We start from the raw sequence: 236317 nt of genomic DNA, 5'->3' as shown, positions 1-236317 counted from the left end.
CTTTGTTGCTCTTCTCTGCACTCTTTCCAGAGTCTCCACATCTTTTTTACATCGTGGCGACCAAAACTGGATGCTGTATTCCAAGTGTGGCCTTACCAAGCCATTATAAAGTGGTATGAACACTTCACGTGATCTTGATTCTATCCCTCTGTTTATGCAGCCTAGAACTGGGTTGGCTTTTTTGGCAGCTGCTGCACACGGCTGGCTCCTATTTAAACAGTTGTCCACCAGGACTCCAAGGTCCCTCTCACAGTTACTACTATTGAGCAAGGTACCACCTATACTGTACCTGTGCTTATGGAAGGCTGAGCACCAAAGAACGGAGGCCTTTGAACTCTGGTGCTGGAGAAGACTCCTGTGAGTCCCTTGGACTGCAAGGCCATCCAACCAGTCAGTCCTAGAGGAGATCAACCCTGACTGCTCTTTAGAAGGCCAGATCCTGAAGAGGAAACTCAAATCCTTTGGCCACCTAATGAGAAGGAAGAAGGACTCCCTGGGGAAGAGCCTCATGCTGGGAACGACAGAGGGCAAAAGAAGAAGGGGATGGCAGAGAAGGAGGTGGCTGGATGGAGTCACTGAAGCATCCAGTGTGAGCTTCAATGGACTCCAGAGGATGGTAGAGGGCAGGAAGGCCTGGAGGAACGTTGTCCATGGGGTCGCGATGGGTCAGACAACAACTTCGCAACTAACAACAAAGAAGGCTATAAGTGAAAAATGTAATACAGGCAGCCTTCAACTTAAAACCACAATTGAGCCCAAAACGTGTGTGGTTAAGTGAGAAGTTTGTTCAGTGAATTTTTCTCCATTTTACGACTGTTTTTGCCATATTTGTTAAGTGAATAACAGCATTTGTTAAAATGAGTCACGCCGCTGTTCGGTGAATCTGACTTGACTTCACTCCTCAGAAGGTCGTAACTGCAACTGTCATAATTATGAACTATTCATCAAGCATCCAGGCTTAAATCACATGACCTGGGGAATCTGGGGTGGGTTCCTATCAGTTGGGATCGATGCGGCCGAACTGGTAATTGTTTGGTGGCCTGGGTCACTCGGAACTGGCAGCAACCCAGGCCTGCCACGCCCCTGAACTGGCGCCATCTTGTTTTTCCCTTCTGCGCATGCGCAGAACAATTTTTATTGCACTGCACATGCACGCATTAAGTGCACACACGCAGTGCGCCCGCAAGGGAACCGGAAGTAGTGCCTGCCAGAATCCACCCCTGCTGGGGATGGTGCAATGATCTTAAGGGTGGAAAATGGTCGCAAGTGACTTTTTCAGTGCCATTATAACTTTGGATGGCCACTAAACTAATTGTTGTGCCTTGTTTCCCTGAAATTAAGACCTCCACGGATAATAATCCCTCCCACGAAAATAAGCCCTCCCCGAAAACATCGCAACACAGCAGCAGCCACGAGGTGACCACACTCGCCGCCTCCTGCACCTCAAAAATGATAAGACCTCCCCCAAAATAAGGCCAAGGGGCTTATTTTGGGGGGTCAAAAGAAAATAAGACCCTGCCTTATTTTCGGGGAAACACAGTAAGCCAAGGGCAACCTGTATATCCTCATCTGCTTAGACGTGGGGAATCAGAGGTGCGTTTCACATAATTTTTTGCCATGCACTGAAAATGTGTGTGGCCTTGCACAAATGTGCTGTTTCACACATGTGGCTTGCACGCACAGCTTCGAAAATGCGGCTAGATAGGACGGCACAATGTTGGGGTGGTGTCACTTGCAAGTTGCCACTAACCAGTTCGCCAAACCAGTGCAAACCGGCTGAATACCTTCACTGATGGGGACATTTAGGATCAGAGCGGAAAACAGATAACGGAAGGCAGAAATAGTTAAGGTAAAGGTTCCCCTGCCACATACGTGCTACTCATTCCCGACTCTAGGGGGCGCTGCTCATCTGTTTCAAAGCGCAAGAGCCAGCGCTGTCCGAAGACGTCTCTGTGGTCATGTGGCCAGCATGACTAAACACCGAAGGAGCATGGAGCGCTGTTCCCTTCCCATGAAAGGTGGTTCCTATTTTTCTACTTGCATTTTTTAACATGCTTTTGAACTGCTAGGTTGGCCGAAGCTGGGACAAGGAACAGGAGCTCACTCCGTTACGCAGCGCTAGGGATTCGAACCGCTGAACTGCCGACCTTTCTGACCGACAAACTCAGCGTCTTAGCCACTGATCCACCGTGTCCCTGTACAGAAATAGTAGAAGTTGCCAAAAATAATTCTGCTCTTCTCCAACACAGCCTTAACCAGTTTTAATCTGACTTGGTCCTTGAGATTTCTACAAAGCAGAAAGTTGAAGTTTGAGTCAGTCTAGAAAAAGACTGAATTTTCTTAACCAAAACTGCACACTCAGGATGAGGGATAGGTTCAGTTTTAACGCCAAAGAGACCTAGTTTAGGCTGTCTCGATTCTAAATTTAAGTCGTTCTCATAGAGCAAAAGTTGAGGAACCAATGATGTCACCATTTTCTTCTGAATCAAGGACTTCTCCTCCAGACTTCCTCAATTCGATCCTGCAATCCAAGCTCCGAAGAAATATGAGGAAGTCCTCCTTGAAAAGTTGTAAAGACTTTTCAAGGATTTGTTTTTCTTTTTCCTTTCTTACACGGCATTCCTGAAAGGCATTTGGTGACAAATTTGTTCCACCTGAGCTCCCTCCCTCTTGCAAGTTGGTGCATGATGGGAGTTGCAGTCCAACCAATTTGGGTAATTATTAAGGGTGGGATAAGGGATGCAGTGGCTCAGAGTCTTAAGACGCTGAGCTTGTTGATCAGAAAGGTCGGGAGTTCAAATCCCCAGTGCCGCGTAACGGAGGGAGCTCCCGTGACTTGTCCCAGCTTCTGCCAACCTAGCCGTTCGAAAGCACATCAAAAATGCAAGTAGTAAAATAGGAACCACCTTTGGTGAGAAGGTAACAGCGTTCTGCGCACCTTCGGCTTTGAGTCATGCCAGCCACATGACCATGGAGATATCTTTGGACAGCGCTGGCTTTTCAGCTTTGAAACGGAGATGAGCACTGCCCCCCCGCCTCAGCCATTAAAGCCTGAGCTAGTCCACTTTACATAATAAAGAGTTCTCCCCTTCTGCTCCAGAGTGATGGGATTAAGGCATCATAATATTGGCCCTTTACCCAACTCACCAACATGGCATCCGAGAACTCAACCAAACCTGGATTCAAAATGCAGCCTAGAGAGTTGCCCCTGCATGGGCCCATGGGAGTCTGACAACCAATCAGAATACAAGCTCAAGATCAAAGGCCAGAGATGGCATAAAACCAGGGACTCAGCATCTCACCCTTCCCTTCTCTTCTCTTCTCCACCAATATTGAAGCATGTGATCCCCCTTTTCTGTTAAGGGCTCAAGCCATGTGGTCCTGTCCACCATTAAAACCATCTTTCCATTAGCCTCCATGTCTCCAGTGTCTTTTTCCCCACTTGGAGCCGAACCCAGAAAGACATTTCTTCCAACAGTGGGATAGACAAGACTTTGGAGAGCCCCAGAATCAGATCCAGCCATGTGGCTGGAATTCACACACACGAAAAAAAAAAAAAAAAAGACTGCTTTTTGCAGTCTGGAAATCCCCCCCTTGGACGAATTTTAGGCCTTTCTGCAAAAAAGCAAAGCCAGGGGTGCGAAACATCTATTCTTGCAAAATTACTTATCATTTCCGGCCTGAAAAAGGGATTTCGGTGAATTCCCCCCCCCCCCCAATTAAAAAAGTTAAGTCGACTCAGCACAAGTCTCGTCTTCTGCCAGCCCGAGATGACGAAAGCCTTCCGGTAATGTTTCAGGATCTTTCATAAAAATATGTCACGTTATTAATAATATATATATATATATATATATATATATATATTTTGAGCGGGAGGCAAATGAGTCAAATCTGGTTTCACTTACAGGAAGAGAAAGGGCCTGGGTGCCCCCTGCTGGTGGTTGGGGAGCGGTGCAGAAAGGTTCTCCTACACCAGTGGTGGGCAATCTTAAACACTCAAAGAGCCATTTGGATCTGTTTCCCAAAGAAAACACCTGGAGCCACAAAACCTGGGTGGGTGTGGCCAACTCAACATCACTCCCACCCAGTCACATGACATCCCCCCCCCCCCCGCCAGACATGCCTACCCAGGTTTCATGGGTCAGTGTTTTCTGGGGGAATAGGGTCTCTCTCTCTCTCTTCTCTCCCCCTCCCTCTCATTTCTGTTTTTCTCTATTTTTCCTCTCCCTTTCTCTTCTTCCTTCCTTTCTTTCTGTCCTTCCCTTTCCCTCTCTCTTTTTCTTTCTCATTGAATATGATAGCAAATGCAAAATAAAGTTATTAATTGTTGGAAATTGCTTCTCTGTAATCTTTTCATAGTGAACTCTAAGTTGATAGAAGCTGACAATAGGACATATGTTTTGATTTCTTTTGAGTTTGACAACATAATACGTTATACAAAGTTATACATAATCTTATTTTCAGATGCATTTTTTTGCCAACTCTTGTTATTTTCTTTTTTTTTTACATCAGACTTGCTTCCAATTTGTGCCTTCTGGCAAACTGCAGTTTTCTTGGCAAGAGATCTAGCTTGCCATTGCTTTCCTCATAGGTCTGAGAAAGTTTTTCTTTCTTTCTTTCTTTCTTTCTTTCTTTTCTCTTCCTTTCTTTCCCCCTCCTTTCTTTCCCCCTGATTTGTTTCCCTCCAATTTCCCTCTCTCTCATTCTCTCCCTTCAGCTCTTTCATTTCTTTCTCCCACTCCCCCTTCTCTCTCTAATTTGTTTCCCTCTATTTTCCCTCTCTCTCATTCTCTCCTTCCAGCTCTCTTTCATTTCTCTCTCTCTCTTTCTCCCCTTTTCTTTTTCATCTCTTTCTTGCACATGCAAGCAAAATACCCTCCTGCGCCGGGATCACAGCGGCGGGGACAGCAACTCCTTCCACTGCCAGCACTGAGAAGTGAGTAGCTGGCTGCGCTGCGCAGGAGACTCCTCCGCGCCAGACTTAGGTCAGCGCCAGCCGCAGTCCCCTTCAGGGAGCCACAGCAGAGGGATGAAAGAGCCACATGCGGCTCGAGAGCCAGATCGCTGACCCCTGTGTCCTAGACCTAGAAGGAGCGGGAAATGTATTTATTTTTTTAATGACTGCAAAATTTGCCATGTATTTACCTCGTCCTAGATCTTCAAATGTAGGTATTGCATTATGAAATGAAAATCTGTAAGTCTGAACTATGAAAAGAAGGGGAAGGACCCTCCGTCAGTGCTTGTTTTCCAATCATTTCCATCGTTGGTAAATGTAATAAAAAGAAAAAACTAAACTGAAAAAAGTTTTTCTTCAATTAAAACTGAAATATGGAATGAATTGGTGGATTAGTTCACCTTTTCCTTCTCTTTCCTTCTATCTTTCCCAGCATTCAAAACTTCTCCAAAGAGCTGAGTTTTCAACTGTGTTTTCAACGTGGCGACTTTTAAGATGTATGGACTTCAACTCCCAGAATTCCCCAGCTTAAAACATGGACTTCGACTCCCAGAATTCCCCAGCTTAAAACATGGACTTCGACTCCCAGAATTCCCCAGCTTTAAACATGGACTTCAACTCCCAGAATTCCCCATCTTAAAAAAATGGACTTCAACTCCCAGAATTCCTCATCTTAAAATATGGACTTCAACTCCCATTCAGTCTTTCCCAGCATTCAAAACTTCTCCAGAGAGCTGAGTTTTCACCTGTGTTTTCAAACTTGGCAACTTTTAAGATGTATGGACTTCAACTCCCAGAATTCCCTATCTTGAAAATTGAATTCTATTCTATTCTGAATTCTGTTATTCTATTCTATTCTGAATTCTTTTCTATTCTGAATTCTATTGTATTCTATTCTGAGGTGGTGCAGTGGTTAGGGTGCAGTACTGCAGGCCACTTCAGCTGACTGTTATCTGCAGTTCAGCGGTTCTAATCTCACCGGCTCAAGGTTGACTCAGCCTTCCATCCTTCCGAGGTGGGTGAAATGAGGACCCAGACTGTGGGGGCAATATGCTGACTCTGTAAACCACTTAGAGAGGGCTGAAAGCCCTATGAAGCGGTATATAAGTCTGCTATTACTATTGTTATTTGTTCTATTCTGGATTCTATTCTATCTGAATTCTATTCTATTCTTTTATTCTGTTATTCTATTCTATTCTGAATTCTATTCTATTCTGAATTCTATTCTATTCTGAATTCTATTCTATTCTGAATTCTATTCTATTCTATTCTGAATTCTATTCTATTCTGGAGGAAAACTCACTTAACAAATCTCTCACTTAGCCACAGACATTTTGTGCCCAACCGTGGCCGTAAATTGAGGACTGTCTGGCATACAGAAGGCCAAGTTAGGACAGGGTGGAGAAATCTGTAAAATCTGACCAGACCTGATCTAAGCAATTATTTAATGCAAGTTTTCCCCATGAAAAGCCAAATTTCACTTCATGCCTGGAGCAAAAAAAAAGAAAAAAAAGAAAAAAGACTCCAGACACACCCAAGAGGCGTCTAAGGCAATTAAGACATGTTGAGACAGCTTCCGCGCAACACAGAATGCATCATTATCTTTGAACTCAGGTGAAGGAGCCCCCGAGGGATTGCTACAGCGGAGGCTGAATGCTTATTTGCACATTTTAGCGAAAGGCACGCTCTCTCTCCTTCTTCCCAGCATCCCTCCCACAACTGGTTGTAACAGGTTCTGTGGGAATACTCACCTAGCACCTGTCTGTGGGCCCAACAAGGCCTCGATCTCGGGACCGGGAAGGAGACGGACATTGTCCAGTGGGTTTGCAGATGTGTCCAGCGGTGCAGCTCCTCCTGTGATGGAAGAAGAGGGGTAGGATTGAAACAAACTTTTCCACCAGCCCTTTTTAAATTACTCAATTTCAACAGGATGGGAAATCTTCCCGAAGAATTCTGCGAAATCTCTGAACTTTGCAAAAAAATTTTTGCACATTTTAGCAAAAGGCACTCTCTCTCCTCTTCCCAGCATTTTGCCCTGGGGGAGTGTCTAAGCATTGCCTCTTCTGCTTCCTCCCGTCCCCCTTTGCTGTGCCCACCGCCAAAAAAGTGTGCACTTTTAATTTTAACGTTGGGAAACAACACTCACCACCCCCGGCCCATGAATTCTGTGTGATCCAGAAGCCGGCTTCAGTTTGCTCTGATAAAAGAACACTTACAGATACAGATTAACAGAGTTTTTGGAAGGGACCTTGTAGGTCATCTAGTCCAACCCCTTGCCCAAGCAGGAGGCCCTACGCCATTTCTGACAGATGGCAGTCCAGTCTTTTTCTTGAAAGTCTCAACTGATGAAGCTCCCCCAAACAACATCCGAAGGCAACTTCTGTTCCATGGGTTGATTGTTCTCTCTATCAGAAAGTTCCTCCTTATTCCCAGGGTGAACCTCTCCTGGATCAGTTTCCATCCATTAGTATTCCTTGTCGGGCCTTCAGGTGTTTTGGGAAATAGCTTGACCCCCCTCCTCCTCTCTCTGGCAGCCCCTCAAATATTGGAAGATTGCTCTCCTGTCTCCCCTGGTCCTCTTCACTAGACTAGCCATGCCCAGTTTCTGCAACTAGTCCCCCACATCATCCTGGATGGTCTTTTCTGCCCTTGTTGGCAAAAAGAGTGAAATGCCTTTTAAAAAAAATCTTGGTTACCCAAAGATTCCCCCCCCCTTTTTTTAAATCTTGTTTACCCAAAGATTCCCTTTAAAAAAAAAATCTTGCTTACCCAAAGATTCCCCCCCCCTTTTTTAAAAAAAAAATATTGTTCACCAAAAGATTCCCCCCCCCTTTTTTTAAAAAAAGGCGGTGTAGCAAATAGCCAGCTTTTGCAAAACGAATGCAATCAAATTTTGCCCCAAAATAAAAAGGATAAATATTTTTTCTCCTCCTACCGGAGTCATCCTGTCCTTCAGAGGGTGCTGTGCAGACGGGAGAGGGGGCCCTTTCTGGACCAACTCCAATCCGTTTTTTCTCTCCTTTCCTGCCCATACATGTGTTTCTGTTTTGTACTGGCAGGCGCCTATTTATATTTTAAGTCGATCTGGTGGGTGGGCTCTGCCCAAGCTCTCTCTCTCCCCCCCTTTTTTTTCAACCCCCCTTTCACAGGAAGTAGTGCAAAACATTAAAAAAAAAAATTCAAAAGCTTTGCTTTTAAACCCACCCACCCCCCCGCTCCAAAAAAAAGAAGCATCTTTGGGTACTGACTTATGCATTTGCAACCCAGCTTTGCCATTCGGATCCACGCTGCCATTGGCAGGAAGGTGAAAGTTTGGCGACGTGTTTTATTTTCTCTTTCTTTCTTTCTTTTTTTTGCAAGATTGACGGAAGGAGGGAGGAGGGGGGGGGTCAAAGACAGAGAAAGACTAAGGAGGGGGTGGATTTTTTTTTTTTTAAAAAAAAGGGGGAAGGAAGGCGGATCCACGTGGTTTAATCGGAGACAGACAGAGGTCCCATTGTTCAAAATCAATATAAAAAAAAAGGCAGGCAGAGGAAATGGGGGGTGGGTGGGTTTGAAGGGACGCTGCAGAAGGGGGGGGGTGTCCCCTAATTCTTACATCGAGGAGTGTAATTTTGCAAAGAAGCCTCTCTCTTTTTTTTCCCTCCCCCTTCCAGAGCGGGGTGGTTGAATAAAGCAGCCCACCCCTCCAGAAGACGCCTCTCCAGATCTTGCAAAGTTTGTTTGCATTTCTCTCTCTCTCTCTCCCCATCTCCTCTTTTGGGGTTTTTTTTTCTTTTGATTTTTTTTTTTTTTGCAGAAGCAAGGAGAAAAAAAAAGGCAGGTGGAAGGCGGCTTTTTTCCCTTTTTTTTAAGGCCTGGGGGGGGGAGGGAGGAAACAGACGGAGGAGGAGGAAGAGGAGGAGGATATATTTGAGAGTCTCGGGGCAAAGGCCCAGCCCCCCCCCCAAAAAAAAACGAAAAAGAAAGTCAAGAAGAGGAGGTGGGTTTGAAAAAAAAAGAAAGAATGAAAAAGAGGAAGGAAAGAGGGAGATAAGAAGGGCCAGGGGCGTCTGGTTTGGAAGAGAGAGGGGGGCGGGGGTCGTGGATTGTTTTGCATTGGCGGAAAAAAGTCCCCACCGGGAGGGGGGGGGAAAGGTGGGTGGTCGCGTTTTGTGCAAAATTACCTTTTTTTTTTGCAAAAGGGGAAACGGCGGTGGGAGGGAGAAACGGGTGGAGGGGGGTTCTAAAATGCCCCCCCCAAAAGCGAGTTGGAGAAATCTCTCCTGGGTGGGGTGGGAAGTCTTGCATGGGGGGGGGGGCTTCCCTTTGAAAAAAAAAAAAAAAAGCGGGAGGGGGATTTTTGGCTGGGAAATCGTGCATTGTTTGGGGGATGGGGGGGGAGGCGAAGCGGGGTTGCGTTCAGATCAAGACGCGTGTCCGGGCGATTCGGTTCCCCTCGTCTTTGTTCGGCGGCTGGCTTGGTGGTGGGATGGTGGGGGGGGGGGAGGAAGGAGGAGGGTCCGATGTGCCCAAATCGCCCTTTTCTTCCCTTTTTTTTAAACTTTAAAAACAAAAATAAATTCGTTCTGCTGCCTCCTTCCTTCCCCGGGCGAAAAGTTTGCAAATTCTGATTTTTAAGTTTTGCAAAAAAAAAAAAAAAAAAAATCCTGACTGTGCATGGAGGGAGGAGGGCAGGTAATTTGGGGGGGGGAGAGAAAATTTAGGGGGAAAGGGTAGCAGAGAAGGGTTTGGAGGGGAGGGGGATTCAGGACAGACGCAGGGAGGGGGGCACGAGAGAGAAAGGAGGAGATTCCCTCCCCCTCCTGCCTTCAAATCCCTATGTGAAAATGGGGAGGGGGTTTTCCCTTGGAGAGGAGAGGGGTCTATTAGGGTCTGGAGGATGGGGAAAGGGGTCTTCTCCCCCATTTCAGAATGGGAAAGCAGCCTGCGAAGTTGGGCAGCGAATAATGAACTTTTAAGGGTCTTCTTTTAAAGTGGGGAATCCCCTGTTTTTCACCCCCACACCAAAAAATACAGGGAAGGGGGGGATAGAAATCTCCCTGTTTGGGGGCCTGGGTTACAAAGGGAGATGCGCTGGGAGGTGGGGGGGGGAGATGAGAGGCCTCACCTAGTGGCCTCCTTTCCTCAGGCTTCGTGGCCCTCTAACACCCCCCAAGCCTTAACCTGGCTTAGAGGGAAAATAGACCTGGGGGGAGAAAACATAGGGGGAAAAGGCAGCAGAGAAGGGTTTGGAGGGGAGGGGGTTTCAGGGCAGACGCAGGGATGGGGCATGTGAAAATGCGGAGGGGGTTTCCCTTGGAGAAGGGCAGGGAGAGGAGGGGGTCTTTTGGGAGAGGATCTATTAAGGTCTGGAGGATGGGGAAGGGGGTCTTTTCCCCCCCTCCATATCTGCACCCCATTTCCAAGTGGGAAAGCAGCCTGCGAAGTTGGGCAGCGAATAATGAACTTTTAAGGGTCTTCTTTTAAAGGGGGGGTTCCCTGTTTTTCACCCAACCCCAAAAAATACAGGGAAAGGGGGGATAGAAATCTCCCTGGTTTGTGGGCCTGGGTTACAAAGGGAGATACGCTGGCGGGGAGGAGATGAGAGGCCTCACCTGGTGGCCTCCTTTCCTCTGGAGTGTGAGGGGCTTCGTGGCCCTTCAACACACACAAACACAGCCTAAACCTGATTTAGAGGGAAAATAGACCTGGGGAGGGAGGGGAGATCTCAGTTTGTATTATTAAGATTTCTTTCCCCTAAAAATGGTTTTTTGGGGGTGGGGTAGACATGAAGGGATATTTTTGCTGTAAAAATGCAAATTTTCCTAATTAAATTTCTCCTTCTGGACCATGTTCCTGCCCCCTTTTGTTTTTTAATCCACGGGGTTTCTCTCCAGGCCCCCAAACTGGGTTTCCAACCCCTGGGAGCTCTTTATGGGGGGTCCCTTAAAAAACTAACCCTGATTGATTTATTCCTGTTTATTCCTTTTATTAATTATTAAATATTAATTATTTATTCCTATTTATTACTTCGTCTCTCCCAACAGCCTTCCGACCCCATTTTCGGGGGGCTAGGTGGGGGACATGACCCATTCGGGGGTTCAAGCCCACCCAGATCATGGCTGAATTGGGTAATGCCGTTGGGTTGGAAGTTGCTTCAGCCAAGCAAACCAGGTTTCTAATCCTGGCTAGTTCCAATTTGGTTTCCTTGGAACAGGGAAGAAAATGGGGTGGTGGGCCGGGGTCATCCCCCCCAGGACTCCCTATTAAGCATGTTGGGCTTGTGAGGCATGCTCACCCCCTACCAAACTTAATCTTGGTTTCCACTCATTCTCTCTGGGACTGTATCCTGGCTTGTTGAGGGGCTGAAGGTGCCCATTTGGGGAGGTTTTGGGCCTTCTCTGAGGAGGGGCCCAATGTAAGCCTGTCTTTGCCCCCAACATTAGGGGTTTGGGAGGGTCTTCCTGGGCCTTAAGAGTCTTTTTTTTGTCAGAATAGAGTTGGAAGGGACCTTAGAGGTCTTCTAGTCCAACCCCTGCTCAACTTGTGGAAAACCAAGGAAGAGCGTGGGAACTTTTTTAAAGAAAAAATTCTCCTTTTTGTCTCACCTTTCTTTTTCTCTCCCCTTCTCATCTTCCCCTTTTTTTCTTTTCCTTATTTCTTCTCCCATCTTCCTGTGAGGGAAGAATCATTTTTAAATATTTATATATTGTTTTATGGGGGGGGCTTTTTTTTCCTGTCAGCTCTGCGAACTTCCTCATTTTTAAGGGGAAATGAGCAATTTATGAGGGGGAAAAATATCAAATATTGTTTTCTTCCCTTCAGTCTTTACAGCTTGGGTCACTTCTTTTATTTTCATTTTTTAATATTTATTTTGGGATTGTTTGCCCGCCAGGTAGTGGAAGGAAAAATCCCCTCATTTGTCAGCTACAAATTCATTTTTTTAGCTGTGGGGAAAGGAGGAAAGATGGGGCACTTCTCGTTTGTACTTTAATTTTCAGCTGCATTTTTTGTGTAAAAGTATTTCCATGTTAGGATTCATGCAGGTCTTTTTCAAGCTGAAACCACTTCAAGATGTGAGGACTTCAACTCCCAGAGTTCCTCAGCCAACATGGCTGACTAGGGAATCTTGGGAGTTGAAGTCCGTACCTGTTAAAAGTGGCCAAGCTTGGAAAAAACACGTTAATTAGGTTAATACTATCTCTCTTCTGTTCTGCCCCTTGGGAGCAAATCCCGCTGAATCTAATGGTTTTTTGTGATTTTAGGCATGCACATCCAGGCATTTCCCACAAAATGCAAGATTGTGCCCTTAAGCAAACTCCTGTGTGGAATAATAAAATAACCTCTCTCACGCACACCCTTACACATCCTTGTAAAAAGCTGTGTAGAGGCTAAACTCACAGCCTTGCAGCAGGTAGGAGGTTGTGAGAAGACACAATTATTGTCTCTTTTTTTTTTAGAAACTTTGGGTGAATTTCCTCGCTTTTCTGGGTTCCTTCCTTATTAATCTTATTTCTCTCTCTCTCTGTTTGTAGAAGATAGGAGGTTACGAAGATGCCCCGGCGGAAGGCGGATGCAGCCAGTTCGGGGAACGGCACAGGGGCAGCGCGCAAACGGGCAAGCACCGGCCGGGGGCCCGCGTTGAACGCCAAGAAAAAAAAAAGGAGTGGTGGGGGTAGCAGCAGCAGTAGCAGCAACAATGGTGGCGGGGGCAGCAGTGGAGAGGAGCAGGACGGACTGGTGTTGCCCATACTCTCGGCCCCCGGAGGAAGCAAGAAGGCGCCCCGGCCCGGAGGGCGAGAACAGCAGAACCCCCCCGGCTTGCAGTCATCCCAGGCCGCCGTGGTAGTCAACGAGCCCGAGCACACCAAGGAGCGCATTGTAAGGAAAGATCAGTCTTGCCTATCTGGGAAATGGGTCTAGGGCTGTGATGGTGAATCCAGGGCACACAGAGCCCTCTGCGGGCACACAAGCCGTTGCCCCAGCTCAGCTCTACCACGCATGCACGCACGCTCCCACCCATTAGCTGATTTTCGGGGCGCATGTGGGAGACACTTGCGTGCGCGGGAGGTAACCTTTTCCTCCCCATTGTTCTTCACCACCCACAGAAGAAAAAGAAAGTTCTCCAGAGCAGAGTACAGACTGAAATGCAGGACTAGATTGCTAGCACTTTGTTGGCCAGTTTTTAGCTATTATTATATTATTTGGAAACATTAGCTTTTTTATTTAATGCAAAAATGCTGCAGGCATTTAATTTTTATCCATACTGCAAATGCATTCGTTCTTAAGATTTGGGAACCTCTTGCCTCTTCTGGATCCCATCGCCTCTGTTTTTTTCCCTGGTTGAAAAGTTGTGTGAACACAGAAATTTTGCACCTGTATCTTACCCCCCCCCCTCCTTCCTTTCGATATCTCTGTTTCGGTAACAAGTTTTCCACAAATTAAAAACTCATAAAATAGGTGTCCGTGTTTCCTCTTTTATTTCTACTTGGAAACCACTTCTGGACTTTGTGCTTGAGGTGGGGGAAAAAATGAAACTGATTTTTGGTTTTACTAATGAGTTAGAATTGTTGTTATAGAAGTGGCTAGATTCATTATTATGAAAAAGTGAAAAGTGGAGGATAGATGTTAATGCCTTATTTTACTGCACCAAAGGATTTGAACGTCAATGCCTTTTTTCTTTTTCCCTTGCTTTCCCCCACTGTCCCCTTTTTCCTTCCTAATTTCCCTAATATTTGCTTTTGTACCCTGTTTCCCCGAAAATAAGTCCTCCCTGGATAAAAAGCCCAGTCAGGCTATTGAGCACATGCGCTAAAATAAGCCCTCCCCGAAAATATTTAAACGCACGCTCAGCTGGTCCCCGCCATTTCCTGTGGCAGAGGGGGGAACATGCCCGACGCGTCCCATATGCACATGCCATCCATGTGGAATGGCCTCACGGAGGTGGCTCCCGCAAACCCTAGCTACCGTGCCCCTTCTCTTAGTGGCGGCTGCAAAAGAGCCACAGGCCCAGTGGCGCTAAGGCTGGGCAAGAGTGTGCCGTAAACAGAGACAGAATTTCCAGCCCTCTCTTGATTAGCTGATCTGCAGGCCGTGGGCCGCACCTCAAAAATAATAAGACCTCCCAGAAAATAAGGCCCAGCAGTTATTTTGGGGGTCAAAAGAAAACAAGACCCTGTCTTATTTTCAGGGAAACACAGTATTCTTTTTGTATGTCGCATTGTAAATTAATAAAACTAGAAAAAAATGTTGGGGGGGGGGAAACTATCCGTGTTTCCTTCAATAAATGCAGGATTCTCTTTATTTTTGCTGTAGGTTAAAAATAATCTTTTCTGCTAGGGATGCTTAAAACCCTCCATTTTCTGTAAAGGATTTCGACCCTTGATTTAGCCGTCCGCTTTAATTCTTGATTCTCATGGTTCTCGGGACTTGACACCACAGCTCACTTCTAAAATCAAAACTTTTCTTTCCCTTTTCAGAAGTTGGAGGGCTCGAAGTGTAAAGGACAGCTTTTGATATTTGGAGCCACCAACTGGGACTTGATTGGCCGGAAAGAAGTCCCAAAACAGCAAGGTAAGTAAAGCATATTTAACAGAACAACAGAGTTGGAAGGGACCTTGTAGGTCATCTAGTCCAATCCCCCTACACCATTTCTGACAAAGCAGTGGAACAACTTGCCTCCAGAAGTTGTGAATGCTCCAACACTGGAAGTTTTAAAGAAGATGTTGGATAACCATTTGTGCGAAGTGGTGTAGGGTTTCCTGCCTAGGCAGGGGGTTGGACTAGAAGACCTCCAAGGTTCCCTTCCAACTATGTTATTCTATTCTGTTCTATTCTATTCTAAATGGCAGTCCAATCTCTTGAAAGTTTCCAGTGTTGAAGCTCCCGCAACTTCCGTTCCATGGGTTGATTGCTCTCACTGTCAGAAAACTTATTTTATCATTTTGGATTAAGTGAGCTGAGGGTGCAATCTTCCCACGTGGAAACACAATTGAGGAAGGCCGTTGCTCCAGCCAGCTGTGGCTGCAGCCGATCGCTCTTATTTCTAAGAGAACATCTGTGACTGGATTCAGACAAGGGTGGCTGTTGTTTTTTTTAAGACTGGGTTTCTTTAATGGGTTCCATTAGACTTTTATTCCAGAAGAAATATAAAGCACCTCTTTTTGGTAAAAGCTACGGCTGAGCGTGATGATGCTTTTTCCCCTGGAGCACTGCCTTCTTAAATAAACACAGGGCAAGAATGCATAGGGACCCACCCAGAGTAAAAATGAAATAAAATTTAAAAAAATCATGTTGGCCAGCTGAAATGGTGGAGAGCTTGGGAAACCAAAAAACAAAACAAAATCCTAATTCAGAATAAATGGTTAAGTTTTCTGCACCGGTTGAGTCAGAATTGTGGGGTTGATAATATAGCAATAAGCATTTAGACTTATATTCGGCTTCACAGGGCTTCACAGCCCTCTCTAAGTGGTTTACAGGGTCAGCCTCTTGCCCCCAACAATTTGGGTCCTCATTTGACCCACCTCGGAAGGATGGGAGGCTGAGTCAACCTTGAGTCGGTCAGGATCGAACTGCTGGCAGTGAGCAGAGTTAGCCTGCAATACTGTATTCTAACCATTAGGAAGGCAGGAAAGAAAATAGCATTAAGAACTTAGACATATATATCATTCACAGTGCTTTTACATCCGTCTCTTAAGTGGTTTTTACAGAATCAGCCTCTTGCCTCCAACAATCTGGGTCCTCATTTTAGCCACCTCGGAAGGCTGAGTCAACCTTGAGCCTGGTGAGATTTGAACTGCCAAATTGTAGGCAGCCGGCAGGCAGCATAAGTAGCCTGCAGTAGTGCACTCTAACCACTGCACCATCCTGGCTCTTTCTTGGCTAATGGCTAGATCTGAGGGAGGTGGAAGGTTTAGAAATAGGAAATTTAAATAAATTCAAAATTCTGCATTGATCCAAGCGTGCACTTTTTCTGCCCTGGAGGTTAGGGTTAGGGTAAGAGTCGTACGTTTTAATATTTTGGGGAGAGGACATATTAAAGTTACTAGTCCCTTAGTTGGGCCAGTCCAAGCACAACTTGTCATCTTAATAATGCAGATAGTCCTCGACTTACAACCCCAGCTGAGCCCAATCTGTGTGTTTATGAGTTTTGCCCCATTTTACGACATTTCTCACCACAGTTTGTTAAGTGAATCCCTGAAGTTCTTTACTTAGTAGCATGGTTGTAAAGTGAATCAGCTTCCCCATTGACTTTGCTGGTCAGGAGGCCGCAAAAGTGGATCACATGATCCCGAGACACTGCAACCATCATAAATATGACTCGGTTGCCAAGCGTCTGAATTTTGATCCCATGGCCATGGGCTGCAGGGATTGTAAGTGTGAAAAACAGTCATAAGTCATTTTTCTCAGTGCTGTTGTAACTTGGGACAGTCACCAAATGAACTCAAGGACTACCTGTTCGTTTAGCGACCTTTGAAAGTTACAGTGACACACTAAATAAAAAGTGATTTATAACCAGTCCTTGCACTTAAGACCGTCACAGCATCTCCATGGTCACGTGAAAAAAAGTTTTGGCCTCTGATAACATTAACAATGGTTTTCCCAGTTGCAATGGATGGCTGTGAAGGTTGTACCATAAGGAAGGCCGAGCGCCAAAGATCCTCATATGTTTTAGCCTCCAGTCCCCTAATCATCTTGGTTGCTCTTCTCTGCACTCTTTCTAGAGTCTCCACATCTTTTTTAAATCGTGAATGCAGTATTCCAAGTGCGGCCTTACCAGGGTATTATAAAGTGGTATTAACACTTCACGTGATCTTGATTCTGTCCCTCTGTTTATGCAGCCTAGAACTGGGTTGGCTTTTTTGGCAGCTGCTGCACACGGCTGGCTCATATTTAAATGGTTGTCCACTAGGTCTCCAAGATCCCTCTCATAGTTACTACTATTGAGCAAGGTATCACCTATACCATACCTGTGCATAAGGAAGGCTGAGTGCCAAAGAATGGAGGCCTTTGAACTCTGGCGCTGGAGAAGACTCCTTCCTGCGAGTCCCTTGGACTGCAAGGCGATCCAACCGGTCAGTCCTATAGGGGATCAACTCTGGCTGCTCTTTAGAAGGCCAGATCCTGAAGAGGAAACTCCAATACTTTGGCCATCTGATGAGAAGGAAGGACTCAATGGAGATGAGCCTCATGCTGGGAAAGATGGAGGGCAGAAGAAGAAAGGGACAGCAGAGAAGGAGGTGGCTGGATGTAGTCATTGAAGCAGCTGGCGTGAGCTTGAATGGACTCCAGAGGATGGTAGAGGACAGAAAGGCCTGGAGGAACGGACAAAACTTCACAACTAACAACAACAACAACAACTTATATTAATGGTTGCAGCATTTTGGATTCAAATGATCAAGTCACATTTGTGAGCTTTCCAGCTGGTTTCCGAAAAGCAAAGCCAATAGGGGGAGCGAGATTTCCTTAAAGACCACATGACTCGCTTAACAATCAGGACAAAAAAAAAGTTCATAAAATTAAGTATGACTCTTGTAACAACTGAATTGCTTAGGATTGGAAATTCTGCTCCCAATTGTCACAAGCCGAGGATTAACTAACTCGTTAAATTTGTCCATCAAAAGTCAGTCTTTCTGAGAAGTAGCCTGAGTGGGACAAACACACTGTAATTTTCAACAAAACGATCTATTTTATTTCTGTGCATGTTCTAATTTCAATAGAATGGAGTTGGAATAAGAGTTAGAATCAGAATTGGAATAAGAACAGAATGAGAATAGATTGTCTCCTGCAAACTCCACTCCCCTTTCGCTCCTCTTTTATGTCCTCTGGGAGGGGCCATTCATCGTTCACCTGTGGCCTTACTCCCAAGTCGATCTCTGTTCCTTAGCTGTTCCCGTCGTCTGGCAACTCTGGGCATGCTCACACTGGGAACAGGCTCCAGCTGTTCGTCTGCCTCACTGATCTCCGACTCTGAAGGCAGCTGATAACTGGCAGATGGCTGTGGCCCCCTCTCTGCCTCCGACACAGAGCCTTCATCAGAGCCTTCCCCAGACTCCAGGACTGACCCATGTTCCTCCCCAACCTCCTCACTGTCCGAATTTACTGCCAGCTCCACTGGCGGAGCCACAACACCCACAACCTTTCTTATCTCGTCGCGGTCTCCAAGCCAGACTGAGTCCCTTTTGTTGTGCTGTCTGGCTTTAAAGACATCTGCGCTCAGCCTGTAATCTCCAGCAAGAGAGCCCAGGAGAGGGGGCAGAGTCTGGCTGGCGCAGGGCGAGGAGGCACAATAGACGGGCATGTAAAATGCATGAGGCAACTTCAAGGCCTCCAGCATCTGGTTCTTTCCTGCTGAGAACCCAGGAAAGTTCATTTCTGGAACTTCCTGGGGAAAAAACACAAACTCCATAATGGAAGTTTTAGTCCAAAGCAAAATACCCAAAGATTATTTTTTTTTCTGCTTTTTTTGAATTTTGCATGTTCACTTTTTACTGGCTTGTTGCTAATTTTCCCCTGCTAATTTTTCCAAGCCACAAAAGAGAATCTAATTGGCTGACATTTTGAGTCTTCTTAAAAGTAAATTTAAATATAAAGAAGAACGTAAATTCTGAATTATGAACAGTTTCAGCAACAAAGGAGAACTCCCAGCAGCCTAGTCTCTTTCAAACAATGCAGGCCACAAAGGGGAGTTCTTGCACCTGCTTCCTTATGTTGTTATGTTGTTATGTTGTTTTATTTTACTTTTTTTTTAAAAAAAAATCCCTTTATTCTCCTTTTTTTATATGTGTTTGGCGGCAATTCTCTGGGACCATACAGTCCATTCAGCCATGCAAGAAACAAATTGTGGTTAAAACGTCCCAGCTTAAAGAGTTGCATAAAGGCATCCCAGGTTATTTAAAAGGCTGAACAAAGGGAATTTTTTTTTTAAAAAAATGTTCCTATTTCATTGTATTCAGATATTGGGGTGGGAGTGTCCTGATCGAGGCTTCCCAAGAGCAGGAAGCCAACTCCTGGTCCCGACAAAAACCCCTTTTATTAATTGACTGTCAATTCTGCTCATTCACATCCAGCAAAGTCTTTCAAGGGAGGATTTACAGTCACAGACCTTCTCTGGCTTGGAGAGCTGCCAGGCCGATATCTGCAAAACTTGGCAAGGAATCTCAGAGCCTCACGAATCAATTAAGTGAACTAATTGTCTCTTGTAAGCTCCACTCTCCTTTCGCTCCTCTGGCCCCATCTCTGCCTCCGACACAAAGCCCTCATCGGAGCCTTCCCCAGACTCCAGGACCGGCCCATGTTCCTCCCCAACCTCCTCACTGTCCGAATCTGCAGGCGGGCGACAACAGGGAGCTGGTACGATTTATCTTGCTTTTCTGATTGTCTCAGTTCAGGCTACCTGTGTGGTTGTATATTTTAATCATTTATATACTTTTTTGGTTGTATACGCTGCCAGGAGTCCCATTAGAATTGGGTGGCTAGACCAGATTTGAACTAACTATGATCATCTTTGCAGCTGCTTATCGCAACCTTGGCCAGAACCTGTGGGGGCCGCACAGGTACGGATGTCTCTCGGGAGTCCAAGTCCGGACGGTAATTTCGGGCCCGTGTGCCGCTCACAACCTCTTCATCACAGTGGAAGGGAAGCTGTGGAGCTGGGGTGAGTTTTCGTTGTTTCGTTTTTGTGTCTCTTAGCTGGAGTTGGGCTTATCAAGATCTCAATGGGAAAATGCACCGAGCAGACTCAAAACTGTGTGTTTCCGTGTGTCTCTCTCTCCCCAGGGCGCAACGACAAAGGACAACTGGGCCATGGAGATACCAAGCGGGTCGACGCCCCCAAACCTATCGAGGTGCTCAGCAGTGACACAGTTGTGTCGGCCGCTTGTGGGCGCAACCACACACTGGCCCTCACAGGTATTGATGCCTTGGGTGGTGTCTCTGTGACTTTCCCTTTTCTTATAAAGTTCTGCCAAGATATTTTAGAATAGTGTTTTTCAACCTTGGTCGTTTTAAGAGGTGTCGACTTCAACTCCCCAGCAAGCTATGAATTCTGGGAGTTGAAGTCCAGACATGTTTGGGGTTTTTTTTTGCTGGAAATCAGAATTTACTTCTAGTTGCCAGCAAAAAAATTTGCCCTTTGGCAGGAATGGGTTTGCTTAACTGTTGCCACAGAAGTCGTAAAATCGGGCATAAAATGTTTTATAGGTGGCATTTGCCGCATGCAAGATTGGCCAAAGTGTATAAGAATTCCTCTGCCAAATGCTGGAAATGTAACCAGATTTCAGGAACCTACTACCACATGTGGTGGAAGTGTAGGAAAGCAAGCAATTACTGGGAGAAAGTTCATAATTGGTTGGAAATGATAACGGAGCAACCTTTTGAGTTCAAACCAGAAACATGCCTTTTAGGTATACTATCAAAAAGTTATGATAAATCAACCATATATTTAGTGCTACATATATTGACGGCAGCAAGAATTATATATGCTAAATATTGGGAAAATGTGAACACCTCATCGGATGAGGATATAATTAGGAAAATTTGGGATTGTGTCGACATGGATAGATTAACTTTAAAAATTAAAGAAGACTCGAAATGTTATCAGACATGGAATAAATTTTATGAATGGATAGAGGTAAGAGGTAGAAGTGACAGGGAAAATAAGTTTGTGAATAATTGTTACTAATGAAAATAAAGATGTATAAAACTGACTACAGTAAGGGAAAAATTGTAAACAGGCTAATGTAAGTACTGACGGCAGCAAGAATTATATATGCTAAATATTGGAAAAGTGAATACCCTTCAGACAAGGATATAATTAGGAAATTTTGGGATTGTGTCTACATGGATAGATTAACCTTAAAATTTAAAGATAAAGAAGACTCGAAATAGTATCGGACATGGAATAAATTTTATGACTGGATAGAGACAAGAGACAGAAATGAGGGAAAATAAGTTTGCGAATGTCAATAATTGTTAGTATGGAGAACAAAGTTGTATAAAACTGACTATAGCAGGGGGAAAATTGTAAATAGGCTAATGTAAGTAGAAATTTAGTTAAAGCTCTTTTTCTTTATTTTAGGTGACATTAATATAATTACTGTTATATTTTTGTTATAGTGACTTGCTTGGGTGTTAAGATTTACTATTAACTTTTATTCGGCTTTGCTTTATTTGTAATTATTATCCTGACATGGCACTGTCTTTTCAATTAATTTTTTTTTTTTAAAAGTCATAAAATCAGGCAGGATTACGTGGTGACTTGCTTAGTGACTTTCAACCACTGCCCCTGCCAACTCCCAGCCATCTCAAGCCATGTCACAGAAAGGAACAGACCAGGAAGGAACGTCCCGGAACCTGGCCTCTCCCAACTGCTTCCTTAGTACATCCATGGTATAGCTTCCTGGGGCTGTCAAATAACACTACTCTCCCTCCTCGTCAGCTGTCTCTACAACCACTAATTGGCACCATGAATTCCTAGGATAGATGGCTTGCAGGCGGGGGGGGGGGGGCAGCCACAGCTGAACTGCGCCACCCCTCTGCGGAGGAACTGGGCTCCCGACCGGCCTTCGCTGGGCTGCATGGTGGCTGCTACGTCACATGAGAGATAATAAAAAAGAGATTGTGCAGAGATGAATAGGTTGACAATGAAAATAAAGGATAAAGAGGAATCGGGGAACTTCAAGATATAGGGAAGATTTTATGATTGGCTAGAGAAATGAAACTAGAAAAGAAAGTAGGGAGAAGATAAAAGTACCCAGACGACACACTATTAAATGGAAAAGTGGGGGGAAGAAGCGGAAAACAGAAAAGAAAATATTAAATATATAAGTATATATTCAAGAGTGAGATATAAAGACGGGGGGACATAACTAGGATAGACTAGTGAAGGTAAGGGAATAAGAAATGATACTAAATTATATTTGGGTTGGCGGAAATACCATCCCAAGGAAACATGAACTTTGAGTTTTGAAATGCACACCAACAACAATAGAAAAAGAAAGGGAGAGAGGAGGAGAGAATGAAAGGAAGATGGCGGAAAGAAGAAAGAGGTAAGGAGAGGAGGATGGAAGGGAGAGAGAGAAGGAAAGAGGGTAGGAAGAAGAAGAATAGGAGTAAGAGAAAGGGAAGAAGGAAGGGGAAGGAGAGGAGGAAGGAAGAAAGTAGAGGAGGGAGGGAGAAAAGAAAGACAAAACAAGGTGGTGTTACAAAAAGAGAAAGGGATGGTTTTGGCCACGCCATGGGCTGACCACTGTCCTCCCCCCCCCCCCCAAATCTGGCACAACCTCCTCCAGCACCGCCTCTTCCTTGGCTCCCGCCTCCATCAGAGGCTCCAGGCCTTCTTCCATCCCCAGTAACGAAATTGTGGTTTTAAGTTGAGAATGACCTATGTTAAGATGCATTTGAGCTTTGTGTTAGGACTGGTTTTGACCAAGTGAGATAAGAAGGGTCTTTTTAAAAATCTTTTCCTTCTAGAGAACGGATCCGTTTTTGCTTTCGGAGAGAACAAGATGGGGCAGCTTGGATTGGGGAACCAGACTGACGCCATTCCTAGTCCTACGCAGGTACAAGAAGCAGTTTTTCAAAATGCAACATTGCCTCCTGTTCCTAATTCAACATTTTCTCCCGTTTTTCCCATTTCCCACTGCCTGAACCTACTACCTCCCTCAACTGGAAACATTAATAATGTTCCAGCTCCTCTTCCAAAAACTTTTAAGATCCAATTTGCCAAAGAGATGTGTATTTAAAAGCAAAATTTAGACAGGCTTGTACTAATAGCAGTCTGAAGTATCCTTGAACTCGTGGCGCTTGTGTTCTGACCGACGCTTCCCAAGAGCATGAAGCCAACTCCTGGTCCCGACCAAAAAAACCCTTGTTTTAATTTCCTGTGAATTCTGTTCATTCACATCCAGCAAAGTCTTTCGAGGGAGGATTTACAGTCATAGACCTTATCTGGCTTGGAGAGCTGCCAGGCTGATATCTGCAAAACTTGACAAGGAGTCTTGGAGAGTCACGAAAAAATGAAGCGAACTAATTGTGTCCTGCAAACTCCACTCCCCTTTTGCTCCTCTTTTATGTCCTCTGGGAGGGGCCATTCACTGCCCACCTGTGGCCTTACTTGCAAGCTGACCCCTGTTGTTTAGCTGTTCATTTCGTCTGGCAACTCTGCGCATGCGCACACTGGGAACAGGCTCCAGCTGTTCTACTGATGTCTGACTCTGAAGGCAGCTGATAATTGTCGGACGGCCTTGACCCCATCTCTGCCTCCGATACAGAGCCCTCATCAGAGCCTTCCCCAAACTCCAGGAGTGGCCCATGTTCCTCCCCAGTCTCCTCACTGTCCGAATCTGCTGCCAGCTCCACTTGGCCACTGGCGGGCCACAACAGCTTGGAGAAAAAGAGAAGAAATGTGTTCTTCAGTGTTTCCTTAAACCTTTGTTTTGTGTGTGTGTCTGTTTTCTTTTAGATCATGTACAACGGCCAGCCGATTACCAAGGTGGCTTGCGGGGCAGAGTTTAGCATGATTATGGATTGCAAAGGGAATCTTTACTCGTTCGGTTGTCCTGAGTACGGACAGCTAGGTAGGATTCTCTACGGTCTTGGATGGCTTTGGGGAGACAATACAGAATTCTAATCTGTCGGACAATGAGACCGAGTCAGATAGAGATTAGAAGAAGATAGGACTATGATAAAACATGAAAGCACAGATGACATAGATTTTAGGAGAGACTGGAAATAGAAAAGGTCTGAGAGGAGTAATAAGCGTGTACCTTATGAACGGTTTACTACTGCGTGTGAGGTCAGAGTATGCAGTGTAAGGTATGAACTGCAACAGTACCAGGAAATGTTGGTAATACACAATGTACGTACAATTTGTGAAAGATATACTGTATTTTTCGGAGTATAACGCACCAAGGTTTTTAAGAGGCAAATTTAAAAAAAAAAAATTGCACTCTGCAAACCTCCCCAGAATGGCCTGTTTTTTGGGAAAATGGGCCTGTTTTTGTTTTTAAAAGGGCATAAATAGTTTTTAGGAGGCTTGTAGAGTGCTTTGGGGGGGGGGGGACCAAAAACGAGCCAAAAAATGGCCCGGTTTTTGTCAAAAAAAAGGGCATAGATAGCCTTTAGGAGGCTTGTAGAGTGCTCCTGGGGGCTGGATGGGGCAAAATTGAGAAACTTATTTCTGCCCTCCCCAGCCCCCAGGAGTACCCTACAAGCCTCCTAAAAGCTATGCATGGCCATTTTGATGAAGGGGGTGGAGTTTCAGGAGGCAAAAAATGCTGTATTCAGTGTATAAGACGCACCCAGATTTTCAGCCTCTTTTGAATGAAAAAAGGTGCGTTTTATACTCCGAAAAACACAGTAAATGTTAATGTAATTACATGTAAACATTAAATACTCTAATGTGAGAGAAGCTGTAAAGGAGAAACTGATCAGAATACAGCATTGTTCCAGCAATTGTACTATAGCTGATATGTTAACAAAACCTGCATCTGTAGAAAAGTAAAAAGATTAGGTCGAAGCATTTGCATTATCAGCTGCATAGCTTTAAATGTGAGGAGTGTCAGGTAATGAGGATTTAATAGCTGCCAGCTGATGTAAGGTTGTAAGCTGATGCAATGAGGATGATTCAGCAAAATATGATATCGCCTCTTTAAGACTGATACAAGTCTTAGGCGATACACAACAAAAGTCTTAAAGAGGGAATACACCACACAAGTCATTTCTCTTTTAAAAGGTGTCTATATATAGGTGGCCATTAGAGGGCGTTTCTCGTCATGTATCTCATTTCTCTCCTTGTGTTTGTAGCTGAGTGGTAAGAAATTTACCTACCATGTATTTGTCTCTATATATGTATATATCAACCACTATTAATTGCCTAAAAGCTTTGTGTGCTGTGTTTTGCTCCTGGGGTTTTATCTCATAATAATAGTCACACTGCCAAACCTCTGACAGAAAGTTTGAAGGACGCCCCTTAGATTCAAACTTTCTGCCCCCCCAACAGGGCACAACTCTGACGGGAAATTCATCGCCCGAGCCCAGAGGATAGAATACGACTGCGAGCTGGTTCCCCGTCGCGTAGCCATCTTCCTTGAGAAGACCAAAGATGGGCAGATCCTACCGGTCCCGAACATCGTCGTGAGGGATGTGGCGTGCGGTGCAAATCACACGGTAAGAGATTTAGTTCGGTCTGTGGTTTCGTGTTCAGCGACAAACTTTGGCTGCAGAAAAACGGGAGCCACAGAAGAGATTGAAAATGGGTCGGCATGCTGACTTTCTAAACGATTTCTTGCTGTTAAGTGTCACAGCAGGTTGGAGTGGATGAGGAAGAAGAATTTAAAAGGTTTCTTTCTCTGATGTTTTCAATGCCAAAGCAGGGAAAACACCTCGTTCAAATGTTGTCGGTTCATAGGATCTGACTGGAATTGCATTCTTGCCTTAAAAGGGACCCTTCAAAATGAAGAATAGAAGCTAGAAGGAACTGTTTTGAGGCAAAAACTTTTTTTTTTAAACCAAAAAAACCATCCATCAGTCTGGAACCTAGTTGAAGAACATTTCATCTCCTCCTCCTCCTCTTCTTCTTCTTCCTCCTCCTTTTTCTTCTTCTTTTTCTTCTTGTGGTTCTCCTCCTCATCTTCTTCTTCCTCCTTTTTCTTCTTTTTCTTCTTCTTGTGGTTCTCCTCCTCTTCTCCTTCTTCCCTCCTTTTTCTTCTTCTTGTGGTTCTTCTCCTTCCTCCTTCTCCTTCCTCTTTTTTCTTCTTCCCCTTCCTCCTTCTTTTTCTTCCTCTTCTTGGGGTTCTCCTCCTCCTCTTCTCCTTCCTCCTCCTCCTTCCTCCTTTTTCTTGTGGCTCCCCTCTTCCTCTTCTTCTCCTCCTTCCTCCTTTTTCTTCTACTTCTCCTTTCTTCCTCTTTTTTCTTCTTCCCCTTCTTCCTTCTTTTTCTTCTACTTTTCCTTTCTTCTTTCTCCTTTTTCTTCCTCCTTTTTCTTCTTGTGGTTCTCTTTCTCTTCCTCCTTTCTCCTTTTTCTTCTACTTCTCCTTTCTTTTTTCTTCTTCCCCTTCTTCCTCCTTTTTCTTCTTCTACTTTCTTCTTTCTCCTTTTTCTTTCTCCTTTTTTTCTTCATCCTCCTTTTTCTCCTCCTTTCTACTGCCTCCTTTTTCTTCTCCTCCACCTTATTCTCCTAATTGTCCTTCTGATTCTTCTCCTCCTCCTAATTCTTCTCCTCCTTCTGATTCTTCTCCTTCTCTTTTTCTTTCTCTCCTCCTCCACCTCCTCTTTCTTCTCCTTTCCTTCTCCTCCTCTATCACCTCGCCTCCTTCTCTTCCATCTAGATTTTAATTCACAACCTCCTGCCATTCTCCAGCTCATCCTGGACTCACAGAAACGTGTCTTCTCCTGGGGATTTGGCGGTTACGGCCGATTAGGACACGCGGAGCAGCGGGACGAGATGGTGCCACGGTTAGTGAAGCTTTTCGACTTCCCTGGCCGTGGGGCTGCACAGATCTACGCAGGCTACACCTGCTCTTTTGCAGTCAGTGAAACAGGTAGGCTTGGTCTTGGAATCGGTCAACGAAGGAACACTTCGAATTTTTTTTAAAAAAACATTATTTTTGCAAGCTTCTGCTGTCACTATATATATATATATCACAAGGAAGTGTACTTCTCCCTCCCTCCCTCCCTCCCTCGCTCTCTCTCTCTCTCTCTCGTGAGAACTGCTGCCTGTTTTAATATTATGGTTTCCAGTTAATCCAGTTCTCTCTCCGGCTAATGGAGAAAATTAGAATGTCAACTTCTCCTGTGCGTTGCTTGGACAGTCCAAGCATGGGTTAAATTTGTCTGGTTGCCCAAGGACTAAGTTCAAATTTCTTCAACCACGCCTCCTGTTCTTCCTCAAGACCAGTTTTTTAACTCAGTCTGGCCCGTTAAGGACACAGTTGAGTGAGTTCCAGCTGTTTTGGATAATTGAGCTTGGACTCTCCAAATTGTGCACAGTTTTTTTTGTTTTAGTTCATTGTTTTTATTCCTTGGGTATTTTTAAATTATTTTTTAAATTTTAAAAAATTATAATTTTTTTCCTGCTGAAGGGGTGGAGCAAGGAGCGAGGCTAGTGGAGGTGTTTGCCTTCCGTGCCAGTCAGGTCGGAGGCAATACTGGTCACTTGGTTGGGCTATTGGTCAGTTAGAAGGGACCTAGCGATCGCAGGAGGAGTGAGGACACCGTGGCGCTTCCTTTTAAGCACCAACAATTTTTTCTTATAGTTCAATGGAAACCACGGTGAGCGCGATTGATGGCCACCACTTTCTGACCACCCCCACAATGCGCGGTGGCCATTTTAAGCCTCCACTTTTGCACACTTTTTTTATATAAAAGTTTTTTATTTTTTAAACGCACAAAAACAAACATATAACCTAAAAATATAATCAACTACATATGTGTTTAGCATGTCGTTGGGTCACAAACATTTGTGCATCACCTCTTTCAATTGTGTATATAATCAGCAATTATCAACCCAATATACATGAGTACATTGTTATTGTAAATCATATATTCAGTTTACTCATAATTTCTTAATTTTAGACATGTATTCTAAGAATTAAATTCATATGAATGCCAACTGTCTGTCACATCATTATAAATCTATTTAATAATAACATATCTTTATAGTATCACCTGTTCTGACCCCCCCCCCCCCCGGTCCCACACCAACACACACTCCGAGCCAAAGATAAGTTACGGCATTTAATTAACAGACAGACAGATCCTTGGCAGCAAATCGGCACAGACAAGCTTGGGCAGCAATCCAGCACAGATAAGCCGTGGCAGCAATCCAGCCTGCCAAGCTCACAATAATGTTCATCAAACATTAGTTCCTGCATTGACTTCTGCAAGAGGGGCGTGTGCACAAGCAGTCCTTTTATAGTCTGGAGAGGAGCCTAATGACCACAAGCTGAGTGCAATTACCCCCTGTACTTGTGCAACTGTTCCTGACGCCTATTAGCTCTTTGGTGCCGGGCATCCAGGAACAACTCACTGCTGGCGTCTGGATCACTCTCCCTTGTCTCCTCCCCACTGGTCCAAGGCTCAGGCACCTCCTGGTGCCCAACCAGCCTCTCTGCGCCCTGCTTGGAGTCGGAACCCTGTCCAGGGTCCTCCAGAACCGACTCATAGGGCCCCTCGCTGTCGGAGTCTGGTGACAGCTCCAACGGCTCTTGCTGGATCACAACATTTCTTGTAGTATATATAAAAAAGATTCACCAACGTTTTATATTTGTGTACCATTACTTTCAACTGTGTGTAAAATCAAAAAATATCTATCAAATGTATATAAATACATCTTTATCGTTGTGTCTCATGTATTCATGCTTTTGCACGCTCTTCTCTGGCTTCAAGCCGTGCTTCAAATTTGCACGATGTTTATCTGTTAATAGGCTCACAGAGAGCAGGCGTCCTTGTGAACAATGCACAAAAGCAAAACAATTTTTTTCCCCTCCTTGGTACCCGCTGCAGGAGGCCTGTTTTTCTGGGGAGCGACGAACACTTCCCGAGAGTCGACGATGTACCCCAAAACTGTGCAGGATCTGTGTGGCTGGAAAATCCGCAGTTTGTCCTGTGGGTAAGGAAGCGGTTTTATTCTTCTCTTCTGCTTTCCTTTCTTTTCCTCTTTTAGTCCTGGAAGAAGAGTTTGTGTTCTGCAGAGAATTCCTGTGATCCAGCTGTTAGCTATGCTGGCTGGGGTTTTCTGGGTGCTTTTATTTGGAACCTCTGTAGGACATGGTGGCTCAGTGGCTAAGACGCTGAGCTTGTTGATCAGAAAGGTTGGCGGTTCAACTCCCTAGCGCCACGTAACGGAGTGAGCTCCCGTTATTTGTCCCAGCTTCTGCCAACCTAGCAGTTCGAAAGCAGGTAAAAAATGCAAGTAGAAAAATAGGAACCACCTTTGGTGGGAAGGGAACAGCGTTCCGTGCACCTTCGGGAGTTGAGTCATGCCGGCCACATGACCACGGAGACGTCTTCGGACAGCGCTGGCTCTTCGGCTTTGAAACGGAGATAAGCACCGCCCCTTAAAGTCGGGAATGACTTATCACGCATGTGTGAGGGGAACCCTTTACCTTTTTAGCCACCTTCTCTCCACTTTCTACATCTGCAGTTCTTTTACAGTAACTTTCTGCCTCATTTTCAGGAAGAGCAGCATCATAGTGGCAGCAGATGAGAGCACCATCAGCTGGGGGCCTTCTCCTACCTTTGGAGAGCTGGTAAGGGGGTGGTTGTAGCTGATTTTATTTCATAAATTTATTTGCCGATCATCTCACAGCAACCCCTCTGAGACCACAGCTTAGATCAGTGGTTCTCAACCTGTGGGTCGGGACCCCTTTGGGGGCTGAACGACCCTTTCACAGGGGTCGCCTAAGTCCATTGGAAAAAACGTATTTTCGATGGTCTTAGGAACCGAGACACCAATTTTATGGTTGGGGGTCACCACAACATGAGGAACTGTATTAAAGGGTCATGGCATTGGGAAGGTTGAGAACCACTGGCTTAGATGATTGCTTGGCAATTTTGTTGGAGATGGGCCTGACTTAGAACCCAGCAAAGGGGGTTTTCCTTTTATTTTCTCTATGAAGTTACCAGTTTCCCCACTTAGAAAGTGTGGAGACCAGATTGAAAAATGTGGAGACCATATGGGAAATTCCAAGGAGCATAGATTCTTTAACGCAGGGGGTCTATTCGGATCTTTTCCCGTGTAAGATTGAGATTGTCTTGGCAACGTTTCGGCAAGGCCTCACTCGCCATCTTCAGGCTGGGTTTGGGGCTTAAAGCGTGGTTGGAGCTGCCGTCTTTCTATAAATCTTGGTGGGGGTGTGTGGAGTGCTGGCTTTGTTTCAGTAAGTGGAATGATTGGTTGTGTGGTTGTATCATGATTGGTGCTGATTGGTGCTGGCTGTGTGTTGTTGTTTCGTGTTGTAACGGCCTGGGTGGTGGGTGGGTGGGGCTCGTTTGTTGACTAGGGCTGGTTTCCAGATGTTTGGTGGGCGGGAGATATTGTCACGTTTATTCATGTTGTGGGGGTGTTTCTCTATTTCGATAGCTTCCATAATTCTCTTGCTGAAGTGTTCAGTTTTGGAGATTAACCTGGTTCCTTCAAAATTAAATTCATGTCCTGTAGCTTTAAGGTGCTGGAAAAGGGAGGAAGTTTTTTTTTTCATACTGCGTTCTTGTGTTCTGCGATGCGTGCACTTATTCTCCTGTTCGTTTGTCCTATGTATATGTAAATTATACTGTTGTAAATATATTGTAAATATACTATGTAAATATATTGTTATGTCAAAGCACTTTGTATGCCCAAATATGGAAAGGAGCATACTGCTTTCCTTTTTCCTTTCAGCTCCACCCTAGGAGCCTTCCAGGCAGAAAATCATTTTTGTGTTGCATTTTTGCTGATAAATAAATGAAGGGAGGCTAGTATAGATCTATTTCAAGCTATTTAGTTCTCATCAGCTAGCCATACCCTTAGCTGGGATTCTAGGGTGGAGCTAAGAGGCAAAAAGGAAGCAGTATGCTCCCTCCCATATTTGGGCATACCAGGTGCTTTGACATAACAATTAATCATTTCCTTGGCTCAGCTGATAAGGGAGGAGAGCTTGTGGCTTAGAGGTTAATGTAATTGCCTAATATGTAAAAACAGCCCAGGTACAAATCCCAGTAAAGATATGGCTAGCTGATGACAGCTAAATAGCTTGAAATAGATCTATACTAGTCTCCCTTCATTTATTTATCAGTAAAAATGCAACACACACACACACACACACACACACACACACACACACGAGAGATGGAGCCTGCTAGACCCCTTCTGATAGAACTCCTTCCTTTGTTTTATTCAGGGTTACGGAGATCACAAGCCGAAGTCATCAACTGCTGCTCAGGAGGTGAAAACGCTGGATGGGATTTACACAGAACAGGTAAAATGGCAAGCTTATACATAGATAGGGTGATTGTGGGTGGGTGGGTGGATGGATGGATGGATGGAAGGGAGGGAAAAGACAGGAGGGGAGGAAGGAAAAAAGGGAAAGGAATGAATGGGGGGGAGGGAGGGATAGGTGAATATTTATTAGATACAGACAGGGAGGATATATGTATATATGTATGTATGATAGAGAAAGATGGATAGGAGTATGTGGGAAGGGGGAAAGAGGAGGTTTTGGCGGGAAGAGGAGGAAACAGGGAGTTTGAGAGGAGGAAGGAGGGTTTTCTGGGGAGGAAAGAGCTGGAAGGGAAGGATAGGAAGGGATGCTTGGGGAAAAGGAGGCCTGAGAGGGTAGGGAAAGAGGCTTAAGGGGAAAAGGGAGAAAGAGACCTGGAGAAAGGGAGAGGGAGTGAAGTCAATAGGGAGGATAGGAGAGGCTTCTGTGGGCCAAGCCTGAGGGAGAGAAGAAGGATAGGGAAGCTATATGAGAGAGGGGGGACGGGGAGGGAGGGAAAATAGGTAGATAGACATGGAGAGACCGAAGGATAGGTAGAGATAGATGATATATAGATGAGAGCGAGAAAGAGAGAGAAATAGGGTAGGTAAACAGAGAGAGATAAAACATATGTTAACATTGCATAGAGGAGATCAAACAATTCTTAGAACCTAAGGCTAAACCTGTGTGTTGGTTTATTTAATAAGCATTCCTCAATCTCCTCCTCACAAGTTGAGCGCATTCAAACTAAAGAGCAGGGATATTGACTTGCACTCAGCCACGCCTGTACGACGGACACTTCCATAGGGCGTGCAAAATACTCGGCCTCTGCATTCGGGGAGCTGCCTCCTAACGCAGGCAGCCGCCTTCGTCGAATGCGCAAACGGGGATGATGGCGCGAAGCCGTCGTGCGGATCATTTTGTGCAGCATCGCTCACCCCGCGAAGGGAAGTGTGGTTTTGGCGATCCACGCAAGCCGTCCCATCTCTTTTACAGGTCGCCATGGGCTACGCGCACTCCTTGGCGATTGCCCGCGACGAGAGCGAAGCCGAAAAGGAGAAAATCAAGAGATTGCCAGAATACAACCCACGCACCCTCTGACCCGGGCAGGGGACTCTTCCCTCAACCAGGCGAGCTGCTGAATGCACCGCGGTCGGCGGTTGGCGAAGAGAGACCGCGGGCCCCTCCGTGCGTTTTGTTAGACTTCTCAGCTATTGGTTTTTATACGCCATTTGAAGTTTTAACTACCTGTTGCTAGGACTCTTCTGTGCCCTGCTCCTTCCACTCCATCTTTTTCTCCCAAGGTGGCTTGTTTGTATTTTGTATTCCTTTTGTATTTTTTTTGTGGTGGTGGTGGTGGAGGATAAATTGAAGTCCATTCATCCCTTTTTCGGTCACTATAGTCCGATGGAAACTTCAGGAGCATTTTTGCCCCATTTGTTCGTCCCCCTCTTAAGCCTGTTTGGGACCAGCAAGCCAGCATTGAAAGTTTTTTTTTTTTTTCTACTGCAAAGAGTGGCCTATGCTTTGTGTTTTGTCCCCGAAGAAGGTGCTATTATTATTTTTTAATTCCTGTGCCTTTTTTTTTCTAATTTCCTTTGGTATGATTGGGCACCAGGCCTCTTGAGTTCAAGAGTTCCCATTGATTTTACGTTGAGCGATTTGTGGCACTGTGTTTCGGGCTGCCACAGATGCAGATTGGCATTGAGTTCTTTTGTGATGCCCAGCGTTGTTTTCTTACAACCTGATGTGGGTGGGCATCTGGGGGAAGGGGAGGAGACTTATACATTTTCCTTGAAAGTGGCAATTGTTCTGAGATTAGGTGGCTAACCACAGGAAGAGTTTAGAACAAATGAAGTGAACTTTTTGCCTTGAAACATATCTGGAGTGAACTAATACTCACTCTGTCTCTCTCTGTCTCTCTCTGTCTCTCTGTCTCCCTGTCCCTTTCTCTCTCTCTCTCTCTCTCTTTCATTCCCTCTCTCCGTCACCTAAATTCTGGTACTTAAGCTCGGAAAAAACCTCCTTCTCTTGTTTCTCTTTTTCTCTTTATTTGTTGGGATCCACTTTGCTAGAAAGTGAAAATTTCAAGCCCCTCTTTTGAAAGAGCTATTTCTTTAGATCATTGAATGGCAGCTGAGAGGTGGGTTCAGACTGACGGCCTCCTAAAACTTAGAATATTTTGAGCCTGGGAAACGCTGCAGACCCCTTCTCTTGAACCCCTAAAGAGGTAAACCACCTTTTGATCCCTGATTGAGAAAACTGCAAAAGTTTCCCAGAAAAAGCAGGAGATGCGTTTCCAAGCCTGATGGGAATTTAATGCACAGCTGTCTTTATTTTCCACCATTTCGGTTTTTTTTGTGGGATGGGAATTTTGTGCCTTGAAAGCTACACACATTGCTCTTTTTTTTCCGGTTGGTTTATTGAGAGGGACAGGACGCTTTCCCGTTTCACCATCGTTGGCATCTCTCGATGGGTTTTGGCCACCTTTCAACCTGCTAACTTTGAGTTAGAATAATGAGCAATCAATCAGGGAAAAAAATTAACGGAAACCCACCACTGATGGATGGCACTTTTGGGAAAGTTGGAAGGCAGCACCTGCTGATTTGATGCTAAATTTTCAAGTGAGCAAAATCAGGATTGCCAATTTACGTTATCAAACGCTTTCTGAGCATCCAAGATTAATGCTAATTGTGGATGTCGACTCTTTGCACAGGTCTGTTTCAAAATATTTTCTCCTCCTTTTCCTGTTTTGGTACGTTCAGCCTCTGATACCCCCTTTACTGTTTTATTCATTTTTCCCGATGTTCCTCTTCTTCATTGGTGAGGGACTTCATTATGAGGGACCGACAGACACTTTCACCATCATTGTAAGGTAGCGGGGGATAATTTATTTGCCATGGGAGAGAAAGAAGGGAAAGAGGTACTTCCATTTTCACCAAAGAAACAACTTGTTTTTGTGCTAATTAAAAAGTTTTTTGATTTCGACCTGGTTGGCCTAAAGGTTTGCGTTTAAAACTGCTGACTTTTTTTTCTTCACCAAGGTGAAGGGCTCGGCGGTATGAGAACCAATTAAAGTTAAATGAGATGGGGAAAAAGTTTTTAGCCTAGTCTTGTCACTCTCTTTTGTTTTTCCCTCCACTTTTTTTTTAATATATATTTCTCAAATGTTTAAATAAATGATGGGTTTGTTTAGACTTTGCAGTCTTCTCCTTCTTTCTGTACTGACCTAACAACAGAGATGATCCTGCATTTTATATCAGGACCTGTTGCCTAGCCAGATATCTTTTGAACAAATATGCATTCCTTGCCATGCAAATTGTTGTTAATTATTGTTAACTGCATTTTTCGTGGTATAAGACACACTCCCCTCACCCTAAAAGAGGGTGAAAATTTGGGTGCGTCTTATACACCAATTGTAGCCCCGCCCACCCGCAGGCCCCCACCGGCTGACCTCTCCAAGTCCTCTCAAACGGAGCTTTTGGAGGCTGCAAAATCAGGGTTCCAAATAGCATCCAAAAGTAAATCAGAGTCCAAGGCAAAATATTGCTCAAAGAGAGCCATGTTGGCACCTCTGGGACAACCTGATTCTGAAAGCTTCCCGGTTTTCCCCACCCGGTTGAAAGTTCAAGATCTTTCCCTCACACCCACAAGTCCATCACACGGTCCAATCTCCCACTGCCATGCTGGTAGTTCCACCCATCCAGTTCCGGTCAGGTACAGAGGTACAAAGACAAAGGATGACCTTGGCTTTCTAGAAGGAATTTTGTTATGGCTACATCGCATCTAACTCCATACCATCCCCCTCCCATTTTCCCACAGTAGAAAATGCATAGCAGAATGATAGAAAGCGTGGTAGGCCAAAGATCCAAAAGAAAAGATGGCTGCAGGCCTAACACTCAACCTCTCAAACGGAGCTTTTGGAGGCTACAAATTCAGCTTCTCAAACGGAGCTTTCAGAGAGTGAAAAAGCAAGGCGCAGAGGCCAAAATGGCAACCCAGAACAGCTGCTGCCTTGTTGGACTGGTTCCGCGCTTCATCTGCTGTACTCACTGGAGCGCACTTTGATGATCAGCTGCATTTTTAAAACTGCGTATCTGCCCCAACGAGGCGCACCCAAGCATAGTGAAGACGCTACCCGGGTGAATACCGACAGATGCTGATAGACAGAGGCAGAATTTTTTTTCTTATTTTCCACCCCAAAAACTAAGGTGCATCTTATACTCCAGAGCGTCTAATACTCCAAAAAATATGGTAATTCTTTAGCTGGTTGAAAGCAGGACATGGAATTATCTGGAAAATATAAGTTGAAAGTTACATAACTTATTAAGTAAGAAGATAGTTGTCTGGTATGAAGCTGACAAGATGTTTCCTTGAAGCATTTAGAGCAGTGGTTCTCAACCTGTGGGTCGGGACCCCTTTGGGGGTCAAACGGTCCTTTCACAGGGGTCGCCTAAGACCATCGGAAAACACATTTTTCGATGCTCTTAGGAACTGAGACACCAATTTTATGGTTTGAGGTCACCACAACATGAGGAACTGTGTTAAAGAGTCGCGGCATTGGGAAGGTTGAGAACCATTGATTTAGAGTTTTAGGAAACTGAGGATTGAGGAAAGCTTAATCCCAAGGAAAGGGATCTTCTGTTGGAACAGAAATGGCCAAGGAGCGAGCTGTAGAAATGTAAGACTTTTGAGTTGTTTTTTTTAATACTTATTCTTTGCCTGGAAGAGACAAACCATCATCTGAGTCAAACTGTGAACCCCCAAAGGAGAAGATTGAAGGCAGCCTGCCGTTACAAGGCCCCACTTTTTGGAGAATGGGCTACTGCTTGCTTGGCAGCCCCAGAGCACTTTTACTGAGATATTTTGGGGTTGGGTTAAGCTCTGGAGAACATCTGCTGATATTCTAGTGCTCCCCACATAGGTGGCCTCTCCAAGACACAGAAAGAGAGAGTAGGGTCATCAAGGAGGTTGGATGGAGATGTTGGAGATGGTTGAAGTCAACAGAGAACGATTGGTGAAAAGGACCCGATCACGGACCTTCCTGTACCTTAGGAATCAGAAGTCCAAAACTCTTGGGAGGGTCTCCATATTTTCCATGTAGGGGCATTGACAATAATAGCTCCTTGCTCTGATTATTTTTGAATCCTTCCTTGCTATGTACAGGTAGTCCTCAAGTTACGACCACAATGGACCCCAAATGTTCCATTGCTAGGTGAGACATCCACTAAGTGAGTTTTGCCCCATTTTACAGCTTTTCTTGCCACGGCTCTTAAGTGAATCTCTGCAGTTGATAAGTTAGTAACATGGTTGTTAAGTAAATCTGCCTTCCCCATTGACTTTGCTTGTCATGAGGTCGCAAAATGGGATCGCTTTGGGACACAGAAACGGTCATAAATATGAACCAGTTGCCAATCTTCTGAATTCAGATCACATGATCATCACGGGGAGGGCTGCAAAGGCCGTAACCCTGAAAAAATGGTCCTGTCACTTTTTTCCTCATGCCGTTGTAACTTTTGAATGGTCTCTAAGCGGACTGTTGTAAGTAGAGGACTACCCTCACCTCTCATTCTGCCTTTTATGACCATATAACGGGCGCATGGATTTAAAAAAAATGGAACAGAAGGCTTAAAAGTTCTTCACAGTTTATTCGAACCATTGGTAGATTCGTGAGAAAAGCTTCTGCGAGTTTTGTTTTTAACACATCAAGTAATTCAGCAGCAGCACGCATTCCATTCAAAAATAAGCACACAAAGAAATATGGACCTCACAATAATCACAACCTCCCCGCCCCAATAATGCCTCTTTGCAAATCAAGTGATTTGAAAATGATAGGAATCAACACGACACCAAAATGTGGATTAATTGCTCCTCGTTATCACTATTTTGAGCTGTACCCTTGGAAGGGATGCCGGCCTTCGCAAGGCATCTGGGGCCAGTACTTTTGGGTCAACAATTATTGTTCTTCAACTCCGTCATCCCAGGTTCAAGACTGGACAAACTTGTTTTTTTGGAAAACGTTCTACCTCTGTTGGAGGGTCTACCTTTAGGGTGTGTTTTGGGGGTTTCTTGATTTGTGACAATCTGACCTGGCTACTTATCTACTTGACTAAATCGGAGCTGGTCAGGTTTGGTGAAGTGACAGAAATAACATTCTTGGAAGGACCATGAACCAGCTAGGGCAGGGGTCTGGAGCTGCATGTGGCTCTTTCATCCCTCTGCTGTGGCTCCCTGACGCCAGTCGGCACCACAGTTTTGAGAGGAACTTCCGGTTAGGGGCAGGGGGGAAGCAGAGTGTTCCAATAGGAGACCCTATGCCAAGAGGCAGGTTTTCCGGTCAGCTCCACAATTGATAGGGCTTGCGGTTAGGAGAAGTGGAGGAAAAAGGACGCCGCACTAGAAGGAAGCTCTATGGTGGGGGAACCGGACTTCCGGTCGGCTCCAGAATTGAACGGGGGGCTTCTGGTTAGGACCTTTGTAGCTCCAACCCCTGAATGAGGGTTATGAAATGTTTCATTGGACCTCTAGAACTAGGTTTTGGATTGTTGTGTGTGGATAAGGAGAAGGATTAGAGAAAGGGTGTCAAACTCCCATCATCATGTTGTCGTCACGGGAAGTATCAACTTTTCCCCTTTGCTAACCCGGGGGTGGGCGTGGCCAGCATGTGGTGCTTCGTGGCCCGTGAGTTTTGACACCCCTCCTTGAACTTAGCTGCCCTCTGTTCTTTTGGGTGATTGGGGAACACAACTAACAACATTTTGGCAGACCTGATACACTTAGAAATGAGGAAAGCCTTCTTAGATATTCTTTAGAGGAAGTCTAAATCAAAAGAGAAGCTTGCAAGCATCTTCGTAATAACCCAAAGAGGAATCACCCAGGAATTCTTGGGAGAGTTACTGGATTTCCTGAGGAAGTGCGGGAGAAGACACACAAGGCCTGTCTCGTCATCATCTTCGGGTGGAAAACAGAAGGCGTGATGAGGCCCTCAAGGCCTCATGTTCCACCACTGGAAGGAAAAGGGCTTCCGACGGACATTTGTGCCACAATGAACATCGCCATGTTGGAGGTAGTAAGTTCCGTAGTCGTCAACGAAATTGCAGGACAAGCCTAAGGGCTCCAGGAGACGGCGGACCTCTTTCTCCAAGCAGCATTGGCCGTCGATGATGGGTCCAAACGGCTTTGGGATGCCCAGGTGTTTCCCCAGGACAATCATATTTACCTGCAGAAGGGAGATAAGCAGCGGTCTAATAGGTTAGATTGCAATCAGTTTTCATGATTTTGGACCCTAGTGAAATGCAATGAGAAGGAAACCCATAACGTTTTAACAGTCTACTTCTCCATCTACTTTTAAAGTCAAAAGTTCTTTACTAGGGACAACTAATTAAGTCTTAATTACCGTATTTTTCAGAGTATAACATGCATTTTCCCCCCCTAAAGGAGGGTAAAAATTTGGGTGTGTCTTATTCACTGAGGTCTCTGCCTCCCAGCAATTTACCTCCTTGTAGCAAACGGGTGAAATGTGGCTTGCGAAGGTAGCAATAGGCTATGACACTCCCTGCAGCCTGAAACAGCTGCTCATAGGGAGGCGTACTGAAATTGTAAGTGAAACCGGGTGTTTGCTGCAAGGAGGCAAATTGCTGGGAGCCAGAGGCAGATTTTTTCTTCTAATCAGGCTAAACTGAAACAGGCTGTTTGCTGTTTGCAGCAAGGAGGTAAGTCAGTAACCATGTTTCCCTGAAAATAAGACAGGGTCTTATTTTCTTTTGCCCCTCGAAATAAGCGCTTGGCCTTATTATTTTTGAGGTGCAGAAGGCAGCAAGCGTGGTCACCTCATGGTTGCTGCTGTATTGCAATATTTTCGGGGAGGTCTTATTTTTGGGAAAACGGTATAAATGCCTATAAAATGTCCAAATTATTAGACTTATTTTTTAAAGATTGCTTTATTATTGTTCTAGACAACAAAATGAAGAAGCTTTTTAAACTATATATGCTTGATCTGAAGAGGCCCAGTGCTATTGTATTTTCTTTTAAATTGGAGGGAATAATGTATACTTCCAGAAAGCCTCATCAATTTTTAACAGCATCTGTACAAGTATAGTCTGAAATGTAACACCACAAACAGTGTATATCGTCTGTTTGCTGCAAGAAGGCAAATTGCTGGGAGGCAGATTCCCCCCCCTTGTTTTCCTCCCCCAAAAGCTAGGTGTGTCTTATATTTTGGAGCGTCTTATACTCCGAAAAATACGGTATCCATCTGGATTGTGTAGCTTCATGTTAGAGCTGTTCAGAAGGATGCTGTAGAAGACACAGCTCTGGATTCACCCAATATTTTGAGCCAAACAAACCCTGGGGCCGCACACCGTACTGGGCCGTGGCCTACTCATAATTTGGGCCACACAAGTGGCTGGCTGGAGAGCATGTGCACGTATTCGCACAACTTGCATGAGTGATAGGCCAGTGGGCACTTGCATGCATGCCAGCTTGACACGCAAGTTGAGCTGCACATGTGCGCCATCTCATACCATGTTCAAGGCAACAGGTACCTATTGCCACATGTGGTGGATGTGTAGTAAAGCAAGAGAAAGTTGGGAGAACACACAGGTTCAGCTGTACATGTGTGTGCTAGCCCATGCCTTGCTGAAGGGTTGCGTGTGCGCTGGCCTGCCACTCGACGCAGCCCAGTTCCCCTCTTCCCCCACAGCCGGGGTGGCAATCCCCAAACAGTTGGGACCGCTGTCCTTTAAGAGAGTTTCTTGTGATATGTGAATCTAACCAACACATCAAAATTGCGTATTGCGTTTCCTGTCATCCCACACCACCCTTGCCTGGAGAAGGGATGGCAATCAGGAGCTCAAATCTGGCTGCCGGCTGACCAGCCGAGGTGGCGCAGTGGTTAAATGCAGCACTACAGGCTACTTCAGCTGACTGCAGTTCGGCTGTTCAAATCTCACCGGCTCATGGTTGACTCAGCCTTCCATCCTTCCGAGGTGGGTAAAATGAGGACCCGGATTGTTGTTGGGGGCAATATGCTGACTCTGTAAACCGCTTAGAGAGGGCTGAAAGCCCTATGAAGCGGTATATGAGTCTAACTGCTATTGCTATTGCTAAAGATGCCCTCTGCTTCTTCAACCGAAGTTGAATTAAGCTAAACCTTTGACTGGTGGGTGACATCTTGGCTGGTTCTTTTCAAAAAATATTTGGGGTGGGAGTCTTACCATGTCTGGGAAATAAGCCTCAGCGGAAGCCTGGACCACTCGAGTAATAGGAGACAAAGGCAACCTGAGATAAGGATGGAACAGCTGAGGTATCTCGATGATGTCTTCCTCTTCCAGGCCCAGCTCCCCTTTAAGGATGTCTTTGTTCCAATCAATACACCTCTGAAAAGGGAAGTAAGAAGCTTCAGTGAATAAAGAGGAGTAGGGAGAGGCCACACTTAACATTTTAATATTTAAAATACTTAAAATATTAAATATTTTAAAATGTTAATATTTCAGTGCCTACAAACTGACTGCCGGTAAAACCATAACTTCCCTGCAGGCAGTCCTCGACTTATGCCCACAATTGAGCCCGAAACGTATGTGGCTAAGTGAGAAATTTATTAAGTAAGCTTCGCTCCACTTTAACATTTTTCTTCCCACGTTTGCTAAGTAAATCACTGTGGTTGTTATACAGTTGTTAAAAGGAATCTGGCTTCCCCATTGACTTAGCTTGTCAGAAGGTCGCAAAAGGGGATCATGATCAGATTCGGACAGTGAGGAGGTTGGGGAGGAAGATGGGCCAGTCCTGGAGTCTGGGGAAGGCTCTGATGAGGGCTCTGTGTCGGAGGCAGAGGGTGGGGGCAGAGCCGCCTGCCAGTTATCAGCTGCCTTCAGAGTCAGACATCAGTGAGGCGGAAGAACAGCTGGAGCCTGTTCCCAGTGTTGCCAGACGAAGGGAAACAACTAAAGAACAGGGGTCGGCTTGGGAGTAAGGCCATCGGTGGATGGGGAATGGCCCCCTCCCAGAGGAAATAAAAGAGGAGCGAAAGGGGAGTGGAGCTTGCAGGAGACAATTAGTTCGCTTCATTGGTTTGTGACTCCGAGATTCCTTGCCAAGTTCTGCAGATATCGACCTGGAAGCTCTCCAAGCCAGATAAGGTCTGTGACTGTAAATCCTCCCTTGAAAGACTTTGCTGGGTGTGAATGAGAAGAATTCACAGCAAATTAACAAAAGGGTTTTTTGTCGGGACAAGGAGTTTGCTTCATGCTCTTGGAAAACCTCGATCAGAACACCTCATGTATGGCCCATGCTTAAATGTTTTACTGACTGGGTAAAGCCTTCAGTATCTGAACAAAACAAGAAATAATCCCTTCATCCTCTTCGTTGGATCACTCGGTTTCCAGATCTCATAGTGGAATAGATTTGGATCTTACTTGGCAGTGTCCATTCCACTCTCTTAAGAATTTGTCGGCAATGATTTCTGATATGGGACGGGGCTGCCGACCACTTCCTGTAGATTCAATTCCTATTTGGAAAAAGGAAAATGATTTGGTTATTGGTGTGCATGTGACTTTTAATCTCCAGTTAGAAGCCCAGTGCTTGGTGAGAAGGAATATTGTAATTATTCTATAATAGAGGAAGCTGTTTATTGCAACAGTTCAGAGTCCTTGCTTGTTCCCAGTGGGGGGGACATGTTGGAAGGGAGAAACACAACTCACGTTAATGTAACAGAGCCCAACAGTTGACCTCATCCTTTTCAGAAAATGAAGCACCCTTTGGAAAAATTGAACTTTCCAGGAGCAGTGTGATTCAAACATTTTTACTATTCTGTTGGGCATGGTGTGGCTTGGTGGGTGTGGCTTGGTGGGCGTGGCAGGGGAAGGAAACTGCAAAATCCCCATTCCCTCCCCACCCCAGGGGAAGGACACTGCAAAATCCCCATTCCTTCCCCACTTCAGGGGAAGGATACTGTAAAATCTCCATTCCCTTCCCACTCCAGGGAAAGGATACTGCAAAATCTCCTTTTCCACTCCACTCCAGGGGAAGGATACTGCAAAATCTCCTTTTCCACTCCACTCCAGAAGAAGGATACTGCAAAATCCCCATTCCCTCCCCACTCCAGAGGAAGGATACTGCAAAATCTCTATTCCCTCACCACTCCAGGGGAAGGAAACTCCAAAATCTCCTTTTCCACTCCACTCCAGGGGAAGGATACTGCAAAATCTCCTTTTCCACTCCAGGGGAAGGATACTGCAAAATCTCCTTTTCCACTCCACTCCAGGGGAAGGATACTGCAAAATCTCCTTTTCCACTCCACTCCAGGAGAAGGATACTGTAAAAACTCCATTCCCTCTCCACTCCAGGGAAAGGATGCTACAAAATCTCCATTCCCTCCCCACTCCAGGGGAAGGAAACTCCAAAATATCCTTTTCCACCCCACTCCAGGGGAAGGATGCTGTAAAATCGCCATTCCTTCCCCACTCCTGGGGAAAGGATATTGTTCTCCTTTGCAGGGTAACAGAAGAACACCCAGGTGATCAGCTGGGACTCTGATCAGCTGGGACTTGGTAGGCAGAGAATAAATGGGGCATGGCCAGCCAGAGGTGGTAGTTGCCAGTTCTTCGAACTACTCAAAATTTCCACTACCAGAACCGGACAGAACTGGCTGAATACCACCTCTGGTCCCAGTTTTCTTTAGTTTCAGTTCAGATGTCCTACACAGGAGGAAGAAGATCAACTGACCGTCAGGCATTTTGGCTTTCCCGTAGCCTTCCTTTTCCTTCTTTTCCAACAGTTTATAGCAGGCGTTTGGGCTGGCCAGCAGCATGCGGAAACCCTGGAATGGGCGTAAGAAAGGGAGTAAGGCAGATAGGACAGAAAGAAGACTAGCAGACTAAAAATAAGAATTTAGCAGCTTAGGAGAAGCTTCACGCAGGGCAGCCAGCCAGAAACTGCTGAAAGGACACTTTGAACCACCATAATAGGTTTCTCGGTCCATCGTACAGGTGTGAAGGAGAAGGATGGCAAGTTATTTCAGCTTTTTCTCATGTCAAGGTTGTTAGGGAAGAGGTATTCCGTAGTAGAGTCCTGATGTTTAATTGGTTCCAGTTCTTGGTCTCTGCAAACCCTAGAGATTAACAGCTGGATCAGAGATCCACCTTGAAAACAGTCACCTGCTCAAACCTTAGGACTGGTCCTTGTCAATATCCCTCCTTGGGGTTGGACTAGAAGACCTCCAAAGTCCCTTCCGACTCTTGTTATTCCTTTGGTAGCAAAACAGACTTTATTTTTCCTTGAGGACATTTCGCTTCTCATCCCAGAAGCTGCTTCCATTCTATCAGCCGTTCTCAGTTCGATCTTCGGTTCTAAGAGCTGTGGTGGTGCAGTGGTTAGAATGCAGTACTGCAGGCAAATTCTGCCAACTGCCAGCAGTTCGATTCTCACTGGCTCAGGGTGGACTCAGCCCTTCCATCCTTCCGAGGTGGGTAAAGTGAGGACCCAGTTTGTTGGGGGCAATAGGCCGACTCTGTAAACTGCTTAGAGGGGACTGCAAACCACTGTGAAGCGGTATATAAGTCTAAATGCTATTGCATTTAGTCCAGTTGCCTTTTGAAAAAGCACCTTTGAGACAACCATGACCTGGATGACTGAGAACCTCCATAAAGGAATGTGGGTTGATTTATAGATCTTATATACCTCCAGGCTCTTAAGAATGGGACGTTGAAAGATTTGGTTAGGCCAATTACTTTGAGGGAGTAGGGCAGCTTTTGGTCACCAAGGACCGGTTCCCTGGAGAGAAGGATTTCCGCATACCAGAGTGGGCGTGGTTTCGTGTGCTGCCTACATCCCATCAATGGGGCTTTGCTTATTCCCGCGGCCTGATTTCTGGCATGCCGCAGCCCGGAACCAGTTCAAGGATTAGGGGTTGGGACCCTTGGACTAGGGTTTCCCATAAACAAAACGTCTCCTGGTAGTGAATACTGTAAATGCAACCGTATTTCATCCAAGGGTCTAGTGCAGAGGTGAGCAACCTGCGGCTCTGGAGCCGCATGTGGGTCTTTCATCCCTCTGCTGCAGCTCCCTGTCGCCGGTCGGCTTTCAGTTATGACAGGTAGAGGAAAAAGGATGCTGCGCTAGGAGGAGACTCTATGGTGGGGGAACTGGACTTCCGGTCGTGCTCCAAAATTGAACCGGGGGCTTCCGGTTAGGAACTTTGTGGGTCTTTGAGTGTTTAAGGTTGCTGACCCCTGGTCTAGTGGGACACTTTATAGAAGACTTAGGAACTTCACCCCTGGGTGGAAATGCAGAACGTCAAACAATTCTCCCTGCAGCTGTACACCAGCCTCCAAAGCCGCCTTGACATATTCACTAATTACGCAAACTGGTCGCTTAAAGCTCAAGTTTGAAAGAAGACTATGGATCCATACCTTCCGGTCTGGGGCAGGTACGAAGCTGAGGAATTCATCTACGTGTCCCACAAGGAGCCAATCCGTGTAGAGTTCAATGGGAGATTGTACAACTTGGCTGTGGAGGAAATCCTTGACCAGTTGGGACATTGGGGCATTCCTAAAAAAAAAAAAAGATGTGATCCGAATTCTCATGATGTGTTAAACCATGATTTGTTAATGCACCAAAATGGATCGATTACACGCCGCCCTAAGTCATTGACGTTGAGTCCTTTATTGATTAGCCCTTGGGGTCATATGGAAGTGCAAAGTTCCAGAAACAAATTATTACTAAAATTTGATAAAAGCAATTTAAAATGGAATTGGATAAAATACAATTTAAAATGAAATAGGAATAAAATACGATTTAAAATAGAATTGGAAGAAAATATAGTCTAAAATGAAACTGGAAGATATAGATAAAATATGATAAAATTATATTTCGGTGTCACCCTTGCAATCTACCTCAATCGGTCCCACTTATGCAGATCTCAACCGAACCATTTTGTGTAAGGACGGTGCTCTGTTAAATGTTATTTTCTGGTTCTAGCTGCACTTAAGGTACGTATGGGGATCCCAATGGGCCATCCGTTTGGTATATGGACCAAGGTACTTGCCTCTCACCCTGTTATACAAGCAACAATCAAATAGGACCTGGATGGCAGACAGAGCTATTTGTCGGCACACAAGGCATTGCCCCCCCACCCCCCGGAGGCTTCAGGAGTTTCTCTGACCCACGACCCTCCCAAAGTCACTTCCGGTTTGCTCGTAGGGCTATTTTTTGTCCTCCGGAGCCTTCAGGGAAGCCTCCTGAGGGCTCCTGAATGCTCCGGAGGGCTAAAATCGCCCCTACAAGCAACCCGGAAGTGACTTCCGGTTTGCTCTTAGGGTCGTTTTTTGCCCTCCAGAGGCTTCAGGGAAGTTCCTGAAGCCTTTGGGGTGGGGTGGGGGTCAGGGGAGGCTGTTTCCGCCCTCCCCAGGCTCCTATAAAGCCTCTAGAGCCTGGGGAGGGCGAAAAATGGCTTTAAAAAAGACTGAACTCAGCTTGCCAGGACGTTTATGCGCGCTGGCCAGCTGACAGGGCAATGCCTCGCGTGCCCTGACAAATTGCTCCGCGTGCCACCTGTGACACGCGTGCCATAGGTTCGCCATCCCGGGCCTAGAGAGTTGCCCCTGCATGGCAATGGAAGCATGTGGTCTCCCTTTTCTATTCAGGAGCTCAAGCCATGTGGTCCTGTCCACCATTAAAACCATCTTTCCAAGCAGCCTCCATGTTTCCAGAGTCTTTTTCCCCCACTTGGAGCTGAACCCAGAAGGACAAGAGTCTTGCTAGGAGAATAATCACATTTCCCGTGGGCATCCCCACTGACATTTGCGCTGAAGGCTGAACACCATTAACTTGGAGAGATGTACAATTCTGTGCGGATGCTAGGGCGAACTTCTCCAGGACTTCCATACGGGAAGAGGAACCCCTAGAGATCTTCTGAGTTTAAACCACAGATATGTGGGAATGTCCTTACGGCCTCCTGCCATCACTTACCTAGGAAAAGAGGATCCTATTAGGATACGCCCAAGGAGATATTCCTTGCTTTTGACATTCACCGGCGGGCTGACTTCGAGATTCCCAAAGGAGTCCAGGCTACTAGAAGACCGCTGGGAGGATAGTTCCCGTTTTACATACCCAAAATCTGGACCCTTGGGAGGGAAAACGAACAGTTGCGTCAAATCAAACAGACATTATTCCATCATTTTTTCATCCCTACTGAGAGATTGAATCAGGGAAGTCCCTAAATTAAACTTTCCTACAGAGCCATGATGGCGAACCACGTCTCCAAAGTGGCACGGAGGACCACATTGCATGGCACGCGTGGCGTCCGCGGGGTTTCTGGCACATATGCGTGACGATCAGCAGGCCTTCGCTCGTGTGGCAGTGCCCAAAACCGGAAGAGCTGGTCTTCTGTTTTTTGGCTTCGGCATGTGCACCAGCCAGGTGATCGTCACACACGCAAGTGTGCCAGTAACCGGAAGACTAGCTGGCTGGTGTGCGCCGGAAACCAGAAATTTATTTCCCAGCATGCGCATATCCCCTGGGCAGCTCTTCTTCTGGGTTGCAGCCCTAACGAGCATGCACGCCCATCACTGCTATGCAGCTAAGATAGTCATGGGACTCCCTTGGAATGCTGCCAGAGACTTAATGGCCAAATGCAGAGCAAGGCCAAACTTAGCAGAGAGTCAAATGAAACTTTTCCAAGCTTGAACCGACCAGATGAACTCATTGCTTCCTGCAAAATGCTCACGTCCGTGTCAGGCCTGTAGCGGTTCCTTTAAGAATCTTTGGCCTGCCACATTCTCATTAAGGGGGTTGGGGAATAGCAAGGGGTAGAATGTGTTGTTTTCAAAATAAAAAATTCCTTTCTGGAAGCTCAAGGTCATCTTTTGTCTCCGCACCTTTGCACCTGACCGGAAACTGCTGGGCGTGGGTGCTAGCGTGGAAGAAGATTGGACCATGTGATGGATTATGGGTGTGGGGACAAGTTCATGAACTTTTAACTGGGTGGGATTCTGATGTAATTTCCAGTATTGGGATTTCATAGCATAATGCCAAGATGTCTGAAATATTAAATTGGAACTTTTAAGGATCATTTTGCCTTGGACTCTGATTTAATTCTACCTGATACTTGGAACACTGACAGTCCGTCTCGCTCCTCTTTTATGTCTTATGGGAGGAGACAATCGTCTCCAAGCCTTACTCCCAAGTCGACCCTGTTTTCTTAATTGTTCTGGCCTTCTGGCAGCTCTGTGTATGCGCACACTGGGAACAGGCGCCCGTTGTTCTTCTGCCTCACTGATACCAGGCTCCAGAGGCAGCAAATATCTACCAGATGGCCTTGGTCCCCTCTCTGACTCTGACAAACAGCTAACCCTTTTTAGAATTGCAAAAAAAAACAACAACCCCAAAACCCCTCATTAAATGCACTTGGGTTATTATGAAAGGGAAAACGGAATGTAGTTACCATTGGTGTAAACTCTGGATTACTCAATCAGAGGAACTCAAAGAACCTTTTGCTAATCATTTAGCTGATTAACAGGAAGCATAGAAACTTTTAACGATCCTGACAACTGCGAAACACCTAATCACTCCACCTAGTGGGAGATTGAAGAGGTGAGAGACCTGAGATAGGAGAATATGACTCGTATCTCACAGAGCTTTGTTGGCCTTAGAGAGTCCCTTGTTGCAGTTTCTGCTGGAAGACAAGGGGACCATTCAGGGAATCCAACTGACAAAGAGAGTCAGATGTCTGGGGATGGTCTTACATGGTACGTGTTAGGAATATAATTCTAACGGTTGGGTTGGCAATATATAAATCATGTAACAATTCTATACCTGTTTCTTTAAAGCCTACTGTAAAATGTGATTGGTTGCTGTTTTCCTCAATCGGCCATAAGAGGGAGCCAGAATGATTGTTAGCTCTCTGTTTGTTAGATGCTGGGCTGATCTGATCTGAGTGTTTTGGAAGCTGGCTGTTAGAAAGTGCCGTGAGCTATTGTAAGTTTTGCAACTGCTAACAAACTTTGAGTACCAGACTGATTGTATGACACTGGACTATGTTATTTGGATTATCCCTTAACTGAAAGACATTGATGACTGACTGTCTTATCCGTGTATGACTTGGATTGTTTGATGGACTCTGATACCTCTATTTCCACGAAAGTCAAAGCCTATTTAAACTGCAGTGTCTCTGTATGCTGATTTGTGTGTTCTCCAACACAACTCTCACAACGCTTCGCTGAACGCACTCGCTCTCCCAACGGGGAGCTTACCTAACAGTACGGACATTTGGAAAACCCATATAGATTATATCAAATAATGACAGAGAGAAGCTCCTTCACATCCATAACAATCAGAGCCCTCATCCGAACCTTCCCCAGACTCCAGGACTGGCCCATATTCCTCCCCAATCTCCTCACTGTCTGAATCTGCTGCCAGCTCTACTGGCCACTGGCAGGCCACAACAGATAACGTCACGGGACGATGTGAGTTTGACACCCCTGTTCTATATGAATACGAGGTATGTGTTGACTGGGGAGTCAGTTGCATTTGATAAAAAATCTGGCAAGTGACATAAAATGCTTATAAAACTTGATCTATCCCTTCTGATCTACCGTGTTTCCCCGAAAATAAGGCAAGGTCTTATTTTCTTTTGACCCCTGAAATAAGCACTTGGCCTTATGTTCAGGGAGGTCTTATTATTTTTGAGGCGCAGGAGGCTCCTTAACCGCAGCCCGCAGATCAGCTGATCCAGAGAGAGCCGGAAGTTCTGTCTCTGTTTATAGCACACTCTTGCCAGCCTTAGCTGGGCCTGTGGCTCTTTTTGTGGCCGCCACTAAGAGAAGCGGAGCAGTAGCTAGGGTTTGCGGGAGCGGCCTCCACGAGGCCATTTGGCGTGGATGGCAGGTGCAAGTGGGGCGTGTTAGGCATGTTCCCCCCTCCCCCCCAGAAACGACGGGGACTGGCTACACATGCATTTAAATATTTTAGGGGAGGGCTTATTATTGAGGGAGGGCTTAATTTAATGCATGTGCTCAAAAGACTGATTGGGCTTATTATAGTTGTAGTAGTTGTAGTTTATTCAATTTGAATGCCGCCCTATTCCCTGAGCTAACAACCAAAGGGGGAAGGGGATACAAATAGGAAAATAAAAACAAACAAATTAAAATGCAACAACATTTGCAACATTCAAGTGGGGCTGGGAACTCATCAGCCCCAGGCCTGCCGGAACAACCAGGTCTTAGTGGCTTTGCGGAAAGCCAGAAGGGTGGTGAGGGTCCGGATCTCAACGGGGAGATCGTTCCAGAGGGCCGGAGCAGCCACAGAGAAGGCCCTCCCCTGGGGAGTTGCCAGTCGACACTGGCTGGCAGATGGAATTCGGAGGAGGCCTAGTCTGTGGGATCTAATAGGTCGTAGGGAGGTAATTGGCAGGAGGCGGTTTCTCAAGTACCCAGGTCCAATACCATGTAGGGCTTTAAAAGCAACGACTAGCACCTTGAAGTGCATCCGGAGCCCAATAGGCAGCCAGTGCAGCTCGCGGAGGATAGGTGTAACGTGGGTGTACCGAGGTGCACCCACTATCACTCGCGCGGCTGCATTCTGGACAAGCTGAAGTCTCCGAATACTCTTCAAGGGCAGCCCCATTATCCAGGGAGGTCTTATTTTCCAGGGAAACATGGTATCAAGCCTACTTTTAATGAAGTGAACAAGATGTGAGACAACCAGGATTTTCATTTTCTTGCAAGTAAGCGTTGAAAATAAAATGCAGAGCTGCCAAGATCAAAGCATGGGGGTGGGGGGTGGGAACCACTTACCAAAACCTCCTTAAAGGGGAAGTAATTCAGGCCTCTGTTCCTTGGGGAGTCAAAGACAACTGGGAATGTTTTGTGGGGAGCCTGGACGTAGCCAAACTCCATCTCGTCCTAAATAGACAGAAAAGTTGATATAAAATTAAGAGGTGTCGCCTCTTTATGTTGTGCAATAGATTACAGATCATAGAAACTTACATTTGGGTTTTAATCTGTTGAAAACTCAAGGCAAAGCAATTCAGGTTTGTCTACTAAATTTTTTTTTTTAAAAAATGTTTTAGGCATCATTTGGAGGTGTCTCTGCTCTCTGAGCTTGCTTGTTTTCTTGCAGACATTTAATTACCCTAACTTGGGAACATCATCAGTGCTTGGGGTTTGTGGAGAGGAGGTGGAGGAGGAGGAGGAGGAGGACTACTGTGGGGTCCTTGGTGCTCTCTGAGTTTTCTTGTTTTCTTGTAGAGATTTAATTACCCAAACGAGCAAGCTCAGAGAGCACCAAGTATCCCATAGACTTCCTCCTCCTCCTCTCTGCATACTCCACTCCCTCCTAGCACTGATGATGTTACCTAGTTGGGTAATGAAAGACCTGCAAGAAAAGAAGCAAGCTCAAGAGAGCACCAAGGACCCCATAGTTCTCCTCTTCCTCTCTGCGCACCTCAAACCTCCTAGCATTGATTGTAATAATAATAATAAGCTACAAATATTCTTTACAGGCATAGTTTTTATTGCAACAGAGTGCAAATAATTGGGATCCATGAATATGGATAAGAATTTCAGGTGAATCTTTGATGTTACCACATAGATGGATGCATTCAGAGGAGAGATGCCACCTAGCCTTGGTTAAAAGCACCTCCCATTATTTCTGGAGATGTACAGGATAAGAACTACCCCCGTTTCTTCTCCAGTAGCTTCAGGATCTTGTTTGACAGACCCCCTGCCCCAAACGTCCTCTTGGCTGTGACCTACCTGGATCCATCGGTCGTCCCTATTTTCCTCTTCCGGGCTGATAATAAATTTGCATCCAGCTTTTGTCGCAAGCTTCTTTATATGTTCCACAAAATCCTTATTACCCTCGACACTGGATATTCAGAGGAATAGATGGAGATGTTGAAAGAAAGAAATAGAGAAGAGATAAGGGCTTGGGTCTTTGCCAAACTTGATAGTGGGGATACAGAAAGCTTCAAACATGTATGTTGCAGAGGTAGTATTCAGCCAGTTGGCATCAGTTCATCCGGTGGCAGAAATTTTTGCCCGTTCCGCGAACCGGTAGTGATGGCCGTCTGGCCATGCGCCCGAACTGGTCTCCTATCGCCAGTTTCTCACCCCGCCCATCCGATCACTGCTCGCTTGCACCGCCTCTTTGCATACTGGCTCTCAAAGGGGCTGGCCACAGGCCGCTGAAAAATAATCCAGTTGGCGAAAAAGCAGCTGCCGTTGCCGCCATCTTCTTCACGCATGCGCATCCCATTGTCTTGCAGGTCCAAGTCTTCTGGAATGGGCCAGCCGCCGCGGAAGGTAAGCAACCAAAGAGGAAGTGATGGGGAAGAAGTTGGGAAACGGGGGCGACTAGCAAAGGGAGGGCCGGGAAAAATCTTTTAAAATTTCCTACCTTTTCTTGTGGGCGTGGCAGGTGGCTGAGTGGGTGTGGGCGTGAGTGATGTCACATTGGCCACACCCACTCAGTCACGTGCTCCCCGCCTAGCCACGCCCACCGCTTTTAAACTTTTAAATCCCACCACTGGTATGTTGGTCCCGGAGTCCTTACCTGCAGACGTAAACCGTAACTGGCTGCAAGGTGTTTGGGGTCATGATCCATGGAGCCACCCGGAAGACCAAAGTATCCGTGAAAATGGAAGTTTCTAGGACCTCCTGAAGCAGGAAAATACCGGAGACAAGGACCAAGAAAAAGGTTGAATTCCAGAAAGATGCATCTACACATTTAAAAGTTACAAGATTCAGGAGTAGAGAGCTAAGCTTGGAGTAAAAAAACAGAGAGGTCAACATTCTCTTTAGTCCAGGAAAGGAAAAGGGGTAAAAAAGAAGCTCAAGATAATACCACGTTGATCCTCTTTAAAGATAAAGGTTCCCCTCGGCGCCTATATGCTAGTCATCCCTGACTCTAGAGGGCGGTGATCATCTCTGTTTCAAAGCCGAAGAGCCAGCGCTGTCCGAAGACGTCTCCGTGGTCATGTGGCCGACATGACTAAACCCCAAAGGCGCACGGAACGCTGTTCCCTTCCCACCAAAGGTGGTTCCTATTTTTCTACTTGCATTTTTTACCTGCTTTCGAACTGCTAGGTTGGCAGAAGCTGGGACATGTAACAGGAGCTCACTCCGTTACGCGGCGCTGGGGATTCGAACCGCCAAACTGCCAACCTTTCTGATCGACAAGCTCAGCGACTTATCCACTGAGCCACCGCATCCCCACCGATCCTCTTTACTAAAGGAAATGTAAATTGACGATTTCATGATTCTGTTCATCAGACTTTCTACAGTAATAAAATGGAATTCCTGTAAGATTTTTGGGGTCTGTGAATAGCTGATAAATGAAGAAGTGAAGAAGGCCCTAGAGAGAGAGAGGTCCTTTGTTGACGATTGAAAAAGCATTTCAGATGCTTTCTCCATTTCCCTGTGAAAGGTGCTTCCTTCTCCCTCTTTCCCATGTTCTCTTTGATGTTCTCCAATACCTTCTTGACGGGCTCCAGGAGTGAAGCGTGGAAAGTGACAAGCCCCGAGAAGTCAACGTCAGGAAATTTCAGCCCTTCCACGTAGAAAACGCTCTCCACTTGACCAGGCTTCCGTTTCACGTGGTAGGAGATCTTTTCGGATCCTAGAACGTGTTTGTAATATTTCTTCTCCTTCCTGTCTGTGAATCAAAACCCAATCTTGTTTTATTCATTTCTTTGTTTCTTGAAGGCAAACATACATACCTTTATCCAGATCTGGCAGTTTTAAGCAATCTGCATGATTAAACCCAAGCACATTAACCCTTTGAGATCCAAAGGAACTTGTAGTTGGCTATCATTGGTGACCAGAGAGTTGGTCAAACTTTTGATCTGTCATAACAAAATTATGGACCTCCTCTTTGGTGCAGGACAAGGAAAATAGGTATTGGTTTGATCCTCTCGAAAATACTCCCTTGTGCTCTCTAGATCATCATCATCTTCATTTAACGACCCCATAATCCCTTGAAGGGTGGAGTCTGGGCAACTGAATGCAGCCAGCAGAGTCTTAATGGCCAGATGCCCTTCCTGTCACCAATGTGGAGTTTTGTTCAGCAGATACATTCTCATTGTGCCCAGAGGGAGAAATATCTGCCTCTACCTAGGATCGAACTAACAGCCTCCTAATTGTAAGGCGAGAGCGCCACCTTTAGGCCATCGCACCACTCCTTCCTTGTTTTTCTCTACATGCGTAGCATAAAAAGGGTAACTGAACAACCATGCTTGCTTGGAGAATCTAGGACAGTGTTTCTCAACCTTGGCAACTTGAAGATGTCCGGACTTCAACTCCCAGAATTCCCCAGCCAGCATTCGCTGGGAGTTGAAGTCCGGACATCTTCAAGTTGCCAAGGTTGAGAAACACTGATCTAGGATAAACATTCTCCTTTGGGTCTTTGCTTCATCTGCCTTCAGCCTCGGTCCTGAAGCCGAACCGCCTTCTCGCCTTCAACACTTACTTTTAGAGTAGAAGACTCCCACTTTGTCACAATCAGCTTTCGAGATGTGGAGAGTCAGCTGGTAGTCTTCAAAAACTTCATTAGGTCCCTGAGTTGTCAGGATCATAAGGGACATGTCCTGCAGGTCTAAAAGGAGAACCAATTCAATGTTCTGACCGAGGCTTCCCAAGAACACGAAACAAATTCCTTGTCCCGACAAAAAACCCTTTTATTAATTTGCTGTGAATTCTGCTCAAAGGAGGATTTACAGTCACAGACCTTATCTGGCTTGGAGAGCTGCCAGGCCGGTATCTGCAGAACTTGGCCAGGAGTCTTGGAGAGTCACGAACCAATTAAGAGAACTAATTGCCTCCTGCAAACTCCACTCCCCTTTCGCTCCTCTTTTATTTCCTCTGGGAGGGGCCATTCATCGTCCACCTGCTGCCTTACTCCCAAGTCGACCCCTGTTCTTTAGCTGTTCCCTTCATCTGGCAACTCTGCGCATGTGCACACTGGGAACAGGCTCCAGCTGTTCTTCTGCCTCACTGATGTCTGTCTCTGAAGGCAGCTGATAATTGTCAGATGCCCCTGCCTCTGACACGAAGCCCTCATCAGAGCCTTCCCCAGACTCCAGGACCGGCCTATGTACCTCCCCAACCTCCACACTGTCTGAATCTGCTGGCCGCTGGTGGACCACAACATTCAATTCCAATTGAGCCAGAAACTCTTCACTTCTGGCCTCACACTTTCATTAAACACAATCTGGCTTTAGTTTGGTTGATGAGCTCAGCTATACACAATTGTTCATGTGTCCGGTCACGAGAGCACAGCATGACCATTTAGGATAACTTTGGGGTGTTATACGGGCCATCAAGCACCCATTCTGTGACCAGCATAAATGCAAGCGGTCTTCAGCTGAGGACTATCTGTACTTCAGCACTGTGTCTTTTACAGATTGTGGGTGTTGAAGTCCACACCTCTCCAAGCTTCGGAGGATGAGAAAAAAACGGCCCTTAACAATGGCTGCTGCCTCCTACCTTCCTTGGACGTCAGCTTGGTGTCCTTGTTGTCTTCCTTTTCGTCTTTAGGGTTGTCTCGGTCACAGTTCACCAAGAGAATGGCGCCCTTTCCATCCGGCCCCCACGTCCACTGGTCCTGCAGGGATGGGAAGCCGTGTCAGGGTGGACATCAGCAAAGGTGGGCTCCCTCTTCGGCTCTGCCTCTCCCCCAGCCCGGATCTGTTCCTCCTCCTCCTCCTCCTCCTCCTCCTCCTCCTCCTCCTCCTCCTCCTCCTCCTCCTCCTCCTCCTCCTCCTCCTCTTTGTGGAGGCTATGAAAAATAACCACCATCTTCTCCGGAAGCCGCCAGAAGACAAATCTAAGATCTCGGGAGCCCTTGTGAAAAGCAGGGTCTGCTTTCCAAGTAATCCAGCGACAATCTCATTTATTAGGTATTTATTCATTACATTTAGATCATTGCAATTAACCCAGCGAGTTCATTACAGCACCACCCCAGCCAGGTGTGCTACAGATGTGTTAGCAAACCCCTCCTCCCCTGCCAGCAGGAGAAACAGCCCACAAAGCCATCAGTTTCCCAACCTCTCCGCTTTACGTGGCACATATTTTCATTCCTGTCATTCTACTCCAACCGAACATCTTATTTGAATCTAACCTTTTGTTTCCCTCCTTTCGTCACCGTTCCCGAACGGTTTGTATCAGCATCCAAGGACATTTCTGCAGCAGGAAAACAAAGGAGGGGGGAGAGGAATGTTTTAAAACAAAGAGTCTTTTCACGATGCCCATCGAAAGCATCTGCTTGCACCCCAGTCTCATTTTTCGGTGAGAAAAGTGTATCTCAGGCCATGTTGGTTAGTTCTCTGCTTTTGCCTTTTTCCCTGCTCGACCCCAGTCTGATCAGGGCAGGGTTCACCCATCCAGATGTGCTGAGTTACACACCTCCCCCTCCCCCAATTCACCTTTTTGGCGGTGCCAGGCCTCTGCATCCCTGCCAGCTTACCTATGCCGGTAATATGCAGAATCGCTTTGGCGATGGGGACATTGCCTTTACCTTCATAGTACAAAACTCTGATCTGCAATATACCATCAAACAGTAAATGTAAGTCAAAGGATATTGGGGATGGCACCCCTGAACCCCCCCCCCTCTGTAACACACCTCTGTTTTCAACTTTATAATCTATCAGGGCACCTGTGCCCAAAGGAACATTGAATTGGGACATTTCTTCGTGGTGGATAAACAGCAATAGCACTTAGCACTTAGACTTATATACTCCTTCACAGTGTTTTTACAACACTCTCCAAGCGTTTACAGAGTCAGCCTATTGTCCCCTACAATCTGGGTCCTCATTTTACCGAGACTTGGAAAGGAAAGGATGGAAGGCTGAGTCAACCTTGAGCCTGGTGAGGATTGAACTGCTGGCAGTGGGCAGTCAGTAGAATTAGCTTCCTTCTAACCACGACTCTAATAAACCTTACCCTGCATTTTTATCTCACTCAGCTTTTAGAACAATTCTTCCGTTGTACCTTGAGGAGGCTCCTCTGAAGGAGGAGAGTTTGAGAACCTACCAAATAAATTTGGGGTTTTTTTTGGTCTCCCTAGTTAGAATTCTCCACTGGTTCCCATTGCCAGATTGAAGCACTTCCTCAATACCTGAACTTCATAAACCAGACTTATTGTGGAATAACAGAGTTGGAAGGGACCTTGGAGGTCTTCTAGTCCAACCAGCCAGTCCCCTATAGCAGTGATGGTGAACCTTTTTTCACCTCGGGTGCCAAAAGCACACACAAACGGGCACTATTGCACACACTCGCATTTGTGTTCCCACCTCCATAATTTAATTCCCCCTCGCGCCCTGCCTCCTGCACATGAACTCTTGACACCACCACCACCACCCTGCTGGCCCATACATGCATACACGGCTTTCTTGGAGTCTGGGGAGGGCAAAAACGGCCTCCCCCGCTCTCCTGGTGGCCCTCCGGAGGCCAGAAACAGCCCCTTTTCCAACTTCAGATGGGCCCAATAGGTCCGTTTTTTACCCTCCAGAGGCTTTCTAGGAGCCTGAGGAGGGTGAAAAACGGCCCAACATGTAAACCGGAAGCTCGGGAATTGACTTCTGTGACTGCCGGTTGGGTTGTTTCTCTCCCTCCGGAGGCTTCAGAAGGTTTCCCTCTGAAGCCTCCGGAGGGCGAAGAAGAGCCCAATGCGCAATGGAAGTCCATTCCTGAGCTTCCGGAGGGTGAAAAACAGCCAAAATTCAAGGCTGAAAATCGGCTGGCCAGCATGCGTAACTGCGCTGCAGCTGACAGGGCAACGCCTCACATGTCTTCAGAAATGGCTCCGCGTGCTCCCTGTGGCACATGTGCCATAGCTTTGCCATCACGGCCCTATAGCCTTTCAGACAAACGGTTGCCCGATCTCTTATTAAAAATCTGGGTATTTATAATATGCCCCCACAACGTCTGCCAGGAAGTCATTCCGCTGGTTTATTTATGATGATTTCCTTCAGGAAATCCCATTTGTAGGTCTGAAGAACAAATCCCAGGATCTGTTGGAGCAGAGAAGCAATCTTTGGCCTACGTTCCTCTCCTCACCTTTTCGTCATTGACTTGGTTGCTTGGCGCATCCATGGTGGCCCTGAACTTCACGCTCTTGTCCAGCGGCCATTTTGAGTCATGGCAGCAGGCCTTCGATTTTGTCATCTGATTTTCGATTTTGTAGATGTTCAGGCCTTGGGAGGCCCAGATCTCGAAGGAGGTCGCAGTCTTCGGGGCTGCCCTAAAAGGAAAGACGCCGTTCGTTGCAAAACTGTTCCCATTTAAGTCACAAAAGAGATTTAAGATATGCAGTTTCCTCCCTAAAGGTAAAGGTTCCCCTCGCACATATGTGCTGGTCATTCCTGACTCTAGGGGGCGGTTCACATTTCCGTTTCAAAGCCAAAGAGCCAGCGCTGTCCGAAGACATCTCTGTGGTCATGTGGCCGGCATGATTAAATGCCAAAGGAGCACAGAACGCTGTTACCTTCCCACCAAAGGTGGTCCCTATTTTTCTACTTGCATTTTTTACGTGCTTTCGAACTGCTAGGTTGGCACAAGCTGGGACAAGTCACCGGAGCTCTCTCCGTTACGCGGTGCTAGGGATTCAAACTGCTGAACTGCCGACCTTTCTGATCGACAAGCTCAGCCTCTTAGCCACTGAGCCACCGCATCCCTTTATATCCTCCACGCCTCCGTAAATTGCTTTCTGCCCCAGGAAGAGTTCTGCTGGTTCATTGCCAAACCTCTGCATAAATGTGGGTGAGATCAGACTCTTAATGTCCAGATTACTTTTCGACTGAAGGAATAAGGAGCTGCCCTCTAAGATATCATAGCCAATTCTATCGTTGGCTAATTCCAGCCTGTCAGAAATTGGGAATCTACCCCTAATGAATTTGGCAATGGAGAATTGACTTCCAAAATTCCTTTTTAGCCACTTCTTTCACATTGAAGCAGTGAACGCAGAATTGACAGTGTGTTTCCAAGTTCCTTTCCCCCAAGCTAACCTGACCCGGGAAAATTCCACCAACAATTCAACAATTAGCAATTATTTTAAACTGGGAATCCTTCCTGGTGTCTATGGAAATTCTCAATCATCCAGGCCCACGGTTGGTTATCATGAAGGTGCTTTTGCCAAAAAGCAAATGAACTTTCTTCCTGTCTTCTTCGAAAACATTTCCCTCTTAAAAGCTTCTTGGATGAGGAGCAAAATGTTTTCGAAGAAAATAAGAAAGTCCAATTGCCTTTTTGGAAAAAAGCACCTTTGGGACCAATTCTTCTTGATGTGAAGATACTGTGATGGGGAAGTGTTGAGCATCAAAGGAAGACCAATCAATTTCCCCCTGGGAATTGTGGCTATAATTTATCTCTTGCAACCAGAACAGGTGAAAACGTGGCAGTGTAGAAGCACACATTGGGTGTCAATCATTAACACATTTCGTCTGCATTTAGCTGTCTTTTTAAATGGTCTGTTTCCTGCTTTGTCTGTCTTCTCTCTCCACATTTAGTTCCCGTCTAATCCAAATTTAGTTCTTTGGCTTAATAAAGCAGTTCTCCAGGTCTTTATTCACGGTGCATGGTTAAAAAACAAAGGTAGAAGGAGGAACTATAAAGTTCTTTTTAAAAAGAGCCTTTGAGAGGTTATTGGTCCCTGCAGATCATCCTTAAGACCATCACATTCCTAAGGGGTTTTGTGGTTATAGAGTCTTTGAGCCCACCCAACAATGAAAGTGTTTTTAAGTGTGTGGTTTTGGCAAGGATTGCTCTGCATTCCCACCTGTGGTGACAACAGATTGGCTGATCCTTCACCTCCACCTGCACCCAGGTGATCTCACACCCTCCTCTGATTCTGTTGTGCAGTTGTCATTTCCAAGGTGTGCCCCACTGTCATGGTCTAATCGGAGCCAGTGTTTATTCAGCACATGCATGCGCACACACATTCACCCCTGCGACAACCACAACAATTTCTTAAGAAGCCCAGTGTAAGCCTGACAGGTGTTGATAAATCCTGACAATTACAGTAACCTCAGATAGCTTCAAAAATATATATATCACGTAATAGAAAGAGGAAGAACTTAAATATTCATCAGTTTTGCCATGATTCCCATCCGAGTTTGTGATAAGTAACTGAATGACATAGGGATATTTTATGACAAAGTAGGTGTCTTTTACCCCTATTTTTAGAAATTCAGCACCATCAGAACCTTTGTAAAATGAGCTCCCAGCCATCACTGCAAATCTAAGTTCTCCTCCTTTTTGGGTTGGGAAATGTTAGTGGTAAGTTTCTATAAAGTTTTTCTTTTTCTTTTAAGAAAAATGCTTCCATGGAGTGGATGGCTCTTTGTCTTCTGTTTTGAAGACAGAGAAGGACTGCGTAGAGAGAGACCAAAGGAAAGGGTCATAGTTTTTCTTTTTTAAAAAATTTTTTATTAAACATATTTCAACATTAAAAACAACACACAGTTCCATTCTTTAGAGTGTTTCCTTATCAATGTGACTTATATTAACATAGTTTCCAATTATATAGATTGCTATTCTATGTATTCTATGCTCATTTAAATTATAACAGTATTTACAAATATATACATTACTCTCCTTTTGATATAAATCTTACATATTTCTTATATAGTAACTTTATGTCTATCTTCCAGCTAATTGTACCATATATTCCAAATTTTATAGTATTCCGATTCTTCTCTATCCTTTAACTCCATGTCCATCTCCGCACACTCAAGTACCTTTCTTATTATCACTCGATCTGAGGGGTGGGCGATAGTTTTTCAAAAACATAGGAAGAACGGCTGCAGGAACTGGGTTTTTGGCTAGTCCAGAGAAAAGAAGGACTAGGGGGGACAGGATAGCAGTATCCCAGTATTTAAGGGGCTGCCCCAAAGAAGAAGAGGCCAATTTATTTTCCAAAGCACCCGAAGGCAAAATTAGGATTAGGATTAGGATTTATTTCATTTATATGCCTCCCTTTTCCCCGAAGGGGACTCAGGGCGGCTCACAACTCAGTCAAGGGAAAGGAGGTACAAACAGGGGATAAAAGACAAACAAGCAATACACAATTTAAAACACACAACAACCATACCATTCGAGAAGAGGGGGGCAGAAGCTCTTAGCCCCAGGCCTGCCAGAACAGCCAGGTTTTAAGGGCTTTGCGGAAGGCCTGGAGGGTGGTGAGGGTTCGAATCTCCACGGGGAGTTCGTTCCAGAGGGTCGGAGCAGCCACAGAGAAGGCTCTCCTCCGGGTAGTCGCCAGTCGGCATTGGCCGGCGGATGGAATTCGGAGGAGGCCTAATCTGTGGGATCTAATCAGTCTATTGGAGGTAATTGGCAGCAGGCGGTCTCTCAAGTACAAAATGAGAAATGATGGATGGAAACTAATCAAGGAGAGAAGCAACCTGGCATTAAGGAGAACCTTCTTAACAGTGATGAGAGTTAATCAGTGCAACCTCTTGCCTTCGGAAGTTGTAGGTGCTTCATCACAGGAGGCTTTTAAGAAGAGACTGGACAGCTACCTTTCTGAAACGGTTTAGGGCCTCCTGCTTGAGCAGGGGGTTGGACTAGAAGACCTCCAAGGTCCCTTCCAACTCTGTTATTTTGTTAGTTGTTTGCTGAAATTAAACCTATTGAGTTAAACTCTGGAGAACCATCTCCTTCTTTGGTGTCTAAGCCAAATCTTATCCCCCCTGATGGACGGACAAAAGCTTTCTTCATTAATTGAAGACAGCAAACACCTTTGCTTCCTGTCTGCTCAAAATCTATTCTAGTGTCTTCTAAAACTGTTTGACTTCTAAACTTGGTGTTTAAGAAGCCAAGTTCCTTATCCTTCGGCAGTTAATCGTTGTGAAATGTAGAGGCATGTATGCCGCAATTTTTTTACTCTCTCTGCCAAATCTCTAAATCTTCTGCGAAACGGAAAGCATCTTTTAAGTTCTCCTTTTCTTCTGTAAATCAACAAAAGGTTGATGCGTAAGGGGAATGTCTGGATGCTTACCCATGGATGTCCAGGCAGAGTTCAGTGCCCAGGATGTAGACGGTGCTGGTAACGTTCTCCGTTGAAAGCTGGACACATTGCAGCTCAGCCATGCTGGGGTTTTTTTTCCCCCCTCTCTTCCAGGGGGGTTTTGCTGGCTCTGGACTAAACATCCCTGAGCTGCAGGGAGAGATTTAAAAGGGAGAAAGGGTGGGGTGGGTACCTGCTCAGCCTCTCCATCTTGCCATCTGATAGGCTGGTGCACACTCTAACCCCGCCTTCGGGGTTGGGGTGGCTGATTTGGGAACTGGCAGCTCATGTTCTCATCCAAAGAATGTAATCAGCTTCCACCCCAGGGAGGAGGAAGAAAAAGAGAAGGAAGTAGCCAGAAGGCGTGGAGACTTTCTAGAAAATAGCCCAACCCTTGGCTGAAACAGGTTTATTCATTGATTTATTTAGATTTGATTTCTAGCGAGCCGAGGTGGCGCAGGGGTTTAGAATGCAATACTGCAGGCTACTTCTACTGACCGCAATTTGGCTGTTCGAATCTCACCAGGCTCAAGGTTGACTCAGCCTGCCATCCTTCCAAGGTGGGTCAAATGAGGACCCAGATTGTTGGAGGCAAGAGGCTGTCTCTGTAAAAACGGCTTAGAGAGGGCTGTGAAAGCACTATGAAGTGGTATATAAGTCTTAAGTGTAAGACTCTTTACAACTATTTGGGACTCATTACGGGCTGTGAATGAACATAATTCACAGCCTTTGAAATAAAAAGAGGGTTTGGGGGACTAAGTGTGTGCTTTTTACTGTATCAGGAAGCCTAGGTCAGAACAGGGAGGCTGACAATGCACAGAAACGTAGTATTAAAATCTTTAAAACATTTTAAACAATAAAGACAGTAAAAGCCCCTAAGACACCAAAACATTAAAGCATCTAATCCTTGTCTTTTGCAGTTGGAAAGAAGTAAGATGCTAACTTAGCATAGATCCTGACCATTCAGGGCAGTGGTTTATCTGGAGAACTTGAGATCCACAGAAGATACGTTTGAAAAGAGACAACTGTCTCCCTGCTCCGCAATAAAGAGATTTGAGGAGATCTGCAAATCAGGACCCTCCGAATCTTCTATCTTTAGATGCCTGTTCAGTCCGTACTTGAGATGAAGGATAATGAACTTGGTTTCTTAAACACAGCTCAATGTAGAAGTCACACAGTTTTAGAAGACACTAGAAGTCGAGAATAGATTTTGGGTAGACAGGAAGCAAAGGAGCTTGCCGCCTTAAATTGATGAAAAAAGTTTTCGTTCGTCCATCTGGGGAATCAGATTTGGCTTAGACACCAAAGAAGGAGGCTGTCTCTAGAGTTTAACTCAATAAGTTTAATTTCAGCAACCAACTACTGTTCCACCTTTCCACTGATTAATTGTTCTAACCGTCAGGAAATTCCTCCTTAGTTCTAGGTTGCTTCTCTCCTGGATTAGTTTCCACCCATTGCTTCTTGTCCTGCCCTCAGGTGCTTTGGAGAATAGCTTGACTCCCTCTTCTTTGGGGCAGCCCCTGAGATATTGGAACACTGCTATCCTGTCAGATGATGAGGAATAAATCTTGAGATGGGTGACAATAAAGAAATATCAGTGTCTTATTTATCCAGCATTTCTAATACAGTATAGCAATAGAATCCCCATCAAACCAAGGAATCCTTCTGATATTTTAAAAAGCTGGGCCATATTTCTTTGCCCCAATTCAGTGAAAGGAAAACAATCTTTTTACAGTGCATCTTCCACTCCCACCGAACCTTCCAAAAAGGAATACCAATACCAATATAGGCCAGAATAAAGGACAATTTACAAATAAATTTTTTTAAAAAAACACCCATTATTCCCAAGCTTCTGAAATGCCAAGATGGGGAATTTCATAGGGGAAAAGGCATACGGTATACAGTTCTGCAATTTTTGTGGGTCAGGTTGTGCTTTTATCAGAGGCACCAAATGTTCCCTTTCTTGGACAATTCTAGAATCACAGGACTGTATACCATACATCAGTGTTTCTCAACCTTGGCAACTTGAAGATGTCCGGACTTCAACTCCCAGAATTCCCCAGCCAGCACACACACACACATATTTTTTTTTGACAATTACACTAAAGCTAGAAGGTGTTGAATGTACACTCAGGGTCCCTTTCTAACAGCCTTAATGAGTGATGGTTAAATTTGCCAGCTTCTGTTAAGCCAATTAGCACCTTGTAAGGGATAAAACAAAAGTTACTTCCCATTATCTCCAGCAGGGGCCGTTTTAAGCGGCCTTTGCTTTGAAGTTTTTGATCTGCCTTTCAGATCATCTTTGGGGAAGACAGACAATAGCCATAGCTTCTGGGGGGGGGGGGGTGCCTTTCTCTGATTGGTCGTCTTCTGGAGGTTAGATTTATATTTATTTATTCTTCCATAAGAAATAGAGAAGCAGATAAGCACACCCAGTTGTGGTTGGACGGATGGGACGTGTTTGTAGCGCGTGTCAAATTTCCAAACTTTCAATTTCCAAACACTAGGGTTGCTCAAAAGTTGTGACATGCCATAAAGATATTTTTGGTTATTTTAATCTTAATTTAGATGTGATTGGACAATAACTACATAAGTATCGTCACTTTTTAACGTTTCGTTTGTTTCATTTCACAGGGTCAGCTGCCTTTCAGCCGAGGTGGCGCAGTGGTTAGGGTGCAGTACTGCAGGCCACTTCAGCTGACTGTTATCTGCAGTTCAGCGGTTCAAATCTCACCGGCTCAAGGTTGACTCAGCCTTCCATCCTTCCGAGGTGGGTGAAATGAGGACCCAGACTGTGGGGGCGATATGCTGAGTCTGTAAACCGCTTAGAAAGGGCTGAAAGCCCTATGAAGCGGTATATAAGTCTAACTGCTATTGCTATTGCTATTCGTTAAACGTTAATTTTGTCTGAGAGTGTTAATACTGCTGGCCTCGTTTCCTGCGAGTGTAATAACGGATCTGTAATGGCTTCTAAAAGAAAGAACAAGACTGGGAATCTGTAGGTTTGTCAGTTTTCTGTACAAATGAGTTCCCAAAGCAACTTAGGAGTAAATAGCCCTGCTTATAAACCCCATAATCCATCATCTGTTTCCTCCCCATATGTCCCTGGGTTTCTCACACCCAGGAAATGCCACGACCTGCAGTGGAGATGTGGAGATGAATCTTTGAGATCAGTAGAGCTTGAAGGCATTGCCACTCCCTTTTCAAAAGGGCACAGCCATCACAACCTTTTACGATCATAAATTTCACAGTTTTTTTTTTTAAATTTTAAAAAAGATTTTATTGGTAAAAAGAAAATACAACAACCATAACTTGTAAAAAACAATACAACTACATTTCAAGATATTCCCATACTATCAAATCATTATAAACATCAAAGGTTAGGTATCTTATTCCTTCCCTCCCTCTTCTCTTCCCTCATTTCTTCTTTTCCATACCCTTTTCTTCCCTCCCCCCTTACTTCCTTCTCCCCTGCCTTCCCTCCTTTCTTTTCTCCTTTCCTCCTTTCCTTCCCCCTCCTTTCCCTCCCTCGATCCCCCCCTCCTTCACACATACCTTCCCTCCTTCCCTTCCTCTTTCCCTCCTCCTTTCTTTTCTCTTAACCTCCCTCCTTTCCTCCCTCCTTCCTTCCTTCCTTTCAACACTCCTTCTCTCTTTCTTTCTCTCCCTCTTTCCCTCTTTACTACCCTCTCTTCTTCCCTCCCTCCTTCCTCCCCCAGTTTCTTCTCTTTCTTCTCTCCTTCTTTCTTCCCACCTTCTTTCCCTTCTCTTCTTTCTCTTCCTCCTCTTTATCCTTCCCCCCTTCTTCTGCCTTTCCTATTCCTCTCCTTTCTCCTCTCCATCCTAACTTCCCTACTGTCCTCCTTCGCTCCCTTCTAACCTTTGTTACATTTGCATATTTTCCTCTGCTGAGGACAACCTGGTTCTCTTTTCCTTTCCTTGCTTGAAGAGGCAAGGATTATAAGTCCTCTCGCCTCATCTAAAATGAAGTTTAATCGCTAATTTCATGCAGGTAGTTATAGTGGATTTCCTATCAGCTTTTTTAAGTTTTCCCAACATTGTAGTGTAACAAAATTGCTCGACGGTGGGTTCTCGCCCCTGATACATTTCTCCTTTCGCTTATCTCTCAGTTGTTGTATATTGTTCATTTGAGTTATTGGTTTAATCGTATTAGGTTAGTCAGCTATCTCTTTTTGTGTCTAAGTCTTCACTGACTCATCAAGCCATTTGTACAGCTTCTCCCAGACTGTATAAAAGTCTGTATCTTCTTTGTCATTAATTCGCATTGTCAATCTGTTCATTTCTGCTAGTTCTAAAATTTTATTCATCACCATAGTGTTGGTGGGGGCATTTTCACTCTTCCAGCACTGTGCGTAAACAATCCTTGACGCTGTCAGAATATGGACTAGGAGGTATTGGTCAGATTTGCAAATTTTTTGATCTATTATCCCTAATAAGAAAGTTTCCGGCTTAAGACATAGTTTAATTGACAAGATTCCATTCAGCCATCCTAGTATTTGCTTCCAATATGCTTTGGCTACCGGACACGTCCACCACATATGGTAGTACGTGCCCAGCACTGTTTTACATTTCCAGCATATGGCTGAAACTTTTGAAGACATTTTCGCCAGTCTTGTCGGTGGAAGATGCCAGCGGTAGAACATTTTATATATATTTTCTTTATAGGCCGTCGATTTTGTCAATTTTAGGTTCCATTCCCAGACTCTTTCCCAGTCGTCTAGGTCTATTGTGTGGCCGATGTTTTGGGCCCAGGTTACCATGACTTCTTTTACTCTTTCTGCTTCCGTTTTTCGAATCAGTAAGCAGTTGTATATTTTTTAAATTAATTTCTCATCTGGTCCAATTAAAATTTTATCTAATTCCTGGTTCTTGTTCTGGAAGCCGGGTTGTGCTAGATCGAACTTGTGTTTGTTTTGAATTTGAAGATATGGCCACCAATCGATGTTTATTCCCTTATCAGCCAAATTTTCCCTGGGGTTTAGTTTGTTTTGGTCGTCTAGCAACTGTTGGTAGGTAACAATTTTATCCAAGTTTATCAAATTCGGGTATATCAGGGCTTCCGTCGGAGATATCCATTTAGGTAGTTGCGTGTAGTATCTCCTTCTAATTTCGAGCCAGTCTTTAATCAATACCCCCCTTAAATGGTGACTACTAAAATAATTGTGGATTTTATTTCCCTCGCACCATAAGTAGTTGTGCCACCCGTGTTGCAGGTCGTGGCCCTCTATTGTTAAGATTCTTTTATTAGCTAACATTACCCATTCTTTTATCCACATAGTTGTTGCTGCTTGATGATATGTTTTCCATTCCGGTAATCCCATTCCCCCTTGAGTTCTTTTATCCTGCAGGTGCATATATTTTATTCTGGGCTTTTTACCATTCCATATAAAGCTTCGAATCATTTTGTCCAAATCATTATAAAATTTTTCCCCTAGCTTAACCGGTGCCGTTTGAAATAGGTAGAGGATTTTTGGCAAAACATTCATTTTAATTACTGCGACTCTTCCCATCAGTGATAGTTGTAGTTTTGACCAGGTTTTTAAGTCCTTTTGAGTATTCTGTAACAACTTATCATAGTTGTCTTCTTTTATGGAAGAGCATTTCGCAGACAGCCAGATCCCTAAATACTTAAATTTTTTAGTTACCTTTAATTCCATTGTTTTCTCTAGTTCTCCAATCTGGTTTTGGGGGAAATTTTTTATAATCATTTTTGTTTTTTCCTTGTTTATTTTTAAACCGGCCACACACCCAAAGTTCTCAATGTCCTTCATCAAATTCGGTCCTGAAAGTAAGGGGTCTTCCACGATAAAGACCATGTCATCCGCGAAGGCCTGTACTTTATATTGTTCTTTTTTTATGGTCAAGCCCCTAATTTCCTGATTTGATCTTATCCGATTTAAAAGGACCTCTAGTGACATAATGAATAGTAGTGGGGAGAGCGGGCACCCTTGTCTAACACCCTTTCCAATTTGTATCCTCTCCGTTAGTTCCCCGTTGACTATAATATTTGCAGATTGCGAAAATTTCACAGTTTTATTGTTCGAGGGAAAACACTTAGTTTGTCCAATAAACTTGGTGAAATGACCCTAATTTTGACGTTTAGCAATAGAGAAGAAAACCATCTCCTGATTTTTGATTTTTATTGACCTTGGTCATGCCTGCTTTTTTTTTTTTTAACTTGCTTTGTCCCATGCGGTGTGTTCCTTGTTGGTGGCATCTTGTGGACTAATGGGTCATGCTTGCCTGATTGAGGTGTGTTTTGTTAATTAAACAACTAACTTTCCTATTCATTGAGTGTGTCATTTTGGGTGTGAGCCACATCTTAGGAGAAAATGGGCCTTGCAGAGTTTCATTCACCGCCATAAAACATGGGGTGGGGTGGCCTTGCATCTCTGTTCCCCCCTGGCTAGATTGAAGGGGGTAAATCCAAAACACCCGAGGGTAGGACAAGAAGCAATGGGTGGAAACTAATCAAGGAGAGAAGCAACTTAGAACCAAGGAGAAATTTCCTGACAGTGAGAACAATTAATCAGTGGAACAACTTGCCTCCAGAAGTTGTGAATGCCCCAACACTAGAAGTCTTTAAGAAGATGTTGGATAGCCATTTGTCTGGAATGGTTTAGGGTTTCCTGCCTAGGCAAGGGGTTGGATTAGAAGACCCCCAAGGTCCTTTCCAACCAGTGGTGGGATTCAACCAGGTTCGCACCTATTCGGGAGAACCGGTTGTTAACTTTCTAAGCAGTTCGGGGAACCAGTTGTTGGAAGAAATCTCCTTTTGATTTTTCCCACTTTACAGGGCTAATCCTGTAAGGAAAGCAGGAAGGAAACATTCTGGTGTTGTTTCTAGCCTGATCTTTATTACCCTGCTTACAGAAACTGCCTTTCTGTTTAACCCTCGTTACATTGTCACAGCTAAGGCGAAGCGCCCATCGACCTGAGTGACCTTGAGTTGGCCATGCCCACATGGTCACATGACCACCGAGCCATGCCTACCCAGCTGCTCATTAGGGCAGAGAACCAGTTGTTAAATTATTTGAATCCCACCACTGCTTCCAACTCTGTTACTCTATTCTATTCTATTCTATTCTATTCTATTCATTGCATCTCTGCTTAAGCACAGAGGGCTGCAGGCTCTCCTGTTCATGGGGCTGTGTCATTGGATTTTCCCCATGACTTTCTAAGCCAACCTGTGATTAGGGTTGCCATACAGGTACAATTTGTACAAGAAGGGACATGGTGGCTCAGTGGCTAAGATGCTGAGCTTGTCGATCAGAAAGATTGGCAGTTTAGCAGTTCAAACCCCTAGCGCTGCGTAACAGAGTGAGCTCCTGTGACTTGTCCCAGCTTCTGCCAACCTAGCAGTTCGAAAGCATGTAAAAATACAAGTAGAAAAATAGGAACTACCTTTGGTGGGAAGAGCCGAGGTGGGACAGTGGTTAGAGTGCAGTACTGCAGGCCACTTCAGCTGACTGTTAGCTGCAGTTCGGCGGTTCAAATCTCACCGGCTCAAGGTTGACTCAGCCTTCCATCCTTCCGAGGTGGGTGAAATGAGGACCCAGACTGTGGGGGTGATATGCTGACTCTGTAAACCGCTTAGAGAGGGCTGAAAGCCCTATGAAGCGGTATATAAGTCTAACTGCTATTGCTATTGCTATAAGGGAACAGCATTCCGTGCGCCATTGGGAGTTGAGTCATGCCGGCCACATGACCACGGAGACGTCTTCAGACACAAGCGCTGGCTCTTTGGCTTTGAAACGGGGATGAGCACCGCCCCCTAGAGTCGGGAACGACTAGCACATATGTGCAAGGGGAACCTTTACCTTTATCTTACAGGTACAATTTGCAAACTCCATTGCAACTAGAACTCCGATTACTAAGCAAGGCTGCTGTTAAGTAACTCATGCCTAATTTTATAACCGAGGGGTTTTTTTTGGGCCATGTTTGTTAAACAAATCACTGCTCTCATTAAGTGAACCGTGCAATCATTAAGGAAATCAGGCTTGCCCCACGGCAGTAACCTGACCTCTGCAACCATTTAAATACATGCCAGTTGCCAAGTTTAATCATGTTGCAATGGTCGTAATTGGAAGTTGTTAGGAATAGAATCTAACGGTTGGGTTGGCAATATATAAATCATGTAACAATGCTATACCTGTTTCTTCAAATCATACTGTAAAATGTGATTGGTTGCTGTTTTCCTCAATCGGCCATAAGAGGGAGCCAGAATGACTGTTAGCTCTCTCTGTTTCGTTAGATGCTGGGCTGATCTGATCTGAGTGTTTTGGAAGCTGGCTGTTAGAAAGTGCCGTGAGCTATTGTAAGTTTTGCAATTGCTAGCAAACTTTGAGTACTGAACTGATTATATGATACTGGACTATGTTATTTGGATTATCCCTTAACTGAAAGACATTGATGACTGACTGTCTTATCCATGTATGACTTGGACTGTTTGATGGACTCTGATACCTCTATTTCAGTGGTAGTCAACCTGGTCCCTACCACCCACTAGTGGGCATTCCAGCTTTCATGGTGGGCAGTAGGGATTTGTTGTAACTCTGCTTTATAAATTTTATAAAGTTACTTCCCTACTTTATAAATCACCATTACTGTGGAACTGGTGGGCGGTTAGAAAATTGTACTACTAACAGAGATATAAAAGTGGGCGGTAGGTATAAAAAGGTTGACTACCCCTGCTTTATTTCCACGAAAGAAAAAGCCTATTTCAACTGCAGTGTTTCTGTAGGCTGGTTTGTGTGTTCTCCAACACAACTCTCACAAAGCTTCTCTGAACGCACTTGCTCTCCCAACAGGGAGCTTACATAACAGAAGTCATTTATTTCAGGGCTGTTGTAACTTGGGACAGTCGCTAAACACATGCAAATAAGTCAAGGACTATCTGTACAGTAGGAATTCTGCCACTCACAGGTGAAATTCTGCAGGTTCTGACCGGTCCTGGAAAACCGGTAGCGGGAATTTTGAGTAGTTCGGAGAACCAGCAAATACCACACCTGGCTGGCCCCGCCCCCATCTATTCTCTGCCTCCCGAGACCCAACTGATCGGGAGGAAATGGGGATTTTACAGTATCTTCCCCTGGAGTGGGCAGAGAATGCAAATTTTACAGTATCCTCCCTGGAATGGGGAGGGAATGGGGATTTTGCAGTATCCTTCCCCTGGAGTGGGGAGGGAATGGGGATTTTGCAGTATCCTGCCTGGAGTGGGGAGGGAATGCAGATTTTTCAGTATCCTCCCTGGATTTGGGAGGGAATGGGGATTTTACAGTATCCTTTCCCCAGGAGTGGGGAGGGAATGGAGATTTTACAGTATCCTTCCCCTGGAGTGGACAGAGAATGGAAATTTTACAGTAACTTGCCTGGAGTGGGGAGCGAATGGAGATTTTACAGTATCCTCCCTGGAATGGGAAGGGAATGTGGATTTTACGGTATCCTGCCTGGAGTGGACAGAGAATGGAAATTTTACAGTATCCTCCCTGGAGTGGGGAGGGAATGGGGATTTTACAGTATCCTTCCCCTGCCACAGCCACCAAGCCAGGCCCACAGAACAGATAATTTAAAAAAAATGAATTTCACCACTGCTTACAGTCATGAGAGACTTATCTGATTTATGGAGACACGAAGGATTTCCTGTGATGTAACCGAATTGTAATGTAATCTGATGTTCCTGTTGCTAAAGAGGCTTCTTTGAAAAGGTACTCCTGCCCCTCATTTCGAAGGAAAAGCTAGACTAATTGTGCACATCAACACATCCTCTTGCATAGTGCCGAGGTGAGTGCACAAGAAGCATTAGGTGGCGAAGAGATCAATCGGCCTCCGCAACTGAGCTGCAGACAATTTCATAAGGCGCCTTTTTTTATTTTTGACAATTTTGCAGAGAGCTCCAGGGGGCTGAGGAGGGCAGAAATTTTGTACACTAGGTAGGAAATTCACACCATACAAACTGATTTTCAGTAAAAGGCAGAAGTTCTCCATTGCATAATTAGTTCCCCACCATTAAGCAACTGTTTACCAAGGATTTAGAAGTGTGAAAATGAAGTCAGAATCTTAGGATGCTCCTTTCCGTACAACTTTTCGAAAAAGCTGGTTTGCAACATCCGACTTCTAAGATTTTATCTAGACTGCTTAGTAATTTCCTAGTGTCAGATCCTCTTTTTGGATCTAAGGATGGCATCCTTCAAATAATTGTAATAGGGAGCTATCAGCTGCCTGTTTTCACATCCTAGGTTCTTATTTCCTAACAAATAGAAAAAAAGCATTTTTGGTTTGGTTTAGAAAAATCTGCATTCGATGGAAAAGGGGTATGTTATCCTTTGAAATAAGGGACGCGGTGGCTCAGTGGCGAAGACACTGAGCTTATTGATCAGAAAGGTTGGCAGTTTGGCGGTTCGAATCCCTAGTGCCTGTGACGGAGTGAGCTCCCTTAACTTATCCCTGCTTCTGCCAACTTAGCAGTTTGAAAGCATGTAAAAAATACAAGTAGAAAAATAGGGACCCCCTTTGGTGGGAAGGGAACAATGTTCCATGCGCCTTCGGCATTTAGTCATGCCAACTACATGACCACGGAGATGTCTTCGGACAGCGCTGGCTCTTTGGCTTTGAAACAGAGATGAGCTCTGCCCCCTAGAGTCAGGAGCAATGAGCACATATGTGCGAAGGGAACCTTTACCTTGATCCTTTGAAATTACCACATAGTTTATACTACATCCTTGGTATCCCCAGCTGAGCAAAGAACTATGGTTTTATTTTAGAAAGATTAAAACCTCCCCTTAAACCAACAACCGCACATATTTCTTAAGCCTGTCCCACACCTCTTTTTATATTCTTGTGGAACCATTTCAGCAGGATGAGGGCAAACATTGGTTTCTTGAGCCCCAATATGCTTTCAAAGGAGAAATTATTAACTAGAACTACAGCTTATCAAATATGTTTTAAGTTTCAAACCAAGTAAAATTACAGGAAGCGAAACCCCACACCTCTAAAAGTGACACCATTGGACAGCCTGGTGTGACAGTGAAATCCTAGATTTTTAAAAAAAGAGAGAGAGATTTAAAGTCTCTGTGGTGTAGTGGCAAAGATCCGGGTTCAAATCCACCCCCTCGGGGTGATTCGCTCTCAACCCAACCTATTTCACAGGAATTGAGATTCCCACACCCTTGGGAGGAAGTCAAGATATCAAGCTATCATAATGTAAGTCCTTGACTTACATGGATTCACTTAGTGACCATTTGAAATTACAACGGCACTGAAAAAAGTGACTTACGAATGTTTCCCACACTTACAACCGTTACAGCATCCTGATGGTCAGGTGATCAAGATTCAGATGCTTGGGGAACAGATTTTATGACAAGGTGACAAGACTGGAACAAACTGTATATATTGTGATTGGACAGAAAGATAGACAATGTATTATGTAGGCTAATTGTTAATGGTTGAGATTAGCTGTATATAATGTGAATATATGGTCACTTCGACTTCGTGGTACTGCATTGTTTTAAATGTAAAAATAATAAAAAATATATTGAAAAAAAAGATTCAGGTGCTTGGCAATTGACTCCTGTTTATGTATTTTTTTAAATAGTTTTTTTATTTTTTCATTTTCATACAAATAACCACATGCATACCTGTTGTGGCCTAGCAGGTGCCGTTGGAGCTGCCACCAGACTCCGACAGCGAGGGGCCCTATGAGTCGGCTCTGGAGGATGTGGAGAACCCTGGACAGGGTTCCGACTCCGAGCAGGGCGCAGAGAGACTGGTTGGCCACCAGGAGGCACCTGAGCCTTGGGCCAGTGGGGAGGAGACAAGGGAGAGTGAGCCGGAGGCCAGTAGTGAGTTGTTCCTGGATGCATGCCATCGAAGAGCTACTAGGCGTCAGGAACAATTACGCAATTACAGGAGGTGATTGTGCTCAGCTGGTGGTCATTAGTCTCCTCTCCAGACTATAAAAGCTACTTGTGCACACGGCCCTCTTTGCAGAAGTCAACGCAGGATTGAATGTCAGAGGACAGTACTGTGAGCTTGGCAAGCTGGATTGCTGCCAAGCCTTATCTGTGTTTATTGCTGCCTGAGTTTGTTGGAGTTGCTGCCAAGGTCCTTATCTGTTTGCTCTGCTTGGCTTTCAGCCACCGAGGTCTTGGTGTCTTGCTATTAAAGTACATTCCAGTTAAGCTTGTCTCGGCATTTGTTACTGGATGAAGGAGGGGGTCAGAACACATACCATTACATAACCAACAGTATTTTGTATTATTAAATATTATCTCATTTCGTCTTACCATCAACCCCCAAGAGCTATCACTGGCTCTTCTGCTCTCCATACACCATATTTATACCCTATCCATCACTTTCTTCTCCCTCTCTTCTCCTCCGTACCTCCTTTCTCCCTTCTGTCATCCTTCTCTTCTCTACTTCCCTTTCCTCTCTCCTTCTCCTCTGTCCTCTTTCCATTCCTTCTTTCTCTCCTTTTCTCCCCCCCCTCTCCTAACTCTCTCTTCCACACTCTTCATCTCATTTACGTGGTGTACTTCAGCATCTGAGCGGGCTCCATTTTATGTTGATGGTGTTAGTAATTGCATTTCAATAAACATCTTTAATTTGACTCCTATTTATGACAGTCACATAAGGGGTCATGCGATCCCCTTTTGCGACCTTCTGACGAGAAAAGTCAATGAGAGAAGTCAGATTGCAATCCTAGGCTGCATTAACAGAGGGATAGAATCAAGATCCTGTGAAGTGTTAATGTGCTTTATAATACCTTGGTAAGGCCATGCTTGGAATGTTGCATCCAGTTTTGGTTGCCACAGTATAAAAAAAGATGTTGAGACTGGAAAGGATGCAGAGAAGGGGAACCAAATAATTGGGGAATGGAGAGTAAAACATACAAAGATACAGTTGCAAGAATTGGGTATGTCTAGTTTAGTGAAAAGAAAGACTACCAGTGTTCCAATATTTGAGGGGCTGCCACAAAGAAGAGGGGGTGTGTGTCAACATATTCTCCAAAACACCTGAGGGCAGGTTAAGAAGCTACGGGTGGGAACTAATCAAGGAGAGAAGCAATTTAGAACTAAGGAGTGAGAATAATTAATGAGTGGAAGAGTTTGCCTTCAGAAGTTCTGAGTCTTCCTCCACTGGAGGTTTTTAAGAAGATGTTGGATAACCTTTGTCTGAAAAGGTGTAGGGTTTCCTGCCTGAGCAGGGGGTCGGATTAGAAGACCTCCAAGGTCCCTTCCAACTATTCCGCTTGGGAGAAAGAGATGGATGAGAAGTCAACTCAATTCTTTGTCCTTTTCTCTGCAGGTAAATATGCTCGTCTTAGGGAAACACCTGGGCATTCCCAAGCCATATGGACCCATCATCCATGGCCAGTGTTGCTTGGAAGCGAAGGTCCGCTCCCTCCTGGAGCCGCTGGGCCTCTCCTGCACGTTCATTGATGACTTTTTCTCCTACCACGTTTTGTCGGGAGAAATCCATTGTGGTACCAATGTCCGGCGGGAATTTTTCTCCTTTCGTTGGTGGAATATTCTTCTATGAAAAAAAAACTGCCCATCAATTATCTCAGACTTCATTTTCTCAACCCCTTTGTCTCTGAGGTTGGAGAAATGCAGCAGCATGGAAAATGGTAGGAAAGAGAAGGAGAACTTTTCCGAGAGATAATTACTCAACACCTTCTCAAAATCTGTTTCAATTTTAGGTCTCTGAAAACACAAGGCAGTGTTCTGACCTAAACTTCCTGTAAAAAGTACACACTTAGTCCCAAAAATACCCGTAATGAGTCACAAATTGTTTGTAAATAGTCCAACAGTAGTCTGCCAAAGTCTTTCGGGATAAGGCTGATAAGCACCCACCTTTATCTTCCTTGAAACGCTGCCAAAGACCTAATTGGCAATTAGCTCGAAGGCTACACGAAGCAAAGAGTCCAAACGGAGATTCAGAATTTAAACCGACCAGCATGAACAAAGTTGCTTCCTGCAAAGGCTCCTGTGCCTTTACTCCTCCTTTATGTCTTATGGGAGAGGCGAATCATCTCCAAGTCTTACTCAAAATCTGTTTCAATTTTGGGGCTCTGAAAACACAAGGCCCTAACAACTAACCGTGCAAGGAATGCAAGACAGCACATAAAATTGTCTGGCTTTCTGGAAATACTCTGTTTCTGGAGAAACCAGCGAGAGAAAAAGAAATTACCTGGAAAACCCAAATAAATTTACGTTTTCAGTGAAAATTACTCCAAAGCGATCACCAGATAAAACCACAAGGAGGAACTGCTGTCTTTGTAAGAAGCAAGAAATATTTACTCATTGTCTGAAGGAGGAAACAGTCACTATTAAATCTTGCAAGCATTTGTGGTTTTACGGTATTCACTCCTGGGTTCTAAACAGATGCAAATCCAGTCCTGATTACTTGGCAGAATTTGCATGTGGGAATTATGGGATGCTTCCCGTCCATCGCTAGGCATAGGTAGATGTAGAGGCTAAGAGTAGAGCGATGAAAGACCAGCTGCAAAAATCAGGTGCAAATCTGGCAAAAAAAGGGGAGAAAGATAGGAATCTTCAACCCTTTGGATTGAGATCGTTGGGGTCGTTATCTCAGCCAGGAATGCAAAATTGTCGAAATAAAAACGTGCATTATGAATTTGTCTCAGTCTCTCAGTGGTGCAAGCCGATCTCTTCTCCACCTGATGCGTCTCAGGGACTTTCATCAGCACCAGACATGATGTGCCCGATTAACCATATTTTTCTTTTTAAATGAGGCCCACGGGTGCTTGACCTCGCAACTTGGTTCCATGATGGCGTGATCCTTAATTGGAAGAAATGTCCTTCTGGGTTCAGTTCCAAGTGGGGGGGGAACGTGACCCGTCAAAACCGCGTTCCACAAAAGCGCGGTCGACGAAATCGCGTATGTGACGTCATCACAACGCGACGAAAGAGATCGAAAAATTGAAATAAAAATTAAATTACAGCAAGCCGATTCACATAAAGGTAAGGGTTAGGTTAAGGGTTAGGGTTAGGGTTAGGTTAAGGGTTAGGGTTAGGGTTAGGTTTAGAGCGTTAGCGTTACATTTAGCGTTAGGTTAAGGGTTAGCGTTAGGTTTTTCGTTAGGTTAAGGGTTAGGTTTAGGGTTAGGTTTAGGGTTAGGTTAAGGGTTAGGTTTAGGGTTAGGGTTAGGGTTAGCTTTGGGGGGGTTAGGGTAAGGTTTTCGCTTTATTTTTACATTTTTCGATCTCTTTTGTCGCGCTGTGATGACGTCACATACGCGCTTTCGTCGACCACGATTTTGTCGTCCGCGGTTTTGTGGTGGAACCGGGGGGGAAACACACTGGAAACCTGGAGGCTGCTTGGAAAGATGGTTTTAATGGTGGGCAGGATCACAGGGCTTGAGCTCCTGAACGGAAAAGGGGGGACCACATGCTTCCAGATGTTGGGTGAGGAAGAAAAAAGAGAGAGCGAGATGCTGAAAGCCCCTGGTTTTATGCCCTCCCTGCGCTTTGATCTTGTATTCTGATTGGTCGTCAGATTCCCATGCAGGGCCAACTCTGTACGCCAGTGTTTCCCAAACTTTTGACATATGTGTACCCCTTCTATAATTTTCGTAACGCTGAGTACCCCTTGTAAAAAACATATGCGTTAATAAAAATCAAAATATATTTATTTTTTCTTTTTTGGGTACATACGCAAAATAAACGAAAGTTATATTATAAAGAACATTTATTTGATTCAATGAGAAGGATGAAATTGTTTATGTTGAGATGACAGATCATCATAATTTGGTTCCCTGGTTGTTAATTTTAATCTGAGATGCGGTTCCACGTCCAATAGTCTGTTCCTTTTTTTTGACTTAATGCGTACCCCCACCAAACTCTTCCCGTACCCCTGGGGGTACGCGTACCACACTTTGGGAAACACTGCTGTAGGCTGTGCTTTGAGTCCAAGTTTGATTGAGCATTGCTTCTTCCCAGGTGCCATGTGGTGAGATCCGTAGAGGGTTAATCCTACCTTTGTCATGTAGAGTACCCTGGCTCAGGCCTTAATGGTTCATTGTCAAAGTTGGGGGTGATGAGTTTCTTCCTCCCTTTTAGGGGGAAATATGGTGCCCAGTTGTGCAAGCCAATCCCTTCCAAACTTGATGCTTCTCAGTGACTTTCATCAGCACCACACAAGAGGAAGTGTTGATTAACCCTGTTTTTCCCTTGAATCGAGGGTCATGGCTCCTTTTCCAACTAAGCCTCTTTAGCAACAGGAGGTCCTTGACTTGTTATCATGTATTTACCGACTGTTCTAAGTTGCAACAGCACTGCAATAAATGACTTGTGACCAGTCCTCACAGTTACGACAATTGCAATGTGATTAAACTCCAGGGGCTCGGCAACCATGGCACGACAAAACCGCGCTAGTCAAAATCGCAGTGATAAAATCGTGGCGCTAAAGCCGCGACGTCATCACCGCGCATCAACACCGCCGCGACAACAGCGCGGCAACAGAAGGGCGCTTTAAAACGGCGCCGCGGCAGAAAGCCGACTTCAATTAAGGTAAGCGTTAGGGTTAGGTTTAGCGTTAGGTTTAGCGTTAGGTTTAGGGTTAGGTTTAGGGTTAGCGTTAGCGTTAAGTTTAGGGTTAGGTGTAGGTTTAGGTTTAGGGTTAGGTTTAGGGTTAGGTTTAGGGTACTGAGTGCTTGGGAATGCGCGATTTTGCCCTCCGCGATTATGTCATTGCGGTAGGGTCGCGTTTTTCCTTAGCGCTTAGAACGGCGCGAATTAGTGTTCGCGCTTATGTCTCCGCGGATAAGGGCTTCGCGGATTTGTGGTGGAACCCTCGGCAATTACCATGTTATTTACAATATTGTTATCATTGCCACAGGCTTGCAACCTTCCCAGGCAGCTTTCGAACAAGCAGTCCATGGGGCAAGCCAGATTCGCTTAATGACTGCACGATTAACTTCATGATCACATTCCTCCCATCCAGATCCGGTCAGGTGCAGAGACAAAGATGACCTTGGATTTCTTTCTTTCTCTTTTTTTTTTTGAGAATTTTTTTTATTGTTTTAGTTAAGCAAAAACACACACACAAAAAGAATAATCTTTCGTGACACCTTGTAGAAAGCGTATCGATTGGTTACAAATATATTTCGTGCGTTTCTTCCACCATCCTTACATATACTTCATTCAAACTGAGTTGTACATTTTAAGTCAAGAAAGATAAAATTATGTATTTTACTATCCCTGTACCACGATTCTCATTTGATTACCATTATTTAAACATGCTTTTAATCTAGAATCATTTATATTTAAAGACGCAACCACCTACTGGCATTCATTTGCAGTTTCAATAGATCTCCAATAACATTACACCTCTATGACATATTCTAAAACAAATTCAGTTAAGTAAGATATCTAAGCATCCCCCCCCATAACACATCCATATGTATCATTAAATATTATCCATTAACATTTCCTTGTTATTATTGTAGTTGACTAGAAGTTATTTACTGTTTATCTCACCTCTCCTCTCCACAGGCCCACACAATATTATACCTTTATAAGACTTCCTGGGGGCGTGGCCTGTTGCCGAGGAGGGCTCCACCGAGCTCCTCAGAGATCTGGTCTGTATATCTAATTAAGATCATAGATAGCACCCCTTTTTGGCTAAGAAAGGGGCAGGGAGGATAGCTCCGTAGGCTAGGGTCTATTCGTAAGCCACAGCCTTTTTTCTTTTTTGGCTGTGGAAAGAGATTAGATTCAGCCGAAGCGGAGCGTTTATCTCCAGCCATTTCTTCTCAGCTGCCTTTTTTTTTTTGGCAGCCCCAGACAGGCTAGCCCCCCCCAGGACAAAACAAAGTTTTCTCAAGCTAGAATTGATACGGGCGGGTCCCACCCCTGTGAGATTTATGCTTTTATTACTATCGTAAATACCAGCACCATTCGTCTTAGAGACTTCTTTGTCTAAATAGACCTTAAAATGGCGATTTCTCTCCGTGGATGATTGATGTACTCAGCCGGTGTTATCTTCTTGCAGACCGCTCCTTAACAAAATAAACTCTTCTTCTTTGGAAATAGAGGGGAGCGAAGCTCTGCTTACTTGCTTATTTATTATGCCACCCAAGTCAAAGAAGCGTCTTGCTACAAATGTGTCTAAAGAATGTAAAGAATCTTTATTGGAAACACAGCCTTTGTCTCCTACGCCCTCTACTGGAGAAGTTTTAACACAGGAATATCTCTTTAAAATCTTTAATGCCTTTAAGCAAGAACTTAAGGAATTTGTATTGCAACTTTATGATGATCTAAAATCTAAAGTTAATCAAATGAAGGCGAATACGTTTGCAGCCGTGTCTGCCCTGTCAGATTACTCTGCTGAAATAGAGAACAAATTGGAAAGTCTGGAGAAGGCTAATTTTAATTTGACTACCAATATTCAAATTTTACAAGAAAAAATTAGAAATAACGAAGAACAGCTTATGATGCTAAATTTTGATAGAAAGGCATTTTCAATAAGAGTCAGAGGATTTCGTGAAAAGGAACAAGAGAATTTGAAACAGACCTTTGCTGAAGCCTTCAGCCATGCGCTGGGAAGCCCGGGACTTAACTTTGATTGGCAGATTCGGAAAATCTATCGCCAGAACTCATTGATAGCGGAACAGCGACAGCTCCCGAGGGACATAATTATACATTTCTCTACAAAAGAATCTAGAAACGCGATTGTGCAAAAGTTTTATAATAACAGTCTCCGAGTTGATGACCAAGACGTGATTGTCTTCAAAGATATACCTTTCCACATGTTGAAAGCAAGAAGGGAATATACTTTTTTAACTAAAGAGCTTAGGAGTCAACAGATTCGATACAGATGGGAGGCCCCTGCCGGCATCACGGTTACATTTGAGAATCAAAGATTTCGTCTTAACTCTGTTTCGGAGGCTCAAGATTTCTATTCTAGGATTCTGAAGGTGGGACTTCCTAACGCGCTTGGAAGAGAGGAGAGACAAGCGGAAGGAGAAAGCAAACGGCTGGCCATGCGGCTGCAAGATGGAGGGGGCAGCCCCTCCTCCCTCGGAGAAGCAGAAGAACGCAGATCGAGAATTTAGATACTTCAAAAGACTTCCTAAAGTTGAGGACTGAATGGGGGTTTGAGACCTCTCTCCGGTAGAAAAAGTGGACTAATTTTTATCAGAAGGGAAAGCTGGGTGAAACTACTTTGAGCTAGATTCTAAAGTAACGTTAGCATAAATTTGATAGTGGTTAAAAGAATCCGGAATGATCTATGTTGTTTAAACTTTGTTAGATGGGACTATTTTAAAATAGAAGGTTAACTGACTCTTGCTGAAAGTATTATTTGAATATGATCCATGCTATTTAACTTTTATTTGAAGGGAAAGTTGGTTGTAATAGTTCTGAGTTACTTTTCAAATAAACGTTAGTATAAATTTGATAGTGGTAAATATTAGACAAGCAAGAGATGAGGGTAAAATGCATGTGGAATGAACTACGTTATTTGTGGTAAATATCAGACAAGCAAGGGAAGAGGGCAAAATTTACGTTGTTTAAAGCTTATTAGAACAGGAAGCCGCTTGGGATTATTTTAAGATAACTGTAAAAAGAATGCGGAATGATTTATGTTGTTTAAACTTTGCTAGAAGCGACTACCTTAAAATAGAAGGTTAACTGATTCTTGCTGAAAGTATTATTGGAATATGTGGAATGATTCATGCTACAAATCGCTCTGAGTTATATTTTAAACAAATGGTAGTATAAATTTGATAGTGGTAAATATCAGACAAGTGGGGGATGAGGGTAAAATACATGTGGAATGAACTAAGTTATTTAAATCCTATTAGAAGGGGAAGTCGGTTGGAATTATCTTAAGATAGAAATTGATTCCTGTGTAAAGTAATATCTGATCTACGCTGCTTAACTTTACTAAGAAGGGGAAATCTGGTTAGATTATTTTGAATTACTGTTTGAAAAAGGGGTAAAGAAAGATCACTTACGTTGTTTAAATTTTACTAGAAGTGAAAGTTTGATTACTTGTCTGTAAAGTTATATTTGAATATATGGCATGAACCACGTTGCTTAAATCTTATTGGAAGGGATCATAAGGTTTAGGAAGGGAACGGGAGAGCCTACAGAAGGTCGGGGTAAATAGCAAAGAAGTAAGAGATGAGAATAAAATATAGATAGAATGATTTATACTATTTAAGCATAGATAAAGATGGGGGGCTGAGATCAACACAAAGAGTGGTTTCTTTTTTTTTCTTTTTTCTCTTTTCTCTTTTCTTTTTTTCCTTTTTTTTTCTTTCTCTGCTTTTCTTTTTTTTTTTTTTTTTTTTTTTTTGATATATTACTTTTATTTTTTTAATCCATATGTATACAAGATATTTTAGATAGAAGGTAGTGCCAGGTGTGGGCCCTGGGAAGTCGGGAGGATTAGGGATGGGGATTGTGGGGGGTGGGGTGGGGGGGGTGTTAACATAGTCTTAATAAGAACAAGAATGTATTTATATACGGTGGTCCTTTTTTTTATTATTATTATTATTATTATTTTTTTCCTTGGTTCATTTTACTTTTATCAGATCAAACAACATTCGAATAAAGGCATACACCAAGGAGGGAGGTAGAGGGAAGGAAGAGGGAGGAGTAAGGAAGGAGTAAGGGGAATGTAAGGAGTAAGGGGAATGTAAGGAGGGTGTCTGGGGAGTAAGGGGAGAAGGTTTGAGGGGAAAGGGAAGTAGGAGGGGAGTGTTAGAGGGAGAAAGGAAAGTTGGAGGGGGTAGATGGGGTGTATGGAGGATGCAAGGGTTAGGTGGGGTTGTGAATGATGAGTTGTGTTTCCTTTTTACTTGTTCGTTTTATTCCCTTTTTTCTTTTTTTTTTTCTTTTCTTATAGTAAATACCCTGTATATAAATGATTGCAAATGGAATGTGAAAATTGAATAAAAAATATTTTATTAAGTTCTCACAGGAAAAAAAAAAAAAAAAAAAAAAATATTATACCTTTATAGCCGTCTTTAAACAATGATTTATTAATAAGATTTATAGGACTCTTCCTTCAATCCCAAATTAGTTAATTACGTGCTAAGAAAATAAACATTAAACATCTAAGACAATCTAAGAGATGTTAACATTTCAACTTAACAATCACCAAAAGTATACATTAGCATTTCTATGGCCCGGTTATTTATCCTAACTAAGGTTATCATTTCACTATTAGTATCATAGTAAATTATGCGTTAACGAATAAACATTCAATGGTAATCTAGAACAGTCTGTAAAGTACTAAAATCTCTACTTATTAATCATCAATAATTGATGACCTTGGCTTTCTAAGAAGAATGCTATTATGGCTGCATATCACCCAACTCCATATGGTTCCACCACAAAACCGCGCTCAAATAAACCGCGTAGCTGACGTCATCAACAGGGCGACAACAGCGCGGAGACAGAAGCACGCTGTAAATGCTAAACCTAAAATTAACCCCTAAACCTAAACCTAACCCCCCTAAACCTAATCCTAAACCTAACCCTAAACCTAACCCTAAACCTAACCCTAAACCTAACCCTTAACTTAACCCTAAACCTAATCCTAACCCTTAACCTAACCCTAAACCTAACCCTAACCCTTAACCTAACCCTAAACCTAACCCTAAAGCTAACCCTAACCCTTAACCTAACCCTAACCCTAACCCTTAACCTAACCTAACCCTAAACCTAACCCTAAAGCTAACCCTAACCCTTAACCTAACCCTAACCCTAACCCTTAACCTAACCCTAAAGCTAACCCTAAAGCTAACCCTAAAGCTAACCCTAAACCTAACCCTTACCTTAAGTTGAATCGGCTTGCTTTCAAAGCGCTATTTAAAGCGCCCTTCTTTCTCCGCGCTGGCTGTTGTCGCCCTGTTGATGATGTCAGCGACGTGGTTTAATCGGGCGCGGCTTAGTCGAGCGCGGTTTTGACGGGTCACGACTCCATATAACTCCCCGCTCCCATTTCCCCACAGTAGAAATTGTGGCAGGCCTGAAATAAATTTTTTAAAAAAAAAGATGGCTTGCAGGTTTGACAGTCAAGGTTATTGCCATTTGCAACCTTCCCAGGCAGCGTTCCAAGAAGCAGTCCATGGGTCAAGCCAGATCCACTTAATGACTGCACGATTCACTTGATTCATTTAACAACCATGGCAAAAGAACTGTTGTAAAATTGGACGCGACTTAACAGCAGCCTTGCTTAGAGACAGAAATTCTAGTCCCAGTTAAGGTTGTAAGTTGGGGGCAACCTATATGTCAAATCCAGTGGTGGGTTCCGGATCCCATTGCAAGCGTTACAGTGCAACGGGGCCGGGCATCCACCACATGAACGCGTGCAGCACACGCATGCGTACTTGCTGCCCGCAATGCTCCATGACGCTCCGGCTCCTCGGCAGAGCGTACGGTGCAGGTGCCGTACACTTCGTGCGCAGAAGCCCTGAACAGCTCAAATACAGGTAAGGAGTGAGAGCGGGTGGGTGGGCCCTCCGGAGCAATAGCAATAGCAGTTAGACTTATATACCGCTTCATAGGGCTTTCAGCCCTCTCTAAGCGGTTTACAGAGTCAGCATATTGCCCCCAACAACAATCCGGGTCCTCATTTTACCCACCTCGGAAGGATGGAAGGCTGAGTCAACCCTGAGCCGGTGAGATTTGAACCGCCGAACTGCAGAACTGCAGTCAGCTAAAGTAGCCTGCAGTACTGCACTCTAACCACTGCGCCACCTCGGCTCAAAGGCACAGTACTGGAACGGTACCTGGTGCTCCCAGCAGGCACCGGTACACCCGTACCAGTGCGAACCGGTTGTATCCCACCACTCATCAAATCTAATCACAGGTTGGCTTAGAAAGCCACAGGAAATCTAAACAAACAAACCAACCTGTTTCAGCCAAGAGTTGGGCTACTTTCGAGGAAGTCTCCACGCCTTCTGGCTACATCTTCCTCTTCCTCCTCCGTGGGGTGGAAGCTGATTACATTCTTTGGGTGAGAACATGGGCTGCCACCTCCCAAATCAGCCCCCCCAGCCCACAAGGCGGGGTTAGAGTGTGCACCAGCCTATCAGATGGCAGGATGGAGAGGCTGAGCAGGTACCCACCCCACCCTTTCTCCCTTTTAAATCTCTCCCTGCAGCTCAGGGATGTTTATTCCAGAGCCAGCAAAACCCACCCTAGAAGACAAGGGTGAAAAAACCCCCAAGCATGGCTGAACTGAGATGCGTCCAGCTTTCAACGGAGAAGGTTACCAGCTCCGTCTACATCCTGGGCACCGAACTCTGCCTGGATATCCATGGGTAAGCATCTTCTAGACATTCCCCTTGCGCAACTTTTTTTTGATTTACAGAAGAAAAGAAGAACTTAAAAGATGCTTTGCGTTTCGCAGAAGGCAGCTTCTGCTGGTATTGGATCTGGGTACTTGAGAGACCGCCTGCTGCCAATTACCTCCCACAGACCCATTAGATCTCACAGGGTTGGCCTCCTCCGGGTGCCATCTACCAGCCAATGCCACCTGGCTATTACCCGGGGGAGGGCCTTCTCTGTGGCAGCTCCGGCCCTCTGGAATGAACTCCCCACAGGGATTCGGACCCTCACCTCTCTCCAGGCTTTCCGAAAAGCCGTCAAAACCTGGCTTTGCCGGCAGGCCTGGGGGTGATGAGTTCCCTCCCCTCTCGACATGTATGGTTGTGCGACTGTTGCCTACTTTTATTATTTGTATTTTGTCTTTTATGTTCCCCCTTTTTTCCCCCTTTGAATTGTTCGCCGTCCTGAGTCCTCCCGGAGAAGGGCGGCATACAAATAATAAAATACCAATACCATATCAGCTGAAATTTAGCAGAGGGAAAAAATCGGGGGGCGTATGTGTCTGTTCATTTCACAACTAGTAACTGCTGGGGAAAAGTGGGGTGGGGGGGGGAAGTGGTTCACTAAAGAGCCCGAGAGCATCTTTAGAAACGAGCGAGGCATCTCAAAAAAAGACATATGATGCCCCAATTTCTGAACATCCCTCAGTGTTTGCAAGGAAGTCCTCGGTCAGGTAATCTGCAAGGCTAATTTGTTTTGCTATCTCAAGGAGTTCTCTGAAATGCTGACAGGAAGCAGAAAAAAGTGCTTGGTATCACAGAGAGAAGGGAAGGGCCCCGTTGAATTTCCATTCAGAATTGATGGCAACACAATCCATCTCGTTAGCAAGAATAGGATAGGATAGGATCTGGAAGGGACCTTGGAGGTCTTAGAATAGAATAGAATAGAATAGAGTAAGCTCATTTATATAAGCTGGGAGCTTATTTTACAAAGATTCTGGTGGTTTTTGGCTTTGTAAAAATAGTGGTAAAACCCACAGACTTTGTCCTAAAATATCCCTAGGTCAGGGGTCGGCAAACTTAAACCCTCAAAGAGCCATTTAGACCCATTTCCCACAGAAAAGAAAACTCCGGGAGCCACAAAGGTCCTAACCGGAAGCCCCCCGTTCAATTCTGCAGCTGACCGGAAGTTCAGTTCCCCCACCATAGAATCTCCTCCTAGCATGACGTACTTTTTCTTCTACCTGTCATAACCGAAAGCCCTATAAATTGTGGAGACAACTGGAAAACCCTCCCCTTGCCATAGAGTCTTCTCCTGGAGCACTGTGCTTCTCTCCCCCCCCCCCCCCCCCGGAAGCTCTTCTCAAAATTGTGGCACCGACTGGTGACGGAGCCGCAGCAGAGGGAGGAAAGAGCCACATGCGGCTCCAGAGCCGCAGTTTGCTGACCCCTGCCCTAAAGTCATTCAGTTACTTAACACAAACTCGGATGGGAATCATGGCAAAACTGATGAATATTTAAGTTCTTCCTCTTTCTATTACGTGATTTTTTTTTTGAAGCTATCTGAGGTTACTGTAATTGTCAGGATTTATCAACACCTGTCAGGTTTACACTGGGCTTCTTAAGAGGTTGTTGTGGTTGTCGCAGAGCTGAATGTGTGTGCTGAATAAACACTGGCTCCGATGAGACCATGACAGTGGGGCACACCTTGGAAATGTCAACTGCACAACAGAATCAGAGGAGGGTGTGAGATCACCTGGGTGCAGGTGGAGGTGAAGGATCGGCGAATCTATTGTCACCACAGGTGTGAATGCAGAGCAATCCTTGCCAAAACCACACATTTAAAAACACTTTCATTGTTGGGTGGGCTCAAAGACTCTATAACCACAAAACCCCTTAGGAATGTGATGGTCTTAAGGATGATCTGCAGGGACCAATAACCTCTCAAAGGCTCTTTTTAAAAAGAACTTTATAGTTCCTCCTTCTACCTTTGTTTTTGAACCATGCACCATGAATAAAGACCCAGAGAAGTGCTTTATTAAGTCAAAGAACTAAATTTGGATTAGACGGGAACTAAATGTGGAGAGAGAAGACAGACAAAGCAGGAAGTGGACTATTAAAAAAGGCATCTAAGTGCAGACGAAATGTGTTAATGATTGACACCCAATATGTGCTTCTACACTGCCACGTTTTCACCAGTTCTGGTTGCAAGAGATAAATTAGAGTCACAACTCCCAGGGGGAAATTGATTGGTCTTCCTTCGATGCTCAACACTTCCCCATCACAGTATCTTCACATCAAGAAGAATTGGACCCAAAGGTGCTTTTTTCCAAAAAGGCAATTGGACTTTCTTATTTTCTTCGAAAACATTTCGTTCCTCATCCAAGAAGCTTCTAAGAGGGAAATGTTTTCGAAGAAGACAGGAAGAAAGTTCATTTGCCTTTTGGAAAAAGCACCTTCGGGATAACCAACCATGGGCCTGGACGATTGAGAATTTCTATAGACATCAGGAAGGATTCCCAGTTTAAAATAATTGCTAATTGTTGAATTGTTGGTGGAATTTTCCCAGGTCAGGTTAGCTTGGGGGAAAGGAGCTTGGAAACACACTTTCAATTCTGCATTTACTGCTTCAATGTGAAAGAAGTGGCTAAAAAGGAATTTTGGAAGTCAATTCTCCATTGCCAAATTCATTAGGGGTAGATTCCCAATTTTTGCCAGGCTGGAATTAGCCAACGATAGAATTGACTATGATATCTTAGAGGGCAGCTCCTTATTCCTTCAGTCGAAAAGTAATCTGGACATTAAGAGTCTGATCTCACCCACATTTATGCAGAGGTTTGGCAATGAACCAACAGAACTATTCCTGGGGCAGAAAGCATTAAACGGAGGCATGGAGGATATAAAGGAATGCGGTGGCTCAGTGGCTAAGAGGCTGAGATTGTCGATCAGAAAGATCGGCAGTTCAGCGGTTCAAACTCCAGTGACTTGTCCCAGCTTCGGCCAACCTAACAGATCGAAACCACGTAAAAATGCAAGTAGAAAAATAGGGACCACCTTTGTTGGGAAGGTAACAGCATTCCGTGCTCTTTCGGCGTTTAGTCATGCCGGCCACATGACCATGGAGATGTCTTCGGACAGCGCTGGCTCTTTGGCTTTGAAACGGAGATGAGCACCGCCCCCTAGAGTCGGGAACGACCAGCACATATGTGCAAGGGGAACCTTTACCTTTAGGGAGGAAACGGCATATCTTAAATCTCTTTTGTGACTTAAATGGGAACAGTTTTGCAACGAACGGTGTCTTTCCCTTTAGGGCAGCCCCGAGGACTGCGACCTCCTTCGAGATCTGGGCCTCCCAAGGCCTGAACATCTACAAAATCAAAGGTCAGATGACAAAATCGAAGGTCTGCTGCCATGACTCAAAATGGCTGCTGGACAAGAGCGTGAAGTTCAGGGCCACCATGGATGCGCCAAGCAACCAAGTCGATGACGAAAAGGTGAGGAGAGGAACGTAGGCCAAAGATTGCTTCTCTGCTCCAACAGATCCTGGGATTTGTTCTTCAGACCTATAAATGGGATTTCCTGAAGGAAATAATCATAAATAAACCAGCGGAATGACTTCCTGGCAGACGTTGTGGGTGCATATTATAAAAGACCAATTTTTAATAAAGATCGGGCAACCGTTTGTCTGAAAGGCTATAGGGCTGTGATGGTGAAGCTATGGCACATGTGCCACAGGGGGCACGTGGAGTCATTTCTGAAGGCACGTGAGGCATTGCCCTGTCAGCTCCAGAGCGAATACGCATGCTGGCCAGCCGATTTTCAGCCTTGAATTTTGGCCGTTTTTCACCCTCCGGAAGCTCAGGAATGGACTTCCATTGCGCATTGGGCTCTTCTTCGCCCTCCGGAGGCTTCAGAGGGAAACCTTCTGAAGCCTCCGGAGGGAGAGAAACAACCCAACCGGCAGTCACGGAAGTCAATTCCCGAGCTTCCGGTTTACATGTTGGGCCGTTTTTCACCCTCCTCAGGCTCCTAGAAAGCCTCTGGAGGGTAAAAAACGGACCTATTGGGCCCATCGGAAGTCAGAAAAGGGGCTGTTTCTGGCCTCCCAAGGCCGTTTTTGCCCTCCCCAGACTCCAAGAAAGCCGTGTACGCATGTATAGGCCAGCAGGGTGGTGGTGGTGTCAAGAGTGTATGAGCAGGAGGCAGGGCGCGAGGGGGAATTAAATTATGGAGGTGGGAACACAAATGTGAGTGTATTCAATAGTGCCCGTTTGTGTGTGCTTTTGGCACCCGAGGTGAAAAAAGGTTCACCATCACTGCTATAGGGGACTGGCTGGTTGGACTAGAAGACCTCCAAGGTCCCTTCCAACTCTGTTATTCCACAATAAGTCTGGTTTATGAAGTTCAGGTATTGAGGAAGTGCTTCAATCTGGCAATGGGAACCAGTGGAGAATTCTAACTAGGGAGACCAAAAACAAACAAACAAACAAACAAATTTATTTGGTAGGTTCTCAAACTCTCCTCCTTCAGAGGAGCCTCCTCAAGGTACAACGGAAGAATTGTTCTAAAAGCTGAGTGAGATAAAAATGCAGGGTAAGGTTTATTAGAGTCGTGGTTAGAACGAAGCTAATTCTACTGACTGCCCAATATCCTTTGACTTACATTTACTGTTTGATGGTATATTGCAGATCAGAGTTTTGTACTATGAAGGTAAAGGCAATGTCCCCATCGCCAAAGCGATTCTGCATATTACCGGCATAGGTAAGCTGGCAGGGATGCAGAGGCCTGGCACCGCCAAAAAGGTGAATTGGGGGAGGGGGAGGTGTGTAACTCAGCACATCTGGATGGGTGAACCCTGCCCTGATCAGACTGGGGTCGAGCAGGGAAAAAGGCAAAAGCAGAGAACTAACCAACATGGCCTGAGATACACTTTTCTCACCAAAAAATGAGACTGGGGTGCAAGCAGATGCTTTCGATGGGCATCGTGAAAAGACTCTTTGTTTTAAAACATTCCTCTCCCCCCTCCTTTGTTTTCCTGCTGCAGAAATGTCCTTGGATGCTGATACAAACCGTTCGGGAACGGTGACGAAAGGAGGGAAACAAAAGGTTAGATTCAAATAAGATGTTCGGTTGGAGTAGAATGACAGGAATGAAAATATGTGCCACGTAAAGCGGAGAGGTTGGGAAACTGATGGCTTTGTGGGCTGTTTCTCCTGCTGGCAGGGGAGGAGGGGTTTGCTAACACATCTGTGGCACACCTGGCTGGGGTGGTGCTGTAATGAACTCGCTGGGTTAATTGCAATGATCTAAATGTAATGAATAAATACCTAATAAATGAGATTGTCGCTGGATGACTTGGGAAGCAGACGCTGCTTTTCACAAGGGCTCCCGAGATCTTAGATTTGTCTTCTGGCGGCTTCCGGAGAAGATGGTGGTTATTTTTCATAGCCTCCACAAAGAGGAGGAGGAGGAGGAAGAGGAGGAGGAGGAGGAGGAGGAGGAGGAGGAGGAGGAGGAGGAGGAGGAGGAGGAGGAACAGATCCGGGCTGGGGGGAGGCAGAGCCGAAGAGGGAGCCCACCTTTGCTGATGTCCATCCTGACACGGCTTCCCATCCCTGCAGGACCAGTGGACGTGGGGGCCGGATGGAAAGGGCGCCATTCTCTTGGTGAACTGTGACCGAGACAACCCTAAAGACGAAAAGGAAGACAACAAGGATATCAAGCTGACATCCAAGGAAGGTAGGAGGCAGCAGCCATTGTTAAGGGACATTTGTTTTTCATCCTCTGAAGCTTGGAGAGGTGTGGACTTCAACACCCACAATCTGTAAAAGACACAGTGCTGAAGTACAGATAGTCCTCAGCTGAAGACCGCTTGCATTTACGCTGGTCACAGAATGGGTGCTTGATGGTCCATATAACACCCCAAAGTTATCATAAATGGTCATGCTGTGCTCTCGTGACCGGACACATGAACAATTGTGAATAGCTGAGCTCATCAACCAAACTAAAGCCAGATTGTGGTTAATGAAAGTGTGAGGCCAGAAGTGAAGAGTTTCTGGCTCAATTGGAATTGAATGTTGTGGTCCACCAGCGGCCAGCAGATTCAGACAGTGAGGAGGTTGGGGAGGTACATAGGCCGGTCCTGGAGTCTGGGGAAGGCTCTGATGAGGGCTTTGTGTCAGAGGCAGGGAGGGGGCCAGGGCCATCTGACAATTATCAGCTGCCTTCAGAGACAGACATCAGTGAGGCAGAAGAACAGCTGGAGCCTGTTCCCAGTGTGCACATGCGCAGAGTTGCCAGACAAAGGGAACAGCTAAAGAACAGGGGTCGATTTGGGAGTAAGGCCACAGGTGGATGATGAATGGCCCCTCCCAGAGGAAATAAAAGAGGAGCGAAAGGGAGTGGAGTTTGCAGGAGACAATTAGTTCTCTTAATTGGTTCGTGACTCTCCGAGACTCCTTGCCCAGTTCTGCAGATATCGGCCTGTCAGCTCTCCAAGCCAGATAAGGTCTGTGACTATAAATCCCCCCTTGAAAGACTTTGCCGGCTGTGAATGAGCAGAATTCACAGCAAATTAATAAAAGGGTTTTTTGTCGGGACAAGGAGTTTGTTTCGTGTTCTTGGGAAGCCTCGGTCGGGACATTGAATTGGTTCTCCTTTTAGACCTGCAGGATATGTCCCGTATGATCCTGACAACTCAGGGACCTAATGAAGTTTTTGCAAACTACCAGCTGACTCTCCACATCTCGAAAGCTGATTGTGACAAAGTGGGGGTCTTCTACTCTAAAAGTAAGTGTTGAAGGCGAGGAGGCGGTTTGGCTTCAGGACTGAGGCTGAAGGCAGATGAAGCAAAGACCCAAAGGAGAATGTTTATCCTAGATCAGTGTTTCTCAACCTTGGCAACGTGAAGATGTCTGGACTTCAACTCCCAGAATTCCCCAGCCAGCATTTGCTGGCTGGGGAATTCTGGGAGTTGAAGTCCAGACATCTTCAAGTTGCCATGGTTGAGAAACACTGTCCTAGATTCTCCAAGCAACCATGTTACCCTTTTTATGCTACGCATGTAGAGAAAAACAAGGAAGGAGTGGTGCGATGGCCTAGAGGTGGCACTCTCACCTTACAGTTAGGAGGCTGTTAGTTCGATCCTAGGTAGAGGCAGATATTTCTCCCTCTGGGCACAATGAGAATGTATCTGCTGAACAAAACTCCACATTGGTGACAGGAAGGGCATCTGGCCATTAAGACTCTGCTGGCTGCATTCAGTTGCCCAGACTCCACCCTTCAAGGGATTATGGGATTGTTAAATGAAGATGATGATGATCTAGAGAGCACAAGGGAGTATTTTCGAGAGGATCAAACCAATACCTATCTTCCTTGTCCTGCACCAAAGAGGAGGTCCATAATTTTGTTATGACAGATCAAAAGTTTGACCAACTCTCTGGTCACCAATGATAGCCAACTACAAGTTCCTTTGGATCTCAAAGGGTTAATGTGCTTGGGTTTAATTATGCAGATTGCTTAAAACTGCCAGATCTGGATAAAGATATGTATGTTTGCCTTCAAGAAACAAAGAAATGAATAAAACACGATTGGGTTTTGATTCACAGACAGGAAGGAGAAAAAATATTACAAACATGTTCTAGGATCCGAAAAGATCTCTTACCACGTGAAACGGAAGCCTTGTCAAGTGGAGAGCGTTTTCTACGTGGAAGGGCTGAAATTTCCAGACATTGACTTCTCGGGGCTTGTCACTTTCCACGCTTCACTCCTGGAGCCCGTCAAGAAGGTATGGAGAACATCAAAGAGAATATGGGGAAAGAGGGAGAAGGAAGCACCTTTGACAGGGAAATGGAGAAAGCATCTGAAATGCTTTTTCAATCGTCAACAAAGGACCTCTCTCTCTCTAGGGCCTTCTTCACTTCTTCATTTATCAGCTATTCACAGACCCCAAAAATCCTACAGGAATTCCATTTTATTACTGTAGAAAGTCTGATGAACAGAATCATGAAATCATCAATTTACATTTCCTTTAGTAAAGAGGATCGGTGGGGATGCGGTGGCTCAGTGGATAATAGCAATAGCAATAGCAGTTAGACTTATATACCGCTTCATAGGGCTTTCAGCCCTCTCTAAGCGGTTTACAGAGTCAGCATATTGCCCCCAACAACAATCCGGGTCCTCATTTTACCCACCTCGGAAGGATGGAAGGCTGAGTCAACCCTGAGCCGGTGAGATTTGAACAGCCGAACTGTAGAACTACAGTCAGCTGAAGTAGCCTGCAGTGCTGCATTTAACCACTGCGCCATTTAACTGCATTTAACCACTGCGATCACAAAGGTTGGCAGTTTGGCAGTTCGAATCCCCAGGGCCGCGTAACGGAGTGAGCTCCCGTTACATGTCCCAGCTTCTGCCAACCTAGCAGTTCGCAAGCATGTAAAAAATGCAAGTAGAAAAATAGGAACCACCTTTGGTGGGAAGGGAACAGCGTTCCGTGCGCCTTTGGGGTTTAGTCATGTCGGCCACATGACCACGGAGACGTCTTCGGACAGCGCTGGCTCTTCGGCTTTGAAACAGAGATGATCACTGCCCTCTAGAGTCGGGAACGACTAGCATATAGGTGCGAGGGGAAACTTTATCTTTAAAGAGGATCAACGTGGTATTATCTTGAGCTTCTTTTTTACCCCTTTTCCTTTCCTGGACTAAAGAGAATGTTGACCTCTCTTTCTGTTTTTTTTTACTCCAAGCTTAGCTTTCTACTCCTGAATCTTGTAACTTTTAAGTGCGTTGATGCATCTTTCTGGAATTCAACCTTTTTCTTAGTCCTTGTCTCCGGTATTTTCCTGCTTCAGGAGGTCCTGCAAACTTCCATTTTCACGGATACTTTGGTCTTCCGGGTGGCTCCATGGATTATGACCCCAAACACCTTGCAGCCAATTACGGTTTACGTCTGCAGGTAAGGACTCATGGACCAACTTACATGTGTGAAGTTTTCCGAACAACCACCATCAACACCCGAGCTCTTATCTCTCCTCTATTTCTTTCTTTCAACATCTCCAACTATTCCTCTGAATATCCAGTGTCGAGGGTAATAAGGAGTTTGTGGAACATATAAAAAAGCTTGCCACAAAAGCTGGATGCAAATTTATCATCAGCCCGGAAGAGAAAAATAGGGGCGACCGATGGATCCAGGTAGGTCACAGCCGAGAAGACATTTGGGGCAGGGGGTCTGTCAAACAAGATTCTGAAGCTACTGGAGAAGAAACGTGGGTAGTTCTTATCCTGTACATCTCCAGAAATAATGGGAGGTGCTTTTAACCAAGGCTAGGTGGCATCTCTTCCTCGTAGTGCATCCATCAGTGTGGTAACATCAAAGGTTCACCTGAAATTCCCTGAAGCCTCCGGAGTGCAAAAAACCGGCCCTACAGGCAAACCAGAAGTTCGGAAACACTTGGAGGGTCATTTTGACTGCTCTGGAGGCTTCAGGGAAGCCTCCTGAAGGTCCCTGAAGCCTTCGGAGGGCTTCCGGGGGGGGGGTTTGGCTGTTTTTGCCCTCCCCAGGCTCCTATAAAGCCTCTGGAGCCTGGGGAGGGCAAAAAAAGCATGCAAAAAATGGGGGGTCGCACATGTAGTGCGTGCATGCACACTGTGGGGGTCGTGCATTTCATTATGGGTGCGGCACGCCCGCACACGAACCCCCCCCCCTGCGCTCCCTCCACTTATGGCACGTGAGCCAAAAAAGGTTCGCCATCACTGGCAAATAGGCTAATCAATAAAGATTATTATTATTATTATTATACAATTGTATCACAGCGGCCAGTTGTTTCGCCGGATTTGGCATTGGTTACTAGTCGGGCCCCACCCAGAGGCCTAGGCCGTTGTAACGTATTTTCGTAATATGCGTGCAGATCCAAGCAGTGCGGCTTTTTGCATTTGACTGATGGTGATTTTGTCAATTTTTAACTGTTTTAAATGTAATTCCAGTGCTTTTGGAATAGCACCCAGTGGTGGGAACATCACCCTAAAAAGTCACTGAAAATCAGATGGTCAAGATCTTGTGGGATTTCCGTATACAAACGGACAAAATACTGGCGCATAATACACCAGACATCACACTGGTTGAGAAAAATAAGGTCACAATCATAGACATCGCAATACCAGGGGATAGCAGGGTCGCCGAGAAGGAACATGAAAAAATCGCAAAATACCAGGACTTAAAAATCAAAATTCAACGACTATGGCACAAACCAGCAGTGGTAACTCCAGTGGTAATTGGCACACTGGGTGCTATTCCAAAAGCACTGGAATTACATTTAAAACAGTTAAAAATTGACAAAATCACCATCAGTCAAATGCAAAAAGCCGCACTGCTTGGATCTGCACGCATATTACGAAAATACGTTACGACGTCCTAGGCCCCTGGGTGGGGCCCGACTAGTAACCAATGCCAAATCCGGCGAAACAACTGGCCGCTGTGATACAATTGTATAATAATAATAATAATAATATCATCAATGCTAGGAGGTTTGGGATGTGCAGGGAGGAAGAGGAGGAGAACTATAGGGTCCTTGGTGCTCCTTGAGCTTGGTTGTTTTCTTCCAGGCGCTTCATGACCCAACTAGGTAACTTCATCAGTGCTAGAAGGGAGTGGAGTATGCAAAGAGCAGGTGGGCTATGGGGTCCTTGGTGCTCTTTGAGGTTGTTTTCTTGCAGACACTTCATTACCCCAACTAGGTAACATCATCAGTGCTAGGAGGGAGTGGAGTATGCAGAGAGGGGGAAGAGGAAGACTGTGGGGTCCTTGGTGCTCTCTGAGCTTGCTTCCTTTCCTGCGCCAAGGACCCTATAGTTCTCCTCCTCTTCCTCCCTGTACATCCCATACCCCAACCAGGTAGCATCATCAGTGCTAGTAAGGAGTGCTATTTGCTGTCAGTTTATTGCCTGTCTGTGTGGGTGGAGGCACTCTTAGAGATTCTTTAGTTGGGCTGTTTACTGGTGGCTCTTTAGTAATTTCCTAATTGGGATATAAATTTTAAAGTTAGTTCAGCAAGAAGAAGCTAAGCTCAATGCAGAATGTCATTAATTTCTTTATTTCTTTTTTTTCCCCCAATAGATTTTAGACTGTGTTTGTTAAAAATCCATACCGTGTATGGGTTCTGGGAAGTTGGGGGGGGGAAGGAGGGGGGGTAGGGGGGTGGAGGGAGGGAGGGGCACAAAGACAAAAAAAAATTTACTTCGATGTTTTAATGATTGACGAATGATGAAATATTTGTGTTTTAAAAGAAATAAAACCTTTGATAAATGGGATATAAATGGACAGCAAACAGCATTCCCTACTAATACTGATGATACTACCCAGTTGGATATTAAAACGTCTGCAAGAAAACAAGCAAGATCAGAGAGCAACGACCCCCCCCCCCCAAACTATGCCTAAAACTTTTTTTTAAAAGTAATTTTAGTAGATCAATCTGGATTGCTTTGCCCTGAGTTGCAACAGACTGAAATCCAAACATTCGTTTCTATAACCCGTAGAGAGGCAACACTTTTTAAAAATTTCACTAACAACCCTTCTGCCACTTTAGGACGAGATGGAGTTTGGCTACGTCCAGGCTCCCCACAAAACATTTCCGGTGGTCTTTGACTCCCCAAGGAACAGAGAGCTGGATTACTTCCCCTTTAAGAAGGTTTTGGTAAGTGGTTCCCCCCCACCCCCCACCCCCATGCTTTGATCTTGGCAGCTCTGCATTTTATCCTCAACTGATCCTTCCTGATGTTCCCTTCATCAAGGATGAGGTTGATAGGTCAGAAGGAGTGGAGCAAGTTTTATATGCATTTTGTTGAAAGAAATGTCCTTCTGGGTTCAGCTCCAAGTGGGGAAGAAGACACTGGAGACATGGAGGCTGCTTGGAAAGATGGTTTATTGTTGGACAGGGCCACATGGCTTGAGCCCTGTACAGAAAAGGTGATCACATGTTTCAATGTTGATGGAGAAGAAGAGAAGGGCTAAGGAAGGGGCTTGCTAGGCTTTTTATACCCTGTTCAGTCCCACCTCTCTGTTTCCTGTTCCTGTGTAAGAAATGTATTCTGACTGGTTGTCAGACTCCCATGGTGCCATGCAGGGGGCTACTCTCTAGGCTGTGATGAGTTCTCAGTTGCCTTGTGGTCAGTTGAGTAATATCCCTTCCCCCTACAGCTGCAGTGAGGAGAAGTCTTTATTATGTAAAGTGGGCTGGCCTGGCCATCTTAATGGCCCATTAGCTGGGGATGGGCAGAAAGCTATAGGCAACTATTCTGTCTTTTGAAACATGTTTCTTTTCACATCCAGAGAAATATTCTGCCTTTTCAATATTTCCTAGGATATTTCATTTTTCTGGGAGAGGGCTGGATGATAACTTCCCACAATTTATCTAACTCAATCTCACAAGCACAGCATGGATTTTAAAAAAAGAGGATTGAATAAGGTGTGTTTGATTTGACGCAACTGTTCGTTTCTCCCCCCCGACTCCCCAGGGTCCAGATTTTGGGTATGTAAAACGGGAACTATCCTCCAACGCGTCTCCTAGTAGCCTGGACTCCTTTGGGAATCTTGAAGTCAGTCCTCCGGTGAACGCCAAAAGCAAGGAATATCCCCTTGGGCGTATCCTAATAGGATCCTCTTTTCCTAGGTAAGTGATGGCAGGAGGCCGTAAGGACATTCCCACATATCTGTGGTTTAAACTCAGAAGATCTCTAGGGGTTCCTCTTCCCATATGGAAGTTCTGGAGAAGTTCACCCTAGCATCCGCACAGAATTGTACAGCTCTCCAAATTAATGACGTTCAGCCTTCACTGCGAATGTCAGTAGGGATGTCCATGGGAAATGTGATTGTTCTCCTAGCAAGATTCTTGTTGGAAGAAATGTCCTTCTGGGTTCAGCTCCAAGTGGGGAAAAAGACACTGGAAACATGGAGGCTGCTTGGAAAGATGGTTTTAATGGTGGGCAAGATCGCATGGCTTGAACTCCTGAATAGAAAAGGGGGACCACATGCTTCCAGATGTTGGGTGAAGAAGAAAAAAGAGAGACCAAGATGCTGAAAGTCCCTGTTTTTTTGCCCTCACTGGCCTTTGATCTTGATCTTGTATTCTGATTGGTTGTCAGACTCCCATGGGGCCATGCAGGGACAACTCTCTAGGCTGTGTTTTGAGTCCAGGTTTGGTTGAGCCTTGCTTCTTCCCAGGTGCCCTGTGGTGAGATGGGTAAAGGGCTAATACTATCATGCCTTAATCCCATCACCCTGGAGCTGAAGGTGGGGATCTTTGTTATGTAGAATAGACTGGCTCAGGCCTTTTAATGGCCCATTGACAAAGGTGGGGGCTATTAAGAGTGAGTCTGTTTCCTGCCTAAAAACATGCTTCTCCATTTCAGACCCAGGGAAATATAATATTCTGCCTTTTCAATATTTCCCCGGATATTTCATTTTTCTAGGAGAGGGCTGGGTTTTAACTTCCTACAACTCTCCCCAGGGACAGACTCGAGGAAAAGCACGCGGAAAGCAAGCAGAGTGAAGATTTTAAACAAGGCCATGGAGACTTATACATTTTTTCAAGGATTGTTGCTTGTATAAGGGGGTGAGAGGCCTTTGGGATCCCCATATCAAAACAACGTACCTTAAGTGCAGCCAAAACCGGAAAATAACATTTAACCCAGCACAGTCCTTAGACAAAATGGTTCGGTTGAGATCTGCATACCTGGGACCGATTGGGGTAGATTGCAAGGGTGACAACGAAATATAATTTTATCACATTTTATCTATATCTGAAATGATTGTATTCTCTTCCAGTTTCATTTTAGACTGTATTTTATTCCAATTCCATTTTAAATCGTATTTTATTCCAATGTCATTTAAAATTGCATTTTACCCAATTCAATTTTAAATTGCTTCTATCAAATTTTAGTAATAATTTGTTTCTGGAACTTTGCACTCCCATATGACCCCAAGGGCTAATCAATACTCAACATCAATGACTTAGGGTGGCGTGTAATCGATCCATTTTGGTGCATTAACAAATCATGGTTTAACACACCATGAGAATTCAGATCCCATCTTTTTTTTTTTTTAGGAATGCCCCAATGTCCAAACTGGTCAAGGATTTCCTCCACAGCCAAGTTGTACAATCTCCCATTGAACTCTACACGGATTGGCTCAATGTGGGACATGTAGATGAATTCCTCAGCTTCGTACCTGCCCCAGACCGCAAGGTATGGATCAGTGGTGGGTTTCAAAAAGTTTTAGAACCTCTTCTGTAGGTGTGGCCTGCTTTGTGGGAGTGGCTTGCTGGCCATGTGACCATACGGGAATGACTTGCCGGCCATGTGACTGGTGGGAGTGGCTTGCCGGCCATGTGACTGGATGGGCGTGGCCAACTTGTAAAATGTGGCGAAACTCACTTAACAACGCTCTTGCTTAGCAACCAAAATGTTGCCTCAGAAACTCTGGCATTTGAAGCACACAAGTCTTAAAGCTGTCAAGTTACAAGACCCTTGCACCCCTAACCCTTTAGAAAAAAACCCCAGGGGTGTTCAAACTTGACAGCTTTAAGACTTGTGGACTTCAACTCCCAGAATTCCTCCTCTAGTCATGTTGGATCAGGAACTCTGGCATTATAGTGTGCAAGTCTTAAAGCTGTCAAGTTACAAGACCCTTGCATCCCTAACCCTTTAGGGGGAAAAAACCCACGGGTGTTCAAACTTGACAGCTTTAAGACTCGTGGACTTCAACTCCCAGAATTCCTCCTCTCGCTCTTCATCTTCAGTTGTGTAAGGCTCTGTTTCGCTATCAAAGGACTAACAGAGTCGGAAGGGACCTTGGAGATCTTCTAGTCCAACCCCAAGGAGGGATATTCACAAGGATCAGGTTTGAGCAGATGACTGTTTTTAAGGTGGATCTCTGATCCAGCTGTTAATCTCTAGGGTTTGCGAAGACCAAGAACTGATTCAACATCAGGGCTCTACCACAGAATACCTCTTCCCTAACCACCTTGACATGAGAAAAGGCTGAAATAACTTACCATTCTTCTCCTCCACACCTGTACAATGGACAAAAAAAATCTGTTATTTGGTGGTTAAAGCTTCCGATCAGCAGCTGCTGACTGCCCTGCCCCGCGTGAAGCTTCTTCTGATCTGCTAAATTCTCATTTTGATACTGCTAGTCCTCTCTCTGTCCTGTAACCTTTTCCCACCACTCTGCCTTACTCCCTTTCTTATTCCCCCATTCAAGGGTTTCCGCCTGCTGCTGGCCAGCCCGAGCGCCTGCTTCAAACTGCTGAAAGAGAAGGTGGAGGAAGGCCATGGGGAAGCCAAAATGCCTGGAGGTCAGTTGATCTTCTTCCTCCTGTGTAGGAAATCAGGACTGAAAAAACAGATAACCGAGAAAACCAATTTCCCCAATGCGTGCTTCATTTTCTACAAAGGATGAGGTCAACTGTTGGGCTGCGTTGCATTGCAATGAGTTGTGTTTCTCCCTTCCGACATGTTTTCCCCACTGGGAACAAGCCAGGACTCCAAACTTACTATGAACAACTTTCTCTATTATGGAATAGTTACAACAGCTCTTCTCACCAAGCACTGGCCTTCTAACTATAATTTTAACAGATTCACAGAATTGGAAGGGATCTTGTAGGTCATCTAGTCCAACTCCCCAAGCCCCCCGCTCTGCTCAAGCAGCAGACCCTACAGTCCAGTCTCTTCTTGAAAGTCTCAAGTGATGAAACTCCCACAACTTCCGAAGGCAACTTCTCTTCCATGGATTGATTGTTCTCACTGTCAGGAAATTCCTCCTTCTTTCTAGGTTGAATCTCTCCTTGATCAAAAGGCTGCATCAACAGAGGGACAGAATCAAAATCACGTGAAGTGTTGATACCATTTTATAAGGCCTTGGTAAGGCCACAATTGGAATCCTGCATTCAGTTTTGGTTGCCACGATGTAAAAATAAATGTGGAGACTCTAGAAAAAGTGCAGAGAAGATCAACAAAGAGGATGAGGGGACTGGAGGCTAAAACATAGGAAGAATGATTGCAGGAACTGGGTATGTCTAGTTTAATGAAAAGAAGGACTAGGGGAGACATGATAGCAGTCTTCCAATATCTCAGGGGCTGCCACAGAGAAGAGGGAGTCAAGCTATTCTCCAAGGCACCTGAAGGCATTTACAAGAAGCAACGGGTGGAAACTAATCAAGGAGAGAAGCAACCTAGAACTAAGGAGGAATTTCCTGACAGTTAGAACAATTAATCAGTGGAACAACTTGCCTCCAGAAGTTGTGATTGCCCCAACACTAGCAATAGCAATAGCAGTTAGACTTATATACCGCTTCATAGGGCTTTCAGCCCTCTCTAAGCGGTTTACAGAGTCAGCATATTGCCCCCACAGTCTGGGTCCTCATTTTACCCACCTCGGAAGGATGGAAGGCTGAGTCAACCTTGAGCCGGTGAGATTTGAACCGCCGAACTGCAGCTTAGCAGTCAGCTGAAGTGGCTGCAGTACTGCACTCTAACCACTGCACCACCTCAGCTCCTCACTAGAAGTCTTTAAGAAGATGTTGGATAGCCATTTGTCTGAAATGGTATAGGGTTTCCTGCCTAGGCAGGGGGTTGGACTAGAAGACCTCCAAGGTCCATTCCAACTCTGCTATTGTATTGTATTGTATTGCATTGCGTTGCATTGCATTGCATTGCATTGCATTGCATCGCATCGCATCGCATCTTATTGCATTGCATTGCATTGCATTGATCAGTTTCCATCCATTATTATTCCTCGTCTGGCCTTCGGGTGCCTTGGAAAATAGCTTGACCCCCTCCTCTCTGTGGCAGCCCCTCAAATATTGGAAGGCTGCTATCATGTCTCCCCTGGTCCTTCTCTTCACTAGACTAGCCAGGCCCAGTTCCTGCAACCATTCATCATATGTTTTAGCCTCCAGTCCCCTCATCATCCTGGTTGCTCTTCTCTGCACTTTTTCTAGAATCTCAACATCTTTTTTTATAGTGTGGTGACCAAAACTGGATGCAGTACTCTAGCTGTGGTCTTACTAAGGCTTTACAGAGTGGTATTAGTGGTATTAGTAATGTAACTATAGGTTAAAAGACACATGCAAACCAAAAAGATCATTTTCCTTTTCTCCAATAGGAATTGAATTTCAGAAAGGTGATCGGCAGCCCCGTCCCATATCAGAAATCCTTGCTGACGGATTCATAAGAAAGTGGAACGACCACTGCCAAGTAAGAGCCCATCTATTCCGCTATTCAATCTGGAGACCGAGTGATCCAACGAAGAGGACAAAGGGATTATTCCTTGTTCTGTTCAGATGCTGATGGACTTACCTGGTCACTAAAACATTAAAGCAGTGTTTCTCAACCTTGGCGACTTGAAGTCCTGTGGACTTCAGTTCCCAGAATTCCCCAGCCAGCTTCATTTGAGCTTTAACTCCTCTTTGCTAGGCTAACTCTAAACAGATTATATCATTCCTTGTTTCTTCAGTCATAAACTATCTGGAATTTCTTAGTCCCATATTTATTTTGAGTATAGTCAATCCATCTTCTCCACTCCAGTTTATATCTCTCATTTGAGTGGTCCTTGAGATATGCTGATATTTTAGCCATCTCGGCTAGGTTTGTTAGTTTTAATGTCCATTCTTGAATAGTAGGCAGATCTTCCTTCTTCCAGTATTGCGCCACCAGCAGTCTTGCTGCAGTTATTAAATGCAAAATCAAGTTAGTCTCTATAACTGTACAATCAGTAATTATACCTGAAGAATAACTGAAGGGTAAACTTTATCCTTTTTTAAAGAACATTTGGCATAATCCACCATATTTTTATCCAAAATACTTTTGCCTTTTTACAAGTCCACCATATATGATAGTATGTAGCATCGAGACAATCACATCTCCAGCATTTAGGTTGTAAATTCGGATACATACAGGCCAGTTTTTTAGGATCTAAATGCCATCTATAAAACATCTTATAAAAGTTTTATCTCAAATTTTGGGCTTGCGTTGAAGTAAAAATAGTCATTAACAGGTAGGATGTTATGGCAGATTCTCTTGTGCACTAAGCTCAGGTCGGAATGTAGACGGCATAGTTGAAGGTTATCCAGGCCAGAGGTGGGTTCCTACCAGTTCGCACCTATTCGGTAGAACCGGTTCGTCAAATCTACTGAACTGGTTAGAAGAGGTTCCACCAGTGGACCCAGAAAGCAGGCCACACCTACACAAGAGGTTCCAAACTTTTTTGAAATCCACCACTGGTCCTTGGATATGATTATTCTACACTATCATGCTCCTATTTATAAAACTCAGTGCCTCTGTGAAAGGTAAGGATGGCTACTGCGTTTGTGGTGCAATCAGAACATGTGTTGAAGTTGTTTTAATGCAAACCAAAGATGCCTTTTAAAAAACAGGTTTACATCATATTCTTATGCATGCCAGTGGTGTGTGAGGTAATTTAAGGTGGTTCTGACAAGTGTCGGCAGCATCTTCATATCCGGTCACATGGGTGGCAAGCCACTCCCACAAAGGAGGCCACACCCACAGAGTAGGTTCGAACAATTTTTGAAACCCACCACTGATCCAGGCCTAAAATAATTTCACTGAAGCTTCTTACTTCTCTTTTCAGAGGTGTATCAATTGGAACAAAGGCATCCTTAAAGAGGAGCTGGGCCTGGAAGAGGAAGACATCATCGAGATACCTCAGCTGTTCCATCCTTATCTCGCTTTGTTGGAGAATTCCATTACTCTAGAGGTCAACGCTTCTGCTGAGGCTTATTTCCCAGACATGGTAGGACTCCTGCCCCAAATGTGTTTTGAGAAGAACTGTTGTGGCCTGCCAGTGGCCAGCGGAGCTGGAAGCTGATTCAGACAGTGAGGAGGTTGGGGAGGAACATGGGCCGGTCCTGGAGTCTGGGGAAGGCTCTGATGAGGGCTTTGTGTCAGAGGCAGAGAGGGGTCCAGGGCTGTATGCCAGTTATCAGCTGCTTTCCGAGTCAGACAACAGTAAGGCGGAAGAACAGCTGGAGCCTGTTCCCAGTGTGCGCATGCACAGAGTTTCCAGACAAAGGGAACAGCTAAAGAACAGGGGTCGATTTGGGTGTAAGGCCACAGGTGGATGGGGAATGGCCCCTCCCAGAGGAAATAAAAGAGGAGCGAAAGGGGAGTGGAGTTTGCAGGAGACCATTAGTTCGCTTCATTGGTTTGGGACTCTCCAAAACTCCTTGCCAGGTTTTGCAGATATCGGCCTGTCAGCTCTCCAAGCCAGATAAGGTCTGTGACTATAAATCCTCCCTTGAAAGACTTTGCTGGATGTGAATGAGCAGAATTTATAGTCAATGAACAGAAGGGTTGTTTTTTTTTTGCTGGAACAAGGAGTTTGTTTGATGCTCTTGGGAAGCCTCGGTCAGAACAAGAACCAGCCAAGAAGTCACCCAGCAGATCCTACCAGTCAAAGGTTCAGCTTAATTTGACTTCGGTTGTCCTTTGGAGAAACAGAGGGCATGTCTCCGGAAGCCAGATTTGACCTCCTGGTTGTCATCCCTTCTCCAGGCAAGGGTAGTGTTGGATGTCAGGAAACACAACATGCACTTTTGATGTGTTGGTTGGATTCACACATCACAAGAAACTCTTAAAGGACAGCGGCCCCAAACCTTTGGGGCTTGCTGGCCTGGGTATGGGGGGAAAAGGGGGAATTGGGCTGCATGAGGGGAAGGCCAGCGCACACGCAACCCTTGAGCAAGGGATGGGCTGTAACACACACACACGTGCAGCTCGACTTGTATGAGTGGCAAGCTGGCAAGCACGCAAGTACCCACTGGCCCATCATTTGTGCGAGTTGTATGCATACATACACACGTATTCCAGCCAACCACTTGCGTGGCCCAATTCCAGTACTGGGTTTCAGTCCAGGGCTTGGGGATGGATCCAGATGGATACCGTATTTTTCAGAGTATAAGACAGTCCGATGTATAAGACATACCTAGCTTTTGAGGAGGAAAACAAGGGGTGGGGGGAATCTGCCTCTGCCTCCCAGCAATTTGCCTCCTTGCAGCAAACAGCAAACAGTACAGATAATATACACTGTTTGTGGTGTTACATTTCAGACTATACTTGTACAGATGCTGTTAAAATTGATGTGGCTTTCTGGAAGTATACGTTATTCTCTGCTATTTAAATGAAGATACAATAGCGCTGGGCCTCTTCAGATCCAGCATTTATTTTAAAAAGCTTCTTCATTTTGTTAAGTTGTCTAGAACAATAATAAAGCGGTCTTTAAAAAATAAGTCTAATAATTTGAACTTTCGATAGGCATTTATAGTTATTGACCTACCTCCTTGTGGCAAACAGTTTGTTTCAGTTTAGCACAAGAAAAAAAAATCTGCCTCTGCCTCCCAGCAATTTGCCTCCTTGCAGCCAACAGCAAAGAACCACTTTCACTTTCACTTTCAGCCCGGCCTCCCTATGATCAGCTGTTTCAGGCTGCAGGGACTGTCATAGCCTATTGCCACCCAGGTAAACTGCTGGGAGGCAGAGGCCAAAGGGTGGGGGTTGGTGAGTGGGCAGGGCTACATTCGGTGTATAAGACACACCCAAATTTTCATCCTCGTTTAGGGTGGGAAAGTGCGTCTTATACTCTGAAAAATATGGTAATCAAGACTTAATTAGTTGCCCCTAGTAAAGAACTCTTGACTTTAAAAGTAGCTGGAGAAGTGGACTGTTAAAACCAGTGGTGGGTTTCAAAATTTTTTAGAGCCTCTTCTGTAGGTGTGGCCTGCTTTGTGGGAGTGGCTTGACGGCTATGTGACCGGGTAGGAGTGGCTTGATGGCCATGTGACCAGGTGGGAGTGGCTTGCCAGCCATGTGACTGGGTGGGAGTGGCTTGCTGGCCATGTGACTGGGTGGGCATGGCCAACTTGTAAAATGTGGTGAAACTCACTTAACAACGCTCTTGCTTAGCAAACAAAATGTTGCCTCAGAAACTCTGGCATTTGAAGCATGCAAGCCTTAAAGCTGTGAAGTTACAAGACCCTTGCACCCCTAACCTTTTAGAAAAAAACCCCCAGGGGTGTTCAAACTTGACAGCTTTAAGACCTGTGGACTTCAACTCCCAGAATTCCTCCTCTCGCTCTTCATCTTGATGATGTGCGGACGGGCGGGGGAAGGGAGCTGGAACTGGTTCTAAATGGCACTGTAGATTTGTGGAACCTCTTGTATAGAAGAGGTCAGAACTGGCAGGAACCCACCCCTGGTTAAAACTTACCTGTCTCCTTATCGTTGAATTTCACTAGGGTCCAAAATCATGAAAACTGATTGCAATGTAACCTATTAGACCGCTGCTTATCTCCCTTCTGCAGGTTAATATGATTGTCCTGGGGAAACATCTGGGCATCCCAAAGCCGTTTGGACCCATCATCGATGGCCAATGCTGCTTGGAGAAAGAGGTCCGCCGTCTCCTGGAGCCCTTAGGCTTGTCCTGCAATTTCGTTGACGACTACGGAACTTACTACCTCAACTTAGGAGATGTTCATTGTGGCACAAATGTCCGTCGGAAGCCCTTTTCCTTCCAGTGGTGGAACATGAGGCCTTGAGGGCCTCATCACGCCTTCTGTTTTCCACCTGAAAATGATGATGAGACAGGCCTTGTGTGTCTTCTCTCGCCCTTCCTCAGGAAATCCAGTAACTTTCCCAAGAATTCCTGGGCGATTCCTCTTTGGGTTATTACGAAGATGCTTGCAAGCTTCTCTTTTGATTTAGACTTCCTCTAAAGAATATCTAAGAAGGCTTTCCTCATTTCTAAGTGTATCAGGTCTGCCAAAATGTTGTTAGTTGTGTTCCCCAATCACCCAAAAGAACAGAGGGCAGCTAAGTTCAAGGAGGGGTGTCAAAACTCACGGGCCACGAAGCACCACATGCTGGCCACGCCCACCCCCGGGTTAGCAAAGGGGAAAAGTTGATACTTCCCGTGACGACAACATGATGATGGGAGTTTGACACCCTTTCTCTAATCCTTCTCCTTATCCACACACAACAATCCAAAACCTAGTTATAGAGGTCCAATGAAACATTTCATACCCCACATTCAGGGGTTGGAGCCACAAAGGTCCTAACCAGAAGACCCCCCGTTCAATTTTGGAGCCGACGGGAAGTCTGGTTCCCCCACCATAGAGCCTCCTCCTGGTGTGGCGTCCTTTTTCCTCCACTTCTCCTAACCGCAACCCCTATCAATTGTGGAGCTGACCGGAAAACCTGCCCCTTGGCATAGAGTCCCCTCCTGGCGCACCCTGCCTCCCCCCTGCCCCTAACCGGAAGCTCCTCTCAAAACTGTGGTGCCGACTGGCGTCAGGGAGCCACAGCAGAGGGATGAAAGAGCCACATGCAGCTCCAGAGCTACGGGTTGCTGACCCCTGCCCTAGCTGGTTCATGGTCCTTCCAAGAATGTTATTTCTGTCACTTCACCAAACCTGACCAGCTCCGATTTAGTCAAGTAGATAAGTAGCCAAATCAGATTGTCACAAATCAAGAAACCCCCAAAACACACCCTAAAGGTAGACCCTCCAACAGAGGTATGAACATTTTCCAAAAAAACAAGTTTGTCCAGTCTTGAACCTGGGATGACGGAGGTGAAGAATAATTGTTGACCTAAAAGTACTTAGTGGCTGGCCCCAGATGCCTTGCGAAGGCCGGCAGCCCTTCCAAGGGTACAGCTCAAAATAGTGATAACGAGGAGCAATTAATCCACGTTTTGGTGTTGGGTTGATTCCTATCATTTTCAAATCACTTGATTTGCAAAGAGGCATTATTGGGTGTGTGTGATGTGATTATTGTGAGGTCCATATTTCTTTGGGTGCTTATTTTTAAATGGAATGCGTGCTGCTGCTAAATTATTTGATGTGTTAAAAAGAAAACTCGCAGAAACTTCTCATAGATCTACCAATGATTTGAATAAACTGTGAAGAACTTTTAAGCCTTCTGTTCCATTTTTTTTAAATCCATGCGTCCGTTATACGGTCATAAAAGGCAGAATGAGAGGTGAGGGTAGTCCTCAACTTACAACACCTCACTTAGAGACCATTCAAAAGTTACAACGGCACGGGGAAAAAAAGTGACTGGACCGTTTTTTCAGGGTTACGGCCTTTGCAGCCCTCCCCATGATCATGTGATCTGAATTCAGAAGATTGGCAACTGGTTCATATTTCCATCCCGGGGCGTTCTCAAAACATTGTATTAGAGCTTATAAAACTTATGCTAAACCAATTTTAGAGTATTGTTCAACTGTTTGGAATCCCTACCATATATCTGACATCAGTACAATCGAGAGGGTGCAGAAGTACTTCACAAGAAAAGTCTTCTGCACACAATAGAATTCCTTGTGCTATTAAGCTCGAAATTCTCGGTTTGGATAACTTAGAACTGGTTGTCTTCCCGTCTGACCTAGGTATTGCATTCAAAATTATATGTAGTAATGTTTTACCTGTAAATGACTTTTTTTCGGGGGGGGGGGGTGTTAATCACAAGAATACACGCGCGAACAACCGCTTTAAACTCAAGGTCGATCGTCCTAAATGTAACTAATTTAGTGAAAGGGAAAAAAAATCTGTTTACAGTGCATCCTCCACTCCCACCGATCCTTCCAAAAAGGAATACAAACACCGATGTAGGCCACAATTTGATAAAGGACAATTTACAGATTAAAAAAAAGAATTATTTTTTTAAATAATATAAAATATAATATAAACTTTTAAAACTTATTAAATGCCAAGAAGACAGACATCATGGGGGGGGTGGGATAAGCACACAGTATTCGGTTCTGCAATTTTTGTGGGCGTGACTGGGCTTTTATCTGAGGCACCAAATGCTCCCTTCCTTGGACAATTATACAATCACGGGACTGTATACCATACATGAATAGTGAGGTACAGTTAGTCCTTGACTTACAACAGTTTATTTAATGACTGTTGAAAGTTACACTTATGATCCTTGCCGTGTTTTGTTAGCGTTTTGGTCAAGTAATCAACATGCAGATGATTAGCAACTGGGCTCATATTTATGACAGTCGCTCACATGATCCCCTTTTGCGACCTGACCAGCAAAACTCAATGGGGAAGCCAGCTTCACTGAACAACTGTGCGACTGACTTAACAACTGCAGTGGTTCACTTAACAACTCTGGCAAGAAAAGCCGTAAAAATAGAGCAAATGTCTCACTTGGCTGCAGAAACTCTGGGCTCAATTGTGGCCGTAAGTTGAGGTTTGTGTTACCTGTAACACACACACACACAAGCACACAAACACACACACACACAGATTTTTTTTTACAATTACACTAAAGCTAGAAGATGTTGAATGTAGACCCAGGGTCCCAACAGCCTTAATGAGTGATGGTTAAATTTGCCAGCTTCTGTTAAGCCAATTAGCACCCTGTGTGAGATAAAGCAAAAGTGATTTCGCATTATCTTCAGTGGTGGCCGTTTTAGGAGGCTGCCTTTGCTTTGAAGTTTTTGATCTCCCTTTCAGAACATCTTTGGGGATGACAGACAATGTCCATGGCTTTTGGGGGTGCTTTTCTCTGATTGGTCGTCTTCTGGAGTTTTATATTTATATTTTATATATAAAGTTTTTTTTTCATTTTCATAACATATAACCACATCAGGGACATGCAGTCAGGGGAGGCAGGGGAGGCAGAGTCTCACCACTGTCATCATGAAAAGAAAAAAAGGGGGGAGGGAGGGAGGGAGAGAGGGAGGAAGGAGGGAAAGGGAGAAGAAAAAGAAAAAGAAAGAAGAAAACTTATTTAGCAAAGGAGAAAAACAAATGCTGTCGCTTTAAATCGGAACTGAGCATGCCTGGCTGTGGAATTCTGGGAGTTGAAGTCCACAAGTCTAAAAAAATTGCTGCCTCACCAGCCATAAATCTCACCTCACGTCACTGAACCACATGTATACTATTACATAGCCAACATCATATTGTATTATTAAATGTTTATATCAATTCATCTTACCATCCACTCCCAAAAACAAAAATTGGCTCTTCTGCTCTCCATACACCATATTTGTATCTTATCCATCACTTTCTTCTCCCCCTCTCCTCCCCCTCCCTACCTCCCTTCTTCCCTCTGTCACCCTTCTCTTTTCTACTTCCCCTTCCTCTCTCCCCTTTCCACCCTTCCTTTCTCGCATCGTCTTTATATATAAAACTTTTTATATAAAAGATTTATATTTATTTATTCTTCCATAAATAGAGAAGCAAATAAGCACACCCGGCTGAGGTTGTATCAATGGGACAGGTTTATAGGGCACGTCAATTTTTTCAGCTTTCAATTTCCAAATATTGGGGGTGCTCAAAAGTTGTGACATGCCTTTGGGATTGTAAAGATATTTGGTTATTGTAAGAATTGGGATGGGTCACTATGACCCAGCCAGGAATAGCCCAGATGGGAACTTGGAAGTCTCCTTTGATACGAATATGTTTTCAGGTAGTCAGTAATTGTCTTGTTATTGTCTAAAATGTGAGGACACCCCCAGCTGTTCTTGCTTGGTATAATTACAGACTGTACAGTTATAGAGACTAATTTGATTCTGAACTTAACAACGGCAGCAAGATTGTTGGTGGCGCAGTATTGGAAGAAGGAAGAATTGCCTACTATTCAAGAATGGACGTTAAAAGTAGTAAACTTAGCAGAGATGGCCAAAATCTCAGCATACTTGAAGGACTATTCCGATGAGAAATACAAGTTGGAATGGAGTAGATGGATTGACTATATTCAAAACAAATATCGGACTAAGAAATTTCAATTAGCCTATGAATGAATGAACAAGGAATGTTACAATTTATCTAAAGTTAGCTTAATAAAAGGGGAGTTAAAGTACAAGAGGAGCTAGGATGCTATAGTTAGTTAGCTTATGTTAGTGTATGATTGTTAAATGTTTATACCCTGTATTTTGCTCTGGGAGGTTGTGGGGAGGGAGGGTTGTGGGAGGGTAGGGTTGTGGTGGAGGGAGGGAAGGGGAAATATTTGTAAAATTTATTAAAACTCTTCATTAAAATAAAATGTGAGGACAGAGGAAATGAGGAATTCTTGATAAAGTTTAAAATATCATTTCTTCTGGACACGCAGGTAACAAGAAACTTTCCCAGGAAAGAACACTGGAAATTTGTTTTTGGACTATACCTTAATTATTGCCAAGTATTGTTATTGATTATGCCAAATACATGTATGTAATTGTATTATGATGCATTTTGATGATACCCATGAGACTTCAACTTGTGCATTTAAGTCTCACCTGTTGTATTCTCTCTGAGAATCCTTTCATGCGCATGAGAGTTATCAATAAGACTTCTTCTTATTGATTAATATAGCTTTCTGTTGCTTACAATCTTCTTGTTTGGTTTTTCTTAGTATATAGAAAATATATTGGTGACAGTTATTTTAATATAATTTAGATGTGCTTGGTCAATAACCACATAAGTACCATAACTTTTTAACATTTTGTTTGCTCATTTCACAGGTTCAGCTGTCTTTCTCTTTTTGTTAAACATTCATTTTGTCTGAGAGTGTTAATACTGCTGGCCTCGTTTCCTGTGAGTGTGATAACTGGCCTGTAATGGCTTCTAAAAATAGAACAAGACTGGGAATCTGTAGGTTTGTCAATTTTCTGTACAGTTCAGTCTTAAGAGTAAATAGCCCTGTTCATAAACCCCACAACCAATCATCTGTTTCTCCCCATATGGCCCTGGGTTTCTCACACCCAGGAGATGCCAGGATCTGCAGTGGAGATGTGGATATAAGAGGGCCCCTGAGACTTCAAGACCAGTAGACTTTGATAGACCATCTTGCATGGAGTTGTCCACTCCCTTGTCAAAGGGACACAGCCATCACAACATGTCACGATCATGAATTTCACAGATTTATTGTTCGGGGGGAAAATGCTTATTTTGCTTGTCCAATAAGCTTGGTGGGATGACCTTAATTTTGACGTTTGGCAAGGGAGAAAAAAAACCTTCTCCAGATCTTCTTTATCAAAGCCAAGTATGATTGAATACTGGCCATGCCTGCTTTTGTTTTTACTTGCTTTGTCCCTTGTGGTGTGTTCCTTGTTGGTGGCATCCCATGGACCAATGGGTCACGCTAACCCAATTGAGGTGTGTTTTGTTAATTAAACAATCTCTTTTCCTGTTCATTCATTGAACTGTGACATTTTGGGTATGAGCCACACCTTAGGAGCAAAAGGTCCTTTCAGAGCTTCATTCACCTTATAAAACATGATGTGGGGGCCTTGAATCTCTGCCCTCTGCCCAAGCTAGATTTCAAGGGGTTAAATCAAGGCATCTCTGCTTAAGCACAGAGGGCTGCAGGTTCTACTTTTCATGGGGAGGAGAAATTCATTGCCTCTTGAAAAAAGCACCTTTGGGACAACCATGACCTGGATGGCTGAGAATCTCCATAGACCAGAGGTGGGATTCAGCAGGTTCTGACCAGTTCTGGAGAACCAGTAGCAGAAATTGTGAGTCGTTCAGGGAACCAGTAAATACCACCTCTGGCTGGCCCCGCCCCCATCTCTGCCTCCCGAATCCCAGCTGATTAGCAGGGAATGGGGATTTTGCAGCATCTTTCCCCTGCCATGCCCACCAAGCCATGCCACAGCTACCAAGCCACGCCCACAGAACCGCTAGTAAAAAAAATTGAATCCCACCAGGTGGAGCTGGAGACAAAATTCATAATGCACGTTTTTATTTTTGACAATTTTGCATTCCTGGCTGAGATAATGATCCCAACAATCTCAATCCAAAGGATTGAGGATTCCCATCCTTCTCCCCCACCTTTTGTTTTTTGCCAGATTCGCACCTGATTTTTGCAGCTGGTCCTTCACTGCTCTACTCTTAGCCTCTACATCTACCTATGCCTAGCGATGGACGGGAAGCATCCCATAATTCCCACATGCAAATTCTGCCAAGTAATCAGGGCTGGATTTGCATCTGTTTAGAACCCAGGAGTGAGAGATGTGAAACCACAAACGCTTGCAAGATTTACAAATGACACTTTCCTCCTTAAAAAAAAAAAAAAAAAGCTTTGGGAAATCAATTTAGGTCAACCATCATACAAGGAGTAAATATTTCTTGCCCCTTACAAAGATGAGAGACAGCAGCTCCTCCTTGTTTTATCTGGAAATTCTTGGTGATTGCTTTGGAGTAATTGTCCCTGAAAACATAAATTCATTTGGGTTTTCCAGGTAATTTCTTTTTCTCTTGCTGGTTTCTCCAGAAACAGAGTATTTCCAGAAAGCCAGACAATTTTATATGCTGTCTTGAATTCCTTGCATGGTTAGTTGTTAGTACCTGTTGTGGTCCACCAGCGGCCTGCAAAGCTGGCAGCAGAGTCGTATAATGAGGAGGTTGGGGAGGAACATGGGCCAGTCCTGGAGTCTGGGAAAGGCTCGGATGAGGGCTCTGCGTCAGAGAGGGGGCCACGGCCAACTAGGAGTTATGTGCTGCCTCCAGAGCCTCCAGAGTCATCAGCGAGGCAGAGGAACAGGGGGAGCCTGTTTCCAGTGTGTGCATGCACAGAGCTGCCTGAAGACAAGAACAGTTAAGACAAAAAGGATAACTCGGGAGTAAGACTTGGAGATGATTGGCCCCTCCCATAAGACATAAAGGAGGAGCAAAGGCACAGGAGCCTTTTCAGGAAGCAACTTTGTTCATGCTGGTCGGTTTAAATTCTGAATCTCCGTTTGGACTCTTTGCTTCGTGTAGCCTTCGAGCTAATTGCCAATTAGGTCTTTGGCAGCGTTTCAAGGAAGATAAAGGTGGGTGCTTATCAGCCTTATCCCGAAAGACTTTGGCAGACTACTGTTGGACTATTTACAAACTATTTGTGACTCATTACTTTGTATTTTTGGGACTAAGTGTGTACTTTTTACAGGAAGTTTAGGTCAGAACACTGCCTTGTGTTTTCAGAGACCTAAAATTGAAACAGATTTTGAGAAGGTGTTGAGTAATTATCTCTCGGAAAAGTTCTCCTTCTCCTTCCTACCATTTTCCATGCTGCTGCATTTCTCCAACCTCAGAGACAAAGGGGTTGAGAAAATGAAGTCTGAGATAATTGATGGGCAGGTTTTTTTTTCATAGAAGAATATTCCACCAATGAAAGGAGAAAGGCTCCCGCCGGACATTGGTACCACAATGGATTTCTCCCGACAAAACGTGGTAGGAGAAAAAGTCATCAATGAACATGCAGGAGAGGCCCAGCGGCTCCAGGAGGGAGCGGACCTTCACTTCCAAGCAACATTGGCCGTGGATGATGGGTCCATATGGCTTGGGAATGCCCAAGTGTTTCCCTAAGACGAGCATATTTACCTGCAGAGAAAAGGACAAAGAATTGAGTTGACTTCTCATCCATCTCTTTCTCCCAAGCGGAATAACAGAGTTGGAAGGGACCTTGGAGGTCTTCTAATCCAACCCCCTGCTCAGGCAGGAAACCCTACACCATTTCAGACGAAGGTTATCCAACATCTTCTTAAAAACCTCCAGTGGTGGAAGACTCAGAACTTCTGAAGGCAAACTCTTCCACTCATTAATTATTCTCACTGCTTAGTTCTAAGTTGCTTCTCTCCTTGATTAGTTCCCACCCATTGCTTCTTAACCTGCCCTCAGGTGTTTGGGAGAATAAGTTGACCCCCCCCTCTTCTTTGTTGCAGCCCCTCAAATATTGGAACACTGGTAGTCCTTCTTTTCACTAAACTAGACATACCCAATTCTTGCAACCATATCTTTGTATGTTCTACTCTCCATTCCCCCCAATTATCTTGGTTCCTCTTCTCTGCATCCTTTCCAGTCTCAACATCTTTTTTATACTGTGGCAACCAAAACTGGATGCAATATTCCAAGCATGGCCTTACCAAGGTATTATAAAGCATATTAACACTTCACGGGATCTTGATTCCATCCCTCTGTTAATGCAGCCTAGGATTGCAATCTGACTTCTCTCATTGACTTTCTCATCAGAAGGTCGCAAAAGGGGATTGCGTGGGGAGGGAATGGGGATTTTGGAGTATCCTTCCCCTGGAGTGGGGAGGGAATGGGGATTTTGCAGTATCCTTCCCCTGGAGTGGGGAGGGAATAGGGATTCTGCAGTATCCTTCCTCTGGAATGGAGAGTGAATGGGGATTTTGCAGTATCCTTCCCCTGGACTGGGGAGGGAATGGAGATTTTGCAGTATCCTTCCTCTGGAGTGGAGAGGGAATGGGGATTTTGCAGTATCCTTCTCCTGGAGTGGAGGGGGAATGGGGATTTTGCAGTATCCTTCCTCTGGAGTGGAGAGGGAATGGGGATTTTGCAGTATCCTTCCCCTGGAGTGGGGAGGGAATAGGGATTCTGCTGTATCCTTTCTCTGGAATGGAGAGTGAATGGGGATTTTGCAGTATCCTTCCCTGGACTGGGGAGGGAATGGAGATTTTGCAGTATCCTTCCTCTGGAGTGGAGAGGGAATGGGGATTTTGCAGTATCCTTCTCCTGGAGTGGAGAGGGAATGGGGATTTTGCAGTATCCTTCCTCTGGAGTGGAGAGGGAATGGGGATTTTGCAGTATCCTTCCCCTGGAGTGGGGAGGGAATGGGGATTTTGCAGTATCCTTCCCCTGGAGTGGGGAGGGAATAGGGATTCTGCAGTATCCTTCCTCTGGAATGGAGAGGGAATGGGGATTTTGCAGTATCCTTCTCCTGGAGTGGAGAGGGAATGGGGATTTTGCAGTATCCTTCCTCTGGAGTGGAGAGGGAATGGGGATTTTGCAGTATCCTTCCCCTGGAGTGGGGAGGGAATGGGATTTTGCAGTATCCTTCCCCTGGAGTGGGGAGGGAATAGGGATTTTGCAGTATCTTTTCCCTGGAGTGGGGAGGGAATGGGGATTCTGCAGTATCCTTCCCCTGGAGTGGGGAGGGAATGGGGATTTTGCAGTATCCTTCCCCTGGAGTGGGGAGGGAATGGAGATTTTGCAGTATCCTTCCCCTGGACTGGGGAGGGAATGGGGATTTTGCAGTATCCTTCCCCTGGAGTGGGGAGGGAATGGGGATTTTGCAGTATCCCTCACCTGACACGCCTACCAAGCCACACCACGCCCATCAAGCCACGTCCATGGGACCGATAGTAAAAAAAATTGTTATCCCACCACTGATATTAACACCTCACATCATCTTGATTCTATCTCTCTGTTAATGCAGCCTAGGATTTCATTGGCTTTTTTTGGGGAACAGCAGCACCTGGCTGGCTTACAGTTTAGTGATTGTTACATCAACGGCCAAAACACCCCTTCATTCAATTTGGGAAGGACCCCGTTTTGCCCAGAATTGTATAAAATGATTCCCATCCCCATGTCTTTTTTTCTTTAAACCGTTTAAAGTCTAAGCTTCCCTTTTTTGAGTCAACAGGAGTTAGCCATTCTTCACGTCCTTCAGATTAGAAGCTAATGCTTGGAGTTAACAGTGCTGGCTGGCCATTGTCTTCATTGCTAACCTTCTCCACCCCATGTTATTGTTTTTAAAGAAAAATTCCCTTTTGGCCACTACCTTTTTTTTAAAAAAAAGATGTTGAATGCAATCTTTAAAAAACAGGATAAGAAAATTAGGAAATGTCTCGCTTTTGCAGATGAAAAAGTATCTCTCTTTTGCAGATGGAAAGCATGGTAGGTTATCCCAAAGGTGTTTCTTCAAGAGGCAATGGGACTTTATTGTTTTTAGAATAGAATAGAATAACAGAGTTGGAAGGGACCTTGGAGGTCTTCTAGTCCAACCCTCTGCATAGGCAGGAAACCCTACCCCACTTCAGACAAATGGATATCCAATCTCTTCTTAAAATGCTTCCAGTGTTGGAGCATTTACAAACTTCTGGAGGCTTTGATTAATTGATTAATTGTTCTAACTGTCAGGAAATTCCTCCTTAGTTCTAGGTTGCTTCTCTCCTTGATTAGTTTCCACCCGTTGCTTCTTGTAAATGCCTTCAGGTGCCTTGGAGAATAGCTTGACTCCTTCTTCTTTGTGGCAGCGAGATATTGGAACACTGCTATCATGTTTCCCCTAGCCCTTCTTTTCATTAAACTAGACATACCCAATTTCTGCAACCGTTCTTCATATGTTTTAGCCTCCAGTCCCCTAATCCTCTTTGTTGCTCTTCTCTGCACTCTTTCCAGAGTCTCCACATCTTTTTTACATCGTGACGACCAAAACTGAATGCCGTATTCCAAGTGTGGCCTTACCAAGGGATTATAAAGTGGTATTATCACTTCACGTGAACTTGATTCTGTCCCTCTGTTGATGCAGCCTAGAACTGGGTTGGCTTTTTTGGCAGCTGCTGCACACGGCTGGTTCATATTTAAATGGTTGCCCAAGATCTCTCTTCTTTGAAGACCTTCTGCTTGTCATCCAAGAAGCTTCAAAGAAAGGCCAGTTGCCTCTTGAAAAAGCACCTTTGGATCAATTAGGACCTGGATCTCCATAGATGTGGTAGATTATAAAATCTCCATTGATCTCTCCAAGGAACTTTGGAATTGAGACTTGGGGTGCTGGCTGAGCCCTGTAGGATGCTCAGGAGGGATGTTTGCTTTGGGAAGACCAGTGGGATGGAGGGTCTCTCACCATGTCTGGGAACAAGGCGGTGGCGGTGGAGCCTTCAAGCGTGAAGAGCTGGGGGATATCAATGATGTCTCGTTCGGTCAGTCCGAGTTCCCGTTTTAAAATACTCCTGTTCCAGTCAATGCAACTCTGGGAAGAGGAAGAGAAGGACAAAGGTGGGTGAGGGGTTTCCCATCAGGTTAAAGCAGGCGTCTCCAAATTTGGGAACTTTTAAGAATTGTGGACTTCCACTCCCAGAATTATTCCCCAGCCAGCAGAGGAATTCTGGGAGTTGAAGTCCGCAAATCTTAAAAGTTGCCAAGTTTGGAGAGTCCCGGGTTAATGATTTAATTTCATATTATCTGTCCTTAAGGCATTTTTATACCTCTGGCTCAGTTGTGGGTTCTTGCCAGTTCTAACCTCTTCTATAGAAGAGGTTCCACAAATCTACCATGCCGTTTAGAACCGGTTCCAGCTTCCTCCCCTGCCCATCCGCACCATGCTTACCCCACCTGCTGCTCACTGGCTCAGCAATCGCCCCGCCCACCTCTAAGAGTCCTATCTAAACCTTAAAGTCTTAAAGCTGTCAAGTTGAACACCCCTGGGGTTTTTTTCTAAAGGGTTAGGGGTGCAAGGGTCTTGTAATTTGACAGCTTTAAGACTTGCGTGCTTCAAATGCCAGAGTTCCTGAGCCAAGATGACTGGAGGAGGAATTCTGGGAGTTGAAGTCCACAAGTCTTAAAGCTGTCAAGTTTGAACACCCCTGGGTTTTTTTCTTTCTAAAGGGTTAGGGGTGCAAGGGTCTTGTAACTTGACCGCTTTAAGACTTGCGTGCCTCAAATGCCAGAGTTTCCGAGGCAACATTTGGTTGCTAAGCAAGAGCATTGTTAAGTGAATTTCACCACATTTTACAAGTTGGCCATGCCCACCCAGTCACATGACTGCCAAGCCACTCCCACCCAGTCACATGGCCGACAAGCCACTCCCACAAAGCAGGCCACACCTACAGAAGATGTTCTAAAAAATTTTGAAACCTACTGCTGCTCTGGCTTGACGTCTCTCTCATCAGTGTCCCGAGTTTAGTGTCCAAGTAATAGTCTATAACAGGTAGTCCTTAACTTATGACCACAATTGAACCCAAAATATCTGTGAGTAACGGAGACGGTTGCTAAGCGAATTGTGTCCCATTATACAACCTTTTTTTTTTTGCTGCAGTTGTTAAGTTAGTAACCAAGTTGTTACGTGAATCTGGCTTCCCCCATTGACTTTCTTCATCAGAAGGTCGCAAAAGGGGGTCACATAACCTCGGGACACTGACCGTCATAAAGAGGAGTCAGTTGCCAAGCATCTGAATTTTGGTCGCCTGACCATGGAGATGCTGTAATGGTTATAAGTGCGGAAAACGGTCCTAAGTCACTTTTAAAAGTGCCGTTGTAACTTCAAATGGTCACTAAGTGAACCCATGTAAGTCAAGGACTTGCATTATGATAGCTTGATAGCTTGACTTCCTCCTGAGAGTGTGGGAATCTCAATTCCTGTGAAATAGGTTGGGTTGAGAGAGAATCGGAGCCTAGAATCACCCCAGGGAGGGTGGATTTGAACCCGGATCTTCGCCACTACACCACAGAGACTTTAAATCTCTCTCTCTTTTTTTTTTTAAATCTAGGATTTCACTGTCACACCAGGCTGTCCAACGGTGTCACTTTTAGAGGTGTGGGGTTTCTCTTCCTGTAATTTTAGTTGGTTTGAAACTTAAAACATATTTGATAAGGTGTAGTTCTAGTTAATAATTCTCCTTTGAAAGCATATTGGGGCTCAAGAAACCAATGTTTGCCCTCATCCTGCTGAAATGGTTCCACAAGAATACAAAAAGAGGTGTGGGACATATTATAGAAAGGGACACGCAGGCTTAAGAAATATGTGCGGTTGTTGGTTTAAGGGGAGGTTTTAATCTTTCTAAATCAAAACAATAGTTCTTACTAAGTTAAGGACTCCAAGGATGTAGTATAAACTATGTGGTATTTCAAAGGATAAAGGTAAATGTGCTAGTCTCGTTTCCGACTCTAGGGGGCGGTGCTCATCTCCGTTTCAAAGCCGAAGAGCCAGCGCTGTCCAAGGACGTCTCCGTGGTCATGTGGCCGGCATGACTCAATGTCGAAGGCTCACGGAACACTGTTCCCTTCCCACCAAAGGTGGTTCCTATTTTTCTACTTGCATTTTTATGCACTTTCGAACTGCTAGGTTGGCAGAAGCTGGGGCAAGTCACGGGAGCTCACTCTGTTACCTGGTGCTAGGGATTCAAACTGCCAAACTGCCGGCCTTTCTGATCGACAAGCTCATTATCTTACCCACTAAGCCGCTGTGTCCCTTATTTCAAAGGATGATATACCCCTTTTCCATCGAATGCAGATTTTTCTAACCAAACCAATTCCCCCCCCCCCTATTGTTAGGAAATAAGAACCTGGGATTTAAAAACAGGCAGCTGATAACTCCCTAAAACAACTATTTGACAGACGTCATCCTTAGATCCAAAAAGAGGATCTAACGTTAGTCGAGGAAGGAAATTACTAAGCGGTCTAGACAAAATCTTAGAAGTTGGATGTTGCAAACCAACTTCCTAGAAAAGTCGTACGGAAAGGAGCATCCTAAGATTCTGACTTCATTTTCACACCTCTTAGTAAATGGTTGCTTAATGGTGAGGAATAAATTATGCAATGGAGAATTTCTGCTTTTTACTGGAAATCAGTTTGTTTTAAAATGTGCTGTGAATTTCCTACCTAATGTAGAAAATGCCACATTTTATTACTGTTGTTCTTACCGAAGCTTCCCAAGAGCAGGAATCAATCTCCTTGTCCCGGCAAAAAAACCCTTTTATTAATTTGCTGTGAATTCTGCTCATTCACATCCAGCAAAGTCTTTCAAGGGAGGATTTACAATCACAGACCTTATCTAGCTTGGAGAGCTGCCAGGCCATATCTGCGGAACTAGGCCAGGAGTCTTGGAGAATCAGGAACCAATGAAGAGAATTATGGTCTCCTGCAAACTCCACTCCCCTTTCGCTCCTCTTTTATTTCCTCTGGGAGGGGCCATTCACTGTCCACCTGTGGCCTTCCTCCTTAATCAACCCCTGTTCTTTAGCTGTTCCCTTCGTCTGGCAATTCTGCGCATGCACACACTGGGAACAGGCTCCAGCTGTTCTTCTGCCTCACTGATGTCTGACTCTGAAGGCAGCTGATAACTGTCAGTCAGCTCTGGTCCCCTCTCTGCCTCCGACACAGAGTCCTCATCAGAGCCTTCCCCAGATTCCAGGACTGACCCATGTTCCTCTCCAACCTCCTCACTGTCTGAGTCTGCCGCCAGCTGTGCTGGCGGACCGCAACAACTGTTTTACCTGAACGTATTTGCTGTCTTGGCGCAAATTTCTGTCCCTCAGGAGCTCATTGACGGTAATTTTCCCCCACCCTCTTCAGGCCTGGAAAAAATTAAGATTTCTCCATCAGGATGAGTGGTCTCCCATGGAAATCAGCCTGGTAGAATAAAGGTTAGGGCTCACCTTCAAACAGGGCAGTGTGGCCGTAACCTTCTTTTTGTTTCTCTTCAAACAGCTTCAAGCAAGCGAGGGGACTAGCCAGAAGGAAGCCGGAAACCCTGCATGGAGAGTCCCCAGGAGGGTAAAAATCTGAGTTAAATTTTATTCCCACAGTTTAACCGGATGTAGTTAGAGCAATTAATCAGTGGAACAGAAGTTGCCTCCAGAAGTTGTGAATGCCCCAACACTGGGAGTCTTTAAAAAAGATGTTGGATAGCCATTTGTCTGAAGTGGTGTAGGGTTTCCTGCCTAGGCAGGGGGTTGGACTAGAAGACCACCAAGGTCCCTTCCAACTCTGCTATTGCATTGCATTGTATTCTACTAAATGCAAGATGGTTTGCTTCCTGCGATGTCAGCACACAAACCGTTGGACTAACATGCCGGTTAATTCGGTTAGAACGCCAGTGCAGGTTGTCCTCAACTTACGACCAGAACGGAGAATCCTGTTGCTAAGCGAGACAGTTCATAAGCTTGTTTTGTCCCATTTTATGAATTTTCTTGCCAGAGTTATCCAGCTTCCCCATTGACTTTGCTGGTCGCAAAAGGGGATCGCTTGACCCTGGGAGACCGCAACTGTCATAAGTATGAATCAGTTGCCAGGCATCTGAATTTCGATCATGGGGAAGCTGCAACTGTTACATGAGAATGGTCCTAACTTGTTGTTGTTTTTTTCAGTGCCGGTATAACTTTGAGTCACCAATTTTATTTTATTTTATTATTTTATACAGAAGGAAGATTATTATGAAAGAAAAGTTCACACAGGGTTTTGCAGATGGCCCAGAGAGCAACAGGTGATACCTTTGCAGCCAAATAAACTCTTCTAATCTATTAGCAATAGCACTTAGACTTATATACCGCTTCTCAGTGCTTTACACCCCCCCCCAAGCGGTTTACAGAGTCAGCCTTTTGCCCCCCCCCCCCAACAATCTGGGTCCTCATTTGACCCACCTCGGAAGGATGGAAGGCTGAGTCAACCTTGAGCCGGTCAGGATCGAACTGCTGGCAGTGGGCAGAGTTAGCCTGCAATACTGCATTCTAACCATTGGGAAGGAAGGAAGGAAGGGAAGGAAGGAAGGAAGGAAGGAAGGAAGGAAGGAAGGAATGAAGGAAGAAATAGCACTTAGACTTATATACCGCTTCACAGTACTTTACAGCCCTCTCTAAGCGGTTTACAGAGTCAGCCTTTTGCCCCTAATAATCTGGGTCCTCATTTGACCCACCTCGGAAGGACGGAAGGCTGAATCAACCTTGAGCCGGTCAGGATCGAACTGCTGGCAGTGGGCAGAGTTAGCCTGCAATACTTCATTTTAACCATTGCACAAGGAAGGAAGGAAGGAAGGAAGGAAGGAAGATAGCAATAAGCATTCAGATTTATATACTGTTTCACAGTACTTACAGCCCTCTCTAAGCGGTTTATAGAATCAGCCTCTTGCCCCACAATCTGGGTTCTCATTTGACCCACCTCGGAAGGACGGAAGGCTCAGTCAACCTTGAGCCAGACAGAATCGAACTGCAAGAAGTCGGCAGAGTCAGCCTGCAATACTGCATTCTAACCACTGCACCACCATGGTTCTTGTATAGCACTAGTAATAGCACTTAGACTTATATACCACTTCACAGGGCTTCACAGCCCTCTCTAAGTGGTGTACAGAGTCAGCCTATTGTCCCCATCCATCTTCATCCTCATTTTACCCACCTCGGAAGGATGGAAGGCTCAGTCACCTTGAGCCTGTCAGGATCGAACTGCCAAACTGTGGCAACCGGCAGTCGGCAGAAGTAGCCTGCGACCACAAAGGTCAGGATCGAACCTCTGGCAGTCGGCAGAATTAACCTGCAATACTGCATTCTAACCACTGTGCCACCAAGACTCATACGCAGGTGAATGCAAGCTTAATTGGGGAAGGGAATGATAGAACATAGAATAATCGGCTTGGAAGGGACCTTGGAGGCTTTCTAGTCCAACCCCCTGCTCAATTCCCCCATCGATCCATACCTTCTTGTCCGGAGCCGGAACGAAGCTCAAGAATTCATCCACATGACCCACCGTCAGCCAGTCTGAATAAAGCTCTACAGGAGCTTGAACTTTTGAGCGTAAAGAAAATCGCGGACAATTTTTGTCATTTTCCTGTTGCCGGATCTAAGCGTTGGACAAAGAGAGAAGTGTGAACTGCAGAACCCCCAGGAGAATTCTGATTTCCTACATGTGGCTTGCAATAGTTTTTATTAAACAGTTTTTCTTCATTTTATTATCACCATTTCAATCTTTACAGTGCTCTGGTATCAGTATATCCCATAAGTACATACAAGTTATTTTCATTATTCTTCCTTTCCTTTTGTGTACATATCTATTCTATACAATGTACCATTATTGTAATTGCATCACTATATACATTACCTTTTTAAATCACATCATAATTTACATTCTTATTCTTAGCTTCTATTCTCTAACCAGCTATACTGGTTATTACCTTTAAAGCCCTACATGAGGTTTGAGGTTTGAGGTTTATTGGGATTTATATGCCGCCCTTTTCCCTGAGGGGACTCAGGGCGGCTTACAACCACAGGGGAGGGGAAGTGCAAGGTCAAAACAAACAATTAGTGAACAAAAGAAAAATGATAAAACACAACTTTCATTCAGCAATCAAACACTCGGGCGGGTGATTGGAAACCTATCCCCAGGCCTGCTGGGAGAGCCAGATCTTGAGGGCTGCGCGGAAGGTCTGGATCGTGGTGAGGGTGCGGATCTCCATGGGGAGCTCGTTCCATAGGGTCGGGGCAGCAGCAGAGAAGGCTCTCCTCCGTGTAGTCGCCAGTCGGCATTGACCGGCTGATGGAATACGGAGGAGGCCTAGTCTGTGCGATCTAATTGGTCGGTTTAGGGAGGTAATCGGCAGAAGGCGGTCTCTCAAGTACCCAGATCCACTACCATGGAGTGCTTTAAAGGTGGTCATTAGTATCCTGAAGCGCACCCGGAGACCAACAGGCAGCCAGTGCAGCTCGCGGAGGACAGGTGTAACGTGGGCGAACCGAGGTGCGCCCACTATCACTCGCGCGGCTGCATTTTGGACTAGCTGTAGTCGCCGGATGCACTTCAGGGGCAACCCCATGTAGAGCCATTGCAGTATTCCAGTCTGGAGATCACAAGGGCTCGAGTGACTGTTGTGAGGGCCCCCCGATCTAGGTAGGGCCGCAACTGGCGGACCAGGCGAACCTGGGCAAATGCCCCCCTGGTCACAGCTGACAGCTGGTGGTCAAAAGTCAGCTGTGGATCCAGGAGGACTCCTAAGTTGCGGACCCTATCTGAGGGGTATAAAATTTGACCCCCCAGCCTAAGCGTTGGTGTATTAGCCAAATTATTGGGGGGGAAACACAACAGCCACTCGGTTTTATCCGGGTTGAGCACCAGTTTGTTAGCACTCATCCAGTCCTTAACGGCCTCCAGACCCTGGTTCATCACGTCCACCGCTTCATTGAGTTGGCACGGGGCGGACAGATACAATTGCGTATCGTCCGCATATTGATGGTATTTTATCCCGTGCCTCCGAATGATCTCGCCCAGCGGTTTCATGTATATGTTAAATAGTAGGGGGGATAAGACCGAACCCTGGGGTACCCCACATGTTAGGGGGCCTCAGGGACGATCTCTGCCCCCCGACTAACACCGACTGCGACCTGTCCGAGAGGTAGGAGGAGAACCACCGCAGAACAGTGCCTCCCACTCCCACCTCCCGCAGTCGTCGCAGAAGGATACCATGGTCGATGGTATCGAAAGCCGCTGAGAGGTCAAGGAGAACCAGGATGGACGCATAGCCTCCATCTCTGGCCCTCCAGAGATCATCGGTCAATGCGACCAAAGCGGTTTCTGTGCTGTAACCAGGTCTGAAGCCGGACTGGAAGGGGTCAAGATAGCTAGCTTCCCTCCAAGGCCCGTCGAAGCTGAAAGGCCACCACCTTCTCAACAACTTTCCCGATAAAGGGAAGGTTGGAGACAGGACGAAAGTTGTTTAAGATGGCTGGATCTAACGATGGTTTCTTAGGAGGGGGTCTCACCACCGCCGTTTTGAATACGGCGGGGAAGTGCCCCTCCCGAAGGGAGGCGGTGACAACCGCCTGGATCCAGCCATGTGTCACCTCCCTGCTGTTAGCCACCAGCCAGGAGGGACACGGGTCCAGAATACAAGTGGAGGCACTTACAGCTCGGATGGCCTTGTCCACATCCCCAGAGGCATGGCCTAGGACCTGGATATCTCCGTGACCGCATCCTGCAACATACCTCCCAGCGCCCAATAAGATCACACAGGGCGGGCCTCCTCCGAGTACCGTCGACTGCGCAGTGCCGTCTGGCGGTTCCTCGGGGGAGAGTCTTCTCTGTAGCTGCCCCGGCCCTTTGGAATGGTCTACCCCCTGAGATCCGGACCCTCCCCATTCTCTTGGCCTACCGTAAGTCTGTTAAGACCTGGCTGTTCCGACGGTTTCACCACAAATCCGCGGTAGACTAAAGCGCGCTCGACGAAAGCGCGTACGTGACGTCATCACAGCGCGATGAAAACGGCACGCTGTGAGCGGTAAATTTAAAATTAACGCGAAAACCTTACCCTAACCCCCCCCAAACCTAACCCTAAACCTAACCCTAAGCCTAACCCTTAACCTAACCCTAAACCTAACCCTTAACCTAACGCTAAACCTAACGCTAACCCTTAACCTAACCCTAAACCTAACCCTAACGCTTAACGTAACCCTAAACCTAACCCTAACCCTTAACCTAACCCTAACCCTAACCCTAAACCTAACCCTTACCTTTATGTGAATCGGCTTGCTTTAATTTTATTTTAATTTTAATTTAATTTATTTTTAATTTTATTTGTCGCGCTGCTGATGACGTCACGTACGCGCTTTGATCGGGCGCGCTTTAGTGGACCGCGGTTTTGACGGGTCACGGTTCCAGCAGGCCTGGGGCTGTTGATCTAGATTGATCTTCAGCCCCATTAAGACCGAGTGTATGTTGTGTCCTCTTTTAACTCATCTTTGTTCTGTATTTTAAACTTTTTTAAAAAATGCTTTTAAACTGTTTTTATGTAAGCCGCCCAGAGTCCTTCGGGATTGGGCGGCATACAAATCTATTAAAATTGGAAATTGGAATACCATGTGTCCCAAATCAAGTAGTATTCCGTTTCTCCTCTTTCTTTTATTTCCATTGTTAGCCTATCCATCTCCACACATTCTTTTATCACCATTCCATCGGAGGGAGTGCAATCGTTTTTCCAGTATTGCACGTAGACAATTCTGGCCACTGTTATTATCTGTAACATGATATATTGAGGGTTTTTTTTTTATTATTATAATTTCCTCTTATATACCTAATAGAAATACAGTAATTCCGGTTTTAAATCTATTCGTTGCTTAGTCCATTTCCTCTAGCCATTTTCTTATCTTTGTCCAATATTTCTTTGCTTCGGGGCATGGCAACCACATGTGGTAATATGTTCCTTGCCTCTGTTTACATTTCCAGCATTCCGCTGGACTTTGGGGAAACATTTTGCTAATCTTGCTGGGGGCAAAATGCCAACGATAAAAAAAAAATTATATAAGTTTTCTAATGTCCTACATGTGTAAGGCAAAGCTTTGGAGGCAAAGCTTACAGAGAATTCCAGGTTTACTTTGCCTCTCGCTCTACATTACTGGTGGGGTAAATAGAAGATTTAGGTCCCAATCTTGGCCACCAAATGAGAAGAGAGAACTCATTGGAGAAGACCGTAATGTTTGGAGCCATGGGCTGCAAAAGGAAAAGAGGACAGCAGAGGATGAGATGATTAGAGAGAGTCGTCGGCGCAATGGACGTGAATTTGGGCCAATTCCAGGAGGCAGTGGAGGACATCGGGGTGCCCGGCAAGCTGTGCTCCACGGAGTTGTGAAGAGTCAGACACAACTTAGCAACCGAACAACAAAAAGCTAGACCATAATGGTCACAGGTCTTCTTCTACAGAGGAATCGTTGAGTCTGTCCTCTGCACCTCCAAAGCTGTCTGGTTTGGCTCTGCAACCCAACAAGATGGAAACAGACTTCAGAGGATAATCAAAACTGCAGGAAAAACAATGGCTGCCCACCTGCCTTCCATTGAGGACCTGTATACTCTGCACGAGTCAAAAAGTCATCAATGATGACTTTGGTGCTTGAACCAGGTTGGCAACTGCAATCAGCTTGATTATTGAGGTTAATAATGAGGGTTGTTAACTTGCCTTCCTACTGCTTATCATTTACTTTTGTTGAGTGCAGTTGGTTGGTAGATGACATTGAGGGAATAAATCTGTTTCCTGAATGTCATCTACTGACGGTGGGCCAAGGGCGTGTAGGCTGAAGAGTTTGAGAAGAGGACCATTTATAGTCTAGCTTTCTGTTGGTCAGCTGGTAAGTCATGTCCGACTCTTCACCACCACCCCCATGAATCCCAGCATGCCAGGGCTCCCTGTCCTTCACTCTTACACCAATTTGCCCAAACTCATGCTTGTTGTGTCAATGACTCTATCTAACCATCTCCTCCTCTGCCCTCCCCTTCTCCTCTTTCCTCACATCAGGGTTTCTTCCAAGAAGCCTTCTTCTCATTGGTGGCCAAAGCATTTGAGTTCAGCCTCAGTATCTGTCCTTCTAGTCCAGGGGTCGGCAAACTTAAACACTCAAAGAGCCACTTGGACCCATTTCCCACAGAAAAAAAAACCCTGGGAACCACAAAGGTCCTAACCGGAAGCCCCCCGTTCAATTCTGGAGCTGACCGGAAGTTCAGTTCCCCACCATAGAGTCTCCTCCTAGTGTGGCATACTTTTTCCTCTACCTGTCATAACCGAAAAGCCCTATCATTATGGAGACAACTGGAAAACCCTCCCCTTGCCGTAGAGTCTTCTCCTGGCGCATTGTGCTTCTCTCCCTCCCCCACCGGAAGCTCCTCTCAAAATTGTCACTGACCAGTGACGGAGCCGCAGCAGAGGGAGGAAAGAGCCACATGCGGCTCCAGAGCCACAGTTTGCTGACTCCTGTTCTAGTCGGTGTCGATTTCAATTAGGATCACAGATCGGATTGCCTCGCAACCCAAGGGACTCTCTAGAATCTTCTCCGGCACCACATGGGGTGGCTACCTGGCTGCAGGTTTTTTTTTTGATGACCAGTTGTGGTGTTGGCTCCTGCAAGTTGTATAAACTCCTGGGTTGTATAAAACGAGGCATAGAATAAAAACCTATGCATTAGTATTAGTTGCCCGCTTAACAATCCTTAGTAAGGCCACACATCCAGTTTTTGGTCAACTACAGTACAAAAAGATGTTGAGGCTTTGGAAGAGTGCAAAGAAGAGCAGCTAAGATGATTTAAACGCCCGGAGACTAAAACATCTGAAGAACGGCTGCAGGAATTGAGTATGGCCATTCTAGAGAAAAGAAGGACCACGGGGGACATGATAGAAGTATTCCAGTATTTGAGGGGCTACCACAAAGAGGAGGGGGTCAACTTCTTTTCCAAAGCACCAGAAGGCAAGACAAAATACAACGGACAGAAACTAATCAAGGAGAGAAGCAACCTGGAACTAAGGAGAAACTTCCAACCAGTGAGGAGAATTCACCAGTGGAACAGATGTTGCTTCCAGAAGTTGTGGGGGCTCCTTCACTGGAGGCTGGAAGGGACCTTGAAGGTCTCTTTAAGAAGAGCCTCGGCAGCCTCTTGTCTGATATTGTATAGGGTTTCCTGCTTGAGCAGGAGTTGGACTAGGAAGACCTCCAAGGTCCCTTCCAGTTCTATTCTGACGTGTTAAGGAGCGATGGGAAACAGGGGTCTCGTGACTTTCCTTACCCAGGAAAACTGCTGCCTATGAGGATCCTTCCCAAGGAGTATTTCTTCCCTTGACCGAGACAGGTGGGCTGACGTCCAGTTACCAAAAGAATCCAGACTGGACACTCCTCCCGTTCTTGGGCTCCCGAGTGACGTACCCAAAATCAGGGCCCTTGATGACAATAAAGACAAAGAGAATAGAGCCATGATGGCTAACCTTTTTCGGACTGAGTGGCCAACGCATGCACCCAAAACCCCTGCATGTGCGTGCAGCCCAGTGGTGGGTGCCGGATCCCGTTCCAGTGGTACAGTTGGAATGGGCCCAGTGGCGTCCACATGGGCACGCACAGCACTTTGCCTGCGTCTTAGTGCCTCTGTGACACTCCAGCTGCTCAGCGGTAGTGCCGCAAAGGCGCCTGTACACGCCGTGCACTTGGGCGGATCCCCGAAGACTTAAAAGCCAATAAGGAGCTCGGGTAGGCGAGGTGGCCCTCTAGAGCACCGTACCAGGCGATATCCAGTGCTCCGGGCAGGCTCCGGCACACCCATACTGGACGTATAGCCTGCAACCACCACTGGTACAGCTCCACTGCATGCACCCCACATCACACATGCACATATGCCCCCCCCCATGCATGTGCTGCATCCTTCCCACCGTGCATGCATGTGCTCCCCCCCCACGTATGGGCATGCACTCCCCTGCATACAAGCCCCGTGCATGCATCCGTGCACCCCCGTATGCACCTTTCCCCTCTGTGCATGCACATGGGGGGCCCTCGCATCCTGCATGCGCAGCAGAGACCCAAAGACCAGCTGGCCAGCAGGAGGCACGTGAGCATGCATGGCGGAGCTGAACTGGGGCGAGGCTTGCACGCCCACAGAGAGGTGCTGCGTGCCACCTCTATTACCATGATGGCAATAGAGCATTGTAAAAAGCTTGAGAAGATTATTCTTTTTTTAAAGAGAGATAGATATAGATAGATTGATAGATAGATAGATAGATGATAGATAGATAGATAGATAGATAGATAGAAAGATAGATAGAGATAGATAGATAGAGAGATAGAAGATAGAGAGAGAGAGAGAGAGAGAGAGAGAGAAGGAGATGATAGATAGATAATAATAGATAGATAGATAGATATAATAGATAGATAGATAGATAGATAGATAGATAGATAGAGACTCATTGAAGAATCTTCTATCCCTTAGAACCCGAACTATGGCCTTTACGCAGTGGTGGGATTCAAATAATTTAACAACCGTTCTCTGCCCTGATGACCAGCTGGGTAGGCGAGAATCAGTGGTCATGTGACTGGGTGGGCATGGCCAACTCAACGTCACTCAGGTCGATGGGCACTTCGCCTTAGCTGTTACAATGTAACAAGGTTAACTGAAGAGGCAGTTTCTGTAAGCAGGGTATTAAAGGGTAGGCTAGAAACAACACCAGAATGTTTCCTTCCTGCCTTCTTTACAGGATTAGCTCTGTAAAGTGGAGGAAAAAAACACAAAATGAGATTTCTTCCAACAACCGGTTCTCCGAACTGCTTAGAAAGTTAAGAACCGTTCTCCCGAATAGGTGCGAACCGGCTGAATCCCACCATTGCCTTTATGGTGCAAAAGTGTTATTTGCACTTTTTTCCATGGAGGACTTTTCAATATTTTGGTGAAACGGGATAACTTTGCGGGGTTCAGATTCCTTCTGCCTGCAAGTCAATCCTTATTCTTTTTTTTTAAAGTTTTTTTTCCCCAATTTTTTTTATTTTTTAAATAAAACAAATAAAATCACCCTCCATTACAAAGTTGTAGAAGTGTGTCAATTGGTTACACAGAGTTTTCGTGCATCCCTTCCACCGTTATCACCTCTAATTCATAAACAATCTACTTTACATTACATATATTTATATATAATTGCTACCATCATACCTCATCCTTCATATGACTATAGTTGTTTTAACGTCCGTTTATAACACATTCCAAAATTTAAAACAAAACCACATAGTGGCATTCCCTTATCTATTTTCAATATCATCCAATCACATTATTCCTTTATAACACATTCAAAATAAAAAAAAATAATTGTGTTTAATAACAAAGTTTTTAAACCTCTTTTCTTAATCATTGTTTACAACTTTTATCCAATTTCCCTTTTTCCTATCAGTACAAATTATTACATTATTATTATCAGTCATTTAGCAATAGTTTGACTATTTTAATTTATTTAAGTTTTTTTTAAAAATTTATTTTCCATTTTAAAAAATATAAACATTTCATCTCCCTTTAAGCGTTGTGTCGTCTGGGTACAAATTTCTGTGCAATCCTTCCACAAATTATATACATTGAACAATTATACCTTGTGTAACTCTTCATTTCCCTCGTAACATATCTTCTAATAAAAATACAGTAATAATATTAAACATCATCCTCATGTTATCATTGCCCTTTCATTCTTATCTCTATCTTAATGTATTTTCTATTCTTCTTGTTGTCGTCTTCCTTTATTTCCAATTTCCTTTTTTATTCTCTAACCATTGGTAAAATGCAGTGACGTGCAGTCAGGGGAGGCAAGTGAGGCAGAGCCTCACCACTGTCATCATGAAAAGAAAAGGAAATGTAAAAGGAAAAAGGCGAGAACTGAGATCAGGCTGAGCTAGTTGCTGCCAGAGTCACCGTGGATGACTCTGCTTAACTGTTTAAAAAAGCCTCTAAAAAGCGCCCTCTACTATGAGGCAGGAGAACTGCGTGCCTCATCTAGTCTGACTTTAGGCATTTTTATGATCACTCGAGCAGAGTTAAGCAAGGGTTAAAAGCCTAAAATTCCTGACGTAGGTGAGGCACGCAGTTCTCCTGCCTCATAATAGAGGGGACTCATTTGGGCAGAGTTTCTTCAGAGGACCCGAGGCAAGAGCAGAGTTGAAATCCTCTCTGAAGCAGCTGGAAAAGGTACGTGTGGGTCGGAGGGAGCGGGAATTCAAACTTCATCCTCCTGGTGCGGGGCTTTGGGCAAAGGCTGGAGGGAAGGACCTTGGCTCACTTGTGCCTCCCTCCCCATGTGTAGTTTGATTGCAGGCAGAGCCACGTCGCCTTTTCAAACCTGTAATCAGTGAAGCTGGACTGGATCCTTCCAGGGCTGGGGAAAGTGTGTGTGCTCCAGTATGGCTCTTTGACTGGCTTCCTGCCTCCTCCTCTGGTCTCCTCGCTGGTGCTCTCCCTCCAATCCAACTTTGTGTGTGTGCGTGTGTGTTTGTTTGAGAGAGAGTGAGAAAGAGAGGGAAAGGGGTAGGAGAAATAGTCCAATCCAACTTCTCTCTCTCTGTGTGTGTATGTGTTTGAGAGAGGGGGGAGAGAGGGAGAGAGTGAGGAAGGAGGGGAATGGAGAAGAAAAAGAAAGAAGGAAACTTCTTTTGCAAAGGAGAAAAACAAATGCTGCCGCTTTAAATCGGAACTGAGCATGCCTGGCTGTGGAATTCTGGGAGTTGAAGTCCACAAGTCTAAAAAATTTGAAACCCACCACTGTGTCAGTGCCTCACCAGCCATAAACCTCACCGCACATCACTGGTAAATTGCTTCCCATATCATAGAATCATCAGTTTGTTCCTTCTTAATTGCTGGTGTTGGCCTATTCATTTCTGCACATTCTAATATTTTCCTAATCACCTTCTCTTCAGTAGGAATCGCTTCCTTTTCCAATATTGTGCAAATACAGTTCTAGCTGCTGTTAATACATTAATGATTAAATATGTTTTCTTTGTTGTAAGTTTTAGGTAAGATCCCCAACAAAATATTTCTGGTTTAAACTCAATATTTGTTTTATTATCTTTTCCCACCTTACCTTTATTTTGTCCAATCTTATTTGCAACTTTGCCTTATTCTCTTGAGGTTACTCAGAGAAAGGAAAGAGGGCCCTGTATTCTTCTCTATTGATCTAAGGAGGGGAGAATCCTATCTCTCTTGGCCAAGAAAGGATGGGAGATGTTGACCTACCAAATCTTCTTGAAAGGGAATTCCTTCAGGCCCCGATTCCTGGGAGAATCGAAGACGACGGGGAAGGATTGATGAGGAGCCTCTACATAACCAATTCCATCTCATCCTGTTGGGAGAAGAATGACAGAATAAGAGAGTTGGAAGGGATCCCGGAGGTCTTCTAGTCCCGTAATGGAGTGAGCTCTCTTGACTTGTCCAGCTTCTGCCAAGCTAGTAGTTCGAAAGCCCGTAAAAATGCAAGTGGAAAATAGGGAGCCCCTTTGGTGGGAAAGGAACAGTATTCCGTGTGCCTCTGGCATTTAATCATGCCGGCCACATGACCATGGAGACATCTTCGGCAGCGCTGGCTCTTCGGCTTTGAAATGGAGATGAGCTCCACCAGTTGGGAATGACGAGCACATATGTGCGAGGGGAACCTTTGCCTTTAAGTCTACGTTTGTGTCCCAAACTAGTGTACCTGAATCCAGCGATCTCCCCGGTTTTCAACTTCTGGACAAATGGTTAATTTGCAGTTGGCTTTCCTTGCTAGAAGTTTTTTGCCTCCAGGAATTTTCCGTTGGAGTTTATACCCTTCTCGATGCTAAAAGAAAAGAAGATGGCAACAGGAATTACAACTGAGAAAGTTAGATGATCAAGGTGTAAGGTTTCCTAAAAATGCCCTAATTGATTCATGAGTATGGAGTCAAGTTTCATTACAAAACTGCCATATTTTTCAGAGTATAAGACGCAGCAAGATTTTGAAGAGGAAATTTTTTTTAAAAAAAGGTTTTGCATCTGCAAATCTCCCCAAAATGGCCCGTTTTTCACGAAAACAGGTCCATTTTTTTTTCAACAAAGGGCATGAATAGCCTTTAGGAGGCTTGTAGACTGCCCCGGGAAGGGGGGGGGGGCGCAAAAGAGCAAAAAGGCCCATTTAAAATGGCCCATTTTTTTTAAAAGGGCATGGATAGCCTTTAGGAAGCTTATAGATGCTGCTGGGGGGGCAAAAAACAGCAATTCTTTGCTCATTTCTGCCCACCCCAGCCCCCAGGAGCACTCTGAAGTCTCCTAAAGGCTACACATGGCCATTTTATGAAGGGGGGAGTTTCAGGAAGCAAAAAATGCTGTATTCAGTGTATAAGAGGCACCCAGATTTTCAGCCTCTATTTTGAGGGGGAAAGGTGCGTCTTATACTCTGAAAAATATGGTAGTCATTTATTAGAACATCATAGGCAAGATCTTTTCGCAATCAGGTCTAAGCTTTGTTTGATTTATAGCTCACTTTACCCCTGTTCTTCCCTCCACTCAGTCTGTGTCATAAATCACATTCCCCTATGAGATGCACTCCCCCCCCAAGCCTGCTGCAGTAATCTGAGATCCGACTTCAGCCGACAGTATGCATGGAATGCACTCCCCCTGCCCTTCCTCTATGACAACGTTGGGAGTTAACACAAGGAATGTTCCCTTAATTTAGGAGGCCTCCTTTAAAACTGCCCAGTTAAATTTCTGTCCTGTATTGAGGAATTAATTAAGTTGGGGATGAATTTCCAAAAATCTAAATTTAGGGTTATTTTAGTTAATGAGTCTTGTTACACCCTGGAAGGGAATCCTGCTGGTGTTTTGTGGCTACCTGCAGACGAAGACCTCCAGGGTCTCTGGGTGTTGGGGGTCATAAGCCAAGGAGCCACGTGGAAAACCACAGTATCCGTGAAAACTGGAGTGGCCGGTGAGGTCTGGGAAGAGGGAAGAAAATGGATGACATTAGAACCAGCGCCTTCCAATTTGTTGTTGGCTGCCAGTGGCCATCAGAGCTGACAGCAGATTCGGACAGTGAGGAGGTTGGGGAGGAACATGGGCCAGTCCTGGAGTCTGGGGAAGGCTCTGATGAGGGCTCTGCATTGGAGATAGAGAGTGGGCCAGGGCTGTATGCCAGTTATCAGCTGCCTTCGGAGTCAAACATCAGTGAGGCAGAAGAACAGCTGGAGCCTGTTCCCAGTGTGCACATGCACAGAGTTGCCAGACAAAGGTAACAGCTAAGGAACAAGGGTCAACTTGGGAGAAAGGCCACAAGTGGATGGTGAATGGCCCCTCCCAGAGGACATAAAAGAGGAGCGAAAGGGGAGTGGAGTTTGCAGGAGACAATTAGTCGCTTCATTGGTTCCTGACTCTCCGAGACTCCTTGCCAAGTTTTGCAGATATGGGCCTGGCAGCCAGATATGATCTGTGACTGTAAATCCTCCTTTGAAAGACTTTGCTAGATGTGAATGAACAGAATTCACAGTCAATAAATAAAAGGGTTTTTTTGTCGGGACAAGGAGTTTGCTTTACGCTCTTTGACAGCTGTCAAACTGATATAGCAGCGACAAATACCAGATGCCGTATTTTACAAGGAAGACAAGAAAGCAGCAGAGGGATAAAGACTAGGGAGAACCCATCTCACGCCCAAAACACAGAGAATGGAGAACAAATATAATAGGGTACATATGGATCGTGGATTACAATAAAGAATGAATAGTTACCGAGCTGGTCTGCTCCAGCAAGGTGGCATTCAACGACACAATGCCGTTGAAGTCTCCGTCTGGAATGCGAGGCCCTCCACGTAAAACGTATGTTGTCCTCTTCCATCTGTAGGTTGCACGGTGTAGGACAGCTTGTCTGACCCCAAGATGTTCTCGTAGTGGGAGACCGAAGTGTTTTCTGTTGAGGGAATGTATCCAGAGAGGTTAGACGAGCGATGAGGGAATAGAAGGGGAACTTACCAAATGTGCATGTCAGGCCTGCATTTATATTCCTTTTAGAATTTTGGCCTGCCACACTTTCTCTTATTTCATTATGCTGTTTCATTAGTATAGTCGATGGGAGGGGGAATAGAAGGAGTAGATTGTGGAGTATTGTTTTCATTCTTTACTAGAAGCCAAGGTCATCTTTGTCTCCATACTTTGACACCTGACCGGAAGCAGCTGGGTGGGATGCCAGCGGAAGAAGAAGATTGGACCATGTGATGGATTGTGGGTGCGGGGACAAGATCATGAACTTTTAACTGGGTGGAATTCTGATGTCATTTTCAGTATTGGGATTCCATAGCATAATGCCAACCTGTCTGTCTTATTAAATTGGAACTTTAAGGATAGTTTTGCCTTGGTCTCTGATTTAATTCTGCATGATATTTGGAACTGACAGTGCGGATGATACTAAGCTGGCAGGAATAGCCAACACCCTAGAATAAGCAATAGCAATAGCAGTAGACTTATATACCGCTTCATAGGGCTTTCAGCCCTCTATAAGCGGTTTACAGAGAGTCAGCATATTGCCCCCAACAATCCGGTCCTCATTTTACCCCACCTCGGAAGGATGGAAGGCTGAGTCAACCCTGAGCCGGTGAGATTTGAACCGCTGAACTGCTGATCTAGCAGTAGCCTGCAGTGCTGCATTTAACCCTGCGCCACCTCGGCTCTTAGAAGATAGGCTCAAGATCCATACGGGTCTTGACAGACTTGAACCCTGGGCCCTATTTAGCAAAATGGTAAGAACACTGGGCCCTATCTAACACTTAGGTAAGAAAAACCAAAAGTACACATACAGACTGGATGAAACCAGGCATCATCCTCATTGCATCAGCTTACAATTGCAGCTTACAACCTTACATCAGCTGGCAGCTATTAAATCCTCAGTACCTGACACTCCTCCCATTTAAAGCTGTACAGTTGATAATCCAAATGCTTTGACGCAGTCTTTATACTTTACATTTTTCCACAGATACAGGTTTTGTTAACATATCGGCTATATTACAATCATTAGAATAAGGCTGTAATCTGATCAGAAGCTGGCTTGCCCCACTGTCCAACAACCACGTATTCCTGGTTTACTGGTATTACAGCTTACAACCTTACATCAGCTGGCAGCTATTAAATCCTCAGTGCCTGACACAACACGATGATATATTAACACACAAGCACTGGAAGGTGCCACCTAGCTACTTACCAGCTGCGTGGAAAACTCTCACTTTGGCAGCATCAAACATGGAGATGTGAAGGATCAGTTTGTGGTTGTCGAAGATCCCGGCAGGGCTGTTGATATTGAGAATCACAAGAGACAAGTCTTGAAGATCTGAGAAGAGAAGAGACAAAGGGTTTGGTACAGTAGGCCATCAGCAACGTCATCTTGAGGTCCCACCACATGGAGTCTTGAGTGGTGAAGAACTCACTCTTGGATTCTTCTGCAGGAATCTTAGGATGGAAAATAAGCTGATCTTTCTAGAGAGGCTTAGCGTTATGAACCTTATGGGCCATGGTGGTGCAGTGGTTAGAGTGCAGTACTGCAGGCTACTGTTAACTGCCGGCTGCCTGCAATTTGGCAGTTCGAATCTTGCCAGGCTCAAGTTGACTCAGCCTTCCATCCTTCCAAGGTGGGTAAATGAGGACCCAGATTTTGGGGGGCAAGAGGCTGACTTTGTAAACAGCTTAGAGAGGGCTGTAAAGCACTGTGAAGTAAGATATAAGTCTAAGTTTGTTTGTTTGCTTTGTTTTATTAGTTTTGTATGCCGCCCACTCTCCCGAAGGACTCCAGGCATCTTACAATAAAGGGATAAATAAGACAATACAACAATTAAAATACACAACATTCACAATTGAAGCAGGCTGGGTATTTCAACAGCCCCCAGCCTGCCGGAACAGCCAGGACTTAGTAGCTTTACGGAAGGCCGGGAGGGTAGGGGTCCGGATCTCCACGGGGAGCTCGTTCCAGAGGCCGGAGCAGCAACAGAGAAGGCCCTCCCCGGGGGTCGCCAGCCGACATTGGCTGGCAATGGAACCCGGAGAGGCCAAGCCTGTGCGATCGAATCGGTCTTTGGGAGGTCATTTCATTTTTTCATTTTTTTTTATTTTATTTGACATTTATAGGCCGCCCTTTTCCCTGAGGGACTCAGGCGGCTTACAATTTGTAGGAAGTGGTGCAAGACAAAACACAAAAAGAAATGTGAAATATAATAAAATAAAACAATAAACACAACATTCATTCAGCATTCGGGTGGGGCGAAATTAGGGGCTTATCCCCAGGCCTGACGGGATAGCCAGATCTTAAGGGCTGTGCGGAAGGTCTGGACGGTGGTGAGGGTACGAATCTCCACGGGGAGATCGTTCCAAAGCGTCGGAGCTGCTACTGAGAAGGCTCTCCTCCGCGTAGTCGCCAGTCGGCACTGACTGGCAGATGGAATTCGGAGGAGGCCTACTCTATGCGATCTGATGGGACGGAGGGAGATAATCGGCAGAAGGCGTCTCTCAAATAGTCAGATCCACTATCATGGAGGGCTTTATGAATGGTAAGTAGCACCTTGAAGCGCACCCGGAGATCAACAGGTAGCCAGCACAGCTCACGGAGGATCGGTGTTATGTGGGCGAACCGTGGTGCGCCCACGATCACTCGCGGCCGCATTCTGGACTAGCTGAAGTCGCCGGATGCTCTTCAAGGGCAGCCCCATGTAGAGCACAAGGGCAGCCCCATGTAGAGGTAATCGGTGCTAAGTGCTATTGCTTTCCTTCCTTCCTTCCTTCCTTCCTTCCTTCCTTCCTTCCTTCCTTCCTTCCTTCCTTCCTTCCTTCCTTCCTTCCTTCCTTCCTTCCTTCCTTGGTGTACAGTGGTTAGAATGAAGTACTGCAGGCTATTTCTGCTGCCTTCCGGATGCCAGCAATTTAGCAGTTTCAATCTCACCAGGCTCAAAGTTGATTCAGCCTTCTGTCCTTCCGAGGTGGATAAAATGAGAGCCCGATTATTGGGGGACAGTAAGCTGACTCTGTAAACCGCTTAGAGAGGTCTGTAAAATCACTGTAAAGCAGTATATAAGTCTAAGTGCTGTTTCTACTGCTATCTTAGCATCCTCCTTTTCATCCCAAGAAAGGGGGCAAAATAGACCCTTTGATTCAGATTCACAGAGTTGGAAGGGACCCTGTAGGTCATCTAGTCTAACCCTATGTTCAAGCAGGTGACTCTACATCGACCTCTACCTAGGCTCGAACTCACAACCTGCTGATTGTGAGGGGAAAACTCCCCCTCTAAGCCACAGCAGCTTCATAGCTTCATCATGGATTTCTATCTTGCTGGTTTCATGAGGTATTTCTCACTTCTGCACAGCTTAGATCCCAGAAGGCTGCTGGGTGCTGCTACTTTGAGTTTTCTCCTCGTTAGAAGGGATTGAATTGATTGCACCCTGAACTCATCCAAGCTTCCTTGGCAGACCCAGCGCTCTCTTCTGTCGCCCTCTGGCAGCTGAGCCAAGAGGAGAGTGACAGCTGATGGTCTTCCTCTTCTCTTGGGGTCGGCTCACCTCTTACCAACCCTCCTGCCCTACCCGATGTGCTGCGGCTTCAAACATTTATTATTCCCCCGTTGTCCTAAGGGCCTCAGGTAAACGACACTCCATAAATATTGTTGGATTAAACAAGACAAGGACAGGAAGATCCTTTTAAAATGTCAAAGAAGCAATAACAAAATACAATCATCAGAGAGCATTTGGGGTGGGTATTTTTTTTTTAAGCCAGAAAGTGCTGAATCCAAAAAGTGAAATCTTCATCTGGCCTCAAAACATAAAGAGTGTTGAGATCAGAGTGGCTTTCAGGAGACGTTGACGCAAAGCAGTGGTGGGTTTCAATTTTTTTTAGAACCTCTTCTGTAGTGTGGCCTGTTTTGTGGGAGTGGCTTGCCGGCCATGTGACTGGGTGGGAGTGGCTTGCTGGCCATGTGACTGGATGGGAGTGGCTTGCCAGCCATGAGACTGGGTGGGCATGGCCAACTTGTAAAATGTGGTGAAACTCACTTAACAACGCTCTTGCTTAGCAACCAAAATGTAGGCTCAGAAACTCTGGCATTTGAAGCACGCAAGTCTTAAAGCTGCCAAGTTACAAGACCCTTGCACCCTTAAACCTTTAGAAAAAAACTCCAGGGGTGTTCAAACTTGACAGCTTTAAGACTTGTGGACTTTAACTCCCAGAATTCCTCCTCCAGTCATGTTGGTTCAGGAACTCTGGCACTGAAGTATGCAAGCCTTAAAGCTGTCAAGTTACAACTTGTACCCCTACCCCTTTAGGGAAAAAAACCCAGGGGTGTTCAAAGTTGACAGCTTTAAGATTTGTGGACTTCAACTCCCAGAATTCCTCCTCTCACTCTTCATCTTGATGATGTGGGGACGGGCGGGGTGGAGGGAGCTGGAACCGGTTCTAAACGGCACTGTAGATTGTTAGAACTGGCAGGAACCCACCCCTGACGCAAAGCATGAAGTCCCACCATGAAGGAGGCTCCATTGATTCAATCTTTCCATTGTTATAGGGATGCCTGAAGACCTACCTGCATGGGATCGCACATAAGGATAGGTATGATCCATGTTTCCATGGCTTGGACCATCTCGGTCACAGTTCACCAGCAATACCGCACCTTCTCCATCTGGCCCCAGGTCCATTTGGTCTGTGGGGGAGAAGATTATAGATTAACAGAATTGGAAAGGACCTTGTAGGCAGCGGTGAAATTCAGCAGGTTCTGACAGGTTCCGGAGAACTAGCAGCGGAAAATTTGAGTAGTTTGGAGAATTGGCAAATACCACCTCTGGCTGGGGTCCAGAATGGGGTGGGAATGGAGAGATTTTGCAATATCCTTCCCCCTGGAGTGGGGAGGAATGGGGATTTTGCATATTCCTTCCTCTGCCATGTCCACCAAGCCACGCCCACAGAACCAGTAGTAAAAAAAAATTGAATTTCACCACTGCTTGTAGGTCATTTAGTCCACCCCCCACCCACCAAGCAGGAGACCCTACACCATTTCTGACAATCCCTTCTCTTCTTGAAAGTCTCCAGTGATGAAGCTCCTACAACTTCTGAAAGTAGGCTGTTCTGTTCTGACCCCTCTCCGTACGCTGAGTCATGCCAACACAAGATTATTACTAGACAATTTATTCACAGTAAATTAACAAACCAACAAGACTTTGGCAGCAACCCAGACTTCCACAGATAAGAAATACACACAAGAGCTTCTCCAGCTTTAGTATAATAGTTGTGTCCTGCAAAAAGCCTCCTCCCAAAGTCTCTTCTTATATACTCTCTTGGGAGGAGCCTAATCACAACCACCTGGCCCCAATTATCTTCTATAGCTCCGCAGTTGCTGTCGCGCTTATCTGCCCGTCTTTGCCTGGCGTCCGGGACCACCTCCCTTAGCTTCTTGCCACTGCTCCAGGGCCTGATGTCAGGGACAAACTCCCTTTGGCTTTCACCGCTGCGCTCCATGCCTCTGGTGCCTCCTGGTGGCCAACCAGCCTCTCTAATCCCTGCTCGGAGTCTGAACCCTGTCCAGGTCCTCCACATCTTCCAGAGCCGACTCCTAGGGCCCCTCGCTATCGGAGTCTGTTTGCAGCTCCAACGACTCCTGCTGGGCCACAACACTGTTCCATGGGTTGATTGCTCTCACTGTCAAAAATTTCTCCTTATTTCCAGGTTGCATCTCCCCTTGTTCAGTTTCCATCCATTATTCCTTCTCTGGCCTTGGGGTGCTTTGGAAAACAGCTTGACCCCCCACCCCTCTCTGTGGCAACCCCTCAAATACTGGAAGGCTGCTATCCTGTCTCCCCTGGTCCTTCTCTTCCCTAGACTAGCCATGCCCAGTTCCTGCAACTGTTCATCATATGTTTTAACCTCCAATTCCCTAATCATCCTGGTTGCTCTTCTCTGCACTCTTTCTTGAGTCTCACATCTTTTTTTATAGTGTGGCGACCAAAACTGGATGCAGTACTCTAGCTGTGGTCTTACTAAGGCTTTATAGAGTGGTATTAGTCCCTCCCTTGATCTTGATTGTATCCCTCTGTTAATGCAACTGAGGATTGCATTGGCTTTTTTGGCTGCCACCACACACTGCTGGTTCCTGTTTAGCTGGTTATCCACTAAGACGCCAAGATCCCTCTCCCAGTTGCTGCTATTAAGCCTGGTTTCACCCAGTCTGTATGTCTCCTTTTGGTTTTTCTTGCCTGAGCGTAAGAAGAAATGAAGGATTTCACCACGTCAAGGAGGACTTGAGTGCACCCAACACCACTTCCAACCAGTGACGTGCGGTCAGTTTTATGGCTGGTGAGGCACTTTTTAGACTTGTGGACTTCAACTCCCAGAATTCCACAGCCAGGCATGCTCAGTTCCGATTTAAAGCGACAGCATTTTTCCCCCTTGCAAAATAAGTTTTCCCATTTTTTTCTTTTCCCTCCTCCTACTTCCTCCCTCTCTCCCTCCCTCCCCCCTCTCTCAAAAGACACACCCACACAGAGAAATTGGATCCTTCTCTCACACACTCTCAAACAAACACAAACACAGAAGTTGGATTGGATATATTTTCCAAAGGCTTGAAAGCAGCTCCTCTGCCATACCCCCCCCCCCTTCCCCTGCCTTTCGATCAAACATTTTGAATTCCTTCCCCCTCCCCACACACGAACCTTTTCCAGCTGTTTCAGAGACGATTTCAACTCTGCTTCTGCCTGCCCTACCCTCATGAAAGGCCAGAGCTCTGAGTCAGACTGAGCTAGTTGCTCCCAGAGAACTCTAAAAAGCCTCTAAAAATGCCCTCTACAGGAGGCGAGAGAACACGTGCCTCCTTTGCATATGAAATTTTTTGCTTGTTAACCCTTGCTTAACTCTTAAAAGGCGAAAAATTGCTTATGCACAGGAGGCCCCTATTTCTCTGGCCTCCTCCTACAGTTAACACTAAGCACTGTTCCAAGTCACTGTGAATCTGGTAGCAACTACCTTGGCTTTAATTATTTTTTAAAAATTCTTTAAAATTCTTTCCTTTTCCTCATGACTGGTGAGGCCATGCCTCCCCTGCCTCTAGTGACTGCACATCCCTGCTTCCAACATTGCTCCCAGCTTCAATGCAAAGAGGTTGTCCATGTTTCAGAACAACTCTGTTGACCTCCCTTCTCCAGCATGACTTTTTGAAAGAACAGTTTCATAGCTCTGGATAAGAGTCCTTCAGTCTACATGACCAGCGGTGACTTGTCCAGAAATAGATCCTTGTGTCGAAATCCAACCTTACCTTGTTGGTAGCGTAGTTCTGGACGGTTCCTGTTCGGCTGTTCGGCATCCAGGAGAGGGCTGAGAGAGAGACAGAGTTAAATATTATGTTTCTTTGGCCTTTGTGCTTTCCATTGGTGGGTTTCAAAAAAATTTCGAACCTACTCTGTGGGTGTGGCCTCCTTTGTGGGAGTGGCTTGCCGGCCATGTGACCTGGTGGGAGTGGCTTGCCGGCCATGTGTTTTCTTTCTTTCTTTCTTTCTTTCTTTCTTTTTCTTTCTTTTTTTCTTTCTTTCTTTTCTTTCTTCTTTCTTTCTTTCTCTCTCTCCTCTCTCTCCTCTCTCTCTCTCTCCTTTTGTCTCTCTGTCCCTTTTTTCCTTTTTTTTTTTTTTTTCTTTTTTTTTTTTTCTTTTTTCTTTCTTCTCTCTCGCTCTCTCCTCTCCCTCTCCGTTTCTCTCTCTCATTTCTTTTTCTTTCTTTTTTTTTCTTTTTTTCTTTTTTCTTTCTTCCTTTCTTCCTCTTTCTCTTTCTCTCTCTGTGTGAGTCTGTGTGTGTGTGGTGTGTGTGTGTGTGTGTGTGAGTGGTGGGTTTCAAATAAATTTGGAACCTCTTCTGTAGTGTGGCCTGCTTTCCGGGTCCACTGGTGGAACCTCTTCTAACCGGTTCGGTAGATTTGACGAACCGGTTTCTACTGAACTGGTGCGAACTGGTAGGAACCCACCTCTGGTGCTTTCCCTTCTCACATTCAGGACTGAAGAAGCAAGTCTGCTTCTCTAAAATAGCTTGAAAACAAGTGTATCCTTTATGTAAATGTTAGCAACCGGTTCTCTGCCCAGTTGCTGGGCGGGCGTGGCTAGATGGGCATGGCCTCCTTGGCCTCCTGCACCACTGGGAGGTGAGGGTTTTCACCCTCACCAGGCTCCGGAGGCATTCTTTGAGCCTCCAGGAGGGTGAAAAAGGCCTCCCTCAGGCTCCAGAGGCCAGAAACGGGTCCATTTTCGGACTTCCGGTACTTCTGGTAGGCCCGTTTTTCACTCTCCTCAGCCTATGGAGGCTTTTCTTGAGCTTCCGGGAGGGTGAAAAATGGCCTCCCTCGGGCTCCAGAGGCCAGAAACGGGCCCATTTTCGGACTTCGGTAGTTATGGTAGGCCCGTTTTCACTCTCCCCAGGCTCCGGAGGCTTTCCGTAAGCCTCCAGGAAGGTGAAACAATCTCCCCCCCCGGCTCCGGAGGCCCTTCAGAGGCCGGAAACGGGCCCAATTAGGGACTTCCCAGAGCCTCCGTGCAGGCCCAGAACTTACCTAGCATGATGCACGGGCTGCGTGGAGACTCCTGGGAGGAAAGGGAAGGGTGGGCAGGGCCAGCCGTCCTTGCAGCAATCAGTTCGGCGCTCTACATGGGGCAGCCCTTGAAGAGCATTCGGAGCTACAGCTCGTCCAGAATGCAGCCGCGCGAGCGATTTGGGTGCACCTCAGTACACCACGTTACACCTATCCTCCGCAGCTGCACTGGTTACCGATTGGTCTCCGGATACGCTTCAGGTGCTAGTCATCACTTATAAAGCCTTCATGGTATTGGACCTGGGTACTTGAGAGACCGCCTGCTGCCAATTACCTCCCAAAGACCATTAGATCACACAGGGTTGGCCTCCTCTGGGTTCCGTCTATCAGCCAATGCCATCTGGCTACTACTCTCTGTGGCAGCTCTGGCCTTTGGAACGAACTCCCATGGAGATACCGGACCCTCACCTCTCTCCAGGCCTTCCGAAAAGCCATTAAAACCTGGCTGTGTCGGCAGGCCTGGGGTTGATGAGTTCCCTTCCCTCTCGATTCGTGTGTCTGTTGGTTATTTTTAAATGCTGTATTTGTAGTTTTTGTGTTTCCCTTCCCCCCTTGGGTTTGTGAGCCGCCCTGAGTCCCGCTGGGAATAGGGCGGCATATAAATAAAACGAAACCTAACCTAAACCTAAACCAGATGCAAAATTAACATTTGGTTCCCCTGAACCGGTGCAAACCTGCTGAATCCCACCCCTGATGTCACCTGGTGTTCCACCACCTCATTCGCCATGGCTTCCCGCCTACCCTTCGCACAGAATTTCTGAGAAACTTTGCAAGGCTAACCCAAAACAGAGCTGGAATCCACAATATACTTGCGGGATGGAGAAATTTTGGCAGGTGTGCCACCACCACCACACACCCCACCCCGCTCGCTGCTCCTTGGGCCTTAAGAACCCAGGAGAAGATGCAGGTTGCGGGTCAAGCTGATACTTACCTACACAGGTGATGTACACCCAAGCTTCAGCAATCGGTGTGTGCCCTGTTTGATCGTAATAGGACACCCTGACCTACAAAGAGAACGAAGGGCCAAGTCACTGCTGAGCTGTCAAACAGGTTAATATGTCAGTTTGTTTTCCTCCTTTTGAGAGATGACCTGTGTGAATCCATATTCTGTCATGCAGCGGGAAAGCAGAGAAGTGAACTCATAGCAGCTCCTAACTCAAGCTTTACACCTCGAGAAGGGCTTACATATGAGTAGGGCCTTGCCCACTAGGCCCCTCTGGGATTTCTGATCCTCTCTTCTAAAGACTCTCTCTCACCAACCTGGTTGTTCTGACCGAGGCTTCCTAAGAGCATGAAGCAAACTCCTGGCTCCGACGAAAAAAAAACCTTTTATTAATTGACTGTGAATTCTGCTCATTCACATCCAGCAAAGTCTTTCGAGGGAGGATTTACAGTCACAGACCTTATCTGGCTTGGAGAGCTGCCAGGCCAATAGCTGCAAAACTTGGCCATGAGTCTTGGAGAGTCAGGAACCAATGAAGCGAACTAATGGTCTCCTGAAAACTCCACTCCCTTTTCGCTCCTCTTTATGTCCTCTGGAAGGGGCCATTCATTGTCCACCTGTGGCCTTACTCCCAAGTCAACCCCTGTTCTTTAGCTGTTCCCTTCGTCTGGCAACTCCGCGCATGCGCACCCTGGGAACAGGCTCCAGCTGTTCATCTGCCTCACTGATGTCTGACTCTGAAAGCAGCTGATAACTGGCATAAGGCTCTGGCCCCCTCTCTGCCTCCGACACAGAGCTCTCATCAGGCTCCAGGACTGGTCCATGTTCCTCCCCCGACCTCCTCACTGTCTGAATCTGCTGCCAGCTCCACTGGCGGGCCACAAAGACTCTTGGGATGATATTCCCACCATCTCAGTGTATGTCCTCACCTTGTTGTCATTGACCGCACCGCTAAAAGCCTTCAAAGACACGATGACCTCGGTGTCTGCGTCAAGAGGCCACCTCTTCGAACCTTCAGGCTTGGGAAGGTGTTTGGGGTCGTAGGTCACGTAGACCTGGAGTCCTCCTGAGCCCGGGCTTCAAAAGATGTGGCCCCCCTGGCCTGGAACTAGGGTCAAACCAAACAACGCAGGTGTGTGGCATTACTTTGTTTGTTTCTTTGTTTATTATTATTATTATTATTATTATATTATTTATTATTATTTTATTTATTTTTTTTTTATTTTATTTATTATTTATTTTCATTATTTATTATTATTATTTATTATTTATTTATTTTTATTTATTTTATTATTTTATTTATTTATTATTTATTTATTATTTATTATTTATTCATTATTATTATTTATTATTATTTATTTATATTTATTATTTTTTATTTTTATTTATTATTTATTTATTATTTATTTATTATTTATTTATTTTATTTGTCAGCAGATTTTTTTAATTATTTTTTCCCTTCTACAACACCTTACAGTCATTACAGTCATAGAGCCGAGGTGGTGCAGTGGTTAGAGTGCAGTACTGCAGGCTACTTCAGCTGACTGCTAGTTCGGCAGTTCGGCTGTTCAAATCTCACCGGCTCAGGGTTGACTCAGCCTTCCATCCTTCCGAGGTGGGTAAAATGAGGACCCGGATTGTTGTTGGGGGCAATATGCTGACTCTGTAAACCGCTTAGAGAGGGCTGAAAGCCCTATGAAGTGGTATATAAGTCTAACTGCTATTGCTATTGCTATTACATCAGCATTGTTATGTCATCATATCTGTACATGGATATAATATTTCGCTTCTATATTTACACACCTTTATACACAGTTCTGTATGTATTTATATATATTGTTTTTTTGGCTTAAATAATTTTATTCTTGTTTTGCAGCCATTTGTACCAATTGTTCCAAATTTCATAGTATTCAACTCTTCTTTATCTTTTAATTTCAGTGTTAATTTGTTCATCTCTGCACGACCCAAAGTTTTTTTTAATCACTAATTCGTCCGATGGGGGTATTTATTTATTTTATTTATTTATTTTAATTTGTCAACAAGTACAAGGAAACAAGTAGGAAAAACACATGAAAAAAAATGGCACAAATAAGCAAAACATAGACATCAACACATAAAAGAGTACATACAAATGGGACAGTAGGACGCGGTTGAAATCGCGCCAACGAATGAGCGCAGAAGCGCGCTGACAACAATGCGCTGACAAAAGCACACCTTCAACAACAACTAATAACAACCTAATAACCCTAAACCTAAACCTAAACCTAAACCTAAACCTAAACCTAAACCTAAACCTGAACCTGAACCTGAACCTGAACCTAACCCTTACCTTAACTTAAATTGCGCTTTTGTGGGCGCAGTTTTGTCGGCACGTTGTTGTGGGCGCGTTTATGACATTGCGGTATTCTCGCCACGGTTTCGTCGGCGCGCTTTTGTCATGCGCGCATTTATTGGGTCACGAGGACTTTTACTGGAACCTTTACTGGACTTTCGTGGTTTAAGGCTGATGACATTTCCTGTCTTTGTACATGACAGTGTTCTTGTTTGAGGGGAAAAGGTGTGTCTTATACTCCCCAAAATACGGTAAGTCTTAAGTGTTGTTGCTGTAGGGGAAAAATTACTGCAGGGAAGAAGGAAGAAAAAGAGAGGGGGAAATGCATACAGGATGTGAAAGGCTATGTTTTATGAAACCGTGTTGTGGTTAGCTCCCTTCTTTTTCTTTTGTTCTCCCTCTTCAATGTCTTGCAGCGACTTGTTAAGAGATATATTACTCTGTCAGTACACCCAATTACACTCAAAAGGGGAGAGTCCAAGGCTATAAATCTTCCCACAAGTCCTTCTATCAGCGTCTCCTCTTGCAGCTGCCTTCCGCAGGATTTACAAGCTGTTGTAGCACAGCCACGGACCAACAGCTCCACTGCCGAGAATTTACACCTTCGATGCTGCTTGCTATTGATATGAAAAGAGGCTCTGGTTTTTGTTTCTCCTCCATCGTCAGCTCCTTAAAAGTCAATCCTTTAAAAAAAAAACCTCTGCAAACTTTTAACCTACTCTCAACACACTCGGTACACTCCGAGGAGAAAGATGGCAAGAAATCAATAAAAGCAGAAAGGGTGGCCTGTTCAGTTGACCTTATAATAAAAGGAATTCCTGCACACCCTTGGTGTTTGACAGGAAGAAGAAAAAAATTGAGTGCAGCCACGAAAGGAACCAAGAATTTTGGGTAACCTTAAAGGGACGAGGTGGCTCAGTGGCTAAGACACTGAGCTTGTCGATCGGAAAGGTTGGCAGTTCAGCGGTTCGAATCCCTAGCGCCACATAACGGAGTGAGCTCCCGTTACTTGTCCCAGCTTCTGCCAACCTAGCAGTTCGAAAGCACGTAAAAAATGCAAGTAGAAAAATAGGGACCACATTGGTGGGAAGGGAAGAGCGTTCCGTGTGCCTTCGGCGTTGAGTCATGGCGGCCACATGACCACGGAGACATCTTCGGACAGCGCTGGCTTTTTGTCTTTGAAACGGAGATGAGCACCGCCCCCTTGAGTCGGGAACGACTAGCACATATGTGCGAGGGGAACTTGGTGTTTGACAGGATGAAGAAAAGTTTTGAGTGCAGCCGCGAAATTAACCAAGAATCTTGGGTAGCCTTAAAGGTGGATGGATTTGATTGGATGACATTTTCTGCGACCCAGAAATGATTGAGTGCAAAAATTGCGACATCAAAACACCCCAATTACTGAAACTCATTCTTCATTCTTCATTCCAGAATATTTAACTGCTGAATCCTGTGTTTTTCCTCTCTGCAGCCTGCACGCATCTCAATTACTCACGAAGGTGACCTGGGATTACTCAGTGTTTTTTTAAATCCTTTTTCAAAATAATGCATGGACATGTTTTTTCTGTCCTACCTGTGTGGTTGGACAACAATTGCGTACTCTTAGAAGGAAACACAGTGGGCCTCAAAAAATGTATTATTACACCCACATTTTAAACAATCCCTCCTTACTCGAGCCATGGTGGCATTTTATCTTTCAAACATCAAAATATCAAATGCAGCGCTATGCTGAAATAAACCGTGGGAAATGTCATTAGTAAGAAAAGGCAATTTTTCGTAGAATCCTCAGTTGGGGCACATAGGGTTTAGAATAGAATAGTATAGCAGAATTGGAGGGGACTATAGGAAGTTATCACCCAGCCCTCTCCCAGAAAAATGAATTATCCTAGGAAATATTGAAAAGGCAGAATATTTCTCTGGATGTGAAAAGAAAGAAACCTGTTTTAAAAGGCAGAATAGCTGCCTGTAGCTTCCTGCCCATCCCCACTTGTCAATGGGCCATTAAGAAGGCCAAGCTAGTCCACTTTACATAATAAAGACTTCTCCACTTCAGCTCCAGAGTGATGGGATTAAGGCATGATAATATTGGTACTTTAACCAACTCACCACATGGCATCTGAGAACTCAACCAAACCTGGATTCAAAACTCAGCCTAGAGAGTTGCCCCTGCATGGCCCCATGGGAGTCTGACAACCAATCAGAATACAAGCTCAAGATCAAAGGCCAGAGAGGGCATAAAACCAGGGACTCAGCATCTCAGTCCTGCCTTCTCTTTTCTCCACCAACATTGAAGCATGTCATCACCTTTTCTGTTCAGGGCGCAAGCCATGTGGTCCTGTCCACCATTAAAACCATCTTTCCAAGCAGCCTCCATGTCTCCAGTGGTCCTTTTTCCCCACTTGGAGCCGAACCCAGAAGGACATTTCTTTCATCGGGACCTTGGAGGTCTTCTAGTCCAACCCCCTGCTTAGGCAGGAAAATATACCATTTCAGACAAATAGTTGTCCAATCTCTTCTTTAAAACTTTCAGTGTTGGAGCATTTAAAACTTCTGGAAGCAAATTGTTCCACTGATTAATGTTCTCACAGTCAGGAAATTTCTTCTTAGTTCTAGGTTGCTTCTCTCCTTGATTAGTTTCCATCCCTTGTTTCTTGTCCTGACCCTGAGGCGCCTTGGAGAATAGCTTGACTCCCCTTCTTCTTTGGGGCAACCCCTGAGATACTGGAAGACTGCTATCATGTCTCCCCTAGTCCTTCTTTTCATTCAACTAGACATACCCAGTTCCGGCAACCGTTCTTTATGTGTTTTAGCCTCCAGTCCCCTAATCGTCTTGGTTGCTCTTCTCTGCCCTCTTTCCAGAGTCTCCACATCTTTTTTATGTTTTGTTGACTCAGAAATGTGTGTCCCATTCAGAATGATTTTGAATGCCCAAACTGTGCATGTGGCACACCAGGATTCTTGTCCCTTCCCACCGAAAAGCGCACGCAGAAAGCAAGAGACAGAAAACGTCCAGAAATCTTTCATTTTTCAAGGAACGTGTTTGCAGCAGTGCATGTGAAATTCCTCGGTGGTGTAAAAACATACTTTTTTTTTCCCTTTTGCACAATTCATATCTCTGCACATTTTTTTTTCTGCAAAAAAAAACCAAAATCACATCTGGGCGTGACAGGGGACAGAAATAGCACCTTGCTCCCAGGGGTGTGCACCACTCACATCGGCCTTTCAGGTTTTTGCACAGCCTAATACGTTTAGGGATTCTGATACCCATCCTTGAAGATGCAAGGTGTAGTTTATTTTTTCCTCCGTAGAAGAAGACTTGCTGAGTGGTATTTTGTCGGCATCTTAATTGTACGCCGTTTCTTTCAGCCTCTCTCTGTCTCTCTCTTGCTATTGTAATAAGATGCGATCTGAAGCCCAAATCTTGTCAGTGGGATTCAAAATTAAGATCCTAGATCTCCCAAAAAGAAACCACAAAATAGTAAGGAAAGGAGGAGAACAGAGAAAACCCTGGGGAAAGTTACTAGAATAATAAAGTAAATGCTCTGAAAAAAATACAATAATCACAAAAATAGGAAAAATAAAAAGAAGGGGAGGGGAAAGAGGGAGAAGAAGGAAAAGATGTAAACCTGGGATTTTAGGGAGCCCAGAGAAAATGGTTAAAAGAGAAGAAAGGGGAAAAGAGGTTGCATTAGTAGACTAAAGAGAATAGTAGTAAGATTGTTATTGCGATGTAACTAATTACGAAATAAAGAAATGATAGTACATTGTTCATTGTAGAAAAAAAATTGAAAGGAATGCTCTCTGTGTTTAAATTGAATTAGAGAAGGTATACTGTTTATAGCAAAATATACCAATGGAGAAAATAAGAAATGAAAATATGGCGTAACTTTGAAGGGGGAATGGAAGGTATTGTTTCGTATTAAGAAAAAATAACCGCCAAGATGGAAAATAATGGAAGAGAATAATTTGGCAGAAAGTGAAAACGAAACTATGATGTAAAAGGACTAACTGAGAGGATGTAAAAGAAAAGACCTGGACAACTCTTTGTTCCAATAATATGTATAATTTGTATTAAAAAAAAATAAAAAAACCTTGAATGGGGAAAAAAAATTGAGATCCAGAAAAAGATGTGTTTGGAAAGAATGCAGTGTTATGCGTTTCTTCTTCGCCTTTCTGAAGGTCAGGGAAGAAAAAGGCATTTTGATCCTCTTATCCAGGAAAACAAAATAGATAATATTCATCAGCTCCCGAAGGAAACTCGACATAGAAGCCAATTTGCCTTCTGCGAGCTCAGGAGACCGAGAAAAACAAGTGATAATCAATTCTGCAGAACTAAAGCTGAGCTAGCTTTTGTTTTCCTTCTATTCTCTTTTTTTTAGATAGCTCTTTTTTTTTTTAAAGACAAAACTACAACGCGTTTGGATTAGCTTAAATTTTCATTATTAGTAGCTCTTGGGAAAAGGCTAACAAAGAGACAATGATTTCCTGACTGATCGTAGAGACGGTTTGCATTCCGTCGTTTCTGGCAACGCATTGTTCTCAAGTCGTGGGTTCTAAACTATGTTATTCAACGCTAATTTTTAAAAAAAAAACACTTTAAATAACATTTATACCATCTGCCCCGCATCTTTCTCCCACGTATATTATTTCTGATTACCTTCTGAGCAGGCTTAGGTGGTCGGCCACAGAGGTGTGAAGATGGAAGGAGAAAGAGGGACTTGCAGAAGGCATCACCCAAGCGGAGATTGGAAGACCAAGTCTTCTTCTGTACCCAACACAACTCTCATGAAGAATCGCAGGACTTACCTCTTGATGTCTAAGGAAATCTCTGTTCCCAGGACACAAACCGCATAGCTCGGCTGCTTGGTGGACACGTGAATTACCCTCTGCTTGTTCATGGTGGTTTCAATCAAACCAGAGCTTCAGATATGAAGAACACAACATGTATTCTGTGGTCAAACCAGCATGGTGAGCTCGGGAGATAGAAGACAGTCCTTGTTCTCCTTGTCTGACGTCCTAATGGGAAGCAGCTGCTTCTCCTTCTCCTTCTCCTTCTCCTTCTCCTTCTCCTTCTCCTTCTCCTTCTCCTTCTCTTCTTCTTCTTCTTCTCCACCAGCTTTTATAGACTGTTCGGGGGGAAGAACAGAAGGAGGAGGAACGATGGGGTGAAATTCAGCCTAAAAGTCTCCACCAAGGCTGAGGACCAGGCAACATTGGATCATCAGGGAGGTCCTACTTATACCGAAAAGGGCAGGTCTGAGAAATGCCATAATTTAGTTATTCCAGTGTGTTTTGTGCAGGTTACTCAGAAAGTCATCAGGTTCTGTGTTTGGTTGGCAAAGAGAAATAGCTCAGCCAGGAATGCTTAATTCCCCGAGTCCTGTACAAATAAATAATTTCCTTTCCTCTTTCATCACTATTATTTTTCATCCTTTCAGAGGTGACTTCTACATCGCTGTGCAGAGTTTTTCCACACTCTTTCAATAGTTTTGAATTTGAATTTGAATTTACTTTATTTGTATGCCGCCCTTTTCCCTGAGGGGACTCAGGGCGGCTCACAATTCAAGGGAGGGGGGAAAAAACAAACAAAGTTACAGAACAAAAGACCATACACAGCTAAAAACACAACAATCATACCATTCGGAGTGGGGCTGCAAGTCTTTAGCCCCAAGCCTGTCGGAACAGCCAGATTTTAAGGGCTGTGCGGAAGGCCTGGAGGGTGGTGAGGGTACGAATCTCCACGAGAGATTCACTTTTGCTTGGCTGGCTTCCTGTAGTTGGCAGTAACCCCTAGCAAAAAAAAATGAAATTATGAAATGCATGTAAAAAAGTAAAGGGTTCCCCTTGAACATATGTGCCAGTCATTCCTGACTCTAGGGGGCAGTGCTCATCTCCGTTTCAAAGCCGAAGAGCCAGCGCTGTCTGAAGATGTCTCCGTGGTCATGTGGCTGGCATGACTCAACGCCAAAGACGCACGGAACGCTGTTCCCTTCTCACCAAAGTGGGTTCCTGTTGTGGCTCAGTAGGAGCCTTTGGAGCTGCTATCAGACTGACACAGAAATCTACTGTGAGTGGTTTCAGGATGCTCACAGGAGAAGATAACAAGCAGCTGGGGCTCGTTAAGGATCTCCTCCTGTGGATAAAAGACTGATGGTGCCACGCCTTAGTTGCAGAAGTCAACATCATTCGTTTGTTAGTTCCGTTCCTGTTCTAATTCGTGTTCATGATTCAAGAAGCACTTGGATAAGTGATTTGCTTGATGAAAACCTGGTTTGCTGTGAGAGTTTATTTTTGCATTTGCTGTGTAACTTTTTGCCAGAGAATTTATCTATGTTTATTTTGGGCTCACAGCCAGCAAAAGCCGGGACTGATAAAGACATTCCTTTGCAAGCTGTGTGTGGCTGTCGTTTCTGAACGAGCAAAGAGGGGGGGGTCAGAACAGGTTCCTATTTTTCTACTTGCATTTTTTACATGCTTTCGAATTGCTAGGTTGGCAGAAGCTGGGACAAATAACAAGAGCTCATTCCGTTACGAAGCACTAGGGATTTGAACCACTGAACTGCCAACCTTTCTGATTGACAAGCTTAGTGTCTTAGCCCCTGAGCCACCACATCCTTTGAAAATGCACGTAGGAAAACCCAAAACCTTTCAGTGGATTATGCACCATCTTTCAAAGTTTTGTAGCAATAGCTTTTTTTTTTAATCTATTGCAGTGGAAACCAGAATGTTCCACCAGGAATACTTTTGCTCCCATGATAAAAACCTATTTTCACCCGTGAATCTTTTCCGCGACGATAAATTGGTTAGTCTTTAAGGGAAGACTTAATGGCGGAGGAAAGAATTATTCCAATTTGAGAAAGAGAGTCTCTTACTCTATAAAAGGTCTTGGAGAAAATCGGCTATAAATAAAATGCAGGAAGACAAAGCTGATAGGTCGATAAATGGATAATCCACGCTGCAAGACTTCACCCCTTGGGAGTTCCGCAGTGCAGTGTGTCACGTAATGTGGCATGGTGGTGGGCGAAGGAAAATGTGGATGAGGAAATACATTTAACCTGCGCTAATGACCCTTGTCTTGGCATCTTCTGTGGCTTGCCTGCATTTATATTCCTTTTTAGAATTTTGGCCTGCCACACTTTCTCTTATTTCATTATGCTGTTTCATTAGTATAGTCGATGGGAGGGGAGAATAGAAGGAGTAGGATTGTGGAATGTATTGTTTTTCATTCTTTATTAGAAGCCAAGGTCATCCTTTGTTTCCGCACCTGACCGGAAGCAGTTGGGCGTAGACGCCAGCGTGGAAGAAGAAGATTGGACCATGTGATGGATTGTGGGTGTGGGGACAAGATCATGAACTTTTAACTGGGTGGGATTCTGACGTAACTTCCAGAGTTGGGATCCCACAGCACGATGCCAACATGCCTGCCTTCTTAAATTGGAACTTTAAGCATAGATTTGCCTTCGACTCTGATTTAATTCTGCATGATATTTGGGCTGGAAGGGACCTTGGAGGTTTTCTAGTCCAGCCCCCTGCCCAAAGCAGGAGGCCTTATTATAACCATTCCAGACACTTGCCTGCGCAGTCTTTTCTTGAGGAAAAGAAGATGGTGCACCCGTAACCCGTGGAGGTAATAAATTATAATTCTTTCAGATATTTCTGTGACAACCCTGTGACCAGGACGGGCTCTTCTCCGGTGTGTCACTGGTGTTGATGGCCACGCAACCTGAGACAGCCTTGTTCTCTGCAAACCTCCCCAATCTTCTTTCCTAATGAGAGATGCCAGGTACCTCTTGTGGCAGGGAGTTCCACGGTTTAACTAATGCACGATCCAACTCCTCGCCACCCGCTTGATGAAATTCTCTGGGTTACCAGATTTAACAGATTAACAGAGTTGGAAGGGACCTTATAGGTCATCTAGTCCAACCCCCCGCTCAAGCATGAGACCCTACACCATTTCCGACAAATGGCAGTCCAGTCTCTTCTTGAAAGTCTCAAGTGATGAAGCTCCCACAACTTCCGTAGGCAACTTCTGTTCCAGGGGTTGATTGTTCTCACTGTCAGAAAGTTCCTCCTTATTTCTAGGTTGAATCTCTCCTTGGTCAGTTTCCATCCATTATTCCTTGTCCGGCCTTCGGGTGCTTTGGGAAATAGCTTGACCCCCTTCCTCTCTGTGGCAGGACCTCAAATATTGGAAGACTGCTATCCTGTCTCCCCTGGTCCTTCTCTTCACTAGACCAGCCATGCCCAGTTCCTGCAACCGTTCTTCGTATGTTTTAGTCTCCGGTCCCCCTCATCATCCTGGTTGCTCTTCTCTGCACTCTTTCTTGAGTCTCAACATCTTTTTTATAGTGTGGGGACCAAAACTGGATGCAGTACTCTAGGTGTGACCTTACTAAGGCTTTATAGAGTGGTATTAGTCCCTCCCTTGATCTTGATTGTATCCCTCTGTTAATGCAACTGAGGATTGCATTGACTTTTTTGGCTGCCGCTGCACACTACTGGCTCCTATTTAGCTGGTTGTCCACTAAGACTCCAAGATCCCTCTCCCAGTTGCTGCTATTAAGCCTGGTTTCACCCAGTCTGTATGTCTCCTTTTGGTTTTTGTCTTGCCTAAGTGTAGGACTTTACTCTTCTCTACATTGAATTTCATTTGGTTAGATCGGGCCCAGGGTTCAAGTCTGTCAAGATCCATCTGGATCTTGAGCCTATCTTCTAGGGTGTTAGATATTCCTGCCAGATTTGGAATGCTTGTCTACATTTATGCACCTGTCCGTGGTCCTTCCATCTGCACTTTGAAAAGGGTGCAAAGATAACAGATGAACAGAGCTGGAAGGGACCTTGTAGGCCATCTAGTCCAACCCCCAGATGAAGCAGGACAGCCTGACAAAGGGCAGTCCAATCTCTTCCTGAAAGTCTCAAGTGATGAAGCCCCCACAACCTCTGGATGCTTCTGGTTCTCCTCTGGGGACGTTCAGTATTTTTTTGTCCGAAGGAATTTAACACAATACAATAGCAGAGTTGGCAGGGACCTTGGAGGTCTTCAAGTCCAACCCCCTGCCTAGGCAGGAAACCCTACACCGTTTCAGACAAATGGCTATCCAACATCTTCTTAAAGACTTCCAGTGTTGGGGCATTCACAACTTCTGGAGGCAACTTCTGTTCCACTGATTAATTGTTCTAACTATCAGGAAATTTAGTTCTAAATTGCTTCTTTCCTTGATTAGTTTCCACCCATTGCTTCTTGCCCTGCCTTCAGGTGCTTTGGAGAATAGTTTGACTCCCTCTCCTTTGTGGCAACCCCTGAGATATTGGAAGAATGCTGTCATGTCTCCCCTAGTCCTTCTTTTCATTCAACTAGACATATTCAATTCCTGCAACCCTTCTTCATTTATCTCTTCTACCTGGATCCAGGGGAGGGGCAGAGCAGGGGAAGTGAACAGGCAGGGGAAAAAATGCCTCTTTGCAGAGAAATTTCTCGGCTTCTCCTGGCCTGGAGTCGGCTCTTGGGACACAGAGGTGTTGAGGCGATGGGCACCGCCAAGTTCTGGGTGTTAAGAACGCCAGATTTTGTGCCAGGGCTATTCCCACTTCTCTTCGTGCAAATCATCCTGCCAATTTGTCATGCCGGGGAGGTGATGATGGGAGGGCGGGAGGGAGGGCGGGAAAGCTGTGGAAATGTCTTCCTCCGAAACCGGTTAAGTGGGTTCCTGTTTTTCTTGGGCTGTGGGGTGTCTCCCTCAAGAATGTCCATCCAGAGGTTGGATACGGGGTGACAGGGAGGGCGGGACAATCCCAACAGCTTTTTGGAACATCCCCGGCGCTGAAAGAAAGACGCTTTGAGAAACACCTTGGGTTAATTTGTTCATGACTCATTGGCAGGCATGGAAGTGGCTCCGTAGTAAAGTTCCCAGTTGGGACACCTGTCTGGAAAATCCTTCTCAAGGGGTGACAGAGCAGCCAGCAGCCGCCTGGCGAGGGACAGTCTGCTTCCCAGGATGACGCGCTGCTGCCTCTAGTGGTGGGAGAGTGCCAAAGCGGGCAGGTACCTTGCCAAATTTAGGTATTCTTTATGGGTAATCCTCATCTTACGACCAGAATTCAGCCCCAAATGAGGGGTCCTTGGTGCTCTCTGAGCTTGCTTGTTTTTTGCAGGCGTTTCAGGACCTTAACTAGGTAACATCATCAGTGCTAGTACCAAAGGAGGGAGGGAGGGTGGCAGGCAGGCAGGCAGGCAGGCAGGCAGGCAGGCAGGAAGGAAGGAAGGAAGGAAGGAAGGAAGGAAGGAAGGAAGGAAATTTGTAGCTCGGGTAGAAATGAGGAGTCCTTGGTGTTCTCTGAGCTTGGGGGTTTTCTTGCAGACGTTTCATGACCCAACTAGGTAGCATCATCAGTGCTAGTAACTGCTGTTTGCTTTCAGCTAATACTCCTTACTGATGATGTTAGCTAGTTGGGCCACGAAACGTCTGCCAGAAAACAAGCAAGCTCAGAGAGCACCCAGGACTCCTCAGGTCACCCCCCTGAGCTACGAATATTCTCCTTTATTCAGCCCAAAATTTCTGTTGCTAAGCGAGGCATTTGATAAGGCTTATCTGTGTCCTCAGGGTCACCTGAGTGGCATTTCTGGTTCCTGTAGTCTGCAATTTTTCCCTCTGGAAATCCATTCCTTCTCCCCCACCATTCCAAGGATCCTCATCCCAAATTGCCTAGCTAAAAGTCTGTAGAGATTCTCAGTCATCCAGGTCATGGTCCAGAGGTGGTATTCATCTGGTTCTGACTATTTCTGGAGAACCGGTAGCGGAAATTGTGAGTAGTTTGGAGAACCGGCAAATACCACCTCTGGCTGGCCCCAGAGTGGGGTGGAAATGGAAATTTTGCAGTATCCTTCCCTTGGAGTGGGGAGGGAATGTGGATTTTGCAGTATCCTTCCCCTGGAGTGAGGAGGGAATGGGGATTTTGCAGTATCCTTCCCCTGGAGTGGGGTGGAAATGGGGATTTTGCAGTATCCTTCCCCTGGAGTGGGAAGGGGATTTTACAGTAACCTTCCCCTGGAGTGGGGAGGGAATGGGGATTTTGCAGTATCCTTCCCCTGGAGTGGGAAGGGGATTTTACAGTATCCTTCCCCTGGAGTGGGGAGGGAATGGGGATTTTGCAGTATCCTTCCCCTGGAGTGGGGTGGAAATGGGGATTTTGCAGTATCCTTCCCCTGGAGTGGGAAGGGGATTTTACAGTAACCTTCCCCTGGAGTGGGGTGGAAATGGGGATTTTGCAGTATCCTTCCCCTGGAGTGGGAAGGGGATTTTACAGTAACCTTTGCCTGGAGTGGGGAGGGAATGGGGATTTTGCAGTATCCTTCCCCTGGAGTGGGGTGGAAATGGGGATTTTGCAGTATCCTTCCCCTGGAGTGGGAAGGGGATTTTACAGTAACCTTTGCCTGGAGTGGGGAGGGAATGGGGATTTTGCAGTATCCTTCCCCTGGAGTGGGGTGGAAATGGGGATTTTGCAGTATCCTTCCCCTGGAGTGGGAAGGGGATTTTACAGTAACCTTTGCCTGGAGTGGGGAGGGAATGGGGATTTTGCAGTATCCTTCCCCTGGAGTGAGGAGGGAATGGGGATTTTGCAGTACCTTCCCCTGGAGTGGGAAGGGGATTTTACAGTAACCTTCCCCTGGAGTGGGGAGGGAATGGGGATTTACAGTATCCTTCCCATGGAGTGAGGAGGGAATGGAGATTTTACAGTATCCTTCCCCTGGAATGGGGAAGGAATGGGGATTTTGCAGTATCCTTCCCTTGCCACGCCCACCAAGCCACTGGTAGTAAAAAAATTGAGTGCCACCATTGTCATGGTTATCCTAAAGGTACTTCTGGGAGAACCATGACCTGGATGATTTAGAATCTCTACAGGCTTTTAGGAAACTCGAGAGTTCACAAAGTTGATACTATGTGGAACAAAACTGTGACTGAATCTCGGTGTTCTGCTTTGGATATAAATCCATGCAATGTGAATAATAAGAGAGAATAGAGAAAAGCTTTGGTTTTTGAATTCTGCTCTTAGCGCCGAAAGAAGGATCAAAAGTTCAGCAGAAGGGAAAGTTGGAGTAATTGGCTGAGGGTGCCCAATCTTTTTATTTATTTTACGTCCCCCCTGAAAGCATTTAAATCCTGCCTAACTATTTTTAAAAGCCCATCTGTTTCCAAGAATGCGGAGGCTGCAAAAATCTCTTATCCTTAGGATTTGTGACTCTCTCGATTTGGATTAATCGATTTTGCCATTTCATCAAAGGCTAATACCGTGATAAACAGTGGGTGGGTGGAAACTCTAAGCATCTCAACCTCTGGCTATAAAAGGAGAAAAAATGTCGCTAGTCCTCAGGGGTAAGGAAGTTTGTAAACAGAGCTGAAATAAATAATCAAACAAGACTGGCTTATTTTCAGCTGGAGACTGAGAAAGGGAAATTGTTTTAAAGGAAATTGTTTAACCTAAAACCACTTTTGTTGTTGTTGTTAGTTGTGCAGTCGTGTCCGACCCATCGCAACCCCATGGACAACGTTCCTCCAGGCCTTCCTGACCTCTACCATCCTCTGGAGTCCATTGAAGCTCACGCCGGCTGCTTCGGTGACTCCATCCAGCCACCTCCTTCTCTGCCGTCCCCTTCTTCTTTTGCCCTCCATCGTTCCCAGCATGAGGCTCTTCTCCAGTAAGACCACTAGGGGGCAGCTTCTGCGAACAGAGCCTTACATCGTAGCATCGTTAATTCTTATCACATTTAATTTAACACATGCACAGAAACACACTGCAAAATAGACTTAGCGAGGCCGTATTCACAACTGGGATTTGTTCCCAAGCCTTTGCAAAACCTGAAGTCTTTTCCCAGGGAGTCTTGTCCTTGGCATTGTAAACCAGGATTTGTGGTTTGTTGATTTCTACATTCTGCTGCACCCGAGAGGCCAGTCAAATTCATCCTGGCTTAGCAGAATAGGTTGTTGTTAGTTGGGAAGTCGTGTCTGTCCCATTGCGACCCCATGGACCACGTTCCTCCAGGCCTTCCTGTCCTCTACCATCCTCTGGAGTCCATTGAAGATCACGCCTGCTGCTTCGGTGACTCCATCTAGCCACCTCCTTCTCTGCCGTCCCCTTCTTCTTTTGCCCCCCATCGTTCCCAGCATGAGGCTCTTCTCCAGGGAGTCCTTCCTCCTTCTCATTAGGTGGCCAAAGGACTTGTGTTTCCTCTTCAGGATCTGGCCTTCTAAAGAGCAGTCAGGGTTGATCTCCTCCAGGACTGACCGGTTGGATCGCCTTGCAGTCCAAGGGACTCAGTGCAGGAGTCTTCTTCTCCAGCACCAGAGTTCAAAGGCCTCCATTCTTTGGTGCTCAGCCTTCCTTATGGTCCAACTTTCACAGCCGTCCATTGCAACTGGGAAATCCACAGCCTTGACTGTATGCACTTGTGTTGGCAGGGTGATGTCTCTGCTTTTTAGGATGCTGTCTAGATTTGCCATCGCTTTCCTCCCCAGGAGCAAGCATCTTTTAATTTTATGGATGGACTTCGTCATGGTGGCTTCCTCTGTCTATCATGTGCCTTAGCTGTTGGTCATCCAGTCTTCGGATCGAATCCTACAGGAGCTGGCATTTCAGAAATGAGCCCAGCTTAGGATGATCGCCCCACCTTAATTCCCCTTAAGTGAGGTTATCCTGGTGCCAGGATGAGCCCTTTCAATTCCGAGCAGCTGCTGGCTGGGCACAGTTCGGCATGTTTCCTGCTTGTTCCGTCGGATTGCATGCATTGTTTTTATTTAATTTTTAGAGTTCACTTTGGTTGTCTTTAATTGGAAGAATAAATGAATAAACGGTGATAAGGGAGGGGGGGGAAATCAACATTTGGCAGGGGTCCTGGTACCACCGTGGAGTTTTTACTATTTCTTTTTCTCGGCCTTTCGCCCCATATGACCGCCCCTACCCCCTTTTCAACACCCCACCGTGGCACGTATGTCTTAATTAAGGTATGGAGCTATCCACACGTCGGGCCCCTATTTTTAATCTTGGGGAGGTGCCAGAAGGATTGCATGATGGGGAGAAGGTGTTAGGTTAGTAGCTGATCTCCTTTCTCCTCTGGGATCTATTAGCAGCGTTTACCCCCCTCCGCCCCAACCCCCCCCCTGCTTCCCTCCCGTTTAATTAAACCCCCAAATCCTTTTTCAAAAATGGGTTGGTTAAATAATGTGGATAAAATGAATCAAGAGAAAATTGCAAAGAGAAAACTAGCTGCAGGAGGTCTTAGAAGAGAAGAACAGAACAGAAAAATAGAATAGAATAGAATAGAGGAGAGGAATGGAATAGAATAGAATAGAATAGGACAGAGTAGAGTAGAAGAGAATTAGAAGAGAAGAGAAGAACAGAACAGAAGAATAGAATAGGATAGAGGAAAGGAGAGAAGAGGAATAGAATAGAATAGAATAGAATAGAATAGAATAGAATAGGCAGAGTAGAGTAGAAGAGAAGAGAATTAGAAGAGAAGAACAGAACAGAAGAATAGAATAGAATAGGATAGGATAGAGGAAAGGGGAGGAATAGAATAGAATAGAGTAGAGAGTAGAGAGTAGAGTAAAATAGAATTAGAAGAGAAGAACAGAACAGATTACAGAAGAATAGAATAGAATAGAATAGAATAGAATAGACAGTAGAGAGTAGAGTAAAATAGAATTAGAAGAGAAGAACAGAACAGAGTACAGAAGAATAGAATAGAATAGAATAGAATAGAATAGAATAGAGGAATGGAATGGAATGGGGTAGAGTAGAGTAGAGTAGAGTAGAATTAGAAGAGAAGAGAAGAACAGAACAGAGAACAGAAGAATAGAATAGAATAGAATAGAATAGAATAGAATGAGATAGGATAGAGTAGGGTAGGGTAGGATAGGGTAGAGTAGGGTAGAGTAGAGTAGAGTAGAGTTAGAATAGAATAGAATTCTTTATTGGCCAAGTGTGATTGGACACACAAGGAATTTGGCTTTGGTCTGCAGGTAGAGTGCTTCTGGCGGTGGAGGATCTGTTCCTTCCCATCCTAGGGGAAGGTAAAGACCCCTCCCCAATGCTCCCACAGATTGACAGCTGGGGAGGGTGGGGAAAAGAGAGACAAAGAGAGGATTAGGGGAGGAGGGGATGCAATAGTTTGGTGGCAGCTTGCCTGGGGCTGCTGCTCCAAATCTGAGGCTGGGAAGGATGGTAGTTGTAGTTCCCACTTTTCTTTTCAGGAAAAGACCCTTTACGTTAGAAAGCCCTCCCTTCCCCATCCCGTTCTGCGTTATAAGTCGTTCCAGGCAGGTCAGGATGCTGAAGTTGCAAGAAGAAAAAAGTTATAGAGGAACGATTTCAGTCGTCCCCCTCCCCACTTTTAAAGAAAAACCTTTGCATTGGCAAGGGTTGAGCTTAGGGACCTGGTTGCGCAGACCCCAAAGCCCTCTGCAGCTGCTCAGAGGCACTGCCGCTTGCCTCTGCCTGTAGAGCGGCGGGTCCGGCCGGGCCGCGTCCTTGGCTGACTCCCCCACCCCCACCCACCCACCCCCCGAGGCGGGGCCAGCAGGGACTGGCTTGGTAGCAGCCGGCGGGGCGCACAGCTGCTGCGCCCGGGGACCAGAGCAGATCGAGGGAGCCGTGCGCCTAGTAGGGAGGGAGATGATGCTGCGCGATCGGACGCTTCGGCTGCAGTACGGCCACCGCCTGGAGGCGGTCTGCGTGTTGGGCACCCGGCTGTCCGTGGACGTCTTCGGGTGAGCAAGAGGCAGATGCGACCCCTTCCCCTCGGCTCATCCCCATCCCTTCCCTCCCAGGGCTGCAGTCCCTTCTCCCTGCTTTGGTGAAACATCAGTGGAACAGAAGTTGCCTCCAGATATTGTGAATGCCCCAACACTGGAAGTCTTTAAGAAGATGTTGGGTAGCCATTTGTCTGGAACGGTGTAGGGTTTCCTGCCTAGGCAGCGGGTTGGACTAGAAGACCTCCAAGGTCCCTTCCAACTTTGCTATTGTATTGTATTGTATTGGTGTTAAAGGTGCCTCCTTCAGAAAAAGGGGGAAAAATGAATCCAGAGCTTTGCTACTACAGCTGGAGGAGGAGGAGATGTTTGTGTGTGTGTTTGTGTGTGTGTGAGAGAGAGAGAAAGAGAGAGGGAGGGAGGGAGGAGGAGGAGGAGGAAGAAGAAGAAGAAGAAGAAGAAGAAGAAGAAGAAGAAGAAGAAGAAGAAGAAGAAGAAGAAGACGAAGAAGAAGAAGAAGAAGAAGAAGAAGAAGAAGAAGAAGAAGAAAGAAGCCACTCTGCCATGGTTAGAGAAAACGATACATCAACCTGTGGAGTTTAAGCCAGAGATATATATTTTATTGGGTATTCTACCAGAGAAATACAGTAAAGAAGATTCATATTTGATTGTACAAAGTAATAACAGCAGCTAGAATGGTATTTGCACAACATTGGCAAGCCGACAAAATCCCATCGGAAGGGGAGGCAATAAAGAAGGTATTAGACTGTGCAGAAATGAACAGGTTGACATTGAGAATAAAGGACAAGGAGGAATCTATACTACAGGATATGGGGGCGATTTTACGAGTGGCTTGGAAAAAAGATACAAATAGAAAGAAAAAGGAAAAAAATACAAAATAAGTATCTCAGACAACACATGATTAATATAGCGGGAGGGGAAATAAGAAAATATCAAATTGTAAACATACAGGCGGAAAAATGATATGAATTGACATGTGGTAAATAACAATCATAAGAATTTCATATCTAAGAATGAATTTGAAAGAAAAAATAAAAAACTTTTTACAAAAAAAAAGAGAAGAGGCCACTCTGCTGATGCTCAGAGGCACTTAGAGGTAGTCCTTGGCTTACGACCGAATTGATTTATTTACAATAAAGAGAACGTGTATTTAATCATTCCTGTATGAACTACAGCTAGAATTGTACTTGCCCAACATTGGAAAAGTGTAGAGATCCCTATGGATAAGGAAAATATTAGAACGTGCAGAAATGAACAGATTAATATGAGCCATGAAGGAGAAAGAGCAAAAAAACTGAATATTATATGATTTGGGAAGTATTTTAACCAACGGCTGGAGAATAACAACCAATTTCGTTGTATTTATTTTGTGCAATGACAAGAAAGATGATGATGATGATGATGATGATGATGATGATGATGATGATGATAATAATAATAATCCATTGGAATTTGTGCAAAAATTATAATATTAAAATAGCAACAAACTGGTGGGAACATCAGCCTGAAAAAGTCACCGAAGATCAGATGGTCAAGATCTTGTGGGATTTTCGCATACAAACGGACAAAATACTGGCGCATAATACACCAGACATCACACTGGTTGAGAAAAATAAGGTCACAATCATAGACATCGCAATACCAGGTGATAGCAGGGTCGCCGAGAAGGAACATGAAAAAATAGCAAAATACCAGGACTTAAAAATCGAAATTCAACGACTATGGCACAAACCAGCAGTGGTAATTCCAGTGGTAATTGGCACATTGGGTGCTATTCCAAAAGCACTGGAATTACATCTAAAACAGTTAAAAATTGACAAAATCACCATCAGTCAAATGCAAAAAGCCGCACTGCTTGGATCTGCACGCATATTACAAAAATATGTTGCAACGTCCTAGGCCCCTGGGTGGGGCCCGACTAGTAATCAATGCCAAATCCGGCGAAACAACTGGCCACTGTGATACAATTGTGTTGTTGCGAATAACAATAATAATAAAAAGGAGTTTGGGAACGAAGAAGGCTACAAAATAAGTAGACAATATATGCAGATAAGAGATATAAAGAAGATGAAAACTGTTAGCATGCGTATGATGAGGATAAATGATGTTTAATGTGAATATGGTATCGTCTTTAGAAGATATTAAGAAGAAAAATGGAGAGTTTAAATGTTTAATATATTATATTAAGTTTAGGGAAATAATGTGAATGTGAGTGGATGTGGCAAATGGGGAACGATGTTGCCTGGAGTTGCTGGTACCCAGACTGAATAAGGAAAGATGGAATGTTTATCGTTGTAATTGACAAATATATTTTTATTAAAAAAAGAAAAGAAACGGGGTTTCCCCCCCTCCCCATATAAACACCATCCCCTTCCCCTCCCCTCCCCCAAGATTGGAAACCCCCTAGCTTAAATCCATACATTTTGCTATCCCGAGGCTGCTTATGGAAAGTATTTGGGGCAATTCCTTGAAAACAGCCACTTCTTCATCATCCCCTTTTCCTGAAACGTGAAACAGGTTAACTTTGCTTGAAAACAGCCACTTCTTCATCATCCTCTTTTCCTGAGATGTGAAATGGGTTGGCTTTGCCTGCCCGTCCCAAATTTATTTATTTTATTTTGTTTGTTTGTTTTGTCAAGCATGTATAAAATAATAGATATAAATACATACGAGATGATGAATACATGAAATGGGGACAAATAAACGGGGACATTAGGACAGGGACGGTTGGCACGATGGTGTGCTTATGCACACCCCTTACAGACCTCTTAGGAATGGGGGGGGGGTCGACAGTAGACAGTCTTAGGTTAAAGTTTAGGAGGTTTGGGGAAGAAACCACAGTGTCAGGTAGAGCATTCCAGGCGTTGACCAGGGACGTGCAGTCAGGGGAGGCAGACCCTCACCACTGTCATCATGAAAAGAAAAAAAATGTAAAAGGAAAAAGGCAAGAGCTGCTGAGATCAGGCTGAGCTAGTTGCTGCCAGAGTCACCATGGATGACTCTGCTTAGTGCTTAACTGTTTAAAAACGCCTCTAAAAAAGTGCCCTCTACAGGAGGTGGTAGGGGGAGGGAGAGAAAGAGGAAGGAGGGAAGGGAGAAGAAAAAGAAAGAAGGAAACTTATTTAGCAAAGGAGAAAAACAAATGCTGTCACTTTAAATTGGAACTGAGCATGCCTGGCTGTGGAATTCTGGGAGTTGAAGTCCACAAGTCTAAAAAAATTGCTGCCTCACCAGCCATAAACCTCACCGCACGTCACTGGCGTTGACCACTCTGTTGCTGAAGTCATATTTTCTGCAATCAAATTTGGAGCAGTTTACTTTAATTTTGTGTTTAATTGTGTGCTCGTGTATTGTTGTGGTGGAAGCTGAAGTAGTCATTAACAGGTAGGATGTTGCAGTGGATAATGTTATGCCCTACGCTCAGGTCGCTTTCATTTCTTGAACGGAGATATTCGCGTCGGAGATGAAGTGGGCAACCAGTGTTCGTGCCTCCGTCTCCCTAATTGAGAGACCGCCTGCTGCCAATTACCTCCACTAGACCGATTAGATCCCACAGATTAGGCCTCCTCCGAATTCCATCCGCCGGCCAGTGTCGACTGGCGACTACCCGGAGGAGAGCCTTCTCTGTGGCTGCTCTGACCCTCTGGAACGAACTCCCCGTGGAGATTCGAACCCTCACCACCCTCCAGGCCTTCCGCAAAGCCCTTAAAACCTGGCTGTTCCGACAGGCCTGGGGCTAAAGAGCTGTTGCCCCCGTCTCGAATGGTATGACTGTTGTGTGTTTTAAATTATGCATTGTTATGCTTTGTTTTTTAAATTTTTTGTCTGTATCCCCCTTCCCTGGTTTGAGTTGTGAGCCGCCCTGAGTCCCCTTCGGGGGAAAAGGGCGGCATATAAATATAATAAACTAAACTAAACTAAACTAATGCCAGCCTCTCTTTTTACGGAATCTCCCTTGCCCTGGGCCCGGCAGTCTGCTTTGTATCCTTCAGTGGCACTCGTTAGCCAGCCTGGCATGGCTCAATGGGCACTTGGCACCTTCTCTGCAACTCCCTGAGATGTGAGGAGACCAGGGTGAGTCAGGCTGCTTAAGGAACGGCACCTGTTTGGGAGGGGGAGGGGGGTAAATGTCATTCCTGGAACCGAAGGTTTATTGGGCTGTGAGGTCATCTTGCACAGAACCTTCATCCAAACCAAGCTTAATAGAAGTGACTGTAAGAGGGATCTTGGAGTCGTAGTGGACAGCCAGCTGAATATGATCTAACAGTGTGCGGCAGCAGCAGCCAAAAAAGCCAATGCAATCCTAAATTGCATTAACAGAGGGATACGATCAAGATCGAGGGACACGATGGCTCCGTGGCTAAGACGCTGAGCTTGTCAATCAGCAAGGTAGGCAGTTCGGCGGTTCGAATCCCTAGCGCACCGAGTGAGCTCCCATGACTTGTCCCAGCTTCTGCCAACCTAGCTGTTTGAAACCCCTTTAAAAATGCAAGGAGACAAAATAGGAACCACCTTTGGTGGGAAGGGAACAGCGTTCAGTGTGCCTTTGGCATTTAGTCATGCTGGCCACATGACCACGGAGAACGTCTTCAGATAGTGCTGGCTCTTCGGCTTTGAAACGGAGATGAGCACTGCCCCATAGAGTTAGGAACGACTAGCACATATGTGCGAGATGAACCTTTACCTTTACAATCAAGATCAAGTGAGGTCCTAATACCACCCTATAAAGCTGTAGTAAAACCACACTTAGAAAATCTCATCCAGTTTTGGTCACCACACTATAAAAAAGATGTTGAGACTCAAGAAAGAGTGCAGAGAAGAGCAACCAGGATGATGAGGGGACTGGAGGCTAAAACATACGATGAACGGTTGCAGGAACTGGGCTTGGCTGGTCTAGTGAAGAGAAGGACCAGGGGAGACAGGATAGCAGTCTTCTAATATTTGAGGGGCTGCCACAGAGAGGAGGGGGTCAAGCTATTTCCCAAAACACCTGAAGGCCAGACAAGGAATAATAATGGATGGAAACTGAACAAGGAGAAATTCAACCTGGAAATAACAATAAATTTTCTGATAGTGAGAGCAATCAACCCATGGAACAGAAGTTGCCTTCGGAAGTTGTGGGAGCTTCATCACTGGAGACTTTCAGGAAGAGACTGGACTGCCATTTGTCAGAAATGGTGTAGGGTTTCCTGCCTGAGTAGGGGGGATTTTACTAGATGACCTATAAGGTCCCTTCTAACTCTGTTCATCTGTTATCTGGAGACCAGAAGAAGTCAACTTTTCTTCTCAGAGAGGATCTTGCTTGGTGCAGAGTTGAAGGAGGAAGAGGTCCAGGATGATCAGACCTCTTCTGGAGGCTGCTTATAAAAGAGGAGAAATCAAGAAAGTCACTTTTAGCTCCAAGGAGGAACTGGTGATTCCCAACCTTGGGTGTGAGGTCACCAAAAGGAGGACCTTCTCAGATCTCCTGCCATCAACACCCCGTCAGAAAGTGAGACAAAACTTGGGCTTCACAATCCCCATAATACCTTTTTGGTCTGGCTTCTTGGTAAGGAACAACAGACAATCTGCAGGTGCCCAGAACACATCTTGGTTCACCTCCCTTTGAAAATGTTCCCAGCCTGGAAAAGGAATATGAATAAAAGAACATAGGTTAAGTTTATCCTGATGACACCCTGTTAAAGGAAGGAGGGGAAAGAGGGAGAAAATAAAATAGTATTAATGTACAAATATATGTTTAAAAGATTTTACATGTGGAATTATCATCATGTAAAATAAGAGGAGGAAGAGGGGATTTAAGAGTGTTGTGTAAATATAGAACCGGGTTTGCCCAAACACCATCCCCAAAATACATCAGATCAAATAAAATATGAAAACTCAACAACGGAAGGAGGGAAAGGAGACAGAAGGAGAGGGAAGAGGAGAGGAGAAGAAATGCTAAGGGAGGGAAAGAAAAAAGAGTAAAGGAGTAAAGGAGTAAAGGAGAGGAAGGAAGGAAGGAAGGAAGGAAGGAAGGAAGGAAGGAAGGAAGGAAGGAAGGAAGGGGAAGCAAGAATAGGACAGAGGAAGTGGAGGAGGGGAGGAGGAGGGGAGAGGAAGAGGAAGAAGAAAAGAGAAAGGAGAGGAGGAAAAAAGATGGTAGAGAAGAAGGGAGGGTAGGAGAAAGAGAGAGGGAAGAAGAAGTAGGCTTGTTGTAATATAAGATGGATGGACGGGATGGCAGGAAAGCAAACTCGAATATATTATTATATTGTTAGGAGAAGAAAGGAATTATAAATGTTAAAGGATGATGTATAACACGAATAATACCTATGAGAAATGTGTATTTGTGAAATGTAAGTATGCATGAGTGAGTAAAATAAAATAAAAAAACTTTTCAAAAAGTAGTTTTTGGATGCCCACGTTGGGAGACAGACAGAATTGGCTGCCAGCCGTGCCTAAAAATGCTTGTTTATGGTGGATTGTCCTTTGTTCATTCATCCGAAGAGGCTCTGTGCCAAGACATTTTGGTTGCCACGGTCTTGCTCCTATTGTGCCGCTTTTTTCTGTTGTTTGTTTTAAACAAAGCTTGCACAGATGAGTTGTGTCAGAGGGCGATTTAGTGCTCTCTGTGCAGAATAATAACAGAATTTTCCCAGCTTCGAATACCTTCATCCTTCTCGGTCCCTTTCATTTATTTATCTAGAATGAAACCTTTTCACATGGGACGCAGTGACTCGGGGTGGGGGTGGGGGGCTAAGACACTGAGCTTGTCGATCAGAAAGGTGGTTGTGTTTTCTTAGCACATAATTAGCAATAGCAATAGCAGTTCGACTTATATACTGCTTTATAGGGCTTTCAGCCCTCTCTAAGCGGTTTACAGAGTCAGCATATTGCCCCCACAGTCTGGGTCCTCATTTTACCCACCTCGGAAGGATGGAAGGCTGAGTCAACCTTGAGCCGGTGAGATTTGAAACACCGAACTACAGTTAGCAGTCAGCTGAAGTGGCCTGCAGTACTGCACTCTAACCACTGCGCCACCTTAGCTCTTCTAATTAACCAATTTGGGATTGAGGGAAAAGTCCTATAAATAAATCTTATTAATAAATCATTGTTTAAAGACGGCTATAAAGGTATAACATTGTGTGGGCCTGTGGAGAGGAGAGGTGAGATAAACAGTAAATAACTTTTAGTTAACTACAATAATAACAAGGAAATGTTAATGGATAATATTTAATGATACATACAGGTGTGTTATGGGGGGGAGGGCATGCTTAGATATCTTACTTATCTGAATTTGTTTTAGAATATGTCATAAAGGTGTAATGTTATTGGAGATCTATTGAAACTGCAAATGAATGCCGGTAGGTGGTTGTGTCTTTAAATATAAATGATTCTAGATAAAAACATGTTTAAATAATGGTAACCAAATGAGAATTGTGGTACAGGGATAGTAAAATACATAATTTTTCTTTCTTGACTTAAAATGTACAACTCGATTTGAATGAAGTATATGTAAGGATTGTGGAAGAAACGCACGGAATATATTTGTAACCAATCGATACGCTTTCTACAAGATGTAACAAAAGATTATTCTTTTTTGTGTGTGTGTTTTTGTTTATAAACAATAAAAACAATTTCTCAAAAAAAAGAAAGAAAGGTGATTGTGTTCACTACTTACAATTATACGTAACGTTCAAATCATTCCACTCTTATACATTCGATTCATTATTGTCCTTTATATCATATGATCAAACACTCTATTTCATAGCAAAAAACTTTCATAGCAATGACTATGACTTTCTAGTCATAGATAAACAATTTCATTTCCAAGTTTTTTTTGTCTAACCCCTTGGTAAAACAAATCCCATACCTTATAAAATTGCTCGTCCTCTTGTTCTCTAATTTCAAATGTAAGTTTACTCATTTCAGCACATTCCATTATTTTCCAAATAGTTTCCTCCTGTGTTGGTATTTTCACATTTTTCCAATTTTTTGCAAATACAATTCTAGCAGCTGTTAAGACATTTTTCAATCAAATATTTCAAGTCTTTGTTGTATGTTTCTGGTATGATTCCCAATAAAAAAGAGTTCTGGTTTAAATTGTATGTGTTTATGTATCATTTTCTCCAATCACATGTGGATTTTAGCTTCAGGACAAGTCCACCACATGTGGTAGTATGAGCCCGGCGTCTGATGACATTTCCAACATTTTTCCAATTTATTCTTACACATTCTTGCTATTCTCGTTGGGGATAAGTGCCACCTTGTAAAACATCTTATACAAATTCTCTTTATATGCAGTTGACATTATGTATAATTGTAAGTAGTGATCATGTTATACTGGACAGGTTTTTGTATGTTAAATGGACTAATCCTGATGTAATGAATAATTGATACATACATGAATTGAAATATTCAATAACTACTTGGATTAACAATGGAAAATTATTACTGGAGTTGAATATGTCACACTATAAATATTGTGTCCTCTATGGATGATTGGTGACATTGTGGATAATTGAAAGTAATGATGTACAATATGAGTCGATGGAAAATTCTTTTATTTTGTAAAGCCGATAGATAGAGATAGGTGATTTTATAAAGATTTGTTGTTACTTAATAGATAATTAAGGATTTAAGGAAATAAGGTTTGTTTGAAATGAAGGAATATTAATGGTAACCTGAACACATAATGCTCAATGATAGTGATGTATTTAGTTATGTTTGATAGACAACCAGGGATCTTATTTCTAATTGCAAAAACTGATGCACAAAAGCTTGTAACCAAACCACATGCTTGATGAAATTGAGGAAGGTTTTTTGTATGTGTTGTTTTGTCTTTGTTTGTTTTAATATATATATATATTTTAAAAGAGAGCTGTTTGTGGTTGTAAGTCGAGGACTCCCTGTGGTCTTCCTTATCTCATCTCTGTAGCCCATTGGGTGAGGAGACTGTTTATTTCCACCAATGGCGTGTTTCAAAACTTTTTAGAACCTCTTCTGTAGGTGTGGCCTGCTTTCTGGGTGTGACTTGCTGGCCATGCGACTGGGTGGGAGTGGCTTGCCAGCCATGTAACCGGGTGGGCATGGCCAACTTGTAAATTGTGGTGAAACTCACTTAACAACGCTCTTGCTTAGCAACCAAAATGTTGGCTCAGAGACTCTGGCATTTGAAGTGTGCAAGTCTTAAAGCTGTCAAGTTACAAGACCCTTGTACCCCTAACCCTTTAGAAAAAAAAACCCAGGGGTGTTCAAACTTGACAGCTTTAAAACTTGTGGACTTCAACTCCCAGAATTCCTCCTCTTGCTCTTCATCTTGATGATGTGCGGACGGGTGGGGGGAGAGAGCTGGAACCAGTTCTAAATGGCACTGTAGATTTGTGGAACCTCTTCTATAGAAGAGGTTAGAACTGGCAGAAACTGATTTCCCTGATCTCCACCCAGCAAGTGTTTCTCCTTTTCTTCTTCTCATCTTCCAGGGCCGCTCCGCCCGAAGCGGTGAATTTCAGTGTGAAACATTCACAAGATGTCAGTGTCGAAGTCATAAGCCACGATCAGTCGGATTTGGCCCCCGCCAATGGCACTAAGCAATGGCCGCTAGATCCCGCCACGTTCCTGCAGATCCAGATGGCCCAGCCGAGCGTGGAGACCAACGATAGCAAAGTAAGATCCGTTCTCAACCACAGCGTGTCTGGATTATTATTTTAAATGAGGTTATAATGGAGGACGCGGTGGCTCAGACACACTGAGCCTGTCGATCAGAAAGGTCAGCAGTTCAGTAGTTCGAATCTCTAGCACCGCCGTGACACTTGCCTCTTGGGGGGAAAAAAAGCACCTTTGAGACAACCATGAACTGGATGACTTGAGGATCTCCGTAGAAAATTTCTCTGTGAATGTTTTAACCTGTCGTTCTTCCTTCTTCCTCACTAGGTCACCGTAGGATATTACGGGGAGAACGGAGAGCACCCTATAAATCAGGCAGGGATCTTTTTGACTGGCATTGGTGAGAGTCTTCCTGTTTCCCCCACTTTGGTTCTCGCTGGAAATCCTCTATCCCCTCGCAGAGTATTATTACAGCTTTAATTTAAAAAGAGCCAATGATATCCGAAGCCGAGCAGAGGGAATTCCTTTCCTTACAGATCAACAGGCCCTCCCTGCTCTTAAGTTATCTCCAATTAGTAAAATATTCTGGGGAATAGAATAGCAATAGCGCTTGAACTAGCAATGGCAAGAGGACTTACACATACAACTTCACGGTGCTTTATAGCCCCCTCTAAGCCTTTTACAGAGTCAGCATCCCTTGCCCGCAACAATCTGGGTCCTCATAGAATGAACAGAATGGAATAGAATGGAATAGGAATAGAAATAGGATGGGAGTAAAAAGTAAAATAAGAAATAGAATAAGAAATAGAATAAGAAATAGAACAAGAAATAGAACAAGAAATAGAATAAGAAATAGAATAAGAAATAGAATAAGAATTAGAATAAGAATTAGAATAAGAAATAGAATGGAATGGAATAGGACTAGAAATAGGAAGAGAATAAAAAATAGAATAAGAAATAGAATAGAATAGAAAGGAATGGAATGGAATGGGAGCAACAGTGAGACTAAGAGGAAGAGGAAGAATAGAATAATAAGAATAAGAACAGAATAAGAAAGAATAGAATAGAATTAGAATAGGAAATATGGAATGGAATAGAATGAAATAGATTGGAATAGAATGGAGTAGAATAGAATTAGAATTAGAAAGAATTAGAATTAGAAGAATAGAATAGAAGAATAGAATAGAAAATATAGAATGGAATGATGACTAGAATAGAATAGAATAGAATAAAGAAGGGAAGGGAAGGGAAGGGAAGAGAAGAGAAGAGAAGAGAAGAGAGAATATAGAATGGAGTGGAGTTGAATGGAATGGAATAGAATAGAACAGAACTGGAAAGGACCTTGGAGGTCTTCTAGTCCAGCCTCCCTGCTAAAGCAGGAGATCCCATACCATTTCAGATAAGTGACTGTCTAGTCTCTTCTTAAAAACATCCAGTGATGGAGCAGCCAGGACTTCTGGTGGCAAGCTGTTCCACTGGGTAATTGTCCTTGGATTGAAAAAAGTTTCTTTGTGTTGAGCCCAGCCAGCCGTTAGCTCTAGTTTGTCCTTCGCCTCCTTGAAAATGGCCAAATCTTTTGCTTTCTAGGAATCTCCCTGGACGTTGATGCTGACCACGATGGTGTGGTGGAGAAGAACAACCCCAAGAAGGTAGCGTCCAGATTCCAAATCTTCCTTGGTCAGAAATGTCTCTGGAATAGTCCCTTTAAAGGGATGCTCGCCTTACCTGGCTCTTAAAAGGGGACACACCTGTATGCTCGTATTTCACAAGGCTAGATGTTAAACCAGCAGTGAAGTTCAATTTTTTTTTACTACTAATTATGTGGGCAAAATCCCCATTCCCTCCCCACTCCAGGGAAAGGATACTGTAAAATCCCCATTCCCTCCCCACTTCAGGGAAAGGATACTCCAGGGGAAGAGTCCCTAGGGAGTGGGCGGCATACAAGTTTTATTAAAGTTGCAAAGTTGAAGTTGCAAGTTGAAGGATACTGTAAAATCCCCATTCCCTCCCCACTTCAGGGAAAGGATACTGCAAAATCCCCATTCCCTCCCCACTCCAGGGGAAGGATACTGTAAAATCCCCATTCCCTCCCCACTCCAGGGAAAAGATACTGCAAAATCCCCATTCCCTCCCCACTCCAGGGGAAGGATACTGCAAAATCCCCATTCCCTCCCCACTCCAGGGGAAGGATACTGTAAAATCCCCATTCCCTCCCCACTCCAGGGGAAGGATACTGCAAAATCCACATTCCCTCCCCACTCCAGGGGAAGGATACTGTAAAATCCCCATTCCCTCCCCACTCCAGGGGAAGGATACTGTAAAATCCCCATTCCCTCCCCACTCCAGGGGAAGGATACTGTAAAATCTCCATTCCCCCCGCACTCCAGGGGAAGGATACTGCAAAATCCCCATTACCTCCCCACTCCAGGGGAAGGATACTGTAAAATCCCCATTCCCTCTCCACTCCAAGGGGAAGGATACTGTAAAATCCCCATTCCCTCTCCACTCCAGGGAAAGGATACTGCAAAATCCCCATTCTCTCCCCACTCCAGGGAAAGGATACTGCAAAATCCCCATTCCCTCCTCACTCTGGGGCCAGCCAGAGGTGGCATTTGCCAGTTCTCTGAACTACTCACAATTTCCACTACCGTTTCTCCAGAGCCTGTCAGAACCCGCTGAATTTCACCCCTGCGTTAAACTGTTAACATTTCTACCAAATGGAGCCGAGCAAGGACTTCTAACCAAAAAATTGTTGCATGCTCACTCAAGTTTAAATTGACAATTGCATTCCTGCTGCTTTGTGGGTGTTTAGTTTCCCCTTTTTGGGGGGAGGGGGTCAGGAAGAATAAGAAGAGGTGTCTTCTACCACTCATTTTAATTAAGAGGCAAAATTTTAGCCTACATTCCAATTCCATTTTTTCCCCTGTATTTTGCCTGCTTCCTCTCCGTCTCTCGGGATTCACAGCGCCTTCCTCTCCTTTTGGCTCCTGGGGGCAATGTTGTGAAATGGGTGGGGCTGAGGATAGGGTCCCTGGTTCAGAGTCCCACTCCCCAGCTTCTGAAAGCGAGCTTTCTCCACAAGCAGGAAGCCGAGGGGGGACAGGTTCAGCTGAGGACATTCTTTTGCAGCCTGCAAGGCATTCGGCTCGACAGAGCCCTCACCCCCTTCTTGGCAAAGGTGCCCACCGCGTTTGGCCCCCTTTGCGTAATTTGGCACTCATTCACCAATGCCGCTCCAGGCCCCCCTGCTGGGACAGTGATTTCCCTCGGTTGAGTTACTGTTCCCTCTCTGAAATCTCTTTTTTTTCCCCTCTTGGGCTAAGACACCTGCAGACGCTGAAGCAGAAAGGGGAGACTGTCCCTTTTACCTGGTGGAGCCAACCAGCGACAGGGAGCCGCAGCAGAGGGATGAAAGAGCCACATGCGGTTCCAGAGATAGATAAATAATGTCATAGATAAATCTCTTGCCCGAATTGATCTGCTTAAATGTGAAATTCTGCCCTTCCAGGCCACCTGGACCTGGGGCCCCGACGGCCAAGGTGCCATCCTGTTGGTCAACTGTGACAAAGATAATCCATTCAGCAGCACGGAGGACTGTCAGGACGAGAAGATATTTTCCAAGGAAGGTACAGTACGATTGATCTCTCTGGAAATTGAAAAGCCGATAGAAATCCATTTTGCAGATCAGCCTCTATTGCGTAAAGCACAAAATCTGGTTTTAAATGCAGCCAGGTGTTTTCCAGTCACGAGCTAACAAGGAGAAGAAAAATGGGTTTGAGGGTAATCCCCTCTGTAATTTAGCAAGAGGTCAACTTTCAGGCAGAAACCTAATGCTGACACGGTTGTGTTGCATTTCTAAAGAAAGTCACACACATTACTTAAAAAGAAACCGCCTTTCGTAAGTCAGGAATTAAAACGGCCTCACGATGCATGTTGGAAAGAAATCAGCAGGAAAAATGTTTGCCTCTTAAGCAGAAAATTTGAACTCTTGTAAGGAAGCTGCCATAAAGACAAAGATTGCATAACCTTATAAAAAAGACGAGTCTTGAGTTGGAGGAAGGGGTGTTGAGATCTTCTTGTGGTCCACCAGTGGCCAGTGGATCTGGCAGCAGATTCGGACAGTGAGGAGGTTGGGGAGGAACTTGGGCCAGTCCTGGAGTCTGGGGAAGGCTCTGTTGAGGGCTCTGTGTCAGAGGCAGAGACAGGGCCAGAGCCGTATGCCAGTTATCAGCTGCCTTCAGAGTCAGACATCAGTGAGGCAGACGAACAGCTGGAGCCTGTTCCCAGTGTGCACATGCACAGAGTTGCCAGACGAAGGGAACAGCTAAAGAACAGAGGTCGACTTGGGAGGAAGGACACAGGTGGAAGGTGAATGGCCCCACCCAGAGGACATAAAAGAGGAGCGAAAGGGGAGGGGAGTTTGCAGGAGACAATTAGTTCACTTAATTGGGAATAAAAGAGGAGCGAAAGGGGAGTGGAGTTTGCAGGAGACAATGAGTTCAATTCATTAGGGTGAAGGTCTATTCCTGACTTCTTGCCAAGTAATTGCTGCTACAGCATGGAGTTTGGAAGATATTGGCTGGCAGCTCCCCAAGCCTGATCAAGGTCTGCAGTTGTGAAATCTCATGAAGGATTGTTGGCTGGGACTTTGCTGGAGAGGAATTCTTTTTGAACTAAATAAAAGGGTTTTTTATCGGGACGAAGAGTTGGCTTCATGCTTTTGGGAAACCTGGGTCAGAACAGATCTAATAAAATAAAACAGATCTAAATAAAATAAATTTTCTGAGAGGAGCAGAACAATGGAGGCAGGAATTGGTATCAAGCGGGAATGTGGGAAATGCCATCCTGAGTCCCTGGCATATCCTGCCTGAAGCCATTGAAAGTTGAGCCAAGTGAGTCCCATTGGGCCACATCTTTAGTCTGCATAAGGGGTTTGTCATAGTTCTGACAGAGGCTTCCAAAGAGCATGAAAAAAACTCCCGGTCCTGACAAAAACCCTTTTATTAATTTCCTGTGAATTCTGCTCATTCATATCCAGCAAAGTCTTTCAAGGGAGGATTTACAGTCACAGACCTTATCTGGCTTGGAAAGAGATTGAGATTGAGATTCTCCCAAGGACTCAGGGCAGCGTACAACAATTAAAAGAAACACATGATATAAAAGTTTTTAAAAAAATTAAATGGAATATTCCAAACCCAATTAAAATTGACAATACATTTTTTTTTTAAAAAAATCGAATTAAAATTAACAGTGATCAATACTGTATTTTGTTTTGTTCAGGCCAGTCTGACTTGCTGGGAAAGCGAACTTTTTAGGGCGCATCAGGAGGACCGGAAGTCAGGGATTATACGAAGCTCCGGGGGCAGCTCATTCCAGAGGGAAGGCGCTCCCACAGAGAAGGCTCTCCCCCTGGGGGTCGCTCGCCGACACTGTCTGGCCGACGGCACCCTGAGGAGGCCAACTCTGTGGGATCGCACTGGACGGTGGGAGGCTACCGGTGGCAGTAGGTGGACTGGAGCTGCCAGCCCGATAGCTGCAGAACTTGGCAAGGAGTCTCGGAGAGTCACGAACCAATGAAGCGAATTAATTGTCTTCTGCAATCTCCACTCCCCTTTCGCTCCTCTTTCAGTTCCTCTGGGAGGGGCCGTTCATCATCTGGCCTTACTCCCAAGTCGACCCCTGTTCTTTAGCTGTTCCCTTCATCTGGCAACTCTGCGCATGCGCACACTGGGAACAGGCTCCAGCTGTTCTTCTGCCTCACTGACTCTGAAGGCAGCTGAGAATTGGCCAACAGCTCTGGCCCCCTCTCTGCCTCCGACACAAAGCCCTCATCCGAGCCTTCCCCAGACTCCAGGACTGGCCCATGTTCCTCCCCAACCTCCTCACTGTCCGAATCTGCTGTCTGCTCAGCTGGCCACTGGCAGGCCACAACTGTCATGTGTTTTGAACCAAAAAGAATACAAGTAGTCCTTGACATTTACACACAGTGGAGCCCGAAATGTCTCTTGCTAAGCGAGATGGTCGTTGAATGTGCTTTGCCCCATTTTACACCCTTTCTCACCGCCGTCGATAAACGAACTCCTGGCATTGTTAAGTTAGTCACACAGTTGTTAAATGGATCTGGGTTCCCCACGGATGTGGCTTGTCAGAAGATTGCAAAAATGGATCAGAGTCTGAATTCTGATCACCTGACCACGGGCAAGCTGCAACAACTATAAGCATGAAAAACTGTCATAAGACACTTTTTTCAGTGCTGCTGTTGTACCTTCAAAGAGTCTCTATATGGATGGTTGTAAGTCGAGGACTACCTGAATGAGAAAATGCAAAGCTCAGAATGGCGGTCGGATTCAGACAGAATTAGGTTGCAGAAAGTAAGCCACAAACGGGAGGGCTTTCAAAAATAGGACAATCATTTAACAGGGGTGGGAAGGGGGCTTCCTACACCGGGATGGGTGTAAGGTCTCCTGCCTTGAGCAGAGGGTTGGACTAGAAGACCTCCGAAGTCCCGCTGATTTTCGGGCCTTCTGGGGCCTGGGGAAAGTGAAAAACGGACCTTCTGGTCCAACCGGAAGTCAGCAAATGGGCCGTTTCCGGTCTCCAGAGGGTCTCTGGGGAGTGGGGAATGTCTTTTTCGCCCTCCCCAAGCTCCTAGAAAGGGTCTGGAGCCTGGGGAGGGCAAAAAATGGGTCTACTGTGCCATTGCATGCCAAAAGCGTGGGTCGCGTGGGGGGGAGGGCACATAGAATTATGGTGGTGGGCATATGTGTACACGAAGCCCCCGCACTCCAGTGGTGGGTTGCAGGCGGTACGCCCAGGTATGGGTGTATCGGAGCCAGCCTGGAGCACCGGGAACCATTCCAGTACGGTGCTCCAGAGGGCCCGCCCGCCCGCCCGAGCTCCTTACCTGTCCTTTAAAGCCTTCGGCACCTGCGCAACGCTCCGACGAGCAGCTGAAGCATCGCGGAGGCTTGCGGAAGCATCGCTGGCAGCTACAATGCATGCACGCAACGCACACAGCCATGTGGGTGACGCCGGGCCCATTCCAACCGTACCAGTTGGAACGGGATCCGGAACCCACCACTGCTGCGCTCCCTCCGCTTTTGGCACCCGATGGCAAAAAGGGTTAGCCATCATTGTTGTATATTCTCTCAGAGCCCAGAGAATTAGCTCTGGGAAAGAAGATAAAGCATTTTCCCTGGTCTGCCCAGCGCTCCGATTTTCCCACGCGCCCATCGGACCTTCTCCTCCAGGAAGACCCTCACTCAAAGACCCCCCCTTGGAACTTCCCTCTTTCTTCTTTCTTGGCCTTTGAACCCCCCCCCCCCCCAGATCTGGAGGACATGTCCCGGATGATATTGAGAACGCAAGGCCCCGACCGGCTTCCCGCTGGCTACGAGATGGTTCTCCACATTCCACTTTCGGACTCCGACAAGGTCGGCGTTTTTTACCTGCAGAGTAAGTACCTTTCCTGCTCTCCCCCCCCTCTCCCCGCTCCGCGGTACAACCAGTGGTGAAATCTATTTTTTTTAACTACTGGTTTATTGTGGGCGTGGCTTGGGGCGTGGCTTGGTGGGGGTCATGTGACTGTCTGAAAGAATGAATTGTTTCCTGCAAAAGCCACTCCCCTTTTGCTCCTCTTTTATTCCCTATGGGAGGGGCCATTCACCTTCCACCTGTGGCTTTACTCCCAAGTCAACCCTGATTTCTCAGCTGTTCTTTTCTTCTGGCAACTTTGCACATGCCCACACTGGGAACAGGCTCCAGCTGTTCCTCTGCCTCACTGCTGTCTAGCTCCATAGGCAGCTGATAACTGTCAGACGTCCTTGGTCCCGTCTCAGCCTCTGATGCAGAGCCCTTGTCTGAGCCTTCTTCAGCCTCCAGGACTGGCCCATGCACCTTCTCATCCTCCTCACTGTCCGACTCTGCTGCCACAAGAAGTTAGCAGTAGAAAAATGAGATTCTTCTGGCTCTCCCATCTCTTTTGAAAAACAGGAAAAAATCTCCTTTGAAGTCAGAAAAGTTTACGTAACTTTCCTGGCAATATGACAAAAGGGAGAGGGGTTTTCTGGGCCTTCTTTCCCTGTGATTCATTTATTTTTTTTAAATGATTCCCCTTCTACAAATTTCCTGGCTGTTTCCATCTCAAATGCAAACTGGGTCCATCCAGGTGAGAGGTCGTAAAGCTCGGCGGCTCACGAGTGCTTGAGGGGTTTTTTTCCCCCCCTTTCGCGGAAGAGGAGATGGGTGGATGTGTCCATTTTGGTCCACACATGCAACAGGATACCCCGGGTGGCCACCTTGCCAGGGGATCAGGACATCTGAGCAGGCCACGTCCATTTGGCCGGTCTCATCCTCGGGAGACCTCTCGACGCCCTTGGGGTGGATGCTTTCCTGCAGATTACACAAGGCCCTTTCGGAGGAGCTGATGCGGGAGCGAATATCAGCCCGGCCTCCAGAACCATAGAACAGAACAGAACAGGAGAGAGAATAGAAAATAGAATAGAGACTAGACTAGACTAGACTAGACTAGACTAGACTAGACTAGAATAGAATAGAATAGAATAGAATAGAAAATATGGAATGGAATGACAAAAGAATATAATAGAACAGAATAGAATATAGACAGAATAGAATAGAATAGAATAGAATATAGACAGAACAGAACAGGAGAGAGAATAGAAAATAGAATAGAGAGTAGAAAAGAAAAGAAAAGAAAATATGGAATGGAATGAAGAATAGAATAGAATAGAACAGAATAGAATATAGACACAATCGAATAGAATAGAATATAGACAGAATAGAATAGAATATAGACAGAATAGAATAGAATAGAATAGAAAATATGGAATGGAATGACGAATAGAACAGAACAGAACAGAATATAGACAGAATAGAATAGAATATAGACAGAATAGAATAGAATATAGACAGAATAGAATAGAATAGAATAGAAAATATGGAATGGAATGACGAATAGAACAGAACAGAACAGAATATAGACAGAATAGAATAGAATATAGACAGAATAGAATAGAATAGAATAGAATAGAATAGTATAGAATAGAATTCCTTATTGGCCAAGTGTGATTGGACACACAAGGAATTTCTCTTTGGTGCATAAAATCTCAATATACATAAAAGGACAAGATATATTCGTCAAGAATCATAAGGCACAACACTTAATGATAGTCATAGGGTACAAATAAGCAATCAGGGAACAATCAATATCAATATAAATCATAAGGATATAAGCAACAAAGTTACAGTCCCGCAGTCGTAAGTGGGAGGAGATGGGTGATAGGAACGATGAGAAGACTAATAGTAATAGTAGTGCAAACTTAGTGAATAGTTTGACATTGTTGAGGGGATTATTTGTTTAGCACAGTGATGGCGTTCGGGGGAAAAACTGCCTTTATGTCTAATTGTTCTGGTGTGCAGTGCTCTATAGTATCGTTTTGAGAGTAGGAGTTGAAATAATTTCTATCCAGGATGTGAGGGGTTTGTAGATATTTTCACAGACTTCTTTTTGACTCGTGCAGTGTACAGGTCCTCAATGGAAGGCAGGTTGGCAATAATTGTTCTTTCTGCAGTTCTAATTATCCTCTGAAGTCCGTGTCTGTCTTGTTGGGTTGCAGAGCCAAACCGGACAGTTATGGAGGTGCAGATGACAGACTCCATCATTCCTCTGTAGAACTGGATCCGCCGCTCCTTGGGAAGTTTGAACTTCCTGAGTTGGTGCAGAAAGAACATTCTTGGTTGTGCTTTTTTGATGTTAGGTGTCCACTTTAGGTCTTGAGATATCTTGAGATATCATCATCCTCAATATCTCTGTTCTTCTGCTAAGACTGATCTCCATTTCCCTAAATATAAGGCTGGAGGACACCTATGACCTCAAGCTCATTAAACACACAAACAAGCCTATTTTTGGGAAGGTTGTGCTTTTTCCATCATTTTAAGATCCTTTCCCATGTGGATCCAAATGCCACTTTCCTTAAAACAGAACCCCGGGCTCACACTGACCACAGCCCTGATTTGGTTCTGACCCAGCATTTTGGCTTCAGTGACCATCGTGGATTGTTCTGTGTTACGATGAATGTAGACCTTTGCTGCAGGAAAGCCCCATGCCTCTCTTCCTCTCTCCTCCATTCTCCAGATCCTTTCTTCGGCCAGCGCTACATACACATTCTGGGCAGGAGGAAGCTGAGCCACGTAGTGAAATACACGGGGGGCTCGGCCGAACTGGAATTCTTCGTGGAGGGGCTACACTTCCCGGATGAGAGTTTTGATGGACTCGTCACCATCCACGTCAGTCTGCTGGAGCCAATGGCCGAGGTTGGTCTCTGGGCAGAAGGTTGGTCTCTGGGAGGAGTACAGTGGTAGGATTCAAAAAAAATTACTACCAGTTCTGTGGGTGTGGATTGGTGGGCATGGCAGGGGAAGGTTACTGCAAAATCCCCATTTCCTCCTGATCAGACAGGATTCGGGAGACAGAGAATAGATGGGGGCGTGGCCAGCCAGAGGTGATATTTGCCAGTTCTACCAACTACTCAAAATTTCCACTATCGGTTCTCCAGAGCTGGTCAGAACTGGCTGAATCCCACCTCTGGCCGAGTGTCCCTTTTGGTCTCTGTGGTCTCAGTGTCCCTTTTGCCTTCCCCCTCCCATGAGAGAGCCTCTGGAAATCCTGGCATCCTGGCAGAGCTGGGGCTGACATGGCTTTGGCCAGGAGGAAAATCACGGCTTCTAATGTACCCAGTGTTTCACATGCCTTTTTCTACCACCTCCCACCAATGCAAGAGTTGTTGTTATTTTGCCTGTCTTTGCCCCTACAGTGTCAGCCTTCCTTGGCCAAGGGGCACCCTTGCTTTCTCACTGTCCAGCCTACCCCTGTACCGGTTCCGAACTAGGCTTCCCCAAAAAAGCATGAAGCAGACTCCTGGCCCCGACGAAACCGCTTTTATTAAACGAATGTGATTTCCTCTCATTCACATTCAGCCAAGGCCTGGCAAACAGTCTTTCAAAGGAGTATTTATTACTACAGACCTTATCTAGCTTGGAAAACTGCTATGTAAATATTTTCCAAATGAGATGCTGTGCAGGGAAAGACTGGGCACAGAGTCTCTGAGATTCACGGACAGATCTTCACACTCCTGAAACCTCTTCCCTTTCCCTCCTTTTTTATTTCCTATGGGAGGGGCCAAACACCTGCCACCTGTGGCTTTACTCCCAAGTCAACCCTGATTCTGAGCTGTTCTTTTCTTCTAGCAGCTCTGCGCAAGCGCACACTGGGAACAGGCTCCAGCTGTTCTTCTGCCTCACTGTTGTCTAGCTCCGTAGGCACCTGATCACTGCCAGACAGCCTTGGCCCCGTCTCTGCCTCTGACGCAGAGCCCTCATCAGAGCCTTCCCCAACCTCCAAGACTGGCCCATGTTCTTCCCCAACCCTCCTCACTGTCTGACTCTGCTGCCAGTTCCGCTGGCCGCTGGCAGATCACAACAGTACCCACCTCCAGATGACTTTTAGAATCGTATCAATAGAGCCAGGGATGGAGGCTGTTTTTACATTACTGCTGGTCGCCTTCTCGGGTTGCTGGCCTGCTTGAAATGCCACCTGGGGTCTTATGGGAATCAGCTGTATCCCCTTACCTAACAATGCCAATTTCATTAGCCTAAAAATGCTAATTTCATTAGCCTTCATCTGCCAGTTGGGGCCCTCATTTCTAACTGCCCAACCTCCTCCATTTGCTCTGGGGTGGACCTCACCCAGATGTTTAGCCCGCGTCCACTCCCTGACCGTTTCTCTCCACCATCCGAATGCTGGCGGTTTCCAATTTCGTTTACCAATTAGCCAATTAATTATGTTTGCAAGATGAAATCCTAGCCGGGAGCCGTTGGGTTATTTATTTATCTATTTGTGTCGGGAGCCCATTGGCTCTGAGCAGTTCGCTTCTGTGTTTTTCTTTCTGGCAAATAACAAAAAACGTGAGTTTTTCATATATATTTTTTCAAACAGCACTTCTGTTTTACACAAGGTGTTCTGACTGAGGCTTCCCAAGAGCATGAAGCAAACTCCATGTCACAACAAAAAAAGAACCCTTTTATTAATTTGCTGTGAATTCTGCTCATTCACATTCAGCAAAGACTTTCGCGGGAGGATTTTCAGTCACAGACCTTATCTGGCTTGGAGAGCTGCCAACCCTCCTCCCCTCCCCAACTCATCCTCTTCCAGGCTCACCTCCAGAGGGGCCTCCAGCCATGAGATCCTCATCGTCAAAAGTGCTATCGTAACTCTTCCGGAACCAGTGCGTGATCTCCGACTCGGTGTCTTCCGGGAATGAGACCTCGTCCAGTCGGTTGGAGGCCTGAGCCACCTGCAAAAGAGAGGAGGAGGGTTAGGGGAGGGGCTATCTTGCAGCCTCGGCTCACCTCCTGCCAGCATCCCAACCTGGCAGTTCAGGCAATTCTGATCTAGGCTTCCCAGCAGCACAAAGCCGAGTCCTCGTCCCAATAAACCTCTTTTAGTGAATTTATAATCACAGACCTTATCTGGCTTGGAGAGCTGCCAGGCTGATATCTGCAGAACTTGGCAAGGAGTCTCAGAGAGTCAGGAACCAATGAAGCGAACTAATTGTCTCCTGCAAACTCCACTCCCCTTTCGCTCCACTTTTATTTCCTCTGGGAGGGGCCATTCATCGTCCACCTGTGGCCTTACTCCCAAGTCGATCCCTGTCTTTTAGCTGTTCCCTTTGTCTGGCAACTTTGCACATGCACACACTGGGAACAGGCTCCAGCTGTTTGTCTGCTTCACTGATGCCTGACTCTGAAGGCAGCTGATAACTGGCATATGGCTCTGGCCCCCTCTCTGCCTCCGACACAGAGCCTTCCCCAGACTCCAGGACTGGCCCATGTTCTTCCCCAACCTCCTCACTATCCAACTCTGCTGCCAGCTCTGCTGGCCTCTGGTGGACCACAACAGAATGCTTGATGATAGAAAGACTCCAGTGTTGCATTTCTTAACATTTTTTTAAGAGTGGCTTTTTAAATAAATCTCCCGGCAGGGTATTCCGCAGGTCCCGATCTTCACCGACACTGTCGTTTTCCGGGTCGCGCCCTGGATCATGACCCCAAACACCTTGTCTCCAATCAGCGTCTTTGTGTGCAGGTAAAGGACCAAAGGAGTATACAGGTTGTCCTCAACCTATAGGGGCATGGTGGCTCAGTGTCTAAGACGCAGAGCTTGTGGATCAGAAAGGTCGGCAGTTCAGCGGTTCGAATCCCTAGCACAGCGTAATGGAGGGAGCTCCCGTGACTTGTCCCAGCTTCTGCCAACCTAGCAGTTCGAAAGCATTTTAAAAATGCCAGTAGAAAAATAGGAACCACCTTTGGTTCTGTGTGCCTTTGGCATTTAGTCATGCCTTCCACCTCCTTTCTTCTTCAGTCTTCTTTCTTTTCTTTCTTTCTTTCTTTCTTTCTTTCTCTTTCTCCCTCCCTCCTTTTTTTCTCTCTCTGTCCCTCTCCCTCTTTCGGTCTTTTCTTTTCTTCTTTCCTTCCTCTTCCTTCCTCCCCCCACCTCTTTCTTCTTCAGTCTTCTTTCTTTCTTTTTCTTTCTTTTTCTCTCCCTCCTTTCTTTCTCTCTCTCTCTCTCCTTCTTTCTGTCTTTTCTTTTCTTCCTTCCTTCTTCCCCTCCACCTTTCTTCTTCAGTCTTCTTTCTTTCTCTTTCTTTCTCTCTCCCTCCTTTCTTTTTTTCTCTCTCTCTCCCCTCCCTCCTTCTGTCTTTTCTTCCTTCCTTCTTCCGTTCCACCTCCTTTCTTCTTCAGTTCTTTCTTTCTTTCTTTCTTTCTTTCTTTCTTTCTTTCTTTCTTTCTTTCTTTAACTTGGACCCATTCAGTCCTCTAAGAAAAAGAGCCAGAGATACAGAGTAGTTTCATATGTTTATTAGAAACATAAGATAAGGAAGGTATTGTTATAAGAATTCACGCTGTATCTCCAGCTCTTTTTCTTGGAGGACGGAGTGGGCCCACACATGGGCCATGGGTACCACATGACGCTCTCTTCAAGGGAAGGATGCGCAGACCAGGACTCCAACAACACCTCACTTTCTTCTCCTTTCCTCCACACAGTGTCAAGGACAACTATCTCTTCCTGAAGGAAATTAACAGTTTGGTGAGCAAAGCCGGATGCAAGATTAGTGTTTGCTCTCGGTACATGAACCGTGGCGACCGATGGATGCAGGTTAGCACCAGTGGCTGTGGCCAGATGCACTTCTTGCACACAGGTGTGAATGTGCGCTGCATCAGGGATGGGATTCAGCCGGTTCATACCGGTTCGAGCAAACAGGATGCTAATTTTGCATTTGGTTTGCCGAACTGATAGTTGGAAGGACTGGCTGGCCATGCCCACCCTTCCCCTCCCAGGAGTCTCCTTGTGTCCCATTCATCATGCCAGGTAAATGCAGGGCCTGCGTGGAGGCTCTGGGAGGAACCCGGATGAGGCCGTTTTCGCCCTCCCGGAGGCTCAAGGAAAGCCTCAAGAGCCTGGGGAGGGTAAAAATCCCACCCCTCTGCTGTAGTGCAGGAGGCTGAGTAGGTCACACCCACCCAGCAACTGGGCGGCGAAAATGTTTCAATCCCACCCCTGCACTGCATGTCTCCTTAAAATTCTCTATAGATTGATAAACGTTGACGATACACCATCCACTTGGCATCAACTCTTAGCGACCACATAAAATAGATTCTCTCCGTAATGATCTTCTTGATTGTTCTTCCCAAAGGGAGCCTTGTTTCTCAAACTTGGCACGCTTAAGAATGTGGACTTCGACTCCCGGAATCCCCTCGCCGGGCCTTTGATCTCCCCACACCTTACTTCTTCCCTTCAGATCCCATGTGCTTCAGCTGTAGAGAATCTTGCAATCTCCGTAGTCCTGATTCTCCTTCTCTTGCAGGACGAGATTGAATTTGGCTACATTCAGGCACCCCACAAGCAGTTCCCGGTGGTTTTGGACTCTCCGCGGGATGGAGGCCTGGAATATTTTGCCGTCAAAGAGATTTTGGTAAGTGCTTTGTTGTTGTTGGTTGCAAAGTGGTGTCTGGCCCATCACGACCCCAAGGACAACATTCCTCTAGGATTCCCTGTCCTCTACCATCCTCTGGAGTCCATTTAAGCTCACGCCAACTACTTCGGTGACTCCATCCAGCCACCTCTTTCTCTATCATCCCCTTCTTCCTTTGCCCTCCATCTTTCCCAGCATGAGGCTCTTCTCCAGGGAGTCCTTCTTCCTTCTCATGAGGTGGCCAAAGGATTTGAGTTTCCTCTTCAGGATCTGGCCTTCTGAAGAGCAGTCAGGGTTGATCTCCTCTAGGACTAACCGGTTGGATGGCCTTGCAGTCCAAGGGACTCAATGCAGCAGTCTTCTTCTCCAGCACCAGAGTTCAAAGGCCTCCATTCTTTGGTGCTCAGCCTTCCTTATGGTCCAACCTTCACAGCCATCCATTGCAACTGGGGAAACCATTGCTACAGCTGTACTTTCCTCTCTTAGTGACCTTGTCATGGGAGCTGAGGCACTCCTCAGGGGCAAAGACATCTAAAAATATTATTCAAGGGAGTAAGCAGCAGAAGACCAATAGCAAACTGGCAGGAAAATCTGGTTTAAAAAAAAAAAAAAAAAGCTTTCCGTTTTGCACTTTGATGGAGCCCTGTCTGGAAAAGATCTTGACAGACTTGAACAATGGGCCCTGTCTAACAAAATGAAATTCAGTGGTGAAAAAAGGAAGATTTTACACTTAGGCAAGAAAAACCAAAGGTACAGGTACAGATTGGGTGAAACTTGGCTCAATAGCAGTAAGTAAGAATAATCTTGGAGGCCCAATGAACAATCACTTCAATATGAGCCAGCCATGTGTGGCAGCTGCCAAAAAAGCCAACACAGTTCTAGGCTGCATCAACAAAGGGATAGAATCAAGATCACGTGAAGTGTAAAATACCACTTTATCATGCCTTGGTAAGGCCATATATGGAATACTGCATCCCGTTTTGGTCACCATGGTTATTGAGCTCTGGAAAGAGTGCAGAGAAGACCAAAGAGATTATTAGGGGAGTGGAAGCTAACTCTGAGCAGGAACCAGAGAGGCTGGTTGGCCACCAGGAGGCGCCTGAGGCGTGGAGCAGCGGTGAAAGCCAAAGGGAGTTGGTCCCGGACACCAGGCAAAGGCGGGCAGATAAATGCAGAGAGCAACTACGCAGATACAGAAGATAATTGGACCCAGGTGGTTGTAATTTGGCTCCTCCCAAAGGAGTATATAAGGAGAGACTTTGGGAGGAGGCTGTTTGCAGGATTCAACTAATATACCAACGCTGGAGAAGCTCTCGTGTGTATTTCTTATCTTGGAAGTCTGGATTGCTGCCAAAGTCTTGTCAGTGTGTTTAATTTACTGTGAATAAATTGTCTAGCAGTAATCTTGTCTTGGAGTGCCTTGGCGTACAGCGGAGAGAGGGTCAGAAAGGGAGGTATGATAGCAGTGTTCCAATATTTGAGAGGCTGCCACAAAGAAGAGGGGAGTCCGGTCAACCTATTTTCCAAAACATCAAAAGGCCAGGCAAGAAACAATGGTTGGAAACTAACGAACTAGAGGAGCAACCTGGAATTGTGGATAAATTTCCTGACAGTGAAAACTATTAATCAGGCTTAGCTTTAGAAGTTGTGGGTGGCTTTCAAAAGGAGACTGGGCAGCCGTTTGTCCGAAATGGGATAAGGACTGCTCGAGCAGCGGGTTGGACTAGAATACCTCCGAGGCCCCTTCCCACTCTATTGTATAGAATAAGGATTCGACAATAAGAAAAAAAGGATTGGCGGCTTAGTCTTAATCCTGTATATAAAGTTTCTAGCCCAGTGATGGCAAACCTTTTCAGCACTGAGTGCCCAAACTGGAACGCATGTGCATGCAACATGCATTTGCGTGTTCCAGAGTGCTGGATAACCAATGACGAGCTGGCTGGCATGCGCATGTCTTTTTGGGGGCCATTTTCTGGGCCATTTGCAGGCCATTTTTGGGCCAAAAACAGCCTGAAAACAGACAGAAAAATGCCCAAAAACTGGCTTGAAAACAGCCCAAAAATGGCCTGAAAATGGCCTCAAAACAGCCTGAAATTGGCCTGAAAACGGCCCAAAATGGCCTATATTTTGGCTGTTTTTAGGCCTCTTCAGGCCATTTTCTGGCACTCCGACACCCGCGAAGACCAGCTGGCTGGCGTGCGCATGCCTTTTCGGGGCCATTTTCTGGGTTGTTTGCAGGCCGTTTTGGGGGCAAAAAACAGCCTGAAAACAGACAGAAAAATGGCCTGAAAACGCCCCAAAAGTGGCCTATATTTTGGCTGTTCGTCAGCCGTCTTCAGGCTGTCTTCTGGCACTCCAACACCCGCGAAGACCAGCTGGCGACGGAGCACGTGCCCCCTGAGAGGGCTGTGCGTGCCACCTCCGGCCCGCGTACCACAGGTTTGCCACCTCAGTTCTAGCCTCCTCTTCAACCCTCGGGCACTTGCTTGCGTTAGGACTTTTCCCGACAGGCACAATGCAGCAGGCATGCCATCCTTAATGGACCTTCGGATTGCCGAGTGTTGTTTTCAAGGTCCCATGTCGATCCGTGGCGTCCAGAAGTGGAATGCATGAACTGGACACCCATATTTAGGGGATGGCGTATGCTACAGATGCCCTGCCAAGAATGGAAAGGTTTTCTGGAGGGCCCAGACCTCCTCCGCCAAGGACTCCGTCAAGGACTCCTGTCCCCCCTGAGTTCCAAACCTATCAACCCCTCAAAAACTCTGTACGATCCCCAATAGGGACCCTGCAACGCTTCGGCACCCCTGAATTTGGGGGGGGAGGGTAGCCTGTGAATTTAATCGGATCTCTTCCCATGTGGCGCCAGAACCTGGCTGTTTTCGAAGCGTAGCTGGTAACCGGAGCCGAGAGCGAGGCGCCGCCAGTGTGACACGAAGAAGACGCTCCCTATCCATATATGGACTGATCATTCCTAAATGTAGGAAATCCATCATTTCTCCTGCCTTCCGATGAGGACGTGCAACCCTGAATTGGTCACGGAGGGAGAAATAGCATACCTCTCTCACTTTGCAAATAAAATCCAGGTTGGTTGACGGAGATCAACCGTGGGGGGAAAAATTTTCTACCTGTCTCCTGCCGTTTGTTTCGCCAAGGGAAACCAAGAAGCCGGAGTGCTTAAATATTAAATATCCCCATCTTTTGTTCAATCTTTCCTCTCCTTGGCCCCCTGACTTTGTGCCTTCTCATTTTCCGATGAGGGTACTTAGCAGACTGCTCTTTCTCACCACCGGCTGGATAAGTGCCTGTTCGTAGCCTCTTGAGAGGCACTTAACGGAAAACGAGACCAGGAAGAATTCATTTCTCCGTGGACACAGAGCAGAAGGAAAAGAATTTGGTAGCGATCAGGATGGAGTTTCGGGATTTCGCGCGGTTTTCTAGAGATATCTGGCCTTCTTTGGCTGTTTTTGCACCGCAAATTGTTATCTTGGAGGAACATACAACATACAATAACAGACTTGGAAGGGGCCTTGGAGGTCTTCTAATCCAACCCCCTACTTGGGCAGGAAACTCTACACCACTTCAGAGAAATGGGTATCCAACATCTTAAAAACTTCTAGTGTTGGAGCATTCACAACTTCTGGAGGCAAGTTGTTCCACTGATTAATTTTTCTCACTGTCAGGAAATTTCTCCTTAGTTCTAAGGTGCTTCTCTCTTTGATTAGAATATAGAATCACAGAGCTGGAAGGGACCTTGAAGGTCTTCTAGTCCAACCCCCTGCTTAGGCAGGAAACTCTACACCACTTCAGACATGTGGCTATCCAACATCTTCTTAAAAACTTTCCATGTTGGAGCATTCACAACTTCTGGAGGCAAGTTGTTCCACTGATTAATTGTTCTCACTGTCAGGAGATTTCTCCGCAGTTCTATGTTGCTTCTCTCCTTGATTAGTTTCCACCCATTACTTCTTGTCCTGCCCTCATTATTCCTTGTCTGGCCTTCGGGTGCTTTGGAGAATAGTTTGACTCCCTCTTCTTTGTGGCAACCCCTGAGATATTGGAACACTGCTATCATGTCTCCCCTAGTCCTTCCCTTCATTAAAGAAAATAGTAAAAGAAATTGTTGAGAGGCGTCTGGGTTCGAATGTGGTGCTCCTTTGGCCGAGGACAGTGCAGTTATTTCCTTCCACTTTTTAAGCCACTGTCCTGGGGCATCCTGGGTGAGGCAGCATGCCGGCCAACTTGGGGATATCTGCCCCACGAGTAAAACATGCATTAAAACCATGTAGACACATTTGAGGCTTCTGTATAAGTGCCCAGAGGGATTGCCAAATGCCGCTTGCTAATCCCGGGGAATTTGCAAGAAAGCTGAAAAAGGAACAGGGCAGCCAAGTGGAGGGAAGGCGGGTTTTCTTTCCACACCTCTTGAGAATTAATGGCCTTTTTAAAAACTTTAGCAGAAGCTAGCAGAAACCAAGGCTTGTAACTCAAGACTCTCTCCGGCTTCGGCCTCCCCACTTTCAGAGCCTGGCTGTGGGGAGGGGAAACAGGCAAGGGAAGGGGGGAGGATTTGCAAGGTTGTGAAAACGGTTGCGCAAGATTTTCTGAAGCTGTAGTGTCTCCTGGTGCCTGCCTTCCTTTCTCAAATGCTGATTCTGTTCTACAGAGGAATTATTGAGTCCGTCATCTGCACCTCTATAACTGTCTGGTTTGGCTCTGCAACCCAACAAGACAGACAGAGACTTCAGAGGATAATCAGAACTGCAGAAAAAACAATGGCACCAACCTGCCTTCCATTGAGGACCTGGGCACTGCACGAGTCAAAAAGAGGGCTGTGAAAATATCTGCAGACCCCTCACATCCTGGACATCAATTGTTTCAACTCCTACTCTCAAAACGACGCTATAGAGCACTGCACACCAGAGCAATTAGACATAAAGGCAGTTTTTCCCCCGAACGCCATTACTCTGCTAAACAAATAATTCCCTGTCTAACTATTCACTAAGGCTGCACTATTATTACTATTAGTCTTCTTATCGTTCCTCTCCCCCATCTCCTCCCACTTAGGACTGCAGGACTGTAACTTTGTGGCTTGTATCCTTGGGATTTATTTTGATATTGTTTCCTGATTGCTTATTTGTACCCTTTGGCTATCATTAAGTGTTGTATCTTATGATTCTTGACGAATGTATCTTGTTTTTTTTATTCACACTGACACCTTACGAACCGAAAACAAATTCCTTGTGTGTCCAATCCCATTTGGTCTATTCCTATTCCTCCTATTCTTTCTATTTCCATTCTTTCTATTTCTATTCAATTTTATTCCTATTTCTATTCCTATTCTTTCTATTTCTATTCTTTCTATTTCTTATTCTATTCCTATTCCTATTCTTTCTATTCTTTCTATTTCTATTCTATTCCCTATTCTATTCTATCCCCTATTCCTATTCTATTTCTATTCTTTCTATTTCTTATTCTATTCCTATTCCTATTCTTTCTTTCTATTCTTTCTATTTCTATTCTATTCTATTCCCTATTCTACTCTATCCCCTATTCCTATTCTATTTCTATTCTTTCTATTTCTTTTTCTATTCCTATTCCTATTCTTTCTTTCTATTCTTTCTATTCCCATTCTATTCTATTCCCTATTCCTATTCTATCCCTTATTCCTATTCTATTTCTATTCTTTCTATTTCTTTTTCTATTCTATTCCCTATTCTATTCCCTATTCTATTCTACTCTACTCTATTCCTATTCTATTCTATTCCCTATTCTATTCTATTCCAAATCCTATCCTATACATATCCCTTTCCTGTTCTATTTCTGTTCTACTCTACTCTATTCCTATTCTATTTCTATTCTTTCTATTTCTTATTCTATTCCCTATTCTATTCTATTTTACTCTACTCTATTCTATTACCTATCCCTTTCCACTTATTTCTATTTCTGTTCTATTCTACTCTACTCTGTTCCTATTCTATTCTATTCCCTATTCTATCCTATCCCTATCCCTTTCTTGTTCTATTTCTAGTTCTTTTGTATTGTATTCTATTCTATTATGTCTATCCTACATTCTATTCTATTCTATTATTATTCTATTCTACTCTACTCTACTCTACTCTACTCTACTCTACTCTACTCTACTCTACTCTACTCTACTCTACTCTACTCTACTCTACTCTATTCAAAGAAGTCTGGCCACATGCACACAGGGGCACACACGTGTGTCCTTCTCCGTGCCAACCAGAGAAGTTTCTCCCTGCCTGGGCTCAGAGATGAAGACGTCGTCAGTGACCTCCTGCCAATCTCCCGGAGCCCATGGTTGGCACAAGATCCTGACAAGCATACCTGGCAGGACAGACTGCCCTTCCCTCTCGCCTGTCCCAGCGGCCCAGTCCGCTGGATGGAATTACAGCCGCGTGGCCTGGGCACAAGCCGTCTAATTTGCAGCAAAGCTGCCCTGGCAGGTTCTCCTGGACCCGAGCGGCTCTCCGTTTTCAAAGCCCTTTCTGTCCCTCTCTCTTCTTCTTCTTCCTCCTGCCTGCCTGCCCTGGAGTGAGATTCCTTTGGCTAGGAGGAAAGCCCCCCCAGTGGCTTCATCAGGACTAGTGGCTTGACGGCAGAGAGATTTACAGCCGGGATTCCACAGGGCTGATTGGCGGATAAGTTGGATATGTGCCTTTGCCTTTCCTGGGAAGCGGGATTTCCTTGGCTCGGCTTGAGTCCCCTGAAGTGTTTACGAAAATGGTCTCTGAACGGCAGAATGTGCAGAAGGATATTTCTGTGCATTTTGCTCTGCGGGAAGCTGTGGGGCTCCGTCTGCACACAGGAGGTGACCACAGCTCTGGAGGAACTTTTCCAATGTGACTTCCTTTCTTTCCTTTTCCCTTCCTTCTTCCATTCCCTCCTTTTTCCTTCCTCTCTTCCAACCACCAAAGTATTCGTCTCTCCTTTTCCTCCTTCCCTTTCTCTCTTCCTTCTCCTTCCTCCCTTCCTTTTCCTTCTTTCTTTCTTCCCTCCCCATCCCTTCCTTCCTTTCCTTCCCTCCTTTTTCCTTCCTCCCTTCCAACCACCCAACTATTCTTCTCTCATCTCTCCCTTTCCTCCTTCCCTTTCTCTCTTCCTTTTTCTTTCCTTTTTCTTCTTCCTTCCCTCCCTCCCCCATCCCTCCTTCCCTTCCTTTTCCTTCCTTCCTTCCTCCCTTCCATCCACCTAACTATTCTTCTCTCATCTCTCCCTTTCCTCCTTCCCTTTCCCTCTTCCTTCTCCTCCCTTCCTCCCTTTTCCTTCTTTCTTTCTTTCCTTCCTTCCTCCCTTCCTTTTTCCTTCCTCCCTTCCATCCACCCAACTATTCTTCTCTCATCTCTCCCTTTCCTCCTTCCCTTTCCCTCTTCATTCTCCTCCCTTTTTCCTTCCTTCCTTCCTTCCTTTCCTTCCTTCCTCCCTCCCTCCCTCCCAACCACCCAAGTATTCTTCTCTCATCTCTCCCTTTCCTCCTTCCCTTTCTCTCTTCCTTCTATTTTCTCCCTCCTTCCCTTCCTTCCTTCTTTCCTTCCTTCCTTCCCCATCCCTCCCTCCTTCCCTTCTCTTTCCTTCCTTCCTGGCAGTTCTCCAAACCAGATAAGATCTGTGACTGTAAATCCTCATTTGCTGGATGCAAATGAGCAGAATTCACAGCAAATTAATAAAAAAGGGGTTTTGTCAGGACAAGGAGTTGGCTTCAAGCTCTTAGGAAGCCTTGGACAGAACACCTCTGGTGGAGTTCCCCATTCCATTCTCACACTCATGTCCTTGGTTGTTATGTTCTGGATTGGCATCTCTGCTTCCTGTCGTCCCTCCTCCCTACCCCCCCTCCCACATTTTACGGCAGGGTGCCAGCCGAAGGGAAGCATCCTGAAGTGTTTACGATGGCAGACCTGAGCCAGAGCTTGGATTCCTGTCCTCTTCAGGTAGACATCTGCCATGAAACTTCATCTCTTGCTTTCTCTCCCCAGGGCCCAGATTTTGGCTACGTGACACGGGAGCCTCTCTTTGAGATCGTCACCAGCCTGGACTCCTTTGGGAACTTGGAGGTCAGCCCCCCAGTCTCGGTCCATGGGAAGGAGTATCCTTTGGGCAGGATCCTCATTGGGAGCAGCTTCCCCACGTAAGCAGGAAAAGTTTGTGGAAACTGGGGAATGCAGCTTATTGATTTTTATGTGTATTATTTGGGCACGCTCAAAGTTTCCTTCCTTCTCTCATTTCCTTCCTCTCTTTTTCCTTCCTTCCTCCCTCCCTCCCAACCATTCTTCTCTCTTTTATTCCTTTCTACCTCTCTCCTTCTTTCTTCCTTTCATCCATCCATCTATTCTTCACTCATCTCTCCCTTTTTCCCTCCCTCCCTCCCTTTTCCTTCCTTCCTTCCTCCCTCCCTCCCAACCATTCTTCTCTCTTTTCTTCCTTTCTACCTCTCTTCTTCCTCCTTCCTTCCATCCATCCATCTATTCTTCACTCATCTCTCCCTTTCTCCCTCCTTCCCTTTTTCCTTCCTTCTTTCCTCCTTCCCTCCCAACCATTCTTCTCATCTCTCCCTTTTTACGTTCTTCCCTCCCCTTTTCCTTCCTTCCTTCCTTTCTTCTTCCCTTCCTTCCTCTACCTTTCCCAACTATTCTTCTCTCATCGCTCCCTTTCTACCTTCTTCCCTCCCTTTTTCCTTCCTTCCTTCTTTCCTTCCTTCTTCCACCCCTCCCAACTATCCTTCTCTCATCCCTCCCTTTCTATTTTTCTTCCTTCCTTCCATCCAGCCATTCTTCTCTCATCTCTCTCTTTCTACCTCCCTCCCACCTTTTTTGTCAAGGTATTGAGGATTTAATAGCTGCCAGCTGATGAAAGGTTGTAAGCTGTAATCTGCAAGCTGATGTAATGTAATATAAGGCAGATGCAATAAGGCTGGTTCATTGCAGCTATGGTGTAACCCTTTTAGGATTCTGATGGGACAACAATTCTTTTCTCCTCCCTCCCTCCTTCATTCCTTCCTTCCTTCCATCCATCCATTCTTCTGTCATCTCTCCTTTTCTACCTTCCATCCTTCCTCCTTTTTCCTCCCTTCCTTCTATCCATCCATCTATTCTTCTTTCATCTCTCCCTTTCTGCCTTCCTTCCTTCTAGTTCTGGGGGACGCCGAATGACCAAGGTGGTGCGCAATTTCCTCCAGGCCCAGCGGGTCCAGTCCCCAGTGGAGCTGTATTCAGACTGGCTGACCGTTGGCCACGTGGACGAGTTTGTGACCTTCGTTCCCGTCCCTGGCAAGAAGGCAAGAATGGCACAATTTTTCCTTTAAAATGTCTTCCTACATTCTCCCAGTTGGGGCAGCTTTATGGTGCCCTTCTCTGCTGGGCTTTCAAAGAGTGCCAGCACTCTTAGTAGTAGTAGTAGTAGTAGTAGTAGTAGTAGTAGTAGTAGTAGTAGTAAGTAGTAGTAGTAGTAGTAGTGGTGGTGGTGGTGGTGGTGGTGGTGGTGGTAATCATCATCTAACCAAAAGCTAACTTGGAACTGGTTGAGATCAGGAGTACTGAAAAAAGAAACAGAAGGCTTTATTTTGGCAGCTCAAGAACAAGCCTTAGCCACAAGGTACATGAAGGCCAAAATTCAGCATGTTACCACCAATAGCAAATAATTGACTGGACCCAGATCGAGTTGAACGATTTGGACAGAAAAACAAAGAAGCTTATGACAATGAATCATGCCCTGCACTCTAAAAGTGATGTTGACCGATTATATCTACCAAGAGCAGAGGGTGGTCGAGGACTCCTACAAGTAAAACAGACTGTGGAAGAAGAAAAACCCAGCTTGAATGATTACATCCAGAAAAGTGAAGAACCAATGATTAAGGAAGTAAATAAAGGAGGCCTTTTAAAGACAACTAAGTCAAAAGCTGAATATAAGAAAGAAGTAATTGAGAAGTGAGCTGAAAATTGGAAAAAACAATGCTACGGATAGCCAATGCTTGAAAAGGCAAAGCTGACCAAAAGCTAACTTGGAACTGGTTAAGATCAGGAGCACTGAAAAAAGAAACAGAAGGCTTTATTGTAGCAGCTCAAGAACAAGTCTTAGCCGCAAATTGCATGAAGGCAAAAATTCAGCATGTTACCACCAATAGCAAATGTCACCTCTGCAATGAGAAAGACGAGACAGTCAACTATTTGATCAGTGGGTGCAGCAAAATTTCACAAACTGACTACCTACAACGCCATGACTGCGTTGCTAAAATCATTCCCTGGAAACTGCCAGAAGTTTAGATTTGAGTACAGCAAAAAACACTGGGAACATCAGGTTCAGAAGGTTTTAGAGAATGAGAAATTCAAGATCTTGTGGGACTTCAGAATTCAGACTGACAGGCACTTGGCCCACAACACACCTGACATAACAATAGTTGAAAAGAAAAAAGTTTGGTTCATTGACATTGCAATACCTGTAAATGCATGAATTGAAGATAAGCAGCAAGAAAAAAAATCACAAAGTACCGGGACTTGCAAATTGAAGTTGAGCGACTGTGGAAAAAGAAATCGTGTGTTGTCCCGATTGTAATTGGAGCCCTTGGAGCAATACCTAAAGGGCTACCTCGCTATTTGAAAATTTTAAATTTATCAGACTTGAACATTCTGATTCTACAAAAAAACCACCCTACTTGGAACAGCTTATATCCTCCGACGTTACTGTTACTGCATCTCTGTTCCTGGAGATGCCAGAGTCAAAGAAAAAGAACTAGAAAAATTAATGAAATATCGCGACCTGGCCATTGAAACTACACGGCTATGGATGAAACATGTAACAGTGATACCCACTGTCATCGGGGCACTTGGCACCATGTCCAAGAATTTTACAAAAAAACTTAAAAGAAATTGCAGCTTCCTGCAATAACACCAGCAGAATTGCAAAAAACTGTGCTACTAGGAACATCATATATTTTAAGAAGATACTTGGTTGATACCTAGGATGCTGGCAGCAACCCGTATCAACCATTAGCACCAGTCAATGGTATTTGTGATGCATTTTTGAATGTTCAGTTGGCTGAGTTTCATGTTTAATGAATAAAGTATAATAATAATAAATAATAATAACTTATTGATATCGCTGTACCAGGAGACACCAGAATCGAAGAAAAAGAACTAGAAAAAAATCATGAAATAACACGTCCTGGCCATCAAAATGGTTCACTGACTAAAGGGCGACCGACAAAAGCGCGCCTGACTAAACCGCGGTGACAAAACCGCGAGTTCTAAAGCGCTCCGACGAATGAGCGCTGAATCGCGCCGACAACAGCGCAGCGACAGAAGCGCGCTGTAAACCTAAACCTAAACCTAACCCTAAACCAGTGGTGGGTTTCAAAAAATTTTGGAACCTCTTCTGTAGGTGTGGCTTGCTTTCCGGGTCCACTGGAGGAACCTCTTCTAACTGGTTCAGTAGATTTGACGAACCGGTTCTACCGAATAGGTGTGAACTGGTAGGAACCCACCTCTGCCCTAAATGTAACTCTAACCCTAACCCTAAACGTAACCCTAAACCTAACCCTAACCCTAACCCTAAACCTAACCTTAAGCCTAACCCTTACCTTAACTTAAATCGCCCTTCTGTCGACGCGCTGTTGTAAATCGCCCTTCTGTCGACGCGCTGTTGTCGACGCGTTGATGACATCATGGTTTTAGCGACGCGGTTTTGTCGGCACGCTTTTGTCATGCGCGCTTTTGTCGGGTCACGCATCAAAATTACGTGATTATGGATGAAACATGTGACAGTGATGCCCATTGTCATCGGGGCACTTGGCACCCTGTCCAAGAATTTGACACAATACATCAAGAGATTGCAGCTTCCTGCAATAACACCAGCGGAACTGCAAAAAAAAAAATTGCACTACTCGGAACATCGTATATTTTAAGAAAATACTTGGGTCTATGCCTAGAATGCTGGCAGCAGCCTGTATCAACCATCAGGGCCAGCTAATAATATTTGTGATACATTTTTAAATGTTCAGTTGACTTGAGTTTCATGTTTAATGAATAAAGTAGATAATAATTTATTGAAATTGTCTGCCACATTATGCCCAATGTCTTCCTTCGCCGCCCCCCCCCCCCCCCCGCAATTCCGGATGCTCATGGCCAGCCCCTCCGCCTGCTACAAGCTTTTCCGAGAGAAGCAGAAAGAAGGCCACGGGGAAGCCATCATGTTTAAAGGTGAGTGGTCTCCCGCATCCCCAGTTGCAAACTTTTGATAGCAGAAGTGGAGTGGTGAGACCCACTTCCCTCCCCGAGAATGGGAGGAAGTCTCCAAGTGGGTCAGTAGCAACGTAAATTGTGTGCCGGAGGGAGGATGAGCAAAGTTTAGTTTAGTTTAGTTTAGTTTTTTAGTTTAGTTTAGTTCATTGTCATTGCACCTCGTACAATGAAATTAAATGCCATCTTCAGTGTACATTCTAACTATAAAAATAAAAACACAAACACACATCCTTGCTATATCATTGAATTTGAAAACCCCGATATTACATTCAAGTTTCCAAGTTTAATAAAATTTGTATGCCGCCCACTCCCATTGGGACTCTGGGCGGCTCACAACAAGACAAAGAAACATTTAAAATTTAAAAGTAAAAAATACAATATTAAAATTCCACATCATCCATTCCATCTAAGCGGGGCTGGATATCAATCAACAGCCCCAGGCCTGCCGGAACATCCAGGTCTTGACGGCTTTACGGAAGGCCGGGAGAGTGGTAAGGGTCCGGATCTCTGCGGGTAGATCGTCCCACAGGGCCGGTGCAGCAACAGATTGCACTACACCGTAGAATTCAATATGGTTCCTGCCCTGGGATAGAAACTGTTTTTCAGCCTTGATTTTATTGTCCTGTACCGGCTGCCAGATGGTAATAGTTCAAAAAAAAAAAGCGGGAGAGGGGGAATGGATCTTTAAGGATGTTTTGAACTTTCTTAAGGCAGAGGGAACTATAAAGCTCTTCCAAAGAGGGGAGAGGGGCAACCCATGACCCTCTGGGCAATGACATTGACCCTCTGGAGCGCTAATCGGCAAACCAGACACAGGTGCAGTAAGTTAAAATACTCTCTATGGTGCAGCGGTAGAAGGTCACCAGCCGTTTTTCGTTAATTTGTCGTTTCCTGAGATGTCTCAGGGAGTATAAACTCTGCTGGAACCTTTTGACCAGGATTGCAGTGTGAGTTGCCCCAGGTGAGGTCCTCTTTTTATGACGACACCCAAAACTTAAAACTGACCACTTGCTCCACTCAGTCTCCATTGATAAGCAAAGGCTGGGTGTCTGATCTATTCCTTCTGTAGTCCGCTATAAGCTCCTTGGTCTCCTTGGTGTTAAGGACCAAGTTATGGTCTCCATACCATGAATGCAACCAGTCCATCCCATCTTGATCAGTGACCTTCTGCGCAAACCATGCCATCTGCTGCAAACAGTTACAGACCTTGAAGACCAGATATCTGGAATAGGAAACAACATATCTGGAATAGGAAACGGTGGCATTTTGGCACCCAGTTTTATCCTGGGCTTCTCTAAAGCAGATGTGCAGGATAGACAAGATTTTTCTTGCTGCGAGGGGGTTTAGCGGGCAGGGCTACAATCCTAGCGGAGGCGGGTGGCACCGTCGGAGAGCTAGCGAGACCCGCTTGACGCCAGGCAGAGCAGCGCTCGGAACAGGTGGGAGGGGATCGCAGGCGGGTGACATTTTATTGCCCGACAGCTGGGCCTTCCGAGTGGGCCATTTCTCTTCATTTAAAAAGGAGCTGAAGGGGACGTAAATCACCACACTTCCCAATTCCCAAATGGAGGGGTGTCGTCTCCAATGGAGATTAGCTGCCAGGCCGGATGGGTCCCTCGGCACAGCCTGGCTGGTGACTCTGCTTCCTCGGCTCTGCCTTCCTGGGTGGGGGGGGGGGGCAAGTGGGCTTTGAAGGGGACTGAAAGGTGGAGGGTTTTTCTCAGGCATCCCACCTTGGTCATCCACAGAAGGGAAACAACCTTCACGTTTGCCTTCTCTCCCCCCACGTTTCTTTCTCTCTCTGTCTGTCTCTCCCTCTCTTTCTTTCTGTCTTTTTCTGTCTGTCTTTGTCTCTTTCTCTCTCTCTCTCTCCCCCTCTGTCTGTATCTCTCTCTCTCCCCCGCCCTTTCTTTCTGTCTCTCTCTCTCTCTCTCCCTCTTTTTCTTCCTCTTTCTTTTTTCTTTCTGTGTCTTTGTCTCTCTTTCTCTCTCCCCCCGTCTATCTCTCTTTCTGTCTCTCTCCCCCCTCTGTCTCTTTGTCCCTGTCTTTCTCTCTGTCTCTGTGTGTCTCTCCCCCCTTCTTTCTCTCTCCCCCCTCTGTCTCTGTCTCTCTCTGTCCCTCTGCCTTTGTCTCTCCCTCTTTCTGTCTGTCTCTTTCTTTCTCTTTGTCTCTTTGTCTGTCTCTCTCCCTGTCTTTTTCTGTGTCTCTCTCCCTCCCTCTCTTTCTTTCCCTTTCTGTCTTTTTCTCTCTCTCCCTCTGTCTCTTTTTCTATCTTTTCCCGTCTGTCTCTGTCTCCCTCTCTGTCTCTCTCCCTGTCTTTTTCTCTCTGTGTCTTTTTCTCTCTCTCTCTCCTTCTCTTTTTCTGTCTCTCCCTCCTTTTTCTCTCTCTGTCTCTTTCTGTCTTTTTCCGTCTCCCTCTCTTTCCCTGTCTCTTTCTCTGTCTTTTTCCTTGTCTGTCTGTCTCCCTCTCTCTGTCTCTCTCCGTCTTTTTCTCTGTCTCTCCCTCTCCCTCTTTCTTTCTCTTTCTCTCTCTCTCTCCCCCTGTCTTTTTCTCTGTCTCTCTCTCCGTCTCTTTCTCTGTCTTTTTCCCTGTCTCTGTCTGTCTCCCTCTCTCTCTCTCCCTCTCTCTCTCCCTCTGTCTCTCTCCAGGATACTCAGGCACAGATACCAAACGCGTCACCATCAACAAGGTCCTTTCTAATGACATTATGGTGCAGGAGAATCAATACGTACAGGTGAGGCTTTACAGGGTGTCGTGTGTGTGTGTGTGTGTGTGTGTGTGTGTGTGTGTGTGTGTGTGTGTGTGTGACCTTGCTTTTCATTTGCCTCTCTAAATCCTTTTAGAGACCAGATTTCTTTCTGGTCATCTTCTAACTTTGGTAGAAGGCTCAAAAGAGATTCAACAAAACCATGATCAGAACAAATAGATAATAACAGAGTTGGAAGAGACCTTGAAGGTCTTCTGGTCCAACCCCCCCTGCTTAGGCAGGAAGCCCTACACCACTTCAAATGATTATCTAACCTCTTCTTAAAGACTTCCAGTGTTGGAGCATTCACAACTTCTGGAGGCAATTTCTGTTCCACTGGTTAATTGTTCTTAACTGGCAGGAAATTTCTCCTCAGTTCTAAGTTGCTTCTTTCCTTGATTAGATTCCACCCATTGCTTCTTGTTCTGCCCTCAGGTGCTTTGGAGAATAGGTGGACACCCACCCCCTCTTCTTTGGGGCAGCCCCTCAAATATTGCAACACTGCTATCATGTCATCCCTTAACCCTTCAATGGTTTTCCATATATCTCAGAAATTTGGGGAGCACAGCATATATTTTGAGGTCTAAAAATCTAGTGGGAATTTAAGTGTCTGCGTTCTAAGGATGTCTGCACGTTTCAAAGCTCTTCGGCTTTGAAACGGAGATGAGCACCGCCCCCTAGAGCTGGGAACAACTAGCACATATGTGCGAGGGGAACGTTTACCTTTAATGCTGGGTCCGGCCACTGTTTTTCTCCCCCCTCCAGAGGTGCATCGACTGGAACCGCGATATCCTCAAGAAGGAACTGGGCCTGAGCGAGAAGGATATCATTGACCTGCCTGCCCTCTTCAAGATAGACAAAGGAGGAAAAGCCATGGCTTATTTTCCCAACATGGTGAGCGGGGGAGGGGGGCTGCTGGTGTCAAAGCCCCCAGTCCTAGCAACATCCTTGGAAACCTCTGTTTTGGCCGGCCTTCCTATGCTCCCTCTTCACTTTTTAAAATTTGCAGAAGTTTTAAAGTTTACTCCTTGCAAAATGCTCTTTGCAGACCTCGGCACTTGAATTGACCTGTGTTTGCATTTGCCCCATGGATGGAGTGGGGAAAGCTCCCCCCCAAAAAAAAAATTTAGGAAGGGCAGCCTTTGATGATGCTGAAAGCGAGCCGGGGAAGTGGCTGCTGCTTTTCTGCCTCCTTACGTTGTGTGGGAGGGCAGATAATAGCAAGAGGACTTAGACCAGGAGTCAGCAATCTGAGCCGCATGTGGCTCTTTCATCTGCTGCGGCTCCCTGTTGCTCAAAATATGCGTCACAACCGCCAAGGTGCGAAACCTGCTGGCACGTGATTTATTGAGTTTTTCAACACCCAGTAAGCCAACCCTGGTTAAATGCAAGAAAAGTTTCAGAACAGAACAGAATATTCAATTCAACTACATATATTAGTTTTGTGGCTGCTCGGGAAATAATCAGACACGGGAAGGGTTTTTGTGGCTCCTGGTGTTTTCTTTTGTGTAGGAAAGGGGCCCAAATGGCTCTTTTGAGTGTTTAAGGTTGCCGACCCCTGACTCAGACTTATATACCACTTTATAACCCTCTCCAAGGGATTAAAAAATCAGCCTATTCCCCCCAACAATCTGGATCCTCATTTTACAAAAGGGCGGAAGGCTGAGTCAACCTTGATCTGGTGAGGATCGAACTTTTGGCAATGGGCAGAATTAGCCTGCAGTACTGCATTCTAACCACTGCACCACCATGGCTCTTCGGGGCCACGTCCTCCATGTGCTCACTTATCCCCTCTTCCCAGTCAGCTTCTGAAATACAAGGCCGTTTCTGCCCCCCAAATTTTCCTCCCCCCTCGAACGAGGCTTCCCCAAAAAGCACGAGGAAGAGTCCTGGTCCCGACAAAACCCTTTTTATTAAACAAATGTGAATTCCTCTCCTTCACATTCAGTGAAGGTCTGGCAAACAGTTTTTCAAAGGAGTAATTATGACCACAGACCTTATCTAGCTTGGAAAGCTGCCATGTAAACATTTTCCCAAATGAAGTGCTGTGCAAGGAAAGACTGGGCACAGAGTCTCTGAGATTCACGGACAGATCTTCACACTCCTGAAACGAATCTAATGACGGACCGAATTGTTTCCTGCAAAAGCCCACTCCCCTTTTGCTCCTCTTTTATTCCCTATGGGAGGGCCAATCACCATCCACCTGTGGCTTTACTCCCAAGTCGACCCTGATTTCTGAGCTGTTCTTGTCTTCTGCATATGCGCACACTGGGAACAGGCTCCAGCTGTTCCTCTGCCTCACTGGCGTCTAGCTCCAAAAGAGTTGAGAATTGCCAGACAGCCTCGGCCCCGTCTCTGCCTCTGACACAGAGCCCTCATCAGAGCCTTTCCCAGACTCCAGGAGTGGCCCATGTTCCTCCCCAACCTGCTCACTGTCTGAATCTTCTGCCAGCTCCATTGTCAACTGGCAGGCCACAACAAAACCCCTCACTTAGCACGTTGTTTTGCCTTTCATTCTTATCTTCCCAGGTGAACATGATTGTGCTTTCCAGGGATCTGGGCATCCCCAAACCGTTTGGGCCCATCATCGAGGGCGAGTGTTGCTTGGAGCAGAACGTCTCCTCCATGCTGGAGCCCCTGGGGCTGGCCTGCAGCTTCATCGACGACATCTCCTCCTACCACAAGCAACTGGGAGAAGTCCACTGCGGCACCAACGTCCAGCGGAAGCCGTTCGCCTTCCAGTGGTGGAAGGCAGTGCCCTGAAGGGGCGCTGCCGCTCACCGGGAAAGTCGAGAGGGGACGTTGGGTTTCAGACACACACTTTTTGACCCTCCCGGGTGCCTGGTTGACCTGCGTGAGCGGGAATCTGGGCGTCTTTACACGCCCGCTTTGAGAAGCTGCGTGAGTCAGCAGGCGCCGCGAGGCAGGGGGGGAGGAGAAACTGTTTGTCTGAACACTGCAAGGTAGCATGTTGTGTTGATTGGACCCAGTGTCTAGGCTCTTATACGGAGCGTTGCAGGGCCCAATCAGGTGTCCTGACTGCTGTGTGTATGGTGTGGGATTTCTTTGCCCTCCCTAAATTAATCTTCAGCATCCCCCCCTTCCTTCCTTCCCCTGATATGTAGCCAAGAAAAGGGCCCTTACGCAGGGGAGGGGTGCGTGTTACAGCTCTCGGCCTTTGTTGTGGGAGCCCACTTTGGAACAACAGGAATAAAAATGAGGCGACAACGGTTGTGGCGTGGCCCAGTGGTGAAATTCAATTTTTTTTCCTACCAGTTCTGTGGGTGTGGCTTGGTGGTCATATGACCGGGTGGGCATGGCTTGGTGATCGTGTGACCGGGTGGGCATGGCTTAGTGGTCATGACCGGGTGGGCGTGGCTTGGTGATCATGTGACTGGGCGGGCATGGCTTAGTGGTCATATGACTGGGTGGGCGTGGCTTAGTGATTGTGTGACCGGGTGGGTGTGGCTGCACAACTGACACACACAATGTAAAAGCAGCTGAACTTCACACAAAACGGCCCCTGCAACAAGCAGGAACCTCACAGAGAGCTCAAAAAACCAACTATCACGCTTTACACAAAAATAACACAAAAGCTGCACAACTGACTCACACTCAACGTAAAAAGCAGCTGGACTTCACACAAAAGGGCCCCCTTGCAACAATCACAATTAGGCACAGATGATTGTCACAACGCTGATCATTGAGAACTTTTTAAAAACTTTTCAAAGCATTTCCTACTACCACCCCTCCTACCATGCATTTCACCCCTGGCGTGGCCATAATTGCAGCGTGCGCGTGCGAGGATTTTGCAGAGTGCGATGTCCCTTCTGAAGGGGGGGCGGGAGGATTTGCAACCGTGATTTCGTATTTTTATTATTCCTTGAACAAACATCTTTGGCTGCTACTATCAAGACTCTCTGTCCCCCTCCCCACACACAGACACAAATTCATGCACCGTTCACACAGCCAGAATAACAACTAGGGGGGGGGGATTTGAATGGTGGGGTTTGGGGTTGAAATGGAAAGCTTTACAGCTTGGATTGGAAGGGCACACCATTGTTTCTGGAGAGATGGCTTCTGGTGTTGGAAAGAGCCCAAGGGCATCGGGAGGGAGTGACAGAGAGACCAAAAACAGGAACGCTTTCACCAGAGGGGAAAATCTGTAGTCACTCCCCCACCAAATCCCCTAAACTTGATTAATTTAGGATAGAATAACAGAGTTGGAAGAGACCGTGGGGGTCTTCTAGTCCAACCCTCTGCTTAGGCAGGAAACCCTCCACCACTTCAGACAAATGGTTATTCAACATCTTCTTAAAACTTCCAGTGTTGGAGCATTCAGAACTTCTGCAGGCAAGTTGTTCCACTGATTGTCCTCACTGTCAGGAAATTTCTCCTTGGTTCTAGGTTGCTTCTCTCCTTGATTAGTTTCCACCCATTGCTTCTTGTCCTGCCCTCAAGTGCTTTGGAGAATAGCTTGATTTCCTCTTCTGTGGCAGCCCCAGAGATATTGGAAGACTGTTATTATGTCTCCCCATGTCCTCCTTTTCATTAGACATATCCAGTTCCTGCAACCGTTCTTTATATGCTTTAGCTTGCAGTCCCCTAATCCTCTTTGTTACTCTTCTCTGCACTTTTTCTAGAGTCTCCACATCTTTTCTACATCGTGGCGACCAAAACTGGATGCAGTATCCCAAGTGTGGCCTTCCCAAGGCCTTATAAAGTGGTATCAACACTTCACATGATCTGATTCTATCCCTCTGTTGATGCAGCCTAGAACTGGGTTGGCTTTTTTGGCAGCTGCTGCACATGGCTGGCTCATATTTAAATGGTTGTCCACTAGGAATCCAAGATCCCTCTCACAGTTACTACTCTTTAATGTTCAGTCACTATTTAATGGGGGGGGAGGGTTGTGGCTCTCTTATGCTGCACCAATCTGTCCCATTTGAGGTTTAGTGCAATTGTAGAAAATGAGATGATTTAATCACCGAGTCTTGTGTGAATTCAGCCAACATTGCGACTTTGAACAAAAAAGGGCGTTGCTAGATAAAGTCAGAGACATCACCCTGCCAACAAAAGTGGGCATAGTCAAGGCAATGGTTTCCCCAGTTGCAACGGATGGCTGTGAAGGTTGGACCATAAGGAAGGCTGAGTGCCAAAGAACAGAGGCCTTTGAACTCTGGTGCTGGAGAAGAAGACTCCTGCACTGAGTCCCTTGGACTGCAAGGCGATCCAACCGGCCAGTCCTAGAGGAGATCATCCCTGACTGCTCTTTAGAAGGCCAGATCCTGAAGAGGAAACTCAAATGCTTTGGCCACCTCATGAAAAGGAAGAAGGACTCCCTGGAGAAGAGCCTCATGCTGGGAAAGATGGAGGGCAAAAGAAGGGGACGACAGAGGAGGAGGTGGCTGGATGGAGTCACCCAAGCAGTCAGCGTGAGCTTAAATGGACTCCAGAGGATGGGAGAGGACAGGAAGGCCTGGAGGAACGTTGTCCATGGGGTTGTGATGAGTCAGACACAACTTCGCAACTAACAACAACAAATAAACCCAGGTGGAATTTCCTTTTGTTCCAACAGCCAACATCTCAGCCAGAGATGTTAATTAAGGCACCCCAGTGCCTTAATTTTGGGGCGCCAGGCAAACAGAACAAAAAAGGGCCGAAGTGCAGCACGGAGACAGAGCCTAAAATCACCCCACCCCATCAGCTTCCCCACCACCCTCCTCCCCAAATTCATAAAACAACATTAAAGCGTTGCAAGAAAGCTCCGTCCAGTGGCCAAACTTTTAATTACAGACTTAACAGAAATTTCCACCGTAAAGGTTTACATAAAATGGGCACCCTCTGGCAAGGGAACCCCTGCTGAACTCTCTCGCCATTCCCCTTGCCCAAACCCATCAAACGTTTTCTTCCCCCTTTAAACCCCCACACTGACAGGGACAACCCGCCCCCTCCCACGCATGGCATGAATTAAGCCAACACTGCCCTCTGGTGGGACCTTGTAGGTCATCTAGTCCAAACCCCCCACCCAAGCAGGAGACACTACACCATTTCTGACAGATGGCAGTCCAGTCTCTTCTTGAAAGCTCCCACAACTTCCAAAGGCAACTTCTGTTCCATTGGTCTCACTGTCAGAAAATTCCTCCTTATTTCTCTTATTAAATTCCTCTTATTGGTCAGTTTCCATCCATTATTCCTTGTCTGGACTTCAGGTGCTTTGGAAAATAGCTTGACACCCCCCCTTCCTCTCTGGGGCAGCCCCTCAAATATTGGAAGACTGCTATCCTGTCTCCCCTGGTCTTTCTCTTCACTAACTATTGAGGTCGGGTGGGATTTCTGAAACGGAGGGTGGGGGGAGAGTATCTTGCCCCCAAGACAGGTTTGCTTAACCGCACGGTGGGCTTTCGATTAGTCAGCACACCTCCTCCTGGCTTCGCATGTGGAAGATTCCCAGAACAGGAATGAATTCATTCAGCAGTCAGGTGCAATAAGTTGCATCTAATGCAACCTCGTCCCTCAGTCTTTGTGGAGGCTGGCAAATACAGAACCAGGCTTCCCGTTTTGCACTGCAAGCAGCCAATAATTCTATTCCCCCCACCCCACCCTTTTTAATAAATAACAAACACATCCTGCGCAAGTCACGACACAAACCTCCCGTTGAGAATTAAGACCTGTTAGCCCTGTTTATTTTCTGACTGGTCCGCTTGTTCCCCTCTCTTGCTTCCTGCTCGGCTTAAAAGCAGGAATTAAAACGAGCTACATTCCGTAGCATTGACCCTTCCCTCCCTCTCCCCAGTTTTGCAAAAATGATGGGATGGGGGAACTTTGGGGAAAAAGCATGCCAAAAAAAAATAATAATAATAAAGTTGCCCGAACAAGGCTGACCAGAACACCAGATATCCCTGCCTCTTAAAAGACCCTCCCACGTTATATCCTTCCTCACTGCATCGGAGAGCGGCGAATGTCGTAGAACCCCTGAGGAAGGAGTCCCAAGGGCCATCGTCCATAGCGCCACTTCCCATGCTCTGCCCTAGGGGAATCCTCACACCAAGTGGGTCCCCCGCTCCCCTTGCTTTGTTCAGTCCCTGGCAGCTCGGAATGGTATCCCAGAGCAGCTCACGCGTTGCCCGCATCGGGATCGATTTCACCGTTCCGCAACCGGGAGTCCTCAGATGCGGATAGTGTTAATCCGGAGCGGCTGCACGTTCTTCCCATTGGCGTGGCTTTGCCCGGGGCTGAAGTAGGAGCAGAGTTTCCCCGGGAACTTCTCCCGGAAAGTGTAAAGCCAGGACATGTCGTCGGCGTTGTAGAAAATGAGCAGCCCCTTGGCGTAATCCAGGAAGACCCCAACTTTCTCCAGCTTGCTCTTGACGTTCAGCCGCGTCCAGGGCTCAGTGCAGGCGCTGTACTGGTTGCCGTCGTGCATGACGATGCAGTAGAATCCGCGGCTGGGCTGGATCTGGATGTTCCCCTTGCGGGTGACGGCCTCGTGGGCCAGCCCGATCATCCACTGGGTCTTCTCCGAGACCACCACCTCCCAGTAGTGGATGCCACCATTGAAGGCCTCTGAGCCCAGCACCGAGACCTCCACGTCGAAGCGCTTGGGCGAGTCCTGCAGCGGCTGCGGGTGCAGGTTGCCGTAGGAGACGAGGGTGCAGTCGTCGGAGAGGATCAGGCGCTGGTGAGCGGTGGCCGGGTCCAGGGTCAGCGTGGCAGGCACTGGGGAAGGAAGGGGGAGAGAAAAGACGGAGTGAGGTCACCTGATTGGGGAAGAACCAAGGCCGTCTCTAGGGACTATGGTAACTCTGTTCTGGAAGGGGGTCAAAACAAAAAAGGCCATTATCCAAATGGGATAATTATGATTGAAGCTCTTTGGGAGGGGCGGGTTCTAACTGAAGCTTCCCAAGAGCATGAAGCCAACTCCTGGTCCCGACAAAACCCCCTTTTATTGATTGACTGTGGGAGGATTTACAGTCACAGACCTTATCTGGCTTGGAGAGCTGCCTGGCTGGTATCTGCGAAACATGGCAAAGAGTCTTGGAGAGGTACGAACCAAAGAAGCCTCCTGCAAATTCCACTCCCCTTTCGCTCCTATTTTGTTCCCTCTGGGAGGGGCCATTCATTGTCCACCTGTGGCCTTACTCTCAAGTCGACCCCTGTTATTTAGCTGTTCCCTTCTCCTGGCAACTGCGCAGGCACACACTGGGAACAGGCTCCAGCTGTCCCTCTGCCTCACTGATGTCTGACTCTGAAGGCAGCTGATAACTGGCATACGGCTCTGGCCCACCCTCTGCCTCTGACACAGAGCCCTCATCAGAGCCTTCCCCAGACTCCAGGACTGGCCCATGTTCTTCCCCAACCTCATCACTATCCGAATCTTCTGGTGGGCCACAAGAGGCAGTTATATTGCTCTTTGGAGGTTTCAAGGCCTTGGAGTGGGTCTCCCGACCACCTAACTGGGCAAGGAGCTGACTCACCTGGCTGGATGTCCTGGAACAGGGATTTCCAGATGGTGTACTGCAGAGGCCCCATGTATTTCGATGTGGGGAAATCCTCATAGGTGAGACTCGTTTCGTGGATCTTCCCCTTCAGCCTTTGGGGGGGAAGAGGGGGGAGGAGACTGAGATTAGCCTCTGCTGTGCCCCTAGCCCCACCTCCTGGCACTGCCCACCAGCTCCACGCACCTCTCCGAGAGAGAGGCGATGCCCGCCAGGAAGTTGTGCTTGTCGGTTTCCGCCAGTCTTTCCTGCAGGATCTGGCTACCTTCTTGCACTTTACGCAGCTGCAGGCTGTAGCGCTGGATCTTCTGCTCGATGTCAGTCAGAGTCCGGGCCGTGTCGGCCTCCAGCTCCTCCAGCATGGCCTTCTGGCGGTCGCGGAGCAGCCGATGCAGCCGCTCAAAGGCTTCACCGATGGTGGCCCGCAATCCCTTGGCCGAGGACTGGAAGACAGGCAAGCAAGCACTGAGTAGGTCCCGGTCACCAGGGGATGGGAATGTCCAGGGCAGAGCCCCCCGCCCGGCCCTTACCTTGGTCTCGGCCAGCTGATGCTTCAGCAGAACCAGGGCTTCCGTGTGCCCACGCTCGCTGTCCTGGAGGGTCTGCAGCTGCTCCTTCAGCTCCCTCTGGAATGAGACCGGCATTGGGGTGAGAGTCTCTGGGCAGTGTCTAGGCAGTGCCCAACCCAATCCAGGCAGGATAGGGGGAGACAGTGGGACTCATCCTCCCAGCCTCAGTGGGCACCCACCCCTGGGAGCACCCATCTCAGAGAAGCAGGAAGCTCACTGCCCTGCCCCATGGCTATCCTGCCACAGTGGCAGAGCAGAGCCCCACACCCAGGGAAGCAGGAGTGCCCCTTGGACAGCCTGGCACCGATCCCAGAGACATAGCAGACCCCGGCTGCACCCACCTTGAAGAGGGAAGGAATCCCTTTTGTGTGTGTGTGTGTGTGTGTGTGTGTCAAAGCATGGCCCCAGCTGGCTACCACTCAGGGAAGCCCCTTGGCCAGTCAGGCACCTATCCCAGAGAGGCAAGGAGTCCTTGTGGCTTGGAATGGGGTGCAAAGCAAGGCCCAAGGTGACCTGCACCCAGGGAAGCAGGAGTGCCCCTTGGACAGCCTGGCATCCACTCTGGAGACATAATAGACACCCCCCCCCCTCCAGCTGCGCCCATGCCAGCCTGACACCTATCCTGAGGAGTCAAGCAGTCCCTTTTCATGTGGTAAGGTAAAAGTTCCCCTCGAACCTATGTGCTAGTCGTTCCCGACTCTAGCGGCCGGTTCTCATCTCTGTTTCAAAGCCAAAGAGCCAGTGCGGACCAAAGACATCTCCGTGGTCATGTGACTGGCATGACTAAAGGTCAACGGTGCACGGAACGCTGCGACCTTCCCACCAAAGGTGGTTCCTATTTTTCGACTTGCATTTTTTACGTGCTTTCGGACTGCTAGGCTGGGACAAGTAATGGGAGCTCACTGTTACGTGGCACTAGGAATTCGAACCTCCGAACTTTCTGATTGACAAGCTCAGCGTCTTAGCCACCACGTCCTCCATTGTAACCTCATTTAAAATAATAATCCAGGCACACTGTAGTTGGGAAAGGATCTTGCTTTGCTATCATTGGTCTCCACGCTCATCTGGATCTGCAGCGTCTTAGACACTGGTGTTGCATGTGAAGGTGTGTCAAACCAGGATCCCAGCTAGCTACCACCCAGGGGAGGAGTGTCCCATGGCCAGCATGGCACCACCACCCTGGGACCAGAGGAGACCCCCTCCCCAGCTGCCCCTATGCTATCCTGGAGAAGCAGGGAGCCTCTAGAGATCTGGCCCAGTGGGTAGGGGATGAAGCAGGATCCCAAGTGGCCCTTGCCCAGGAAAGCAGGAGTGACCCATGGCCGGCCTGGCACCCACCTTGGGAAGTCAAGAGGAAACCTCCCCCCAGCTGTCCCCATGGCACCCATCCCGGAGCGGCAGAGATTCTCCATGGTCTGGCCCGGGTGAGGTTGGCAAAGCAGGGCCCCAGCTGGCCCAACCCAGGGGGAGGGGGCTCCTTGGCCAGCCTGGCACCCATCCTGATGCCAGAGACGCTGCCACAGCTGCCCCCATGCCAGCCTGGCATCCATCCTGGAGAGACAGGGAGCCACCTCCTCCATGGTCTGGCATTGGGGGGGGAGGACAGAGATGCCCCCCCCGGGAAGCCCCTCCCCCCTTCCGACCTGCATCTCCTCGAAGGCCTCGTCCAGCCCGGTGACCTGGTGTTGCTCGTGGAGGGCGGGCCGGTCGCAGAAGAAGCAGACGACGGCGCGGTCGGTCAGGCAAAAGAGGCGGACTTTGGCGTGGGCTTTCCCGCAGGGCGTCCCTCCGCCTCGGCCTCCCCTGCCGGCGCCTCCCAGGGCGGCCTCGGGCGGGAAGGCGGTGAAGCGCTCGACGATGTTGGCCAGCTTGAGGCTGGGAGCCAGGGCGGGGGCGGAGAAAGCCCGGCGGCACTCGGGGCAGTCGCGGGCCGGAGCCGCCTGGGCCTCCTGGCGGCTCCAGTGCTCCGAGATGCAGCGCCGGCAGAAGTAGTGCTCGCAGCCGAAGCTCACCGGCTCCTGATAGAGGCCCAGGCAGATGGGGCACAGCAGCTCGTCCTTCAGGCTGCAGCCCGGGGCAGGGACCGACATGGCGGCGCTTCCCTCGGCCCTCCGCCCGCCCTCGTCCTCGGAAGGCGCCGGCTGCGGGCGGGGGAGGGAAATTAGGCCAGAGAACGAGAGAGAGAATAGAAAAGCGGACAGTCTCGGAGCCGCTTCTCGGTAAGAATGAAAAGGCTTCCGGCTCGTTTCCGGAAGCGACGGACGGATTTCCGGCCTCACGCTCTACGGGGTGGCCACTCTAGGCTGCGCACCGTCCTCGGTGGTGGATTCGTGACGTCATAGAATGGCCTTTGGCGCGGCGAAAGGCGCTTGTCGGACTTCTTGCCTCTGCGGGGAGGCCGCTCTAGCCCGCCCGCGTCCTCGATGGTGGATTCGTGACGTCACAAAGACTGGCCCGTGTCCGCCCTGCCCCAATGGCCTTTAGCGCTGCGCGAGGCACTCGTTGCATTTCCTTGTCTCTGCGGGGAGGCCGCTCTAGGCCGCGGCGTCTTCAATGGTGGATTTGTGACGTCAGACAGTGGCCCGCACGGCCGGCCCGATGAGGCGCTCGTCGGACTATCCCTGTGTTGGCGGGAGGCCACTCTAGGCCGCGCGCGTCCTCGATGGTGGATGCGCGACGTCGCTCGCGCGGTCGGCCGTAGCGCCTGCGCGGTGAGTCGGCGCTCCTGGGCCCGGCCTCTTTTGTCGGTCTGAAGGGAATGGAGCCCGGCGGTGGCCGCCGCGAGAAGCTCCCGCCGCCGCCGCTGGTGCTGCCGCCCGCCAAAGCCAAGGAGGGTCCCGGGTCCAGCGGCGGAGGCGGCAACGCCCGCCTGGAGAAGGCCAAGCAGCGCTCGGCTCAGCAGGAGCTGAAGCAGCGGCAGCGCGCCGAGGTGGGCGGAGGCCTCTGAAGAGAGCCCTGAGGCGGGATTGGGGGGCAGCTGGAATAAGGGCTGCGGGCCTACCAAACGCCCCTCCTCCGGTCTCTGACCTCCCTCCACGGGGAATGAAGCCCCCTTGATGGCGGGGCTGAGGGGGGGGGGAGAAGCCTGGGGAACTCCCCGCCACTGCTGCCTCTAACTGAAGGAGTCTATTTACTTTTTGTAAAAAATAATAGTATTTTCCTTTTAAAACAAAGGTTTCCATCATGCATCAATCAGGGTGTCGTCTGACTACAATTATTTTTCTTTCCTTTTTTTTTACATATTATTTTTGTTACAAATATTAAATTAAATTAATTAAATTTAATTTTTTTGCAAACAAAGTGTTGTCCGGGTTTTCCCCCTTTTACATTCTCTCCTATACATAAATTGTTTTTTTTTACATCACATTACCTTTTTTTCAATTTCAGCCCCGTTTGTTTTCTTCCCCATATTTTCATCTTAAATTTGACATTTTTTCTTAACACCTAAATCTTTCAGAAAATATACCAAATTTATCATTTCGTTTTCCATTTGTTATTCTAACTTCTATAGGTATAGTATAGTCTTTATTGCCATTGTACAAAATAAATACAATGAAATTGGTTTTAGCCTCACTGGTGCAAAATTATAGCGGAAACAAAAAAAGAAAAAAAAACGCCGTGTGCATGGAATAATTGTAGTTGTATTTAAAAGTTTGACAGCTCTAAGGATAGAAACTATTTTTAAACCTATTTGTTCGGCTGGCTAAACTTTGATGTCTTCTACCCGATGGTAGCATAAATACTCAAATTTTATTTTAATATAACAAGCATTTTACTTAATTGGTTATCCGCAATTAACAATATAATCTTATTTAACTATATATCATTAGCATTATTCACCTATTTCATTTACCTACTGATACATCCCTTCTTTCCCTTCCTTCTTTCTTAACAATTAACTCATCCTTTATTCTCTTTGATGTTCCATTTTTCTTCAGTTTTCTGCTTATCCTATCCTCTACTCTTAAATTCATTTTTTCTTTTCTTTCCTTTTATATGTATTTCATCTTCTGAATTTTTTTCTCTCCTAATAGTTGTAGCTTACTACCAAATTCTTTATATACATCTGTTCTTATTTTAACATTACAACTTAACATATCTCCTATTATAACATTTCTATTCCTAAATTATTTAATTGTATACTTTTATCCATATTCATTTTATAACCAATGATAAAATAACCCCATATATTATAATAATCAGATTCTTCCTTTTGTTTAATTGCTAGTATTAATCTACTCATTTCTGCACAATCTAATATTTTCTTAATCCCATTTTCATCTTTAAGGATTTCCCTAAAGAAGGAATCCCATAATTTAGGGGTCTCCTGAGGAGAGATTTGGGGTGGGGGGGGGAAAGCTTGGCTACTACTTGCCAAGCCCTTCCCTCTATGTTCACTTTTTCCATTGCTTTTCAGGCGGCTGATTCTCAAGTGTGTCCTGAATACAGGCAGTCCTCGACTTACGACCATAGTTGACCCTGACATTTCTATTGCTAAGTGAGATATCTACGTGAATTTTGGCCCGTTTGACTACCTTTCTTGCCATGTTTGTTAAATGAATTGCTGCAGTTGATAAGTTACTCGCACGGTTGTTAAGTGAATCCCCATTGACTTTACTTGTCAGAAAGTCGCAAAATGGGATCACGTGACGCCACCCACCCCCCCAGAGACGCTGCGACCGTCATAAATATGAGCCGGTTGCAAAACATCAGAATTTTGGTCACATGACCATGGGAATGCTGCAGTGGTAAGCGTGAAAAATGGCCCAGTGCCCTTGTAACTTCAAATGGTCACTAAATGAATGGTTGTACGTCGAGGACTACCTGTATTAGGTAATAAAGGTGGGATAAAGGTGAAAAATAAATTTTCATAGGCAAGGGGGGAAGTGGAGGACTTCTTTTCTCTAGGCCCTAAAAGGTTGGCAACGGTTTTGTGGGAGGGGGGGGGTCCTATTGGCAGCTTTCCATTTGTCTGCACTGAGGGTCCAACCCAGAGTTTTCCAAAATATCAATATTGACACCCCCCCCCTCCCTCCACAAAGGGTCAGTGGGACCCATTTAAGTTATTATTCATTGCACAGTCAGGCAAATGTTTAGACTGGATTTAGCATTTCCCCCATGTATCAAGTCCTTCCCAAGGTCCTAGGATAGGTGGGTGTTGTTGGTTGGATTAGTATTGTTATTTAAGATTTAATCTTCAGTTCGATTCACAGTCTGGGACTGGTAAAAACTTAACAGTCCAAGTCCTAATCAAGGACCTAGGAGCTGTTATGTTAACGCCTGAGTATATAGGCAGTTCCAAGTAGGGTGGTTTTTTTCTTTTGCAAAGTCAAGATATTCAGGACTGATAAGCTCAAAATTTCCACGTATCCAGGCAGCTCTTTGGGTATTGCTCCAAGGTCTCCTATTATTGGTACAACCATTTATTTCTTCCTCCACAATCGCTCAACTTCAATTTGCAGATTGCGGTATTTTGTGGTTTTTTGTTTTCTAGTTGTCTCTCTTCAATTTGTGCGTCAACTGGTGTACCAATATCGAAGAACTCTTTTTCTTTTCCACAATAGAGATGTCAGGCATGTTGTGGGCCAGACATCTGTCTGTTTAAATCCAAAAGTCCCACAGGATCTTGACCTGTTCATTTTCAAGAACTTTATTATTGTTGATGTAGTTTCGATGCCCAGGTCATGTTTTTTTTTCTAGTTATTTTTCTTCGACTCTGGCATCTCCTGGTACAATGATATCAATAAACTCTACACTTTTGATTACTGTGATATCTGGCATTTCTAAATGATGATCCATTATTATTGTTGTTGTATTTATCAGATTATTTTCCCGTAATAAACGTTGGGGGTGGGTGAACAATTTCACGAAATGATCGATGAGTTGAAAAGTTTGGGGACAATGGCTTAACCTCTGCTTTGGTCTGCAGATCTATGCCCTCAACCGGGTAATGACTGAGCTGGAGCAGCAACAGTTTGATGCCTTCTGCAAGCAGATGAGGGCTTCCAGTGAGTGAGCCCTTCAGACAGCCAGATCTTCGCTCCCCACACAAGACTTCACTCAAGGTCTGAACGCTGGACCATGGTCAGTGGTCTGTTAAAACCACGGTGGGAAGTCCCCAGACCCTTTTTCCTCTGGGCTATGGCAGTGCCTCTCAGCCGCTTCCAAATCCACCAAAAGCCCAAGCCCTTGCGAAAATTGAGTGTCTCATTGTTTGAACTGTTTTTTTTTTAAATCCTATTTATTAAATAAATTAGTGTTTTATATGTGTGCAAATATCTGTCTGTGAGGCCAGTGCAGATATGATCAGGGCCATTAAGATACTTCCAGGAAACCCAAAAGCCAAAGAAAAAAGTTTCCTCTCCTCCCTCCCCTCCCCCCCCCCCCACCGAACAGAGATTCGGGGTATGCTGCCTCTTCACATGGAGGCATTGCTTGTAAGTCATTGATGGGTGAAGTGTCCTAAGGCTCTTGATTGTTTGGTGTGGCATAACGTTTGTTCAAGTGGTTCCTTGTTGCACAGAAATGCAACATAAATTTTATATACCTGAAGCCTAATGACCCTCCTTGCTCAAGGTTTATAAGAAAGGGAACAACAACAAAAAAACCCTGCTTCTGTTTGGCCTTTCTAGACTTAGTAGGGGCAGGCAGTGGATAGCCAACAATGTGAGATTTGTGTGCTAATGGAAGAGGATGGTGAAGATTATAACCACACAGCTTCTCCCCTCCTGCTCCAGACCTTATGAATCACTTGTCACAGTTCCCAAGCACATAACATACAATGCAAAACACAAAACACAAGAAAGTCTCTTCAATATTTTCAGAGTTTTAATTTTTCCCTCCAAACACGAGAACATTAGTTTCAAGTATTCAAGTTTTCCAATGACACAACTTGCCATCTCCTTGCCTTTTTCCATCTTGTGGTTTTAATCTAACAGCTCTCGGGAAGAGACCGTTTTCCCAATGCATTTCATTAGCCTGATAAATACTTTAAAAACCCATTAAAAGTGCTCCCTTTCACATAAGCATTTGGGGCTGTTCTTTTTGAAACACAAATCTAGAATACCTGCTGTGGCTAGAATTGGAAGTCAGGGTGGAATTCTAGATCTGAGATCTACCCAGTAAAGTGTACAAAGGATTCCTTTGGCAAAGCTGGGCAGCTCACAGAAGTTTATGCCTCCCTTTAAGCCCTTTCTGGTGGCAGAGGGATGGATGTGTGGCAGGAAGGATGCCATGTACTGGCCCGTTTGCTTGGCAACTTGCTTCCAGAGATCCTTCTTTATACCAGATGGCGGACTTGATTTGCAGGCCCAGCTGGAGGGAATAATTTCCCAAATTGTCTCCAGCAGCAGTTCCTGCCCACGTTGATGAGCCAACCGCCATCAACGTGGACGGGAACTGCTGCTGGTGACTTAGATTCTGGGTGGCAAAATGAGGTTTTTTTTAGATGCCCTGCTTCCTGTCTACTCTGGAAAGGCGATCCACTCATATAGGGTAAAACGCATGCACAGACCCACAACTCTCTTTGCAAGTAGTAGAGTGTTTTAAAAGACCCAGAAGGAGCTTGACTATCAGTTGTGGGTCAAAGATAGCTTAATATCTCTCCTATTAAGAGCCGGACTTTGCTCTTGTGTGGGCCTGGATAAGAATAGGGCAGTCATGTGAACGATAACTTCCTCTTTTCTCTTAAGGGCCAAATCTGTCTCCAAAAGCAGTGGGATTTCCTTCTAAAGGTTGCAAATTCAGTTAGCTCACCTGTTGCAAAAATCTAGTTAAAAAAGGAAGTACCCCTGATGGATCCAGAGTGAGAATGCCACAAGAGTGGAAAGTGTTAAGAAAAGAGGTCTGTGTTCAAGTTTTCCCCATGTCCCTAAAAGCTGTCGGCGAGTAAATTACTGGCATAAAAAAAAAAAATAAGCAAGAAATTTCGTGACCCGTCAAAACCGCGGTCCACTAAAGCGCGCACGACGAAAGCGCATACGTGACGTCATCAGCAGCGCGACGAAAAAAATTAAAAATAAATTAACTTAAAATTAAAATAAAATTAAAGCAAGCCGATTCACATAAAGGTAAGGGTTAGGTTTAGGGTTAGGGTTAGGTTAAGGGTTAGGGTTAGGTTAAGGGTTAGGGTTAGGGTTAGGTTAAGGGTTACGTTACGCGTTAGGGTTAGGTTTAGGGTTAGGTTAAGGGTTAGCGTTAGGTTAAGGGTTAGGTTTAGGGTTAGGTTAAGGGTTAGGTTTAGGGTTAGGTTTGGGGGGGTTAGGGTAAGGTTTTCGCTTTAATTTTAAATTTACCGCTCACAGCGTGATGTTTTCGTCGCGCTGTGATGACGTCAAGTACGCGCTTTCGTCGAGCGCGCTTTAGTCCACCGCGGTTTTGTGGTGGAACCAGAAATTTGCCTCTTAAACCTATATTGCACTTATTTATAGGGGGAAAATATCCGGCCAGACGTAATTTCTAATGTTGGATTTTCCCCCTTACCAGAGGGAGACCTCTGTGAAGGCAATACTATGGCAACTCCACTGCACTGCACGGTAGAAGCCATTTTACAGCACAACAGGCTGTATTTTAACAGAACACACACCCCAAGGGGTGTTAGGGGTGTCTTACCCCCCTCAGTATTTTTTTCCAGAGTCATCTGTGTACTAAGTTTCGTTGAAATTACTTGAGGCATTCCAGAATTATGCTGGAACACACACACACACACAAAAACACGCATGTTTCTATATATTTCTTCATATATATATATATATATATAATTTCTATATGTATTTATATATATATAAAGATAAAAGAAGATATTGGTAGAAAGAATCTGTACATATCTACACTGACCAAAGGCTCAGTTTGTTAGCCAGCTGTTGACTTCATTCTTCAGACAACAGCCTGCCCAGCAAGGATAACACCGCCGGAAGTAATGGATAAATCTCTCAGAAGTTTATCCCCTCAGTTGGATGAAAAACTGCAGCAACTTTAGACAAAATATGGATTTTAAACACTGGACCAGTCATCCCAGTCGCTGAAGACTGCCTGAGCAGGGTGCAATGCTGGCATCGTCCGCTCGCGTCCTCCGACGAGGTTAGACTTTGTAACTCCACAAAATGTTGGGGAAAAAAATGTATGATACGGACCAAATCAGGAAGTAGAGAGAGGCCAGGAAGGAGGCATGAAACAGGAGCACCAAAATACCTGCAGTGGGCAAGAGAGAAAGAGTTAAAGAAGCCTGTTGAGGCGAGCCAGATCGGATTGGCAACATTTGATATTTTGAAGACCCGTCGGCTTTCTGTTTTTAGGCCTTCAGACACAACAGTCTTGTGCCTCCAGATCACAGGTGGATTCCCACTGCAGATCACCTGATTTACGGGGACCAAAGTCCCATTAGTTCTGCTCTCTGGAATGTCATTGCATCTTTGCTTTAATCCCTACCCATTAAGGTTTTTCCCCCACGAGGAAACGGGAGCGGTTTGTTCAGCTTTATTTACCATAAAGTCTTGCAATGAAAGAGATCAACTGGGAACTGTGGAGTTTGGTATTCAGAAGATGTGAGACAACATCAGTAAAGAACTCTCTGTCCCCTGAATCCAGATTGGCTTGGACATTTAAACACGAAGGGCACTTAAAACATTTTTATTTCCCCCCTGCCCAACCCCTTTTAGCTTCTCACCATACAGTCTCTGCTCTTATTTTTTTTAGCCAGCCTTTCCTCTCCAGGATCTACCATGTTTCCCCGAAAATAAGACAGGGTCTTATTTTCTTTTGACCCCTGAAATAAGCACTTGGCCCTATTTTCAGGGAGGTCTTATTATTTTTGAGTTTCAGGAATCAGCGAGCGTGGTCACCTCATGGCTGCTGCTGTGTTGCAATATTTTTAGGCTTATTTTAAAGGGAAGGCTTATTTTAGCACATGCACTCAAAAGTCCGATTGGGCTTATTATCTGGGGAGGTCTTATTTTCAGGGAAACAGGGTAATGAGACTGCAGTATCCAGATTTTGGAGTAATGAAATGTTCCTCTAGACTAGTGATGGTTAATCTTTTTGGTACCAAGTGCCAAAACTGGAGTGTGTGTGCACGTGCATGCATGTGCCAGAGCATCAGAACTCAGAAGAGAGCAGCTGGTCGGTGTGCATGTGCGCGGCAGAACCCAAAAGATCAGCTGACAGTGGTGCGCGTGCCCACAGAGATGGCTCTGCCTGCCACCTCTGGCACGCGTGCCTTAGGTTTGCCATCATGGCTCTAGACTCTTAAGAAAACAGCTTCTGAAAACCACCTCAAACTTTTAGAGGCTCTTAGATAGGTTCAAACTATGTCTGAATCTTCAAACTGGCTACAAATAAGCCTGTTTTTTTTAATGAAGCGAGACAAGCTTAGCTTCATGTAACAAAGGAACTCTTTCATGTCCCTGCTTTCCAGATGGAGCAAGCCAGGCTTGCCAGCAGACCTGGTGGCAGACTCAAACGATGAGGAGATTGGGGAGGAACATGGGCCAGTCCTGGAGTCTAGGAATGGCTCTGATGAGGGCTCTGTGTCGGAGGCAGAAAGGGGGCCAGGGCCGTCCGACAGTTATCAGCTGCCTTCGGAGTCTGAGATCAGTGGGGCAAAAGAACAGCTGGAGCCTGTTCCTGATGTGCATATGCGCAGAGCTGCCAGGAGAAGGGAACAGTTAAGGAACAAGGGCCGACTCAGGAGTAAAGGCACAGGTAGACGGTGAATGGCCCCTCCCAGAAGGAATAAAGAAGAGCAAAAGCGGAGTGGATTTACAGGAGACAATTAGTTCACTTAATTAGTGTGAAGATTTGTTCGTGACTCTCAGAGACTCCTTGCCAAGTATTTTCTTGCACAGTATTGCATTTGGAAGATATCGGCCTGGCAGCTCTACAAGCCTGATAAGGTCTGTGGTTATAAATTCACCCACGAAAGACTGTTTGCCGGGACCTTGCTGGGGTGTGAATGAGAGGAATTCACGTTAGCTTAATAAAAAGGGGTTTTGTCGGGACAAGGAGCCTGCTTCGTGATTTGGTGAAGCCTAGGTCAGAACAGAAGGCCCTGGACGTACCTCCTCCGAAGATGGCCTTCTTCCAAGCCTGGGACTCCAGCACCTTGTCATGGGGATAGAAACCCTGGTCCACCATGAAGAGGACCATCACTATGGCCATCAGGCGCATGGTCACCAGGTGGCCTCCAGTCAGGAAGTAGGTGGCTGCTACCATGGAGGCACCGTAGGGGCATGGCAAACCCCGATACATAAAGGGCATCCCTGCATATAAAGAAGAGAAAAGATACACACGAATTCATTGAGGGGCAGACTGTAGTCCCCTGTCCCCTAGCCACACCAAAAAAAAAAAGGACAGGGTATGTTGTGTCATCACAAAGATCTAAAATATCAACTGGGCACGTTGAAAATCACACCAATTTCTTTACGGAATGGCAGCTTCCAGAATTGTTTACAAAACACAGAATCGAGACGCCACTTTTCCCATTGAAAAGCACACTCTTAAACCTAGGGAGAGCTGGCAATGACCGTGTTTTCCCAAAAATAAGACCCGGTCTTATTTTTATTTTTGCCACCCAAAAAAAGGCACCAGGTCTTATTTTCAAGGGCGGGGTCTAACTCACCTTGTGGCGGCAGCACCAGCAGCCCCACCCAGCAGGAGCCCGCTGCCAGGCCACTTCTGCAGCCGCTTGCCGTCGCTCACACGCATTGTCCCCAGCCTCCCTTTCTCCATCAGAGGCCCTCCAGAAAGCCCTCTGCAGCCAAGAAACGAGGTCTGGATTGATGCGCGCGGCACCTCCCCAGCCTCCATTTTGCCTTCCGGAAGACCTCTGACAGCGAAAGGGAAGCCGGGGGCGACACGCACGAGCAGTGGCAAGAAGTGGGGCTGCAATCAAGGCAGGTGTTAGAGTGTGCAATGCCTGGAAAGTAGGGCAGGTCCACCACCCCCTATTCTCACCCTACCTTAATTTTTACCCATGCATCTTGCCCCACCCCCTGCACCCTAGAATGGGCCTAAAATTAGGCTTATTTTGGGGGTAGGGCTTATATTAGGCGTTTGTGTGAAAATCACCCTAGGGCTTACTTTCGGAATAGGTCATATTTTCGGGAAAACGTACTTGTGGGATCAAAAGGTGGGACAACTTTTTAAAAGCTCCTCCACTATTCCTCCCAATGAGATCTTTACCATCCAGACTCACCACTGGTGAAGAAGCATAGCCGTGTAAACACCGCCAGCACATAGACAATCACCAGCAACCCCTCGAGGATCCCATGGCCCTGCAGAAGGAGCCCCGTGGCCAGGCCGAAGGACGTGAAGTCTGCAAAGTCATCCAGTTTAGCCCCTGCAGGCGATATGAAAAAGGGACGTGGTTAGTCTCCGTCAAAGCCACAATCCGCCTACCGTCGCTAGCCGAGGACAGAGGCCTCCGCTTTCATTCATTGGGCGACGCCAAAAATAATGATAATAGTAATAATGATAACCTCAGCGTTCCCTCTGCTTGGGATGACCTCTCTCCCCCTCCACATGTAGTGGAAGCTTCCAGAAACGAGGACTTAAATGGGGGAAAATCAATGCCTCCTCCTCCCCAACCTGGCGTCCTCCAGATGCTGACCAAAGAAAGGTACCCAGGTGGAAAAACTGCCATCTCTTAAGGCTAAGCAGACTCTCTGTTGAGCAGCCAATGATGGCATTTAAGGCAATGAAATGGGATCCTGCCCAGCTCCTGGGTGTTGTGGCGCACCAGTGGAGCTATCGGCAGACTCGGACAGTGGGAAGGTTGGGGAGGAAAAGTCCTGGAGTCTGGGGAAGGCTCTGATGAGGGCTCTGTGTCAGAGACAGAGAGGGGGCCAGGGCCCGTCTGACAGTTATCAGCTGCCTTCGGAGTCAGAGATCAGTGGGGCAGAAGAACAGCTGGAACCTGTTCCCCATGTGCGCATGCGCAGAACTGCCAGGAGAAAGGAACAGCTAAGGAACAAGGGCCGACTTGGGAGTAAAGGCACAGGTGGACGTTGAATGGCCCCTTCCAGAGGGAATAAAGAGGAACGAAAGGGGAGGGGAATTTGCAGGAGACAATTAGTTCAATTAATTAGCGTGAAGATTTGTTCGTGACTCTCAGAGAATCCTTGCCAAGTATTTTCGTGTACAGCATTTCGTTTGGAAAATACCGGCCTGGCAGCTCTCCAAGCCTGATAAGGTCTGTGGTTGTAAATCCACCCTTGAAAGACTGTTTGCCGGGACTTCGCTGGATGTGAATGAGAGGAATTCACATTAGCTTAATAAAAAGGGGTTTTTGTTGGGACAAGGAGCCTGCTTCGTGATTTTGTGAAGCCTAGATCAGAACACAAGTCTTCTTTGGTTCGAAAGAAAATGGCCCTTGGCTCCCTAGAGATTAGCCACAAACTTTTCAGAAGGCCTCTCCGGTCCTCCCATGAGTCAGCGACGACTTCTTTCTTGGATTCCCCTGTAATGCCTGGTTTCCCCCTTGGCGGAGCTCCTCTCTTCAAGGACCACCTACCGCATAGTTTGGCTTTTTTCTGCACCATCTGGAGGTTGGCCAGATCATTGGTAATCATCCACTAAAGTGAGTTGGAGGGAAAAGGTGGCAGGGACTCACCCAAGGCAGAGCAGGCGTTGAGTTGCCTCGCAACGGCTCCGTCAGCAAGGTCTAGCACGAAGCCAGTGAGGACTAGCCAGCATGCATAGTGGTAGTGCCTGGAGGCGGAGGAGGAAGAAGAATATAGATGAAAAAGTAGAGGAAGAAGAAGAACAAGAAAGGCAAGGTTGCTTCCTGTGTCCCTGGATGCTCTCTCCGTCTCCCACCTAGTCCTGCCATCCCTCTTGATCTCTGGGCCACTGGATCCAGAAAAGCCTGGGCAGTAGGAATTATCCCTGTCATGAATCCAGCTAGATCCCAACCTTCCCTGGGGAAGCAGAAGGACTAGCCTCTCAGCTTGGCATTGGCACCACGGAGGCGACTGAAGCTCAGAGAAAATATGTGAAAATATAAGGCCAGACGGCCATTGTGCCCCACTCTTCCCTCTGCAATGGCACAAGAGTGGTGCTGAGGCCCTGTAAATTGGGGTCATTCCAATCTGCCCAGCGTTGATCCCTCCTTGAATGGAGACCCATGGCGGCCAGGAGGCAGAGCTCTGGTCCAACCTCCCACCTACCCGTTTAGGCTGCAGAGGACGGAGGAGAGGCCCATGAGGAGGTTGGCCATGGAGAGCGAGTTGGCCGCATTCTTGCGCAGGAACTCAATGGCTTGCGCACGGCCCACCTGCTCGCTCAAGAAAAGCTTCTTGGTGTAGAGGAAGATTCCTGGAAGAAAACATCAGAAAGGACGGCATGAGAAGCTGAGAGTATCCCCCTACAGGCCAGCTGCGAAAAAATTCCCTCTGTACCATCTCTGCTCTGAGCATGGCCTGGAAGGCAGCTCCTTTGTAACCAACGGAAGAAATTCCGGGGTTAGGAGATGGACAAGGCCAGCTGTGTTCAGCCTGCACATCCTGGGCATCTGTTGTGGCCAGCCAGCAGAGCTAGCAGCAGATTCAGACAGTGAGGAGGTTGGGAAGGAACAAGGGCCAGTTCTGGAGTCTGGGGAAGGCTCAGATGAGGGCTCTGTGTTGGAGGCAGAGATGGGGCCAGGACTGTCTGTTAATTATCAGCTGCCTTTGGAGTCAGAGATCAATGAGGCAGAAGAACAGCTGAAGCCTGTTTCCAGTGTGCGCATGCGCACAGTGGACAGAGGAAGGGAACAGCTAAGGAACAGGGGTCGACTTGGGAGGAAGGCCACAGGTGGACGATGAATGGCCCCTCCCAGAGGAAATAAAAGAGGAGCGAAAGGGGAGTGGAGTTTGCAGGAGACCATTCGTTCGCTTCATTGGTTCCTGACTCTCCGAGACTCCTGGCCAAGTTTTGCAGATATCAACCTGGCAGCTCTCCAAGCCAGAGAAGGTCTGTGACCGAAAAATCCTCCCTCAAAAGACTTTGCTGGAGGTGAATGAGCAGAATTCACAGTCAATTAATAAAAGGGGGTTTTGTTGGGACAAGGAGTTTGCTTCATGCTCTCGGGAAGCCTCGTTCCAAACAGCATCGGAATTCCACACATACGGCGGAAACATGCAGAGGGAGGTGGGCCCTGCATGCAACAGCCCAGCTCTTCCCCAAGTGCTACATCCTCCCACATCTCCCATTTGTTAATTCATCCTATCCATGTGAGTTATTCCCAGGCCAGCCACAAGGCTGCAGCACACGGGAAGCCTTCGCTCCGGTGGGTGAGCGACACAGAAAGCCCGCCTGGCACAAGAGGTGGCTGGCTTTCCGCCAGGAGGGCAGGTGCTGACTCGACCCTGGGACTCGAGGAGGCAACGGGTGACCAATGCCTGCATCACCAGCGGCCTGGATTCTCCGCCTCATTGAAAACCTGCGGGCACTGGGCAGCCAGAGGATTTCATGCAATTCCAAATAACAGATCCGAGATGTGGAGGGCTGGGCCCAAAGGAGAGCAGGTCAAAGGGCCAGGCGGGTGGGGTAGGAAACAGCCCTTCAATTTCATTCAGGGCCTCAGAGCAATCGGACCAATTCTCGAATACACTCATCTGCCTGGAATCCACAGAGTACATCGGATATTAATAGGATCGGGCGAGTCCAGAGGTATTTCACGAGAAGAGTCCTCCACTCCTCTGGTCACAATAGAATCCCTTATGCCACCCGGCTTGAAATTTTGGGCTTGGAGAACCTAGAACTATGCTGCCTACGGTCCGACTTAAGCATAGTAGACAAAATTGTCCACTACAAGACCACTTCAGCTTCAACCGCAATAATACACAGACAAACGAGGTCAATGAAAGAAGCCAATAAAGTCGAAGTTAAGGAGGATTACCATGTATACAGGCACTCCAGAGAGTTTAAACTTATTAGAGGTAATCACCCAATATATCAGATGGATAAGTAAAACGAGGGTTAAAAATGATGAAACTCGAATGAAATATATTAGAAGAGGAAATAACGTAAGGAGCATTGTACCGATTTGAAACTGCTATGAGAAGGAACATGAAGTTCTAATGTACTGTCTCAATGTAGTTTATGTCTTAAGTTTTGCTTTTGTGTATTTTGTGTTTAACGTTTTTTAGAAATTTATTTAAAAAATAAACAAGAGCCAAGGTGGCGCAGTGGTTAAATGCAGCACTGCAGGCTACTGCTAGATCAGCAGTTCAGCGGTTCAAATCTCACCGGCTCAGGGTTGACTCAGCCTTCCATCCTTCCGAGGTGGGTAAAATGAGGACCCGGATTGTTGGGGGCAATATGCTGACTCTCTGTAAACCGCTTAGAGAGGGCTGAAAGGCCTATGAAGCGGTATATAAGTCTACTGCTATTGCTATTGCTATAAACAAATGGACAAATAATAGATACAAACTCAAGGTAAACCACTCCAAACTCGACTGCAGAAAATACGACTTGTGGTCAATGCCTGAAATGCTCTACCTGACTCCATGGTTACATCCCCAAACCCCCAAAACTTTAACCTAAGACTATCTACTGTCGACCTCACCCCATTCCTAAGAGGTCTGTAAAGGGGGCATGCATAAGCACACCAGCGTGCCCTTCTGTCCCTGTCCTACTGTCCTTATTTATTTGTATTCACTTCTTTCGTTCATGTCCATGTTCATATTTATACCTGCTATCTTGTACATGTTTGACAAACGAATAAATACAAATAGAGTCAGGGAGGGCAAGCCCCCTCCCCGCAAACAAAGCCAAACAGACCTCAGTTCTTCACATTGCTTGGAACGGATCCGTGTATTCGTTGGCTGGTTAGTTTTAGTGCCAAAAGGCAACAATAATAATCACTTTAAAAGGAGCAAAGTTCAAATCACGCATCCGTTCCGATTGTTTAAGCTTGCAACAACAATTTGCATCCGAATCCAAATTCCAAGGAAGCTGTGGAGAGCCCAAGCTGGATGCCTCTGACTGGGTGCTTTTTTCTCCTGTTCCTATGCCAGAGTTTCGCCCGGGGGAGGAGAGGGGGAAGCATCCAGCTTTCTAAGCAGGGTTGGAAAATTGCCACAAAGCAACGAACTGTTGTGGCCTAGGCTTCCCCCAAAAGCAGGAGGCAGAGTCCTGGTCCCGACAAAACCCCTTTTATTAAACGAATGGGAATTCCTCTCCTTCACATTCAGCAAGGGCCTGGCAAACAGTCTTTCAAAGGAATATGACCACAGACCTTATCTATCTTGGAAAGCTGCCACGTAAATATTTTCTGAGGAAAGGAAAGATTTGGCACAGAGTCCCTGATATTCACGGACAGATTTTCTCACTCCTGAAACAAATCTAACGACTGAGCGAATGAATTGTTTCCTGCAAAAGCCCACTCCCTTTTCGCTCTTTTATTTCCTATGGGAGGGGCCAATCACCTTCCACCTGTGACTTTACTCCCGAGTCAACCCCAATTTCTGAGCTGTTCTTTTCTTCTGGCAACTGTGCGTGTGCACACTGGGAACAGGCTCCAGCTGTTCTTCTGCCTCACTGATTTCTACCTCTGAAAGCAGCTGATAACTGTCAGATGGCTGTGGCCCCCTCTCTGCCTCTGATGCAGAGCCTTCCCCAGACTCCAGGACTGGCCTATGCTTCTCCCCAACCTCCTCACTGTCTGACTCTACTGCCAGCTCTGCTGGCCGCTGGCAGGCCACAACACAAACCACCATATTATGCATTCATTTACTACCAGCTTTTGTGCTCAGAGTCTTTAGACGGGCACACTTCAACAAGCTGCGTTCAAGCATCAGCCAGGCAGGGGGGCGGATACGGCAGTTAGGTTCTTGCCATCAATACCGTACACCTGTCCCCAGGGAAGATACCCATATCAAGATAGGTGGAAGGTAAGGGAGATGGGAAGAAAGCCAGAGAAAAGCCACCAAAGGGTCTTTGGGGGTCCTAGGTTGGGTATTAATTGTAGTTATTTACCTAAGTTGGGTATTAATTGTTGTTAATTAGTTCTTGAGTCAATTTGCCCATTGGACGGACCTGTTCTACCTCATTTTTTAACCTTCCATTCGTATGTAAGAGTACCTAGTCTTAGTAACCATGACTATCCCGTTCCGAGTGGAGTCCCATGCCTTAGCCCTGCCCGTGAAATCCTCTATCCTTCCTTCCTAGATACACAGTCCTGCGTTTCACGGGCATAGATCGTAACTCCTCCCAATTTGCCTTTTAAGAGGCCACTGGTTACATCTTCAAGATCATCTCAACGGCCCGGAACCATCCCTCCCTACTTGCTTTTTTTAAGAGGCCTTTGGTCGCAACCCTTTATCCTGGCACATTCATCCTCCTGTTCTTATCACTTATGCCAGCTCCATGCAGCCTTTTTTATCTCTACCTGTCACCTGACACCTCGTTGCTCGTTACCCCCCACCGGGGTAGACATCCCAGTCCGAGTGGCGCACGATTCTTGGCCAAGCATATTCCCTATATGGATACATATAGGGAATAATAATACAAATACAAATAATTATAATTGGTGTTAGTGGCAAAGTCATGTCCGACCCATCGCAACCCCAGGCCTTCCTGTCCTCTGCCCTCCTCTGAGGTCCATTTAAGCTCACGCTGACTACTTCGGTGACTTCATCCAGCCCCTCATTCTCTGCCGTCCCCTTCTTCTTTTGCCTTCAATCTTTCCCAGCATGAGGCTCTTCTCCAGGGAGTCCTTCTTCCTTCTCATCAGGTGGCCAAAGGATTTGAATTTCCTCTTCAGGATCTGGGCTTCTAAAGTGCAGTCAGGGTTCATCTCCTCTAGGACTGACCGGTTGGACGGCCTTGCAGTCCAAGGGACTCAATGCAGGAGTCTTCTTCTCCAGCACCAGAGTTCAAAGGCCTCCATTCTTTGGCGCCCAGCCTTCCTTATGGTCCAACCTTCACAGCCATCCATTGCAACTGGGAAAGCCATCGCCTTGACTAGACGCACTTCTGTTGGCAGGGTGATGCCTCTGCTTTTTAGTAGGCTGTCTAGATTTGCCATCGCTTTTGGGCTGGGTATATAGACTGGGTGTTTTCTTCTTATGGGCTGGCAGCATTCTATGAAAACAGGCCTCTTTTCTGCCCCCTCCCCCCCCCCGCAGCACTGGGCTGAGATGGTGCCACCCTGTTAGCCCTGCGGAGCTGGGAGAAATGGCCGCCCGCCTGCTTTAGAGGTTGCTGCTGGCACCCAAGGACTGGTCTCCGGGCAATGGAAGCAGGAGGAGGCAGGTGCAGTGAATTGAAGTACTGTATTTTTTCGAAGTATAAGACACATCTTCCCCCTCCCCCCAAAGGATGAAAAACTGGGTGCGTCTTATACACTGAATACAGCATTTTTGGCCTCTCGAAACCCCGCCCCCTTTGCAAAAAATGGACATGCAGAGGGTTTGGGAGACTTGCAAAGTGCTCCTCGGGGCTGGGGAGGGCAAAAATGAGTGAAAAATGAGCCTTTTTTTGCTCGTTTTTGCCCCCTGCAGCCCCCAGGAGCACTTTGCAGGCCTTTCAAAATCTGCATGCCCCACTTTTCACAAAAAATGAGGCATGCAGAAGGTTTGGGAGGCCTGCAGAGTGCAAACACTTTTTTTAAAATTTACCTCTTCAAAATCTTGGTGGGTCTTATACTCCGAAAAATACAGTAAGTCTCATTTGATCTTTAAGGGTGTTGTTGATTGAAACACACGTCGTGGACCCAAAAGGGGAACCCTTTGACTTTGGGGCAGCTTCCTTCCTGGATTATTTGGTTTTCCAGGTTTTTGGGTGGAGAGGGGAGAAATTGAGCTACGTCTGCCCACTGATGACTAGCTATTGGAGGGAGAGAGGAGGCCTAGGTGAAGTGGGGAGGGAAGAGAGGTCTCAGCTAGGAATCTGACTTACCGGAAGGGGGAAATGCTATCCACATTGTAGCTGATGTTCAGCCGGAAATCCGTGCCCACCGATGTCCCTGAAATTGAAACGAGCCAGTTAGAGGCTTGGCAGAGGCAGCCACAAAAACAAATCACAGTGGGGGTTTGTCTGCTTGTAAACAATGAGCAAGATTCACCTCCCGGGGGAAGCCAGTCATTCTAGCATTTTCCCCCTGCTAGCCTCGTTGCTCAATTCCATTTGGCGGGGGGGGGGGTGGATGGGCAGACAGCGAAGTTTAAGAAGAGGGAGGGATGAAGAGAGGGTGGGGCGGAGGAAGCCCAGAAGGGACCCCTCCCCTCCAAATGAGATGGATCATTTTAATGGGGCTGAAGCCAGTTTTGTCTACTGGGGAAGGCACCAAGTAAAGGACAAAAAGAAAAACCAGGCGATGGGGAGTTGTAGCCCGACCTTGGCTATCAAAGCCCACTGGGTGACTTTGGGTCAGTCTGTCCCTTTCAGCCCAATTTACCTCACGGGAAAGTTGTTTAGGGTGCAAACCGAGTGGAGGATGGAGGGTTAAGGTATCTTCTGCCTGGAGTTATTTCTAAGAATCAAATCAAATAAAGGCAGGAAGAAAATATTTTTAAAATTGTCAGCAAAGTTCATCCCATGGAGCATGCCCACCCTTGCTGTTGAAGGACAGCTGGCAAATGGCCTGGAGGGTGTTGTGGCCCACCAGCAAAGCTGGCAGCAGATTCGGACAGTGAGGAGGTTGGGGAGGAACCTGGGCCAGTCCTGGAGTCTGGGGAAGGCTCTGATGAGGGCTCTGTGTTGGAGGCAGAGAGGGGGCCAGGACTGTCTGACAGTTATCAGAGTCAGACATCAGTGAGGTAGATGAACGGCTGGAGCCTGTTCCCAGTATGCACATGCGCACAGTGGACAGAGGAAGGGAACAGCTAAGGAACAAGGGTTGACTTGGGAGTAAGGCCACAGGTGGACGATGAATGGCCCCTCCCAGAGGAAATAAAAGAGCAGCAGAAAGGGAGTGGAGTTTGCAGGAGACAATTAGTTCACTTACTTGGTTCGTGACTCTCCGAGACTCCTTGCCAAGTTCTGCAGATATCGACCTGTCAGTTTTCCAAGCCAGATAAGATCTGTGACCGTAAATCCTTCCTCGAAAGACTTTGCTGGATGTGAATGACAGAATTCACAATCAATTAATAAAAGGGTTTTTTGTCAGGACAAGGAGTTGGCTTCATGCTCTTGGGAAGCCTCGCTCAGAACAGCGGGCAGTCTTTAGGTTTGCCTGCGAGGTTCCCAGCCACTGATGGGGATAGCTTTTTGTTGGGGGTGGGGGAAGGAACTGGGTATGGATTTGACAAAGGCATGCCATGCTCTGTGCTCCTAACCTCGTCACCCTCTTCCATTTATCTTGAATTGCGGACAAACATGCTGGATTGGCCCAAGGGGAAACCTGTTGGGTGAAGACTAGCCCACTTTTAGTGTATGCCACAAACGCAGTTCCTAACTAACTCAGTCTGGTGACCTGTACCCTGATGAAGAGCATTTCAGTGAGCCTGAGAAATGGATGCTAGGTTTTAACAGATTAACAGAGTTGGAAGGGACCTTGTAGGTCATCTAGTCCAACCCCGGCCAAGCAGGAGACCCTACACCATTTAACAGATTGTTGGAAGGGACTTTATGGTCATCTAGTCCAACCCACCCACCCCCCTGCCCAAGCAGGAGACCCTACACCATTTAACAGATTAACAGAGTTGGAAGGGACCTTGTAGGTCATTAAGTCAGGGGTGGGTTCCGGCCAGTTCTAACCTCTTCTATAGAAGAGGTTCCACAAATCTACCGTGCTGTTTAGAACCTGTTCCAGCTGACCCCCACCCACCCATCTGCACCACGCTTGCCCCGCTTGCTGCTCACTGATTGGCTGGCTCACCAATCGCCCCGCCCGCCTCTAAGAGTCCTATCTAAACCTTAAAGTCTTAAAGCTGTCAAGTTTGAACAACCCTGGGGTTTTTTTTCTAAAGGGTTAGAGGTGCAAGGGTCTTGTAACTTGACAGCTTTAAGACTTGCGTGCTTCAAATGCCAGAGTTTCTGAGCCAACATTTTGGTTGCTAAGCAAGAGCGTTGTTAAGTGGGTTTCACCACATTTTACAAATTGGCCACGCCCACCCAGTAAAATGACTGCCAAGCCACTCCCACTCAGTCACATGGCTGGCAAGCCACTCCCACAAAGTAGGCTACATCTACAGAAGAGGTTCTAAAAAAATTTGAAACCCACCATGCATTAAGTCCAACACCCCACCCCAACAGGAGATCTACTACCCCATTGGTTCACTGAAGCCGGGATTCCCCTGGCAGGTTGGGGAAAAGCGGAACTGTGGTTGGCCTGCCTGTCAGTTACCGCAAGCCTGTGGCACGAGGGGGAGGGAGGCAACCGGTCCCTGTGTGCTCTGGTTCAGCCGCCAGGGGCAGGAGGGGGGGGGGGCAATCCTGAGTCAGGGACTGCAAAGGACCAATGCCAGCTGGGATGCTATGAGATAGGGAGAGGGATAGGATTTAAGCCAATGGGAGAAGGGAAGGCATGCATCCTGGGATTACGAGGTGGGCATGACGCACACGACTTCCCTGTTGCCAAATTCCTGCCAGCTGACACCTCTTGCAATTCTGCACTTCTGGGTCAGTGGGTTTAGGGAGAGAGGGTGGGCTCCGCGTTCTGAACTCCCTGCCCTCCAGTCGCCTCCCCCCCCCCCAGGGATCCAAGGGGAGGGGGGCAGAGGGAGGAAAGCAGTTTGGGGAGTGGGTGTCCAGGGAGCCTCCTGGGCAGGTGCAGAGTCCCCGGATCTCAGCCTACCGAGCCCCCCACCCCACCCCGCGGGGAGCCCTGCCTGGTCCTCGGAAGCCGGGCTGGGTTGGTGGGTTCGCTATCCTTCGGGGGCGGGGGTCGCCGCGTACATACCCCCTCCCGTTTAGGCTCATCTACCACCCCTGCCGGAATGAAGGGGGGCTACGGGAACGGCTGAGGTTGCACCCGATCCTCTCTCCCTGCCATCCTTGCCGGGAAGGACCCCGTCGCAGGTGGATTGCTCCCCAAGGTGGAAGCTCCACCACCAGCCGCGATCTCCCCAGCCCTCGGAGCACCGCCAGACGCCTTCCCATGGCACCTAATCGCTTTCCTTCTCTCCCCCGGGACGAGCTCGCCCACTTACCCTCCGCCGCGCTCCGCACTCGCCCCGCTTGTAGCCTCGCCGCTTTTAAGCTGCGCATCTCTCCGCCGCCGCTGCTACGGAAAATTCCAACAGATGAGAAGGGGCGGGGCTGGGCTCGCGGCCCCTCCTCCCAGCCCCGCCTCCCCCGTCGCCCGCCCCGCCCTGCCCGTAAGGTCTTTCCCCACGCGAAGGAAAGCCTTGTCCCGTTTCAGCATATGTGGGGCGGGGGGGATAACCGAGTTGGAAGGGACCTTGGAGGTCCTCTAGTCCAACCCCCTGTTTAGGCAGGAAACCCTCCACCACTTCAGACAGATGGATATCCAACCTCTTCTTAAAGACTTCCAGCGTTGGGCCATTCACCAGTTCTGATGGCAAGTTGTTCCACTGATTAATTGTTCCCACTGTCAGGAAATTTCTCCTTAGTTCTAGGTTGCTTCTCTCCTTGGTTAGTTTCCATCCATTGCTTCTTGTCCTGCCTTTAGGTGCTTTGGAGAATAGTTTGACTCCCTCTTCTCTGTGAAAGCCCCTGAGATATTGGAAGACTGCTATCATGTCTCCTCGAGTCCTTCTTTTCATTCAACTAGACATACCCAGTTCCTGCAACCGTTCTTCATATGTTTTAACCTCCAGTCCCCTCATCATCTTGGTTGCTCTTCTCTGCACTCTTTCCAGAGTCTCCACATCTTTTTTACATGGTGGCAACAAAAACTAGATACCCCCCAGCCCTTCTCCCTTTAAGAGGGCACTTTTGCTATAGGCAGATCTTTCCCTGCCGCTCACAGCATTGCCAGTCCTTGATAATTGTTCTACCTTACAATTAATCAGTGGAACTACTTGCCTCCAGAAGCTGTGAATGCTCCAACACTGGAGGTTTTTAAGAAGAGATTGGATATCCATCTGTCTGAAGTGGGGTAGGGTTTCCTGTCTAAACAGGGGGTTGGATTAGAAGACCTCCAAGGTACCTAACAACTCGTTTATTCTATTCTATTGTATTCTATTCTCTTCCATTTTATTCTATTATATATTCTCTTCTCTTCTATATTCTCTTCTATATTCTCTTCTTTATTCTCTTCTATATTCTCTTCTCTTCTATATTCTCTTCTCTTCTATATTCTCTTCTATTCTATATTCTCTTCTCTTCTATATTCTCTTCTCTTCTATATTCTCTTCTATTCTATATTCTCTTCTCTTCTATATTCTCTTCTCCTCTATATTCTCTTCTATTCTATATTCTCTTCTATATTCTCTTCTCTTCTATATTCTCTTCTATATTTTCTTCTCTTCTATATTCTCCTCTCCTCTTCTATTCTATATTTTCTTCTCTTCTATATTCTCTTCTCTTCTTCTATATTCTCTCTTCTCTTCTATATTCTATTCTATATTCTCTTCTCTTCTAAATTCTCTTCTATATTCTTTTCTATATTCTCTTCTATATTCTTTTCTCTTCTATTCCTATATTCTCTTCTCTCTCTTCTATTCTCTTCTTTTCTATTCTATTCTAAAGTTTGGAAGATAGGATGGCTTACTGGAGAGCTGTGTGGTTCAGTCATGGCGGGTGCTCTGCTGGCCAGTCTTTGAAACCCCATTTTTGCCAGGATAGGCTGTGGGATTTTTACCTAAAGCAGCAATCAGGATTATTCTAAATTATGCTTTCCCCCGCCCATTGGACTATCATGCCCCCTTCTAAGAGGAGGGTGATGGGCAGGCATGGTGGGCCAGGGTTGGCATTGCCTTCCCCTTCTCAGAGGCTCTCCTGATGGGCAGGTCTGTGGAGAATAGGACCACAGCCAGCTCCACAGGCTCCCATTTCAGAGGCCTCCAGCCAGGCCCTTACAAGGAGCTCCCCACCCACAAGGCCCAAAGGCAAAGCAAGCCCAGTGGAGCTGAAGGGAGAGAAATGTGGGGGTGGGTGGGAATGGGTGTCATGCCACCTGGCCAAGGAACCCAGGAG

General features: G+C 45.9%; 8 protein-coding genes across 12 annotated transcripts; 4 read left to right on the top strand and 4 right to left on the bottom strand.

The window, feature by feature from the left end:
* The first annotated feature begins 8059 nt into the window (after positions 1-8059).
* On the top strand, positions 8060-34091 carry RCC2 (regulator of chromosome condensation 2). 3 transcript variants are annotated; one of them, XM_032232132.1, is made up of 13 exons: positions 8060-8258; positions 12472-12817; positions 14416-14509; positions 19449-19592; positions 19715-19846; positions 22409-22497; positions 23400-23514; positions 24939-25105; positions 26298-26478; positions 28442-28547; positions 29115-29187; positions 30817-30894; positions 31891-34091. In XM_032232132.1, exons 2-13 carry the CDS (start codon positions 12491-12493, stop codon positions 31993-31995), a joined length of 1611 nt encoding a protein of 536 aa, XP_032088023.1. In that variant the 5' UTR covers positions 8060-8258; positions 12472-12490; the 3' UTR covers positions 31996-34091. The 3 variants fall into 3 exon arrangements, with proteins under 3 accessions (XP_032088023.1, XP_032088025.1, XP_032088024.1); XM_032232134.1 differs by lacking the exon at positions 8060-8258 and adding an exon at positions 8497-8671; XM_032232133.1 differs by lacking the exon at positions 8060-8258 and adding an exon at positions 8806-8936.
* A 3225-nt stretch (positions 34092-37316) lies between these two features.
* LOC116518553 (protein-arginine deiminase type-1-like) lies at positions 37317-61167 on the bottom strand. The gene is made up of 16 exons (XM_032232043.1): positions 60883-61167; positions 56943-57126; positions 55351-55423; positions 55006-55067; positions 54372-54489; positions 53356-53481; positions 52364-52542; positions 51442-51545; positions 50643-50754; positions 49683-49790; positions 45859-46013; positions 44301-44439; positions 42616-42709; positions 41307-41398; positions 40110-40271; positions 37317-38113 (listed from the first exon to the last, which is right to left on the bottom strand). Exons 1-16 carry the CDS (start codon positions 61032-61034, stop codon positions 37880-37882), a joined length of 2094 nt encoding a protein of 697 aa, XP_032087934.1. The 5' UTR covers positions 61035-61167; the 3' UTR covers positions 37317-37879.
* A 22955-nt stretch (positions 61168-84122) lies between these two features.
* LOC116518624 (protein-arginine deiminase type-1-like) lies at positions 84123-105822 on the top strand. Its single transcript, XM_032232141.1, has 17 exons — positions 84123-84214; positions 87531-87714; positions 88909-88981; positions 89265-89326; positions 89842-89959; positions 90884-91013; positions 91832-92006; positions 93070-93173; positions 93298-93409; positions 95800-95907; positions 96728-96882; positions 97132-97137; positions 98317-98455; positions 99474-99567; positions 101376-101467; positions 102861-103022; positions 105589-105822. The coding sequence occupies exons 1-17, from the start codon at positions 84123-84125 to the stop codon at positions 105820-105822; spliced, it is 2040 nt and encodes a 679-aa protein (XP_032088032.1).
* A 7527-nt stretch (positions 105823-113349) lies between these two features.
* On the bottom strand, positions 113350-151728 carry LOC116518693 (protein-arginine deiminase type-1-like). The gene is given in 24 exon segments (XM_032232208.1): positions 113350-113583; positions 116852-116977; positions 120219-120289; positions 120381-120462; positions 120464-120475; positions 122410-122501; positions 122504-122553; positions 128247-128298; positions 128301-128397; positions 132203-132300; positions 132303-132312; positions 132664-132746; positions 132749-132786; positions 133816-133834; positions 133837-133918; positions 134705-134772; positions 134775-134882; positions 136167-136292; positions 139521-139622; positions 139625-139637; positions 142239-142297; positions 144487-144559; positions 145428-145575; positions 151637-151728. Coding segments are annotated over 24 exon segments (1935 nt in total).
* A 10771-nt stretch (positions 151729-162499) lies between these two features.
* On the top strand, positions 162500-204990 carry LOC116518614 (protein-arginine deiminase type-2-like). The gene is made up of 16 exons (XM_032232130.1): positions 162500-162591; positions 172056-172239; positions 172507-172579; positions 173767-173828; positions 175688-175805; positions 179509-179634; positions 182333-182511; positions 185238-185341; positions 186301-186412; positions 187122-187229; positions 195224-195375; positions 196377-196516; positions 199340-199438; positions 202130-202215; positions 202993-203121; positions 204757-204990. The coding sequence occupies exons 1-16, from the start codon at positions 162500-162502 to the stop codon at positions 204988-204990; spliced, it is 1998 nt and encodes a 665-aa protein (XP_032088021.1).
* Positions 204991-208468: 3478 nt separating this feature from the next.
* ERMAP (erythroblast membrane associated protein (Scianna blood group)) lies at positions 208469-213905 on the bottom strand. Its single transcript, XM_032232076.1, has 5 exons — positions 212938-213905; positions 211256-211351; positions 210912-211168; positions 210705-210820; positions 208469-209946 (listed from the first exon to the last, which is right to left on the bottom strand). The coding sequence occupies exons 1-5, from the start codon at positions 213382-213384 to the stop codon at positions 209396-209398; spliced, it is 1467 nt and encodes a 488-aa protein (XP_032087967.1). The 5' UTR covers positions 213385-213905; the 3' UTR covers positions 208469-209395.
* A 76-nt stretch (positions 213906-213981) lies between these two features.
* On the top strand, positions 213982-217564 carry SVBP (small vasohibin binding protein). The gene is made up of 2 exons (XM_032232077.1): positions 213982-214223; positions 217224-217564. The coding sequence occupies exons 1-2, from the start codon at positions 214053-214055 to the stop codon at positions 217308-217310; spliced, it is 258 nt and encodes an 85-aa protein (XP_032087968.1). The 5' UTR covers positions 213982-214052; the 3' UTR covers positions 217311-217564.
* A 2451-nt stretch (positions 217565-220015) lies between these two features.
* On the bottom strand, positions 220016-234415 carry TMEM269 (transmembrane protein 269). 3 transcript variants are annotated; one of them, XM_032232285.1, is made up of 8 exons: positions 232221-232239; positions 231672-231746; positions 231173-231239; positions 225457-225604; positions 224901-224998; positions 223485-223628; positions 222349-222549; positions 220016-220483 (listed from the first exon to the last, which is right to left on the bottom strand). In XM_032232285.1, the coding sequence occupies exons 3-8, from the start codon at positions 231195-231197 to the stop codon at positions 220374-220376; spliced, it is 726 nt and encodes a 241-aa protein (XP_032088176.1). In that variant the 5' UTR covers positions 231198-231239; positions 231672-231746; positions 232221-232239; the 3' UTR covers positions 220016-220373. The 3 variants fall into 3 exon arrangements, with proteins under 3 accessions (XP_032088176.1, XP_032088177.1, XP_032088174.1); XM_032232286.1 differs by lacking the exons at positions 231672-231746; positions 232221-232239 and adding an exon at positions 234367-234415; XM_032232283.1 differs by lacking the exon at positions 231672-231746 and having other exon boundaries at positions 232221-232261.
* Between the last annotated feature and the right edge of the window lie 1902 nt (positions 234416-236317).

This window comes from Thamnophis elegans, chromosome 15 (assembly GCF_009769535.1).
Source record: "Thamnophis elegans isolate rThaEle1 chromosome 15, rThaEle1.pri, whole genome shotgun sequence".
Taxonomy (NCBI): Eukaryota; Metazoa; Chordata; class Lepidosauria; order Squamata; family Colubridae; genus Thamnophis; species Thamnophis elegans.
This window is presented reverse-complemented; position numbering and strand designations above follow the sequence as displayed.

Excerpts from the sequence above, each read along its gene's own strand:
- RCC2 (XM_032232132.1), top strand. The coding sequence starts at position 12,491 with ATGCCCCGGCGGAAGGCGGATGCAGCCAGTTCGGGGAACGGCACAGGG. Across the intron at positions 19,847-22,408 it reads CCACACACTGGCCCTCACAG|AGAACGGATCCGTTTTTGCT; the intron begins GTATTGATGCCT and ends TTTTCCTTCTAG. Across the intron at positions 26,479-28,441 it reads TTTTGCAGTCAGTGAAACAG|GAGGCCTGTTTTTCTGGGGA; the intron begins GTAGGCTTGGTC and ends TACCCGCTGCAG.
- LOC116518553 (XM_032232043.1), bottom strand. The coding sequence starts at position 61,034 with ATGTTTAGTCCAGAGCCAGCAAAACCCCCCTGGAAGAGAGGGGGGAAA. Across the intron at positions 49,791-50,642 it reads GGGACGACCGATGGATCCAG|GACGAGATGGAGTTTGGCTA; the intron begins GTAGGTCACAGC and ends CTGTCTATTTAG. Across the intron at positions 38,114-40,109 it reads AGGCTTATTTCCCAGACATG|GTAAATATGATTGTCCTGGG; the intron begins GTAAGACTCCCA and ends TCCCTTCTGCAG.
- LOC116518624 (XM_032232141.1), top strand. The coding sequence starts at position 84,123 with ATGGCTGAACTGAGATGCGTCCAGCTTTCAACGGAGAAGGTTACCAGC. Across the intron at positions 87,715-88,908 it reads ACCAAGTCGATGACGAAAAG|ATCAGAGTTTTGTACTATGA; the intron begins GTGAGGAGAGGA and ends GGTATATTGCAG. Across the intron at positions 98,456-99,473 it reads TACCTGCCCCAGACCGCAAG|GGTTTCCGCCTGCTGCTGGC; the intron begins GTATGGATCAGT and ends CCCCCATTCAAG.
- LOC116518614 (XM_032232130.1), top strand. The coding sequence starts at position 162,500 with ATGCTGCGCGATCGGACGCTTCGGCTGCAGTACGGCCACCGCCTGGAG. Across the intron at positions 162,592-172,055 it reads CTGTCCGTGGACGTCTTCGG|GGCCGCTCCGCCCGAAGCGG; the intron begins GTGAGCAAGAGG and ends CTCATCTTCCAG. Across the intron at positions 185,342-186,300 it reads ATCAGCGTCTTTGTGTGCAG|TGTCAAGGACAACTATCTCT; the intron begins GTAAAGGACCAA and ends TCCTCCACACAG.
- ERMAP (XM_032232076.1), bottom strand. The coding sequence starts at position 213,384 with ATGTCGGTCCCTGCCCCGGGCTGCAGCCTGAAGGACGAGCTGCTGTGC. Across the intron at positions 211,352-212,937 it reads AGGCCTTCGAGGAGATGCAG|AGGGAGCTGAAGGAGCAGCT; the intron begins GTCGGAAGGGGG and ends GTCTCATTCCAG. Across the intron at positions 210,821-210,911 it reads ATCGCCTCTCTCTCGGAGAG|GCTGAAGGGGAAGATCCACG; the intron begins GTGCGTGGAGCT and ends TCCCCCCCAAAG.
- SVBP (XM_032232077.1), top strand. The coding sequence starts at position 214,053 with ATGGAGCCCGGCGGTGGCCGCCGCGAGAAGCTCCCGCCGCCGCCGCTG. Across the intron at positions 214,224-217,223 it reads AGCAGCGGCAGCGCGCCGAG|ATCTATGCCCTCAACCGGGT; the intron begins GTGGGCGGAGGC and ends TTTGGTCTGCAG.
- TMEM269 (XM_032232286.1), bottom strand. The coding sequence starts at position 231,197 with ATGTGGATAGCATTTCCCCCTTCCG. Across the intron at positions 225,605-231,172 it reads GATAGCATTTCCCCCTTCCG|GAATCTTCCTCTACACCAAG; the intron begins GTAAGTCAGATT and ends GTTTTCTTCCAG. Across the intron at positions 222,550-223,484 it reads GCTATGCTTCTTCACCAGTG|GGATGCCCTTTATGTATCGG; the intron begins GTGAGTCTGGAT and ends CTTTATATGCAG.